This window comes from Xyrauchen texanus, chromosome 9 (genome assembly GCF_025860055.1).
Source record: "Xyrauchen texanus isolate HMW12.3.18 chromosome 9, RBS_HiC_50CHRs, whole genome shotgun sequence".
Classification (NCBI taxonomy): Eukaryota; Metazoa; Chordata; class Actinopteri; order Cypriniformes; family Catostomidae; genus Xyrauchen; species Xyrauchen texanus.
The window spans coordinates 25791923-26008050 of NC_068284.1; the positions used below are offsets into that span (position 1 = coordinate 25791923).

The 216128-nt window shown below is 38.8% G+C and overlaps 5 protein-coding genes across 6 annotated transcripts in view; 1 reads left to right on the top strand and 4 right to left on the bottom strand.

Moving 5' to 3' along the window:
• Positions 1-8456, bottom strand: part of LOC127648619 (uroporphyrinogen decarboxylase-like) — a 12319-nt gene extending 3863 nt beyond the window's left edge. Inside the window, exons 1-8 of the mRNA XM_052133303.1 lie at positions 8181-8456; positions 6935-7047; positions 6514-6593; positions 6362-6424; positions 6013-6210; positions 1693-1854; positions 1413-1550; positions 733-833 (exon numbers count right to left, since the gene is read on the bottom strand). Of these exons, the coding sequence (XP_051989263.1) occupies positions 733-833; positions 1413-1550; positions 1693-1854; positions 6013-6210; positions 6362-6424; positions 6514-6593; positions 6935-7047; positions 8181-8203 (878 nt within the window). The 5' untranslated portion in view covers positions 8204-8456. The remainder of the gene's footprint in view (positions 1-732; positions 834-1412; positions 1551-1692; positions 1855-6012; positions 6211-6361; positions 6425-6513; positions 6594-6934; positions 7048-8180) is intronic.
• Positions 8457-20545: 12089 nt separating this feature from the next.
• On the bottom strand, positions 20546-35403 carry lyn (LYN proto-oncogene, Src family tyrosine kinase). Of its 2 annotated transcripts, none has more exons than XM_052133302.1 (13): positions 35260-35403; positions 28617-28693; positions 28336-28387; positions 28146-28242; positions 27966-28064; positions 27768-27871; positions 27536-27685; positions 26007-26159; positions 23341-23523; positions 23082-23158; positions 22178-22331; positions 21842-21973; positions 20546-21204 (listed from the first exon to the last, which is right to left on the bottom strand). In XM_052133302.1, exons 2-13 carry the CDS (start codon positions 28686-28688, stop codon positions 21002-21004), a joined length of 1476 nt encoding a protein of 491 aa, XP_051989262.1. In that variant the 5' UTR covers positions 28689-28693; positions 35260-35403; the 3' UTR covers positions 20546-21001. The 2 variants fall into 2 exon arrangements, with proteins under 2 accessions (XP_051989262.1, XP_051989261.1); XM_052133301.1 differs by having other exon boundaries at positions 28560-28693.
• A 551-nt stretch (positions 35404-35954) lies between these two features.
• Positions 35955-68338, bottom strand: tgs1 (trimethylguanosine synthase 1). Its single transcript, XM_052133300.1, has 13 exons — positions 68029-68338; positions 66285-66349; positions 65884-66077; positions 62683-63316; positions 61051-61186; positions 58765-58851; positions 58493-58673; positions 54024-54360; positions 53707-53871; positions 46286-46429; positions 39190-39408; positions 37120-37196; positions 35955-36228 (listed from the first exon to the last, which is right to left on the bottom strand). The coding sequence occupies exons 1-13, from the start codon at positions 68136-68138 to the stop codon at positions 36124-36126; spliced, it is 2454 nt and encodes an 817-aa protein (XP_051989260.1). The 5' UTR covers positions 68139-68338; the 3' UTR covers positions 35955-36123.
• Positions 68339-68500: 162 nt separating this feature from the next.
• tmem68 (transmembrane protein 68) lies at positions 68501-79186 on the top strand. Its single transcript, XM_052133304.1, has 8 exons — positions 68501-68572; positions 68912-68966; positions 72690-73087; positions 73665-73832; positions 73958-74151; positions 75204-75264; positions 75389-75528; positions 77947-79186. Exons 3-8 carry the CDS (start codon positions 72760-72762, stop codon positions 78049-78051), a joined length of 996 nt encoding a protein of 331 aa, XP_051989264.1. The 5' UTR covers positions 68501-68572; positions 68912-68966; positions 72690-72759; the 3' UTR covers positions 78052-79186.
• An 8636-nt stretch (positions 79187-87822) lies between these two features.
• Positions 87823-193058, bottom strand: xkr4 (XK related 4). Its single transcript, XM_052133305.1, has 3 exons — positions 192279-193058; positions 120861-121060; positions 87823-88800 (listed from the first exon to the last, which is right to left on the bottom strand). The coding sequence occupies exons 1-3, from the start codon at positions 192956-192958 to the stop codon at positions 87848-87850; spliced, it is 1833 nt and encodes a 610-aa protein (XP_051989265.1). The 5' UTR covers positions 192959-193058; the 3' UTR covers positions 87823-87847.
• Between the last annotated feature and the right edge of the window lie 23070 nt (positions 193059-216128).

The window sequence follows — 216128 nt, forward strand, 5'->3', positions numbered from 1 at the left end:
TTTTTGTTGAACTATCCCTTTAAGTAGTCAGTTCCTGTGCTGCAGTGCAGAAGTTTACACAGATGAAAAACATTTTAATGAGGACACGACAATTTTTCAATGGTCTCTACCTAGGAATCATTTAAATAACTAACATATTTAAAAATTACTACAAATGAATGGGTACTGGCTGTGAATCGGAAGAGTAATACATTGATAATGAAGATTAAAGATCTCTTTATTCAAAAGCAAAGAAATAAAACAAAATAAATAAAAAATGCTCAAGTGTTTTGATGCACTTCTTTTGAGTTTGCCAAAAAGCAGACTAGAACCAGTTGCGAAGTTGGCCAAGATTTTGAGATCAGATCCTTTACCAAGACCAAAAGCTATTATCCATATCATAATAAAGTTTAAGTGACATGGTTACAATCTAAGACAGCCCACACCTCCAAAAGCACCATGCTTTCAGGGAAGTACGGTGCTGGTGGCATATGGTGGTGGTAGACTGATGTTTTTGACCAGGACTGGGCATCTTATTAATATTAAGAGAACAACTGCTGGTGCAAAATACAGAAAAATAGAGAATTTATTTACAGGTCAAAAACCTTGTCAAATTTATATTGGAATCGTCAAGAATAAACTAACAAATTCTAAAAAAATGTTTAAGGCACTGTAGGTGATATGTGCAGATACTAGTGTAATCACAAGAAATACTGTCAAAACTTCAGTACTTAGAAACTCCATGCAACTAACCGTGCTGAACTGGGATCTATGGTCCAGTCCAGACCCACTACTTCATAACCAGACTCCGAGAGATCCTCAAGCCCATAATGACCGTCTTTAGCAAAAACAATCTGGACAAGAAACAGATAAGACAGAAGTTACAGGACTCAGTGCAGAGAGATTTCCATTGTGAATCATGCTGAAGTTAGATGCCTGCATGGAGATCTGAGCTGATACTGACAACTAGTGGGGAATTAAAGCACTACAAGTTTTGAATAATTGGTGAGCACAATATAGCAATCATTAATGGGCTATGGATATTCCCCACCCCCAAAATGTTAAAACATTCATAATTGTTTTTTTTTAAATAATATTACTTGAACATACTATAACAGAAAATCTAATAGTATAATTTACTAAAAGATAAAATAACAATAATGCTTAACAGGTCAGTAGTTCATGTACAAACATTTCTGTTCACAATATAATTAAGTGTACACTTTATGAACAAATGACATTTTAAAGAATTGTATAATAAAGTTTGATAATGGCTTAAAGCCTTAACTGTTTAAATTGTTCCACAGTTAAACATCATGCATTTTATGTTTCAGCTTCTTGCAAATTCACATCCCATGTATGTAATTTTGTGCATTTTTAAGCACACTAAAAAGAGTGCAAGTACTACAAACCTTTTGTGAGGCTCTACTTACCATAGGCACATTGTCCAAACCAGATTCTTTTATCTTGTTCTTAACACGATGAGCAATGTCTCTCAGATATGGCAGAGAAAACTCTTTAAACTCCACTGGGCCCAAACATCCAGTATGAGACTCAAAAACCTGGAGTGCCTGATAGAGAAACATATGTATAGAGAGTTATGCAATGTGTACTATTTTGGGATTCTGAAGTATTTACAAAACTGACATCAAAAGGACTTTCAGCAAATTTTTTAATTTATGCATATCTCTCTCATCAGACTTATTCTCTTACCTGAGCTCCAGCTTTCACCTGGCCGAGAAGATACTCCACTATGACATTAGTGAGCTGGCTCAGTAGTTTGTGACTGGCTTCTGGGTACCTGTAGAGCCAGCGCTTTGCCTTTGAGTGTGTGGTAGAGCCTCCTCCCTCAATCATGTAGGACATTAGAGTCCACTATCAGTAATAAAAGACAGAATACATGAAGGTCGGGATGTATTAAAGGTATAGTAGTACACCCAAAAATGAAAATTCTCTCATTTACTCACCCTCGTGCCATCCAAGATGTATTTTTTTTTTTTTGTTGTTGAACATAAATTAAGATTATTCAGAAGAATATCTCAGCTCTGTAGGTCCATACAATGCATGTAAATGGTGGCCATAACTTTGAAGGTCCCAAAAGCACATAAAGGCAGCATAAATTTAATCCACATGACTACATTGGTTAAATCCATGTCTTCAGAAGCATTATGTAAGTGTGAGCAACAAATCAATATTTAAGACCTTTTTTATTATAAATCTTCACTTTCACATTATCCTTTTTTTGTTTTTGGCGATTCACATGCTTTATGCATATCGCCACCTACTGGGCAGGGAGAATTTATAGTAAAAAAAGGACTTAAATATTGATCTGTTTCTCATCCACATGTATCATATTGCTTCTGAAAACAAGAATTGAACCACTGATATCTTATGGATTCATTTTATACTGCCTTTTTATGCTTTTTGGAGCTTCAAAGTTCTGGCCACCATTCACTTGCATTGTATGGACCTACGGATCTAAAACATTCTCCAAAAATCTTTGTTTATGTTCAACAGAAGAAAGAAAGTCATACACATATGGGATGGCATGAGGGTGAGTAAATGCTTAAATAAGAATTGTAGTTTTTGGGTGATCTATCCCTTTACCATTATGATATAATGTATACAAGTTTAGATCAGGGGCCTTTAATCTGTTTTAGAGAAATGGAGCAGGGACCCCATGATACATATTGTATAAACTTGAGTGTTACATGTTATGATATAAAAACATGGGTATAGGACTATATTAATGTATTAACATACAGTTAAAATAATCATTATTGCCGTATAAAGTCATAAACTTGTACATTTACATATTATATTTTCTTACTGTGGGAGTGACAATGAAACATTTAAATGAACTTTAGCTTCTTAGATTTAACTTTGGCTGACCTAAAATAGTTACATTTAAATTGTACTTTTACACATATAATTGGTGAACTGCCTGTTGAAGCTGAATTGATAACATTATATTTGCATTGATTTAAATGAACTATTCTAGTTTTCAACAAATAGCCAACACTAGAATTATGTTCCACTATAGATATTGTATAAAATTATGTAGATAAGCATTCTTAGAGCTGGGGACTAATGGTGTAAACACACACACACACACACACACACATACAGTGGGTACGGAAAGTATTCAGACCCCCTTAAATTTTTCACTCTTTGTTATATTGCAGCCATTTGCTAAAATCATTTAAGTTCATTTTTTTCCTCATTATTGTACACACAGCACCCCATATTGACAGAAAAACACAGAATTGTTGACATTTTTGCACATTTATTAAAAAAGAAAAACTGAAATATCACATGGTCCTAAGTATTCAGACCCTTTGTTCAGTATTTAGTAGAGGCACCCTTTTGATCTAATACATCCATGAGTCTTTTTGGGAAAGATGCAACAAGTTTTTCACATCTGCGTTTGGGTATCCTCTGCCATTCCTCCTTGCAGATCCTCTCCAGTTCTGTCAGGTTGGATGGTAAACGTTGGTGGACAGCCATTTTCAGGTCTCTCCAGAGATGCTCAATTGGGTTTAAGTCAGGGCTCTGTCTGGGCCATTCAAGAACAGTCACGGAGTTGTTGTGAAGCCACTCCTTCCTTATTTTAGCGGTGTGCTTAGGGTCATTGTCTTGTTGGAAGGTGAACCTTCGGCCCAGTCTGAGGTCCAGAGCACTCTGGAGAAGGTTTTCGTCCAGGATATCCCTGTACTTGGCCGCATTCATCTTTCCCTCGATTGCAACCAGTCGTCCTGTCCCTGCAGCTGAAAAACACCCCCAAAGCATGATGCTGCCACCACCATGCTTCACTGTTGAGACTGTATTGAACAGGTGATGAGCAGTGCCTGGTTTTCTCCACACATACCGCTTAGAATTAAGGCCAAAAAGTTCTATCTTGGTCTCATCAGACCAGAGAATCTTATTTATCACCATCTTGGAGTCCTTCAGGTGTTTTTTAGCAAACTCCATGCGGGCTTTCATGTGTCTTGTACTGAGGAGAGGCTTCCGTCGGGCCACTCTGCCATAAAGCCCCGACTGGTGGATGGCTGCAGTGTAGGGCCGGGACGACGCGTCGACGTAATCGATGACGTCGACGCAAAATATGCGCGTCGATTCATCAGACCAAAACAAAGATGGCGGCGCCAGAGAGTAGAAGCAAAATGAGTGGCTCCTCAGACTACCAGAAGTGAAAGGCGGCACGCACTCGTTCATCTAAAGTGTGGGAATTCTTTAATTTAAAAGGAAACAATTCCGTGATATGTCGTCTTTGCAAAATGGAGATGGCTTTCCATTCTAGCGCCACCCGGGAGCAGCCGCAGATGACAGAGCACCATAAGTTTTTTTCAACTCCCCACTTTGCACTCGATGTTGGAGTAGGCTATAATACGTTGTCGACACCTAAAGTTTTCGCTTATAGCTATTAATAATGTGCTTATAGCTATGAATGTCGGCTCTAGATCGACATTCATAAAAATACATAGAGGTCACTGACAACGCGCTGACAGACAGGACCAAGCAGGTAACATTTAATAAAGTCTCAACTTTCAAATTTGGACATTCAAAGAAAATTAAACCATAAATAGGCCTACTATTTTGTGGCTCTTTAATGTGTCGTGACAGATTGCCTCAGTTAAAGCTGCTCGTGAACCGATCATCTTTTTCTTGGTTAATTTATAGCATCAAATAGGCTAAACATGAATGTAGCCTACATCAGAAGGACTGTTGTTTTAACCGCGGAAAGATGTCAGTACAGTAGTCTACAATCCATTATTCAAATTCACCGACGTTAATCTTCTCTCTCCTGACTACTTTGTCGGACAAAAATGGCGTATTATGATTGATTGATCAGATCGCCAGTCAATTAAACTCCCAGCAAATGTTTTTTTTTATTTATTTTTTTTACATTTTATACACCCCCACCCCCGATGAAACAGGTATTACCGGTGTTGTCACAAGTCGATTAATCGAATCGAAATCGAATCGGACTGGAAAAAATGAATTGTTAGATTAATCGATGCATCGAAAAAATTATTGCTAGATTAATCGTTTAAAAAATAATCGTTTATCCCAGCCCTACTGCAGTGATGGTTGACTTACTACAACTTTCTCCCATCTCCCGACTGCATCTCTGGAGCTCAGCCACAGTGATCTTTGGGTTCTTCTTTACCTCTCTCACCAAGGCTCTTCTCCCCCGAAAGCTCAGTTTAGCCGGACGGCCAGCTCTAGGAAGGGTTCTGGTCGTCCCAAACGTCTTCCATTTAAGGATTATGGAGGCCACTGTGCTCTTATGACCCTTAAGGGCAGCAGAAATTTGTTTGTAACCTTGGCCAGATCTGTGCCTTGCCACAATTCTGTCTCTGAACTCTTCAGGCAGTTCCTTTGACCTCATGATTCTCATTTGCTCTGACATGCACTGTGAGCTGTAAGGTCTTATATAGACAGGTGTGTGGCTTTCCTAATCAAGTCCAATCAGTATAATCAAACACAGCTGGACTCAATTGAAGGTGTAGAACCATCTCAAGGATGATCAGAAGAAATGGACAGCACCTGAGTTAAATATATGAGGGTCACAGCAAAGGGTCTGAATACTTAGGATCATGTGATATTTCAGTTTTTCTTTTTTAATAAATGTGCAAAAATGTCAACAATTCTGTGTTTTTCTGTCAATATGGGGTGCTGTGTGTACAATAATGAGGAAAAAAATTTAACTTAAATGATTTTAGCAAATGGCTGCAATATAACAAAGAGTGAAAAATTTAAGGGGGTCTGAATAATTTCCGTACCCACTGTGTGTGTGTGTATAATATATATATATTAGTGCTTTCAGTCAATTAAAACTTTTTAATCATGCTTCATCGCATAATATTTTTGTAGTTAATCGTGATATCGCAGATTTTGAAAGTGCTGAAATTTGACACCATATATATATATATATATACTACTTTTCATGTCAAAATGTATCTTGTGACTCAATGTGTTTTTTAAAAGTGGCATTACTGAAAGTGTGAGGATGATTGGTTGATATCTCACCGGAGCTCCAGTGAAGCCAATGAGTGGAACCTTTCCCTCCATTTTGTGTCGTGTTAGTGTGATGGCCTTAAAAACATAGTTGAGTCCAGATGACACATCCACTTTAGTCTTTAGTCTCTGCAGATCTTCAGGCTCCTTCAGTGGTTCTGGGAACGTGGGGCCCTTACCTGATGTCATCTGAACTTCCATTCCCATGGCCTAGCGATTCACATTTCAGATATGAATAGACAAAATGTTCCTTTTCTTAGATTTGTGTGTTCTTCTAAACATACTTCAATTACATTACTTTGTACATAATACTGCGTACGATGGGTGATTAAATTAAAAGGTCAAACCATGTGTCACTCACCTGAGGCACCACAAGGATGTCAGAGAAGATGATAGCAGCGTCAAATGGGAATCGTCTAAGTGGCTGCAAATAGAAAAATGATACTATTAAAAAAACTAAATATGATAGACCCTGAAATCTGTGGCTGTAAAAGGGTGTTCAATGGTACTGACCTGTAGCGTCAGTTCACAACAAGCTTCAGGGGAGCGACATGTCTCAAAGAAATCTTTCCCTGCTCTGAATTCCCTGAATTCTGTTGAATAGATATGAGAATGACAGAGCTAATAAACAAAGACACTTTATACTACAATACACTGGAAATAGTAATACAAATACATTCATTAAAAATACCCCCAAGAAAGTCAGTTAGTTCATACATATCAGCTCCTAATAAATATGTACTGCAATACACTTTTGTGTGATTCAAAATAATGAATGCATTTTAAATTACCACATGTACAGTAACTCTGATGGTACATTCATATCAGCACTAAAGACAGTATATATTTACAGTACTACAATACACTGGATATAGTGATTTAAAAGAATATCTTTAAATGACCACATGTATCTCTGATGATATCAGGTACATACCTGGCAGGTAGCGACCAGCCTGTCTCATGCACCACACTGGAATTTGCTCTACCTCCTCTCCTCGTGCTGCTCTTAGAAATGTGTCATTCTTCAGCTCTGGGAAGTCTTTGGGGCTGGGATGAAGACAGCACAGTGTGATGAGGTCATTGGCCATCATATATTTCATTGTTTGATTCACACAACATTAAAAAAACACTAATTTTAAACATCATTAACTGTCTGGATTACATCCATATGTATCATTTGAACTCAGCAGCCCCTCACTCTGGTTATGATGATGATCAGGTTAAACAGATGTTTTAAGCACCAAGTGAACAGAGTAGATAAGCATTCTTAGAGCAGGGGACTAACGGTTTCCTAATTCTTCACAACCTGATAAGATGACACTTACTCATTTCTGCAGGGAGTGCCAAACAATACACCCTGTAGCCAATATTATAGTGTCATGACATAATACTGACAGTTGTGATATCAAAATGAAATTTGTAACACTTTACAATAAGGTTTTAAACATTAGTTAGCGTGAGCTATCACTTAAACAGTATTCATTAATCTTGGCTAATGTTCATGTCAACATATACTAGTGGATTTTTAAGATTAAAAGTTTAATATGTTACCATTAATTAATGCATTATGAACGAACAATGAACAAAATGTGCATATTTGCTCATACCAATGAGAAGTTTGAAACACAAGGCTGGGGACGGGACAAAAGGTTTCCTCATAAAACATAAAAATAAAATAAGTTACTGGATTTGTTTTCTGATGTGTTAAGAAAATTGCCTATAATAACACATCGTAAAAGTTGGCATCAGCTATTCATTGTTAAAGTCATTGTTTGCGCACATTGTTAGTGTCCCTGTTAATGAGGCACACTAATGGCACCGATTTAACATAATGACCCTAAAGAACGTAATTTAATAGCAACTATTTCATTTAGAACAAGAAGTTCAACAGTTGTTATTGCAAATACTCTGCGTTATTAACTATATATCTGGCTTTGATAAGGCACTTTGAACCGAACGAAGAGAGAAGTGCAAGCGCATAATTTTTTTTTGAAATTGTAAATAAATGAAAAAATAAACACACATTGAGACAGTAGAAATATAGGAGTGCTCCGCTGCTCAGTTCAGAGTTAGGAAACTCGATATGTAACATGCTGTTCCTAGTTTAACCTGAATCAAAGCCTAAATTATCGATCACCTGTCAGTACAACTACAGGGATGACATTAATGCTAATACTTACAGAATCAGCTTGTCCTTATCCATTCTTGACAGTCAGGTCCAGCGGAAAATAAACCTTTAACGAGTTTCTGCAGACTTGACAAGCTGTTTTTACACTGCATAACATGTTCGCCACGCCTCCAAACCTAAGGGCGCGGCCATCTTGAAATGGTCACAAGACCACGAGTGGGCGCGATCTAGAGCCTTCATCAGCGCATATTATTATAAGATGCTTTAGGCTTGTTCGACTTCATGCAGCTCTGCGCAGACCGATCGGCGGCTGACTTGAAGCAGTGCATGCCGGTTAGAAATTTTGTCCGACTTGATACAGCGCCGACGCCATGTGACTGTGACGTATGCCATCAAAGTACCGCGAGAGCGATTCGAGAGAAGCCGGAGGACTCAGCAAGCGCAGCTTCTCTTTTTTTTATTTTTTATTTTTTTTATTTATGCATACAAACAATACAAAGATAACAATCATAATATACACTTCTGTAACAAAATTGTAAATACAACTGTACAAATATAACAACAATATGTACAGTGTCATCTACAAAGAAGAAAATAACAATAAATAAAAAATAGAAGATACAAAAACAAAAACAACAAAAAAAAAAAGAAAAAAAAAAAGAAATCAAGAGGGTGAGATATGTTATACATCACTTAGAGCAGGCCTAAATAAATTAAGGTCATTACAAATTAAAAATGTTTTTAACGCCTTCTTATTTACTGAGGACGAGATAGTGTTAAGGTACATTTCAAACTCTTTCAAAAAAACAATAAAGATTGGTTTGTTGTTGGTGAATTTACATTTATGGATATAAAATTTGACAATAAAAAAAATTAAATTAGTTACAAAGCAGGTTTTTTTTTTTAATGGGATCAGAATCAAAGTATCCAAAAATAATGTATTTAAAAGTTACTGATATATCTTGCTGAGTATTGTCTTTAATAAAAGTTTCAATATTCTCCCATAGTCGTTTAGTATAGAAACAGGACCAAAATAAATGATAAACAGTTTCAGTGTGAACTTGGCAAAATGAGCATCTTGTGTCAATATTACTTTTATAATTTTGAAGGATACTTCTTTTACTTTATTCGTTAAAAAATATTTTTGTGGTAAGGACCAAATCTTTTTCCAATTTAAATTTTTAAATAAATTATTCCAGTAAGAGGTTGCAGGAGAGACAGAAACTATATCCATAAGAAAAAGGGATCTAACTTTATTATTTCTATATTTTTTTCCTGAAAAACATATTTTACCTATAGGAGTTTTAGTTGGCTCAGGAAAAGTATTAATTATTGTAGGAGAGTAAAAGCAGTTTTTAAAGAGGATACATATTCCTGTTGGTATAGCTCCCATAACTATGGCAAACTCCTTGGGGGTAACTGGAATACTGTATCTAGAAAGAAATTCTGTGTACGTCATTAAAAAACCTTGGTTGTTAAAAAGCTGACAAACTAAAAATAAACCGTTATTAAACCATTTATCATAAAGATCTATTTTTGAATAAGATATTTTGATTATTCCAAATAAAAAAATTATGGGGGGAAAAATTGTGTTTATATATTAAAGCCCATGCCAAAAGTACCTGTTGATGGAAATTTGAAAGTTTGACAGGAATTTTTGATATGTTGTAATTGCACATCAGTAAAAATCTTATACCCCCAATATGAGAAAAAACTTGTTGTGGGAAGATATTCCAGATGGAGTCTTGGTTTTTCAAATACCGGTTAAGCCAATTTATTTTAAAAGTATTATTTAAAGAATTAAAGCCACCTTTGTTATAGTAGTTTAGAATAACTGATTTCTTCATATAGTGGATTTTATTTTTCCAGACGAAATCTGTCAGATCTCTATCAATCACTTTAGCTGTGGATTTATCAACATACAGAGATTGGGCAGCATAGGAGAGACGTGAAAGCCCCTCGGCTTTGGTGAGCAAAATTCTTCCTTTAATAGACAAATCCCTTTGAAGCCAGCAGTTGAGTTTTTTCTTTGTTTTAACAATAATTGGGTTAAAATTAGATGCACATCTATTTTTATCTTTAGTTATTTCTATACCAAGATATTTAACAGAGCTTTTAACAGCTATGCCATATAATGAGGAAACACTACAATTTTTAATGAGAAATAATTCACATTTATCTGTATTCAGACTTAAACCAGAAGCTTTAGAAAATGTTTGAAGAATATTCAAGGCTATAGGGATTTGAGAAGAATCTTCCAAAAACATGACATGACTAATGATTAAATTTGTGGATCCAACAGTGATGCCTTTTAGGCTGCTCCTTTTAATATGCAAATTCAGAAATTGTACTGCAATTAAAAATAAATAAGGAGACACTGGACATCCCTGTCAAACACCACGATCAAGGAAAAATCTGGGAGAGGTACCTCTTTTTAGTTTAATAGAACCATTTCCATTTATATACAACATTTTCACCATACAGAATGAATCACCAAATCCAATTTTTTTAAGTGCTTGAAAAAGAAAATCGTGTTCTAAAGTATCAAAAGCTTTGTAATAGTCTAAGAAAAGATTGAAGCTATCATTATTAATTATATCAGAATAATCTAAAATATCTAATATTAATCTTATATTGTTATATGTCTATTTTGCATAAAGCCAGATTGTGCTTCATCAATAATAGAATGTAATACTCCTTTTAATCTTTTGGCTAGTACTAAAGCAATTATTTTATAATCATTGTTTAATAACGTAATTGGACGCCAGTTATCTATTAAAGTAATATTTTTATTTGGTTTGGGAATTAAAGTGATCAACCCTTGGCATAAAGTAGAAGGGAGAGATAAGTTGTTTATGCTTTACTTAAAGACATTTAACAAAAAAGGAGCTATGTTTTCACTGAATGCATGATAGAATTCTGACGTTAGACCGTCTGTACCAGGGGATTTATTCGTTTTTAAGGATTTCATTGCTTCATCAATTTCTTTTAAGGTAATGGGAGAGTCACAAAAGGTTTGATCAGTGTTACCTAATTGATTAATGGAAAATGACGATTCAAAAAAATTATGAGCATGTTGTTTGCTAAATTTAGATGTGTATAAATTGTGATAAAATTTGGCACAAAAATTAGCAATAACTTTTTGGTCTTCACAAAGATTTCCATCAATCATAAGCTTTTCAATCTGATTTTTTTCCATTTGTTGTCTTTCCAATCTAAAGAAATAAGAAGAATTCTGCTCACCTTCCTCAATCCATTTTTTCCGTGATTTAACAAATGCCCCCTCGGCTTTTTGTTTATAAACCTTATCCAACGCATTTTGAAGATGAGTAAGCTCAACCTTTTCCACATCAGACAGAATAATTTTAGATATAAGATTTGAGATTTTACATATTATATTACTCTCATCACAGTTTTTCTTTTTAGCCAATTTACTACCAAAATTACGCATGTATTTGCCAATTTCATATTTCACTAATTCCCAGTTATTGCAAAAATTGTTTTCCTTATTTGCTTTTTCCCAATAATTAGTGATTGTATGCTTAATTTTATCTTTTACTTCCTTATATTTAAGCAATGAATTGTTCAATTTCCAATAGGAGGTAGATCTTTGCAAATTAGCAGTATCTGAAAGAGGAATGGAGATGGAAATGCATTTGTGATCAGAGAGAGGTGATGGAATAATATTAGAGGAAACATTATTTAAATTTCTAGAGATAAGCCACATATCAATACGAGATTGGTTCGAAAGAGAATTATTGCTCCAAGTAAATTTTTTTTGAGAAGGATGAGTTTCTCTCCAACTGTCAAGTAAGGAAAATCGTTGCATAAAACTTTTTAAGTAGTCCTACAAACTTGAGTTATCCGATGACTTTGGAGGCCATCTATCTAAGGTGTTATCCAAAACCACATTAAAATCCCCTCCAAAAACTAAAAAAGAATTTGGGTATTTAGTTAGCAGTTTCATCACCTGTTCTTCTACGCCAGCGCAGCTTCTCAAGAGCAGCTGCACAGGTTCTGATGACGACACAACTGATCCACGATTGGCCGGATTCACTGACAACACCGATGACGTGCGTTTCAAGTTTATTGCGACTTTTCAAACAGTTCAATACCTTTTTATGTCGTCTTTATCTTAAAAATCATATTTATTAGATATTGTTTTACTGTATTTACTTTATTGTTAATAAAGTGTTTGTGTATGTTTATTTTGCATGACTTTCTTTTTCATACAGACCTTTTACAGTATTCAGCTGCATAACCTATTTAAATGAGCATTTTTAATAACTCAAATGTTAATCTTAAAAGCAGACAATCTAATGTGGTCATAAATGTATGCTCCTGTACAAATGATGCATAATACATTGTTCTTCCATTTGTTCATATGGTTTCTTCATATTCTCTAGTTTATTTAGCTGTGGTCATACTTCACCTGCATGTGGTTAACAAACTGCTAACAACTTGCTATATATTCAACTTAACAACAGTACAACATTCTGTTCACTTTCAAAGAGTTGGTCTAAATCACAATATAAATCCAACAGAAGTGTGCTTTTCTGTATATGAAAATGAATGGTGTTTTGTCTCAAATGTTAAAAAGAGCTCATCTGGAGGGTACTGTAAATCCTGTTGCTGAAACCTTTTTTTTTTTTTTTTTATAGGTTACTTTTATATTAGCAGAAACACCCATGTCAAACTGCTAAATATATATCCAATATGTTATCTTGTTTTGGAAGACCCCCTTCCAAAACACCACTTATACACACACATCTCAAAAGTGTGTTAATACCATGGTCCATGGTTAATACATAAAGTTACTTAATCACTAAATCATGAAAACAATGGAAATCACTGCTAATTAATGTTGAGCCAAAACTGAAAGTTGACTTAAAAGGGTAATTGCATTTGTTGCTAACTATTAGTAATAATGAATGGAACTGGTGTTGGCTATGGTCCCATGGTTCCTTAGGATATATAAAGAACCTGCACTACCCTATGTAACACACAACAAAATGGACAACGTAACCATTAATGTGTTAGACAGCAAAGGTAATGTTGTCATGCTAACAGTTTCCAATGACATCGCTGAAAGGATGAAGAATGGTAAGGAAACCGCACAACTGTGAAATAATTACAAGGCAGCAATGATTTGTGCAAGTGTTTTATTTATCATTTATTCCCCCAGATCAAATGTTCCTTTCTTCTGTCATGGAGCAAGTATCAGCTATTGATTACAAAAGCCACTAATTACATCAGTAATACATTGCAAAGACTTTAGACTTTCGATACAGTATTTTTATTCAACATATAATTTGCAGATTTAGGTATAGTAACTTTAAAACTAAATTGATAATGTGTAATTTGTTTAAATAGACACTTCTTACATTTAACCATTTAAAGGTGGGGTATGTGATTTGCAAAACGGCCGGCAGATTTTGAAAATACACAACTCATAAGGTCCTACCTTCTCTCCTCCAACGCTGGCCCTGACTCCACCCATTCGAAAAACATGGACGCGCAATCATGCACGAGCGAAAACTCAGATGCGCGAGAGCGAGCCAGGCTAGCATAGGTTGGAGTTTCTGCATGACGTCACCATTTACCTGCTAAGACCGTCAACATGGCACAACATTCAGCGTTAAGTTGCACCAGATATTATTAACATTCAACAGTCACATAAATCATTAGTATTGTTAGAAAATTGATGTTTTTGAAATGTAAATATATATTGTATAAATATAAAATATATAAAAATATATTGGACATCCTGGTTGTCACCGAAGTTTATGGCTAAATATAGGGCTGACCGATATAACGTTATCAGATGAGATTAGGCTTGTTTGAGATGAGCAAAATCTGCGCAGAACCGATCACCGGTGATCAGCGCGTAATGCATGCCGGTTAGAAATGTGTCCGAGAGCAGTCCGCCTTGCTCTGATGTCATGCTGACGTATGTCAAAAAACACTCGCGAGCGCAAGGCGCACGTGTCGGATTCTGCAGTCGCGCGCAGTTGCTCTCCACCGACTGCGCTGATCAAAAGCATGATGGGAAACGACTTGCTGACGACACAACTTAATGCTCATTGGCTGCGATTGTCAGCTGATATTTTTTTCCCTTAATTCTAAGAAGTCCATTACCTGTAGCCTAATACTATTTACTTGTTCTATAGTACTTTATTAGTAATTAGTACATGTGCTTTATTTATCCTTTTATTTTTATTTTCTTGGTTTTAAGTCCTGTTTGTTGTAATTTTCTCTTTATTGTATTGTATGCTTGTGTTAATTTTGTACATTGACATTTTTGTACCACATTATTCCATTAAATAAATTAGTCAATCCATCAATACATGCATACATACATCTAATGTGACGGTTTTACAATTAGGCCTCATGTTTGTGTGTTTTTATCTGATATCTTTATCTGGGTATGTCTTATTCCTGGAGTGCAGTAAACCCACACATGCATGCTAATTTCTTAATTTAGAATGTGTTTTTGTTTCATATTATTTTTGAATAATAATTTGCTGTACACACTTTTCCTAATCATTAAACATGAAATTCAAACTTACATTAAGGTGACAAACAATTGTGTAATATATTTATATAGAATATTTTTCATGTAAAAAGGGGATAGTTCACCCAAATATTTTTTTTTTTCTTTGGGTAAACTATCCCTTAAGTAGGATACACATCATTAGGTTAATCAGCTGTGCCATATCCCACTCTGAAATGTTTAACCCATAATTAGGGATAACAATGTAAACAGCATCTGTATGCTCAACATTTCTCATTATGGCTTTGATTATAAGAGGCACCCACAAAGTTAACAATTGTAGCAAGATGGAGAATGTGTTATTAACACTATCAGACTCCCAGGGAGCAATAACATTAACAGTAAGCAAAGAAATTGCTGAAACAATAAAGAATGGTGAGGAAAAAAAAAATAAAATTGGATGCTTGATGATGGAATTAATTTTATTTTATTGATTTAAATTCCTTTTTACAGATAAAAAATATGCAGCATATATAATGCAACAAGTGAGAAATGCAGAACAGAAACAAGGTAAGGCATTTTAAGTAATGAGCACTGTTCACTTTCGGTGATTCTCCTCATCATAACCATCTTCGTGTAAAAACAGTGGTATTTCAATTGCATCCACTCCGTCTGCGATAAAGAACGCGAACGCGATCTCTTCCATTGCTGACGTTTGCAGTCCACAACACAGCGAGATTCAGGAAGTGTCCGGCTTGCCTGCACTTTTTTCACTCCTCCCCTCACTGCAGCCGCCTACTCTCACCTACATTTCAGGCGAGGCAAGGCGCATCTCAAACAAGCCTATTGTTATGCGCATCTCGTCAGTAAAGCACATAACATAAAGTGCATTCATTGATTAGTAAATCGCCATCAGCTGCTTTCAGATGGAGCGGCGTATACTACACAGATCCGTAGTTCCCTAACAAGCTGGGCCGTGATAATGAAGGGTAAATTGCCCAGCTTGTCAGTGATGAACTACAGCTCTGTGTAGTAAATGCCGCTCCATCTGAAAGCAGCTGATGACGAACGGGACACGCGCGCCAGGGTGGTGGGGGGAGGGGGGCATGGTACGACCGTTTGATTGACACATTTTCTGTCCAATGATTCTAGATGGTCTTGAAAATGATCGACTGGAGTTTTTCGAGTCCTGCCCGTCCCACAGATGATTAAATTGCTTAATTTTCATTTCAGTGCTTCTAATTTACAGCCAGTAAGTGGGTTAGGAATAGGATTTCAAGTTATTTTGAAAAAATGGTCAAAAAAGAAAATCACATACCCCACCTTTAACTCACCTTCGTTGCTCATTGTGCCCAATGTCATGCAAAAATAATGGAATTTCTATCGCTTCCAGCTCGTCTGCGAAAAAGCAAGCAAACACCACGTGATCTGTCATGACTGACGTAATTGCAGCAAACTACGGGAGCCACAACGTGTCCGGCTTCATATCTCCGTTTGCAGATCCTCCCAGCCTGCACGCGGCAACTCTCTCAGATCGGTTACATCCAGCAGCAGCCGATGTCGAACACACCTTTTATGTAAGCTTGACAACAAGCGTTTGGAATGGGTACTGCAGTCCAAATCCAAAATTTTGGAGATTTGTCTGCCCCGCCCCAAACTCGAAGCTCATTTGGGCTGCGCCAACTCAACATCCGTTCTAAAGGATTTATGGGCTTTAATCTATCTCCATCTTCCAAAGGCATCTCCAATATGTATCCTTGTTTTACAACGTTTGCGGTCATTAAAACTTAATGTTTTGCTTCACTTAAATATGGCGCGCCTTTCTTCTTTGCGTCTGTTTCCATAGTGACTCGTGGATTCGGCGATCTGCTGAGAATGCCTTTCTTAATTCACCGTGAACGCGCCAAAATCTGAGTTTCAAACTTTTGGTTGAGTGAACTAAGTCATAAGTCACATTATGCAAGTAATAATCCGTCCCTGCCGGAACTCTTGGTTGATTAACCCATTCCTTGCTTACTCTGGGTATATCGGTTCCAAAACACCTGTAAAGGTTTAGTTCAATCAAACTCCGGTAACCTTGAGTTAATGTGCGCGCGCGGTGAGTAATTAAAGACATTTTCAACGGATCGCCGATTTCAGGAGTCACCATGAAAACCCAAAGAATATGGGATCAATTCCATGCCACATATATTTGCAAAAATATAAAGTATTGCAAAATAAAAAAAGCATTGAGCAAACAAAACGAAAAAAATTTGAAACAAAAATTAAGTATCACAAACGTAAAATAAAGTATCGAGAGAAAAAAAGAAAGTTTTGCAAACAAAAATAAAGTATTGCAAAATATAAATAAAATATAGCAAAAACCAAGATATAATTAATTGCAAAAATCAATGACTGTTGTAAAAGAAACTAAAGAACTTTTATCCTTTTTTATCTCTGCAACAGATTTTTAGGCAGCAAAGATTTTGCCACACATCTTTTTCTTTGCAATGCCTACTAATTATTTTGCAATGCTCCTTTTAATCTGCATTTTCATCACGTGTGAGCTCGTGATACCGTTTTGCCTTTGCGCTTCACTTTTCATGCTGGGTATGTTAGCGAGTATGGCTAATAAATCCACCGCTTAAACTGATCTCTAACTTCTTTATCTGAAGCAAACGCTGTTAAAGCACATTTAATGCTAATTAAATAAAAGGAAACAATCAACTTTATATACCTGAGATCCACCTGCATGCCTGTGCTCAGCCATGATGTTTGATCCGTGTCTCAAGCTAATGAGGTAACTTCCAGGTAGGCATCACTGAGCCCGTTGTACACGCCCCAGTCCCCTGACTCAAAACAGTGCCATAAAGTGAAACGCACAGAAAAGTGAAGCGCAAAGGCAAAACGGTATCACAAGCTCACATGTGATGGAAATGCAGATTAAAAGGAGCATTGCAAAATAATTAGTAGGCACTGCAAAGAAAAAGATGTGTGGCAAATTATTGCTGCCTAAAAATCTGTTGCAGAGATAAAAAAAGGATAAAAGTTCTTTAGATTCTTTTACAACAGTCGTTGATTTTTGCAGTTAATTATATCTTGGTTTTTGCTATATCCATCCATCCATCGTCAACCGCTTATCCTGTGTACAGGGTCGCGGGGGGCTGGAGCCTATCCCAGCTAACATTGGGCGAAAGGCGGGGGACACCCTGGACAGGTCGCCAGTCCATCGCAGGGTTTTTGCTATATTTTATTTATATTTTGCAATACTTTATTATTGTTTGCAAAACTTTTTTTTTCTCTCGATACTTTATTTTACGTTTGTGATACTTAATTTTTGTTTTAAAAAAAAATTGTTTGCTCAATACTTTTTTTCTTTTGCAAAACTTTATATTTTTGCAAATATATGTGACATGGAATTGATTCCATACAAGGAGAAAAAAAAACCGAGCTGCATTCTTCAGCGAAGCAGAGTTGGAGGGTTTAATGCATGTCTATGAAGAATATACGCCAATTATAACAAACAAAAATTACTGCGAAGGACAGGGAGTTGGCTTGGCCAAAAATTTTTCTCTTTCATTATGATGCAAAATTGAACATTGATCCTATTGGGCATGTTGTAAAAAACGACATTTAATTGATAAACATTTACTTTTTGTCCTCCATCAATTTCTTAACATTGTACATACTTTAATAATGTACATTGGCTAGTAATATATTGCCTTATTTTATCAGACATTATCCAAAAAGGTAATATTTCCTAAACTTCTTAAACTAATGTAACCTACGTACTAATTGGCCAACCTTTTATAGTAAGTTTTCTTTCTGTTCTACGTAGCCAATAGGAAGGGCGAGGTCCGTAAAATGGCGGAGGCGCTGGCACTGTCCCTTAATCAAGGGCGACCTGTGGTCGATGGGATTCCTGGGGGCAGTTCATCAGAGTCAGCTACCTCACATGATACAAGTGGCTTAGTAAAATGTAGGTGTATCATATTAGTACTTACAATCTAAGTATTCAGTGTGTTCTTTTTTTTTTTTTATCCTTAAACCATCAACACTCACTATTTAAAAACAAAGCATTCTGAATGCATTTACTGTAACTGTTTCACTTGTGCATTATGCATAATTTATTTTACTGCATATGTATAACTGTAATATTCCTAATTGTTTATTAGTTGTATTTGTTTGAGAATATACATTATGGTTTACATCTTAATGGTTTTATTTTCTTGCAGTTGCTGCTGGACACATTGAATTAATGGACCCTCCTGCAACAGCACAGCCTGCCTCAGTTGTAAGTGATTATTGTCTTTAGGTATTGTTTCTGTTTGCTAGACTAAACATCCTTTGTAATTTGCACTGTAGGATGACGATGAAGAGCCCACTTCAGCTGTGATGGATTAGAAAATGAAAATGCTGGGAGGCCAATAGAGGTATTATACATGCATTCCCTTTCTTTTATCAAAAACTTTGTCAATGTCCCGTTACAGAATATGGCTTGGGATTCCTATAGAGAGGAGAGTCCATCTACCTCTACACAGAATCTTAGTAGTGTGAGAAATTATCTGCAGTTGACTTTATTAAAATAATTGGTCTGTATATGTATTACAGACTTTAGCAATCATATTGAATTATCATTTGGTGTTCTTAGCTGCCTGCAAAGGAGCTGTATAAGGTCCATCTTCAAAGGCAAATAAGAAGAAGTGACATGGAGATGGACCGTATACAGCTTCAAATGGATAAGAAAAGGTTGAACATAAAAAAGGACAGACTTGAAATTGAAATGCTGGCGCATTGGCTAAAGGTGGGAATTGTATTTGCCTAGTGATGATTAATATGTCATCTGTTGTTGAATGACAGATCGACAGAATGTCAGTTGCATTTCCCACAACCTCTCCATCACCCACATTATACAAAACTCCCAGTGGCAAAAAAAAAAAAAAAAAAAAAAAGAAGGGTAATGCACAAATGTGCTCTGTGTGAAGTGCCGATTTAGGACAGTAAAAATATTATAGGTGCACTTAGTAATTTTTTTCCTCATTAAAAAAGCTGTACTCAAGAAATTAATTGTAATTTTGAAACATGTAGGAAATCATGACCACTCATATTAAAAAAAAAAAGTCTGCAGTCATATCAGTAACATTATAAAAGCTGTTTTATTCTACATGGAGAGGGTCCACACATGGGGGCTGCCATGTTAGAATCACATGACCAGGCAAATACTACTCTCTTGATCTTAGTAACAGTCCTGTTATTTGACACTTTTACAGTAATCATTGCTGTCTGTGTACTACATTTCTACAATGGCATCTGAAACTGAAAACTATTGATTTTAAATAATGCTTCTTCCAAGCTGCTAGATGTCACTGTAGGTCCAAGATGACACAAAGACAAAAGTTACTGAGTGCACCTTTTAATAAATACTTTTAAGGTATTTCCGTAGTTATCTGTGGATTGACAACCAAACAATAAAGCATTAAACTGTGTTTTATTATTCCACACATCAAGAACTCTCTTTCTAAATATGAAAGAATCACTTTATTAGTTATGTACTAGATAATGTACAAATGTACACAGTATTTCTTGCCAATATACAGAGCGTTTCATTCTTAGCAATTTACTGGTTTAATTACAAATTTGATAAAATATTGCCCTCTGCCACTGTTCATTATTGTATTATTGTCAATATTGTTATTACAAGCTGAATGGAATATAAAAAGAAGCTTTAAAAAAGATCACACACCCATTACAGTGGTACAATGCATTGATTACATTTTGGCATTATTGTCATAAAAAATTTAAAATGTACAGTTATAATAATACAAATAATTATAATAAAGTTACTTAATTAAAGGTATAGTTCACCCAAAAATGAAAATTCTCATCATTTACTCGCCCTCATGCCATCCCAGTTGTGTATGACTTACTTACTTCTACTGAACACAAACAAAGATTTTTAGAAGAATATTTCAGCTATGTGAGACATCTTTCTTAGAATCTTTGTTTGTGTTCTGCAGAAGAAAGAATGTCATACATATCTGGGATGGCATGAGGGTGAGTAAATGATGAGAATTTTAAATTTATTTTTGGGTGTAATATTCCTTTTAAATCCTTGAATTTAGCAAATGCTACTTTGAAGTATATAATTACAAGTGCACCCACTGAAATGTTGAACGTGAAGAGCAAAGGTAGCAAATAGGCAGTTAAAACTTCAATTTGAAGCAGAGATAGAAAATCTAATCCTTGCTTACTTATAATTATAAGTAATTATAAGTAAGCAGATTGATCAAATTATTAGTTACATATAATTACATTCATTTGTAGATAAATCACAGATCTTTTGATCATTGTAAAACACTACAAACATGATAAAGTCAAACACAAGAGATCATTTTGCAGCCTCATGGCTGTTGCTGGTACTGGCCCTCAGTGGCTGTGTAGAAGTCATCTAGTACACTCTGAATATAGTCAAATGTGGGACGGTCGTCCGGTTTATTCTTCCAACAGGAGTTCATGATCTCATAAAGTTCAGCAGGACAGTTTTCAGGACGGGGCATCCGGTAGCCTCTCTGGATTGAGCTCATTACCTCACCGTTACTCATGCCTAGAGCAGAGAGGAAAAGAAAGAAGTAAAATGGTTAGTGGACAGATTAATGAGAGAGAGAACCGGAGTAATTCAAATCTTATTTCATTTGTGTCTCTTTTTTTTATTTTAATAATAATAATAATAAAAAAAAAATGAAAATGTTAAAATATTTTTTTATATCCCATCTTATTATGCAGAGACCATTCATACATTGATTTCCCCCAAAAGTGTAAACAACGTGGCACTAAAAACATTGCTTTGTTTGTTTGAGCATCCAGCCCAACACAGCAACATTGGCTCAACCAATAGCATTTGTTGGGGCGAGGCTATCTGTTTGGCCAACCAATGGAAGATTGGCAGAGTGTTCTGTAAACCTGTTTGAAAACAGTCAATTTCGCAATTCTGTATCATCATGAAATAACTCACTTCACCTTTAAGAAATAACCATTTAACCAGAACTGAAAACCTTGAGCTTATTTAATACAATATAACCAGTAGATGGCGACAAAATCCTGATAAAATAAATTTGTGTTGTCCTCATCAGCCCACTAAAGCTCTCTCCTTGTTTAATTGCAACAGCTTATGATGATGACTCACTGAAATGCTTTATTTAGGCTCAGATTCAATCAGTATTCCATTTACCCAATTAAATTACCTGGATAAGGAATTTTCCCATATGTTATAATCTCATACAGGAGAACCCCAAAAGACCACATATCCGATTTGATGGTGAAAGAGCCGTAGTTGATAGCCTCAGGTGCTGTCCATTTGATAGGGAATTTTGCTCCTGAAATAAAGACACATAATGCATCCACAAATTCACACCGACCAATCAATCTGTCAGAATCCTCTGATTTGACTGGTAATAAAGGAAAACCACAACCTCAGTATGCATAATAAGTCTAGAGAAGTGCTTCGCATAATCTAATCAAATTCATTATGCTGCTAAACTGATGCAAGTGTCTTATACATTATAAAATGTGTCCCTCACCTTCTCTGGCTGTGTATTGGTCATCTTCAATTACTCTGGCCAGGCCAAAATCTGCTATTTTGCACAACAGGCTTTCTGAAACCAGTACGTTCGCAGCTCTCAAGTCTCTGTGAATGTAATTCTTCTTCTCAATGTAGGCCATACCTTCTGCTATCTGTAGAGACACACCCAAACAGACACAACTCAAATATTACATCCATACAATTAATGTGTACAACACAATGCAGGTTTTGGGTTATAACACCGTAAATTAGCAGTTAGTGTTTTGTTGTTTCCACATCAGGAATGGGTGTAGTTGTTGTAAAAAAATACAATAAAAAATTCAGCAGAACATTTTGCTTTAACGAAGGGAAAATGATGGTGTCTCACTTCCCCATTGGCATCCTCTTTCACACTCTGAAACAGGATGTGCAAATTTACCATTGGGCTCTGTTTTACCAGAAGTCACATTCTACTCAATCTTTAAGTCCTAAGAACTCAAATTCACAAAAAGTTCTTAGATTATTTGGACACAATTTCTTGAGAAAACAGCCGTAAAATCTGTAGTTTCGAATGTAAATACTCTATGAAACCCACAATATTTTAACCATGCAGCCATATTTGTTTTCATTCTTCCACTCCTCAGTACATTTTACAAAGTGTCACGTTTGCCACATTAAATGAGAAATTCTCACAATAACGTAGATCTGTAGATATAATGAGATTATTCATTCTTTAAAAAAATGGCTTGATTGATCTTTGTTTTGAAGCTACCACAAAGAAGAGTATTGGATCCTCTTTTTCTTCAACTAATGGAAAAACTGATCTCAGCCTAATGATGCAAAATAATACAAAGTTGCCTCAGAAATATAGAAATGGAGGACAAAAGATAAGAGCAATTCACATGTTGAACAAATGTTTTTACCTGTGCTGAAAAATCAATAAGCTTTGGTAACTGTACTTTGCAGCCTGCCTCAGTTTTCAAAAAATCCAATAAGCTTCCTGCAGAGTAAGACAAAAAATATCATATGGTTAGACAGATAAGAATACAACAAATAAATAATTAACCATTATATTAATGTACTTTCAACTTTTTCCCTTTATAATAACTGTAACTATAAAAATACAATGTCACATCTAAGCATTCTCTCACTTCTATAATTCAGAAAACTTTATTTTCATACCATTCGCCATAAATTCAGTGATGATGTAGATGGGCTCTGTTTTGGTGACAACTGCATAGAGGCGCACCAGCCTATCGTGCTGTAAGGTTTTCATAAGGTTGGCCTCCTCTAGGAAAGCCTCTACTGACATTGTGCCGGGCTTGAGTGTTTTCACTGCCACTTTTGTGCTGTTATTGTAGTAGGCTGCAAAGAAAATAAAACAAATACAGTAAATACACATGATGGTTAAAATGGGCAATTTTTCACTGTTAGATGGGAAGTAAAGCAGTCCAGCCACAGAACAGACAGAAAGTCTGAATATAACAAGAACTTCACTATGTGGATTTTGGAACTACCAATCTGTCCTGAAAAACCTTTTATAGGAACTGACTTCTCTGATAAAGAGATTTATTAAACTCACAGCTGTCCATAAACACCACATTTCTCTGAACTGATGACACAGCACCACTGACTTAGGGCGGTTACTGACAAGATAGAAGTAAATAACAAAGATATATTTCACAACTGTATTTGCATGCATTGTGCTGCATGCGTGCTCATCCTTTGTTCCACTTAAACATTTCCCTGTTCATTCAATAAAAGCAACTTCCACATTTGTACAACTTTTGTGCTCTCCTGCAGGAGTGTGAAATACTTGAGTAACTGTTATTACAATAATCAAGCAATATCATGCTGTTGTTCTGAATAAATGATAATTCTTTCATAATTTACTCACCCTCATGTTGCGCTAACACCTTTCTTTGTTCTGTGGAACATAAAAATGTACTTGGACAAAAATAAAAGTGAATGGTGACTGAGGCTAACATCCTAGAAGAAAGTCCTTTGGAACAACATGAAGGTGAGAAGATGACTTCATTTTTGTGTAACTATCCCTTTAAGGACAATTTAAAGTGGAATGTTTTTACTTTAATGTTTATATAATTTGCTTGATAAAAAAAAGCTTGACGATTTGGCCTTACATTGAGTAAAATTTTTACAAACTACCCACTTTAACTTAAGTACAATTTCTCGCACTTGCTCTCTAAGTCATTTGATACCCAAGTGATTGTCGTAGCAGTTCAGACCAATGAAATCCAATTGACCCTTTTCACATATCCGGGTTTGGAATGCAGAAGCAAACGATAGCAGAGTAAACTTGTATAGCGGTGAATGAGAGACCACAGCAAATTGAATTTTTGCTTGCCTGTTTGCTTCAACAGCAAAAGAAAAAATCCACTATTGCACTTTCACAGCTTTCTAAAATAAGAATAAAATAGAGAGCGGTGGATTACAGCGGCAGAAGTGAGAAAATTACACATTTACCATCACTCAACTGCATCACAGTTGTGGTAACTTGTTTTTTTTTTTTTTATGTGTTACAGGGTAATATAATAAAACGTATAATGGTATACATTTACACTACACCATTACACTATTCAACTAACACTTTTTTATTGAACATTTGACAAGAGGTCATTGTACTATAAAAACATAATATAAGTTTTGGAACACAAAACTTACTCCTCATTGCAGAAAGAGCATTTGCTGAAACCAAGCTGCCAAAACGACTCATTCTCTATATCCTCCACATTGTGATGACACATTGTGGTATACTTTTTCATCTGACTGCCTCCACAACAACTACTTTATCTTATAATTTCTGTAGCCTGCCCAGTACCATTGTGCAGTGAGATGGCAAATTGAGAGAGCAGGTCAATGCAGAGGATAAAGCCAATCATAACAGTGGACCTTTACTGTCAAGTCTTAAAAGAGAGGTAGCACCAAAACTGAGCATTGAGGGTAGAAATTGATAATGTTTTTTTTTGTGCAAAAACCTTTACTAATATTCTAAGTGAACCTTAAAGAACATAATACTAATAAAAAAGGACATGTCATGACTGTTTTCAAAAATTACAAATATAAAAATGCATGTAAGATTTACACTGCTAAATAAGGTGGAAACATGTCATCACAGTCTGTGAAATGGGACATAGTTTCCCTAAGTGTTTGCTGAAACGTTAGAGTGTGTGTAAGGTCCGTTAGTTCTGTGCCAACAGGGTCACGGGTCGCTGAAGGAAACATCTTGGCCCCAGGAGACTGAGATCCATTTGAATATTTGCAAAGACTGCTTCCTGCAATTCATCAAATAATCTGAACGGGAAGAGGGTACATGAATAATAACAAAATCCAAATGCAAATCCTGCCTCAATTGCATAGCTATTTCCTCCTCAGATCTCACTGATAAGAGCAGGGCACGGTGTCCTATCAATGTGCACTATAAGGGAGCCATTCATGCCAGCTAGAATCCACAGCAGGAAAACTTAAGATTTGAATGTGTTGTCACAGTTGTAATGGCTCAAACAATTAGATTGTAACAATACACCTACAAGTGTGCTTTGAAGCCCCCAAAAAGATACAAAAGTAGATTAATTGATACAAAAAAATAAAATAGTTTTCTCTGTAGCCCACTGAGAAGCACATTAAACTGTAACTTAAAAAAAAAAAAAAAAACGCTTGGAAAAAAAGAACAGAACAACCCTTAAATCATTTCTGCTATAGTATGGCAAGCCTTACACATATGGGAAAAATACCTTATGCTGATAAAAGATGAAGGAAACTCTACTATCACATGTATGAGATTTCTGTTAATCTTTGACAAGCTGGAGGTTTTCATTTCCTGAACTTACCCAACCACACCTCTCCAAACTGCCCTGCTCCAAGTTTCTTCACCATCTTTATAGATTCTTTTGAGATTTCCCAGGCATCTTTGTCCCATGGTTTCTGTGCTTTGGGCTTCTCACATGATTTCTCTAGTTTTCGACATAATCCATCTGCTTGTTCTGTGACAAAATTAAATATATTCTTCTTAATTCAGCAAACCAAAGAAAGATTGCAATGTTCTTAAATGTTTTAGTTAAGTAAATAACATAAATAATAATAAATAGAATAATGGTCAAAGGCCAATTCATCAAAGAAGAGTAGAAGGAACACCTGTACACCTACTTATTCATGCAATTATGTAATCAATCAATTAGTCAATCAATCGTGTGTCAGCAGTGCAATGCATAAAATCATGCAGATACAGGTCAAGACCTTCAGTTAAAGTTCACATCAGCCATCAGAATTTATTAAATGAATTATATATATATATATATATATATATATATATATATATATACACTATTGTAGTGTGCAGAATGGCATCTCTGAATGCACAACATGTCAAACCTTATGGTGAATGAGCTACACCAGCAGAAAATAGCGTCGGGTTCCACTACTGATGAGGTACACCAATGGAACCTGAGGTGGTCTTCTGCTGTTGTAGCCCATCCGCCTCAAAGTTCGATGTGTTGTGCATTCTGAGATGCTATTCTTCTCAATACAATTGTACAGAGTAGTTATCTGAGTTACCATAGCCTTTCTGTCAACTCAAACCAGTCTGGCCATTCTCCATTGACCTCTCTCATCAACAAGGCATTTGCGTCCGCAGAACTGCTGCTCACTGGAAGTGTTTTTTGTTTTTGGCAACATTCTGAGTAAACTCTAACTCACAGCAGTTACAGAAATACTCAAACCAGCCAATCAGGCACCAGCACTCATACCACAGTCGAAATCCCTGAGATCACATATTTTCCCCATTACGATTATTCATGTGAACATTAACTGAAGCTCCTGACCTGTATCTGAATGATTTTATGCATCACACTGCTGCATCATGATTGGCTGATTAGGTAATCGCATGAAAATTATGTGTACAGGTTTTTCAAAAATGTAAAAGTTATGTAACCGTTAATTACTAAAAGTCTCATCAAAAGCTGAACATACAACAAGGAAGACCCCTTTAGACCCTCATGACTGTGTGAGATGTTAAAAAATATATATATATATATTCTGACATTTTACATAAAATGGAGTAACCTTAAGAAAACTTGATGACTTCATGATATTTGCAAAAAAAAAAACTTTTACATTGAAAAATATGTTTGAAAACACAATGATTAAGTTGTGTACTTTCACGTATAGTCAAGGTTCAAGGAAAGTATTTTAATACCTTTTAATTGAGGGATACACCAAAAGTCTAATATATATATATATATATATATATATATATATATATATATATATATATACACACACACACACACACACACACACACACACACACATACACAGCATATTTTATACATTATATATTGCTTGCATGTATAAAACTTACTGTGGTAATGTTTTATCATGCTGTGGATGTCATTGAATGTGATTTTTGGAGAGATGTAGTAGCCGCCATTATCCAAAGATCTGATCTTATAATGTTTAACAACATCCAACCCCTGAGCATCCACATCTCTGATTGAGAGTGAATAACTTCCTGTTCACAACAATTCAGAATGTGTTACTTCCACAAAAAACACTGAAATAAGAGTTCAGTTTAGACACAAAATCCAGTGTACCTTTTGAGGTTTCACTCTCACGTAAAAGGTAAGATCCAGGTTTGTTAGCAGGTGCTAATAGTTGCCTCTCGGCATCCTTCCTTGTGATGTCTTTAAAGAACCATCTAAATGTAAAATTAAAGAATACAACAATGAATTGCATCAAGTGTTTAAACATGCACTGAACCAATTCAATTCGGCATATTGGATTGCACTCACTCTTCTGTCTCCATAGTGTCTGCTTCAGCAACATAGTTTGATGGTATGAATCCTTCTTTTCTTGTGCTAAGAGACATTGCCTTCCACCATTCTCCATGCCTGATAAATGTCAACACAACACATAACGAAAAAATAACAACACCTGAACTAGATAGAGGAAAGATGGTAACATTCACTCACTCCTCAAGAACCCTTAACTTCTCTCCTTTTTTAAAGCCCAGATCATCAGTATGAATGGCTTCGTAGGGGTACAAGGCAATTACCATTTTACCTGTTTCTGTATGAAAAGCAAAAGCAGTTCTACAAATCATTCAAAGCTTTAAAAGGAATTAGAATCAGACTGTGGAATAAACACAATGATCAGACCAACCTTCCATTTTTTGGAACACCTGACCAGGTAGGAGGCCTGGAGATGAATTATTCTGAGACATAGAACACAGAAATTAAGATTTCTCAATCACGAGTTCATGAACATGTTTAAAATGTGGTAGGATAAAAACCCTTCTTTGCTATGACAGCCAATGTAGGAATATTTATATTAACATGAGTAGACTGAATGTTATTTCCCCCCCCGCCATCTAGCTCACGACTTACAATAGGAGGCTTATGGGAGGTTGGATCTCTCACATATACAGTTTGGTCAGTACGTACTGGCTGGTGTTTGTTCATTTCAAGCACACCTCCATTTTGGTCATCATCCAACTTGGATTTTATACAACCCATGTTTCCTGCAATGAACAGAAAAGATACTGTCATGTAGTGAAAGTATAAAGACATGGACAAACTGGAATTACACCAAAACAAATGTTCATTAAGCCTCAAATCCATGGGTGCTTTGCTAAACACAAATTACATATTTGGGTCTTTAGAGACCTGGCACCTATATGTATCACAAATGGATCTAAAAAATTCCCAGAAAGTGTCAAATTTTCAAAACATTTTCAAGATAATTTGAAAATAATAGAAAACTACATATTCTGATATTTGATGTTTTACTTGTCATATATCAGAGATGATGCAACAAATCTAGAACAGAATTCATTACTTCCACACTGAAATTTAATGAGATTCAACTGGCTGTAAAAACATATTGAGCTACACATTACACAAAAAAAAAAAAAATATGTATTTTCTTAGGCACTTTTTTGAATCTAAATAGACACAATTTACACAATTACAATAGTCCACCCAAATGACATTAAACATATCATACTGTTCATGTGTTGTACTTGTTATAGTTTATTTCCACGTTGTTTGTAAATCAAGAGTACATATACTGCTAATTCACCATCATTGTGCCAAACCAAATCATATTTGTCAAATTTGTATATTAATATAGTACTAATTTGTGATGTAATAAACAAAATATATATATATATATATATATATATATATATATATATATATATATATATATATATATATATATATATATATATATCATGTGATAGTAAACTTATATAAATGAAAATATTATTTATGGAAGCACAAAAAAACTAAACAAAATAAAAACTATTACATCTCTCAGGTCTTTCTTTAATGACCCTATCCACACACACACACACACACACACACACACACACACACACACATATATACATATACACACACATATACACACAAACAGTACTGTGCAAAAATGTTAGGAAATTGTGAAAAACTTTCACAGTGAAGATTTCTTAAAAGAATTACATAAATAGTTTTCATTTATCACTTAATGTCATACAAAGTCCAGTAAACAGAAAAAGAGCTAAATCAATATTTGGTGTGAACACTTTTGCCTTTAAAACAGCACCAAATCTCTTAGGTACACCTGGACATAGTTTTTCTTGGTTGTTGGCAGATAGGATGTTCCAAGCTTCTTGGAGAACTCACCACAGTTCTCAATTGCTTCTGTCTCTTTATGTAATGTCAGACTGATACAAGTGGGGGGCTCTGTGAGGGCCATGCCATCTGTTGCAGGGCTCCCTGTTCTTCTATTCTATTTGCAAAAGGAATGTTTGGGAGTATAACATTTATATTTCCAATTGACACACTAAAGTAGCAGATATAAATAACCATCTTAAGACAAATGTTTTTGTGAAACATTTTAAGTGCATAAGACATTTGCACAGCACTGCACAGACATTTGCATTTATATATATATTTGCAATTTTTTGTTGTAGTCACTATTCAGAAGAGAACGATTGAGGAAAACCTAAGAGGTATGGCCATAACTCCAAAAAATGGATGTGGTACAGGGGGTGGAAAGAGGTACCGGGTCACTAAAGACCTGAGGTATGCATTTAAGGTTTAAACACTGCATCACACTATGACATCTAAAAACAACACCAGTACACTACCAAATGGGTAGTGGTTAGAAGTATGATTTTAGCAGTTATCCATGTATGTCATAGCTTTGTAAAAGATAACTTTATAGATTTTGGCATATTTTCTTATGTTTGGAATTAAGCAAGTAGCCATGGTGCAGAGGAGACTTGAAGTGCTTGTTTTTTCCATAAAAAAAAATCCCATTTATTAATAAATATAATTTTTCAAACTGGAATTAGAAACATAAAAATCTATTTGATTTATTAAAAGTAGTTGAATAAATTTTGGGAGCTGAATATACCTTACTTCAGAAATGTGTTTCAAACACTAGAAAGCTGAGTAAATCAATCATTAAATGTCAAATAAAAATTATCTTTTAAAAACAACGAAAAGTCAGTTTTTGTTTTTTAACCAATATGTCTGTACTTGACTCCATGACAAACTAGGTCTCTATAACCAAGTTATTATTCATTGATATACAGTGTTAGCATTTCAAATCTGTGCATTCATCCTCAAATAATGAGGGTCAGGTTAGCTGAATAGAATTCCTCAGTACACAAGTCTTTTTTCTTCTTTCAGCTGCTCCCTTTAGGGGTCACACAGCAGACATCAATGATCCCCATATTTGACTTGGCACAGGTTTCAGTACATACAACTATATTTTACATTTACATTTATGCATTTGGCAGACGCTTTTATCCAAAGTGACTTACAGTGCACTTATTACAGGGACAATCCCCCAGAGCAACCTGGAGTTAAGTGCCTTGCTCAAGGACACAATAATGGTGGTGGGGATCAAACCACCAACTTTCTGCTTACCAGTTCAGTGCTTTAGCCCACTACGCCACCACCACTCCACATATTTTCTATTATTAAGAATCATATTAATAATAATAATAATAATATGAGCTGAACATGTCCTCTAAACATGTTATAAGAAATGCTTGCAGCCTCCAAAACAGCACTCAAGGTCAGAGGAACACATTACAGTAAAATGTATTGCTAGAAGCATTGCCCCATATAATATAAATCATCAACCAAGACCTTGCTGAACTATTCAAGGCTAGAATTTCATAGGGGGAAAAACCCAAAGAATTCCCCTAGAGAAAAGACGCCATTTCCTTTCTTTTTCTGAGCTAATAATGTGGATGTGTAATCATTCTATATTAAAATAAGGTTCATTGTACGATAATAATTTCTGGCTGTCTGCTTTAGCATAGCAACAGGATTATCAAGAGGAAATGCATGTACTCTAACTCTCTTAAAAAATTCAATAAGCAACAAACACAAATTACGTTATTTCCTTTTCTATTTACCAACAACCTCACATCAATAACACTTAAAATCTGACAAATGATTAGTGTTGGGTGGCGGCTGTGGCTCAGTTGGTAGAGCGGGTCAGCTGCCAATCATAGGGTTGGTGGTTTGATTCCCGGCCCACACAACTCCACATGCCGAAGTGTCCTTGGGCAAGACACTGAACCCCAAGTTGCTCCCAATGGCAGGCTAGCGCCTTGCATGGCAGCTCTGCCACCATTGGTGTATGAGTGTATGAGTGTGTGTGTGTGTGAATGGGTGATTGGGAAACAGTGTAAAGCGCTTTGGTAACCTCTAAGGTTAAAAAAGGTGCTATATAAGTGCAGACCATTTACCATTTTGGGTGTAATCCAATTACAAAGTAATTAGTTACTGTAATCTAATAACTTTTTAGTCAAAAAAGTAGTGTAAAATTAGCACGCAGCAAGGACAAACCCTTCACATGAGCCACTCAATGAGCGACACACAATTAGGTTTAGCAGCTCTGCTATGGAGGGTCGCGTGAGTAAACGCAGGTGGATCTCATGAAAAATCGTACATAATTTACAAAAATACTTACTTTTATGCCCTTACCCAAACCTCTTATCTAAACCTAACCAATCAGTAGAGTGTGTAAACATGACAGGAAGCTGTTGTGTGTGACAGAAGCAAGTAATTGTCATGTATTAGATGGAAATGAGTTCCATCGACATCATTGGCTGTAGTGAAAGTTGTAGGAATTAAAACGAGTGCAGTCATATATATATATATATATATATATATATATATCATACGAATTAGCCAAATTTAGAAAAGTCATGGGAATCCTTTCGCCATGAGAGTGTGTTGGTAAACGCGTCTGCTTTGCGTTGGTTGTGCTATGTGGTTAAGCAGATGACAGCCTGCTTTAAGAACAATAGCGTACTTGCATGGTGTAAATAAATAGTTACCGCTGAGATTATCAACTGGCATACATTGTCCTTAATGTTCTACACACACAAGACAATGACTCTCAAATTAACATTATTAAAGGTGCACTCTGTCATTGTTTTGCTCATGACAAATTGTTACTCAATGAAATCAACAATCATTTTAAAATATATGTATAAAATGTATCACTCACATGAGATGAAGACTCCATATTAATAAACTTATAAAGTTTTTATTCTGCACGGATAGGGTCTGTCTGTTTGTCTGTCTGACTATCTGTCTTTTCTTTTGGAAGCGATTTGTCACAGGGATTTACAGGGGAATTTAAAAATATCACTTCTTGTCAAAAATGTTGCAGACCCCTGCTGTACATCCCTGCTGAAAATACCAGCTAAAACCAGCTTAAGCTGGCTGGCTGTTTTAGCTGGTCACCCAGCCTAGCCAGGCTGGTCAGTTTACTGGTTTCAGGTTTGAACACATTTTAGCCAAGACCATCCTGACCAGCTAAGATCAGCAATACCACCCTGACCAGCTAAGATCAGCAATACCACCTGGTCAGCTAAGATCAGCATGACCAGCTGAAAAAAGGGTTCAAAACCCATTTAAAACCATCCTAACCAGCTATGACCACACTGAGAGACCAACTAAAACCAGCCAACCAGCTTATGCTGGTTTTAGCTGGTCTTTTCAGCAGGGCAGCATTTCATAATTATTTCAATGGCTTTGCGATGTAAACATCATGAAGTATACATACAATAATATGGTACCGTAGCCCCAGCCACATTTTTATAGGCATAAAACGCGACTCAATTTTATGCAATATTTAACGGGGGTCCCAGCCTGAAAATGGTTGAAGATCCCTGCTTTAAAGTGCATAATAGGTTTATGCTTATTTCTAACATATTATATCTCTAGAATACATGAATTATGTCACGTAACAAGTCATTGTGAAGGAGAAATGTGAAGTGCTGTATGACTTGTGTGTAAAAATGAACAAGAAAGAAATATAGACATTATTTTTTACTTGAGTGGAAAAGTGTTTTTCACTTAAAGTAATTATTTAATGACATTTTATCACAATTTTAGAGAAATAATTTGTAGTGGATTACTATTTTTAAGTGACTTACCCAACACTGCAAATAATCAATAGAAACAAATATAATGAACACGAAGGAAAAAATACAGATAGGTGCTTAATACCTGTTCTTCAAATGTATAAAAACAAAGAAAAAAAACGCATCTAAAATGACCTGGCTTGACATGAATTTAACAGACTCCCTCATATTATGAACAAGTGTTGCCCGCTCTATGGGAAACTTTTTAAAAGATTTGTTTGGCAATTATTTCCACAACCTTTGTAATGTCAGTAAATGTTTAACGCGGTTACCCAAAGTAGCCAACACAACTTTCTTTTCTTTGCTATTAATGGCGATTCTGTGACAGAAGGATAACTGAAAAAATTATAATAAATAAATAAATAGGTGCCTCATGTGGTAACATCTAAATAATCTGGTTTAATTCCAGTCAAAAATATTATTATCATGTCTAAATCAACCCGGATACTTTAGATTACACCAACAAAACTCATTTTAAGGGCTAGGTAGAAATAGCTCCTTAAAGTAACAGTTGCAGATTACCACTTTTTTGTTTGTTTGTTTTTACAGTGTAACTAAGACCACAAGAAATATTTCTAAACTGCTTATCAATGCCATTTTGAAACAAAATAAGTCATTGCTCTGCATGTGCATAAGTGGGATGTGAAAAAGTAATAAAATATGATGAAACTAGGTTAAAATAAAAATGGTGAAACAAAAAGTAGAGTGAAATCAAATATGTCCCTGTTTTGTGCTGTTGTGAACTAAAGTGGCTGTATTTTTAGATGTCAGCAGGAAACTAGTAGCAAGGCTATAAAGCTAGATTAATGTGAGAGCAGGCAGGCCACTGGTGCTGCATACTTCCTTCTTTTGACCATCTTCTCTTGGGCTGAGTTCAGTAAGACAGGAAAGACATAAGAGCAAGGCAAACAGACCACAACAGACCCTTGAACCACTTTTGAGTTTCAGTCTATAGTCCACAAATGAATTGCATTGCTTGTTTGTTTGTTAAACTTGTTGAATGTAGACACTTTATCTATTCGAGTCTTATGGTGGCATGTTATATTTAATGTTTTTGAATAATGTTTTGACCTTCACTAATGTGATGTCAGAAGTTATTTCTGGACCAGTGGTGACCGACAAAGATGCTCTTTCTGAAATTCAAAGATTAATGACACACTCGGAGGGTAACCATTTAAAATCACGAGTTACTATTAAGATTTTTACAGCGAGTTCAAATGTTAATGCGGGAAATTTATTAAACAGCTTTTGAGCAGCACAGACGGTTTCCATTAAAGAACCTTATGGGCCGTACACACAGAACAGGTTTTTACCTTCGTCTGTCGTTTTCGTAATTGTTTTCCTACGTAAAAACACGCTAACCTTTGTGTCACGCAAACCATTAACGCGCCTCGAGACACCTGCGTTACCAGTTTAAGTTGCGTCGAGCTTTTTAACGCAAGAACGTGTTCGGTATGAACGGCTCCTTACGTAGTACAAATCAGTTGTCTTGTTCAAGGCGGCCAACACAATAGATAACTTAAAAAAAAAAAACGCAGTTTGCGTGGTAAAATAAAAAACAATTACACATAGGCAACTGTAACACCAGTACAACTGCAGATTTAAAAAAGTATTACAGAATGGACTAATGAAAGTCTACATACCTGTCAAAAGTCAGAAAAGAGGTTAATTCGCATTTAAAGTTAATATGTCCGGAAAGAAATGAGTTTTGAGTGTACTCTCTGAAAGACTCATTGAAGCGAGCACACACACTCACATACACGCACACACAGAATGAGGAACCGGACACTGGACAACCGCTGTTTTGTACTGCGCGTTCAACTTCCTGGTACAATATTTACCATGTTTATCGGATTTATTTTTTATTTATTTGCATAAAACCGCAGTGCCCTTACGACCGTAAAGAGCTAACTCTGTTAAGTATTACGCATGAAGCAGGCTATTAGGCCAACTTATACATTTCACTTGATGTTATAGCCTACTAACAAGTATATTTAATCACATTCATAGATAATATTAGGTTATAGCCTACATCACGCTGAACGTTTATGAATGATTCAATCCTAATATTTGTATCCAAATGATTATGTGCAACAAACGTTCACAGATAGATGTAGATAGGCAGCTAGATAGAAAGAACAGTACATAGATAGAACAGTAGATAGATAGATCAGTAGATAGATAGATAGATAGATAGACAGACAGAGAGTCAGTCAACAGGGAAGTGATGCGTGAAGTTAATCAAAAGAGCAACGCACACACCAATGATTACATGAAGTTTAATAGGAAAATATCAATACTGGAAAAAAACAAACCGTAAAATACATCTTTAAAATAATCATGAAACTAGCAGCATCACAGTACACATAGGTCAGTAAAATTAATCTCATCAACAACAATTATAAAACAGTGAACAACAACGTACATATAACAAATGATTATACGTAAAATGTAAAAAAAAAAAAAAAATCAAATAAAAACAAAATAAGAATACGTTTGACCTTTTTTTACTTAATTAAATTGCCAAAGTATGCAGTAATTGTTTTCAGTTTGTTGTTCAGAAAGTTCTGCTCCACTTCCACCTTCCCACCTGGGCCAGCGAGAGACGCGATCTACACATAGTGAAAGACAGAAACAGGGAGGGGGACGAAAGGAAAGAGGAAGAAGAAGAAAACAAAGGAGTAAGAGCAGATGTGGTCTAGAATCAACATATCAACATTGTATCCACATATATATCTTCACATTTTTAGATTATTTTTTTTTAAATGTTGAATATACTGGTCTAATTCACACACAATATTCAACATTACAAGAAGTACACTTTTGGGCAGAAAAACTAATGGTGCATTTATTTTAAATATTAGTGAGTGTACATATAGTTAAAGTCAAACCCACTATACTCCGGAAAGCAGTGTGGTTTTAAAAGGTTCAACCACACTGCATCATCATACAGCAGACCTTTCAGAGAAATCATAAACCATATTACAGCTGCATTTGAAAGAAAAATCATACGAACAAAGCTAATGGAGTTAACAAACAGATGCTGTAAAAATGCAAATACATTTAAATGAAGTACAAATATTTAATTTTAAGCTTTAGACTTTGGCACCGGGTTTATAGAGGGCGTGCGGCCAGACAGGTACAATATGCTAAAATTACATAATAAGATTGAGATATTAAAAATATAATAACCATGGGTCTACCATAAAATTGCTAATAGCTGTGAACAAATGGACCAATCTGACATGGCGCCTCTAATTTCACAAATTCATAGCCATTAATACCACTAAACCATGGCCAGTTCCTGATACATTTTACTGCTATAACATGCAGGGTGCTTGTGAGTTCTATGTTTGAGCTCTGCACTTGTACACAATCTAAAGTTTGGGACACAAACAATTCTAAATTCTGCTTATCTGCAAATGTGAAGACCATTAAATCCACATACAATACCTGATAAAAAAATAAACAGTTGTGGAGAAATTATTTTTGCAACATGTTACCTGTTCCATATCAGCATTTCGAGGGAGAAAATAGACAATGTTGTCTGAAATCATTTTTGACAACCTGAAAATTTCAAATGTATAGATGGTTAAGGAAGTTAATAGAGTGAACAAGTATTGAGACCACATACATTAGAACAGTGGTTTTTGAATAGGGCTGGCTAAAAATATAGAAAAATATATAGAAAATATATTGTGATCTTCAAATAAATTCTTGAATGATCTCGAAATTGATTCTTAAATCACAAGATCGATATTTAACTCTGTGACAACCTGCAAGTAAATCACTTGCAAGTGTAAGCAAATCTCACACTATGACTAAAATGTCTATGATTAGCCACTGGCTAGTAAAGGTACATATTTCACTCATCAGTGATTGAGTAGTATAGTGGAGAAGTTATTAGCATAGAGGTCCTTTCTAGAGCCTGACCGATATGGGATTTTTGAGACGATACCGATTTTAGAGGCGGAAAATTCACAGATTACTGATATGGTGGCCGATATAGATAATTTTTGAGCTGGAATGAAAACAGACCTTTTCTATGTGAATTGTGCACCAATATGACTATGAAGGCTACTCAGAAGGCTACAAATACTCTGAAATGTAGTGAAAGTATAAAGTAATAGAAAATGCCAAGGTAATTCTCAAGTAAAGTAGAAGTACCTCTACCGTTTTCATGCTTATCAAAACATAAGCAATATTTCGCTGTAAATGTATAACAAAACAGTCATAAACAATAACTCATGGTTAGCTGCTGCCGAGTCAAGAGATAAACAGCGGGAGCAGTGTTGCACTATATACTGCTATGTATTTCACAAACTAGTTAACAACTTGCCGTGAAGACACCACTTAACTCTGCACTGTTTGCAGAACCACCGTCAGCTCAGCTCTGTAAACAATGGAGTCGGAACGCACTCTGCCAGAAAAATCGTTCGGCACTAGACCTTTCACTGCGTGTTGAGAGTAAACCTTTGGTTTACCTTGCTCTGCGTGTCAAAAGACGAGATCCACAGATCCATATTTAATTGAATAATGTCTCTTAATACCCTTTCTGTTTTTTACAGTCAATTGTTGATTATAAACAACAAAAAAGACATGTGCTAAAGAAATTAGGCACATCTTCTTTCATTATATGCGCTCACTGGCTAATGCCGCTAGTCTTAAAGAGACAGTACTGATTAAGCACGTGTTCTACATATCATATGTAAATACTTATAAATAGTACAAATTATGCAAGTAAACAATACAACTGTTTTAAAAAATTTTAACATAATATATGCCATTTCAAGACATTAATTGGTGGAATAGACTGAATCTGAAACTTTTTCAAATGTTACATTACAATGTCAGTTCCCTTACGAATACAGTTCACTCAACATTGCGTCATGCTGATAAATACAGGAAATTTATTTTCCGACGACCTAGTTGAAACCCTTCTACAATAACGGCGATTCTAAGATTAGCCACTGTTTAAGCCCCGACCTTTTAGGCGCAAAGATGTCCGGTATATAAGCGGGCGCGAAAACACCATTTCTCCGAATTTTCTGACTGAGGGACAAAGAGCACATCGCTCTCACCTAAAAAAAAAAACTCTACTCCAATGTCTTGTACCCTTTCAGGGAACCAAGGTAAAGTAAATCTGAAAATGTTCTGTCATGTTCTGACATTCTAGTAGTGCAGTGCTGCAAATATAGTTCATTTTTGTATGACAGATTGCTTACTATGTTCCTCATTTATAAGTCGCTTTGGAAAAAACTGTCTGCTAAAAGACAATATTAATGTTAATAATTTTGCATATTGCTGGGTCTGTTCAGTTCATCGTTTGAATTTCTGGACATTTTTGTTTACTTTTGAATGATAAACCATTTTGTTACTGTGCTGGTTCGCCACTTGATGCAAAACCCAGAACCACTGCTTTAGAAAGTATATAATTAATGACACAAAGTAAAAGGGGAGTGATGTTAAAAATGAGAACTCATCTCTTTTTGAACTTCCCATTCTAATGAAAAAGCTCATTTGGAAAGAGGCACCACCTAGAATAAAACAACAATATGGAAGACTGAAAGGATATCCATCAGGATTCATCATAGTTTTGATGTTGAAGACGTCGGCACTGAGGTACTCTGGTCCTCCCCATGGGGGACTGAGAAAGACGATGTCTCCCCGCAGGCGCGGAGCCAGCTGCATGAAGTCTCCGTGTAGGAACTCGATCCGGTCTGCCACTCCGTAGACCTCTGCATTATGCTGAGCCAGAGCCAGGCGTACTGCATCAATGTCAATAGCAATCACTGAATGAGAAGCAGACATTGAGATGTATAAATTATCTCAATGAAATACATCTTCAACAGAACTGACTGCAAGACAAAAACGGAAAGGCAGTGGGAGAAAACAGTTTTTTCACCCAAAATATATCTAGAATATGTCTAGTTCACCCAAAAATGTAAATGTTCTCATCATTTACTCCTCATGCCATCCCAGATGTGTACGACTTTCTTTTTTCTGCCGAACACAACGTTTTTTCGAAGAATATTTCTGCTCTGTAGGACCATCAATGCAATCGAATGGGTACCAAAATTTTAAAGCTCCAAAATGCACATAAATGCAGCATAAAAGTAATCCATATGACTCCAGTGGTTTAATCCATGTCTTCAGAAGAAATATGATCAATATTTAAGAAGTTTTTACCATAAATTCTCTTTCCTGCCCAGTAGGTGGCCAATGAACGAATAATGGAAATTGCCAAAAAGAAAAGAATAATGTAAAAGTGGAGACTGATGGTAAAAAATGTATTCGTTTATCATCCACCCTTATCATATTGCTTCTGAAGATATGGATTTAAACACTGGAGACCTATGGATTAATTTTATACTCTTTTTATGTCCTTTTGGTTCTTTAAAATGTTGGTACCCATTCACTTGCATTGGACCTACAGGGCTGAAATATTCTTCTAAAAATTCATACAGACATCTGGGATGGCATGAGGGTGACTAAATGATGTGAGAATTTTTGGGTATCCCTTTAACAAAAAAGTACCAAAAATTATCATAGCCTTCCCAAAAAGACCATAAGACAGTTGCAGCTCATACAGAACGCTGCTGCCAGGATTCTGAGCAGAACCAGAAAATATGAACATATCACACCAGTCCTCATGTTTTTACACTGGCTCCCAGTTACATTTAGGATTGATTTTAAAGTATTATTACTGGTATATAAATCACTCAATGGGCTAGGGCCTCAATATATTGCAGATATGCTCACTGAATATAAACCCAACAGATCACTCAGATCATTAATATCACATCAGCTAGAAATACCAAGGGTTCACTCTAAGCAAGGAGAGTCTGCTTTTAGCTATTATGCCAGCCGCAGCTGGAACCAGCTTCCAGAAGAGATCAGATGTGCTCCTACAGTAGTCACATTCAAATCCAGACTTAAAACACATCTGTTTAGCTGTGCATTTACTGAATGAGCACTGTGCCACTGTGTGTCCGACTGTTTGTACTGTATTTTATTTTATATTCTAAACTGTTTCAATTATTCTTATTTTTTTATTCTTATTTTAATCTCTTCTATGTAAAGCACTTTGAATTACCATTGTGTATGAAATGTGCTATATAAGTAAACTTGCCTTGCCTTGCCTTACCATGTTGTTTGGACATCGTACCATGGTAATATCATGGTATTCTCTGTGGTATCTTCAGGGTTCTCACACCTTCAGTCCAATGAATTTCCAAAACTTTCATGTTTTTAAAGGGGTCGCAAAATGATAATAAATGTTTTATTAAAGACAGTAAAGATTTTTTTTTTTGCATTAAAACAGTTTCTGGCCCTCTGTCTGAAATGCTTAGTTTCAGCCTTCCCTGAGGTCCACTGATAATGTTAGTAAAGTTTTTTTTATAAATTTTATTTACATAATTTAGTAATATATATGATCATTTTCCGCTATCTCTGGCCCTCTGTCTGAAATGCTCAGTTTCGGCCTAAGCGCCTTCATAAAACTTCAACTTGAATGCCCACTGTTCTGATTGGCTATCATCATGCAGCCCCTCAAATACAGCCATATTAAAAACTAATTCGTAAGAGAATGAACAAACTCATCAACATTATTAAACTAAAAGTCAGGGTTTACACATACTGCAAATACAACGCATTGCATCTGATTATATTAAACTGTTCATCTCAAACACAACTGTTAATACTCACACGTCTTCACCGGACGCGAGAGGCACGTCATGTCAAAAGCAATAGAATCATTAATTATAATCATGCTAATGATTATAATCATAATCATTCTGCCATGGAAGCATCCATTCTGGCACGTCACAGCAACAGTAAACGGGTGTCCCATTCCATTTTGAGCTGGCCTTACTACTGCCGTTGCCAACAACACAAAGAAACATTTGACAAAGTTCGTGTCAATGCATCTTGTGTTGACCAAAGCATGCGAGCGAAGCGGAGCTGTGTGACACTCCGCTCAATAACACGCTCCATGTGCGTGCGCTCCGCTCATGGCCCAAGCGGACGCTCCACTCAAGTACCTCTCACGCTCACTGGTAAAAAAAGCATCCGCTCAAATCCCGCTCCAACATGACATTTCTCTGTAGTATAATTGGTTCCAAACATGCACACAGGGAGTAGCTACAGTGGCCCAAGCAACTGCCCGTTTACCCACATGGGCTGAGTTGCCCCTCTGGGTGAAATATAGACTATAGGCCGACATTTATTAAATTATCAAATGATTAGTAATGTACACACCTGAAATTATGAGACTGTATTGTTGTGTTTTTATATACAAAATCTTGCTGTTTATTTTGGAGAGGTTTACAACAGCTGTTAGATTATTGGGACTACCAGAAATTCTTATCATTTGTAATCAGTCAAATATGTATTTGTTAGCAGATGTCATTGAACAAACTGATCTGCAAGATCATACATATTTATTGGTTTTGATGCAGGGTTTTGTGTGTGTGTGTGTGTGTGTGTGTTCGGCCGGGATTCAAGGAAAAATGCTTTGTCAATATACAGTATTATTAAAATTACATATTCAATTGAGGGTGCTCTAAAGGTCGCAACCCCGCAGAACCGGGCTTGCATCTAGCTGGCAGCTGCACTGACATGATGGCAAAACAACAAGATACATCGGCTACTTATCTATTAATTTATTATCGAATAGTAGTGTAGCCTACTAGCTCACCTTTTGCTGCACTACCATGTTCAAGTAGCACATCCTCGTGCTCTCTGGCAATGTGACACGTACGACTCCTAAATTAATATTTGCTAATTCTCACAGTCTCTCCACACTCCCTTTCGATTTCCTCGTTCTTAGCTTTGATTTATACTTTGCATTTATTGAGGTTATAAGGTTTGCAACTACACTAAAACAATGTTAGAGCTCCATTAAATCAGGCCTATTGCTTATTTCACAGATTCCCAAACTTGCATATCACGAAGCACATTCTGGGTTGAGCGAGCCAAGCAGAATCTTCAAAAAGGCGCTCTTCGCTCAGGTGGAATTATCACCACTCCGCTCACATGCTCTGGCGTAGACAACCTCAAGCCATTGTGTCGTGTCAACAGACGCGCCCGGTGTAGACAGCATGTTAGCACCATAAACAATCAAACAACCATGACATTTGAAATATTAATGAATGGAACTGTTTACTTACGTAAATCGGGTCCAATAGTGTTTTAACTGCCCATTATCCTTCAGTGACAATTCTTTGACAAAGCATGACTTGATTTCTGACTGCTTCACAAGACACACACATCCAGTTTCCAGCAACATCCTGCACTGAGGTACACATCACTATATTATGGCGAAATTCTCCCTGCCAGATTCTGACTCCCCTCTACATGATTGGCCCATATCCCTAAAGCCCACCCCTAACTGTCATTAGTCCCTACTGCTTAAGCCCATCCCTACACCTACCCTAAACATAAGGATATAGGGAGTCAAAATTCAGCACAACACCGGAAACAAATCAAAACATCAAAGTCATCCATCTAGTGTGTGTTAACATACACCAATAATTAAAAATCTCAGATGGATGAAAGAAAAATTTGTTGACCAGTTTAAGCAAAAAACAAGCGGCAGCAAATGACACTTCAGAGTTGAAACTAGACATTGCATCTTTTAAAAGTGTGCTAGAAACATGACAACAGTCAAAGACATCGGTGTATGGTATGCTTGTATACAAAAAATATTGAAAATATTCCAGCTGGGTTCTATTTGGCATTCAGAAGTAGTGAGTCCACAGTAGGCCTTTTGACCTTCTTGCCCTCTCTCCATTTACAAAGTGAGCACCAGTGGGTGTGATGATTTTAAAGTAGGTGTTGATGTTATTGCTGTAGAGTAGGATTTCAGCGGTATAACGGTTTCATGGTATACCACGGTTTGAAAATTGACGGTTATCATACCATGAACATTTGCTTATCTACGGTATTGAGAAAAAAATGCAACCGGACAGAGAATCTCACATGCGCGTGCGCATCTCCTTTATTCCTTGTCTGCCTGTCAGACTCATCAACTTGTGACACACACACACACAGAGAAAATGTCTGATAGAAGCAAGGTGAGGGGGTCTGACATGAGTGTGTGTGTGTGTGAGTTAAAGCAGTGTTTCTCAAGTGGTCTATTTGGACTGGGTCGCGGACAGAAGGGAAAGAGCAATGCCATGGTTCTCCCATTGAAGATATTTCGGCGGCCGCCCAAGTTGGGCTGGATCAGGCCCTCCACATGGTTTAATGTGGCCCGCGGCTCATTTATCGTTTTTATTTTTCAATGGATATTTCAGTTAACTTGCATTGGGACGTAATGCGTCTTCACATGCTCTGGGTTGCCAGATAAGAGACGAAACACCCCTAGTTTGAGATTTATACTTGCGCAATTTGGAAATATTCCACCTAATGTTATACTTATTTTGTGTAATCTGGCAACCATGACTCTATAAGCATGTAAACGGGTAAAGTTTGAGAACTTTTTTTTAATTTATTATTATTATTATTAAAACTGAATAATAAATTAACAGGGAAGTAGAGATGGCAAAATAAATTTATAATCTCCACCTTTATTCAGTTTTTTTAATGCCTGATAGAAAAGTATCTATCTTTGTAATGTATCAATTTTAGGCAATTGCAGAATAGTCCCATTAGTCACAGATACACTTCAGAAAATTGAGTACACAACTATTTCTGGGCTTAAAAGATACAGAAACCAAATCAATGCAGAACATTGTATCTCAAATGCAATACAATGTGGCCCCCTAAGCACTACTTTAAGCCTGATGTGGCCCCTTTACCAAAATAGTTAAAAATATTAATAATTACACACATCACCTTTACAAATTTGTTTCAGGCTTTTACATGAGTAAAAGAAACTGTTATATTTTGACAAAATGTTATAGTTTCATATGAAATAATCTAAAAAGGTAGAATCTATTAGACCTCATTTTATATCAACAATGGCAGTTGTAGTTAAAGTTTCAAGATGTGTTTCAGCTAGTATTTATTTTTCATAAATACATTAATTTATTATTATTATTATTATTACTATTATTTAAGACTAGCACACTGACCTAACCATGGTAATGAGGAGCCTTTCCTTCTGTGTAATGTGTAATATGTAATATTAGGTAACAAATGGGATAATAATGGGCTTATATAAGTAAATATCCTCTTCAATTTTTAAAAGGGGAGAGACAACTTCCTGTAGATTTTGTTGTTGATATCATCAACAAAAATAATGACACTTGACGCATGTCCTTGTACTGGAAAACCATGAACAAAACTATGCAACATAAAAGGAAATGCAACCCAGGATACATTAAATACAGGTTATGTTTAATCTATGGCAGGTCGACACTTGATTTCCAATGTAAAATCTGTCCTGAAGCAAAACCAGTTGAGAACCATTGAGTTAAAGGTACAGACAGGAACAGTATGTTAACTGTTAATAATTATAGGACATTACTTCAATAGCTCACACAGCTGATGTTATTTTTCATTTAGTAGTTAATTTAACATGCTATGCCAACATGTAAACTAACATGTTTTAGTTATATAACGTTATAGTTATATGACATTTTTATCATGTTTATAAATCTGTTAGCTTTCTTATTTTTCTATTTATTTATTTTCAAAAGGGAGACATTTTTACTCATATGTACCAAGAGCGGACGCCGCATCATTCTTAAAAGTGTAACACATGCTTCAATAAAATAAATGGTTTCAAGTTTCAATTATAATAAAGTGTTTGCTCAAAAATAAATAGATAAATAAAAGAACCCTTCTGTTTTCACTAATAATAGTAATTGTGGAATACCGTATACCGTGATATTTTCTGAGATGGTTATCATACCGTGAAAATCTCATACCGTTGCAACCCTACTGTAGAGGTAGTCATGAATTAACGAGTACCCTTTGTGACATCACTAATATACGGATGTAGAGAACGAGGCGTTTTGGCAGTTTTAAACACTTTTATTCCATTGGGGATTAAAGGGTTAGCCCCCTGGAGCCGTATGGATCACTTTTTTGATGGATGGATGCGCTTTTTTGGGCTTCAAAATCTAAGGTACCATTCACTCACATTATAAAGCTTAGAAGAGCCAGGATATTTTGTACTACAACTCCGATTGTGTTTGGCTAAAAGAAGAAAGTCACAACTACGATGGCATTTTTGGGTGAACTCAACTAACCCCCTAAGTTCTGAATTTACAGTATGTTTTTATAGTAGAAAGATCTCTTATATTTAAAAATATCAAGGAAAATATTATTCCTCATGACGTGACTCCTTTAAAGGATTTTTAAAAAACCCTTTTATAGAGATTGCACTTATAAGGTACTTTTTCTAGCCAATTAAGTATTTCAGGTTTGTGCAAAATATATATATATATTTTTTTTTACATGAAAGTATATTCACTACAGAGACTTTCCCATTACATAATGATTTTTATTAATTTACATGACTATTTCATACCATGGCATTACCATCTGAAATCACAACTGGATATTTTGCAAGGACTATGTGATAGATATAGTCCAAATCTCAGAATTATTTTTCTGTTGACAGAACAGTTCCTCAATACAAAGAAACTTAAACCTACATGTGGGTAATAACACTGCAGGATTGTGTTGGTCTTGCAACAGTTTTAAATGCAACTGTACCTCTTTTGCCAGTGAGGGCAAACTGAATGGCATTGCCGCCCACACCACAGAAGGCATCGATAATGAGCTCAGTGCTGAAGCTGTCCTGCACCCTCAGAGCGATGTGCTGTGCTATCTTCTCAGGAGTCACTGAGAACCAGCCCTCTGTGGGGAGAACAGACCAGATTTTCACATATAGTGCTACAAACAGTAAGAATGCAGGTAAAAAAAATTATAGTTAGAAGCATTCAAATTACAAGTCATTTTCCATTTTTCATTTAAAATGGAGGGAATTTAGATGAACAGAAATGATTCAAATTATGGTTCAAATACATTTTCAATGCAAATTTGGAAGTCATTTCACATATTCACCACTAAGAGTATACTGCTTTCATATTCGGTTTAAAGAGCTAAAGCTTGGCTCCCCTCTCTAGCTCACTCTAAATATATAGGGGCATCTATTGACAAAAGGATGATCTAGCCAATAACTATTACATTTTAAATATCAGAGATCTCCTATATTATGTGAAGCCAGAAAACTATACGTATGTGGAGCTGTACAAAAAAATACAAGATATGTTCAAGATAAGAAGACATTAAAGACTATTTAAAACAAGGCATTTGATTCTTCTCTCACACATGAACCATTTTAATGTGTATTTGTGGTAGCACTGTGTCTATTGCAGTGGGATATGTGTGCAAAAGTGAGTTGGCAGAGGCAGTCTGAGGGCTCTGAGAGAGTGGAGTTTAACAGACCATGTCCTCTGCTGATTCTGTGGAGACCAACAACATCTGCTTTTAGCCACTACAAACCCATCTCTGTTTTTCCGCCTCTCGTATTTTTCTCTCCACTGAGAACAGAACACCTGCTAAAGTAACAATCACTGGTCTGGAGCAGCCACTTTAAGCACTTCCTGTTTTCTGTAATGGTTCTGGACAGCAGGCAGCACCCAAAGATTAACAGTACAGGTGCCCCTGCATAATGAGAACTCACATTTATAAGCACACAAAACTTTGCATTTGCATAATGTGCTCAAAACTCGCTTGAGAAACCAATATCTTCAATACAGTATGTTTGGCAAATAAACTATTATATTATGCATTTTTCATTCAAATGAAAGATGATTAAAGGAATAGTTGCCCCTATTTGTTATAATTTACTCTTATGTCATTCCAAACCCATATGACATTCTATCATCCATGGAACACAAAAGATGATGTTTCTGCAGAATGTTTCCATTCAATGAAAGCATGAGCAGGGGCTGTCAAGCTTCAAAAAGGACAAAAAGCACCATGACTCGTGTGAAATAATCTCTTTTCTGAAGTCATGCCATTTGTTTTGTGTGAGGAAGATATTTACGTAACTATTCTCTGAAAACACCAAGGGCCCTATTTTAAGAGTGCTAGCGCCAAGCACAGCGCAATGCCAGAAGTCATAAACGCAGTCACTGGGCATGGCCAAACTGGTTTGGCGAAATTGATGCTAATCGTGTCAAGTGCAATTTAATTCAGAGGTTACTGCAAAGACTACGTCCTATTATATAGTCCTAATAATTCCTTTAAGCACCAGTGATATCAACAAAGACAGCACATTCATAAGAAGTTGGTAGTGTAAATGGACTGTTTTCAATGGTAAATGGTCTGCACTTAAATAGCGCCTTTTTAACCTTAGCGTTATTCAAATCGCTTTACATCTCATTCACCCATTCACACCAATGACAGCAGAGCTGCCATGTAAAGCACTAGCCGGTCATTGGGAGCAACTTGGGGTTCAGTGTCTTGCCCAAGGACACTTCAGCATGTGGTGTCGTGTGGGCCAGGAATCGAACCAACAACCCTGCGATTGGTGGCCAACCCGTTCTACCACATTATTATTTTGTCCTTGTTAAATAGGACACTCTCCTTTTATACACATGGAAAATGTGGTTCAGGATATTGATGTAGGCACCAATAAATTATATGGAATTTAAGAATTATTAATAATTTTCATCTGCTGACACACAAATCATGTCTAGTATTAACAGTGATTGATTGTATCAGAACACACTTCAGCCGGTCGATTTTGATTTAACCTTAAATTTATTGAAACTAAAACTTAAAACCAAAAATATTTCTAAATTGAAATTACACTTTAAATAAAAAATAAATAAAACTATATATATTCAAAATAACTAAGTGGTAAAAAAAAAAAAAAAAAAAGAAAATTTACTCGGTCCAACTTCAGCCACCAGCCCCTATTGCAGTGACTTAAAAATCACTACGACAACAGGTTGAAAAATACCTATACAAATTAATCATAAATACAATTTAGAATATAAACAAAATATTAATATAAAAATAAACCATGATAGTTTCACTTAAATCTCATATATTTTTGTTTCATAAAAAGGCTAATGTCAGGGACATAATTTTTCCACCATGTTTTCAATGTTTGGACATTTATTACCACCTGTCGGTGGAATCTGCAGGAACTGAATTTGCAATTTGCACTCAAAACAGACGTGGTATTGAAACGTCTTAGAACAATTACCTATTTCTCAGGAAAACAGCAAATTGACACTTTATTAACATACATACAGATAACAGATAGTGCAAACAATCCCATCCACGGTCACTTGCGATTTGCGCTGGAACAAAAATTGTGCTTCGAATTAGCACTCTCACGAAAATTGGATAAGACATAGCATGCTTATGAAAATAGAGTTCCAAGTCTCATTTGTGCTTCTGCATATTTAAAAATGCAGCACTGTGATTGCCCATGTGACACATGAGAACCAATAGAGTGCAACAATCTGGTGCTGGAAGTAAAAATCCCAGTGTCTTAAGTCGTAAAGCACAAACAGTCTTGTAAATTTGTTTTTGTCCATTTTTTACTTATTTGCTTCAAAGTGTGTAATGTTAAGAAAAACAAAGTTGCGCTCAAAGGCATTTGGAATCAATGATGTCAAACCTGATTTTTGGCAAATTCATTATATTCTGTACATGCCCAAGTGTGAAATAGATTTGAGACCTACAGCAGAGGTCAAGTAAATAATCACTTAAAGTTCGGTCTGTTCCTGAAACAAAGCAATCGTATGGTCTCAGAAGACTCATCATTTGTACGATCCATTTACATATGTAAATATGTATTATTTAGAGGTATCATCTTTATGAACAGATTTAAATACATTCAAAAACAAATTAAGCTAATAAAACAGGAGACACCTGTTTATAAATGAGGTATAAACTGGTTTCCGTAGGATAAAGAAGAGAAAAATTAAACCATCTTCAAACCCGCCTACAAAAAACTAGAATGTTTAAAGGAATCTGGAATCTCTCCAGCAGTGTTAATGCATGTCAGTGCCCTTTAGATGGGTCACATCATGATATCATCTCTCAAGAGTTACTCATTTCATTTAAAAGTCTGGCTCTGACCTGCGTAACATTAACGTCATGGTCGTGTTTGTTGTTTGCTTTCTCTATCCCGGTAGTAAAGAGAGACCGGTTTTCATCTCTGTAGCCCTGAGATAAACTCCTTCCCATGAAGCACTTAAATCCTCTGGCTCAGATCTCTAGGGTCTGGGTGTAGAGGATACATGATTCAGCCTATGCTGTCTCCCACACAATCCTTCTCTACCCCACTTTCTCTGTCTAATAAGGCAGTGCTGAAGGAAGAGAGGCTCTTACTATGGCTATGGGCTACTGCCTCTGTTGACATGAATAAGTGAAAAGATGGCTCTGATCTCAGTTTCAAACAGAATGCTAAATGCTTAGTGAAACAGTTATGATCTAAAAGTGAGAGACATAGAAAAACATATTAGTCATGGTACTTTGGAGGATTCAAAGAGAAATAGGCCGTCCATGAGGATAGTTTTTCTATTCCCAAATAACTGGACCTTTCATGGTACCAGAAGGAAAAAGCGTTTGATATTTGAAGCTGATGTCAAAATGCATCAGAGGTATTTAAATTTAGCCTTTCCCACGATCAGGCCCATTAAAAAGTAAATCCTGAAAAAACATACCAAGAGAGTGGCTGTTTCTAAAATATGTTTTATTGCTTGGTCCAAATCAAATTCCACCCTCCATCCCCTTCCTCTGCAGGACTCTTTTTGTATTGAATTATTTAGGTCAGAACCAAGGTATGTTTGCATCATCAACGCTAGCCAGCTAGTTGTTTACAACACTAAAAAAGCTTCTCTCTACTTACTCATATGATTATCTAATCAGCCAATGGCAGCAGTCTAATGTATGAAATCATGCAGATATGGGTCAGGAGCATCAGTTAATGTTCACATCAACAATCAGAATGGGGAACAGTGTGATCTCAGTGATTTGGACCATGGCATGATTGTTGGTGCCAGATGGGCTGGATTGAGTATTTCTGTAACTGCTGATCTCCTGGGATTTTCAAATAAAACAGTCTCTAGAGTTTATTCAGAATGGTGCAAAAAACAAGAAAACATTTTGGGAACAGAGCGGCAGTTCTGCAGATGGACAGAAAGGCTACAGAACCTCAGATAAACACTTGTGTTCTGCTGAAGAAAGAAATTCAAACACATCCAGGATGGCATGTGGGTGAGTAAATTATGAGACAATTAAATAAGTAAAACAAGTATTTGTCCTTTTGGAGAGAATACAAAATTATTTGAAGTCAATTTGTAAGGAGAAAAACAGCAATGAGAAGTTAAATCAAATGTAACCAGGAGACTCTGACTGACTCTGATCTGGAGCAAAAGCTCTAGTGTGAAAGTGCCCTGACATTCATTCTAGCCGTGTTGAGGATCACCGGAAGTACAAGTTTAAAATTCAAATCACAAGGTACAGAAATCAGAAAAATATTTTATGACTTCATTCTCATAGACCTCATAACAAGCACGATGCATGTCATAATTGTTTCTATTGGCCTAGCAGTAAGTGCACATGTTCTGACGCATTAAGCAGTGGTGCTCATGTTGGTGACAAGAGTTTGAATCCAGCTCGCAACATTTCCCAAATCCATTACCCATTGATCTATCTATTGTTTTCAGTCCTTTCTCCACAATACTATGAATAAAAGTGGCAAACTGGACAAAAATATCTCTTTAGCAGCTCTATCGAGTCTGAAGGAACAAGCTTGAAAGAAGCATCTTAATTTCCTCTGATAAAATACAATTAGACAATGGAAAGAGATAAAGGAAGCAGGTTTATGCTCAGTGTAATATACTCGGGCCATTAGGAAAGTGGCCCACTTTGCAGGCAGGAATAGAGATGAGACCACAGGTAAAGCACCAGAGCTAAAGGTTGCACCCCCTCCGAGGCTAAGCACTCTATTTGTGAGAAGTGCGGCGAGGGGAAAGAAAGAGTGCTCTCCTGAGCACTGTAAAAGCTGCTTGCTCTCACTTGTTCCCCTCTTTCTCTCCCTGGACTGATGCAGGTGTGAGCGGATTGGTGTCCAACGTCAGCCAGCACACACACACACACTGCAGACTGAGCCAGCCCTCCAGTCAGCCAACCAGCTCTATAGCCCTTCAGCTGCTACATTGACTCCCTCTACTTGTTATTTAAGATTTTATTCAATTCTACGACTACATGTTGGCTATTTTTGTCATCTTCCACAGTTTGTGGCACTTTCATGTCATATTTTTCTATCAACAGATGGTCAGTGAAAGAAGGAATAAAAGGGTTTTATGTTATGTTACCTTGTTCCAAAAAATGGTGACATGTCTATTACAGTTTAAAATCTGATTTGTCTGATTTTTATATTTTCTAGCAATTATTATTAAATAAACATCAAAATTAAATAGATTAAATTTGTAACACATAAAAAAATACAAATAAACAAATAGGGTTGCAAAGATAGCCTAAGGGTCATTGACAAATAAGGTTGTCAAAATCTAGTTTAAAACACATTCTGTCAAGTTTGCCACTGTTATTCAGTTGTTGTGTGGTGATGTTAGGAGCTCATCTTTTAAATTAATGATTTTATTTTTCAACCAATTTGGAATGCCCAATTCACACTACTTACTAGGTCCTCATGATGGCATGGTTACTCACATCAATCCGGGTGGCATGGCACAGCAGAGACTCACAGCATGGGTGGCTCATGCTATTCTCTGCGTTCCAAGCACAAATTACCGCACACCCCAATGAGAGCGAGCACCCCTAACTGCGACCACGAGGAGGTTACCCCATGTGACTCTACCCTCCCTAGCAACTGGGCCATTTTGGTTGCTTAGGAGACCTGGCTGGAGTCACTCAGTCGAACTCACGACTCCAGGGGTGGTAGTCAGCGTCAATACTCACGGAGCAACCCAGGCACCACTATTGTTGATTGTCACCATTATTGAGGTCCATGTAGGTTTCAAATTAGTTTTAAAACATTTATAGCGATTTCTACAAAAAAGTGACCGCCACCTAATTAGCTGGATTGTGGAGTGTCCAATGAAGATTAAATTGGTGAAATTTAAGGTCACATAACTCATGTAGAATTAAATCCTAAAACCACGTATGGTCTAACAAACATGTAGAATGCATTTCCTTCCACATTAATGATATAAAATGTATAATGTACTAAATATCAATATGTTTTATATGAAAAAAACAATTTGTTTTCAAAAAAGTTTTTTATTTATTTATTAAATCAAGATCAAGACACCAAATGACCTGAAAACAATGTGCCTTTAAAAAAATATTGAGATTTAATTATGACAAAATAACGTTGTTGTAGTTTTTTTACTTCAAAAACAGTCTTGAGGGCTCAAATATGACAAAAAAAATTGGCTACCTACATGTTGGTTACACATGACTAATTTTGTGAACACATTTTTTTAATCATATTTCAAAATAAAAATGTTCACTACTTATTTTGTTAAGAAATAGGGAGGAGAATTTATGGTAAAAATTAACAAAATATATACCTAACAAATTGCTTCTGAGACATTGGACCTATGACCACTGGAGTCACATGATGTTTGGAGCTTCAACATTTTGGCACCCTTTCACCTACATTGTATGCAACAAAAGAGCTGAAATATTCTTCTAAAAATCTTTGTACATATACCCACTTTATATTAGGTGTCTTTAACTACAATGTACTTGAGCATTTGATACAATTTACTATTACACTGAAAAAACGAACTACTTTCTACACTGAATTAGTTAAAACGTGAACTTAAAAATAATAAGTAAATTCTAGATTTGTACTTCCAATTCAAAATGTGTACTATAATTCAAACATGTACAAATTAATGCTCTAGCTTATAAATAACATTTATTTATGATTGTTTGGTCTTTACAATGCGTCATCGTGTATCAATCCTTTTTCAAAGTGGAAAACCTTGTCATATTAATTAGTTGAGTACATTTCACAGGTAAATAAATTAAGTATAGTGAACCCTATTCTTGGAAAGTGCCTTATAAGAGATATTGTGACAATGAATTCAGCATTTGCCTAAAATAAAGATGCTGGCATTGTTCTGACTCACCATGGTCAAGTTTGATGCCTTCATCGAACCTGGAAAATAGACGGTACCGCTGGGCCCAGTACTTGGCTAGCTCAGGTTCTGCTGCAATCTCAGGAGGCATCTCAACATCCTTTCTCCTTATCCTGGTCCTTCTCTTTTTCTTTTTAACAACCTGCACAATCTTTGCTAAAAACGGAAACAGAATGATTACATGAATGAGAAGCCTAACAGTGCTAATCGTTGGCTTGGAGACAGCCAGGCAGCAGATGTTACAAATGCTGTACAAATGCACAATGATCTTATTTGTAATGTATAAAACCAATGTGCTGAACACTGACCTCCCTCAGCATCTTCAGGAGCATCAGGGAACAGGAAGTCTGGTACGTCCAAGGTCTGCAGCTCTCCTCCGGTATCTGAATCCTTCTCCTGACTTTCCTCTGGTTCTGCTGTTAAAGCCTGCTGTATGTTCTCCAGATGTTCCTCACTTCTGCACAGCTGAGGAGTCTTCTCATCAATCTCATCATCTGTCTCATCCTTGCTGTCATCTGCCTTTTGCTTAGGTAGACCTCCATCCTCTGTTCTATCACATGGCACAGTCAAAGCTTTGGGCATGGAGGTTGGGGTCATCTCCTCAGAGTTAGCATCAGTCTGAACCTGCTGAAGGAAATTCTGGACCTGATGGGGAATGAGTGAATATAGAGGTTTGGGTTATAGGGAAGAACACACACAAATAATGCATAACACAGTATAGGCTTCCTCTTAATATAAAGAGCTAAAGGAGGCATGCCAGACATTGTATAAACTTGCAATTCAGGTTTGGTAGAATCATGATAGATCTGGAGAGGTAAGTGAGAGAGATTTAATATTTGCATTAAACTACAAGCAAAGTTAAAATTCACAACCCCAGGAATTAAAGTTAGCATGAAATGCAGTTAGCAACCCATTCTACTTCCATAATCTGACATATTTCAGAGTGAAACGAGACACGAGAAAGGGTTCATTAAAATGTTGAATATATTTTATCCATCAGCAATTCATTGGAAAGTGAAAAGTGGCATTGCATAACATGAGGAGTAAAAGATCAGCCTATGTATGCCAAAAAGGCAAGTCATTTTGATAAAAGCTTACGTAGACCAACTGTTGTTTTTTCCTTCTTTTTTTGTGTTACAAGCACCAAGAATTTTCAACAATAACACCAGGAGAGTGCATTAAAAGAATCGATAGGGTCCGTTTTGATTTCATGCTGACTGAAAGGCCACTTTAATCAGTGAAGCTGGCCCATATACTTAGAAAACAGGGTCAGATAACATCAAAATTGCAGTAGTCATTGTGATAAAATTAAATCCCCAATAAAGTCCATTTTAGGCATCCAGCCTGAAAAGATACTGGTGATAATGTATGTTGCAGTAAAGTTTTTTTTTTTCTTCCACCAGATCAGTTTGTGCTACAAAGAGATCAATTTTAAAGCATTGCAGTAAATTGGTCTAATCTCTGGCTAGCATCCAGTCTTACACGTAGTCCTTTCCTGGCTGAATCCTTGGCATTAAAGGGACAGTTCACCCAAATGTTTTTATCATTTACTCACCTTCATGCCATCCCAGATCTGTATCACTTTTTTTCTTCTTCTGAACATAAAAAGGTTTTTGGAAGAATATCACAGCTCTGTAGGTCTAAAATGCAAGCGAATGGTGACCAGATCTTTGAAGCTCCAAACATCACACAAAGGCCATTGAATGGATTACATTTAAATGGCCTTTATGTGATAATTGTAGCTTCAAAGGTCTGGTCACAATTCACTTGCAATATATAGACCTACAGAGCTGTGATATTCTTCTAAAAATCTTTACTAATTTGAGTTCTGCAGAAGAAAGTCATACACATCTCAGATGGCATTAGGGTGTGAAATTGAATCAAAACTGAAGAGAATATTCAATTTTGGGTGCACTATACCTTTAAAGTCAGGCATCCCCCTTTGAAAAGTCTATCCATAATAGCAGATGCACTGGGATGAAAAAATGATTTAAGAACTGTATAGAGCAGTTCACTCATGACATCAATCTGAATGCTAACATGCAAGGCTAATTTGTCATGGGTTGCCTTAGGAATTTCAAATGGGTTTATAGAATAGTGGTTTTCGATTTATAAGGAACACAAGGTCTGTGGTTAACATTACATGAAGAGACTTCCATATTTGGTTCTACAGCATAAATTAAATAACACAGTTTGCTACAAAATGACTATAACGGTGGTCTGATTAGTCAAAGAAGTAAACTCATTTTCTTGTGGTAATTGCAGTTCTATAGCAACTTGTTACAAACCATCCTTTCAAAAAAAAAAAAAATACATTAAAAAAAAATCATGTTTGACTAGTTTATGTAGGAGAACAACATGTGAAAACTGAAAACGGGAATTAAATACATTTCTATTCTTCCTGAGTGAACATGCAGGTAACCAGTTGTGGTAGGGCGGAGGGTGGGGCCGGGTCGTGATCCTACACACTAGACTAGTCAAGATTAGTTTAAATGTTAATTGATTATTTATATCATCAAGCCGGTTCTCGCCTAAAAGTTTTTTATTTTTTCCATCTCTCTCTCACTGCCGCTCTGCATTGGCCTTTTCCCTCTCTTTTAAATTTTACAGTGTTTTTTGGGGGGTACTACACTGTTACAGGAAGTACCCCCCCAGTTTAATTATTTCTGTTTCCCTTCCCTTGTCCCCTCCCTCGTCCAGGTAGACGGGGATGACCTGCCGGCAGACGGGGCTTGGGGCACGCCCCTCCCCCAGGGAAAGAGAACGAGGGAGGAATGTGGCAGGGCGGAGGGAGGGGCCGGGTCGTGATCCTACAAACCCGGTCCCGTATTAGGCTAATCAAGCCTCCGTGAGGGATAAAGGTTGACTGCAGAGGATCGTGCGAGAGAGAGAGAGATAGTTTACGGACATGTCCGTCATGTGTGTGTGTTTGTCTTTTGTTTATTATTAAATATTATTTATATTATCAAGCCGGTTCTCGCCTCCTACTTTCCATTGATCCCTTTACACCAGTTAATAATGTTATTTTTTTGTTCAGATCATTTTTCATGAAACCAAAGACCAAACAGTTTAACACAGATATTAACACCACTTCATGTTGCATGAACATGTTGTTCACGGTTTTCTCTTTTTAGTTGAAAATGATAAGCATCTAAACATATACTGTATAATTATTATATACTATACAATAATTCAGGTGTTATTTAATAATTTTTGAGGGATTTCCCTTAATTAAAGCGCCGGAACTAAATAATTTCTGCTCAGAACTAAATTAAATGAAAAACATTCTGTGTGTGTTTGACAGCTGGGAATGTGTGTGTCCGTGTCAAGGGAGAGACTGGAGGTTAGAGCGCCTCTGTCTGTCTGACCAGAGCTGAAAGCATGCAGTAATCAGGTGCAGAGTAAGAACACTATTTGGATCGTGATGTGTATCGCAATATATATCTTATCGTAAGGTGCCAGGCAATACCCAGCCCTACTCGTAACAAAGCTTAACATGCCAGGTTTGATATGAGGGTGAATAAATTATTAAATTTTCATACTTATTGTATCGGCACAGCCCTAGTTACAAGACACACATGACCAAATGCCATTTGGCATTATTGCTGGGCAATATGGCCAAAAATATTAACACAATTCACAATAATTATTTTCATGTCAATTGATATTTAGCACTTTATACATTTCATATCAATAATGTTTGTTAGACCTCAAAAATAAATGTAACTATAACTTCTTTGTTTACAAGTAGATTGCACAGGGTAAGCAACCTTTTATTTTGAAGTTCAAGAAGTATACTCAATTTAGGATATAATCCTACATGAGGTGTGAGACTTCTTTTCAATTAAATTGCGGCAATTTCTTCTTTATTAGGTGCTTGACTCCACTGAAAGACTTTCTTGGACACACCACACTCCAGCTCAGTAGGTGGCGGTAATGCAACATAAGCTGGATTGCCAACCGCCAATAAACATCAATAGAAAAATAAATACTTGTCAAATACTTTGCTGACGTGTCAGAACTATGGATCATGACAATTGTTTTTAACTAAATAGTACAGAAATAAACAACAATGGTGTTGATTTAGGAGTTGTTGTTGTTGTGTTCAGTCGATAGCAGTATTGGACTGTCAGTGCTGTCTTGTTCGGTACACAATGATATCATATTAGCAGGATAGCTAGGAGCTAGCTCTTGGCTACCTAGCCTCATTACTGGTTTACATGACAGCAGGGCTATGTAGCCGCTAGCCAGCTTATACTTCCTAACAGGCTGATTTTATGACTTTATGTGTTTCATAAAGCTAGTTTCAATAGCTAGTTGTGTGTATAACTTTGCTGAAAAAATATAAAGAAAAGTTTATCATTGATATCAAAGATTGTTTTTCTCTAAATATATCGATATTGTTTTATCGCCCAGTCCTATTTGGTGTCATTAACATTTAAACTGGCTTGGATCATTTTCACACGGCAAGTTTAAATATGCTTATACGCAAATGAAATATAAGAGCTGCAGTGGAGAGAAAGATTATCAGCGAATAATTACTTACATTTCAATCTGTGTGACTTGGCATATAACACACAAGTCTAAAGGACTGTTGCATGAAAAGCAGCAGAGTAAACATTCTTTAAAACATCTCCTTTTATGTTCCATGGTAGATAAAATGTCACATGGGTTTGGAACAACATGACGGTGAGTAAATGATGACAAAATGATAATTTTTTTGTGAACTATTCCTTTAAATATGAAGTGTGAGTGGAGCACAAAAAATTACTCTTACTTTCTGAAGGGTTTTGCAGCTCATTGGCTTTGTGGTTTGAGGTCCATCATCAGTAAAGAAAATGTGCTTGTTGATCTTGCAGGCTGCTTGTTTTCTTGCCTCTGAGGGCCTCCAGTTCTCCTCACTCCTCCGGCTTCTGTTAGGACCCTGGCCTGCTTTCAGCTTCACAACGCTGTCAAACCTGCCATGGTGAAATATGTTTGGACATTAGTGGAGGTGATGATTTTTTGCAAAGCTGTAAAGAGGTCCGAAACTTCTCTCTGGGGCCTTACTTGGGCTGTGGGCCGCGCCTCAGACCGAGAGCATCCCACGCCTCCTCAGTTGGCATTTCCGCAAGCTCCTCGGCATCTAACTCGTGACTGTGAGCAGAGCAGCCATTCACACACCATTGGATTATGCATTCAAGGAAGAGTTCTCTCAAAAAATGAAAATTCTGTCATTGTTTACTCACCCATATGTCGTTCAAAACCTGTGTGACTTTTTTTCATAGGACACAATTTTATTTTTAAGACTATTAAGGCATCTTTTCTATATAATGAGAACTGGGGCTGTCAAGCTCCAAATTACCAATTAAGCACAAAAACCTATCCCAAAAGTGGTCTATATCATTGCTTCCCAACATTTTCTCAGTCTCGGCACACTTTTAAAAACATACTAAATATCTACTTTTACAGGTAGTTAATAAGATAGTTCACCTAGAAATTAATATTCTGTCATGATTCTGATTTCTTGACCATATGTTGTTACAAGCCCATAGAAATGTCTCATTTCAACACAAAAGGAGATGCTAGGCTGAATGTTAGTACCAGTCACAATTCACTTTTTTTCCCCCTCCATACAGTGATAGTACATTGTGACTGAGACTTTTGCCTAGCATCTCCTTTTGAGTTCAATGGATAAAAGAAAGCCATATGGGTTTGAAAGAACATGAATGTGATTAAGTAATAACAGAATTTTCATTTTGGGGTCAACTATTTATTTAAAAGTTCAATGGTATCCCTTTAATAAGTCAATGCTCTCCAGTTTCAAACTGACAAAATGCACAGAAAATTAACAGATGAAATCCTGAAAGAGGGGAACTTTCAGCCAAATAAGTTATGTTTATTGAAAATATATAATATATATATATATATATATATATATATATATATATATATATATATATATATATATAAAAGAGAGATAGATAATAAGATATTTAGAATATTATGCATGTAATATAGTATTTAAATTATGTAAATCAGTACACAGGCCTACTTACTATTAAAAGGACTGATTCACAAAGCAACACAAAACCTGTATAGGTCAGATAGAGATGAGAGCTGTATCAGCTGGATGAACAAGTAGTCTGTTTCAAGTGTTCTCTTCACCCTGCAGCTGTTCTGGTAGCATTTTACACCAAGAATTTAGCTAATTCTGCCTTTGTTTTCAAAGGAGCTGTAATTTCAGAGAGCACCACAATCTGAGGAGACAAAACTAGATCGCTACAATGTTGCACACTTGCATTGTAGACAGCTTTTTTGATTATAAACATAACGACTTTATAACGTCGCTAGCTTGCAGAGACACGGTATAGCAATGCGCTTCCTTGGCTCACTGCATGCTTGTCAACCATCCAATGAGCTGTGGTATGCTGTGCATGCCAGTGAGAATGAGAGGGATGCAGTATTATTATTATTATTATTATTATTATTACTACTTGTTACTATTGAGAAAATATGATATTCTGCTTTTTAAAAAATGCTTTGAAAATATCGGACTCAAAAAGATATTCGTTAATGAAACGATTGATCCAGTTCACAAAACCAGTCTGAATGATTAATTCTCAAATCTGAACTGATCAGTTCTTGAAGTCAACTCACTGACTCAATGACACAATGACTCATTTTTGGATTTCCCTGAACTCACCGTGGCACACAGTTGAGAAACGCCAGTCTATATGGCCCATGCCCTATATTCCAAGTTTTCTGAATCTATAGGATATTAATTGTGTCTTTATTCACTGATAATCTTCCCCTCAAGTGAGCTGCTAACTGTTGCGACCAGGTCATTGAGTCAGTGAGTTGACTTCAAGAACTGATCAATTCAGATTTGAGAATTAATCATTCAGACTGGTTTTGTGAACTGGATCAATCGTTTCATTGAAAATATCGGACTCAAAAATATATTCTTTAATGAATTGGGCATCACAACTTTGATTTAAAGACGGATGTCAAGATTTTCAATGAATAATGACTCAAATTTCAGTCTGTTCTTCACACAATCACTATTATATGGTTTTTGAAGACTTGATATATAGTGCAAGACTTTTGATACTTTATGGTGCCTTTATGTAATTTTGGAGCTTGACAGCCCTAGTCCTCAATCATGTTTATTATATGAAAAAATTATATGAATTATATGAAGTGGCCATGATATCTTTCAAAAGTCATGTGTTTTGAGCAACTTGAGAGTGAGAAAATAAAGACAGAATTTAAATTCTTGGGATTTTTTCAAACCATTTACCTGAATGAATAAAGATCTGAAACAATATACTGTATAACAGATAAACAGCTTACCCTCTCTTCACTTTCACCCGCCTGCTCCCAGGAGGTTCATCATCATCACTCTGATCTTTGTCGTTAGATCTGCTCTTTACAGGCTGTCCACTCCAGTTATTCAATGGAACTGTTGAGGTCTGTTTCATGTTGCCATCTGAAATCACACATTTCATTTAAGTTTACTATCATTTAACAGCTACAACAACATTATAATAAAATGTGTCTGGGTCCTTTTGCTTAATGTATATGGTATAAGAGGAATTCCAGTAGATAAAACAAGGCTGCTGCTCACATGGCATCAGTCATGGCCCAGCAATCAGGATGACAATGCCATTTTTAGAGTGAATGAGAGCAGATTTTGATCAATTCATGCACCCAGAAGCCTGTGCTCTCTTTCATTCTCTTTCACATGTTCTGGCATTAAAAATGCATAGGCCAAAGTCACATGCCCCTTTCATTCAATGGCTGACATCTTTTGATATGATGCTGCATTAAACATTCAGGCAGAGCCAAGTTTAGGCTGCAAAAAAAAAAAAGAGATGTCCTCTGGAGAATATGATCTGCTTTTAAAAGATGCCGTTGTCATATTAGCGAACGGAATTCTGGCTTAATGCCACTGTGATGTCAACAGTAGGAAAATGACATCCTGATCACAGGTGGCAATGTCAGATGGCAGACTGTAATCAAACTACTTAGACGTAATTATTAAACAGGTTTAAAAAGCATCTATACCTGCTCATTTCAAATTTTTTGAGCCTTTACAGGGGTGATATAATGTATTCACTACTTGGACTTTTTCAAATGTTATTGTTACAGCTTGAAACTATGATGCAAAAAAAATGAGAAGAGAGTCAAAGGTGAAGTATGTAATTTCTGCGCTAAAAACGTTATCAAATGGAATTGCAAACTCTTTGTTTGAGCTTCCTGATTGGCCCAGCCAAATATAATAGTTGTTCAACCAATGACATTAGTTTGGAGTAGTTGTAATCGTTTGTCTAAACACCAGATGACAGTGTGTTTGAAAGTGGTTTCAAAACAGTAATTATATTTTCATTTCTGTTTGATGCCCATAGTGGCACAGAAAATTACACACTTCAACTTGAATTTAGTGTGTTGAAGTGAGGAGATGAAAAACTGGACATAATGCATATGGAAATGGAGAATTTGTTTCTTTCTAAATGGCAGAAAGTAGAGTACACCATTGTTCCATGCTGTAACTAGGTGGTTCTCTGTTCTGGGTCACAGCTGGAAAAAAAAGCTAAACAATAAAATAACAGAAAGCAACTAACCATGCAACTCAATTTAGGCAAATGCCAAAAGGAACAGGTTACATCGAAATCCATGAACAAAACTAGGTAAATGAAAAGACAACCTCAACTACATTAAATACGGGTTCACTTGCAACAAGTAAAAACATACTTTGTGCTGGGTTGCCACATCCTGTCCCATATTTAAAATCAGGGTCCTAAAGCAAAACCAGTTGCAAAACACTGCTTTAACTGAATAAATCTTAATTTTCTAACAGTGCTACAGTCAGTACACTGAAAGTAGGTCATGGTGCAGAAATGCGTTGACATATTTGGGTTCAGCGTCACTGCTGGATCACCACAGACTCCACTTCTCATCCTTTAAATATTAACATGCACTAACCAGCAGCATCAATGCAGGATTTACGTGATGAGCGTCTTTTGCGGTTTCCACCATCACATGGCTCATCAGCACAGTTACAGGCCAAAGACAGCTGGCCAAGCCCACCACAGTCAACTTTCTCAGTCAATAAGCTCAGGCTGCTTATAAGGTGTGTAACATCTTGTTCTTCTCCATGATCTGTTTGCTCTGGGTCTGTGTGAGTCTTCAGTTCCTCGGTTTCTTCTCGGCCACCCTGATCTTCTTCAGAAACCGCAGTCGTGCTGTAGGACTCATCCACAGTCCAGCCCTGAGCGGCCCAGTAGTGAAACTGTTCCCAGTAGTACTGGTATGTTTGACTGCAGAGCTCATCCCAGTCTGTTTCGGAGCGGGGACAATCCTGCTCTGTGCTACTGGAGGTCTCGGGGTGTTTCTCCAGCCAGCTCTGCCACAGCAGGCCCTCTCCATGCTGGTTCCAGTACTTGAGCCAAGCCTCCTCAGATGCAGGAGATGCCTGTTCAGCGGAGATCTCAGTGACGTTAATCGCAGCACACCATTTATTCTCTTCGGAGTCCTCCTCATGTGTATCAGCATAATCAGAGAGAGTTTCCAAAGGCATGGTGTCTCTTTTGTTCTTCGGTCTCACAAAAACTTGGCCCTTAAAGACAGGAAACAATAATTTTGGCTTTTATAAGCATGGCCAAATCATTTTCTAAAGTAAGTGGGGTAACACTTTATAGTATCTTAATTTACTAACAATTAAGATAAAAAGAACTGTGAGCATCTTTACTGCCCACAATCCAGGGACTCATAAACAAGTATCACAAAATGGTACAAACCAAGGCTGTTTTAACTTCTGAACAGGAAAGATTTTGTCATTTCATTCTGAATATTTTATATTATGAAATATACAGGATGTAAAAATTGTTTATATCAAATATCTTCCTCTGGGCAGTCCTAAATTATTTTTAAAAGATTCTGCAAAGTAAATGTATCCTTGAGCAGAATATTCATGTATATTCATATTTGAAAGTGAGTGAACTACTAATGTTAAATATTTGCTTGCCACCCAGTACCAAATGATGTGCTTGCTGTGGACTAGAGGTCTTTTGACCTTCGTTTACATGAGTCTATGTTCATGAGATCACAGAATGTCCCAATTGTCATAAATTTTACACTTCAAAAAGGTGTTCAAGGGCATCCCCTTTGTGGCCGCAGGGCACCCTTGATGCATCCATGCTGCATGACGTCACCAAAACATGAACTTCGAGGAGGACCGCAAGGGCTGAGTGCACCATTTGGGAAAGGGCCTATGACTTTTTAATGGACTTTATTAAGGGTTTCCATAAATGGACTTTAGTAGTGTTGAATTAACACATGTTTAAGGTTGGGCGTTAAGACGATGTAATTGGATATCGACGATAACTGCCAAATATACTAGCCAAATGGTTATCATGAACTAATGTTTTTAGAAACGAATCGAATTAAAGTAGATGGTTGTGTCCATTTTCATTGCCGATTTGTTCTCTGAATACCATGAAGCATTGTCCAGTTATGACCTACTCTCTAGACTCAGACATGGCTTGTAACAAATATGCTATGGCTTAGGAACTATATAAAAACAGAACAAATATTAGACATTTTAATATTAAGGAAATTCAGCCTGTCGAGAAAAGACATTTTATGAAATGGCATTAACCTCTTGAGACCAGAGAGTGAAAGCTGTATTTGTAACTAGTAGCAAATGGTTTCCTAAAAATATATGGAAACATATGTGGAGAGGAACTACGTTGTGAAATTTTAAAAGCTATAGAAAGTCTGATTTTTTTAAATCAAATTGTTTATTATGTTTCCAGGAGTGTTGGTAATTTGTGTTTTAGAGACAATACATCAGAAATGCATAATTAATTCTGATTCAAAGAAATTATGTTAAAATAAAACTAAACATTATAAATTATGAATCTATGTACTGATTACCATTGTCCCATGAGTGGTCCAAACATTATCGGCAGCCTGAAACTAAACTTTTGGTCGGATTTTAGGAGTGAATTTAATTAGCTGCAAAGAGAGCTATAGGATGCTCCCTTGCTCCCTATTTAGTGAATGACTTATGCTGTACTTTGCTGTCTGTCTTCACTGGTCTCAGAACAGCTCACCCCATATTTTCATCCTAACTCCATAAAAAGCAAGCTCTTTCAGCTTTTTGATGAACTCATTGATTCTCAATGTGAATATGCAAAGTAAATATCAGATTTCTAAGAAATAATAGTGCTAAAGTACACATTATAGTGAACACTGTGTTTAGCAGAGTGGTGTTTCGTGATAAATCGCTCAAATTATAAAAATGGCATATTGGATGAAACTAGAGACTCAAACAGGAATAGTTTGACTCTAACAGGTTTCAATTTAAACATTTAATTAGGTTTCTTACCAGATGTAGTTTTGTTGTCATTTCTCCCAAAGCCAAACTCAACTGTGGTCGACGCCATGTTGTTTTATCACATGACTCAGGAGTCCAAAGTCATAAACTATATCAAACTACACAATTATCTTTATAGAAATTAGTTAAATTTTTTTGTTAATGCATGAATGGGTGAATGAGACGCAGTATAAAGCACTTTGAATACATCTAAGGTTAAAAAGACGCTACATAAGTGCAGACCATTTAACATTTATACTTCAATTATTATGATTATTATAATCACTATTATCTTTACAATTATTGTTTTTAGATCTTAATTGTATTGGTAACTGGCCACCTGTTGTCCTAGACGGATACTTGCGTAATGGCAAACGGGGCCGGTGGAGGAAGTTAAAGATGGTAAATATTTGGATCTGGGGAGGTGGTTATAAAGTTTTTATTAGATTTTTTGTACCTTTTTGTCATTTAAATTAAAAAATTTTCATTTGAAATTCAGTCTGAATTTAGAAATATCTTGGTTTCAAGAAATGAATGTAATTTTAAAAGCAAAATCGATTGAAGAATGTGCATGCAAAATATAAACCAAACCCTCTACAGTGGGTGCAGGGGGGTTGACGATGTAATTGTATATCGCAATTTTTTTTTTTTTATAAAAATATCTTGATAACATGTCTTGCATATCGCCCAGTCCTACACATGTAGCTCCATTTCTACGTACTATTTCAAAAATAATTTAACATACATAATGCAACATCTTGCATCCAAAATGAATGTAAAAGGTGCAGGAGGAAAAATAAACATACAGCTCTCCTCTGTACTGATGAGCTGGCAAATTCCACAGGAAGTCCCATACTGGCCATGAGCGTAGTCTCTTCATCCACAGCTGCCTCCTCCTCCTCCTCCTCCTCATCCCCCTCCTCATCTTCATCCTCATCTATATCATTCTCAGAGCAGTTACGGTCTTCCAAAAGCTCTTCCTCATCATTAGCTTCAAGATCTATTGAGAAACAAGAGGTACCACAACAAACAATTCGTAGAGTTATTTGGGCCTTCACATTTCAATCTTCACTTGCAATACTGCAACCAGTTCCAGGTATTTAAATGCAAGAAAAACAGTAAGCCAGAGTACAGTGTCAACAGAAATGAACTTGTAAATGTGTATTCTTATACTTCTAGATGATCAGATATTTAAAGGAAACTGTACCTTGCAATCCATTTTCAGTCTGACTCAGTATGGCTTTAAAATCTGACCGATACAATTCTCGATCACTATGGAGGAGAATAAGACAATAAGTGCACACTATTCAAAATGTTTTCATTAACTAGCAACATACCATGCTAAACTATAGTCAATACACAAAGGGGTACATCTTACACAGTTAAGGTTTCACAGTGCTACCAGGAAAATGTAATCTTAAAACTTTCTACACCATCAGTCTATTCAAAATATCAGAGCGACTATTTGCAATAGGTGAAAATAGCCCCTGCTACAATGCAGAACTATTTGCACTCAAATATTCCAATGGAAACAGAGAAATCTGAGACAAACTGCACCCTTAAGTGTTGCTGCAATAAATAAAAATTTATACAAATTTGATTTCCTTGCAGTGATTTGGTCACAGTGAAAGTCGGGGACATGAGAGAAAGGGTTGATCCGAGTCAAGTTAACCATGCTTTTACTATAGTAACATTGTAGTAACCATGTGATAAGATGCGTGGATTGACAACTGAAACTTGTCCTCTGCCACCCGGATTGAGGTCAGTAAATACGCCACCACGAGGACCTTCTAAGTAGTGGGAATTGGGCTTTCCAAATTGGGAGAAAAGGGGGATATATAAAATAAATAAAAAAACTAGGGACGTGAATGAGTAATCGATTAATCAATAACCCATTCAGTTTTAAATATTCAACTAGTAAAAAACACTACTCGAATATTGCGATTTGATTTTCCTTTGTGGCTTTGCCTGCCGTGGGCAACATTTAAACTGCTTCTCTCACCTAAATCAATGTTACAACTCAATGCACTGGTTGGTTCTATGGATGCATGACACTGTTAAAGGAGCAGTTCACCCATAAACTAAATTCTGTAATTATTAAAATGATTGTATTGCTTCAGAAGACTTTGAATATATGTTTCTATGTGTGTAAATGTCTACATCTTGTGGTTTATGCATAGTTCTCTTTTTTTTTCATAAGAAAAACTTCAAACTTAAATTCTACATTTCAAGTAATCACTTACTCTTTTTTGTGTTTGAGTACTTGACTACAAAACTACTCTAAATGCCCATCCCTAGTCAAAACATGTAATAATTTAGCAAATCAACTGTTTCCATCACCTTAATGCACATTTTGACTTGTGTGAAACTGCACCTCTACATAGCGCACAATCCTTAAAGCAAATAGTTAGAATTGTAGAGTTCCTGCACATATAAAGCTTTCGATTCAGGTTTCTTATGTGCTACATTTTTTTCAAAAATTGTTGGATGGAAACCAAGAAAGAGGTTCGTTCATTGACCATTTCTGCAGATCTTTATGCCAGAAGGTGGCGACAAAATAAGAGTCTTTTATGTTAAGTATGAGTCATTGAATCATTGACTCAACTGATTCATTTAAAAACACTGCTCGTTTACCATTGAGACAAAGAGTGAACGAGAACGATTCGTTTGTAAAAAATAAAAAAAATATTCAAAAGACAGATTAATTCCCTAACAAATGCTTAAAGCTTTAGCTTTGTTTTATTCTTGCAGGCGGAGAAGAAAGTACAAACTAACAGAAACTTAAGTCTTTCGATATTATTTACTTGTTTGTTGAAGTTTAGAGTAAAAATGACCTGCGGCACGTGGCCACAACATCCCTCGCTTCTGTGATATTGCATAATTATATAATTTGATTATATAAAAACATATTTCGGTCTAGTTCAACATGAATATCTATGATAAATACATACTTGACGTACGCTCTGGAGCACAGGCAGTGTATTGTCATTTCTCTCTCTTCACCCTGATAGAAGAGGATGTCAGCTAGAGGAACAACATTCCGCTTTCCATAATCAATCATAATGTTTGGTAGTGATGAGGGTGTAAAGAGATCTCAGAGAACTTCCTCGAAATCTCTAGTTTAACATTATTGTTGCTTGACGATACATGTAAAAACGACCAATGGACACGATTCATACAAATACTGGGTGGATTAAAACGAGGACTAAAAGAACTTTAATGTCGACCCAGTTTACCAGTCTCGCTGTACTTGGCTTTGAGAGTTTCCCACCTCGGATTTTGGATATTTCCCGTCAAGTTAAAAGACTTTTACCAAAATCACGATACAAAGACAGGTTAAACGAAGCTGTAAGCCTTTTATTTTGAAGTTCTTCGGCTGTCCAAGGAAGTTGACATGAGCTTTTTCCTGTTTGTGTCACATGTAAAGAGAGCCGGTTCAATCAGGAAGGAAAACATTTACTGAGGACAGTATCAATTTCATCGAGTTAACATCATGTAAGTAGCCTCTGAGAACAGTTTACTTTAAACACGTCATCAAAAACAGTAGCATTTGTTTAAAATTTTGGAGTTGTCAAATGAGTGCGTGTAATTATTGCTGGCAGATTAATGTATGTAATGTAATGGAGCTGCTGTAATGTTTTGTAATGTTTTGTTTTGGACTAATTATGAACCATTCACAATGCAAATCAAACCTGTCTAATCAGTGACATGTTTTCTCTTACATCTTTTATGAATTTTACAATGCTCATTCAAATGATGCTGAAGTTTGTGACTGAGAAGGACAGAATAAACGGGACACAATGACTCACTGGCATCGATGTTATTTTATTCTAGGTCATTGATGTGAAGGTGGCATGTTTTGCCGAGCAACACATTGTCGCAGGAGAAGGTAAGTGTTTTTTATTTATTATTTATTTATTTTTGACTGATTCAATACAGCTGTATTATAATATTCTGTCAAATTACCTACTACTACTACTACTACTACTACTACTATTATAACAACATACATACATGCATACATTTTATAGAACAGAAAGATCCTGCTTGGTTGGCTGGTCTCCCAGCCTGACCTGCTGAACAAAAATGGCTTAGTCTGGTTTTAGGTGTTTTCTTTCTTTTAATATTCAACACCACAGGGATTAAACAAAAGTAAAGATTGTGCCAATATGACTTTTATACAGATACAAATAAAAATAGATTATGGGAATCGAAAATAACTTTTTTATAAATAAAAGGAATGAAGAAAAATATACCATATCAAACAATCAAATAATCAAATATAGACAGTCACAAATAACAGAGGCATAAATGGGGTCATTCATGCAGCACAAGAAATAATAATAATTATAAAAATAAATACAGTGACATTTGAGAAGTGTATTTACATGCTGTTCTACTACTTAAAGGGATAGTTCACCCAAAAATGTAAATTCTTGCATCATTTACTCACCCTCATGCCATCCCAGATGTGACTTACTTTCTTCTTCAGAGCACAAACAAAGATTTTTTTGAAGAATATTTAAGCTCTGTAGGTCCTTTTAATGCAAGTGAATGGTGAACAGAACTTTAAAGCTCCAAAAAGCATATAAAGGCAGTATAAAAGTAATCCATATGACACCAGTGGCTAAATCTATATTTTCAAAGGTGATATGATAGGTGTGGGTGAGAAACAGATACATTTGTAAGTCCTTTTTTGCAATAAATCTGTACTTTAACTTCACATTCTGATAGTGAAAGTGGAGATTTAGAGTAAAAAGGATTTAAATATTGACCTGTTCTTCACCCAAAGTAATTGCATTGCTTCAGAAGACATATTAAACCACTAGGCTCGTATAGTTACTTTTATGCTGCCTTTATTTGATTTTTGGTGCTTGCCATTCACTTGCATTGAAAAGACATATAGAGCTAAAGTATTCTTCTAAAAATCTTAATTTGTGTTCAGAAGAAGAAAGAAAGTCATACACATCTGGGATGGCATGAGGGTGAGTAAATAATGAGAGAATTTTCATTTTTGGGTGAACAATCCCTTTAATGCTGCACCGAGCAGGCACATATACATTTACATAGCAATTGCATAAATAATGTTATGAGATTACTGTTAAATATAATTCATGAATATAGAAATATAAAACGAATGAAAACTGTGTAACATGTTATAGAGTTGGAAGTCAGAATTTACATACACTGAGGTTGAAGTCATTAAAACTATTTTATTTATTTTTTTTAACCACTCCACAGATTACATATTAGCAAACTATAGTTTTGGCAAGTCGATTGGGACATCTACTCTAATTTTACCAACAATTGTTTACAGGCAGATTGTATCACTTTTAATTAACTATATCACAATTCCAGTTGGTCAGAATTTTACATACGCTAAGTTAACTGTGCCTTTAAGCAGCTTGGAAAATTCCAGAAATCGATGTCAAGCCTTTAGACAGTTAGCCAATTATCTTCTGATAGGAGGTGTACTGAATTGGAAGTGTACCTGTCGTTGTATTTTAAGGCCTACCTTCAAACTCCGTGCCTCTTTGCTTGACATAATGGAAAAATCAAAAGAAATCAGCCAAGACCTCAGAAAAACATTGTGGACCTCCAAAAGTCTGGTTCATCCTTGGGAGTAATTTCCAAACACCTGAAGGTACCACGTACATCTGCACAAACAATAGTACGCAAGTATAAACACCATGGGACCACGCAGCCATCGTACCGCTCAGGAAGGAGAATTATTCTGTCTCCTAGAGATGAACGTAGTTTTTTGTGAAAAGTGCAAATCAATCCCAGAACAACATCAAAGGACCTTTGGAAGATGCTGAAGGAAACAGGTAGACAAGTATCTATAGCCACAGTAAAACGAGTCCTATATCTATATAACCTGAAAGGCTGCTCAGCAAGGAAGAAGCCATTGCTCCAAAACCGCTATAAAAAAAAAAAAAGCCAGACTACAGTTTGCAAGTGCACATGGGGACAAAGATCTTACATTTTGGAGAAATGTTTCATCAGACCAGAGGACAAAAATGAAACTTTTTGGCCATAATGACCATCATTATGTTTGGAGGAAAAAGGGTGAGGCTTGCAAGCAGAAGACCACCATCCCAGCCGTGAAGCATGGGGGTGGCCGCATCATTTTGTGGGGGTGTTTGCTGCAGGAAGGACTGGTGAACTTCACAAAATAGAGGGCATCATGAGGACGGAAAATTATGTGGAAATATTGAAGCAACATCTAAAGACATCATCCAGGACATTAAAATTCTGTCACAAATGGGTCTTCTAAATGGACAATGATCCACAAGCATACCTCCAAAGTTGTGACAAAATGGCTTAAGGACAACAATGTCAAGGTATTGGAATGGCCATCACAAAGCCCTGACCTCAGTCTGATAGAAATTTTGTGGGCAGAACTGAAAAAGCGTGTGTGAGCTAGGAGGCCTACAAACCTGACTCAGTTACACCAGTTCTATCTGGAGGAATGGGCCAAAATTCCAGCAACTTATTGTGAGAAGATTGTGGAAGGCTGCCCAAAACGTTTGACTCAAGTTAAACAATTTAAAGGCAATGCTACCAAATACTAACAAAGTGTATTTAAACTTCTGACCCTCTGGGAATGTGATGAAAAGAAATAAAAGCTGAAATAAATAATTATCTCTACTATTATTCTGACATTTCACATTTGTAAAGTGATCCTAATTGACTTAGGACAGGGAAAGTTTTCTATTTTTAAATGTCAGGAATTGTGTAAAAAAAAAAAAAAAAAACTGAGTTTAAATGTATTTGGCTAAGATGTATGTAAACTTCTGGCTTCAACTGTACTTTTGAAAATGAAACAAAATTATGACATACATTACTGTGCAAAAGTCTTAGGCACTTAAGATGTTTAACAAAACATTTGTCATAAGGTGTTTCTTTATATCTTCAGCTTTAGTTTGTTAATAGGATATATACTTTTTAGACCCTTTTTGCAAATAGAATAGAAGAACAGAGAGCCCTGCAACATATGCAAAGCCCCCTAAGGACCCCCCACTGAACACAGAGGCAGTCTGGGATTACATGAAGAGACAAAATCAATAGAGATAGCCTAAATAGTTAGAAGAACTGGTGAATTCTCCAAAAAAAGGTGTCCAGGTATACCTAGGTGCTGTTTTAAAGGCAAAAGTGTTCACTCCAAAAATGTATTAATTGATAAATGAAAACACTCTATGGCATTATTTTTGAAGAAATATGCAAAAAAAAAATTCCTATAACTTTTACACAGTATTGTGTATGCTCTATCATGACAACAAAAAGTTTAAGGCTTCTTTGTGCTGCATTTCATTTACACAGAACCAAAGCAGCCTCAGAACTGCCTGGCGAAGCAGGCATAATTTAGTCAGGCTTTTATCCACTATTGTGTCTTAACAGTCTAAGAGAAGGTTGTGCAAATCATCTTCAGTTTTAGAAAATAATAAATAGGTTGCAATAATTTGCAACCCTTTACACTTATGAATTAAGTACTTGGCAAGTCAAATAATTAAGTTGCTTAGAAAATACTCGTGTAAAATTGTTCTCTTCATATGGAATAAAGTGATCACCTGAAGCTCCATTATTGACAGTTCCTCTCTTTCATCTTCAGAGCTGCCCTTTGGCAGGCTGTTGCCTTGTTCAGCCCATCTGCCGCAGGGAGAGGCTAACAGTGAAGCAACATGTCCAGTGGGAATGAGTCCTGTCTGTTTGAGAATGGATCGGTCAGCTTGCTCTCCTGCTTTGTTCATGTGTGGGAGGAGTGGGCTGGACTTGGACAGTTCAAGGACTACCTCAGTGTCTTGGAGTATCTGCTGTGGGTTTTCACACCTTTAGCTGTGGTCTTCATCCTGCCTTTTCTCATAGTTATCCTCCTCTATCTGTCCATCCTCTTCCTCCACGTGTACAAGCGCAAGAACCAGTTGAGGGAAGCTTATTCGAATAACCTGTGGGATGGTGCAAGGAAAACTCTGGCTACCATATGGGATGGACATGGAGCAATATGGCATGGTATGAAATGCAAATGAGTGATTTATTGAGATAAGGTTAGTTTTATCTTAAATTAAACTGCATTGGTGTGGCACTTTTCAATGCAGTAACATTGTCTACATCCACGGTGCTGTTAATGAGATCTTTGAGTGATTGGCAAGAATAGTCAATGCATAATTAGTGAAGTAATTAAAAAGTCATTTTTAAAGACATGATTTAAGATCTGGGATATTCTTTGTGTGTACTATCACTTTATCTCTAATTTTTTTCCCCAGCTTTAAAATATCTTATCTTTTGACAGCTCAATTAATTATGGTCTGATGTTCCAGGCATTAAATCGCAATTTTAAAATGTAAATGTGTAAACTGTTCAGCCTTAATCAAGCCGAGAATCTAAATAACTGTTTCTTTCATGATTTCTGTTTATTTAGTTTTTTCACAGTGTTGTAAGTTGTCTGCTTTAATTTTGTATAAGAATGCTATTTTTTGTTGTTATGAGACCACAGTCTTTAATTTGAATTCTTCAGTTCCATATTATTGCATGAAAATTCACAAGCAAAATGTTAGATCGCTTTCCCTGCATACTTGTTTTGTAACAGGTTATGAAATCCATGGTTTAGACAAGATTCCAGATGAAGGACCTGCACTAATAGTTTATTATCATGGCGCTATTCCTATAGACTACTATTATTTCTTGGCAAGTCTTGTTATTCAGAAGGGAAGAACTTGTCATTCAGTTGCTGACCATATTCTGTTCAAGATCCCAGGTAAACACAACTTTCATAATGGCATTATGTGCTCAGTCAAACTTTCTTTTCTTTTGACACAGTAATTACTAGTTTCTTTATCATCAGTGAACATTAGAATGTTAAAAATGAGTCCCTCTTGGCAGGGTTTAAGCTTCTCTTGGAGGTGTTTAGTGTGATCCATGGACCGCAGGAGGAGTGTGTGAAGGCCCTGCGGAATGGACACCTCTTGGGCATCTCTCCTGGAGGGGTACGGGAAGCCCTGTTCAGTGATGAGACATACTCTCTGTTCTGGGGCAAACGTAAAGGATTTGCGCAAGTGGCCATTGACTCTAAAGTGGTGAGTGGCTATCCCCTTTTCCTACTCATTTAAAGTCAACATGAAATAAAAAACTACCCGGTTTACATCCTTAAAGGTATATTCTGGGTTTAATACAAGTTAAATTGAATCAACAGCATTTGTGGCATAATGTTGATTATCACACAAATTAATTTTGACTTGTCCTTCCTTTTCTTTAAAAGAAATTCAAAAATCAGGGCTGTAGTGAGGCACTTACAATGGAAGTGAATTGGACCAATTCTTAAATGTTTAAATATTCACTGTTTAAAAAGTATTGCCTCAAGACATAAATAATATGCATGTTAACATGATTTTAGTGTGATAAAATCACTTGCTAACCTTTTCTGTGTAAAATTATAGCCAATTTTACAACGTTGCCATGACAATTTAATGAAGAAGAATTTATGTGTGCTTCTTTTATTTTAAACTTCAAATTTCTGCCTTTTTAAAACTTCCAAAAATGTACCCCATTCACTTCCATTGTGAGTGCCTCGCTGTATGCATGATTTTCTTTTTTTGTTCTTTTTCTTTTTTTAAGAAAAGGAGGGACGAGTCAAATATTTTGTGTGGTAATCAACTTTATGCCACAAATGCTGCCGATTTAGCTTAACTTGTATTGAACCCAGAATATTCCTTTAATGCACATTCCTGTTCTTATTGTGAGTTATTCATTGGTGCATATCATTCCAAATATTTTTTTCTTTTTTTTGTCTTTGTAATCTGTAATCACAATGTAATAGTTTTCTCTTACTCTGAAATGACTTGCCTTTTCGGATGAAGTCACTTATTAGTTAATGTTAACAAATAATAGCCAAAATAGCTGTTTTGGCTGTGTTTTAACAAACTAATTTGGTCTGTAGTTAATTCTGGTATGTAAATCCATTGACACAATGAATTTCTGATAAAATCAAGCCCCCCCTGCATTCTTTTTCTCTTTTTGAATAACCTGTTTCACTTTGAAATATGTCACATTATGGAAGTAAAATGGCAATTCACATTAACTTTAATACTTACCTCTTTTACTATACTGAATATGTGTTTTATCCATACAGCCAATAATACCCATGTTTACTCAAAACGTCAGAGAGGGATTCCGGTCTCTTGGAACATTAAGTGAGTCATGCACAAAATATTGAACTTTCCAACAGTCTCATGATAGTTTAATGCAAATAGATTACATACTATTATGAAAGAATCCTACTTTGTTAAATCTTCAATTAATCTGTTTTTCCTCCAGAATTTTTCAGATGGGTGTACGAGAGGTTTCGCTTGCCAATAGCACCTGTGTACGGAGGTTTTCCAGTTAAATTTCGTACTTATTTGGGTGACCCCATTCCATATGACCCCAAACTCAATGCAGCTGAGTTAGCTGAAAAGGTAGGACTCCTCTTTAGTCCTGTAAAGGTGAAGTTCTGACTTTTTGGTGCGTTTGCTAAAATGCCGTATTTGCAAATCTAAAAAAATTAAGTATCAAGAGGCCATAACCTCTACATTGTCCTACCAAGTCCTAACCTATTGTTGACTACGCCAACATATGCTGTGCTGTGTTATTGTATTGCACTGTCCCACAAGGGCATATTCCACCTGAGAGAGGAATCACCATTCATCAAGTATGCAGGTGTATGAACTCGTACAGTAGGTGCAAAGTGAGGAAATACTTATATAATGAAAGACATCACAGTGGAATGAATTAATTCTGGTGCAGGGTGCTTAGCTCCCCTAAAGGCTGTTTTTCTGTAAAATTCCATTATGAGGAACAGTTACAGCCTCTTCATAGAAATCATCCAGTTTTTCCCCCTGCTTTCATCACTTGCTACCATTAAGTGGTTGGCCATAACAACCTGATGACTTTTTTGCTTTCAGAATGGATGTACAATGGGCCTCAATAGGGCTTCAAATTTTTTTCTAGTCAACAACAGCTGGTATTGAAAATGAAAAGAGACATTTTTGATTTTCTTGAGAATTAATTTCTCAGCAAAGCCCATATGGGGGCTAAATTAATCGCAGTACCCTTTTGTGTAGAATTGTACTGCTAAAAAGCCATTGGTGTTTTATTTTTTCTTTAAACATTGGTAAGATTACAGATTATAGAGAGACTTCACCTAGAAATTAAAATGTCATCGTCATTAGCTGTTTCCATCCAAGTTCCCAATTTAAAATATTCGAAAAACCATAATGTTGCAAAAACAATGTGTGAATAAAGCGGTGTTTCCATCCCATGCGTTCAAAAGAACAAAATCGCCACTTCCAGAAATATTGTAGCCACTGTGACACTGGTCTGGTCTGAACGGCTCTCTTGAGGTCATTCCACAGCATCTCTATCGTGTTCATTTATTTTTCTGAAGCCATTCTTTAGTGGATTTACTTTGATGTTTAGGCTCATTGTCCTGCTGCATTTCCCGACTTCTGCTGGTGCACAGCCACCCTGACATTGTCCTATTGGATATCTTGAGAATCTTGCAAAATTATTTTTCTTTCGAAGATGATAAGCAGTCCAGGCTCAAAGCAGAAAAGAAGCCCCAAATCATGATGCTTCCTCCACCGTACTTCACCGTTGGGATGCCCTTTTTCCGCCATACGTAGTGCTGCGTGTTCTTCCCAAACAGTTCAAACTTATTTTCATTATTTTCAGTCCACAAAACATTTTCCCAGTAGCATTGTGGAGTGTCAAAGTGGTCTTTGGCAAACTTAAGGCGTGCAGCAATTCGTTTTTTTTGTTGGAAAGCAGCACCTTTCTTTGTGGTGTCCTGCCATGGACACCATGCCTGTTTAATGTTTTCCATATAGTAGACTCATGAACAGAAATGTTTACCAGTTCCAATGATTCCTTCAAGAATTTGCTGTCATATTAGGGCTCTTTTTACCTCACTGAGCATTCTGTGGTGTGCTCTTTTAAGTAATCTTGGCTGGATGACCACTTCTAGAGAGAGTAGCCACAGTATTTAATCCTCTCCATTTATAGACAATTTGTCTAACTGTGAACAGATCTCAAAGCACTTTGAGATAACTTTGTAACCCTTTCTCTAATTAGCTTTTGTTTACATCATTAGCCTAGGGGTTCACATACTTTTTCCCAATTTTTCCCCTGCGAATGTTTGAATTATATATTCAATATGTACAAGAAAGATCTAATAATTTGTGTGGTTAAAACAGATTGTGTTTGTTAATTATTTTAACTTAGATGAAGATCAAACCAAATTTTAATACAAATGTATACATAAGTGCAGGTAATTCCAAAGGGTTCACATACCCCTCCATAGTTTTCAAAATATACATACAGTGTCAATTTAATGCACTTTTGTTACACAGCCACAGCCTTACCACAATGGAAGCATGCAGACAGCAGTTTTAATCTGATTTAAAAATAGTGCTATGTAACAATGTGACATAAGCTCTGAAGCTACCAGAATGTCCAGCACTATCTAAAGGTTTTGAAACTGTAAATACTGCTCACACAGCTTCACAATGTAATATGTACTTTTTGATGCGCTACCGTTAGATTAGAACCTAATCCTCAGTTATCTTGCTCTATGTTGCTCACTGGTCATACATTATACTCCAGGGATCATAACCCAGGGTTAAAAGCGGGGCCTAACCCTCATTCAAAATTACAAGTGTGAACGTTTCTTAACCAAGGGTTAAAAATGCTGCAGCTCAGCTTCCATAGAGAATGAATTAAACTCCTGCCATCCACACACTCTGTGTCATTGGACACATACTGTTAAATAAAACATTGACCTTGTGAAGAGTTCATATTCATTTTATTTTGTTTTTCAACCCAACTTATCTATTCAGGTGCAAAAGGCTGTGCAAGCACTTATCGACAAACATCAGAAGATACCTGGCAATGTCCTCCGAGCTCTTTTGGAGCGATTCCAGAGGGAACACAAAGAGGAGTAGCACACTTGCTTCTCTCAGACTGAACAAATAAACATACTGGAGATTTTATGATATTAATACACCATAAGATGTGCGACTATGTTACTGGTAGTTGAAGTATCTAGAGTACGAGAACAAAAGTATCAGCATATATAGTAATGTTGCATATCAAATAATGGTGCGTGTCTTTGTAACGTCTGGATACACATAGTCTTCTATGCATGTTTGAGAATGTGAGGTCTTGAGCTTTTGTGTGATTTCTTTTGAATTTACAATTTATTTGCACAGGACCACTGCCAAATTAGTTTTTTATACACAAAGCCTTTGGTTACTTTTTATGTCCATTCTGTCTAATTGGTGAATCATTATTTTATAGTATATTACAATTTGGTATAACTAATGCTTTCAAGTCCATTACAATATTTCTCTTCATGAATGAATTATATAAAAATTGTATATGTATTATTTAATTAATTGTATATTGTGATTCATGGGAGTTTGTAAGCACACTTAATATTATGGTACATTGAAGTTGAATACTAGAGATGACAAGTTTTAGTCAAATTGTCTGCTGAGCTAAACGGGTCAGTACATAAGTATAAGTTAGTATGCCCTGCTCTCAAAGCTTGCCTCAAAAGGGCCAAGTAAAAGTATGCATTTTGCAACTATTATTGTGTTTTTATTACAGGCTACAAAGCATACTAATCAGCATTCATTATGATTCTGTAATATGTATTTGAATTCATTACATGCTATTTCAACCAGCATTATGGCTCTTGAATCTAATGTGTTGTCAAGTCTGATCTAGACTGTTTGGAAATTAATGGTTGTAAATTTATGCTTTTATAACAGATTTTATTATTCAAAATAAAATACATATGTGTTTGTAAGGTCTGGCACAGTTTTTAATGCACCCTTGCTTACGCTTAGTAAACCTGTCATCCTTTCCTTTAGGAAAAAACATAAATATCAAATGTCAGCATGAGTAGTCTTCTTGTGATCTGTCTGCACATACACTGTATAAAGTTTGTTATAGGTTTGCAAATGCACCAGTTTTACTGTTTATAAATCTGTTTGGTATTGGTGGACAACATGTGCATCCATTGTAAATCCCCCCAAAAAATTACTTGGAAAAAATAAAATGAATTTTGTTTTGTTCGGAAGAAAAATCTTTATTATTCATGATTTCTCATTGCCTTATACATGGGGTGGTAACACTTTACAATACGGTTCCATTTGTTAACATTAGTTAACAACATTAGTTAATATGAATTAACAATGAACAATACTTATTAAGCATTTTTTAATCTTGGTTACATTTTTAAAATAAAAAGTTGTATTAGTTAACATTAGTTAATACATTATGAACTAACATGTTCTAACAATGAACAATTGTATATTTATTAACTAACATTAACAAAGATTAATAAATGATGTAACAAATATATTGTTAATTGTTTATTCATGATAACTAATGCATTTACTAATGTTAACAAATGGAACCTTATAGTAAAGTGTTACGCATGGGGTCCTGGTTTTCCATCAGTCTCTCCAGGAATCTCTTCTAATTAGGCAGTAAAACTTTACATTCTTAGGAGGTGTAAGATTACATATTCAGATTAATTCATCTCTGAGCCTGCAAAAGCAGCATTCCTCAGCATCTGCTTTTGCCTCCAACATTGAAATATTCAATGACATCCTGAAAATTCACACATTTACTCTGAATCTGAAAGAAGTTTGCAAGGGAGTCTAATAAAATGACCACAGTGTACTTTATTAAATTAATTTGGTACTTTGTGCTGCATTAGAATCAAATAAAAATTTACAAAAATCCAATATGTACAAAAATGTTGCGTTCTTTTGTTTTACTCTTGAATTTACAATAAAATTAGAGAACATAGTTGATGCATTTTACGCACTTCAGACTTTCATCACACAATACAACTTAAGAGACCAATAATAAACTTTTTTTTTGTTGTTGTTGCATTTTTATGTAATTTATTACATCACATACACCACACTAGTTTTACCAGTATTATGTCATATGTAACTGCCATCATGTGGCGCCAATCTCTAATCAAAAGACACCCTTCACAATCAGGACTTGGAGAGGAATGTTCTTTTACACATGTACATTTGCATACATTTATTTACAGTTAAATAGCCATTTGCAATTCACTATGTAAATTCCATTGCAACTGAAATACCAGTAAAGTCTGTACATCATATCTGAAAGCAGAACTGAATGCCACCTTTAATGCAGAGTTCATTAAATTACTGTGCTTGTACTAATATCGTGCTCTATTAATAACCACTGATAATCATTGATTTAACCCCCCCTCCAAATGGGTAATCATTTTGATTGTCGGCAAATTCTTTTCTGTCCGCACCTTTTGTGTCTCTGAAAACCGCTTGCAGTGTCTGCACAGTAACTATGCTAAACCATTACCAAACCACTAATCAGTAATTCAACATCATACTAAATGTGCATACAGACAAATAAATCAGTTCACAAAATAAATAAGAAAAAAAATATATAAACCAGAAAATGTCCCTCATGAATAATTATACCACAAAGACGCAAACATTGTTTGAGGCAAATAAAACAGAATCAGCTTGCCTGATTGCAACATGAATTTATGATCTCCCCTGACTGCTGTGAGTCGTTGTACATTTTTAAAGTCCTGGTTTTGAGCTCTGCTTTACTGATTTACTGGTAATAAACAGAACAGCCTTCAATTCTTACAACAGATACATTTTCATCCACTGGGACATGTAATGCTGATCTCCATTGAAATAAATTCCTTTATATCACCCACATCAACAACTGGAGGTCGAGAGTGGTCTGTTTAAAATACAGCTTTGAGGTAGGTTATAGGTATGAAGTAGTCTTTCCAGAGCAAAGGAATGGTTGATGATTATATATATATATATATATATATATATATATATATATATATATATATATATATATATACAGTGGGTACGGAAATTATTCAGACCCCCTTCAATTTTTCACTCTTTGTTATATTGCAGCCATTTGCTAAAATCATTTAAGTTCATTTTTTCCTCATTATTGTACACACAGCACCCATATTGACGGAAAAACACAGAATTGTTGACATTTTTGCACATTTATTAAAAAGAAAAACTGAAATATCACATGGTCCTAAGTATTCAGACCCTTTGCTGTGACACTCATATATTTAACTCAGATGCTGTCCATTTCTTCTGATCATCATTGAGATGGTTCTACACCTTCAATTGAGTCCAGCTGTGTTTGATTATACTGATTGGACTTGATTAGGAAAGCCACACACCTGTCTATATAAGACCTTACAGCTCACAGTGCATGTCAGAGCAAATGAGAATCATGAGGTCAAAGGAACTGCCTGAAGAGTTCAGAGACAGAATTGTGGCAAGGCACAGATCTGGCCAAGGTTACAAAAAAATTTCTGCTGCCCTTAAGGTTCATAAGAGCACAGTGGCCTCCATAATCCTTAAATGGAAGACATTTGGGACGACCAGAACCCTTCCTAGAGCTGGCCATCTGGCCAAACTGAGCTATCGGGGGAGAAGAGCCTTGGTGAGAGAGGTAAAGAAGAACCCAAAGATCACTGTGGCTGAGCTCCAGAGATGCAGTCGGGAGATGGGAGAAAGTTGTAGTAAGTCAACCATCACTGCAGCCATCCACCAGTCGGGGCTTTATGGCAGAGTGGCCCGACGGAAGCCTCTCCTCAGTGCAAGACACATGAAAGCCCTGCATGGAGTTTGCTAAAAAACACCTGAAGGACTCCAAGATGGTGATAAATAAGATTCTCTGGTCTGATGAGACCAAGATAGAACTTTTGGCCTTAATTCTAAGCGGTATGTGTGGAGAAAACCAGGCACTGCTCATCACCTGTCCAATACAGTCTCAACAGTGAAGCATGGTGGTGGCAGCATCATGCTGTGGGGGTGTTTTTCAGCTGCAGGGACAGGACGACTGGTTGCAATCGAGGGAAAGATGAATGTGGCCAAGTACAGGGATATCCTGGACGAAAACCTTCTCCAGAGTGCTCTGGACCTCAGACTGGGCCGAAGGTTCACCATCCAACAAGACAATGACCCTAAGCACACCGCTAAAATAACGAAGGAGTGGCTTCACAACAACTCCGTGACTGTTCTTGAATGGCCCAGCCAGAGCCCTGACTTCAACCCAATTGAGCATCTCTGGAGAGACCTGAAAATGGCTGTCCACCAACGTTTACCATCCAACCTGACAGAACTGGAGAGGATCTGCAAGGAGGAATGGCAGAGGATACCCAAATCCAGATGTGAAAAACTTGTTCAAAAAGACTCATAGCTGTAGTAGATCAAAAGGGTGCCTCTACTAAATACTGAACAAAGGGTCTGAATACTTAGGACCATGTGATATTTCAGTTTTTCTTTTTTAATAAATGTGCAAAAATGTCAACAATTCTGTGTTTTTCTGTCAATATGGGGTGCTGTGTGTACAATAATGAGGAAAAAAATGAACTTAAATGATTTTAGCAATTAGATTTAGCTGCAATATAACAAAGAGTGAAAAATTTAAGGGGGTCTGAATACTTTCCGTACCCACTGTATATAAATAAACAGATCAGCCACAAACCACCTGAGTAATATTGTGTAGATCCCCCTCATTCCGCCAAAACAGCGCCAACCTGCATCTCAGATTAGCATTCTGAGTTGCTATTCTTACCACAACAATTGTACAGAGCGTTTATCTGAGTTACTGTAGACTTTGTCAGTTCAAACCAGTCTGGCCATTTTCTGTTGACCTCTCTCTTCAACAAGGTGTTTCCATCCGCAGAACTGCCACTCACGGGATGTTTTTTTTGTTTTTGGCAGCATTCGATGTAAATTCTAGAGACTGTTGTGCGTGAAAATCCCAGGAGATCAGCAGTTACAGAAATACTCAAACCAGCCTGTCTGGCACCAACAATCATCAATCGATTATCTAATCAGCCAATCATCTGGCAGCAGTGCAGTGCATAAAATCAGGCAGATATGGGTCAGGAGCTTCAGTTAATGTTCACATCAACCATCAGAATGGGGAAGAATGTAATCTTAGTGATTAAGACTGTGGCATAATTGTTAATGCCAGACTGGCTGGTTTGAGTATTTCTGTAACTGCTGATCTACTGGGATTTTCACACACAACAGTCTCTACAATTTACTCCAATTGTTGCCAAAAACAAAAAACATCCAGTTAGCGGCAGTTCTGTAGACGGAAACACCTTGATGATGAGAGAGGTCAACAGAGAATGGCCAGACTGGTTCAACCTGACAAAGTTTATGGTAACTCAGATAACCACTCTGTACAATTGTGGTGAAAAGATGCTATTCTGAGATACGTGTTGGCACTATTTTGGCAGCACAAGGTTGACCTACACAATATTCGGCAGGTAGTTTAATGTTGTGGCTAATCAATATATAGGATAAAAAAAAAAAAAAACTATAAAAATAGAGCTGGAGCTGAAAAACAAAAATACATAGCTTTGCTGTAATGTCATGATAAGATTAAATGTTTTTACGCACCATTGTTGGAGTACGAATTAACTGTCACCACAATGTTAAACTCTTCCCTGCACCCCTTAAAAACTTAAAGGGTTAATTCACCCCAAAATGAAAATTCTCTCATAATTTACTCACCCTCATGCCATCCCAGATGTGAATCACTTTTTTCTTCTGCAGAACATATTTCATATTTTTTCACATTTTAATAGTGAAAGTGGGGATTTAGGTTAAAAAAGGACTTAAATATTTATCTGTCTCGCCCTCACTTATCATATAGCTTCTGAAGATATAGATTTAACTATTGGAGTCATATGCATCACTTTTATGTGGACTTTATGGGATTTTTTTGGGAGCTTCAAAGGTTTGGTCAAAATTCACTTGCACTTTTATGGACCTACAGAGCTGAAATATTCTTCTCTGCACCCCTTCAAAACTTAAAAGGCACAATTATCTTAAAAAAGAAAAAAGAAAGACAGTATTAAAAAGAGCAGCATGTTAATGAAAATTACTAAACAAGGATTTATATTGGATGATTTTGTGGCCCTAAGAATATTTGGACACAAATTATAAATAACTTTGCATTATGTAACAAAATATCAAACCAAGTAGCATTTATAAATTCAAGACCAAATGTTTTTTTTATACTTTTCTGTTTATCAAATATTAGTGGAAAATGTCAAGAGTTAATGTGATAACTTCACCAGTGGTAACTCTTCTAGGCCACCTGTGTGAACTTGAAGGGAACTGGCATTATGCATCCACTAAAAACATCTTTACACCAGTTGATTAAAGGTAAAAATGGCTCAAATAAGTGAAGTCAGTTTTGGGAAAAGTATAGCATCTGTTGTTTTTACATGTCTCTTGGTTTCATATTCTGTTTCTAATTCAATGACATTCATACATTTATAAGTCTAACTTAAGTGTCCAAAAACCTTTTGGGGCCACTGTATTTCTCACTTCTGAACTCAGCAATCAAACAACACAGCAATCAGATAACTCAAATCATCAGTCTGGATTGTAAGATCTGCAGTCTTTTGGATTTTGGCAGCTAAAGCTTCATTCTACTTGAACTGGACACATCACATTGCATTGCATGTTTTTAAATTTATGGCATATTTCATTATTAAAAGATTATTCAGCCTGCATACCTCGTAAGATGAATGCTGACCAGGAAACTATCACTGATGATTGCTGCTGACAAGAAAATATCACTGAAGGCCACTGACAGAGACACTGCATGACTTAAAACAGATTAGGATGCGTCTCTAATTAAATAAAAACCAAAACAGTATGCAGGATGCCTAGAGTATTACGGAAATAAAATATGTCTATGGCTACATTTGGAATGGAATTCTAGTTCACTACTTTCTGAATACTACACAGTATGCCATGTATAACAGGCATTATTTCACATCACATTTCACGTTTAATTCAATGAGTGATGTCCAGTTATGATCTTGGAAAACAAATATATACCGTACATAAAAAAAGGTTTATTGTGCATTTTGTATCCACTTTTGTGTTAAATGTTTTTCAATTTGGTGGGATGATTAAATAATGAATCAAGAAAGATGTTAAAAATTGCGGCTGATATTACCTTCAGTCAATTCACCACAATGGAAATGGACTGTCAAGTCAATTGCATTGCATTGTGGAGGACATTAGTCCACGTAATGTGCTCTATACTGCAGTATTTGGCAAATGCAGTAGGTCATCAGTGGTATTTTATGTTATGCCAACAGAAAATGTGCATACTGTGCACATTATACATACTATACTGTATACTACAGCAATAGTAAGAGTAGTTAAGTAGTATGAAATTCCAATATATTGGAAAAGAGAGAGGGGGGGGCTTTTAAAAAACCACAAAATTATGATATACTATATCACAGGTGTACTAGTAATCAATTGTCTTCCTTCAAAAATGGTCTCGTGTAGGTGGTTCAGCACGTTAAATCTAAAGATTTCCTAATTAGTGTGCTTAGACAAGTTTTTGTGCTCTGACTACAGAGGATTCTTTTAGAGGGCTTTTTGGAAATTTTTGCAAAGAGACAAAGTATCATCATCATCATCATCCATCACGCAGAAAAATGTAAGTATTAGACACACTGGGAAAAATGCTGAAAAGATAGGTAAGTAGCAAAAAAGCTAAAATATAGAGGTCTACGTTTCACTGTGGTATTAGATATAGACTCATATGGATCTCATCTAAATTGCACTAATTTTTTTTTTCTATTTTCTATTTGCAACACAGTTCAGTTCTTTATCTGCAAGTCTGCAGTAGCTGTGGGCTAAAACAACTAAGCCTTTAGTTTATTCACCATTGATGGTAGGACATTGATTACAAACATCTCAGGAGCATTTCAAAGCTACAATAAAACCCAAATTACAGTTCAAATTAAATCAACCATGTTATACAGAGTAAAACAATTCTAAACATCCTGTATCACCCATTTCCATACAGTTAATGGCATTTAGCAAATATGTGCACCTTAAAATCAACTATTTTATAAGAAACATGTTTAAATCCATCAAAATAAAACATAAAAAAGGGAATATAAAAAATGCTAAACATCGTCACACACATAAAACAAAGTTGTTTTTTTTCACATTTTCAAAATCGCAAACAATCCACAACAGGCATATCTAGCTTCTGTCGCATTAAAATGTCCACTGTTTTCACCTATCTTAACGCAAGTGTAACAATAACCAAAGAATTCCTTCATTGTGCTGATATTCCTTTTTGTGACAAGTTTTGTGCTTGTTTTCTTTTTTCCGCCCACACCTCCACCATGTCTCCATAAATGCCTTCAGATATTCTACATAAAGACACAAAGAAGCACTTGCAACTGAAGAAAGAAAGAAAGTTTAAAACTTCAACACTTTCATATATAAAAAATGCTTTTCGCAGATATAAAGATGCAGTGTTCTTTTAGGGAGATATGATTTGCGTAAAAATAGGGCCTGGAGCAGGCTACTTATCCTTAACACCTTTGATTTGTAGACTGTTTGTAATGAATTTGTGATAATGGTGAACGTCGTGGAAAAAGTCTTGGATGCACCACAGAGTTCATAGAATTTTCCTGATGTATGAAAAGTGAACTCGTTTATTGTCAATACATGCTCTCACACACACTTTACTGGAGATGTACAGCACACAAACACCGACGCACACCAAATACAGGCCACAAACCTGACCCAGCCTAGAAGAACACTGTATCTTTAAACTGAAGGTGAAGTGCATTCAGGTTCTGTTGAGTGCAGTTTGGTGACCTCTGTCTGTCATGGTCTGTGTCCCACTCTCTCAGTGCATGTATGTTTGCTGTGAACCAGACAGATCCTTATCAGCCCAGTTCTATGAGGTGAATGAGGCTGGACTGCCAAAGGGAGCTGCCAGGAGTTTTCTTGGCCTATCGCCTTCTCCTGAACAGAAGAAAACAAGCCTGCATTTTCCCTCTTTTGTTGTCCCAAGTGGCTTGGATTTAGCGTGCCATGATCACACTTTTTTTCTTTTCTTCTAGTAGATAGTTTTAAATGCTGCACTGTTTATATATACAGTTTGTGGTCGAGATCCACAGAGTCAATGTGAGCAGAACTTTTGGCACTGGTAGAGAACTGCTGATGATGCAGCGACTAATAGGTTTCAGTACAATGGACAAGGACATCTCGGGTGTAATCAGCGATTTGTACCATCACCATGAGATTTGGACCACTGTTTCTCCAGTGCCATAGGTAGCCGTAAAGCATTAGCATTTAAATCCTATTTTGTGTGATAATAATGAGCAGGTGATGCAACGTTTCAAAAGGAACGTCCTCCACTAAGCAAGAAACTAACTATATGAAATGTGTAACTGACTCACGAGTCTTTCTCCTTTACGCTGCAGTTTAGAGATGATGAATGACTCTAGAATATGGAACTCTGTACAACTCTGAGGAGGCTTGAAAGGGGTTAGTGGTCCATATCAGCAAGTGCAATGATGTTTTAGAAATCCAGATATTCCCTGACAAGACAGAAATAATAAAAAAAAGAAAACATAGCATTAAATGAAAATAAAATAAAAATTGTACGGGTTAAATAAGGTTGGTTACTCCATCCACAAATACATTGTACCCATGTTCTTTTGTCCATGACAATCAACATCATGGCTAGATGCTATGTACTCCACAGGGAGTGGTAGGAAATTTATTGCCACAGTCCTGCTGTTTATTAAAGTGGATGGTTATTTGTTTAATGTTCATGTTGTGGTTTAGTGTATGTGTGTTTCCACAGCGCAGGCTACAAGGTGGTCTCATACTCCAGACGCTCTTGAACCAGTGTGTCGTCTTTATACTGGAGACGGGGTGGGGTAGGGGAGGAGTCGATGGCCAGTATGGCTTTCCGTATACTCCTGTCCAGCACATGCCTCTCCCAGGCAGGGTAGCGATTCCTGCACAAGTCTATTTTGATGACTGTCTCCTCCAGGCGCAGGGCACGGGAGGAGGGCGTAGAGGGGGCGGTGGGCCGCACCTGAAAGACTGGCACACAGCCGTCTCGCTCACTGTACTTGGCCTCACGATCAGCGTCCCTGGACAGCGTGCCTCCACGGTTGGAGCGCAGGGAGTTGGTGGCGCCCTCTGGGGGCAGTGTGAATGTAGTGGTTGGGTCTTCTAGCTGAATTAAGCTGGCAGAGCGGCCAAAACGTGGCCCATTGGGATGGAAGAAAGTGTAGTACATGAGCATGAAGACAATGCCAGTGAAGAAGCTGGAGAAGATGACGCAGAGGGCAGGAACGGCAAAGGCGTCTGTGCTGGGTGGTGAGCGGTACAGGTACCATAATGCGCTCAGGGCTGTATTCTCCAGCAGGATCATGAAGTAGTAGATGAAGAGACGACAGCGGGTACGTCCCTCCTTCACGTTGAACCAGCTAAATATGTAGATGATGCCCACCACCATGTCAAAGACGATCTCCTCCCACTTGGTGATACAGAATTCGGTCTCGCAGTGCACGATCCAGAAGGTCATGATACACCAGTGGAGCACGATGAAGATGCCGAAGTAGAGTTGGAACACGGAGGCGAAGAGAGCAAAGGTCACCACCCGAGCGGCGATGGTGAAGAAATGCCAGCAGAACTGGATGATGACTGCAAGGTAGCTGATGGGCTTCTTGTCATCACGGGAATCACGCAAGGCTTTCTGGTAGGAGGCAAGAGCCCAGGATAGAGATACCAGAGAAGCAGCCGCTGTCATCCCTGAAATAAAGCAGAGAAATATTGGTTATTGCTGAACATTTCAATCCTATCCAACCTTGACAATCAAATCTGAAAATTTGAGCACAAAGCAAACTTGGCAGTTGGGCCAAAAGCTGAATTTTATAGTAGCTGCCCTTTTAATTCATGAGTTGGATTTTAAACTGAATTGGCAATTTAACACAGTCACACAACAGGAAGGAAAGTCCAAGAGATGAGACACACACACACACACACACACACACACACACACACACACACACACACACACACACACAGACAAATCAATCATTTTAGTAGTTTTGTGAATTTTTTAAAATGTATTCCAGTTTACTCTCTTAAATTCAAATCTGAATTACAATTTGCATATTCTCATATTCTGTAATTCAACTGTAATTTAAAAGGCATTCTCAAATCAATTCTAAATGCAACAGAACCCTGCTATACTTACACAATGATTGTTAATGGAATTGTTAATAGCTTGTGTTGCAGCCACAGTCACTGTGTCACATGCAGCCATTCTAAAATAAATGTATTAGTGATTTCACATCTAGACCCTCTGCTGTGTCACACCACACTGAGTTCTACGAGCTCTGGACATAATCGAAGCTGATAAACAGAGATGTGCTTCATTTTTATGAGACATATTGTTTTCTCTAATGCAACAGTTCTCTAATCTGATTGGAGAAGTGTTGTTCAAAGGTTGCTGATATTTCTTATATATTTATGGAATATTTATGTATGTACTACTCCACTTGTCTGTGTTCTCAGCATGTCAGTCTGTGCATTGCTTGGCAATATGCAAAGCATCATTTTTGGCTTCTTGTTGAACTATTGTCGTTGGTGGAGACAAAATGTATGTACTAAATGGCCACATTATTTATAAAAGCAAAATCACTTTCGCAATTGTGCTGTTGTACTGAATATTCAGTACAACATTACTCTCACTCATGCGAAAATGGTGGGTGCTGTTGTATTTATGCATATTGTGGCCCCCTTCAGCATATCGTGGCGCCATTTTACGGCCCTCTTCAGCCCGTTGCGGCCCTTTCGGTATGACGCACACCCCTTTTCTGCTTTTCGCGGCTCGTTCGGCCCCATTTCTCGGTCAGCCCACCGGGAAAAGTTGCGGTTCTCCCTATGCCAGTCTGCCCCTGTTTACCGCTGTGAACCACTGTTCTCTTTAAGTTTGCTGCCATGGTTACTATGTGCTTGAGATGATGGAGTGATCAGTTTCTTGCAAGACTAAGTGAGAGAGAGAGTAAAAATATTACACATCCTATCCAGTCTATTCTCACTGGAAGAAAAAAAAGTGTTACATAAAAGTTTAAGACAGACACTACAGATAAAATACTAATATAGTAACACCGTCTAGACATGTACACTACTGGGATCAGAGCACTCGGATCAGTGCTCTCGTTTCTGCAAGAGAGGTTAGAGGGGAGGCTGCAGTCGCCATATCTGCTCACCACAACACAGTGGACAGTAAGTCCCTAGGGAAGCACAATCTGATTATCAGGTTCCTTAGAGGCGCCCAGGCCATGCCTGTTCCCCTCATGGGATCTCTCTGTTGTCCTTTCATGCCTTTAGAGACCCCCCCCTTCGAGCCGCTAGAATCAGTCGAGCTCAAAGCCCTCTCATTGAAGACGGCCCACCTGATCGCGCTCGCTTCCATCAAGAGGGTTGGGGAACTGCAAGCGTTCTCTGTCAATGACACTTGCCTGGAGTTCGGTCCTGCAGACACCCATGTCGTCCTAAGACCACGACCGGGCTACGTGACCAAGGTTCCTAGCACTGCCCCGGGAGGAGGCAGACCCAGTCTTGTCGTTGCTGTGTCCGGTGCGTGCTTTTCGTACCTATATGGACCTATATGGAGAGCTTCAGATGTTCTGAGCAGCTCTATGTCTGCTTTGGTGTACAGCGGAAAGGGAACACTGTCTCCAAACTGAGGCTTTCCCACTGGGTCGTTGATGCCATCGTATTGGCCTATCACACCTAGGCCACGTTTAGTGGTTGATTTTATGTTAGCTCATGATATACAAATTATAACATACGGTGCATTTGAAAGTAAAGAAATAATATAATCTTAAATGAACAATGAGGAAGGGATGTTTGTAAAGCTCGGCTTTAATATGGTTGGTTTTATCACTCATTAACTTTTTTATCATGAATTGTCAGTCAGGCACGCAAGATATCAACACTTAGCATACAAATCTCAACAATGGCGAAATAAACAAACTCTGTATATAAAAAATACAGATGATCATTGTGATTTTACAACACAGCACTGCTATATTACAATGATTTATTGGTCCTGTTCACTGTGAAGTCAATAAATTGCAGAAATATTACTGTACAATATACTGTGAAAGTTATGCAGCTATTTGCCAGGAATTTACTGTAAACTCACACAGATCTGTTTGTCAGATATTACTGAAATAGGTGTGTAAAGGGATTAATGGAAAGGAGGAGGCGAGAACTGGCTTGACAATATAAATAATATTTTAATTAGAAACTTAAACAAAAAGACAAACACACAAAGGTGTTGGACATCTACCCGAAAATCTCTCTCTCTGTCCCACTGCAGTCTCCAGTCGGCCTATATCCCTCCCTGAGGCTTCATTAGCCTAAATAGGGGCCGGGAGTGTAGCATCACAACCCGGCCCCACCCTCCGCCCTGTCAGAAGGTGTCTTTTTTTTATATATTTTTAGTCCCTTTTCTCAAAACATGGAATGCCCAATTCCCACTACTTAGTAGGTCCTCATGTTGGCGAGGTCACTCACCTCAATTCAGGTGGTGGAGTACAAGTCTCAGTTGCCTCTGCTTCTGAGATGTCAATCCACGTATCTTATCACATGGCTTGTTGTGCATGACAACACGGAGACTCTGCATGTGGACGCTCTGCGATCCACACACAACTTACCACGTGCCCCATTGAGAGCGAATAAACCACGACCACAAGGAGGTTACCCCATGTGACTCTACCCTCCCTAGCAAACTGGGCCAGTTTGGTTGCTTAGGAGACCTGGCTGGAGTCACTCAGCACACCATGGATACAAACTCTTGACTCCAGGGGTGGTAGTCAGCATCAATCCTCGCTGAGCTATCCAGGCCCCTCTGAAATATTACACCTGTTTCTGTAACAGCCCTAGGCTTGTTAAAAAGCGGGGTAAAAGATGTTCGCGGGCCGCGGTCAGATCCTTTGTTTATCAATCAGAAGACTTTCTGCCTGTCAATGATTGGGCTTATTTACAGGGCAGCCCCAAAGTCTTCCTAGCAAGTCAGTCCACTTGCCGGCCATCTTTGGAATGCCTACACGGGCAGCTATTTTTCTATGTAAACAAGCTGCACACAAGAGTAGCTCCTACTCACTTGAATGGGGAAAGACAGAAATCTCCAAAATGGTCAAAATTGGCCAAGCTTATGACCAAAGAACATATTTCAAATCAGCAGTAAAATTTTACAACACTGGAATCATAAATTGTGCTACTTTACCACAGATTAAATGCTACAAAAATGCAATTTAACCAGATTGTACAGCTAATGTGCATGAGCGTTCTCGAGTTGATTGACAGGCGTTGTCTGTTTCTAAAAGGTGATTGGATCTTTTTGATGTAAGGCGGGACTTCTTTTGTACATCTGTTGACATCGGGCATTCCAATTTCTCCCATTAATTTTAATAGAAGTGACCCGTCTATACTTAATAGTCTCTGGTAGCCCATATATACTCAGGTCGGCTGGCAAAATGCCTAGGGGGACCTATTTCAAGCAATCTGCTCCAACACATCGGTCTTTAGCCTGTCTGTGTGCACTTGTCTTTGGCTTTGGATTGCAGGGTTTTGGAAAAAGGGGGCATGGCTAATTCAACAGCTGGTCTGGTGGAATATCTGAATATTAGTTCAATCATTAATGATAAATGAATACCAAGTGTAAATATTCTCTTCTCCTTACCTTCCAGAACTGCTAATAATCATACACAAATAATAACACGTTATGACAATGTTATGTCCTTTTTAATCATCCTTTAAAACAATGTTGTAGTCATGCAAGCAGCAAAGAGATAATCAGAAGCTTCAGTGCCAATCAGTTCCTTAAAGTTGTGTACCCACACATAAGCAATCAGCTCTTAGTGAAAAATGCTGCATTTCACATTCCTAAAATAACACCATTGTGGCCCTCTGCGATGCGAAATAGTCCTCTTGTGAAATGATGAATCTGTGTTAATTTGTGTCCAAATAAAAGTGAGTATAATTTTAATTTCAGAAAGACTGCAGGCTTTCTGTGGGTCAAAGCTTGAATTATTATTGGATTCACAAACAAAGCATTTCAGTAGTTCACAATTTAATGTAATCCTGCAGTGAGAATAGCATAAACATATGTGGCTTGCTGTCCCTGGCGGAGGGCTCAAGACTCGAGGTCTTCTGAGCTGGACCCTCGCAGCATCCGAATGGGAGGACCCTCACTGTGATTTGAACAGGACAGCCATTGCATGTATGTAAGTGGGAGGGTCTTCGCAGCGGTATGAATTGGAGGGCTTCTGGGCTAGCTGGGAAGCAACCTCGCAGAATCCAAAAGGGAAGGCCCCAAAATATGGACAAGGTTGGGCGAGCAGCCCCTTCAACCTTTTTTTGTTTTATTAGGCAAGGTGCGCTTTCTTGATTTGACAGGTTTTTGGACTGCTGTGCTTGCGCCGCTGATACAGAATGTATGTCTTGAGTATGTATATATATATATATTTTTTGGAGATGATGGATTAAAGTGGGATCCTATATAATGGAGATAGTGTGCAAGAGACTGGAAGGGCTGGATGGGAGTTAGCAGATTGAAAATGAAAATAAACACCCTCAGCGTTCAATGTGAGAGTGTGTGATTTGTGTGAGAATATTTTAGCTGTATTATACTGAGATTGCTCGGCGTGGGCCCACATGGCATGCGATGGTAGGACACTAGATTCTTGTGAAAGTGCTATATAATGCATTTTCCCTTTGCGAAAAGGGCTGAGTCCTCAAGCATGGGATCCCACGGTGTTAACAGGAAGATCCTGTGTTTTTTTGTGAACAATTCACTCTGTTTATAAGCAAGAACTCACTCTGCGATACAAATGGGTTGAGTCGTCAAGGGCGTGTAGTAGATGATATTTGAATTAAATTGATTGATGCAGAGATGTCAGCTTGTGGCGGACTGTTTAGGGACGACCTAATGCAGCCTGATTGTCAATCACTTGGTGGTGATGATTTGTTTAGTACATTTACATTTATGCATTTGGCAGACACTTTTATCCAAAGCGACTTACAGTGCACTTATAACAGGGACAACCCCTCCGGAGCAGATAGGGTCAAGGGCCTTGCTCAAGGGCCCAACAGTGGCATCTTGGTGGTGCTGGGGCTTGAACCCCCAACCTTCTGGTCAGTAACCCTGAGCCTCAACCACTGAGCCACCACTGCCCCAGTATGAGTGGCATAGTATGGGTTACAGAGCCATGGGGACTGAGACGCATGGTCGCCTGAAGGTTGAATTGTTGCTAGGTTTTTTTATGATTAACATATTTATTGATCCATACACAGAAAAGCAAAACATATATACACAGAATCAACATTTAACTCACACTCATCACCAGCAGATTTCACTGAGGGAATGGTAGCAAAAGAATCTCCCTGCTTTATATATCTAGGCAAAAGCTTCCCTGGTTTGTCCCCAGACTCAAAGAATGACTGTCTTGCCCTGAATAGCCAAAGCTCCACCTTACACAAAACAAAATTTTATTATATCTGTATTTCAATCAGGTCAGTTCTCTGAGGCCATCAGACGACATTCTGCACTTCAGCCCTACCTTGGCACTTTTAATATTCCATTCCAAATCCACGAGTTCTCGTTCTTTGGATTTTGGAACGAGTCATACTGTCATGTTCTCTGATGTCTTTTGTTTTTGTGCTTTTAAGTTGAAGTTTAGTTTAGTTCCTGTTTCCTGTTTGGTTTTGTAGTCCTTTGTGGTTTCATTTTATTATTGGTTTTACCCTGATTAGTTCTCATTCCCTGATTGTTTCCCCAGGTGTTCCTCATTCTCTTGTTTGTTCCTTTTATGTATTTAAGTCCTTGGTTTCCCTGTTTCCAATGTTTGTTCTTGCATGTTTTTGTGCTCTGTGACAGGTTTCCCGTGTTTTTCTTTATTCTGAGTTTTCTTTATGTTTATTAAATAAACTGCTGCACTTAGATCCTCATTCTCTGCCTGCTTCGTCACAGAAGAACTAACCACCATTATGGATCTAGCAGCTGTCAGAATTCTCCTCCTCAGGCAAGAGGACCGTCCAGTTGAGGATCACGTTCGTGAGTTTTTAGAGCTGGCAAATTTAGTGAACTACCCAGAATTTTCCTTGGTGGTTTTCTTCAGAGCAGGTCTCAGTAGTTCACTAAAGGAGCTGTTGCCTCCAGCGGATCCTCACTGGACGCTCCTCGAGTACGTGGAGGAGACTCTACGAGTTAGCGGCTCGCCGTTTATTGTGGGTGTAGAGGAGGAGGGCTTAACATCTCCTCCCACTGTGGTCACCCCCCAGACTTCCATGGCTCGTCCCCCCACGCATGCCACGGTCAGCGAGCCAGCACCTGTAGCCTCGACCGTCCCAGAGCCAGCGCCTGTAGCCTCGACCGTCCCAGAGCCAGCGCCTGTAGCCACGACCGTCCCAGGGCTCCGCCTCCCGAACCTCCCATGGCTCCACCTTCAGAACCTTCCACGGCTCCGTCTCCCGGGCCTTCCACCGCTCCGCCCACACAGCCTGCCATGAATCTGCCTTCCACGGCTCTGCCCGCTGAGCCTTCCACAGCTCCGCCTTCCATGGCTCCGTCTCCCGGGCCTTCCACCACTCCACCCATGCAGCCTTCCAGGAATCTGCCTTCCACGGCTCTGCCCCCTGAGCTTTCCACAGCTCTGCTTTGCACGGCTCCGCCCCCAGAGCTTTCCATGGCTCCACCACCAGAGCCTTCCCCAGCTCCGCCTTCCATGGCTCCGTCTTCTGGGCCTCCCAGGGCTCCACCTTCCACAGCTCCGCCTTCCATGGCTCTGTCTTCCGGGCCTCCCAGGGCTCCGCCTTCCACAGCACTGCCTTCCATGGCTCCACCTCCCGAGCCTCCCGACCCTGTTCCAGTCCTGTGGCCTCCTCCCAGGCCTCCTGACCCTGTTCCCGTCCTGTGGCCTCCTCCCAGGCCCCCTGACCCAGTCCCCGTCCTGTGGCCTCCTCCCAGGCCCCCTGACCCAGTCCCCATCCTTGGCCTCCTCCTAGGCCCCCTGACCCAGTCCCCATCCTGTGGCCGCCTCCCAGTCCCACTGATCCAGTCCCCGTCCTGTGGACTGCTCTGTTTGCCCCTTTTGCCCCCGTGGACTGCCTGTTTGTCCCTTGTGCCCCCTTGGACAATTTGTTTTTGTTCTTTTTGCTTTTTGGAGTGTCCAGAATCCGCTCCTTAAAGCGGGGGCTCTGTCATGTTCTCTGTCTTTTTTTTTTTGTGCTTTTATGTTGAAGTTTAGTTTAGTTCCTGTTTCCTGTTTGGTTTTTGTAGTCCTTTGTAGTTTCATTTATGATTGGTTTTCCCCGATTAGTTCTCATTCCCTGATTTTTTTTTTTTTTTTTCCGCAGGTGTTCCTCATTCTCTTGTTTGTTCCTTTTTATGTATTTAAGTCCTTGGTTTCCCTGTTTCCAATGTTAGTTCTTGCATGTTTTTGTATGCTCTGTGCCAGGTTTCCCGTGTTTTTCTTTATTCTGAGTTATCTTTGTGTTTATTAAATAAACTGCTGCATTTAGATCCTCATTCTCTACCTGCTTCGTCACACATACTGTATGATCCGACCCCTAAGAACCACCTTAAATGCCTCCCAAGCCATGCTCACAGAGGATACTGAGGACCAGTTGGTCTCATAATATAAACATTGATTTTGGTCTTTATCATTTGTTGAAATTTATGGTTTTTCAAAAGGGATACATCAGTGGCGCAGATAGGATTTTTTAACTGGGGGGACCAAGCTGTCAGCATATGATTTAAACTCAATTCGTTATTTTGCGTAATTTGGGCTTTAACTAGTGCTCAAGTAGTTACTTTGCCTAATTTGGGCTAATGATTTGCACTAAAAAGCCATTGGGGGATTCTTATTTGAAATCATGGATAAACAACAATGAACAAAGGTAAACTAAGGCCTACCTGATCACCACTAGCAATGCATGATCAGACTGTTATTTGACTAGTATGCCAATCACCTACCAAAACCATGATTTTTGGAATGTCAGTGTCCGGTCTTTCATCACTTGCTTTTGCAAAACTTTAGGGTCAGGTTGATTTGGCTTTGTATATGTCATTATCATGTCAACATCCTCTCCCTCTATGTTGCCTCCTTGTTGTTCTGTCCCTGCTTCTTCTGTCTGTAATTCTACTGTCTCTCCTTCCTCATGCTGTCTTTTTCTACTGTGGCTGCCCTCCTGCAGATCCTCACTTGACTGACTAGGGTCTGCCTCACTGTCATCAGAAATTGCCTGCAGGCCAGGAGGATAACATTTTAAATCTTATAATTTCAGTTAACCCTCTATACCTCTATAGAATTTCACAACAATGTGAAATACAACATATTCCTGAGAATTAATGGCTAAAACTACTATTTCAAATGTCTAAGAATAACTCAAAATTTTAAATTTAAGTGTTAATTACAAGTTTTTGCAATTTATAGATTAGAAATATCTTTCAAATGATGTATGACATCTTAAGAAATGTTTTTCATAGCCCATAATTTAAGAATCTATATCCTCCGTTGCTCTGTACAATAAAAAAAAACATGATTTCCTGCTATAAGAGGATGTCAAAAGTTTATGTAGGCCTTTATTTGTTGTTTGCATAAACCTTGCACCACACAAATTTACTTATTATAATTATTTTTATAGTGGCTTACACACGACAGTGAACATACCTCAGTCAATTTATACAGTACAATGGGTTAAATGATAAGATTAAATATTATTTCCTGACGACGATAAATTGTTTGATTTATCCAACCAATCTTTTTATGTTCATTCATTATTTGCCTCTGTCCACTCACCTAAATGCATAGTTATGGTCTCCACATTTTGCTGTGTTTGCTAAGTGCAAAAGCCTTTTTGCCATTATTGTCAGACTAGCTATTCCCCTTAACAAATCTAATCTGCCACATCTGGGAAAGTCAACAGCCATAGGATACTTACATTGTTTGGTTTTTGAAAAAACGAGGTGATTGTTTTTTGTCTCTTCATTGCCTTTATGTGGCATTTACAGTCGATTTTTCTCAGTTCAGAAAATCATCGACTCAGCTCAGTCATAGATGGTATATGATCACTATGGTTACCGGTCCGCTCCTACAGGCACGACTGAGGCAGCTACCTCCTCATAGGACCCCGGCAACGTCACTCAGGAGTCGTAGCACACACACACACACAGAGAGAGTGTAAACGTCGGTGGCGTGATGGCATCGTGTGTTTATTGACAACAGAACAGCATGCTGTTCTGAACCAGCACTAAATACAACATGTCCACCCCAAACATGCATTTCTTGAAGAAACACTATATCATATTTCTTACAAGTAAATAAATAAACTTCCTTTTTTTATGGGGTGCCCCAACCCATTCACATTCCACGTGGAGAGAGACAATCCACTCATATTAACATTTGACATTTTGACAAATTAGAAAAAAAACAACCACATTCCAACATTAATGCAACAATCAAACCCCGAATTCCCCCAGAACAAAAGAAACAGAAAAAAGAAAAACATGCATTAACCCTGTGTATGACAGCGCCAACTGGTGTCATCCCTCTAAACTCAAACAGTTCATGTACGCCTACGAAAGCCCCTGCAACATCTTTGCCGTCAGATTGCTCACGTCCAGTGCTTCTATAAATATTTTGTGAGACAGAATTACACAACAGAAAATAATCTATAAAACAAACTCCAGCCAACTGGAAGCATAAACACAAAGAGCATGTAGATTCATCCACATAACTGTCCCGAAGGAGTGTTATTCCAAAAAACTAACTCCAGCCACTAGGCAGAACCAGCACAAAAAGAAACAAAATAGATGCCCAGTTTCCTCAGTCAGTCAAGTGAATGTACAGTGAGTCAGGCTGCAACATAATTACACTCAGTCCATTGACTTTATGAAGGACATTGCTTGCTGTGTGCATGTCAATATTTTGCGGCCACCCTTATTATCTATTCTCAATTTGGCCAGGAACATAAGTGAAAAAGCGACCATCTGTTTCTTGCATTCCTTGAATCATTTCTCATGTTTCTCTCATGTTGAATTCGCAAAGTCTGGGAACAACAAAATGCTGTGGTTCTTCCAACAAAGTCTTCCTTTACTTCTTGCGTAGCATCTTTATCAGATGATCTCAGAAATTCGACCAGAATTGATCAGGGCCTGTCTCCCTCTGCGGATCTCTGAGCCAGAACTCTGGGAGCTCGCTCGATTTCCAGCTTATGGTCTGTTATGCCGAGCAGACTCGGGAAGAGCCCATCTAGGAATTTCACCATATCTCTGCCTTCTTCATCCTCAGGAATTCCAACAATTCGTACGTTGTTTCGCTGGTTACGATTCTCTGAGTCTTCCAACTTTTCCCAAATGTACTCCAAGTCTGCCTTGGTCGCTAGTGGGTTAGCAGCAAATTCCCTCTCTGATGACTCTGGATAATAAATCAATTTCTCAACATTCGCCACTCTTGTAACCAGTGACGAAATCATGAATTTCGCCTCCATGGCAGTGATCGATTGATGTATTACAGCAAGATCCTCCAGGTCAGCAACAACCTTAGTCAGTAATGAGGACACGTTCATCAATTGACATCAAATTTCCTTCATTTCACCATCCCGGGCTTTTGGCCTGCTGCTCAGGGGCTTCAGCTTGAGCCTGTATGTGTCTTTTAATATCTCCAGAGCCCAAGGATTTTGAATTCCTAGAACCGTTAAATATCAGGGTGTCGAATCTAACCGGTTTATGACATAAAAAGTATTAAAACTAGCAAAGTGCGCAGAGCTCGCCGTTCACACATCCGAATCTCGCATGGTGCCACGTGACTCCCTAATTGTTGCTAGATTAAATGTCGGGAACATATGTGAAACAATGCCAGTAAACATGCTTGCGTGTGCATATGAACAACGTCATTTAATGTTGGTTGTCATGAAATTAGAAGGCATCTGAATCTCAGTACCCAGATTAATACTGTAGTCTGGTGTTATAAACTTAAGCGTATGGTTTGTAGCTTTGTAGATTGTTTCCAATGTAATGCAAGTAATTTAATGACTGTGTATTATTGGCATAGGGTGACGAGTCTCATTTTGACGAGGATGTTTGAAATCATAGGAGTTTGTGCCTGAGAGTTGCTTTTAATAGATACAATAAGAGCACAGTTTGCAGTACTGTGGTGAATAAAACGACTTGTTTATATTGAGGAATTTGTAATGAATGCTACAGAACAACTGAAATAAAGTGACTTGTTTATACTGACATGTAATAAATGCAACAGAAAAATGAAATATTGGAGTATAAGCAAGGTGCCAAGCTGAATCATTCAGCGTCATTTTAAACGTCTTACTTTAACCTTGGCTAGAGCGTAAGATTATGACAGATTTTCAAACGCTTTTAAATTCATGAGCAATTAGGTTCTATGTTCGAGCTTGTTAAGAATTTAAATACAAGGATTTGGGCAAAGACTGTAAAATAAATTAGATGTTTTACCTGTGTGAATAGGCAGGAGGAGAGGAGTCAAGTTATGGTGTAGAGATGAATAGAAGTTTGTAGAAACGGTTGATTTGTGGTTAACAGGGCTAAGCAGCCTGTCGAGCTCTGCTGCGAGGAAGCGAGACACTTTGCGGAATGAATATGAATTAGTTGGGTGTGGCACGCAATCCGTCTCTCGCGGAGCCAAATTCGTCTCGTGTTTGTTTGGACAGAGGCATCTGTGATGAGCTGAGAGTGGTCAGAGTGGGAGCTGCTGCGGCAGCAATCTCACACTAAAAATGTCTGCGTTGGTTTGGAAAGAAGTTGTAGTTTAGAGCATTGGTCAATTGGAAGGAGTTTGCTGTTACATGATTGCCCCTGTGTTCGTATTGAATAAATCGCACTCCAAAGGGCACCTCGAAGGGAGAACAATTGTGATATTCATGCTAAAAGATGAAGAATTACTGAATGGATCACGCCCTAAACGAGCTGCGTGGCGAGGTAATGAAAAAAACAAAGGTTTAATGAGAAACTCAACTTAAAACAAACATAAACAAACATAGACACATACTGTATGCAATATGGTGGCGTGCGTTTCTCTCTCTCTCAAACCGGCATCTCTGGCTACCCTTTATCTCTCACACTGATCAGATGATTCAGTGCTAGCCGTGCTCCATCACGGCCCGGCCACGCCCTCCTCCTCATCACAGCTGGAAACGCTCAATGCTATGTAGAGGTATGCAGCTGTTTATATACTCTTACTCTTGCTGTGTGATTGGTTGTAATAAATGAACTCGCTTCTCCCGAACTTTGTTAATAAAACACCATTTAAACATGGACTCTCAATAAATACACTCTATTCCAAAACCAAGTAATCTACATTGTTGCCCACTGGCTGCCTTCAATGGCAGCATTGTAACTTCAATTGAACCTCATAAGTAACTGATTCGGAATGCTGTACGTAGGCAGCAAACCATGTAGCGTTATTACTAAAATCACCTTTGATTTCAATATAGATAACGCGAAAGGAACAAGGCAATACCTTACATTTACATTTACATTTACGCATTTGGCAGACGCTTTTATCCAAAGCGACTTACAGTGCACTTATTACAGGGACAATCCCCCCGGAACAACCTGGAGTTAAGTGCCTTGCTCAAGGGCACAATGGTGGTCGCCGTGGGGTTCGAACCAAGGACCTTCTGATTAACAGCCCTGTGACATTAATAGGCATACATATATAAAACACGTTCATTTTGGGTTAGTCAGTTTTTCATTATTTTGAATGAAATCACTTTTTAGTATTGAATGAAATACGTTTATTTTTTCCGCCATCTTTGAAATTCCATTTTTCTGGAATTACCTCTGTGAAGGATACATGTGATACTACCATAAAATTTGGCCTAAACAAGGTATCATAGAAGAAAGCATAATTAAGTTGACTACCTTTTGGAACAGCTTTCATGTCGTGATCACCTATCATGCCTTCAAATGCTACTTACAGAGGCAGCTCACTAGGTTTTGAAGCAGAGCAAATGTAACCAGTATCTCACAGGCTGTGACAGATAGATTTGCCATTTATATGCCATTCATATTCAAATGAACTGTGCATAATGGACATTCTACACCAAACAAAGCAGATGGTCGATGTTAAAATCTTCATTGATAAGACAGCACTTATAATAGTGAATATGCACCCTGGGCATCTATTTCATTAATCTACAGACCAAATAATAGCACAGATACTGAATCTGAACCCTTCTTATCATGGGAAAGGACTGTATGATGTTGACTCTCCCAGAGTGAGTGCTGAGCATTGGTCATGTCTGCTAAGGAGTTCCTTTGTGTAACATCATCTAAATGTGATTAAATATAGCAGCAGGACTACACAGGACGAGGGGTAGGCAATAGACTTTACAGCAGAAGTCACCAATTAGTGGACCAAAGTTTCAGGTTTGATGCATCCATCCATCCATCTGTCTGTCCGTCTATCTATCCAACATCTAGTGTTCATGTTTATACTCTGAGGTTGTGTGTGTTTTATAAAGGCTTATTTACGTGTTTAACCCACTTAGATTAAATTTGTCCTATTAGTAACTGAGTGAGCTGAGGGCTTATAATGACTACTTTGCAAAGTGGGGTAATTAACTGACAGAGGCCAGGCTGTAATTCTAATTTTGTGGGATATTTGGCCTGCAGTTTGCTCCACCGCTCTATACGAAAGTGAGGGTGCATGTAATCCTCCCTCCCTTGTATCCTGTGCACGTGCAGCGCATCCTGAGGAGTCGGTCACCACGGGAACCTACCATGGTTCAGTGTGTGAGACTGCAAGAGAGGTGACGTAATGCTCCTCGCTGCTCCTGCTCATGAAGGCTGCAGTAATTTGGAGAGGGGAGAAGAACACAGGCGGAATGTGTGTGTGTTGTGTGTTTACAGGAAGTGTAGTAGCGGCAGGATTTTGAAAACCACAGCATCACTGCAGTATCGTCTTCATCTCCTTCTATTTGTAGCTCATGTTCATCGTGAAATCCTAGCAAGAGAGCTCTGTTTAAGAGGTGTCAAAATGCCCCGATATCCTTCAGGATAAGATCTTCTTTGTTCTTCGTTCAAGAGTAAAAAAAAGAATCAGCCAATCAACGGTACACTATTTGTGAACATTCAGACACTGGCCACACCCCTGTGGGAGGCATTTAGAAATATATTTAAATATGAGCACGCTACATGTAAAAACATTAACTAATGTGACATTAAAATGTGTTCTCAATGAGTTTATGCCTCATTCTATTATTAGAATTCAAACTAGAACAGAAAATGTGCTTTTTTTAGCCACTCAATGATGATTTAAAGTAATATACTGTATATGCAGTAGAAAATTAGCAATTTGTCTCGTTTACGTTCTGAATTCATGAGGCTAATGCGCTAACATGCTATATGTGGCCATACTATGTGCCGATTACACTCTGTTATTGTAAATCATGATGACACTGATACAACTGCAAAAATTGGTGTATAAAAGAGTGTTCATGGGGAAAATACAGATAAAAGAATGATGATAGGCATACCTTACTTTGGGTAGATGTGTGAATGGCTTTCACTTCAGAAGGCACATGAGTGAAGCAGCATATTAAAAAAAGAGTGAATGGGCACTTAAACTAGTTAAACAAAACAAAAAATGCATGACATGTTCTTGAAAAATGTCTTTACGCAAACAATTGTACAGATGTAGGTACATTTGCAGCAGCTCACGTTTAACAAGCCAGCTTAACAACCATATAAAGAAAAATATCCATAGACCCACTGGCTCTTCAAATCCTTTAACATAAAAGGAATAGCTTATCCAAAATGAAAATTCTTTCATAATTTACTCAAAACCTCATTTATACTGTTATTTTTCTTATGGAGCAAATGTAACATTTTTAAACCAAAATGAAGGCTATTCATTGAAAATCTCCCCCTCCACTGCCAACATGATAGCACAGTAATTTTATCATGTTATGGCTGGATTACACAACTTTTAAAATCTAAACAGCTCACCTGCAGAAACACATGCACTCCCATTTAAGGAGCCGCATGGCAGATGTAATCAAACATGGAACTGGCTGCTGTTGTTGTTGCTGCTGCTATTCTGTGTTCCAAGTCACAAAAGAATGGGCAAAACCCATTTGATTGTGGTCTTGGGTTAGAAGAACCGGCCAGTATGGATTCTAGGGACTGCAGCGTAAGGTGAGTGATATTAAAAGTTAAACTTTACTTGAGAACTTGTTTGCCATCTTCTTGAGCTTTGTGGTACGCATGCTGGATTTCCATTGGCTGCTCACCGTATGACTTCACATTTGAGCCGTGGAGCATCATACGCAACAAAATTTTCTCTGTAGTATTGGATCGTCAGCTCAAAAATATCAATACCAATCCTCTAGATGCAATCATAGACAGAGGGTAAGGAATAAGAATCTGTATCCATCAAATCACATGTGCTCCGACTTTCTGACTCCGACTTTCTCAAAATCTGTAAACTGGAGCCGACTAGCGCTGACTAGCACCAAAGTCGTGTAGTCTAATCCAGCCTTAAGTTTGAATGTTCTAACAAGTCTGATCCAATGAGCCAAATTCAGGACAAGTGCCACCATGCAGCCAGTGCTCATGCCCCAAAAAATGCCCACACTGTGCCTTTGACGTCACATCCCTTTTCATATATGGCTAGTACAGGGAGAGACTACATTTGCGCAGAAGTGTGAAATAATGCTGTTTTGGTCTCAGTACTGTTATGTTTAGGGTTTGTGTAAGGACAATATTAACTAGGGTTAGGTTTTATGTTAAGATGAGAATTATATAAATGCAATTACTACTCAAATGGTGCCAAAAATTGGACACGCTGTTCCTTTCATGTCACATTCATTCAAATAACTAAGTAGAAGATCGCAGTTTTGCTCTGTTGAGTATGCGCATGACTTTAGTTATACAGCCACAAGGAGACAGTAAAGACATCCAAAAAGCAAGTTGCTCTACAGTATCTGATTATGGTGTTTATATTAACTGCAGGTTAATTAATTGCTATTTTGATTTGCAGATTGTTGAGCCACAATTTGCCTGTGACCTGGACTTTTGCACCCACCTGTGTAAATATGCTGGGGGAAATTGTTCGATACCTCCACAGAGAAGACCTTCAAGACTTTTGAGATCATATTTGCATCAGCCAACATGTACAACAAGGCTTTAGTTGTTTTGCCAAATGTGTTTTAAATAAATTATTGGTGCTAAACATTTTAAGAGAACTAGTTTTGACTTGTAGATCAAAATTTAAATCAAATGTTGTTTTATAATGTTAAGTGTTGTTGAAAACCCTCAGGGAGGAGACAGAGAGAAACAGAACTATCTGCATGCCATTTACAAGTTTCTACAGCATTAAAGAAACAAACTGCTTTATAATCATAAAAATGTTTAAATCACAGTAAATTTAAAACAGATCATTTCAAGAGACAAGGTTTTTTGACATACAATTTGTCATCATACACAACATAAAAATCGCTTTTCGCCATGTTGGCGATCTGTCACACTGATGGTGCGCACTAATATGGGCAGATTCATTTCTGCTCAGAAATTTCTCAATGAGGGCTTGTTGCAGTACAATATTTGACCACAGATTTCCATTGGAACAATGAGGGGCGCTGTTGAGTTTGGCAAGGCAGCAGACTCTATGCCCCACGTGCTTGAACAACTTTATCAAACACTATGTAACGGGGCTTTTAGCTACTTTACGACGTAAGCTGCGTTCACACTGCCAGTGACAAATCGACCTCATCTCATTCATTTTAAATGAGAGCTGGCGACTTCTGGCAACACGAAAGAAGGCGACCATTGGGGACCGGATATGGGCGTGCCAGCGACACAACAAAGTTGAGAAATGTTTAACTTTATGCAAATAAAGAGCTAGTTTCAGGAGTGACAGCCAATACGAGAGAAGATGGTGGAGCTCATGTGATCCTAATGTTTTTATAATAATATTAATTTGAAAGAAACAATGCTGATTAGACTCTCCATACACACAGCGAAAAGGTAGCTGGTAGTGTGAACGCAGCTTTAGAAATAGGATCAAAACTTATACTAGGCCTGCCTATAAATTCATATGTCAGTATTTTGAACACATTTACGGGCAAACAAATTACATTATTGCCCTACCTGCCAATATAGACATGCCTGATTGGCTATGTGGATGGTATCTAGCCCTTTCTTCATGATTGGTTCAGTGATTATTTCAAAATCCATGCCAAAAAACTCAATGACTGTAAAACTGAATTATTTGGAGTGCTTTCTCTCTCAGTAAAAGAGTAATGGGAGACCTTAGAACACGGAAAGCAAAAAGAGCTAGCGGAATAAAATAATTTTTATTTACAATATCCACCTACGTTGAAGACAGTTCATAAGGGACCATCTAAAAGTCCACAAACTTTGCTAAAACGTTGCAATGTTCTAACTTAAACACTGTTATTACAAAAAATTCAAATAAATAAATATATAAATATATCGAAATGATAAAGGTTCCACTTGCTGCCAATGAATATACTGACTTACAGGTGAGATTTTAACAGTGTGTTCAATTATATGGATATATATTATTAAATTATTTTAGAAAAAAAAAAGAAAATCTAAAATTAATCAAGATGTTATTTTTTTTAGCCTACTACAACATTTAGAATATGAAAATAATATCTTGGTGAATTTCAGTTATTGTGAATTTTTTTTTTTAATAAAAGTGTTTAAGCTAGAGATGAATCAACTGAATGAATGTTTGGAAACCAACTTTTTAGATGGTCCCTTACACACAAACTGTCAAGGTGGATATTGTACACAAAAGTAACTTTATCCCATTAGCCTTTTTTGCCTTCTGTGTTCTAAAGTCTCCCGTTACTGTTTTACTGTGTGAGAAATCAATCCAATTGATTACGTTTTTCAAACAGTGAGCTATTGGCATGGATTTTGAAATAACCTCGCAAGTGGGCACTGAACCAATCATGAAGAATGGACTAGGTATCATCCAGACAGCCAATCAGGTGAGAAGCTATGGTACCTAAACTTTCAGTTTAAACTGACTTGTCATTGTGTTTTCTGAACTGTTGTGTTGTTTCTGGATTTGATGTTGTGTTATCCAATTTGATCTGTATTTTGATTTGCTGTTGTGTTTTAAAATGTATTGTTGTTTCTCTGAATTGTTATTATGTTTATGGATTTGCCATTATGTTTTAAAATGTGTTGTTTTACTTTGCACTTCACAGCACCATAGTAATTTCTGCATCATTAGAGTAACCAAACAGAATTGCAAATAAATAGATTTTCCCAAATACAAATACCCATCTGCCATTAGTTGGTAAACAGATAGCCTTGCACCAAACTCAGTCGATTGAATGAGCCATTGTTCCTATGCCGGGTGTGTCGGAATGCTCAAAAATGTATGAACTGTACACTACATACAGTATGAATGATAGAGTATATAGTACTTATAGATTTCTATCCATCTAATTGCATGAAAGGGAAAAAGTGTTCAAAATACAGTAAAAACAAAAAAAAAAACAGATGCTTCCTGTAGTTTTGATCAAAACAGTTAACAGGAAGGTATATTTTATGAGCAAAGCTTTTTCCTGTGTAGAAGTGTTGCAGGAAATGGTCAGGCTGAGTGGCCCATTTATGTGAGCAGTTAGAGAGTTTGATGGTAAAGACTATTTTTGGCAGGGGTCCAAAGTGAGGGCATGTAAGGGGAAATACTGAGGAAAAATGAGATCTTAATGACTGACAGTCAAGGAGAGTCCCTGCTGTAGTAAAATAATAGCTGGCCTAGGCTGGACATTAGGTGGTTGACCAGCAAACTGCAAAAACCAAGATACAATGAAAGTGAATGGTGATGAGGCTAACATTCTTCCCAACATCTCCTTTGGTGTTCCACAAAATAAATAAAGTAATAAAGACGGTCTATCCACTGTAAAATGTAAGATTTTTAAGGCAATCAGATTGCATGTTTTTTAACCCTTAAACGCATACATCGGGTCTTTCCACCCCCTGTACCTCATCCATTTTTTGGAGTTCTGCCCAAACCTTTTCAGTCACAATTCTTCAGTCTCTCTCTTATAAATAGTGTAACACAAAAAATTTCAAAATTCCAATTTATTTTTTTTAATAATGGTTTAAGTACCAAAAGTGTATAGGGTCTTTAGAGACCCGAGGTATGTAATGTCCTTTGGCACATCCATAAATAATATTTTTTAATGCGTATTTGCATCTGGCCATCCATATCTCTTTCTGTCCTTGTTAGAGCCAGTTGTCCTTTGTCTTTGAAGACTGTAGTGTACACCTTTGTATGAAATCTTCAGTTTTCTGGCAATTTCAAGCATTGTATAGCCTTCAATCCTCAAAACAATGAACTAACTGATGAGTTTCTAGAGAAATCTGTGTCTTTTTTGTAATTTTTGACCCAATATGGACCTTAAGACATGCCAGTCTATTGCCTACTGTGGCAACTCAAAAACAAAAACAAAAAAAGACAATGTTAAGCTTCATTTAAGGATTTCATAACTTGCATAATGTATTTGGAATTGTCTGCCTCCCCATCTTTGCTATTTAGGAAGTCTTCAAGAGTGATTTAAACATGTTTGATCTTTTCAGCCCCCCCCAACCCCTTTGTGTGTGTGTGTGGGTATAAAGTGCTATATAAAAACTTTTTTTTTTTATCAACTCTAGACAGCCCCCATTTCCAGCAGCCACCACACCAACACCTTATCCTTGAGTAATCATGCTAAATTGCTAATTTGGTACTAAAAATAACTTTATACCATTATATCAAACACAGTTTAAAGCTATTTGGTTCATTAAATTAAGCTTAACATTGTCTTTGTTTTTGTTTTTGAGTTGCCACTGTATGCAATAGACTGGCATGTCTTAAGGTCAATATTAGTTAAAAAATGACAAAAAAGAAACAGCTTTCTCTAGAAATTCATCAGTCAATCATTGTTTTGAGGAATGAAGGTTATACAATGCTTGAAAAGATTTCATACAAAGATGTACACTACAGTCTTCAAAGACAAAGGACATTTGGCTCTAACAAGGACAGAAAGAGATGTTGAAGGCCAGATGTACAAATAAACAAAAGGATAAGTGCATCAGATTCTCTAGTTTGAGAAATAAACACCTCACATGTCTTCAGCTGACAGCTTCATTGAATTCTACCCGCTCAACACCAGTTTCATGTACAACAGTAAAGAGAAGACTCAGGGGTGCAGACCTTATGGGAAGAATTGTAAAGAAAAAGCCACTTTGGATCAGAAAAACAAAAATAAAGGGTTGGAGTGGGCAAAGAAACACAGACATTGGACAACAGATAATTGGAAAACAGTGTTATGGTTCTTAAACCCATTGAGCTTTTATGGGATCAGCTAGGCTATAAGGTGTGTGAGAAGTGCCTGACAAGACATTTACCGTAATTTCCGGACTATAAGCCGCAACTTTTTTCCCACGCTTTGAACCTCGCGGCTTATATAATGACGCGGCTAATATATGGAGGCTATTCAACTCCGACACCGAAGGAGATGACTTCAGTGGTTTCAGTGCACAGGACGAGGAAGATAGTGACCAATGACTTTCTTGGTAGGCTACTATTTACTGCAAATGTTTTATTACAAGCCGTGTGTGGCAGCGGGGGCGTGGTCAAGCACCCGTCCGGGAGAGAAAAACTGTAAGGGCGCTTAAATTATGTCTAACACCGGTGTCTAATTTCAAGTGCCCTGCTTCACATGTCCTTCTTGGGAAAACTGTCACACGGGCACCAGTGTGACAGTTTTCAGCAGTGTGACAGTTTTCAGCAGGGCACTTGACGTTCCAGGTAAGGCTTTTAATGGCCACAGCAATGTTTACAATCAATTTTAGAAAGTTTCTCAATTCTTCTAAGCGCCAACACTAGACTGACGTGTGTCACTCTCTCAGCTCTGTGGCTGCTGCCTTTTTATGCTGCTCTCCCCATGCTTACTGAAATTAGACACCGGTGTTAGACATAATTTAGCTCAGGTGTAAGCGCCCTTACCGCTTTTCTCTCCCGGACGGGCGCTTGACCAAGGCCCCGCTGCCACACCGTGTTTCGTTAAAGCCTATTTATTTTTGTTACAAGCCGTGTTTCGTTAAAGCCTGAGTAAAGTTCATTTGTTTCAATGTACCGGTAGGCGCCTGCGGCTTATAGACAGGTGCGGCTTATTTATGTTCAAAATAATATTTTATTTAAAAATCAGTGGGTGCGGCTTATATTCGGGTGCACTCAATAGTCCAGAAATTACGGTACATCTATGGCAAGTGCTACAGGAAGTGTGGTATCTGGACAAACTGACAGCTAGAATGCCAAGGATCTGCAAAGCTGTCATTGCTGCACGTGGAGGATTTTTGGATGAGAAACCTTTGAAGTAGTTTAAGAAGTTCTGAAAACATTTTTCTAAATAATTTTTCACTGTATTAATGTCTGACTATACATTGTGATCAGTTGAATGTCTGTTGAAATCTGTACATTATTCAACATTTTCGGCCACCAGTGTGTGTGTGTGTGTGTGTGTGTGTGTGTGTGTGTGTGTGTGTGTATACATATACATATATATATATATATATATATATATATATATATATATATATATATATATATATATATATATATATATACTCTATATTAGGGCTGTCAATTTAACGTGTTAATTCAGTGCGATTAATTTGACAAAAAATAACGCGTTAAAAACATAAACGGCATAAATCGCAATGTCCCCAGAACGTAATATGGAAGAGTCCTGAGTAATGCAAGCTTGTAGTACCACCTGTGAAACTTCAGCTGCATGGCAATGCGCAGTTTATATAGTGAAGGAAAACACCCTTGAGCAGCAGAACACAAATATGCGTTACGTTCTTGCGTTCAAAACACTTGATGGAGCGCAAATCCGAACTAAGGGATCTCAAAATGTGTTCTAAGTATTAAACTATATTTAACTTGACACAGTGACCTAAAAATGTTATGTTTATGACGCAACGCATCCAAGACGCTACACAAGCATGTCTGATGCAGATGTTCATTGATGGGTCCTTAAAAAGCCCTCATGAAAGCCCCTCATATAACAATAATTCATATATATATATATATATATATATATATATATATATATATATATATATATATATATATATATATATATATATATATGATATTCATATTCATATATATAAATTATTGTTATATGAGGGGCTTTCTCAGCAAATATATGTATATGCGATTAATCACGATTAATTAATCGGGACACCATGTAATTAATTTGATTAAAAATTGTAATCGATTGACAGCCCTAATATATATATACACTCACCTAAAGGATTATTAGGAACACCATACTAATACTGTGTTTGATATGGGCTGAAATATGTGCCACCAGAAACTGAATTTGAACCATTTATATTTGAATTTGAATGGCTAAACTTGAATAATTGCATTGAAAAACTGAATTTGAATCACATCATTTGAAATTGTATTGTTTAATTAAAATTGAATTTATTCAAAAACTGAATCTGAATTGTATCATTTGAAATTGAATTTATTCGTTTGGAACTGAAGTCCAATAAAATTTGATCCTCACTGAAAATTAAACTCTCTATATATCTTCACATTCACTTCTCACAATTCAGATTCAGTTCTCAAATTCAATTTCAAGTTACTGAGACAGACATCCAGGTAGTTGGAGGATGAAGGAAGAGCAATCGAGCGCAGATCGATAGATAGCGTTCATTGGCGCACAGGACTCCTCTTGGGCCAATCAGCACCAATGTTTTGGAGCACAGTACGTTACCCGCCTTGAAACTATGGAATTACGATTGTGTCAATAATAATGAATGTAACTTTATAAAACTGAACGTAACTTTTTCAGAAACTATGAAAAATATTCCATTACAAAAGAAGAAAAACACAATTAAAATGAAAAAAAATGAACTCAGTCGCACGAATTTAACAGGCTCTTCAAATATGCTTCATTTTTTGTTAATGTTTTTCAAAGATTCGTTTTCGCAAATCGTTGATTCTGAATACATTGCCACAGATTTTGCTTACGCTTCGCAGTTTTTCGTTTGCTGTTTTGAGACAAGCCTCTCGTGGGGGTGGGCTTAACAGTGATCTACTCTGATTGGATAGTGAGCTTTTGATGGACAGGTGCTCTCTGACCCGGATGTACAGACGTCACTCAGTGGCGCGCATATTAGAAAGCTCTTGCGGTGATTTGTAGTTATGCAATACGTCGTGCTTTGTTGTATTACTTACTAACAATATGTAAATAATATTTGACCTATAATTATATAATTTAATATTATATGAGACCTTCGATCGTCTAATAATCGTCTTCGATCAGTCTGTAAAGATGAGCTCTCAGGAGAGACACGGAGCGGCATCATCCTCCTCTTGTCCTTCAAGGCAGCTTGAAGTAAGTTCGTGTTACTGAAGTAACCAATAACATCGATAAAACTTTTATTCATGTAACGTTACAGTGTGCAACAGTTCTGGCTTTATTTTGCAAATTTATTGTTGTATTGTAAATGCATGCTAAATAAAATGTTGCTGTTTTGTCATTGTCATGACTGCAAAACTGAAACCTGGCCATATCTTGGTCCACTGTTTGACTCTGCCCCGACTGCTGAACGGACTGCTGCTGACCCTGCCTTGTGCTGGTATTCCCGAGCGACTGGTTAAGAATTTCAAGGTTGTTATGTACAGATGCAGCATCTGCACCAAGATTTCTGCCTTGCTGTAGAATAAAGACCAGTTTGATATCTGCACTGTCTACATTGACACGTCCTTGAATATAATAACTGTGCAAAAGATCAAACAATCAAACTACATAACATCATGACATGACATCAGTGCATTGCAAACTTGTGAATGACAATAAAAAAATTATTAAAAAATATATAAAATTATGATATTTTATATGTGTTTATCAAAACATTGTGAATAAATATAATAAAATATATGCAATATTCCACCACTGTGTTGAAATTTAGAGTATTTTCTGTAAAATTAGAAAATTGTATCGATGTTATTGGTTACTTCAGTAACACGAACTTACTTCAAGCTGCCTTGAAGGACAAGAGGAGGAGGAGTGGAGCATTTGTTTAATAAGCAAGGTCTTTTATTCAGATATTCAGAATTTCTTTCTGAATACCAAATACCAGTAACCCCAAAAGAATTTGCTACAGTAATGGGTGCTATTCCCTCTGGTTTATGTATGCTTTTTAAAAACCGTAATTACTTCACACCAGTATCTACTGCATCCTTTCCTAAACCTTGTGATACTTCTGTTGGTCAAATCTGTTTTTCAGAGTCGAAAGCTAAAAACTATAAGATCTTTATTTCTTAAGGATTTGATTTCTGTTCCACCTGTTATTTCTTTTTGGAATAATTTGTTTGGTAACCTTAATTGGAAAAAATCTGGTTTTACAGCAGAAATTCATTCTCACAAATTAAGTGAAAGAAATTTCCTTTAAGTTGATACACAGGTTCTATGTTAAGAAATTTATACAAAGATTTAAATCTGACATTGAGCTAACATGCTCTTTTTGTGTGAATTCTGATGAAACAGTGGTTCATTTATTTTGGTCGTGTCATTACACTCAGAAGCTCTGGAATGAAATTGATGTTTTTATCAAGTGTAAGATTTTGCCAGGCTTCTCAATACATATGAGAAACATTATATTTGGGTATTTTGATTCAGACCCCACAAACGAAAATGTCTGTTTTGTTATTAATTTAATTATTTTCTTAAGCAAATTCTATATTCACAAATGCAAATTTTTAAACTGTAAACCTATCTTCTCTGTCTTCTTAAAATAAATAGAAAATTATCTAAATTTGATTTCAGTATCTACTAATAAGAAAGCCATAAGGACTGTTAGAATCTGCACTGCATTTGATCTCTTCATGTGAACATTTTTGTGTGATGTAATGCCCTACCTCTTCTTTTATTGTTATATACATTATTATTATTATCTTTTTTTTAAATTATTATTATTTTTTCTATTTATTTTTGTCTTCTTTATTGTTTTGGTTGATATTATGTGATGTACGTATGCTTTCTCTTTTGTATGTTCCTGTTCTTTGCATTAAATATATATATATATATATATATATATATATATATATATATATTATTATTTTTTTTTTAATAAATAAGAGGAGGAAGATGATGCCGCTCCATGTCTCTCCTGAAAGCTCATCTTTACAGACTGATCGAAGACGATTATTAGACGATCGAAGGTCTCATATAATATTAAATGATATAATTATAGGTCAAATATTATTTACATATTGTTAGTAAGTAATACAACAGCACGACGTATTGCATAACTACAAATCACCGCGAGAGCTTTCCAATATGCGCGCCACTGAGTGACGTCTGTACATCCGGGTCAGAGAGCACCTGTCCATCAAAAGCTCACTATCCAATCAGAGTAGATCACTGTTAAGCCCACCCCCACGAGAGGTTTGTCTCAAAACAGCAAACGAAAAACTGCGAGCGTAAGCGAAATCTGTGGCAATGTATTCAGAATCCACGATTTGCGAAAACGAATCTTTGAAAAACATTAACAAAAAATGAAGCATATTTGAAGAGCCTGTTAAATTCGTGCGACTGAGTTCATTTTTTTCATTTTAATTGTGTTTTTCTTCTTTTGTAATGGAATATTTTTCATAGTTTCTGAAAAAGTTACGTTCAGTTTTATAAAGTTACATTCATTATTATTGACACAATCGTAAATTCCATAGTTTCATGGCGGGTAACGTACTGTGCTCCAAAACATTGGTGCTGATTGGCCCAAGAGGAGTCCTGTGCGCCAATGAACGCTATCTATCGATCTGCGCTCGATTGCTCTTCCTTCATCCTCCAACTACCCGGATGTCTGTCTCAGTAACTTGAAATTGAATTTGAGAACTGAATCTGAATTGTGAGAAGTGAATGTGAAGATATATAGAGAGTTTAATTTTCAGTGAGGATCAAATTTTATTGGACTTCAGTTCCAAACGAATAAATTCAATTTCAAATGATACAATTCAGATTCAGTTTTTGAATAAATTCAATTTTAATTAAACAATACAATTTCAAATGATGTGATTCAAATTCAGTTTTTCAATGCAATTATTCAAGTTTAGCCATTCAAATTCAAATATAATGGTTCAAATTCAGTTTCTGGTGGCACATATTTCAGCCCATAGTTTGACCCCCTTTCGCCTTCAGAACTGCCTTAATTCTATGTGGCATTGATTCAACAAGGTGCTGAAAGCATTCTTTAGAAATGTTGGCCCATATTGATAGGATAGCATCTTGCAGTTAATGGAGATTTGTGGGATGCACATCCAGGGCACGAAGCTCCCGTTCCACCACATCCCAAAGATGCTCTATTGGGTTGAGATCTGGTGACTGTGGGGGCCATTTTAGTACAGTGAACTCATTGTCATGTTCAAGAAACCAATTTGAAATGATTCGAGCTTTGTGACATGGTGCATTATCCTGCTGGAAGTAGCCATCAGAGGATGGGTACATGGTGGCCATAAAGGGATGGACATGGTCAGAAACAATGCTCAGGTAGGCCGTGGCATTTAAACGATGCCCAATTGGCACTAAGGGGCCTAAAGTGTGCCAAGAAAACATCCCCCACACCATCAAACCACCACCACCAGCCTGCACAGTGGTAACAAGGCATGATGGATCCATGTTCTCATTCTGTTTACGCCAAATTCTGACTCTACCATCTGAATGTCTCAACAGAAATCGAGACTCATCAGACCAGGCAACATTTTTCCAGTCTTCAACTGTCCAATTTTGGTGAGCTCTTGCAAATTGTAGCCTCTTTTTCCTATTTGTAGTGGAGATGAGTGGTACCCGGTGGGGTCTTCTGCTGTTGTCGCCCATCCGCCTCAAGGTTGCGCGTGTTGTGGCTTCACAAATGCTTTGCTGCATACCTCGGTTGTAACGAGTGGTTATTTCAGGCAAAGTTGCTCTTCTATCAGCTTGAATCAGTCGGCCCATTCTCCTCTGACCTCTAGCCCACAGGACTGCCACATACTGGATGTTTTTCCATTTTCACACCATTCTTTGTAAACCCTAGAAATGGTTGTGCGTGAAAATCCCAGTAACTGAGCAGATTGTGAAATACTCAGACCGGCCCATCTGGCACCAACAACCATGCCACGCTCAAAATTGCTTAAATCACCTTTCTTTCCCATTCTGACATTCAGTTTGGAGTTCAGGAGATTTTCTTGACCAGGACCACACCCCTAAATGCATTGAAGCAACTGCCATGTGATTGGTTGATTAGATAATTGCATTAATGAGAAATTGAACAGGTGTTCCTAATAATCCTTTAGGTGAGTGTATATATAAGTTATGATTCCAAAATGTGACTTTTCAAGTAGTTTAATTAGGAATACTTTTTTTATTAATGACACTTTAGGGTTAAGAGAGTAATGGAAACTTAATTAAAACTAGTAAGAAGAGTAAAAAAAGTTATTAGTTATTTGTATTTAAAAACCAGCTTATAACCATCTTAGACCAGCTAGAAAACAGCTTCCATGTTCCAAAAAACAGCCACCAACTTAAGTTGGAATTTCTAGCCGGCTGAGCAAGAGAAATCCAAAACAAATGCGTCCTACATTTTCTACCACTGTGCTACTGCTGGCTGTCTTCAAACAGCAAATTGTTCAGTTTATTTATAAGATATTGAGCTATTGAATAATGACTATACTATGTGTTAGAATTGTACACTTTGCTCAATGTTGTTTTTGACTTGTAAGCGTAAGAGCGACAAATCTCAAAGGATATTCTCAGATGAAAGAAGTCTGAGCATCAGAGGCTTCTCCGCTCTGCTCTACCAAACACCATGAGAAAAACTGCCTCCAGACCTTACCGGCACTGTCGCATGGAACAGACACTTAAATCCTCCCTCTCAAAACGACGATATTTTGCAGCTCTGTTGCAATAGGAGCTCAGGACCCCTGCTTTCATGAATCATTTCTCAGCCTTGATCGGAGAAAAATTTTGACAGTCCCTGGGCACTTTTGTTTATGGAGGATTATGAAGAACAGAAAGCAGCACATAAAGGCACTGAGGCTTTAACTGCTAGGCAGGGCTTTGGAATCCACAAACCACAAAATCACAAATCAACAGAATAGCCATTTTTTAACAGCTCTTCCAACATGACATGTGGAACAGTAAATAGAGAGGGAGATAAGAGTGGATATTGAGCATCCATAGTTTCATTTTTTATGAGTATTGTTTAATGGCAGCTGTCTAAAAGGTCATGACAATGTCAAGCTTAAAGTTTTAAAGTGCTCTATAAATCTACACTAACGTTCTTAGCAGCAATGGAAAAAACGATAATAGATGGCGTTCGGATGTTTTTCTTCTTTTCTCCATTTTCTAGACAGTTTCATGTTGCAGTGTTTGACTATCGGTACCAGCTCCAGAGGTATGAATTAATTAATTTTATATTTATATAGTGCTTTTCTGATTATATACTCAAAGCACTTACTGAACAAGGGACTCTCCTCACCCACCACCTGTGTGCAGCATCCACCTGGATGATGCAACGGCAGCCATAGTGTGCCAGTACGCTCACAACACACCAGCTGTTGGTGGAGAGGAGAGAGTAGAGTGATAGAGCCAACTCAGGGATGGGGATTATTATGAGGCCATGATTGATAAGGGCTAATGGGGGGAATTTGGCCAGGACACTGGGGTTACACCCCTATTCTTTGCGAAACGTGCCCTGGGATTTTTAGAGACCACAGAGAGTCAGGATCTCAGTTTTTACATCTCATCCAAAGGACAGTGCCTTTTTTCTTTACAGAATAGTGTCTCTATCACTATTCTGGGAATTAGGACACACACAGACCACAGGGTGAGCACCCCCTACTGGCCTCCCTAATACCTCTTCTAGCAGCAACATTAGTTTCCCCAGGAGTTCTTCCATCCAGGTACTGGCCAGGCTCAACCCTGCTTAGCCTCAGTGGGTAACAAGTCTAGAGCTCCAGGGTGATATGGCTGCATATAGTAGTACTTTTCTTGCAAAGTGGAACTATTTGGGTTGCTATTTGGGTTTTGTTGTTTCACATTAAGTTCAGGCATCACCATCGCAACCGTGTCAGTGTCACACACTTACGTCTAATCTTATTTAAATAAAGTTCTTGCTTTCAGTGTCCTCAGTGGAAAACATTGTTCGAATTTTATTGGAATGGTATAGTTCCACAAGGAACTGATTTTAGTTCAGGTACTTAGCTGTATAAATTGTATTGCTCATTTTTATGGTCCTCAAAAATGGTGAGTCTCCAAGAAATTTGACCCATGAATTCATTTGTTTGAAGGTTTGCTTTTTCCCTAATAAATGCTCACTTTTGGCAAACCTCTTGAAAAAGCACTATAGTTCTCTCCCTTGCAGTTGTCTTTTATGTTCACTGGCAGTTGGGTCTTTCTCACTCTATATTTCTGTCCCTCTCCATCTCTATTACGTAGACAGGATGAGATGTGTAAGTGAAGAATGACAGTAAGCCTGCTAGTTCTCTCTCTAGCACAGTGGTCCTACCCTTACAAAATTATTGTGGCAGTACTTTGATATATACCATGGTACTGAATCATTACCATATTCACCCAACATGGCATTAACATGATACTCCAAAAGTACTCCCAAAAATGGGTAAAAAAAAAAAAAATTATTACCCTAGAATTTCTATTGTATCATGTCTGTCCACCTACATACTATGCTGACATTTTTGATTAACGGCATTATATAAGGTTCACTACATGTATTTGGCCAGTTCAAAGGTGAAATGTCCACTGTTTGGGCTAAAAAGTTAAATACTTTCTCAAACAGATGAGGTTTTTAAAGTTAATGCTCTGTCAAATTTTAAATCAATAAAACGTATCTCCCTACCCTAAACCTTAAATGAACAGTTCGCCCCAAAATGTAAAATTCTCTCACCATTTCCTCACCCTCGTGCCATCCTAGATGTGTATAAAGTTCTATCTTGTGCAGAACACACACGAAGATTTTTAGAAGAATATCTCTGCTCTGTAGCAAGTGAATGGTGGCCATTTGTGTTTTGTGAGTTTTTGGATCATGCTCTTGCATGCTCTTCAGGACTTACACCCCAGTACTCTATCAGTTGAGCTACCGAGCAACCTGATCACACAAGAATATGCTTATACAGTGCCTGGCCAATATTTATTTGGACCGCCTTTAGCTTTGATTCTTGTGCGCATCCATAGTGGCATTGTTTCGTAAACCGTTTCGTTATTCCTCATGCTCCCTGAACCACTCTTTCACAATTGGAGCCTGATGGATCTTGGCATTGTCGTCCTGGAATATGACCATGCTGTCAGGGAAGAAAAAATCCATTGATGTAATAACCTGGTCATTCAGTACATTCAGGTAGCCAGATGACTTTACAGCTGCATAACATTGTTGAGTCTAGACTTGACCAATTGAAGCAACCTCAGGTCATAACACTGCCTCCAGAGGCTTGTACAGTGGGCACTATGCATGATGGGTGCATCGCTTCATGCGCTTCCCTTCTTACCCTGACGTGACCATCGTTTTGGAATAGGTGAAATCTAGACTCATCAGACCACATTACCTTTTTCCATTGCTCCACAGTACAATCTTTATGCTCCCTAGCAAACTGAAGACGTTTTTTCAGAATAGCCTCACTATCAAGTGACTTTCTTGTGGCCACACAGCTGTTCAGTGAAAATCCTGTAAATTCTTGTCACATGATGCTTGTGGAAATGCTCTTTTTTGCACTATTAATCATAGCCATGAGTTCTACTGTAGATTTTTTCCCAACCACATTTCTTGCAGATGGTTCACCACTATCCTTCCAATTTTAATAATGTGATGGATAGTTCTTAACCCATTTCCAGTTATTTCAGAAATCTCCTTAGTTGTTTTCTTTGTTTGATGCAGGTCAGTAATTTGCCTCTTCTGAAACACAGTAACATCTTTTCCATGACCATGTGACACATATTCTGACATGGTTGTTTAAGAAACAAGACGCTACACACTGCATCATTTGGGGTTAAAAGAATTGTTGCCAGCTGAAACGTATTAATCACTGCAATAATGATCCAATCATAGGCTCTTAAGTGTCTGCTTATTTAATCCAATAATTTATCTAAATGGCAAGTGGCCAGTCACTGTACATGTATATGATTATGTAATGCAAACATTAAACTTTTTTGCCCTACAAGTCATGCGCTATAGTAAAAGTGTTTTGATTTGAACAGAGTGAAAAGTAAGTGTTTATAAACTGATAATCTGCAGTTTTACTTATGATTTGTGTGAAAGTGAATACAAGATTGTTGTTGTAGTGCCTCTGGTGTTTATTTCACCAGGAAACTGCAACAGTTACGTATGACAAAACATGTACAAATCATTTAGCAAAAATCTAAGCTTAGTAATATGATTCTATGAGACCAGGTTTCTTGTCTAAAGTGGTTAGCTGGTCTTTTCTGGCAAGTTTTAAAAGAGTTTGGGGGCACTTGTCAGCTGGTCAGTCTGGAAGATCAGCTGGTTGACCAATAAAACCAGCTAAAGACCAGCTTGACCAGGGTGGAAGGCCAATTAACAGACCAGAAAAACACCTTAGGATTTCCCCTGAAATCAGCAGCACCAATTATAACACTTGGGGCAGTAACTCTACCCAGAGGTTTAATTGCTTACTTCCCTTTCATTACTCACAATTACAGTTTAGTGTGTTTGCACATGTATGTGTGCAACAAAGGCTATGTTTGTGTTCTTGACTTACCCTGTACAGCCTGGAGCTTGTGAGTCTGTATGATGATACAGAGCTGGAGCACCAGTTGAGGGGCGCTCTCCAGGAACGTAGCCAGTAGATGGAGCATGCTGACGTCTGCATACTCATACACCATCCTCCAGTAAAACCTCCAGCGGTCATGCTCTCCACTCTGCCTGCTCCTGATGCCCAGGTATATGGTGTGGAAGTACCTGAAGAAGATGCAAACAAAACACTTTTTAAACCCCTCTCTCTCTCTCTAAAATCTCGCTGAACTCCCAGTGACAGGGCAGAATCAGCTTCTGTGATAAAAATATCTTAGTTTGTTGTCTGCTTTTCTTTTCAACAGGACCACACAACCGGCCAGAGGATTCTCTGCAATGTGTGTCTCTATTCTGTTTTATAAACAAGATGTGGAATGGATGGATCTGCTTTGAACTGCTGATGAACTGCATTATTCAATATTATTGCTTATGACTCAACAAAACATTTAAAACTGATTTACCCAAAAATGCAACATAATATCATTGTATCATGAATAGTTAAACACTGTATCCTGTTATAATGTGTGGATTTGTTATAACATATAAAGAAAATAAATAAAAAAAAATATTAAAGGAATAGTTCATCCAAAAATTTAAATTCTGTCATCATTTACTCAACCTCATGTCGTTCCAAAAGTGTATGAATTTCTTTCTGATGCCAAACACAAATGGAGATGTTTTATTGAATAAGTGTCATACAATGATTTAAGTCATTGTCCAGTTAAAATCTTCACATCCATTTCATATTTACAAATGCTATGAAAGAAGCTTGCTTACAGTGGCATGCGTATAAACGTGACAACTTTCAAGCAAACACACAAGCCACTGAAATATGATGCATGAGTTACATAGACTACTTTTATGATACTTTTGGGTCCTTTTTTAAGCTTTCAAGCAAGGTACTATCCAATGTCATTGGATGGAAAAGACGGCCCATGATATTAATTGAAACTTCTCCTTTGTGTTCTGCATTAGTTCAGCAGATTTGGACATGAAGATGAATAAATAATATTTTTAGGTTAACTATTTCATTAACAGCTTTTGTAGGTAAATTCTTGGTGAGGTCCTCTGTGGATGGCAAAAAGTAACTGAAAATGTAATTGTCCTTTCTGCCTCTTAAGGCAGACACAGTGCTTAATTGAATTGTGTTGAAGTGGAACAGCTCCTCTACAAAAGCTGGGGTATTTTAAACTAACTATATATTCACATCTATATTTACCATTCTAAATTTCCTCATAAAATCTAAATACAAATTTCAGTTGTTAATAAGCACCTCTGCAAAAAGAGGAGGAATCAAAATGCGGTTCTACAGTTCTTTCTGTTTTTTCTACTACACAATAACTGCTATAAATAGAGATGTATGACATTACAAATTTAACAAACAGAAACTATATGCTTTAACATTACATACTAGGTAGAACAGAGTTTCTTAACTGGTGGGTCACAACCCAAACCGTGGACAGCAGGTTTTAAAAAAATGCAAAATGCAAATAATAAGCAAATTATAGCCATAATAGTCAAAAATCAACACAAATTTAAGGGACATTTTTACTTACTTTGGTACAATATAAACTATGTTTGTGCTGTGTTGGGTCGCCACTTAATGTCCAGTGCAAAATCAGGATCCTGAAGCAAACCCATTTGAGAACCACTGATGTAGAATACTATATGCTACTATTATACAGTATATATCTATAAGAGAGGGAGAGAATATATATACACTCACCTAAAGGATTATTAGGAACACCATACTAATACTGTGTTTGACCCCCTTTCGCCTTCAGAACTGCCTTAATTCTACGTGGCATTGATTCAACAAGGTGCTGAAAGCATTCTTTAGAAATGTTGGCCCATATTGATTGGATAGCATCTTGCAGTTGATGGAGATTTGTGGGAGGCACATCCAGGGCACGAAGCTCCCGTTCCACCACATCCCAAAGATGCTCTATTGGGTTGAGATCTGGTGACTGTGGGGGCCATTTTAGTACAGTGAACTCATTGTCATGTTCAAGAAACCAATTTGAAATGATTCAAGCTTTGTGACATGGTGCATTATCCTGCTGGAAGTAGCCATCAGAGGATGGGTACATGGTGGCCATAAAGGGATGGACATGGTCAGAAACAATGCTCAGGTAGGCCGTGGCATTTAAACGATGCCCAATTGGCACTAAGGGGCCTAAATGCCAAGAAAACATCCCCCACACCATTACACCACCACCACCAGCCTGCACAGTGGTAACAAGGCATGATGGATCCATGTTCTCATTCTGTTTACGCCAAATTCTGACTCTACCATCTGAACGTTTCAACAGAAATCGAGACTCATCAGACCAGGCAACATTTTTCCAGTCTTCAACTGTCCAATTTTGGTGAGCTCTTGCAAATTGTAGCCTCTTTTTCCTATTTGTAGTGGAGATGAGTGGTACCCGGTGGGGTCTTCTGCTGTTGTAGCCCATCCGCCTCAAGGTTGCGCGTGTTGTGGCTTCACAAATGCTTTGCTGCATACCTCGGTTGTAACGAGTGGTTATTTCAGTCAAAGTTGCTCTTCTATCAGCTTGAATCAGTCGGCCCATTCTCCTCTGACCTCTAGCATCAACAAGGCATTTTCGCCCACAGGACTGCCGCATACTGGATGTTTTTCCCTTTTCACACCATTCTTTGTAAACCCTAGAAATGTTTGTGCGTAAAAATCCCAGTAACTGAGCAGATTGTGAAATACTCAAGACCGGCCCGTCTGGCACCAACAACCATGCCACGCTCAAAATTGCTTAAATCACCTTTCTTTCCCATTCTGACATTCAGTTTGGAGTTCAGGAGATTGTCTTGACCAGGACCACACCCCTAAATGCATTGAAGCAACTGCCATGTGAACTTATTGTATTTTGAAATCCAATGTATTTTTCTAAATAAGCAACCACAATGATCTCAAACAAATTCACTTTTAAATGCCTCTCTTGCAAAAAGGTGGAACATCTGTAGGAATTGCTGTGGCAACACCAGCCTCTTTATAATAGAACACCAGAAGTTTAACCAATCCGCTGCTTTCACAGGCAAAGAAAAATCTGAGCATGGCAGCCTGTCGAAAGCAAATACATTTTTTGAAGTACGAGTGATTACTACACAAAGATCTTTTTAAAAAGCAGCATGTCATCTGCTAATCCGAATAGCACATCAGCCCTTTATTAAGGAACCTCAAAAGTTCCAGGAAAGCAGCACCGTGGGCCGTGATGCTATAGAAATGTTCTCAAAGTGCTGTGTCTTTGCCAACTAACTGACCTGTTCCTGCGTTATTTCAGTGCAACCCCCATTTCGAAAGTTTAACCCCCTGACCCTAACAGGCTTCCAGCCAAGAACAGCCTCACACTTCAATTTACACACATCATTGGCTATGTTTGGAAAAGCACACTACTTTTCTACTCTTAATATTGCTACAATATTAATATGTAAACTGTGCACAGAATGCAAATGTTCTGTATGCATAGAACATGACCTATTACATTTGCTAAAATGAGCAGTATACAACAGAGCTCACTGCGGGAAATACTGAACACTCACTGAGCACTTTATCAGGAACACTATAGTCCTATTAAAGTGCCAGACGTGGTCTGCTGCTGTCGTAGCTCATCCATCACAAGGTTCGACATGTTGTGCCTTCTGAGATGCTATTCTGCTCACTACAATTGTTCAGAGCGGTTATCTGAGTTACCATAACATTTCTGTCAGCTCAAACCAGTCTAGCCATTCTCTGTTGACAGAGTTGGGGAGTAACAGAATACATGTTTATGTATTCTGACAGGATTACGTATTTAAAATACAAAATATAAGTAACTATATTCCACTACAGTTACAATTCAAATAATTGGTAATTAGTATACAGTTGCATTCAAAAAGTATTTTGATTACTGAAGAGATTACTTTGCATTTTATTTTCATTTGTTTCATTTAATATTTAGTCCTTTCAGATGGAAAACATTTATACGTATAAATGATGCGATCCAAAGTGCATTTGAACAGCGATGAAACACTTTCTTATGATGTGTAACATTCATACGAGCAGACAGAGAATTAAGTTTGAAGTAAGTTTGGAGCAGAAGAAATAGAAATAAACCTTGTTTAAATTGTCAGCTTTACGCTAAGCTAAAATCCCATTTCTGGCATTTTACATACACGTCGGGGCTGGACTGGGAAGAGAAATCGACCTGGGATTTTACATAGCAACTGGCCCAAAAGTTGTTGAGGGGTTCACTGTCCTTTTCTGCATATCGCGGCACCAATTTGTGCTCAGTACTGTATAACGCGGCAGCTCATTTTAGCTTACCGCGGCCCATTCAGCCCGTTTCATGGCCGACTCACCAGCCTGCTCGGTTCTCAGAAAATCCCCGGTATGCCAGATTACCAGTCCAGCCCTGCTGCTGACCCGTATCTTCATGATTATATGCATTGCACTGCTGCCACATGATTGGCTGATTTGATAATCGCATTAATATGTGGGTATACAGGTGTTCCTAATAAAGTGCTCAGTGAGTGTATACCACAAAGCAATTTGCTTGGCTTGACTTGCATTTCCAGTGTGATGGATGAAGTGAAAGTAATATCACCTATGATCATTTTTACCAACAATTTGATTTAAAATGCAAAATAACCATGTTTACCTCCAAGATGACAACTGGAGAGCACTCACTGAATTAAACATGCAATGTGATGAGGTCATGTGACAGCAGTGTAGCATACTACGGTTTTAAACTTATATCGGGTAATATGCTGCCTTCAAGTGCACATGGGAAGCTCCTACGTCTGAGTTGGGCTTTCGTTATTATGACATGTCATGCATTCAAGTCGGAAACAAAGAACGGAAGTAAAACTAAAACAAATATACAATACAATGTATGATCTCTTGTAACAGTGAATAAGCATAACTGAATACACATGGTTTATTAATGCACAGTATTAAACAAATTATTAGATAATTTTCACAAAACAAATTATGAATGGTGAGTTATTAGCTTTAAATTTGTTAACTGTCTGTGGCAGGGTGGAGGGCGGGGCTGGCTCATTCCCTTTACACTGGTGCCGAAACCCGGTAAGGAGGAGGGATGCGCCCTAGTGGAGTTCTCGGCACTACCATCCACCCCAAGGGAGCAGCTGCGGCCATCTGCCAGATTACGAAGTAGCCCGGCCACCTGGAAGAGGAGGAACGGCCGCCGACCACAAAGGGAGAAGGGGGGAGACCTCTACCTGCCACAGTGTCATATTTAACAAATTCATTCATATTAATCAAATAAAGCACTAGCCTAAATGTAAATCATTTAGCAAAATCTTTACTTTCCATCATATTTCAATGTGCAGTTTGTAAGATTCAGAAACCCTTGTTATTAATGACACCTGTGGCCGTTACGTGAACTGCAGCCAGCTACCTGTTGCTCATGCTCGCACACACACTCCATAGGGACGCGAGCATCGACCAAAATAATGACGGTAACGTACAAAGAGACTGAATGTGATTCACAGAGATCATGCTGACAGATGAGTTAGCATAATTAAAATTACACCATTATGATTGTTTTACTACATACTTTGAGACTGTATATTATATTTGACTCTCCAGTGCTGGAACAGGACTAAAACAAAGTGTGGATATAGGTCTGACTATGCGTGACTGTAGTTTGAAGTAATCACTTTATTTTGCATTATACATTGACTGAGCAATTCCTCCATGAATCAAATGCCATCAATGTTCACTCGTTTTCACTCAACCATGATCATATTCCTGTTTAGCCAGACGGGATTCAGTAGATAGATTCACACATTGGCAAAAGGGTGAATACTGTATTACATGAAAATTGTTACATATTGCACCTTTCAAGATGACACACCACTTTCCAATGTCACAACTCAGAAACATGGGTATCGTCTAGAATCCAAAATTTTCCAATTGCAAATACAACTTTGCTTGGTCATTCATGTGCTCAGAACTCATAATTATGATATTTCGGACTCCACTTGAAGGCCGTAATAATAGCCTACCTGCTGTTTGTCTATTCTATAAATTTTACAGTGTATTTAATAAACTAATATTCTATTCAGACAATACCAAAATCGCTATCTTCTGAGATTCATTAACAGCAACTGCACTGCATCTTGGCTTGTCTTGTCTTAAAAAGAGGGATTCCCAAAATCCACAACACCCAGCATAATATATTTTTATTGAGTATGAGGATCTTTACAACAAATCTAAAAAACAAAGTACTATATGTAAAAACTATGCTTATGGGGATATAGTCTAATTTGCATTATGTTTTTTCATTTATTTCTTTGACAGTGACTGCCGCACACTCTTGTCTGCCAGATTCACTCTCTGCTACAGTTTGCACTTTGATCATTTGTATGCAAAACATGATTTTATAGTACACTACTTGCAAGCTTTAATTAACACAGAGGCAATGCATTTACATGTAAAAGATAGTGGATGTATTGACTTATGGACAGAATAAATACAAGTCTCAGAGGAAAATGTGGAGCACTGTATTTATATCAGAATAAAGCAGCACGCCTGGAGGTATCCATGCTTTTTTTGCACACATGCTTATTGAATATAAATGCACAGAAGGGACTTTAGCAAAAGAATCTTTGTGCACACCTGTTATGCCAGCATGCCTATTATGCATTAGCATAGTGTTCTAGATGTGTCAGGCTGGATGTTCACGGTTTTCATACCCTGGCCTATTTCCAGATCCAATCTAGCTTTGACATGTACTGTATCTAAATGCTGTTTAGTAATTCAGACAGATTCTCAAAAGATAATGGGCAGCAAGATAATTAGCAATGAATCGATATATTAAAAGTACTAGTACTTTGGAACAAGTCGAAACTATTTATGAATGTCTTTCTACAGTATCAAGTGCACTCTAAAAAAAGATGGTTCTTCAGAGGTTCTTTACTGACCTTAATTTTTCTATTTAAAACCATATCTTCCTGAAGAACCCTTTTGTGCTGAAATGGTTCTTTGCATAGTTCTCTCTCTGTCGTCTCCAGCTCCCCTTTATCTCTCTCTCCCAGCTGATTAGGTGACTCAGTGCCGGCCATGCCCTCCTCAACACACCTTCAGATTTAGAAATGTAGCCCAACAAAGTCCAAATAAAAACCTGCATCCAGTTATTTTTTGTAAATATATTTAACAAACTTGAAGGGAATTCATGATCATACAACCTAGAGAACATGACATCTTTTTTTCTCTCAGTGAGACTGATAGACCAACTTAAGTGCTCATATCCTCTAAATAATAATCACAAAATGAATTAAAGTACAACAACAGACAATTTTGTCTACACATGGGTACGTTTTTGCAAAATGTTGAGCAAGTCCATTTTATGCGCTTTAAATTGTAACCTTTACAAAGTAAATCTTTCTGTAACTGGTGGTTTCCTAGCCATTAGTCTTTTTGTAATTTATAGATCTCTGCCAGAAAATGCAAGTTACCAACTCAAAAGGTGACCTGTCATTTTGTCATTTTCTTTAAATAACTGACATAATGTTCTGAAAAAGGGGGTAATTTTGGATTTTTATTGTGATTTCAGGTATCTATTCCACCCGGGGTATGATTCATTGGCTGCTCTGATAACAGCACATGTCTGCCTAAAAGCTATCAGATTATGTGAGTTTTAAGTACTTCTATCTCTCTTTATTTTTTCATATCTATTTTTGCCATTAATATATACACAGTAATTAATTAATACAATGTGATTTCTTTGTGTCATATGTTACAGTTAAAAAGCAGCTACACTATGTCTTCCAGCTGTGTTCTGTGAGGATACTTCTCTCTTTTTATCCACCAAGGACTTAAGTGATAAAGACTGCATTTGTGATCCATATAGAATTCTATATGGATCACAAATTCAGTCTTTATCACTCAAGTCCTTAGTTATTCAATTGTTTACTTGGTTTTATGCGTAAACAATTTGTCACAAAAAACTTTGTGTTCACTTTTTCTTTTTCACATTGAGAAGGGCTCACCTGTGTTGTCCACATATACTAAAACACTGACTCAGAACCTAATTGTGTATTTCTATTCAGACTGATGCTGTTGGACCCCACAACCTCTTTACCTGCAGAGAGGGGCTGCCACTGAAATACACCAAAATACACAGTGATGGATGCTGAAGACATCATAAATGATTGTGCAGATATTTTAGTGAAGCCTTTAGTTTAGTTTAGCCTTCATTTAATCTCTTTTGTGTTTCCATGGGATGTTGCTCTTCCTTGAAGGACTGGTTGTCAGTATGAAAGAAAAATCATTTCTCTATAAAAGATAAAAGAATGTATAAGTTTCTCTCCCAGCCTTAATGTGTGGAGCAATGTAGGGGCCTACTATTTCATTTGCATATGTATTTATTGACTCTTTCACTTTATGTATTAGTTGATGTATTCATTAATGTGATTGATTTATTCATTTTGAATTATTTAATCACAATAATTTATTAATGCATTTAACTAATGTTTGCTGTAAAAGCATAGTTATTTTTTCTAAAATGTTTTCATTTAAATAGAAAATAAATGTTGACACACATGCCTTGCTTGTGTTAATATTTTTGTTTGTTTGGTTATATTTAATGTAGAACCATAATTGAGGCTATAATATTTTATAGGAGCAGATACATAGAGGGGTAGAACCCCTCCACTTGCATCAAAAATGTACTTTACAGCACTAATTGAGGTTCTAAGTAGCACTTTCAAAGGATGGTTCTTTATGGAACCTTTAGCAAAGGTTCTATTTAGCACCAAAAAGGGATCTACTAATGTTAAAAGCCAAATAATCCTTATTTTGTTTTATTTAGAACCATTTGTCTTAAGAGTAAAATTTTAATTTTGTGTTTTTTATTGTTAATAGTCACATTTCTGCCTCAGGTTTTGCTGAAAATTCAGTTTAATACACCTAACTTAACCTCCTTGCTCTTAATTCAAACGTTTAATTCAAAATGTACTTACATAATTGCTCATGTGACTATTTATTAAAGGAATATTCCAGGTTCAGTACAAGTTAAGCTCAATAAATAGCATTTGTGGCATAATATTGATTGTCCCTCCTTTTCTTAACAAAAAAAATCAAAATTCTGGGTTACAATGAGGCATTTACAATGGAAGTGAATCAGTGAATGTTAAAATACTCAAAAAAGTATAGCCACAAGACAAACAAAAAGCCTGTTAAAATTATTTTACTTTGATAAACTCTCTTACTAACCTTTTCTTTGTAAATTTATGGGCAGTTTTTCTAATTTTGTTGCCTTGATGATGTAATGTATACAAACCTTTTAGTTTTAACAGAAGAATTAATGTGAGTGCTTTTATAAAATTATAAGCTTCACATTTATGCATTTAAACCCTCCAAAAATTGGCCCAATTCATGTCCATTGTAAGTGACTCACCGTAACTTTGGTTTTTGCTTTTTTTTTGGTCTAAATTATATTTTGTGGTAATCGACATTATGCCATAAATACTGCTGATTGAAATTAACTTGTATTGAACAGGAATATTCCTTTGATTATGGGGGGGGGGGGGACACCTGAGACTCGTAGTGACGGATTAATTGACAGCTGCTGTCAGACTCTATGTTAATATTATTCCTCACACGGTCGCAAGACCACATGTACATGAATCTGCCGTGGTGAGATGGAACCTGCTTACATCAGCTGTCACCGCTTACGTCACGAAGTACCGCAACAGCCAATAGGAAAATTCAACTGCAGTAGCCACCGTTCAACCTGAAGAGGGCAGCACTCAGACGTTTTTACACCATATATTGTAGAATTAAAACACTTTATACACAAATGTCAAAAAAATTACTTGAATCAATGACCAGTACTAATAAAGCCCCATGCTTACAGATCATTAACTAAAAAAAGTTGGTTTAGGGTTTAGTTACCCTTTAACTGAGAAATAATTTAATTCTACCTGCCATTGTTTTAACAGAATTTGTTAATAGTTATATTACCATAACTTAATAAATAAATAAGTATGTTCGACAGCATAGTAGTTTTCACTGTGGTATCGAAATTGGTATGGAGAATTGTGACATTTCACTGGCATCGGTATCGACTACTGAAATGTCTGACACCCCAAGCTATAAACATGAAGGGCTGATGGAGCTTTCATCTAAAGTACAATTCACCCAAAGGAACACATAAGCACACTGGTTCATTAACCTCATAATCTGTAATCACAGATGAATGCTGGATGATTGCATTGCAAATATTCCCTGGCTCTGTCATTAAACTGTACCAGTATTAAACAATTCAAAGGCAAACCACTATGACAAAAGTACTGCAGTCTGCTTGTGCAGAGCAGCAGGGTCGCAGAACGATCTTCCGGCTGACCTTAAGAGTGGGCGACTGGCCAGCTTCTTTATCAGATAAATGGGTTTCAGAAGAGGCCTGCGCTCGAAGACTTGCAGTCTTGTGGCAATTATACGACTCACCCTAAAGGCCAAGCTGAGAAAGGCCTCTCATATGGCCATTGTTTGGATTTCAGATAAGCCACAAGCTGTCTCTGTTTCCATTTTGCAATATGTATCTCCTTCTTCGATTTTCCACCTGAAACTATAGGACCAAGAGGTCTGGCTGGCCAGTGTATCATATTACTGCTTGTTGCCGAAAGCGTACTATCTACATAATCCCCATTCAGAATGGGATTAGACAGATGTTGATGTGCATCCTTTTGCCTTGATTGTATTATTAGCTTATGCCAATCAAAGCAGTTGGTGTGGATTAATACAGTATATAAACAGCACACAAATTGCCAAAATTTAGGAAATCATGCACATATATGCATTCATTTTCTGATTCCTTAATATGTTTCTGTGCTTAATGGCATTCTAAATGGAGCAGAATAATACATACAGGGTATCACATGCAAACCAGGTCAGAGAACCACAGATCTATAATGAGAGAGCCAAACCAGAGACAGTCCAGAAAAAAAGAGTGTGAATGGGAGAAACAAATGAAGTAGGAATGGAAGTCCCACCTTACAGTGAAAAGTGCAGTCTCAGCAGATTGGATTGGAGATGCTAAAATATGAGACATACAGTCAGGTCCAAAAATATTGGGACATCAACACAATTCTAATGTTTTTGGCTCTATACACCACCACAATGGATTCGAAATGAAACGAACAAGATGTGCTTTAACTGCAGACTTTCAGCTTTAATTTGAGGGTATTTACATCCAAATCAGGTGAACGGTGTAGGAATTACAACAGTTTGTATATGTGCCTCCCACTTTTTAAGGGACCAAAAGTAATGGGACAGATTAATAATCATAAATCCAATACTTGGTTGCAAATCCTTTGCAGTCAATTACAGCCTGAAGTCTGGAATGCATAGACATCACCAGATGCTGGGTTTCATCCCTGGTGATGCTCTGCCAGGCCTGTACTGCAACTGTCTTCAGTTCCTGCTTGTTCTTGGGCATTTTCCCTTTAGTTTTGTCTTCAGCAAGTGAAATGTATGCTCAATTGGATTCAGGTCAGGAGATTGACTTGGCCATTGCATAACATTCCACTTCTTTCCCTTAAAAAACTCTTTGGTTGCTTTCGCAGTATGCTTCGGGTATTTGTCCATCTGTACTGTGAAGTGCCATCCAATGAGTTCTGAAGCATTTGGCTGAATATGAGCAGATAATATTGCCCGAAACACTTCCGAATTCATCCTGCTGCTTTTGTCAGAAGTCACATCATCAATAAATACAAGAGAACCAGTTCCATTGGCAGCCATACAAGCCCACGCCATGACACTACCACCACCATGCTTCACTGATGAGGTGGTATGCTTTGGATCATGAGCAGTTCCTTTCCTTCTCCATACTCTTCTCTTCATACTCTAATCTGGCCTTCCTGTTTTTGAGGCTCACCAATGGTTTACATCTTGTAGTGAACCCTCTGTATTCACTCTGGTGAAGTCTTATCTTGATTGTTGACTTTGACACACATACACCTACCTCCTGGAGAGTGTTCTTGATCTGGCCAACTGTTGTGAAGGGTGTTTCCTTCACCAGGGAAAGAATTCTTCGGTCATCCACCACAGTTGTTTTCCGAGGTCTTCAGGGTCTTTTGGTGTTGCTGAGCTCACCGGTGCGTTCTTTCTTTTTAAGAATGTTCCAAAGAGTTGATTTGGCCACACCTAATGTTTTTGCTATCTCTGTGTTATTCCCTCATTCCGTCTTTTTATAATTAACATACAATAATTTATCAAAAATTACAATTAATCTACAGATTACAACAAAAAGAAACAAAAACGAAACAAAACACACACACACACACACACACACACACACACATAAAAAAATAGAACATAACACAAAACAAAACAAAACAAAGAAAATAATTTGGCAGTCATCAACCAGAAATAGAGAGATATTACTATCTGGAAAAAAGTGAGATTAGTTGAGATTTAATGGTGGATAAGAAAGCAATATTGCAGAGGTTCATATGAAGTGAATTCCAAAGTTTAGCTGCAACACAGAAAGATCTTCTAGAGGAGATTCAGAATCTGGGGACAGACAGCAATCTAAAGTACAATCAGAGAACCAGAGACTAAGAGCAGGAATATGCATACAATTTGTATAATAATGAATATCCCATATAGCCCATGAAGCTTTCTGTCACAGCACTTTAGGTGTTTACTTATGTCTAGTCCAAATCTGTGAAATAACCATCCCATATCTGTGAAATAACCATTCCATCAGGGGATGGTTATTTCAGGCAGAACGATTAGTCTCCTGACCGGGGAGTGAACCCTCCATAGAACTCTTACATTATAAATGGGGTTTGGGTCATTGTTAATTAATAACAGTTCGATTGAGGTGCCAGGGCATCTCTCTCTTTATGCAAACCATACACACAGTTGAGAGACCAAGCTCATTCACAGGTTGGAAGTTTCTATGAAGTGGCACTATATATATATATATATATATATATATATATATATATATATATATATATATATATATATATATATATATTTTTTCCTCTGCATATGGATGTGTGTTAGTAAAGATTGTGAGGCCTGTGATAATGCTTATGGCCTGGTTTATAATAATCTTACATTTCCTACATATACAGTGGGTCCAAAAATGATAACCTGGGAATACACAGAATGTTTTAGAATTTGAAAATGTCTAGGTCACTTATCAATTAAGCAAATGTGTGTTATTCACCATGTTAAAGGGGTAGTTCACCCAAATATGAAATATGGCGACTACGGCGCAGGTTGGATGTCAATAACATCCAAACCTTGTATGTATTCTGAGCAAATGGTCTGACGTCAAACCTGTAGCGTAGTCGCCATATTAGATTTAGGTGCTGCAAACAGGAGTTGATTAATGATTTGACTTGAGAGGGTATGACTACTTAAATTTTATCTTTTCAACACACAAAATGATTGGATGACTTCAGGAGGCTTGGAATATTATGCACAAGTATTGACTACTTTTACAGTGGTTTAACCCTTTCCCCGCCAGCGTTTTTAAAAAAAAGTTGCCAGCCACCGCCAGGGTTTTTGATGATTTTTGCTAAATTTAATGGCCCGCAGAATATTTTCTTCCATGAATATATGAAGATGCTATATATCAAAATAAAGATCTGGGCCTCTGCTTTTAGGCAAAAAAAAAAACGATTTTATTTTATCTTCATTTGTTCTTTTTTTATTGCGACTTGAACAGAGGTAGGTTTTGTCAAAAAACAACATTTCAGACAAAAAGCTGAGAAAAAGGCATGTTTATGTCTGATATTTTGAGCTTCTCATACTCCACTTCTTCATGTTTGAGACGATCGCAGTCTGTTTCTTTGATCAAAGAGTTGCGTACTCTTTCTAAAACATGGAAACCCGGAAAATTCCGTGTTTGGCGGGGATACGTTTTTTCATAAAACACGGAAAATTCCGTGTTTGGCGGGGAAAGAGTTAATAGTGTTTCCCCTTCTGTCACTCACTTGACGTTGTGTCGAATGTAGTGACACAAGAGGTCTTTCTTGAGAGCCTCTCACACCTCTGAATTTGAGAAAAGGCCAATGAGAAATTGGCCGACAGAATTTGCATGTCCCGCCCCCGGACATACAGGTATAAAGGGAAGTGGGCGTGCGTCTGTCAGAGCCGAGTGGTTGTGCAGCAGCAAGCTGAAGTTCACTACTGCACCACTCACCTCTGTTGGCAGAGCACTGCTGTTGGATCTATGGCACATTACCAGCGGCTTTCTCTTTCTCTGCATGCTGTGCAGTCCACGTCCCTGGGCGCTTCGACAGCGGTCTTGTCTAAAAGTGTGTCTACTTCTAAAAGAGTATTTTCCCCTCTAAAAGAGTTTGTTTTCACTCACAAAAGAGCAATACACGTCCTTTTCAGGACACGGCTTTTTAAAGATGCCCTTCCACCTCTGTGTAGTTCCTGGATGCGGTCGATATCTCTCCAAGCCTGGCAGTCATAGTCGCTGCCACGTGTGCCTGGGTAGCGATCACACTGAGGCAGCGTTTGTGGATGGTTCATGTACTCATTGCGAGATACACATGACCATTGCAGTGTTGCGGTCGTGGCTTTCATTTCTCAAAGTGAATGCCACTTCAGCTGACCCCCACATCACTCCTTCTTCCCACGGAATTAAGGACGACCCGGCTGGCGATGGAGGCGTTATGGTGATGGCAGCGGGCTCGGTTTCGCCGGGTAAATCCCCAAGAACCTCCCGCCCCCCCGGTCTCTTGATTCCATCCAGGTTCGAGGTGATTGCGGCTCACCTCCCGCCCAGCCCGCATTCTCCCTTGAGCTCCCGGAGTTGGATGATGACATCGCCACTGCATCGGAGAGCATTCAGGCGTCTGATGCAGAGGAATCGTCCTTTGGGTCAGCCCGCCCAGAATGAGGCCAATGCGCAGATGCCATGTGAAATGCCATGGCTCTCCGATGTGCTGCAGGAACTGCGCTCTGCCATCGTCTTTGCTCTCAGAGCCACGAAGGTCACAGCGCGGGCACTCGGGTGGGCGATGGCCACCCTCGTGGTCCACATGGTTGAGATGCGCGATGTTGACAAGGCCCTCTTCCTCAACGCCCCCATCTCCCAGCTTGGCCTTTTCGGCGCCGCCCCAGCGCAGCCCGTGCCCCGTCTGCCCGCCGAGGGCGTCCCCCTGCGTCCAAACAACAGGCAGCTCTGCCTCAACCCGGGCACAGCTCCCCGCAGGCTGCCTACACGCCACGTCTCCAGGAGCCCCTCTAGAACCGGGAAAGCTCCTACGCGCTCCTGAGACAGAAGACCCGGGCAGTCAGATGTTCGCTTCGGAGCTGGTATAAGGACCACTCCGTCCCCCGGTGGAGGGCCGGAAGGAAAATCTTCATTTTCTTTATTTTCTTTTGCCTACCCCCTTCGTGTTGCGGTACCCACATTGCGATTTCCTCATTCCCTGGGTCATCCAGCTGGTGCGTACCATTCTCACGGTGCCCCAGATTCAAAGTCCTATAGTTCTGGTTCCCCGGACACAGTCACCTTGCCTCCGGACCCGCGATGGCGCTGACAAGTTCCGCAGACACCTCTCCAGGACCTCTTCCTCTGTCTCTAACCCGTCCCTTGCTGGGTGCATGGAGCAAGGTAAGCACTTTGAGTCTTTTCTCAGCACCCAAGGCAATCTTGGACTTGCGAGTTCTCAACCGGGCTTGCATATCTATTTGGACCGCACACAGAGCTTTAGATGTTTTTAGATGATTTGCAGATGGCAAAAAGGGAACGGCGTCTCCAAACAGAGGTTAGCTCACTGGGTCATTGACGCTATCTCGCTGGCCTAGCAGACCCAGGCCGTGCCCGCCCCTTGAGGGTTCGAGCACACTCGACGAGAAGTGTGGCCAACGGCACCTCCCTAGTAGACATCTGAAGAGCAGCGGGTTGGGCAACAACCAATACATTTTCGAGATTCTACAATGTCAGGGTTGAGTCGGTCTTGTCCCATATTTTGCCAGGTCCGAGCCGGCAGAACTTGCAGATTAGCCACTAAGGTTAGCCTTAGTCACTAAGGTTAGCCACTAAGCTCTCGCTTCCTGGATGTTATTCCTCTCTAGCCTTCTGGCCTGCGAATTCAGTGGAGGAATTTGCTACCAGACCCACTACGAGCCGCAAGTGCTCTGTACTGGGGTAGGGCTCTAGAGGCCTAATTTTTCAGGAAACTCCCTGTGATGTATTTTCCACAGTATGGTCCACCTGTCAGTGGACCATGTCTCCCTTGGGCAGTCCCTCTTCCCCCGGTCACTGTGTTTGTAGAGCTCCTCCCTCATCAGCTAGGACTACATTCGACACAACGTCGAGTGACAGAAGGGGAATGTCATGGTTACTGTTGTAATCTCCGTGTCTCCCTTGCCACAACACTAGACCTACCACTGTAAACGGCCATAACTTGTTCTCAGCTCCTCAGTGCAAAAACTTGACTGACAGACCTGCTTCCCTTGCATATCCCTTTTGTATGTCTGGGGGCGGGATATGCAAATTCTGTCGGCCAATTTCTCATTGGCCTTTTCTCAAGTTCAGAGGTACGCGAGGCTCTCATGAAAGACCCCTTGTGTCACTACATTCGACACAACGTCTCGTTCCCTCCATCAGGGAACGGAGGTTACAACAGTAACCTTGAAGTTTTCAGTCCTTTTTTACAATATTAAATTTAACTTAACTCAAATTGTTACACTGAAAATACAATTTGTAAAGACAAACAATGGTATTTCAAAAAAGTGTAATATTGGAAGCATTTTCACTAGTGGTCTCTTTGAACCCCACTGTGCACAACTGTGAAGTGTTACTTTTCTAGTTTGTCTAGTTTACGGTGTATCTGTTATGGATAAATCACTCTTCCTCTTCAAACACAGCTATATACATCACACACAGCTGGTCTCTCATTTAGATTCAAGGGAGAGAACTTCAATCAATAGACTGCACAGGTCTGTCATGGTGTGAAATCACATGCTTTTTTATCCACTGAAGTTATACTACTTTATAGTTGTACACTGACGTTTCTGAGTGACATGCATTTCCAGGAAGACTTTTCACACCTGAAAGAACTTCACTTGTTAATGGCAACAGGAGGAGCAGTCAGTTACGAACAGGACTATGCTTTTACAGCGGAGGGCTTATGGGACTGCGTGAGTGACAGCCACAGACGGTCTAAAGGCCATGCAAGGGATCATACCTGCTCTTCATCTGGTTGCTAAGCACCAGATAGCCACATGCCTCTAGAGGGCCGTGATTCTTGAGTGGATTATGTTGTGCCGCTCCCAATGCTCAAACTCACTAACACACTAAAATCAGCATCTTATTCACTAACCACCCAAAAAAACCGATTTAACCAGGTGAAATAAGTGCTGAAATAGTGCTGTAACGTATTTAAATTTAGTCGGTGGGTCTAATTAAGCATAAATACGAAGGAGTCGAGCATTTATGTGCGCATAAAATGTTCTTACACAAAACTTCCGGCAGATTGTAAATAGGTGTTTACAATAGGTGTTTACACATAACAATTTGAAATCAGCTTTGTTCTAATGTTAATTAATCTTGAGCATTCTAAATTAAGGTGTGTGTCCCCACTTTTAATAATTAGCATAAAACATATTCATAAGATCTCCATATAAGGGCTTTCCTTACAACCTCTCCTGTTCAGCATTTCGTCACTTTCTGCAAACTTTAAAGATGCACTCTCAAATGTCATTTTCAAAACCAGTTTAAACACAGTATATAAATTACATGTGATCGCCTCCATTTTTTGCATCTCAGATTGAGCTATAATGCACATCTTTTCTGTTACACTAAAATATATAAAAAACTGAAGGATCACCTTGCTTTTTGTATGTGTGGTTTAAGTTGGTTATAAATGTTACCGTAAAATGGGAATAAATTTAATTCCGAGCTTATCAATGAATCATAATTTTTGCATTAAAGCATTTGCACACAGGTTTTATGCAAAGATATGTTAATAAATGAGGCCCATTGTCACAACACCTTTCTATGTAAATTAGGTTTATTTTAGATTGCGCTTTATAAACAAAACACTCCTCTATTTGCCCGGCACAAATAATATTGTGCTATTATTCAGGTGCCTAGTCAGTGGTAGAGCGATTACAGTGGTGGAGCAATGTTGTACCATCCCGGCAGAGTATGCCAAATCGCAGTAGTCTGCTGCATCCTCAACCACCTAGCACTAGCTCAGCAAGTTCTTTAGGTAACTGCGCCATGCAAATTGCATTCAGCAAAAATTTTGTAAGAGCATTTGCGGCATTGAATGACTTGCATAATAATTTCAGAGAATCAGGAATTACAAAAGCACTGTCAAAAGTTCATGCACATATACGGGGCTTTCAGATGGCACAGTTCATTCTTTATAAATTCACCTCTGAAAAGTTTTAGTGTACATCAGGAAAGGGAAACTTTAAGAAAAAAGTACCTTGGCTGATTGACTTATTGCCAGTCAATACTGTATACCAGTGTTTTAAAAGCAATCTGCTGGCACTCATGGGGGAAAAGCTTAAAAAAAATAAAAAATAAAACAGAGTAATGGCTGTGGCTGTGATTTAACAGCCATCGTCACTCATACAAGTGAAAGATTACACTCACAGGAATATGCTGGCGATGCATGCAATGCTGCCTGATCTACTCGAACTCAAACTCACTTAAAAGTAATGTCAGTATCACTGTGTAGGCAGCGCACTGTCACACAATAAAGGATGAACTGAAGCCATATTCTAATCGCATATAAGACATGGTTGTATATCAGCAGAACTGGAAGACGACATGTGTTTAACATATGCCACTTAATTTGAGTGGCTTCATTAGTCAGTCAACCGATTCATCAGTCAGTACTATGACCTTTAATGATCATTGGAGTAAGATACAAGCAAGAAACAAAGTTGTATTGACCTTGCTGTTCTTCTGAAGATGCTAAAAGCTAATCAAGGCTGGTTTATGCTGATTAAGTTCTGGTCTAGCTGTTGGACAACCACAGCCAAACTTACAGCATTTTGTGAACTTGGTAGACCAGCATGATCTTTTCATTGCTCCGCTGCAGCTGAAGAGTAGCTCTCAAATCATACAGTATATGGCACCTATGGCCATATTTGATAAATAACATAAAATGTCATTGGTCCTCAGGTGTCTTGTGACAGAACATCATAACGTCAAACTATAAAGGTATAATTTTTTTGAGAGCTGTTTTTGAGCTGCAGTGGAGTGGAAGATTATCAATTAATAATAACTTTCATTTTGGACTGTTCCTCACACAAAACTATCACATGGATTTATAACACTTGTAATATGGGTCACAAGTCATGGATATTTATGGTGATTTGGGTGTTATTTTGTCCATTTTGGAGCTTGACAGACATGGTCACTATTAACTGTTGTATGAAAAATACCTGCTTCAGAATTATCCTTCTGCGCTCCAAGGGAATAAAAGGGAGTAATATGGGTTTGGAACAACATGAGGGTGAGTAAAGGTTGACAGAATTTTAATTTTGCTTTTAAGCTGTAGCTTGGCTCTGGTGTGGCAGTACACATAAGTTTGGATTGAAAATCTAAATTTATACACAACCCATTGGGTTGGCTGCAGACAAGAGGCTAGAATTAAATTTACTTACACAACTGCTCAAAGTCTATGCAGTGATGAATGTCTGCTGTCTAGCCGCCAAGAGGGACCAACTCATTCTAAATCAATTGAACCTTGTTATTCAACAATTAGGCCACAACTTTTTGCTGCATGATGATGGAAAGAAGGTAAGTGGAACACAGCATCATAAATACCAATCAGCGCTGAATATTGCTGTGTACTAAATTTTAACAATGACCATCTTTCCTGCATTTACCATTCACTGCAGGGGCATAAGTTAGAAGCTTGAACTGCAGCTACAAAGACATTTATGGTGTAATAATTTACAAGTGACAGCAACATGACGCCAGCCCAGAATCATTGATCAGGTCCAATGCGATAACAGGGGAATTTAATTATTAAACACATAATAGATTCATACTAAACACTCAATTCCTTTGAATTTATTTGCACACCCATAACCCAGACTTAATTCGATCAAATGTGATTTGGCTTTCAAGAGCTTGTATTTAAAAAATTACTGTATAATATTCCATAATTAAGAGATTACAAATTATAGCAGTTATTCATGCTGCTTAATAGAATCTTAAATCCCACAAAATGCTAAACAAGAGAGTGGGGAATGGATTGAGCGAGTCTCCGAATGTCACATACGCAGTTTTCTAAAATAGATTGGTCAGCAATGTCTCAATCAGCAGTCATGGAGTCACAGAGCCATGTTATTCCCTCATGCCATAGGGAAAATATCATTAGAGTGTCACAAAAGTCAGACATTATGTCAGTGCATTGTTACCATGGTTTCCAAATGAGATCTCTTTTATATTGCAATTGCTTCTTCTAGACTGCAATGACATTAAATGGAGATTAAATGTAGACTACTGTTGATGTTTCCTGCTCAGATGTTTCTCCTGAGAACAAGGCTATGTTATCTCAAACGCAAATCATCTAGAGATCCAGAGGAGATCTCAACAATGTCTTAAACTATGCTCAAATTTGCCAAGATATTAAAGTCTGCTATCAAAAGTCAGAAATTTCAATATGAATGCAAATCATTTTTATCATAATTAATTAAAATGATCTGAGCTATCAGAATCAGAAAGTGCTTTATTGGCCAACTGGGTTCTTACACACATGGAGCTTTGAGGACTATATTACAAAAATATAACAAGAACAAACACTCCCTGAGAACTTTATTAGGAACACCTGAAAACCTACTTAATCATGAGATACTCTCAGCCAATTGTGTGGCAGCAGTGCCATGCATAAAATTGTGCAGATATGGGTTAGGAACTTCAGTTAATGTTCACATCAACCATCATAATGGGGAAACATTTTTATCTCAATGATTTCAACCGTGGCATGATTGTTGGTGCCGGGCTGGTTTGAGTATTTGAGTTTGGTAGTGTAACTGTTAATCTCCTGGGATTTTCAAGCACAAGTTTACTCAGAATTGCAACAAAAACAAAAAAACATCCAGTGAGTGGCAGTTCTGAGGACGGAATAGGCCTTATTGATGAGAGAGATTGATTGGTTCGAGCTGACAGAAAGGCTACGATACCTTGAGGCGGATAGGTTACAACAGCAGAAGACCACGGATGGCTCTTTATTAGGACCATAAGCCATTTTTCCATCATCGGGCCGAAAAGTTCTTATTGCAAAACCATATCGTACCATTCTGTACCGATCCGGGCCAGTTGACGCTGTGAAAGTTTATTTTTCCACTGTTGTACAGTGAAATAGGAGAATGTCCGCAACATCCATCTGTTGGCGATGGCGTGAGAGGTAAACATTGGAGTGAATGTGCTATGATAATCACATATAAAACATTTTGGACTGCTTTTTTCCTTAGTTTTACTCTGCTAAAGAGAAAAAGGTGAGACTTTTATCATCACGAGGACTTGCCACCAGACACGAACATGCAGAAAGTTAAAAGTTACCAGATTGGCTAAAAAGGATATTTATTGACAAAATATGAAATATATACAGTAAGTACTATATGAAAATGTATATGATAATATATTCTTCATTGCCATATTGTGCACTTCATAATGCACCACACATTCTCAATTGGAGACGAGCAGGCCAATCTAGCACCTGCACTTTTCCGGCCATTATGTGGTTTGAAGTTGTCCTGCTGAAAATCCTGGATATCCCTAGAAAAGATGGTGCTGGATGGCAGTAAATGCTGCTCCAAAATTTTTACATATCTGTCTGCATTAATGGTGCCCAAACAGATATGCGAGTTACACTGACACACCACTGGCCCATACAGATACTGGCTTTTGGACCTGACGCTGATAACAGCTTTGATGATCCTTTTCCTCTTTGGCCCGGAGAACACGATGGCTGTGTTTTTCAAAAACATTTGAAATGTGGACTCATCGGAACAAAAAACATTGTTCCACTGTTCTACTTTCCATCTAAGATGAGACCAATCCCAGAGAAGTCGGCAGCGCTTGTGGACAGTGTTGATGTAGGGCTTCTGCTTTGCATAGTAAAGTCGTAACTTGTATCTGTGAAAGCAGCGGCGAATGGTGTTGACTAACAAAGATTTACTGAAGCAATCCCAAGCCCATGTTCATGATATCCATTACAGATTAATTATGTTTTTAAGACAGTGATGTCTGAGAGATCAGAGATCACTCGTATTTAGAAGTGGTTTCATCTAGCCCTTTACACACCAATATTTTACCACATTCCTTGAATCTTTTAACCATATTGTGCACTGAAGAGGGTGAAATGTCCAAAATTCTTCCAATTTGTCTTTGAGAAACATTGTTCTCAAAGCGCTGGATTATTTGCTGAAGCATCTGTTGGCAAATTGACAAGTTTTGAATGATCCTTGCTCTTGAAGGTCTAATTTGTTTTTGGATGAGCAGACAAACTGGCTAATCCAAATGTCTGCTAGCTGCCTTAAGCTGTCACACAGGTCACATAAACTACAACACATAGACTGAATCACCTAGATATTGTATTAAGGTCAAACAGAAAATAAAAAAATATTAAAGATAAACATCATATTAAGATAGGGCAACTAAACATTAGATCTCTTTCAACCAAAGCACTAATTGTAAATAAAATTATTGCAGATCATAGTTCGGGTGTGCACTGTTTGACTGAAACCTGGCTTAAACCGTATGAATATATTAGTTTAAATGAATCTACTCCCCCAGGTTATTGTTATAAAAATGAGCCTCATCTGAAGGGTCGAGAAGGAAGTGTTGCTACAATTTACAGTGATGTTTTTGGTGTTACTCAAAGTACAGGATATAAGTGTAAGTCTTTTGAACTAATAATGCTTAATGTAACACCGTCAGATATAAATAAAAAAATCTGTCATCTTTTGCCCTTGCAAAAGTATAGTATAAAGCAGAGAGAATAAGTTTCTACCATTCCCACAGTGAAATCTGCTGGTGGTGAAATATTTACCACTGCCATTGATATTAATAATGCTTTTAAAGACTTCTATCTTGATCTCTATAGTTCCACATTTTCATCTACTGATGAAACTATTAGAAACCATTAGATCTCCCTAAACTGACAACTGAGCAAAAAAAATTCTTGATTCTGAGATAACCAAGTTATCAAGGTATTTTGACAAGGCCCTGAGTACAGGCAAGGCTCCGGGTCCAAATGGCTTTGCAGCTGAATTTTTTAGATCTTATGCTACAGAACAGGCTCCAATTTTTAAAGAAGTTTAGATGGAACCATTAAAGAATAGAAAGCTTCCGCCAACCATGACACAAGCCTGGATCAGTCTGATTCTTAAAAAGGACAAAGATCCAAGCGAGTGTAAAAGTTACATCCAATTTCCCTGATCTAGCTAGATATTAACATGTTTTTAAAATTCTGGGTAACCGATTAAGTAAAGTTATGACATCTCTTTTATTCGGGTCCAACGCTATTCTGATAACATTAGGCATTTCATCAATATCATGAGGTCTGAATGGATTAAGTTACTTTATAGACACCAGGTAGTGGCGGTACAAACGAATGGATTAATTTCATATGATTTTACTCTATATATGGGCACCCGGCAGGGTTGCCCTCTTTCCCAATGATTGTTCTGTCTTGCCCTGGAACCATTAGCAGCGATAAGAAAGATCATGATTTTCCAGGGGTAAGGGCGGGAGGTGTGGCGCATAAGCTTTTGCTTAACGCAGATTATATTTTATTATTAGTCCCTGATCTCATTAGATCTATGCCTTGTCTCTTTAGGATTATTAGTTTCTTCTCTAAATTCAGGATACAGAGTCAATTGGTCTAAATCCGACGCTTTGGCTCTGACATCGTACAGCCCAGTAATGGATTTTCAGCCAGGCACCTTCCAGTGGCCCAAACAGGGCATTAAGTATTTGGGTATTTAGTTATAGTAAATTTCGACCCTTTAATAAAAAGGTTTTTGAGTGATGTGAGTTGGTGGGCTTCATTACATTTATCTATGATTGGGAAGGTTAATGTTTTTAAAATGAATTGTATTCAAAAATTCAACTACCTGCTACAATCTCTCCCTGTAGATGTCCCCCACTCTTATTTCAAGCAATTTGATAGGAAAGCGAAGTCCCTTATTTGGAATGGTAAATGTCCCATATTACATTTCAACAAGTTACAAGAAACTTGATTGAAAAAATTGACAAAGTTGGGCTAGGCCTACCCAAGATTTTGTTTTATTATTATGCATTCGGTCTCAGACATTTGGCTCATTGGTCGCTTCCACCTGAGAGAGCCCCTCCATGGTTTCGTATTGAACAAGTTGGAAGTCCTTGCCCCATTTCGCCATTGCAAAGCCTTTCTATCAAACTAACCAGAGAAGTTAAGTCACACCCCATTATTTTGTATTTGCATGTGGTTTGGACAAAAGTGTTCAGTGTTTAATTCGGACATTTATATAGATGTAGCCTGAAGCATATGGCTGAACCCTAAATTACGTATTAATAAGTCCCCTTTCTGTTGGTAAGTGTGGATTGTGAGGGGGGCTACATCTATATAAATGTCCGAATTAAACACTGAACACTTTTGACCTATATTAGAGTGGAGTGCTGAGATCTTTTGAGAATTTGGTTCATCATTTTGGGATCCCTGGATCTCAGTTTTATAGGTATTTAAAGCTGTGCCACCTGCTCTGTATTGTTTTTGGCAGTATATCTTGATTTTTCAGTTGAATGCATGACACACCCCACTGGGCCTGCCTTTAGATGTGTTTTAGATATGCAGTAGCCTGCAATACAGCAGAGATGGGCAATATTCAGAATTCAATGAATGAGTTTGAATTTTAAACAGGAATTTGAATTGGAATCACAGGAAGTGGAAGTTAGTGAATTTAAATTCAAAGAAATTCATCAGTCACACAATATATATATATATATATATATATATATATATATATATATATATATATATATATATATATATATATATATTAGTGCTGTCGATTTAACACGTTAATTCAGTGCGATTAATTTGACAAAAAATAACGCGTTAAAAATGTTAACGCAATTAATCTCATGCCCACGGACCATAATAAGGAAGATTCCTGAGAAATGCAGGCTTGCAGTACCACCTGTTTATTCCAGAGGGCAGTAAGTGAAATTTCAGCTGTATGAGCAACGCGCAGTTTATACAGTGAAGGAAACACTTCAGTAGGCAGGACAACAAAAATATGAGTTATGTTCTTGCGTTCAAAACACAATGAGAACTAAGGGATCTCAAGATGTGTTTAAAGATTGAGTATTAAACTATATTTAACTTGACACAGTGACCTAAACATTTTATGTTTATGACGCAACACACCCGAGACGTCTGACGTTGTCACGAACCCCGCTCCCTCGAGCTTCCACGCTCGTTTTGCTCCCTCGAGCTCGCACGCTCGTTTTGCTCCCTCGAGCTTGCACGCTCGTTTTGCTCCAACGAGCTCTCATGCTCGTTAGCAGGTCTCCCTCCTCGGGCTCGCATGCCCGCTCCCAATCGCCAGAACATTAGTTACACCTGTACTCGTCCCAATCACTAGTTATTCGTTTCACCTGCACCGCTCGTTTGTTCCCCTATATTTATCACAACCCTTTCGTCTCACTCTTGTTGGTTATTGTGTTCTAGTTTACCCCTTCGCTTTACCACCGCTAGTGTTCCCCTAGTTCCCTTGTTTTTTCATCCCGCTAGTCCCGTCTAATTGTGCTTGTTTCCCGGCTTCGACCTCCCGCTCTCGTTGACCACTCTCTCCCAGATTTGCCCCCTTGTTTATATCTTGATTCCCCGGCTTTTGACCTAACGCTCACCCTGACCATTCTTCACTGGATTTGCCCTTTTTGTACTGTTGCACGCTTTGTGTTTAATAAAGCTGTTTGTATTCGACATTGTGACTGTCTCTTCTTGTGTGGGTTACAGACGTAGGTGTAAATTGACGGGCCCTTAAACAAGCCCTCATAATAAATCTCCAACTGATTGACAAATTCACTTGTGAAATGGATTGCTGTGAACTGTATGCCAATGATTGGCTTATGTTCAATAATATGGTAGTAAACAATACATTGTATTCTAAAACCGCTTTTTGTATTGTCTTATTAATGATGAAATCTTCTGCCACAAGAATGTAATGCATTTTAATTATCTGAATAATTATATACATATATATATATATATATATATATATATATATATATATACACACAATTTAGGGCTGGGAATCGATAAAACATTTTTATTAATTAATTGCACAATTTGTGTGATTAATTGCAATTAATAATTTTTTTCCCCCCAAGCTTGTAATCATCAATATTTAAATGTAGCATCACCTCATTAAATTAATCAACACAAAGGAAGTATATTTTAAATAACATTTTTAATGACATCTAATTAACTGTAAACAGACTCTCAGAACTACAGAGTAGTCATTGTCAACAAATATATTACATGCAGCAACATTATATACAACAAAGTGGATATTAAAACCATTAAGGTTATCAAAAAGAATGGATCAGCTTATAGAACATAAGGCAATAGGCCAAAAGCAGGGCAGTTTCTTCATATGCACCAACAAAAGCAAAAACAAAATGTTAAAGTGCAAGTTGAAATTTAAATCCAAGTTGAAAGACACACACACACACACACACACACACACACACACACACACACACACACACACACACACACACACACACACACACACACACACACACAGTAGCAGTCTCATCATCAAGTTCCGAACACTGTCCGTCCTAAGTGTTGTTAACTTTTGCTCTACTTTCCGGTCTTTGGCGACTTCCAAAAAATGTTCAGCACATGACTTCGCAAAGAGGCACTCTGCTGTGATGCCCAAGTAGTTGTCATTGCTCACCCTTGAGCAAATCTATACCCATGTCCTTCTCCATCATGCCAGGATGACTTAGCTCGGCACACTCACAATAGCCGCCAAAACAGAAAGTAATTAAAATGGAGGCTTTAGTGTTTGTGATTGAGGCAACAAAAAAAAAATTCTAGGTTAATTGCATTATTTTTTTGAACGCGTTAATCATTTCAAATTAATCGCAAAGATTAACGTGTTAATTCCCCCAGCCCTAATATAATGACATAAATAATTTGGACTAATTAGGCTCATTTATTCCTTGATATTATTTTTTTACCTCAACTGGTAAGACCAAAAGAATTAACAGATAAAAATTATATAAACCCGTAACTGTTTGTGGAAAGGGGGATGCTGGGGCCAGCTTGATGAAACACATAGACATTTATTGTTGCACTTTTCAGCAGCGCACAAAAGGTTTGCTTTTTAGCTTCACCACACGTAAACACTGTTGGCTTTTCAGCTCAACACACTACACACAAACAGCTCCACGCATCTCTCTCTCCCGTCTGCTGCTATCTCCTCTCCTTAAGTACTCCCGCCACCCCTCACTGGAACGCGAGACCGGTGTGGCAAGCAGGTGAAAGTCATTCACCACTTATCTTCCTGGCCTCACTCTGCCCAGACTCCGCTCAGCTCCACCCTGCTCACCACAATACCAATCAGCCACAACATTAAAACCACCTGCCAAATATTTTGTAGGCCCCCCTCATGCCACCAAAACAGCGCCAACCCAAATCTCAAAATAGCATTCTGAGATGCTATTATTCTCACCACAATTGTACAGAGCGGTTATCTGAGTTACCATAGACTTTGTCAGTTTGAACCAGTCTGGACATTCTCTGTTGACCTCTCTCATCAACTGCCGCTCACTGGATTTTTTTTGTTTGTGGCACCATTCGGAGTAAATTCTAGAGACTGTTCTGTGTGAAAATCCCAGGAGATCAGCAGTTACAGAAATATTCAAACCAGCCTGTCTGGCATCAACAAACATCCATGGGATTATCTAATCAGCCAATAATGTGGCAGTAGTGCATAAAACCATGTAGATACGGGTCAGGAGCTTCAGTTCATGTTCAAATCAACCATCAGAATGGGGAAAAATGTGATCTCAGTGATTTGGACCGTGGCATGATTGTTGGTGCCAGATGGGCTGGTTTGAATATATATTAGTGTATACACTGTATATATCCTGTATCTTAAACTATATGAAAGTATTTTAAATACAAATATATGTAGTTGTCATTATTATTAATAATTACACATAGAGCAGAATATGCATTTCTTTCACAATCGAATTACAATTCTGCATCCTGTTTGCTACCTCAATTCAATTAAACTGGAATTAACAATATATATTATAAAGTATTTTAAATACAAATTTCTATAGTTTTCATTTAAATAATTAATTATGATTGGAGCTGTAAACGATTTTAGTCGTTCTAACTTACACGAGACTGAGCTATTGATGTAGACACATCCCATATTCCAAACACAGCACCGATACCATTGAAACCGACACAAAGCATGTTCCCATGGTTGTCAAACATAGTATCGAAATAGCAATTTGGTGGTGGCCTAGTGGCTAAAGCACAGGGCTGTTAATCAGAGGGTCCCTGGTTCGAACCCCACTGCCACCACCATTGTGTCCTTGAGCAAGGCACTTAACTCCAGGTTGCTCTGGGGGGATTGTCCCTGTAATAATTGCACTGTAAGTCACTTTGGATAAAAGCGTCTGCCAAATGCATAAATGTAAATGTGTGAGAGACCACAACCCGCAGACACATTTTTGTTTGCTGTTTACAAAGTCTAGAGCAGTCACAGAGACTGGTGAGATATCTCATGACACTTATTTCATTGATAACTTTCAGGAAACAGGAAAATCTTTTGCACGTTCTCGTAAAAGGCATTCCTAATTCACTTCTGAATGGTGCACAACCCTGCTATGCAGATGTTAAGATTTTCAGATTTTCTCTAATACTCAGTATAACAGCCATCTATAAAACACAAAGATTTGCCATGAAATAGAAATGTACATACATTAACCTTCGTTGGAGAGCTGCACAATAGTACTTCTAAGTAAACCAAAGAGGACTTGCAGGAATACTCCACTTACGAGAGTGAATGAATCACACTGTTTTGTTCGTCACTGAGCAGCATGGCCTCAGAATAACAAATCAGCATTTTGCCTCCATTTAATCCCTGTTTCTGTATTTCTACTGATAAGAAAGCTGTACATGACAGAAGGGCATGCTAAAACATAAATCACAATTCATTTATCATAATACTGTTCATCCATCAACTTCTCTTTCAACTCTTATTCCTTTTATTAGTGGTGTGCTAAACTAAACAAAACACAATTAGTTCTCTTACGAGAGGTTCTCTCGTATTGCGTAAGCTAGCTTACGCTACGGGAAAGATTCATCTTTTCTGAGATATTGAAGCCAAAAAATTATCCTTAATTTTTGTATCCATTGTCAACGCAGTGTGGCAGCTGCAGACCTTGAGCGGGCTAGCTAGCGAGCTCATAGGTTGCTCTGCGGCAACTGCTGCAGCCTATAGACGAGCTTGGGCTAACTCGCGATCCAATGAGAGGCTTCACGGCTCACTGCATCAAAGCCCGCCAAAATGGGCGTGACTAGAGTGCATATAAGCGTAGTTCGTAGGCTGGAACCCTGATTTTCATCTCTTCAGCGAAGCTCTTCACATCGCTGACCTGGAAGCCGCGTCGCCGCTCGAGGGGCATCAAGCAAGCGTGGACAGCGCTAGAAGAAGCCGGCCGCCTCAGCCACCTTCAGCCATCCTGCGAAGCTACGCCATCCGACGACGTATCCTTTTAAAGCAAGCTAGTTCTCACGAACTATTCACAAAAGAGTACGAAGCGTCTTTTTCAAGATGCCTCGCTCCACTTGCGCCTCATGTCGCGCTCTTCTCAGCACAGGAGACCGCCACATCATCTGGCGCTCTCTGCCTGGGACTGGGGCACGCAGAGCTCGCCTCGCTGAGGGCGGATGCGATTTCTGTGAGGAGCTACCGATGTCGACCCCTGCGGGCTCGACTTGAAGCGCTCAAAGCAGAAACCGCCACGCCTTACCTTCAGCCGCGCAGGAAGAAGCGCCGCTCACAAAGGCTGCCGGAAACTGTGGTTGAAGCGACTGCCTCGCCGAGCCTCTCCCTCGAGCATCGCTCACCCTCCCCGCCTCGGACGCCAGCAGTTGCCGCCGAGCGGCCGCGACTGCTGCCATCTCGGATGACGAGGCGGAGGATAAGGGCCGCTGTTCCATCATGGCTTCGGACAGCGAGGAGTGGTCAGGCTCCCAAGCCTCCTCCTCGCCCAGGAATCCAGCAGGACCCGGCCGGAGTCGAAGGGAGTTAACACGCCTCCTCACACAGGCCGTCGACCGCCTCGGGCTCGAGTGGTCACCGCCCCTGAGCAGGCACCCAACAGACTCGACGGCTGCTTTCTTCAAAGCCATCGCCGCTCTACACCCGCGCCCGGCCGCCCCTTCCTGCCGAATTACATACAGAGCTTGCAAAGTCGTGGAATGCTCCTTTTTCAGCCAGGACCCGCTCCCACGCCTCCACCTCTCTCGCGATCGGTGGACGGCGCCACTGAGAGAGGCTACTCATCCATTCCCCGGTCGAGGACTCGGTAGCAGCACACCTTTGTCCGCCCTCGCGAGATGGCGTTCCAAGCCTGTGCTCCCGCCTAAGGCCTGCAGAGCGACTCCGCCTATGTTGGCCGCGCTTATTCCGCCGCCGGCCAAGCCGCATCTGCGCTGCACTCAATGGCCGCTTTACAGATCCTACAAGCAGACCTTCTTCGGGAGTGGGATGAGAAAGGCAGGCACCCAGAGGCTGTTACTGATCTACGGCGCTGACAGACCTCGCCCTTCAGGCTACCAAAGCTGCAGCCCAAGCTCTAGGGAAGTGCATGGCATCGCTGACTGTGACCGAGAGACACCTGTGGCTAACACTAGCCGACATGGGAGAAGCAGAGCGCTCCACGTTCCTCAACGCACCGCTCTCTCCGACCGGTCTCTTCGGCTCCGCGGTGAGTGGCATTGTTGACCGCTTCTCAGAAGTCCAGAAAGCCACCCAAGCCATGAACCTCTTCCTGCCGCGTCGCGCTAGCTCCTCTGCAGGCCGCTCACGTGACCAGCCTCCTGCACGAGCCTCTTCACAGCGCCCAGTTCAACAAACTCAGACTTCTCAGCGTCGACAGGGCGGCCGCCTCGATCAGCGCTCAGACAGCCGCCGCAGACCGCCGCCTCGCTGGCCTCGATTTAAGGTAACGCTGAAACCAGAGCAACCGAAGTCTTCCTAACTTTGTTGAACAAATGACGGCTCAGTCCCGCCACGGCCGGACCACCGTCAAAACTTTGCCCCTGTCAGTCCCCTTCTCTCAGGCTACTACAGTGGTGAATTTAGCAGCCAACAAGCCGGTGACACTGCCCGCTTGCTCTGCACTCAAACGCCGTTTCACGGCGACTCAAATAAATCTTGTAAAGAGCAAACATGTCTTATGTGTAGAAAAAGTGCCCACAACCCAGTGTTCGCCCCTACACACAAGCATAACACATCCCGTGCTCCCTATCAGAGCACGCTCTCATAAAGCGGTTACTGAACCGCTCGAAGCGCCAGAGTCAATGAAGGCGCTCACAAATGCGCTAGCGCTACCATTCTCTGCCCGCTCTGTCACACGACCAGCCCTATGTGTAGAAAATGTGCCCACAATCCAGTGTTCACTTCTGCACACAAGCACTGCATGTCTCGTGTCCCCACCAGAGCACGCTCACATAAAGCGGTTACTGAACCGCTCGAAGCGTCAGAATCAATGAAGGCGCTCACAAATGCGCATGCGCGCCCATTCTCTGCCCGCTCTGTTACACGGCCAGGAAACATTCCTCTGTGTGTAAGTCCCGTGCCCATGACTATGCTTGCGCAATACGTAACAGATGTGACCCTTTCCCCAATCATTCCAATCGGGAAGTCACTCACAAAACAGCCTGTTCATGCTGTCTGCGAGCAATCATGCATGAACACACTAAATGCGCTCACACATTTTGTTCAGCGCTCTGTGTGCGGCAATCAGAGCGAATTGGCCATTCACCCTCTAGCGTTACGCTTCAAAGCGTGGGAAGCTATTCCAGGGATATCCAAGTGGGTGTTAAGCACAATACAACAGGGCTATTTGCCAGGGTTTTGAACAAGGTGCTTGCAAAAAGACCGTTCAAAATGCTTACAATCAGGAAACTCCTCGCGCATGTGTGCCAGGGGGACTGGTTTATTTCTCTCGATCTGAAAGATGCATACTTTCAGATTCAGATAAATCCCCGTCACAGGCCATTCTTGAGATTCGCCTTCGACGGCCAGGTTTATCAATACACCGTCCTCCGCTCGGCCTGTCCTTAGCACCTCGTACTTTCACGAAGCGCATGGATGCGGCGCCGCACTCCCTGCGGAGTCAGGGTTTGCGAATTCTGAACTATTTGGACGACTGGCTGATTATGGCTCAGTCACATGTGGAGCTTCTGTCTCACAGAGCAGTTCTCCTCAGCCATCTGAACAGTTTGGGTCTTGCAGTCAATTGGACCAAGAGCTCACTACAGCCCAGTCAGACCATTTCCTTCCTGGGAATAGAACTAGACTCCGTGGCAATGACGGCTCGCTTATCTACACAGCGCAAGACGCCGTGTTCAGCGACTAGCCGCGATCTTTTCAGATGAACAGCCTCACGCCTCTGAAGAAATTCCAGAGAGTGCTAGGTTACATGGCCTCAGCCGCAGCAGTACTTCAGCTGGGTTTACTGCACATGCTCGCTTCAGCATTGGCTAAACACCCGCTGCCTCGCCGGGCTTGGGCCACAGGCCGCCAGCCCATCAAGGTGACTCAGACCTGTATATCAGCTCTGCAGCCCTGGACAGTGGCCGAATGGTATCAGCGGGAGTGACAATGGGAGCTGTATCTCGCCGAAAGTCATCTCGACAGACGCGCCCAACACGGGTTGGGGCGCGGTCCGCGAGGGCTCTCCGGTTTTCGCCTATGGTCAGTTCAGGAAAAGCTCCTTCACATAAATTGTCTGGAAATGATAGCGGTCGAGCACGCCGCGGCGCTTTCTCCCGGTCATTCAGGGTCACCACGCCCTGGTCCGCTCGACAACAGATCTGTGGTATCCTACCTAAACCGCCAGGGCGGTGTCAGATCCAGGAACCTCTTCCATCTGATCTAAACGCATACTGAGTTGGTCCCAGTGCCACCTGCGCCGCTGAGGGCGACGCGACGTGCCAGGCCACCTGAACGACGGCCCGACAGACTGTCCAGAGACAATATTCCCCAGGGAATGGTCCCTGCACGCTCAAACAGTCCAGACGCTATGGCACCTATTCGGCAGAGCAGAGATAGACCTCTTTGCGCCCAAAGACAACTCTCACTGCCCTATATTTTTCTCGAAGCGAGGACGCCGCTGGCCCAGGACTGGCCCAGACGCCCGCTTTACGCCTTCCCTCCCGCCTCGCTATTGCCACAGGTAATGCAGAGGATCAGGGAAACGGCCACCGGTGCTCCTCATAGCCCGCGCTGGGAGAATCAGACATGGTTCCCGGAGCTTACGCAGCTGTCACTGACAGCCGCGGGCCCATCCCAGTGAGAGCAGATCTCCTCTCTCAAGCTCACGGCACAATCTGGCATCCCCACCCAGAGCTGGGCTGCATGCGTGGTGATCAACGACTACCCGTCGCTCTGCCAGAAGGAGTAATAAACACCATCATACATGCTAGAGCCCCTTCCACCAGAAGACTCTATGGCCAAAATGGTCTGTGTTCTCAAAATGGTGCACCGACAGAGACCTGGACCCGCTGGACATGTGGGGTGTCGTCGCTGCTCAGATTTCTACAAGAGCTGCTGGATAAGGGCAGATCCCCATCCACGCCAAAGTGGATGTGGCGGCCGCTGCGGCGTTCGCTGAACCCCTGCACGGCCAGTCATGGGGTAAAACGAGCTGGTCATCCGCTTCCTCAGGGGAGCTAGAAGGATGAACCCCCGCACTCCCATCGGTTCCTATCTGGGATCTTTCTATAGTTCTCGAAACTATGAAAGCCCCCTTTCGAACCACTTCAATCCGTGGATTTGAAATACCTTTCACTCAAAACCGCTTTTCTGACTGCCCTGTCATCAGTCAAACGTGTGGGAGACCTTCACGCTGTCTGTCAGCGCCAGTGGTCTTGAGTTTGGACCAAGTGACTCCAAGGTCATTTTAAAGCCTAGACACGGCTATGTTCCCAAGGTGATCGGTACTCCTTTCAGAGCACAGGTCATTTCCCTATCGGCGCTGCCAGCACCGATAGCTGAACGCGACGCCAATCTCCTTTGCCCGGTCAGAGCACTGAGATTGTATACTGCGCGCCCGCTGCTTTCAGACGCTCTGAGCAGCTTTTGCTTCGCTCGAGGGCGCACCAAAGGTCTCGCCTCGAAACAGACACTATCTAGATGGATAGTGGACGCTATTGCTGCTGCATACGCCACAAAGACCTGCCATGCCCGCTGGGCATTAGGGCTCACTCCACTAGAGGCATGGCATCCTCGTGGGCATGGTCCAGCGGGATTTCCATTCACGACATATGTGTGGCAGCGGGATGGACTTCCTCCACCTTTGTCAGATTTTACAATATGGAAGTGCCCGCTCTGCAGGCAAAACTACTAGCGGTTTAATCACGCTACAGCTCCCCTGGTGAGCTGCACTGATGGGACACATTCCACACAGACCGCACCGCCGCTCTGTCGCTCCCTTCCCACTATGTGCTTATGTATTACACAATCAATGACCCGCATTCTTGCCGGCCAAATATTATTTCCCCACTCATAAGGGCTCCCCGGTCCCCCTTAATTCCCTGGGGCTCATACAGTGGATGCTTGGCACGCACGGCGTTGACAATGGGTTCCCGTAAGCGTAAGCTAGCTTACGCAATACGAGAGAACCTCTCGTAAGAGAACGTATTGGTTACCTAACGTAACCTCGGTTCTCTCTAGATGAGGGAACGAGTATTGCGTAGCCGGCCGTGCTCGCGCCACCTAGCTGACTTTTCGCTTCAGTCAATGAAAACCAGGGTTCCAGCCTACGAACCACGCTTATATGCACTCTAGTCACGCCCATTTTGGCGGGCTTTGATGCAGTGAGCTGCGGACGCCTCTCATTGGATGCGAGTTCGCCCAAGCTCGTCTATAGGCTGCAGCAGTTGCCGCAGAGCAACCTATGAGCTCGCTAGCTAGCCCGCTCAAGGTCTGCAGCTGCCACACTGCGTTGACAATGGATACAAAAATTAAGGATAATTTTTTGGCTTCAATATCTCAGAAAAGATGAATCTTTCCCGTAGCGTAAGCTAGCTTACGCAATACTCGTTCCCTCATCTAGAGAGAACCGAGGTTACGTTAGGTAACCGATACGTTATCTCAGGTTGACGGTTACTACATATTAAAGGGGTGAAAACAGTCATAATTTTGTTATAGATGATAATTTTCCACCCTGTCTCTGGCCCTCTGTCTGAAACGATTTTGTCCTAAGCGCCTCCTTAAAACTTCAACGTAAATACTCACTGTTTTGATTAACTACCATCATGCTGCCCCTCAAATACAGCCATATTTGAAACCAGCTCCAAAACAATATAAAACTAAATATCAGGGTTTTACACATAACGCACATCCAACACATTGCATCTGAATATATTAAACTGTTCATCTCAAGCACAACTGTTAACACTAACATTGTCTACTACTGATGTGAGAGGTGCGTCAAGTCAAAAGCAATAGGACCCATTATAATCAATGCTGCTGTTAACATGGGAAGTGTCAGTTGCAACAAGTCACGCTGACAGTCCATGGGTGTCCTGTTTCATTTTGAGCTGCACGCACTGGTTCTTGTAGTGCCAGCAACACAAATAAACATTTAGAAAGTTTGTATGGATGCACACAGTTTAGACAGGGTGTCAGCACCATAAACTATTAAACAGTCATGACATCTGAAATACTCATGAATGAAACGGTTTACTCACGGTTTTGCAGTCAGGATTTAAAAAAACATTAAGGATAACTGCCCATCCTTCAATAACAGTTCCTTTGCAAAGCTTGAATCATTAAAAAACTGAATAAAGGCTGGGCTTATAAATGTATTTTACCATCTCTACTTTCCTGTTAATTTATTATTCAATTTAACAATCTTTATATCAGGGGTCTGTTTTAATAAATAAAAAAATAAAAAATGTATAGAACTTTTAATGTTTGTCGCAAAGCGGACAAGTTTACTTATTTTTTTTCTAAAACATTACCCGTTTACATGCTAAAAGGGTCATGATGCGGGGTCTCCTCAATGGTTTGACTTTCAGCACACCACAGAATAACACAGACGGCATGACTATGATAAATGATTACTGCAAGAGTTAAATTAAAATACAGGCGCGAAGGGACTTCAACATTTCTAAATTGCACAAATTTAACTCTTTTTCTCACATGTCAATGATGCCGAGATCTACTTTTATATTTAATTTAATCACTGAGAAGGTTTACCTGCAAAGTAGCACTAAACATCACAAGCAGCATCAAGAATGGACACAGAGTAGCCGTATAACACTTTTCCTTGAACAGAATATTGCACTACAGATCTAAGTTAGTTCAAAGGGGAAAGCGAGAGATAGAAAAAGCGCACTTGGGTGCATGGTTGCCAGATTGCACAAAATAAGTATAACATTAGGCAGGATATTTCCAACTCAGCATACAGGTACACCTTCCTTAAACCATGGTTACATTCAAAAATACATTAAAAGATTAAAAGAGAAAACATAAACCCACATCGTGGGGTTCAAACATATGAGTCTATTCAAAATATAAATTAAACCTGGAAATAGAGTTTTAGTATTTTGCAGATGCGAATCACCGAAAAGGGCTAAATTGTTGATCGGCTTGTGATGAGCGAATGGCTTGCATGCACAGCGCAAGTCTCGTCACACTCCCATTCAGCTGACTGAAACATGCAGGTTGATCATGAGGAAGGATTACATCAGAATGTAGATTGGAATGCAGGTCAGGTGTGAAAAACATAATATAAATAAATAGACTGCTTCTCTCTCGCTGTTGCTTGGGTGCTAGTGATTATCCCTCTGTGTGATTTTGAAAAACTTATGACATAATATAAGAAATATTTAAGATTCAACACAATTTCATGATCAGTAATAAAATAAGCAAATTTGTGACATTAACTGTGTTAACTCATTTTATACAAAAGGACAGGGTTTCTTTCATTAAATCACTTTCACAAGATGCTCTGTGAAAATTCACATGCAAGATTTTTCACATGCAGGTTTTGCACAAATTTTTCACTCAAACTGTTATGCTAATAATATAATTTATAATGAAAAATAAACTATTAAAATAGAAAAATGGGACTCAAACTTCCAGATGGTTCCGCTTTTGTGTTCAGGAATAGTGAGGCCACACTAGGCCTGTCTGTCCTGCTCTCTCTCAGTATACGAACTGAAGCACCAGTGGGTGTGACCGTTCAAGTTTTGTTTTTTTTTGCTGTAAAAAAAAAGCTGACCCGCTCTACCACCCGAGCCACAGCCGAACGTTAGCTGCTGATACTCCATTATAAAGGCAATATTTTTCCATTGACGAGCATTCAAATGTTGCTGTGTAGTCTGACAAAATAACAAAATACCATTTATGGCTCTGGTGATTGGCTCAAGAAAAATAAAATAATTTGGAAATGAGAGCACTTTACAATATATACTGTATATTGTATAGATTAGGTAACTGTTTACAAGCAACCGCTAGGTGGCTGCACTTCCGGGTTCTCTTGGCATTGCAGAAAAGATCTGCGTTCAATGGGCACCTCACTCAAATTGAGCTGAAAATGCCCGAAAACTGCTTCTTGTGGGGTTAAAATACCACTGTTCCTTCAGATTATTGGAGATTTGGGCTTCTTTAAATTAAACAATCTCATATGAACAAGAAAACGACAGAAACGATGTTAACTACCACACAAACACCACAACTGTGGAGCCCAGACATCTCTGATCTTGAGAAAAGGCCAATGGAAATTGCGTGGAATTTGCATGGCACTCCCCCGGACGTACGGGTATAAAAGGAGTGACGCTGCAAACACACATCAGGTATCGCACTGAGGAGCCGAGCCAAAGACCCGGCCATTTCAGCGGTTGGTTTTGCTGTAGAGGTGGTCATGAATTAATGAACCCCCTAATGACAAAGTCTAGTCACGTAAGTAGAGAACAAGGCGTTATTGTAGCTCGGTTTCAATAAATGCGTTTATTGCATTGGGGATTAATTAGTTCTGAAATTAACAATATGTTTTTAGAGTAGAATGACCTCTTATATGTCAAAATATCAAGGACAATTTCATTCCTCATTACGTGTCCCCTTTAGAATATAATTTACAATAAACCTCATTGGGTGAACTATTCCTTTAAGTATCAATTGTCCGCTAGATGATATAGTCCCTGACTTAAGAGAACAAAATGGTGAAAATGTGTTTCTCAACATGTCTGTTTTGTATATTGTCATATATATTTTAGAACGACTGGAGTATTGTTCAAAATATCCATTTAATAAAATGTGTTTAGAGAACAATCTAATCAATATTTTAAATATTATGTCTGGAGATATTTTGCTAATTTATCAGTTTCTTTACTACCAAGTGTTAAATTCTATTTTAATTTAGATACTTTCAACAAGCAGGGTTTATTAAGTAATTCAAAACTTCAAAGAAGGGAATTATTATGCTGTATTTTGATCTCCCAAAAACATATACATTTTTATGTCTTCAACAAATGTTAATAGTTGCTTAAGTACATTTTCTGAAATCCTAAACATGACATATCAATTTCCTCTCATTCTGAATTCCAAAATGGCCTTACATCTACTACACCCATTAATGCATGAACCATTTTATATTTTCAAAATCTCTCACATACACAAACATCCAACCTTCCCACTAAAAACTGCAGACTTCCTTTCTGACAATTAATTTCCTACCCGTTTACTCAAAGCATCCCCACCCTGATTCTGTCTGTCTACAGTCTCTCTGAGACACATTAGATGAGCTGCCAGGGAATATTGATCAGAACAGATGATGTTGTCCTGTCCAGTACTGACTCACCATCACCAGAGCTCGCTGTAGTTTTTCAGTGCTTCCTGGATCTACTTAACAAAGGGGGTCAATGTTTGGTTGGTTAGCTTTATTCAGTTAGATGGTAAAATGGTAAATGGTCTGCACATATATAGCGCTTTTGTTTTTAACCTTAGAGGTTACCAAAGTGCTTTACACTGTGTCCCAATCACCCATTCACACACACACACACACACACACACACACACACACACACACACACACACACATATACACTAATGAAGGCAGAGTTGCCATGCAAGGCGCTAGCCTGCCATTGGGAGCAACTTGGGGTTCAGTGTCTTGCCCAAAGACACTTCGGCACGTGAATTCGTGTGGGCAGGGAATTGACTCGTCAACCCTGCGATTGGCAGCCGACCCGCTCTACCTCCCAAACCACAGCCGTTAGCTGCTGGCACACCATTATAATGGCAATATTTTTCCATTGACGAGCATTCAAATGTTGCTGTGTATTCTAAAATAACAAAATAGCATTTACGGCTCTGGTGATTGGCTCAAGAAAAATAAAATAATTTGGAAAGTAGAGCACTTTACAATATATACTGTATATTGTATAGATTAAGTAACTGTTTACAAGCAACCGCTAGGTGGCTGCACTTCCGGGTTCTTTTGGCATAGCAGAAAAGATCTGCGTTCAATGGGCACTTCACTCAAATTGAGCTGAAAATGCCCGAAAACTGCTTCTTGTGGGGTTAAAATACCACAGTTCCTTCAGATTATTGGAGATTTGGGCTTCTTTAAATTACACAATCTCATATGAACAAGAAAACGACAGAAACTATGTTAACTACCACACAAACACCGCAACTGCGTGGGGCCCTTGACACTCATGGGGTGATGCGCTGTTCTATGTTCATGTGTGAATACAAGGTTTTCTGCAGTTGCAGAGCTTTTCAAATGCATTGTAAAGGCAAAGTGCAGCAGATTCACCCATTTGCGCAATTCCAAACATATGAAGCCGCATATTATAGTAAGTTATTATACAAATCTAAAAACGCATCGCAGTATCACAGAAATGGAGGAGGTGACAGCGTTACAACAGATTTGTAATGAAGAACATTGTAAACTGTAAAATACACACTGACACCGCAGCGCACTGTCATTGTTCTGTCAGAATAAAAACTCAAGGTGAAGATAATATGACAGAAATATAATAGTAGGAGGAAGAATGTCCAGAGTTCACACTTCTTGTGAACGCAACTGGGAAAAGCGCACGTCTTCGCCTCAAGGGCCCAAGTGATGTTGTGTATATCAAGAAGAGAAGGAGTCCTTGAAGAACATCAGTGGTCAGCTGCAGTGACTTGGACACCTCTCCTCTCCAGGAGTCCTTGAAATATCTGCCAATGAGGTATTTACCCATCCAAGCACAGTCCTCTGTGATGCCCAGGTCAGAGAGGGTGGACAGGAGAATCTTGTGGTTCACTGTGTCAAAAGCAGCAGACAAGTCAAGGACGATGAGGACGGAAGATTTGGAGTTAGCTCTTACCAGTCACAGGGTTTCAGATAATGACAAGAGGGCAGTCTCTGTTAAGTGTCATTTTTTGAAGCCAGACTGATGTCTGCCGAGTAGGTTGTGCTGTGTGAGAAAAGCAGACAACTGGTTGAATTCAACCCTTTCGATAGATTTAGACAGGAAAGGTATGAGAGCGACTGGTCTGTAGTTGTCGACTACTGTCGGATTATGTGTTGGTGTTTTGAGCAGTTGGGTTACTCGAGCCTGCTTTAATGTATTGGGAAAATTTCCTGCTTTGAGAGATGTGTTGATAATGTGTGTGAGTGCGGGTAAAATTGATGGAGAGGCAGCTTGCATAAGATATTAGGGGGTAGGGTGAAGTGGACAGGTGGTAGGATGGTTAGAAGAAGCACTTTGGAGACTTCAGTCTCAAAGAGAGGGGAGAAAGATGAGAACAGAGGATGGGATGTTGGAAGAGTGTAGCTGGGAGTGTTACATGTAGGTGTAGAGAACAGGCTGCTGTTGCTCGCTACTTTGTCAGTTAAAAATGTGGCAAAGTAATCAGCAGGATGTGGTTGAGGAGGATAGAGAAGAGATGAAAAATTTGAAAGAAAGTTGAAAATAGTTTACATGAATCTGGAGTGTTACTTATTCTGGACATAAGATTATTATTCTTTTAATTATTCTTTTATCACTAGAAACGCTGGGGGAAAAAGAGGAGAGAAGTGATTGATACTTACTCAGGTGCACAGTTGTTTTAGTGTCTCTTATTGAATGTGCAATCATGCTGATGTTATTAATAATGTTGTATGGGTTGCAGTAAGATAGAGGACCCAGAGTGCAAAGTTGTCAGGGGACCCAAAAAGAATCACTAGAATTAAAGGTCCTTGCGAAACCTGTTAATCAGAAGGAAGTGTCCACATACTTTTGTCTATGTAGTGTATCAACATGAAAAGTCTTTCCTCACTTACAAGAGCGAGTAGCCATGAAAAGATATGTGGGGCAGAACACTTAATACATAAAAGCATCTGTGGACATTTTCTTGAACTTATTTTGAATTCACCCACGCAGAGCAGATCACATAGAAAATGAGTCACATTTACAATGCATACTTTCTTTTCTGTTTCAATTTGAATCTCAAACTCCTATGACACAACATCTCAAATGACCCATATCAGACAGTAATGCTATTATGCAGATCTAGAAAGCAATTGGGGATATGTAGAGGGGTCAAAGCGATTTTCTGTGGATTGGAAATGAAATTCATAATTATCAGAGCTTTGACCTGCGTAATCAGTGCGTGAGCTGCGGCGATGAACTCCTACATGCTTTCACTGCTTGAGGGAGAAATTTAGCTAGAACAGCAGGCATCTTTTAAGCAAAGAAGATAGGAGAGGCCTCCATTGTAGAGCAACAGACTCAAATTAAAAGGAAAAGTTCTTCTATTAATGGAATGGTCTTTTGGTGATTTAAGTACACATACAAAACTGCATTTATACTTATTTTCTGGTTAGATTAAATCAGGGGTGCCCAATCCAGCTCCAGGAGGGCCACTATCCTACAGAGTTTAGCTCTATATCTAGACAAACACACTCGAACAAGCTAATCAAAGTGTCCAGGATTACTTAAAAATACAGGCAGGTGTTTTAGTTTAGAGTTGGAGCCAAGACTCGCTCTGCGAGCGCAATTTTCGTTCCTGTGTTGATTTATTTCCTATTGAAACAGCTAGGAACTTGGAGTGGGACAAATATTGAAAGGGCTTGTCCATGTTTAAAAAAATAAATAAAAAAAAAACAATAGCCTTAAAATTATACGTCACATTGTGAAACATTATTTGATACTTGTGTAACAACCCTCACGGGAAGGAGGACAGGAAACGAGTCTTCAACAAAAGGTAAGGCTTTAATTGTCATCTGTCTCACAATAGTTCACAAAACATTACAAGCGCTCTGGGTTGGCTTGTCGGATTCCCCCTAGACTGAAGGCTCTGTGTCTGCTTTTATGCCGCTCTCCTCGTGCTCACTGGAATTAGAGACAGGTGTTAGGCATAATTTAGCTCAGGTGTAAGCGCCTTTACCGCTTTCCTCTCCTGGACGGGCGCTTGACCACGCCCCCGCTGCCACATACGCCCACCGCCCGACTCAGCCCGGGGCGCCATCCGGCCTGTCTACCGGGTAAGCGATAGGGGCGGCAACGCACCACCATGCCCGGCTCGGTCTCGATGTGGTGCTGTATGATGTTTGTACGGCCCGGTAGAGGGGAAAACACATCTGCAAATTCCTTTTGTATATCGGAAACCTTTGCGTGTTGACGCGGTGAGAGGTGGTAACCGGGGTGTTGAGATTGCGGGCTTTGTTTACCTCCGGTCCGAGCTCCGCCCTCTCCGGAACTACCGTGGCCCACGTCACAGAGGCCGCCTCTTCCCTCCACAATTTCAGGAGGTTGAGTTGATACATTTGACGTGCGCCCCCTCTATTGGTACGTTTAACTTCATAATCGAGATCCCCTACTCGTCGTGTGACCTCAAAGGGCCCTTGCCACTTGGCGAGTAATTTAGAGCTCGATGTCGGGAGTAATACGAGTACCTTATCTCCCGGTGCAAATTCCCGTAGCCGAGCACCCCTGTCATACAGCCGGCGTTGGCGTTCTTGTGCCTGGAGCAAATTCTCCTGTGTTAGTCGCCCCAGTGTGTGGAGTTTTTCTCTAAGATCGAGAACGAACTGAATTTCATTTTTGCTATTAGAAGTTCCCTCCTCCCAAGCTTCGCGGATGACGTCAAGGACCCCGCGTGGGCATCGCCCATACAGCAGCTCAAACAGGGAGAACCCTGTGGAGGCTTGCGGGACCTCCCGTACTGCAAACAACAGGGGGTCTAGCCACTTATCCCAATTTCTAGCATCATCGTGTACGAATTTACGAATCATGTTCTTGAGCGTTTTATTAAATCGTTCCACTATGACGGTCTGGGGATGGTAAACGCTAGTGCGAATCGACTTAATGCCCAAGAGCTCGTAAAGTTCGCGGAGTGTTCTTGACATGAAAGTAGTGCCTTGATCGGTGAGGATTTCTTTCGGAATCCCCACCCGGGAGATTATCTTGAAGGGTGCCCCTGCAACACTACGTGCGGAGATGTTGCTCAGGGGCACTGCTTCCGGATATCGAGTTGCGTAATCCACTAGAACTAACACGAAGCGATGTCCGCGTGCTGACCGTTCTAATGCCCCGACGAGGTCCATCCCAATTCTTTCGAAGGGGACCTCGATCAATGGTAGAGGGCGCAATGGCGCTTTTGGGGTGGCCTTTGTTTGAGCTTCCTGCATCACTCTACATAGCCGATCTTTAATCGTGGCAAAATATGGGTATGAAATGGCGATGCCCGGGCCGGAGCTGTTGACCATCAATTACTCTCACTTGGTCAAGAGCATGTTTAAGGGTTTCGTCCCGCGACTGCTCTAGAGGGAAGTCCCCCTCAGGGAATTCCCTGAGAGGAGGGGTGGCCACCTCGCCCCTTCCCTCGTCATTCAGAGCAGCCGAGGACTGCCCCGGCTCCGCCTCCCCTGCCAAAGCATCGCACACCGCACACCTCTTTATGCAGGACCCATCCACGCAAATACCCTCTAAAATATCTCTAAAATTCGGCCAATCAGTACCCAAGATTAGCGGATGAGTGAGGCGGGAACTAACCGCTGCCTCCACACTATGGTTTCTTCCCCTGAATTTAATCGCCAAAGTCACCATGGGATACTTGTGAACATCCCCTTGCACACACCTCACCCTCACCAGTTTAGCTAAACCCAAAGCCCCGGGTTGAACCAAGCGTTGGTGGATGGTGGTCTGATTGCAGCCGGTATCCAGCAAAGCTTGGTAAATACCCCCCCCCGATCCTTACCAGAATCCGGTATGCTCCAGCCCAATCGGGGGCAGCCTGCGGGACGTCGGAGACCCGCACCACCATCCCCACCTCCATCAGCGGACACTGATCCCGGAAGTGGTCCAGGTCCCCGCACCTCCAACAGGCCGGCCCAGGCGTTACGCCCGCACTTGTGCTGGCGGGCACCCCCACCTGAGGAGGAGAGCGGCTGAAGGACCGGGAAGGAACATTCTCCCAAGGCCGGGAAGCTGATCGCACATACACTCCACGCCTGCGCGGGGCAGGAACGGGCCCTGGGGAGAGAACAGAGCGAGAGAACACAGGGGAGGGGGAGGAGGGGGGTGTAGACACAGGGGAAGGGGAGAGAGAGAGAGAAGAAGAGGGCTCGTCCGCCCTCGGGATCACCGCCAAATGGTCCTCCGCCAGACAAACAGCCACCTCCAGCGATGCCGGGCGGTGGCACTGGACCCACTCCGCCGTCTTCCGGGGCAGCCATTGGACGAATTGCTCCAGTACCACCTGGTCGATCACTCCCTCGACGTCGCGGTCCCCCGCGAGCAGCCACCTCCGACAGGTGTCCCGGAGCCGTTGAGCAAACGTCAGGGACAGGTGATTTTAGGGGATGGGAACATTTTCATTTAAGAGAACTTTTTACAAAAAGCTGTGAGTGCAGGATGAGTCATCACTATTTTTGCATCTGTTTTTCAGAAGAGAAAGACTGTATATTTTAAATAGATTTATATCTGATAAAAGTTTATTTTGCCATCTTTTAGTAGTACACTTGCATAAAGATGGGCTACAAGCTTAAGGAATTAAAAGCAACAAAACTTAAATGTGTATTTAAGTGTAAGTTAACAAGTTAAAATAAGTTAATAAGTTAAAATAAAATAAAAAAATGTAAACTGACTTAATATATCCATATGTTATTTCTAACTAAAACAAAAGAGTGTATGCACATCCAACAATGCTTAAAAAGGTGCCAAATTAATGCCTGAACCGTCACAATATATAAACAGGAAGTACAATTTATAGTAAAATGTCTGATGAAAATCTTCCAAAATAAAAATAAATATTGTATATAAGTATATAACTTATATATATTGTGGTTGTGGTGGGGTGAGCAAGAGACAGACAACTGGGATAGTGCCAAACTGGGATAGTCACTGTGCCCCTCCTCTCTCCTGCCCACTCCAGTTATTGGCCTGGCTGAAGACACTTTATGCCTTGATCAGGAACTTTTTTAAGTGTTGTTGGATGTGCATGCTCTCTTTTTTTCTTTAAGTTAAAAATAAAATCATTCTTAAGAACATAAACAGTTCACTTGTCTAATATGACATTTAACAAGAGCATTCCTTCAGCAATTTCTCAATGGCGAGAATGGAACATGTATTGAATGCAGTGTTATGAGGACTATGATATAGGGAACTTTATTCCCGATTTCAACATTCTGTTTTACTGTGACAGATTCTTGTTTAGGGACAGACATGTCAGTGTTTCTTAAGCGAGAAGCCCGTGTCAGTGTCAGTGGCTTGTCACACTGATGTCGCTTCTAGCAGCTGTACCTCCACAATCCATTTTCCCAGAATGCACCAACATATCATCACTGCTATTGAACACAAACACAAAAACTAGGCATAGATCAAAGACCATCACATACAAACGATTGTCCTTGAGAGAAATCTGAATATTTACAGCAATTATAAACAGGAGTTGAATATTGCCCACTTATCATATTTGATAACATTAGTATAACAATTAATATTCTCCTAACAACTTGTTTTGGCAAAAAAAATTAATGCAGGAGATGAAAAACATGCTAACATGTCATGAAGCCAATGTCTATTGCTATGGAAACAGATTGATTGTCTGATGTCCACAAGGTCTCTTGTTCTGCATCTTCAGATTATTTCTTCATTTATTCTTTATTTTACACAGCTCTGTATCTGCTGTGATAACAGCACTTTAATACACAAGTAGTTACCTAGTTACAGAATAGGTAACCCTGGGTAACCATAAACATACAGTCTGGTTCAGACACATTTCATACAATTAATGTATTTTTCCACCCCACTGTAGGTGAACTATGAGTGGAATCAAACTCAGGTTTGGACCAAGCAATCGAACCAAGTGTGAAGATCCCCAAAACGAAGGTGGAAGAACTCAAAGTCTGTTATTCTGAATATTCCAATTATTTTTTTACATATTAAATATAAAATATTTTCGGACAAAGCAATCAAGCCAAGTGTGAAAACAGCAAGCAGTCCAGGCCCCAAATCATGATATTCCCTTCATCATACTTCACCTTTGGGATGATTTTTTCATGTTGGTATGCATTGCCCTTTTTATGACATTTGCAGTGCTGAACGTTCTTCCCAAACAATTCAATCTTAGTTTCATCCACAAAACCTTTTCCCAGTAGCATTGTGGAGTGTCAATGTGGTCTTTGGCAAACTTCAGGCATGCAACATTGTTTTTATTGAAAAGCAGAAGCTTGTTTAATGTTTTCCGCATAGTAGACTCATGAACAGTATTTAGCTGTCACTCTAGGGTTCTTTTTTTTATCTCACTGAGCATTCTGCAGTGTGCTCTTTGAGTTATCTTGGCTGGATGGCCACATTTAGGGAGAGTAGCCACATAACTAAATCATCTCCATTTATGGACAATTTGTCTAAATGTAGACAGATGAATATCTAAGTTCTTTGAGATAACTTTGTAACCCTTTCCAGCTTTATGCAAAGCAAAAATACTTGATTGTAGGTCTTCTGAGATCTCTTTTTTGTGAGGCACGTCCACATCAGCAGATGCTTCTTGTGAATAATGAAACTCAAAATGTTTGCATGCTTTTTAAAAGTCAAATTATCTCTAACCCACAACTTCAATATTGATTCATTACGTTTACTCCCCTATATTCCATTACATATTATACATTTAACATGTATAACAGAATTATTATTATTATTAATGTAAATTCTATCATCATTCACCATTATGTTGTTCCAAACCCGTATGACATTCTCTCTTCCATGCAACACAATAAGGAGATATTAGACAGAATGTTTGCTTGAGTCACTATTTACTTTCAGTGAATGTTTTTTTTCTCCATAGTTTGAAAGTGAATGGTGACAGAGACTGTCAGTCCTAATATTCTGTCTAACATCTTTTGGGTTCCACATAATACAAAGCATCACACGGATATGGAACAACATGAGGGTAGGGAAATTATGACAGAATATTTAATTATTTCTGAACTATCATTTTAAAGAAAGTTTACCCCAAAATTTAAATTCTCTCATCATTTACTCACCCTCATGCCATCCCAGATGTGTATGAATTTCTTTCTTCTGCAGAACACAAATTAAGATTTTTAGAAGAGTATTTTAGCTCTGTAGGCCAAAATTTTGATGCTCCAAAAAGAACATAAAGGCAGCATAAAAGTAATCCATAAGACTAAATAAATACATATCTTCATAAGTGATATGATAGGTGTGGGTGAGAAACAGATCAATATTTATGTCATTTTTTGGTTTGTAAACATTTCTAGTAATTATTACAGTGTAAACGTGAAAATGTCCCACAAGGACATTATATAGAATGCTGAAATATAAACCAAAGCAAGATCATGCTTTATTAATGCTTTCTTTTGCTATTTCATAGCTTTTGAAGTCCTGTGTGGATTCTTATTTCAGTGTAGTTACAGTTTTCAGTGTTGTAAGTATTTAGATAATTCGTTCTGTACAGCAGTACCGCCACTCTCTAAATATATGCAGCCTAGTGAGTAGGGCACCAACCCCGGAAGTGGAACACTCGTTGTGTCTGAAACCACCCCATCCACTATATAGTGCCCTATTTCGTGTGTCTGCCATTTTGTAGGAGTGTCTGAATTCTGAGTGAGCCACTCGTTCCCTACTTTTGTACACTCATTCTTACCCACAATGCACATTCATTTCAATTTCAATTTCATTTGATGTACACTCGACAACGGTTAATTTCCCACAATCCACCATGGGGAAGACGTACGAGCTGGGAATTTACTGCTATATTCACTCCTGCAATGTTTTATTTCATGCAAATTACTTAATTATAATAACATAATAACATATCGAGAGGCAAAACATACAGATACATTTTAAAATGTACTCTTTATTGATACATTTTTTTTTATTCTTTATATTAACACAGTATATATTAAAAATGACAAGCAGAATGAAGATTTATTGTTTTAATATATTATTTAATAAGAATAACAAGTAAGACCCAAGTATTTTAAAATGTCATATGTGAGGTTGTTTCTGTGACACTCAGTGTATATGTCAGTGTCCGAATTCACTAATTTCGTTCACTCACTGCTGAGATATAGTGCCCTAACTGCCATTCACTATATAGAAAATAGTGAACGAGTGAACGATTGCAGACACAGCCAGTCTCTCTTCGCCATACGATCGCCTCGCGGCCGCACATCTGACACGTGCGTGCCTGCACACCTCGCTGTGCATGTGCAGAAATGCTGTCTGTTCGCGGACTTTACCCATTGTAAAGAAGTAAAAGCAAAAAAATAATTCAAAATTTACTTGAGTGAGAGTAAAAAGTACCAGCTTGTAAACGTACTCAAAGTAAAATATGTTTAAAAAAGTTACTCAGTGAATATACTGTAATATACTGTACAGAGTAAATGTAGCACGTTACAACCCACCTCTGCCTAGACTGTGAATGGTTTAATGATGTATTCAATATGTACAAGAACAATACTATAATTTGTGTGTTATTAGTTAAAACAGATTGTGTTTTTTCATTATAGTAACTTAGATAAGAGATTTACCCAGATTTTAAGACAAATTAATACATAAATGCAGGTAATTCCAAAGGGTTCAATTACTTTTTCTTGCCACCATAACCCAAAATTCCACCATTTCTGTCACCACAGCCACACCTGAGATCAGCAGCTCATTTAAAACACAATGCAAGGAGTCTTAATATTTCATGCTAATAAAATCAGTACACAAATACAGTAAATTAAATGCCCAGAAGAACCTTTTATTGCTCAAAGGTTGCTCTTTCATAGCACATAAGACATAATAAGCGTAAGCGTAAGTCTCATGTTTCTCCTAAATAAAAATGTTACAAATAAGACAATTGTTGATATTTTGATTGCAGACTTTGGCATCTTGGCAAATCTGAGCACAGTAACTCTAGATGAAACACATCTGAGATTACTGGGGTATTATTCTCAGTAGAAACATGTCAAAAGCAGGAGACGTCAGAAAAAGTCTCAAAATTGCTCACCAATTTAACTCATTGCTATCTAGGAGTAACAATTTTGTGATTTTTCTTTCCAATGGGTGAGATGAACCTCAGGGCCTACTTTCAAACTGCTCAAAATTCTCTAGGTACTGGAGATGGAGTTATGAAATGGGGTTAAACAGTAAGCTGGTGACACCTTGTGAAGTTCTGTACATGTTCAGATTTATTCTTGTGGCTTGGTGTTGGTGTTTGTCAGACACTTAAAGCAGTGATGTTGTGTGAGAAAGCTCCACGCACTAGTTGAGGGTAGCTCAGGCAGATTGGAATGTGGTACATTATGCATGAGGTGGCAGTCAGGTCTCTCACAGCACACAATGTTAAATATTCAACCAAGGTGGGCAACCCGCATCAGATTTGCTCATAGTGGTGACATTGCAAGGATTATTCTGCTACCAGCATTCAGCCACACAAAACACTGCACTTCAATACAAACACCTGGTTTTAGAGAACATCTAAACAACTTCCATTTGGGGTGCAGGAGTGAAATGATGAAATACAGGTGAGAAGAAGTAGGCTTGTTAACATAATGTTTAAGGAGTAATGTTTAACATTGAGCATACAACTGGAGATTATATGGATATGCTATTTGAATTCTGCCATGTTTGCTCAGTGGCACACAGTTTTGCAACCAGATTTTTTGAGCCAGTTACTGTAAAAGATGGCATGTGACTAATAGAGCATTCGGTTTCTACATAGACTGATTTTATTTACATTTTTTGGAATTTGGAATGTCCAATTCCCAATGCGCTCGTGGTGGCGTAGTGCCTCAATTCGTGTGGCGGAGGACGAATATCAGTTGCCTGCGCATCTGAGACCGTCAATCCTTGCATCTTATCACATGGCTTGTTGAGTGCATTACCAGAGATATAGTGCGCATGGATGCTTCACGCTATTCTCCAAGGCATCCATGCACAACTCACCACATGCCCCGCCGAGAGCAAACCACATTATGGCGACAACAAGGAGGTTACCCCATGTGACTCTACCCTCCCTAGAATAGCCAATTTGGTTACTTAGGAGACCTGGCTGGAGTCATTCAGCACACCCTGGAATCGAACTTGTGACTCCAGGTGTGGTAGTCAGCGTCTTTACTCGCTGAGCTACCCAGGCCCCGATGAACTGATTTTTAATGATAAATTATAAAATTTGAAGAGAGACCGAATATGAGCTGTGCTAAAAGCCAAAATATTAAAGTAATATTTTACTTCATTTAAAACAAATCACATTTAGTAGCTGGATTCCCAGTGAAAAACTACCCATCCACCTGAGGGGGTAAATCCACCAATCAGAGAGTTGTGGCAAAAGCTACATTTACACATTTTGGCACACACATTTATCCAAATTGACTTTGTGGCTAATGGATACTACACCCCTAAATATAGCCTTAAACTTATAAATGAATACAAGCATAACATATAAGAACAGATCATGATGGATATTTCACAACTCAGTCTGTCTGATTTTTTTTAGTGCAAACTCTGAACATGATGCCATGACCATACTGTACATCCCTAATTATTACATTTCAGCACTAAACATCATTAAAACATACACATCCGTGTCAAAAAGCTCCAGTGACCATGAAACAAACCAGATATATGCAAATCTTCAAAGGCTGTTCATATCTCACTAAATTGTATGAACAGTTATGAACAGTTGCAGTTATTGTAATCTAATACAAACCAATGCATCAACAACACCATCAAAGCAATATCACACATTTCATTGAATGATGAGCGGTGCACTTTAACCAATCCAACCAGCGATGCATTAAATTAAAATTAGCTATTAAAACTTACCAGTGATGTTCACTAAGCAGGTCTGGATGTCTATTTGTTTAAAGGAATAGTTCACCCCAAAATGAAATCAGATAACAAAGTAAATATTTAATAACTACAATGCGTATTTATTTGTAGAAATAAATCATAATTTGAAAACAATGAAAAATAATGAACAAAATTATGGACACAAATATACGGAAGAGGATTAGGGCCAAGCAATAATAAAAAAAAATAAAGCCATCTCGAGATTAAAGTCATTATAATGCGAGATTAAACTCGTTAAATTTCGAGAAAATAGTCTAAATACAATCTTGAGAATAAACTCATTAAATATCGAGAATAAAGTCGTTGTGTTTCGAGAAAAAACTCGTTAAGTTTAATCTCGCATTATAATGACTTTAATCTCGATATTTAATGAGTTTATTCTCAAGATTGTATTTCGACTTTTTTCTCAAAATTTAACGAGTTTAATCTCGCATTATAATGACTTTAATCTCGATATTTAATGAGTTTATTCTCAAGATTGTATTTCGACTTTTTTCTCGAAATTTAACGAGTTTAATCTCGCATTATAATGACTTTAATCTCGATATTTAATGAGTTTATTCTCAAGATTGTATTTCGACTTTTTTCTCGAAATTTAACGAGTTTAATCTCGCATTATAATGACTTTAATCTCGAGATGGTTTTATTTTTTTATTATTGCTTGGCCCTAATCCTCTTCCGTACAAATAAACCAGATGAAGGCATTTTAGTCATCATTAAGTTATGCAAATATTGCATTTTCACATGCCTTGATGCCTTCCTACTGCTGTACACTGTCTTCAAAGGGATCTTTTTTCAGATTTTGGACACAGCCAGTGTGAGAAAAGCATGAACATTTCAAGAAACCTTTTTTTTAAGAGCATCTGTCCACTAAAGATTCCACTGAGGTTCTGTATTCATAAATATACATTACAGATGGCATCACTGTGAACTTGTTTATTTGTTAAATGAACCATGCTCACATTCATAATTGTATTTTCTAGCATTAATTAATTGTGTGCGCATATGAGTGTGTGTACAAGTGTATGTGTGTGTGTATTAGAGATTGGGGGAAGGAGGACACACCAGTCCAGGGTGAACTGCAGGGCTGCATCTGGTGAGATGCTTCCTGTCTCTTGAGCACCCAACTCAAAGAGAAAACAGGTCATCAGCACTAATACACTCAAACAATAGCTGCAGGTGGGATCTGTCATGCCCAACGCTCCAAGCAGATGCATTTGGGGGAATACAGACCAGATTTATGACCTAGATATTAGAAAACGGTTATTTTATCTACTCTGAGAGATGCTTTGGCTTACTTGCATTAGTCTGAGCATTTGCACGCTCAAACGTAGTCAACACTTCTCAGATTATTAAAAGCAAGAATGTATTTTGAGAGATGACACATATACTTTCTTTACTGTCATACAAAGAAAAAAAATCACAAAGGCCCTACAAAGTACCTAAACCCACTCTACATATTGTATTTATTATTGTGTACAAGAGTTAGTTCCAGTCCTCTTAAGTGATTGGACAAGCGGCCTTCCAAAAGAGCTGATATTTGGAATATCAACACTAGAATGTCTCACTGTTTTCATCACTCTGCATGTCTGTGTTTATGGCATTGCAGACACATGACTAGTCAGTGCTATATGCAATGTTTGATCCTGTTTTGGCTTTGTATGGAACTACTTTAATTAATTCAGCAAAAATACGCAACAAACTGGCCATATTGTGTTTAAAATGCAAGTTATTTGATATTAGCCTCTTGCTTATAGATGTGTTTTATAACCGCTGTATCACTCACAATCGTGTTGTACAGAAGAATACAGCTGTATATGTACAGCTGAATACAGAATACCTCTTGCTTGTGTTATATTCCTTTATTACTGTGGTAAGAAAAATATGTGAACCCTTTGAAATGACCCATGTGTAATTTATGTGTAAATGTGTACTTTAAAACAAATTTACACATAAATTACACATGGGTAATTTCATGAAATGCTTTTTAGTATTTTTATTGGTATTAATATTATGTTCTTTGAGGTTGTCCTATAATGTTATAAAAGTTGTTTTGCACAAATAACTGTAAAATATTTGTAAAACATGATCATTTTCCATCCTCATTCTGACCCTCTGTCAGAAACACTTGGTTTTAAGTTGCTTCTCCTTTAAAACTTGAAAATAAACTGCAACTGTTCAGATTAGCTAACGTATATTATATTAGCTACTACACCATAATATATTTAATGTATCTCTGCTTTCTTCACACATAATCCAATTATTAAACACAAACAAATATTCTTTGTCTGTTTATGCATTGATTTGATAAGCAGCAGTGATTTTAAGCCAAACCTGACATCGTTCACTGTTTGTATCATTTCTTCTCCTAGCAAGTACTGTTCCAATGGGCTGTATTTTATGCTAGCATCGTAGGCAACATTTGTAACAGTGTTGTAACTTTAAACACACAGTTTTAACAATGCACGCCAACCTCTCAGTACACTAGAGCAGAAAAGAGGGAAATTGCCTTACCTTTTATCAAGCTCTGAAATTTTACTTAACTGTTCTTCAGAACATTGAATCTTTGTGAGACATGCACTAAAAACAATCTAGACAGCGAAACAAATAAAACAGAGCGCAAGTGCCTCGACATGCATTTTTGAGACCTGAAGTTCTTTTTTACATGGCACGGTGTCTAAAAATGTGCCGGCCCTGTGCGAGATGCTGAAGAAACTGCGAGTCGCAATGGAACAGTCAAAGAGATTCATCCAGAATGTGTTTACATAGGAAAACAATGATGAGATGATGAACAGAGCAGATGCACGCAAAAACAAGTTTGATGTGAATGGCCCCCTAACTCATCCATTCGCTCATGCTGTGAGTGAGAGCATCGGTAGGCCTGTTTATTGTTAATTAATTAAAAACCCAACTCGAAGTCCTACTTGAAAAACTGACCCGAACCCGGGTTCTCTGGTCCCGTCGGGCCCGTTTTGGGTTAAAGACCTCTACTTAGTTATAAACGATGGCTTACTGTTTATTACAAACACACTAAATATGGGCTTTTTAGATAAATGTCTAAATATGAAATCAAAATTGATTCTGAAATGAAATTGGACCCCTTTAAAATCTGGTTTGATCTTCATCTAAGTTACAATAAGGAACAAACACAATCTGTTTTAACTAATAACACACATTATTATATTGTTCTTGTACATACTGAATACATAATTAAAAAATTCACAGTGCAGGTTGGAAAAAGAATGTGAACCCTTAGGCTAATGACGTCAACAACATCTAATTAGAGTCAGGAATTGCAAACCTGGCATCCAATTAATGAAAACAAGCTATTTTGACTTAAAAAAGCACTCAAATATTTTGAGTTTGCTATTCACAAGAAGCATCTGCTGACATGGACTATGCCTCACAAAAAATCTCAGAAGACCTATAATCAAGGATTGTTACTTTGCATAAAGATGGAAAGGGTTAAAAAGTTATCTTGAAGAGCATAGATATTCATCTGTCCACAGTTGGACAAATTGTCTATAAATGAAGATTATTTAGTTCTGTGGCTACTCTCTCTTGAAGTGGCCGTCCAACCAAGATGACTCAAAAGGCACACAGCAGAATGCTCAATAAGGTAAAAAAGAACCCTTGATTGACAGCTAAATACTTGAAGGAATCATTGGAACTGGTTAACATCTCTGTTCATGAGTCTACTATACAGAAAACATCAAAAAAGCTGCTGCTTTTCAATAAAAGCAATGTTGCACGCCTGAAGTTTGCCAAAGACCATATTGACACTCCACAACGCTACTGGGAAAAGGTTTTGTGGACTGATGAATCTAAGGTTGAACTGTTTGGGAAGAACACGCAGCACTATATATGGTGTAAAAATGGCAACTCATACCAACATTTAAAAAACATCATCCCAATGGTAAGGTTCAGTGGAGGGAGCATTATGATTTGGGGCTGCTTTGCTGCTTCGGGGTCTGGACCGCTTGCCATCAATGATGATCAATTCCCAAGCTTATCAAGATATCATACAGGTTAATGTCAGGGTGGTCGTGTGTCAGCTGAAGCTCAGTAGAAGTTGGATGATGCAGCAGGACAATGACCTTTACATCGAAGTAAATCCACTACAGATAAATTAAATTAAATCCACCTTTTGGAGTGACCTAGTCAATAGAGATGCAAACATTAAAAACATAAAACAATAAAAACGTGTTTTTGCAGTATTGTCATCTAGACAGTTCTATCACCTTTTTTAGGTTTAACTCCTGCTTTGAGAGCAATTCATGAAAAGTGTGAAGTAATTAAAAACATCTGATTATACATTTTTGCCTGATTTGTGTGTTGACATCTTTCTGAAAACACACTTCACAGAGGAGCTTGGTTCAAAATAAGTGGTGAATTAAATGGTTGCTTATGAAATCAAGCACAGTGCTCTGCATGCATAATTGTGACGGCTTTCTAATATGACCCTATAGTGTAAATTCTGGATTGATTGAATGTACAGACCTCCTTGCCAATACCTGCCACCTTGCTGCTCAATTATACAAATTGCATTCCACTCAAGTGAGCTATGGCAGACAGTGTGGGTGGTAGCTTGGGTGACATGAAGTTAAAAAGCAATGGCATGGCACACATGTGCCATTTGTTTGCATCACTATACATAAAATCATGCTCATTGGCATAAATCTCCACGTTTAACTTAATATGGTAATTCAAAGTTGATTGGAGAGCTGTTGCTTGGGAAAAAAGCTTATGGCCTCTTTATAGCAAAGAAAATTAATTTGTTTTACAGCTTAATAATGCAAGCAGCTATTATCTATCCTTTGGTCACTCTTGTTTAGCCAGATCACAATCATTTAAAGGACAATACATTTCAACACTCTTTCTGTATGGAATCAATATCAATGACTAAAGAGCTTAAGAAGTGGTCCACAACAGCCTCTTTTCCACCATCAGGCCAGTGCGAGCCAGGGCTATCAACTGGTCAGCCAGGGCCAGTAGCCTTGGACCTTGAGCCGTGAGACCAAAATTGATCTGCACTCCTACCACCATTGGGCCAACCTGCAGTGTTGCCCTAAAACCCACCCTTAAGATGCCACCCTGGTGCCAACGTCACACATGCAGCCATTTCACAAGCAAGAGGTAAGTTCAAGTTGAGGTATCAGTCATAGTATGTTATGTTATGTTTACATTTAGCATTTTAGAAAGTGCACTACTTTTTGCACAACTCGATCACAAATGTGTAATGGTCAGTGCTGTTTTCTCTTACTGTGCCTATTGTCCTGTTCCTTTTAGTAATTTATTGTACTGTCCCGTACTTTTTGCACACGTTTGCACGTGCACTTTATGTAGAAATGTTATTTAGTCTGTGAAGTCTCACGTGGTTCTGTGTTTGTCCTATGTTGATTTATGTAGCACCATGGTCCTGGAGGAACGTTGTCTCATTTTGCTGTGTACTGTACTAACTGTATATGGTTGAACGACAATAAAATCCACTTGACTTGACTTGATCGGACAATGGAGACAAGCTAGCCCTCGGAACGAACACGGATTTGTACTGTGCCCAGGGGCGGTTCTGGTGGGGGAGGGGGGGTTTGGGGGACTTAGTGCCCCTGTGTCAATAGGCCTGGCCCCCCCAGTGGCCCCGCTAAATTGTTAAATTGGAATCTTAAACACTCAAAAACATTTACACATTCTAAAGATTGTAAATTGTATGCATATCTTACACTTTAATTGAATTATTTAATACTTGGACACCTCCCAATTTTAGTGCTGTGGATGGAATTTTCAGACAGTCCCTTAAGAGCGCTAGTTAATGAAAGCCCATTGGAGCATTTTTAGGCATAATTCTCCAGCTACAAAAAGCGTTGACAGTTTGAGTTAAATGTTTTCTGTCTGTATGATATAGTCATATTGTAACGTATGACCTTGTCTTGTTTTACTGTTTCCCCTTTTGTTTTCCATTTGTGTCACTTTTGTTACTCCATAGTCTTCACTTTTGACCCGTCTGTAACTCCACAGTCTTGTTAGCCCTCGTGTTCATTGTTCATTGTTTTCACCTGTCCTCGTTAAGTTTCCCATTGGTTTCTGTTCATCACCTTATCATGTTATTTTGAGTTCTGTTTGTTCATTGGTCCTTTCTTGTATTTATACCCTGCCTGTTTGTTCAGTCACTGTCGATCGTTGTTTGTTATGGAAAGTTTGTTTAAAGCCTGCTCTGTGTTCACTTCCCGAGTTCCTGGTTTATGTTTATTTCCCCATCGTGGGTTTTCCTTTGTGTTTGTTTATTTAATAAAGTTACTGCTTGTGGATCCTCAACCTTTGTCTCCCTCGTTGTCCTACCGCTATTCGTGACAGAACGATCGACCGCATAAATGGATCCAGCAGTTCAACGGGCTAACTTTCTTCTACTCAACCTAAGACAAGAAGACCGTCTGATTGAAGAACACGTTAGCGTCTTCCTCAAGCTGGCAAATGTCTCGAACTTCCCGGACTCAGCCCTGGTGGCCTTCTTCAGGGGTAATTTGAACACTTCCTTGAAGGAGCGGTTGCCAGAGGACTTCCTTGAGGAGACGTTACTGGTGTGCGGCTCGCCACTCACTGTGGGCGTTGCTGAGGAGGACTTTACCTCACCACCCACAGGGGAGACCCTTCAGCCATCCCTGGCGCTCCCAGTCACACCAGCTCCACATGTCAGCGAGCAAACCCCCACGCCAGCCACTTCCCTGGAACCCACACGGTCAACCTCGTCTGCCCGGAGGAGGAGGAGAAGACGAGCTTCCGCCTCCCAGCCCACGCCTGCCCAGGTCTGTGGGCCAGTGCCTACTGCCTCAGTCGTCAATGAACCAGCGCCTGTAGCCTCGACCGTCCCTGAGCCAGCGCCTGTAGCCTCGACCGTCCCTGAGCCAGCGCCTGTAGCCTCGACCGTCCCTGAGCCAGCGCCTGTAGCCTCGACCGTCCCTGAGCCAGTGCCTGTAGCCTCGACCGTCCCTGAGCCAGCGCCTGTAGCCTCGACCGTCCCTGAGCCAGCGCCTGTAGCCTCGACCGTCCCTGAGCCAGCGCCAGTAGCCTCGACCGTCCAAGAGCCAGCGCCAGTAGCCGTGACCGTCCAAGGGCCAGCGCCAGTGTCCGTGACCGTCCAAAGGCCAGCGCCAGTGGTCGCGCCCGTCCAAGAGTCCGAACCCCCCAAGCTTTCCAGAGCTCCGCCTCCCGAGCTTTCCAGGGCTCCACCTTCCGAGCCTTCCAGGGCTCCGCCTCTCGAGCCTCCCAGGGCTCTGCCTCTCGAGCCTCCCGGGGCTCTGCCTCTCGAGCCTCCCGGGGCTCTGCCTCTCGAGCCTCCCGGGGCTCCGCCTTCCAGAGCTCTGCTCCTCAAGTCACTCGAGCCTTCCAGGGCTCCGCCCCTCAAGCCTCTCGAGTCCTCCCCGGCCTTTCTCCCAGAGACTCCCGAGCCTCCCACGGCTCCGTCTCCTGAGCCTCCTATGGCTCTGCTCCCCGAGTCTCCAGAGCCTCCTTTGGCTCCGCCTCCAGAGCCGCCTTTGGCTCCGCCTCCCGAGCCTCCTTTGGCTCCGCCTCCCGAGCCTCCTTTGGCTCTGCCTCCCGAGCCTCCTTTGGCTCTGCCTCCCGAGCCTCCTTCGGCTCCGCCTCCCGAGCCTCCTACAGCTCCGCCTCCCGAGCCTCCCTCGGCTCCTTCTCCCGAGCCTTCCAGGTCTCCGCCCCTAAAGCCTCCTGAGGCCCCAGAGCCTCCCTCAGCTCCGCCTCCTGAGCCTCCAGAACCTCCCTCAGCTTCATCTCCAGAGCCCCTCTCAGCTCCGCCTCTGGTACCTGTCCCTGTCCTGAGGCCGCCTCCCAGGCCTCCTGGACCTGTCCCTGTCCGATGGCCGCCTCCCAGGCCTCCTAGGCCTGTCCCTGTCTTGTGGCCGTCTCCCAGGCGTCCTCGACCTGTCCCTGTCCTGTGGCTTCCTCCCAGGCCCCCTGAACCGGCCCTGGCTCAACGGCCATCTCCCAGACCACCCAAACCTGTCCCTACCCGGTGGACGCCCCCCAGGCCACCTGACCCGTTTCCCTGCACATGGCCCCAGGGACTGCCTAATTGGCCCTGTGTACTGTCTCTTTTCCCTTTGTGCCCCCGTGGACTGTTTAACTTCCCCTCCCTGCTCATGTGCCCCCCCCGGTCTGTCTGTCTGCCCCCGGTGCCATCATTTTGTTTTCTATGGTTTTTGTCTTGGGTTTTGTTTTTTCGTTTTGGATCGTCTGGGATCCGATCCTTAGAGGGGTGATATGTAACGTATGACCTTGTCTTGTTTTACTGTTTCCCCTTTTGTTTTCCATTTGTGTCACTTTTGTTACTCCATAGTCTTCACTTTTGACCCGTCTGTAACTCCACAGTCTTGTTAGCCCTCGTGTTCATTGTTCATTGTTTTCACCTGTCCTCGTTAAGTTTCCCATTGGTTTCTGTTCATCACCTTATCATGTTATTTTGAGTTCTGTTTGTTCATTGGTCCTTTCTTGTATTTATACCCTGCCTGTTTGTTCAGTCACTGTCGATCGTTGTTTGTTTAAAGCCTGCTCTGTGTTCACTTCCCGAGTTCCTTGTTTATGTTTATTTCCCCATCGTGGGTTTTCCTTTGTGTTTGTTTATTTAATAAAGTTACTGCTTGTGGATCCTCAACCTTTGTCTCCCTCGTTGTCCTACCGCTATTCGTGACACATATTCTTTAACCTAATTGTGCTAATGATATCATTGTAAAATTGTCTGCTCCAGAGAGCGTGGGTAGGAGAAACCGAATGTCAAATGAATAATGAGTTTCAGCTCCAGTTTCAGTTCTACTTAATGTAGATTATACATGGTGTAGTAAATGTAAGTTAAATTAGTTTTATAGACCAATTTCCTACATTATTATCACAAAACCCGATCTGGATCTGATTTTCTGCCTTACTGAATATACCTGAGCCCAACTCATTAGAGATCGCTCTTATTTGGCAAGCATTCGATTTAAAATATTTTTTGTAAGTTTATCTGTCGGGTTTTAATTTCTGGAACAACATACAGAACACACTAGGGCTGGGCGATATATAGAATATTAACGATATAATCGAGATAATTTTGCCGATGATTTAAAATTTACCAATATCGTCAATATTGTGATTTGAACGTGCTTTCATTTAGCAATATAACATCATATATAAATAACATTAAAATGGCAAGTTGTTCACATGTTGTTATTATTAATCCAAAAAAGGCTGTGATTTAAAGACAGATAAATGGTCTGTGTGTGATTCAGAACAAACCAGTTGCGCGCTGATCTGTGAGCACGCGCATGAAGGCACTCTCAGATCAGTTCATGTGCATTGTGAAATCAAAATAATGCAGGTTCAAGCATTTGCGCAATTCCAAATATTAGTAACAGTTACAAGTTATTATACAAATCTAAAACGAGGCACATAATAACAGAAGAGGAGATTACAGCATTTCATGAAATACAGAACATTGTAAACTGTCAAATACACATTGATCTTTTTCACAGATTGTGATGATGCGTTTCCGCATTATTTAGCAGTATAAATCTAGCAAACTTTTTTTAACTATAATTTAGTTACATTTTGTGTAAGTTTATAACATTATTCTTTGTGTTATATTACTTTAGATTCAGTTTTAAAAAATTAAATACTACAGCTGCAAGGGGGTTTCTATTACAGCTGCTGAGAGTGACAGTAAATTTGTCATCTTCTCACATCTGACTGTCTTAATCCTCCACTTTCTTCTTCTGGAAAGTCATTCAAATGTAAAAGTTGATTTTTTCTTTTGGTCTTGGAGCAAATGGGTGAGTGAAAATAAGATTTGCTGTGATCTCCCATTCACTCCATTTCACCACTGTCGAAGTTTACCCTGCAATTGTTTACATCCACTTGGAGAATGTCTGAAATAAAAGCCCCCAGGAGAAGGTGAAGTAAACAGGACATAAATATATTACTTTTTATAATGCAAATCAGATGATCAGAATGATAAAGATAATTCAGCATTTTATTATAATAATCAACTTGATGTGTCCCACAGTATTAATTTGGTATTATGCAATGTTCAAATGGGGTTTTAAATATAAGTTAGTTAAGTAGCCTTGCAATGTCAAAACATTTGAAGGTAAATAATGCTTTTTATTAAGCTACTATGTATCATTGTGTATGAAATATAAATATGTATATCAAAGAAAATGATTGAATTGCATTCTCCCTTGTGTTTAATGAAAATATATTTATTTGATTTTTATTTAATGTCTTTAAAATATTTAATCTACTTTGCTACAAAAAGTTTGGATGAAATGATGGTTCTTCTTATAAAAATAAAACAAAAAACAACACTTTTGAGCCATTTTAGAGCAAATATTATTATCGATATATAATATACAGTATCTCACTAAAGTGAGTACACCCCTCACATTTTTGTAAATTTTTGATTATATCTTTTCATGTGACAACACTGAAGAAATTACACTTTGCTACAATGTAAAGTAGTGAGTGTACAGCTTGTATAACAGTGTAAATTTGCTGTCCCCTCAAAATAACTCAACACACAGCCATTAATGTCTAAACCGTTGGCAACAAATGTGAGTACACCCCTAAGTGAAAATATCCAAATTGGGCCCAATTAGCCAGTTTCCCTCCCCGGTGTCATGTGACTCATTAGTGTTACAAGGTCTCAGGTGTGGATGGGGAGCAGGTGTGTTAAATTTGGTGCTCAGACCATACGCCGCACACTGCATCAAATTGGTCTGCATGGCTGTCGTCCTGGAAGGAAGCCTCTTCTAAAGATGATGCACAAGAAAGCCCGCAAACAGTTTGCTGAAGACAAGCAGACTAAGGACATGGATTACTGGAACCATGTCCTTTGATCTGATGAGACCAAGATAAACTTATTTGGTTCAGATGGTGTTAAGCGTGTGTGGCAGAAACCAGGTGAGGAGTACAAAGACAAGTGTGTCTTGCCTACAGTCAATCATGGTGGTGGGAGTGTCATGGTCTGGGGCTGCATGAGTGCTGCCGGCACTGGGGAGCTACAGTTCATTGAGGGAACCATGAATGCCAACATGTACTGTGACATACTGAAGCAGAGCATGATCCCCTCCCTTCAGAGACTGGGCTGCAGGGCAGTATTCCAGCATGATAATTACCTCAAACACACCTCCAAGATGACCACTGCCTTGCTAAAGAAGCTGAGGGTGAAGGTGATGGACTGGCCAAGCATGTCTCCAGACCTAAACCCTATTGAGCATCTGTGGGGCATCCTCAAATGGAAGGTGGAGGAGCACAAGGTCTCTAACATCCACCAGCTCTGTGATGTCGTCATGGAGGAGTGGAAGAGGACTCCAGTGGCAACCTGTGAAGCTCTGGTGAACTCCATGCCCAAGAGGGTTAAGGCAGTGCTGAAAAATAATGGTGGCCACACAAAATATTGACACTTTGGGCCCAATTTGGAAATTTTCACTTAGGGGTGTACTCACTTATGTTGCCAACGGTTTAGACATTAATGGCTGTGTGTTGAGTTATTTTGAGGGGACAGCAAATTTACACTGTTATACAAGCTGTACACTCACTACTTTACATTGTAGCAAAGTGTCATTTCTTCAGTGTTGTCACATGAAAATATATAATGAAATATTTACAAAAATGTGAGGGGTGTACTCACTTTTGTGAGATACTGTATACATATATAAAATATTGTCAATAGGCTGAAAAATATTGAGATATAATGTAAAGACATAATCGCCCAGTCCTAGTGCACTTATGTTATTTATATTGAGGTATGTTTTTTACACTGTCTTTAATTTAGTGTTTTGCACTGTACAATGCAGAAAAGAGACAAATGTAGTGCAACAAGTTTGGCAAAACAAACAATGTAGTGACTGATGAAACAGCATGCTGGAACAGATGAAAAGAAACAGGTACGAAGAAACAGCATTTAGCATTGTACAGGGGCACATCGCACCATGAACACACATAAAAACTTGAAACTGGAACCTTAAAATCCACCCTACTAAAGCCCAAATAAATGCCTTACCTTCAGTAAGAAAGGCTCTTATACACTAAGCTCACCACATCAGCGCACTTCAACCCAATAATAATATAGATTAATATTGCTACTGTAGAGTACAGGTGCAAGAATAAAAAGAAAAGCAACTAACCGGGAGAGAAAGAACAAAGCTGCAGAGTTGATCCTGCTGCTTCTCTTGCAAACAAAATGCAAGAGAAGCACTAAATGGTTTACAGGGAAGATAATAAAAACAACGTCCTCTTTATAAACACCATATACCAATCAAACACTTAATGTACAGCACACCAATAACAAGGAAGAGGCACACATGTCCTGAGCTTAATATTAGCAACCGCATTCTCTAATAAGAGGTGCACACCAAGAACACTCAATAAGGAATGCGCATAGACACTGACAGACATTATAATGATATAAAACACACACATTAAAGCCATCTTATTGGTCACTTATAATTACGATACATGCAACTTTTATTAAACTCATAGTAATTGAGACAGATACATGCATTTAAAAATTCACTTGTTTTACTGAACCATTTAAAATGAACTAGTAAATTTGAAAATGTGCTTAAAAATGCTTAAAAGTATTTTAAAGTAAATGGTGATAATTCACAAGACCTGTACATGCTGATTCTAATCTAAAATCTTTATGTAGCCAATCATTCATTTTACCCAAGTATTTTACTGCATTAGTCATTCTAAAGAACAGTATGGCAACATGGCTAGTTTCTGGGTAAAACTGTGGGTAAAAAATGTTTGTGGGTAAAATTGTGGGTAAAACACAAAATCACTGTTCCGGACCTTTACCTTGACTGTTCCCCGCTGGTGGAATGACCTGCCTAATTCCACCCAAGTGGCTTTGTCTTTAGCCTCTTTCAAAAAACAGATGAAGTTTAAAAAAACTTTCCTTGATTTGTGGACTGCTCTAAGCTATGTAAGACTTGTATAGCAGCAGTTATTATATTGTTGACCCTTTTGTTGGAATAATCCCTTCTATTGTTTTCCTCATTTGTCACTTTGGATAAAAGTATCTGCTAAAATGAATAAATGTAAAATGTAAATGTAAATTGATTTTTGTATTATTTCATCCTCAAAAGTGCCTGTTGTATCAACCTGGTACCTTGTCAATGCTACTTTGTTTCCAGGCAGACATTGTTTGTGCCCTTACTCCTGGAAGTTGCGTAATGTCAGCCAATCAGATCAGAGCCTGACATCGAGAAGTTAGTTTACAGTTTTGTGTGCAGTATGCATTAGATTGTGAGTGGTCTGTGGGTGTGCCGTCTGTGACTGAGACTGAAGTGTTGTGTGTCTGAGGGCTGAAGCACATTCTTGACCATACAAGTTCAGTTTATGGTAATCATGGACCAGAGATGCAGAGAGCATTAAGTGAGGACATAGATTATGCTCATGCACACCTCTGCTGTGCAACTCAAAATACTTCAATATTTATTTAGTCCCATTTGCATACATATGCACAGCATGCAGCCAACAACAAGTTGAAGTTAAACAGTGGTTTGGTGCATGCTCGTTTGCAGTTCAATCATGCAGGCCTCAATCAGCCAAGACTCCACATGTACAATCACAGCCACAGACTGGCTTTGACAATTATAAGGAGATTAATTAATTACCTATATTTAAAAATTCAGCTTGTTAGACATATGAAGTCAGGATTTAGTGATTTATGTATAGATTTGCATAACCACCAATGATCTACTTAAATTATAAAGTAAAGTTGCATTTTCTTTAAGAATTAAGGTGTAAAACAGTTTGAAAAGCAAAGGACAGTACATTGCCTGCAACAGAATCTGTAGTATAGGCCAAGTAACAGAGTTGCTTACTGCTGTTCTATAACAAAGCTTACAGAAGTGTGTTAAAATGTCTTTTTTGCATTTAGAATATTATAATACCAGTATACGTTAGTATAATATAATTTCTAAAAACAAATATGGTGGCTTTATTTTAGAACATGAGATTAATTTACTTGTACTTGAAAGACAGTTCACCTCAAAAAATGAAAATATAAGAAACAGATCAATATTTAAGTCCTTTTTTTATATTTTATAAATCTCCACTTTCACTTTCTCTATCACGTCTGTAAGTCACATGTGGCAACTGTATATTTTCACATTCACAAGTGAAAATGGAGATTTATAGTCAAAACGGACTCACCCACACTAATCATATAATTTCTGAAGATCCGGATATAACCACTAGAGTCTTATGGATTAATTTTATGCTGCTTCAATCTGTTTTTTGGAACTTTCAGAAATCTGACCACCATTTTCTTGCATTGAAAGGACAGACAGAGCTGAGATATTCTTCTAAAAAATCTATGTTTGTGTTCTGCAGAAGAATGTAAGTCATATACATATAGGAGGGGATTAAAGTGAGTAAGTGATAAAATAATTTTCATATTTGGTGAACTATCAATTTAAATGGAAAAAACAATGAAAGTGAATGGTGACAAAGACAAATATTCTGCCTAACATTTCCTTTTTAGCTCCATGGAAGAAAGAAAGTCATTTGGGCGTGGAACAACATGAGGGCGAGGAAATGACAGAATTTTCAACAAGTAGCTTAATAACAAATAAGTGTAAGTCAGCCTGAATTACAAATAGTGTTATTCTTTTAGCTAAATGGAATTGTGTGCCTGTTGTTCTATGTTCCTTTCTACCAGATTAACAAATCACAGAGGGGCCCGAATGGGGATCCTATTTGAGAGAATTAATATCACGTGTAAGCGCTTGTAAGAAACCTACAAAATTGTACCTACACTGTACATTTGGGAAAACATGAATATGTGATGACTAAATAATAATAAATCTTCTCATTCCATAAAAAAGATGTAAACTCCAACTCTAGCACTCAGGCTGACACATTTCCATGGTTGAATATTAAGAACTTTATTAATGAAGGGAGCTATTTTTAAATTGCTTTTGCACAGTGCAGCGCATGTCTCAACAATCCTCCCCCTCTAAAAGCGCACAACTGCACAACTGTGTCAGCTTCACTCCCATCACCCTACACCATGTGACGCCATCAGTATGACACCAGTAATGAAAGAAAAAAGCAAATAATCCACCAAATCAAGCTCTTCACAGCAAGCAAAACAATACTGACATTATGAAAATACACAGGTGAACGATGAGTAGAATGTTAAGTTTGTGAACGAATAGTTCTTTTGAATTGGCTCTTTTTAGTGAAGGAGTTGAACTAGTTCACCAAATCAAAATGAATCGTTTGAATCATGTGTCTCAGGTCAACAATGATCCACAAGATCCTCTATCTTAACCTGTCCCTCGGATGACCCTAATGGGAGTAATATGATCCTAGTACTAGTGATATCTGCTTTTGCCAAATATTTGTTGCAATTAACTGCTCCAATTAGTTCACAAATTGGACAGCGCAACTGGGTCGCAACAGCTCTCGAAAAACAGTATGAGTTGCTCGTAACAGTTCTCGAGTCAACAGTACAATGATCTGAGAATCGCCTCTTTCGGACATTGCTGACATTGAGCATGTGTGTGATTAAGAGGCGGAATGTATGTTTCAGGTGTATTTTGCTGAACAACAGAGAGTGTAACAAATGAAACATGCTGGAAATATGTTTATGACTTGATTGTATTGCCATTTTATTAATGTATGAAGATGATCCAGTTTACAGCTCTTAAGTCAAAAGTACACTGATCCAAGGACAGCAGTTCTCGAGTCAACATTACACTGATCCGAGGACAGAAGTTCTCGAGGCAGCAGTACACTGATGCGAGGACAGCAGCTCTTGAGTCAACAGTACATTGAGAAGATCACAGCAGTTTGCGATTCACCAGTACACTGAACTGAGAATCGCCGCTTTCGGATATAATACTGAGAACTACCGATCAATGAGCAGTTGATGAGCATGCATGAACCGAGGATTTGAATGAGGGGTTGAAACTTTTCAGTTGAGAGATTGAGTATTGTGCATGCAGATTATATGAGCTGGATCATGGTTTCTGTAAAAAAGGGTGAGTTGATTAAGATTAGTTTAATCACTTTTTATGCTTTAAACATGTGTAGAACATCCATGTTTGTATATCAGTGTAAATATTGTGTGCTTTAGGTGCAAAACTTTAATGCAGGATGTATTGTAAGATCACTGAATGAAACACTGATGACAATAAACACCCTTATAATTCTAACTTATAAATGTTATAATCAGCAATATGCCCTTACATATGGCTTTATTGAATGTGTTTGTGAGTGTATTCTAAGACACCAGCATATTAGCATAATATATAGTGATGTAATTACATGATGACTTAAATTAACTGGTGAATCGTTTTTTTGAACCAGTTCATTGAAATGAATCGTATGAAAGAACCAGTTTGTGGAAAAGAATCGCATTTCCCATCACTAATGTGAAGTGCTCAAGCTTTCAGCACTCACAGAGTTTGAATCTCTTCTTGAATTGGTTGGTGAGGATTTGGGCTGCATTGGTGTGGTTGTGGCCTAGATTTGATAAGTGGGCTATTTAAGTCATTCCATTCAGCTTTTCCACTGCTGGCTGTTATTCAATTAGCAGCTCTCCCTGAACAACATTCTTCAAATGCAGTGTATACTATTCAGTGCTGACTGGACACATTAAACAGTAAGTATGGGTATTGAATGCAAACCAGCTATACAACTGCAGATTGTTTCTATTCTATTTTGGCCATGCCACATCTGTAAGTAATGACAGCACCCTGTGGTTTTATAATGGGGTCTTTAAGGCTGATCACAATATACTTCATCTATGTAATCACAGTTTTAACTATTTATTATAATGTATGTTAGACCACATATTTGATAGCCTACTTCCAGCATATCAATTCAACATCCTTTACTGCTTGGACAGCATCCAAACACAATCCTCAGGGTCAAAGACTCAGAGTAAATGGAATAACACTCTACTGAACATGCTGATCAGAACTCATTCAGGTTCCTGCAGAGCCATATAGGCTGACGCCGTGAAACTGAATAGGTTTCAATGATCTTGTTCATTTCCTCTGTCACCAATGTAAGTGCTGTGTACAGCTATAGGCAAATGGATGTACTGACCTGCAAAACAGAATACATCTCCATGGGTGAGCAAATGACCCCATGCACCATAAAATACCACCTGGGAACTACTATATATATATATATATATATATATTCAGTAGGTTTATACTCAATTACCTTAATAATTAATTCACTTGGAAAAGTCAATGAAAATGTCTTCATTTTTTCATGGAATGGATTTCAAGCTTGATTCAGTCATGAATTGGAACAGTGAAGATTTTTCAAGGCAAACAATCTTCACTGAGAGAAACAATGGCTGTGGTTTGTGCTGCTCCAAACTGTCTATAAATACAATTCTGGAACTACAACTACTTATTTGTTCTCCTCTATGCAAGAAAGAAATTAAGATGCTGGATGTATGAATATATTAAAAGGATATTTCACCCCAAAATGAAAATTATCTCATAAATTACTCCTCCTCATGCCATCCCAGATGTGAAAACATTTCTTTCTTCTGCTGAACACTTTTTTTTTTTACAAAAATATCTCAACTTTGTAGGTCAATACTATACAAGTGAATGGTGACCAGGTTTTTGAAGATCCAAAAAGGAGATGAAGTCAGCATAAAAGTTATCCATCAGACTCCAGTGGTTTAATCAATGTCTTCAGTCAGTTTTGGTGACAAAAGACCAAAATTGCACTCCTTTTTCACTGTACATCTTGCCATAGACCTTTTTCACAGCAGAGCAATCTTTGATTTTGGACGGGAAAGACAACGAGGCTGTGAAGGATAGACGTACAATATAGTCTCTTCAATGGGTTAATGCCGTTTAAATGTTTTTGGATCGTTCCGCAGACAAACCATTGAAAAAACATATTTTCAAGAACATTCAGTACACAACAAACTCCAGACAACATAAGTTGTGGAAAATTAGATGTGATCTAGGAGGTTTTGACAGGATATCCAATTGTTATCAAGTGTTTTTGTCTTGTTTTCCATTTAAAATTGTTTACAAATCCTTAACAAAAGACACATATACTTGAGAAGCAACATATAAGAAATTTAGACTTGCTTTAAGAGACAAATATAAGTGTATTCTGTATATAAGTGTATTTTTTTCACTTGGCTATACTTCTGCGAGTACAGTAAAGATCAAATATACTTATATTCAAGATCTATTCTCTAAAAGCAAGTCTAAATATATTTTATGCTATATGCTATTTTTAATGTTATATTCAACATTCTTAGATACAAAAAAAAATGTTCTGTAGTATAGCTGCTAAAGTAAATGTACGTTTAAAAAAAACAAATAAAATGTGATTTGTTGCCGTGTATAATGGGGCGAAGACTACCCTCTCTCACCATTTTGTTCACTGAAATCCATCTTTAACTAAACAAACCTCTCTCCTATATTGCCAATTTTCTTCAAGTTAAGAAATGCAGTGACACATATAATGTATTATGATACAATAAGTTGCAAGTCATCACGTTATAATCTAGCGGCAGCAAGCGCACGCGTGAGAGGGATGAGCATCCCTGCACCAGAGTGTGCATCAGCCGGGTGCAGTTTCAATCTCTCCCCCTTAGATTGGGACACTTCGCGCAACTCATAAGAGGCACTGACCACACAGAGAAATGCCAGTTTGTAGTTATTTACATGACATGCTTCCGTATTATTTGAACTGTAATAAAGCTATAACGCCTTAAATATAACTGTATTAAAGATGTAATGCCGGAGTGTTTCCTTTAAAGACACGCAAGTTTATTTCAACAGAGTGGCAGCTCAGGCTCCACTTATTCCACAATGAGAGTGCTTCTGTATTTACTTTTTTGGTATTTTTGTATAATTCCCTCATACTTTGCAATCTATATCACCTGAAGCAGTTTGGGAAGTTTAGAGTTCATCTGGATTGTGAGCTTTGCAATTGTTCCTCTCCTCAGTCAGGAGCAAGATGCAGTGTTTCTCTTGTGTGCCATCATTAAGAGTTTCATATGATCTCATATTACATTAAATGACATCAAATGACTATTTGACAACGAAAATTTCTGTAGACAATTTTTTATTCCCAATTTAATCGTTTCATCCCTACCACGAATAAGGTCTATTGCACTCTGAAGGCACGATCATGATTTCAAGCTTGGTTACACTTCCTAGTGCTTGATGCATATGCAGAGCAGATGGCGCTATAGGAAATGTAATCGAGCTTGAAATCATGATCGCCAATGAGACAGCTGTCAAGATGTACAATGAAAAAGGAGTTACATTTTGGTCTGTTCTCACCCAAAACAAACTGGATCACTTCAGAAGGCATAGATTAAACGACTGGAGTCTAAGTTTATGCTGATTTTATCTGCTTTTTGGAGCCTGCTCACCATTCACTTGAATTGAATGGGCCTACAGAGCTGAACTATTCATCTAAAAATCTTAATTTGTGTTCTGCAGAAGAAGGAAAGTCAAAATTTAGATGGCATGAGGGTGATTCAATGATGAGAGAATTTTCATTTTGGGTGAACTATCCCTTTAATAAATGTATGCTACATGCCCTCACTTCATCATTATGAACGTTACAAAGAAATTAGTTAACTCATTAACTCACACAAGGTGTGTGTGGGCCTTCATGTGTCTTCAAGTCCAAACTCAACCACGCTGCTACAAACAAAATCAATACGTGCTGCAAAACCAAGTATGTGCCCTATACCCTTCGATAACGAGTGTATCATTACAATACACAATGGCGCGCTGCTAAAGCTTACCTCCAGATTTGTCCGAGTTGTAAGATGTGTATGACGGACTGCAATATCCAGATACAGAGGGAACAGGACGCTGAGCGTGTCTTACTAGTCCGGGGTGCGGTAGCGCTGTTGCTGCTGTTGGTTGTGGTGTTGCTTTTACTCGCTGTGGATGCCTGCCTTTGAGGTGTAGACGGGTGGGCTCCAACGTCTCCATGAGAAGTGGAGCAGCTGAGCAGCTTCCCGTCCATGTGGGAGCAGCTTGCCACCCCGCCAGAGGAGCTCTCCTCGGTGCTGAAATCATGGACGAACCATCTAAAGCTGAAGACCTGAACGGAGAACGAGCCGAGCACCACAAAAAACAGCGTAAGCCCGAACCACCAATAGTCGCGGCGGAGGTAATAGTCGACCGAAAGCCAGATATCTGTGCCCACATCAGCGAAATACACCACCAAAGCGGCGAGGATCCACAGAAAGTCCCAGACCGTGTATTTCTGCTGCTCCCTGCCAAGGCGGAGACATGTCGTATTCGAGCCACAGCAGCGCGTCTCCCCGTTGACTAAGTCCGCCTCTCCGGTTCCAGAATCCGGCTGCGATCCCGGAGCGAGCCCTTGAACCGAACCCGAGTGATCCGAATTCTGCAAAGGCGTAAATGCTACATCACTCTTCTTCATCTTTAGCACCCCGTCGGATTTAGCGGCCATTGTATCAGCTTTGTCTTCTGCGCCGACACAGTTTTCGCCTCCTTTTTCGAGTCTTCTCCTCGGCTTCTCTATTCCAGGCGATGAGACACTGGGCTGGGCGACCTCCTCTTCCGCCAGCTACAGCGCCGCCTGCTCATAACAAAGCAACACTTCCTTTCGGTAGCGGGTACGAACCATATGCTCTCCCATGGCTCCTACTTAAACTATGACATCATTGCTTTGCAACTCTTCTTCAGTCGCACATCATGGTGTTCAATATCAAGCTATTGCAGTAGAACAGCCTTTTTGTAACTCCGTATTCATTCATGGATGTTAAACAGCTGGCTGCATAATGACAATGTCTGTGGAAGTGGTAGCTAATATTTGATAGGGTAACCGCTTGGTCAGTACATAACATTTATACCGTGCAGTTTTGAATTCCATTATACATTTGCACAATGCAAATATTGTATTTTCACATTAAATCTAAACTATCATGCTTCCATTTTGTATTCTTCTTTGAAATTTGCAATAAAAGTATCCGAACGGCTAACCTTAGTCTAATAAAAACAACGTGTTCCCCACGCATTTTCGTGTCATGCAATGACCAGGACAGCAAAGGTTCAGCATCACGGAAAGCTCCTGCTCTCAGTTGAGGTTTCATCGTGGCTCGTACACTATGAAGAATGTCCGCCATAAACAACAAGTCGCGTAGGAGGTCCATATATCACTAAGGACGCTCCAGTGCCATCGGGCGTTTTGTGCTGGGTGGGCTAACTTGCGTCACTATTGAATTTATTGGTATCCTTGAGTACGGCGCTGTATTGTCGACACGCCCTCTGTTCACCGGCTACACAAAGCGAATGACTCCTTTGAAAAATAGCCTCTATAGCACACACACAAATTTAACAAACACAGATGTCTCGAGACGCTCTTTTAGAAGTTCACGTTCTTTTAATTTGACACGGTGACTAACAATGCTGTAAAAAAACAACGGTCAAAGATGTTCATGTTTAGGCTATATAGAAAAACTATTAAAAAAATAAATAAATACATAAATAAATAAAAACAGCGCTGACGGAGGTAAAAACGCGTTTTGTTTGAACGGTCCCTTTCACCAGATGCTGCCAGGCAAGGGTCACTTTCATTAATGAGGCACATCGCCAACACAATTACGTTGGAAAATATAAATTAGTAGCCTATGCCAAGTCTCTGACGTAGGCTACACGGCTCCAACACTTTGAAATATAGCCTAGAATGTTATTGCACGTCAGGTTTAATCTTAAAATACTCGCCGAGTGTTTGGGATAGGCATTGAAACAGATGGCATCAAACCGCCAACATAAGTGGTCTGGCGTCAATTGACTTCAATAGACTTGCACGTGAGATGCAAGAGAGACGAAATCTTGTTAATTAATAACAGTTTTAGTCGGTCTGGCCGTTGTGCTATTAAAGATATCACGCTGTGCACATATTTAGTGTAAAACATGAGAGAGAAAAAATTGAGAGGGAAAGATATGAATGCATGAAAAGACAGGAAGTCTCTCAGAGTGTGCTGTACAGTTGGCACCAACAAAAAGCACCATCGTACACTGTAAACTACGACGTCATAGTAAAACCTAATGTTGTAATTACTGGAAAAATGAAGTTGTCTTAATTAAACATTACTTGAAATGTCAAGTTTTGGACTCATACCTCAAATATGTATGTTTCTTGAACTTATTTCTCTTAAAATCCATATATTTGTAAGTGTTAATAACTCAAACTATTGAGTACAGAACTGAAGCTATGGTAAATAATGCTTTGCACTTGAATCATTTAATTGTTTCCTTAGTCAGAGCTAACATATGGAGCATTTACAAGAATTCATAGAGGTTTTAGCTAATTTGTAGTATTATTTTGTTGTTTTGTTGCAAGCTTGTCTGTGTTGGGTCACCATTAGGGTGATCTGTGTCCCCTTTGGTCAAGTTGAACACTTTTAACTCTCTCTAGCTCTCCTTGTGCATGTACAGTACAAGTGAAGTATGTGTCTATGCATTTATGTGGAGAAATACGTTTATTTAATTACTAACCTGGAGTCAGTTATAATGTGTTTTATTTAAGCTGTGTTATTGTATGACCTAAATTTGAGTCAATTCGATAAAATCATTACGAAGAATCAACAACATTTAAATAGTAAATCTGAATTGCATCTACAGTATTACATTAACTTACATAGTTACGTTTATTTTATATGTTCACCATGTTAAGTGAACTTAATTACACAAGTTTTGGAGACACCATCCCTCAATTCAATTGAGAGAACAAGTTTACTCAATCAATTGAATAGTCCATTTATTAGGGGTTTCAGTGTATTTCCTTGGGTTTTTAAAATATGTGAACAATAAGAAATATCCAGACACTAATATTAATGCTCCAAAACAATATTGGAAATAGTACCATGATAGTACCATTGTATTCTTTTCTTGAAGTACCATGTTAATACCAAGGTACTGTACATGAATCACTCAGTAGCATGGAATAATATATCAGTATACCATTGTATTACAATTAGACTCCATCAACAGAATACCGCCGGAGTAGGTGTGGTTGCCATGGTGGGCCTAGCTCATGATTGGTTGAGCCTGCCATAAAGGTTCTTCAATGGCTCAGAGTCTCACCTAGATCTTTGCCTGTATGCCACCTGGTCAAGCTTGCAGAAATTATGCCATATTTCATGATCAGACACGGTAGGGGTAAGCAGCTTGTTGTGACTTGTGGGAAATGCTTAAGCAGGTCCATTTCAGGCCCCATTGACAGACAACTATCACCTACACCTAAGGCATGTGTTGAGCTGGCTTACTCTCAGGCTTGTCCTGCTGGACCGACAGTCTTCACAGTTATGGACTGGTCAGAGGTCAGCAGTATGTGGTTTTGATGGAGAGCAAATGGAGATTTGAGTCTCCTGTTTCTCAGATGTTTTCTTCAGAGAAAAATACCCAGTAAACTCACATGTGTCTCCTCTCAACACTGTCTCAATACGCTTAGATTTGCCAAGATACCTGCAATAAAAGTCAGAGATTTCAATATTAACTTATACATTTCTCATCAAATTCTCCCAAGGACAAATTATCTGATAAACCATAAAGTTCCTATTAGATTGCAAAGTGAGTGTATGTCAACAATTGTCTTATTTGTTTCTATTTTTAATTCTAATCAAAGAATTTTAGGATAAATATCTAGGACCGTAAATAAAATGTTGAAACGTAAATAAAATGTCAGAGAGTCTCCTGAGCTAAGTATAAGCAACCTCTCGTCTAAGCAATACAAATTTCCTCTGGGAATGAGCAGCAGCTATGTAAAATAATTTGAAAAATCATTTATTTATAATTTTCTTGACTCATATCAGAATAAGCCCCATACAAAATTGAGCTAATTACAAAGACACAGATATCTCTCTTTAATTTCCTCTGTAGTTAAACACATTATAAACATCCTCTTCACTAAAATATCTCTTCACTTTATTTTTTTTCTTTGTTTCTCTCTTTCATGAATGAGAGAATGAACAAATGAATAAAAATCAGAGCCTGTCTGTGTTCGTCATTAATCTGCTGCTTGGTGGAGACTGGCCTTACTGTGCTACCTCAATATAATTACAGCTGTCTTTTCTTATTGATCTGAACAGGCTCTTTGTCAGACGACTGTACCTGGCTCTCCAGCACATACACTCACACAAGCCATTTAGAGATTCAATCTTAATGACAATAGCAATCAGACAGTAAAGCCATCATGCAATCCCAAGAATTCTCAGTACGAGCTGATTGTTTCAGGCCATAAATTAAATGTAAGCATTAAGATTCTAGTCACCATCCAATGTATAAAACAAAAGGAGGAGGACAATTTTATTAGTTAGCTTTTATACCTCTTTGAATGTTAGCTGGGCAGCAGTATCTTTATATTTCTTAGCAAAAATTATACCGCACAGCACTTGGAAGTCATGCCAGAGAAGCTCAGTCATCTGAATATATAGTGCCACTCCTGGTTCCATACATCAACATTATCAGACAGAATTCATCCATCCACACTCCCTCTCCTCCAGAGCTCTGACAGACACAAAACCAGTTTGGCACACATAAACCTCTGTTTCATGAATTATGGCATCTTTTCCATAATGACATGAATAACAAAAAGAAGAGAGATCATTATAACTAGCCTTGTGGAAATATAAAAGTCAAAATAAATCTGCTTTAGTCTGGGTTGTTGCATGTGATCCATTGAGGCATTTCACTCTCTACTGAAAATACATCACTAACATCAGTAAAATGTAAAGGTTATATTGGTTAATGGTATTGAATTATTTGCTGAAGGCAAAACAAGCACAATTGTAGTTTCAAAATCTACCCAGTTCTGGGTCAGGATTTTTTTTTATCTTGGGATTTAAAGGGATAGTTTATCCAAAAATGAAACTTCATTGACTTTCTTATTTCCATGCAAAACTAAAGTAGTTATTGGGCAGAATGACAGTCTCAGTCACCATTCACTTTCAGACTAACATTCTGCTTGACATCTCCTTTGTGTTTCATGTAAGGTTTGTTCAACATGGCGGTGCAGAAATTATGTCAGAATTTTTCTTTTTGGGTGAACTATCCCTTTAACCTACAGATTTAATTAAACCTGCAGCTAACAGATTTAATCTGTTGTAGTTCCCATCAGGCCTATTATTTCAGAAAGATTTAAATGTTACATTCAACATTACATGTTTCTATAAAATATGTCAATATTCTGTAGAGGCTTCAACTGTGATATGAATGACAGCCTGTAGTTGCTCAGCAACAAACCATCATTTCTCAGGTTTTGTGCACAAGCATCTAGAGAGACAGCAACCCCATTGTGACAAACTCTGGAAGTGATTCTTATACAGTGAGTTGTAAAGCAGAAACTGGGCCAGTGGCCTCTGCATACTTCATAGAATGCGAGTTAAAATACCCCTAGTCACTGTAAAGCACAGGACGCACATTAGGGCTTGTCCAGCCATCCGTATTTGCTCTGCCATGAGAAGAATCTTTACACAACGGGATAGGTAAATAGCCCTACTGCATATTGAAGAAACATAAATAAAAACAAATCAAATGGGAACTTTATTGAGTTTTATGATGGTGTTATGTTCCCACATATATCCCATTTCCTATACAAAACGATATATTCTGTCCTAATGCTGTTCTGAATAATCTGATTAGATCTGTTGATTACATTTAATATCCATAATGAACCCACAATTATATAATCTGTGTTGTCACGTCTTTGGACTCCTTCGGTTGCATGTCTGCCTACATTATCATGTGTACTTCACCCCCTAAAACATTTGAAGCCTTCTGCCCTATAATCTCAAACCATATCACTGCCCTAAAACCAGCCCATGGCTGTGACAGTCCCAACACAGAATTAGAATAACTAAGTGCAGCACACAAAATATGGAAAAATAAATCCACCGATGACCCTTGGACATTTTACTTTTGCATTTTCTTCCAACATAAGAACAGCTCTGAAATCTAATATGAATTCCACAATTAACATTTTACATTTACATAACATTAACATTTCCATCTGCCATTATCACTCACCCCAAAGGCTCTATTAACTACATTGAGAACAAAGCTTTCAACATCAGTAGCCCATTGTCAGACTTCCCTCCAAGAACAAACGTATTGACCCCCAAATGACGGGAGTCAGTACAGGCCACTTCAGCAAACTGTTCTCCCTGTCTTCACAAAATGTTAACGCTACACTTAATGTCCACCACTGTCATGCTGGGACCTGCATTCGGACCACTGCTATTTTATATCAAAATACCAGGTTACTTGGTTTCTGTGCCTTTTTTTCACTGAAATATCAAATCACACCCAACTTGTTACTTACTATTCATCCCTTTTATGCTCTTTTGTGTCTAATAGAATATCTTAGCTTTTCTCTTCGGCATCTTCACCTAAACAAGCTTAACCTTGACTACTCTGAGAGATAAACTCCCATACTCCCCATTTCTCTTGAAGGAAACTGATCAATTTTAAATAACTCTATAACCTGTTGAAAAATTATTTTTTTAAATGTAAGTTTACTTGGGACTACATAAATACTTTTTGTAGCATTAATGTAACTGGGAAGGGGATTTCCTTTTCCAAATATGCTTTGCATGGGACTGGATAGGGTGAGATGAAATGAGATGAAATGAGATGTGTTATTTTATGAATTTTTGAGCAAGGTGATAATAGGATGAGATTTGTTAATGTTTAATGTTCTGTTATATTGGTATTTAAAAAGTGTGTCTGTTAGGCAGGAGTTTTGAGGGTTACCATTGTGGTGAAGATTGGCACTTGTGCTTAGGATGAGGATGGACTTTCATGATCAAGTGATGTTTGATTTGAGTGCTGCTAAGCTCTATGAGCAGTTGCTATCAAATTGACAGTTCAGCAGTTTCACTGTCCCTATGATTGCTCACCTGGCATACACTAATGATTAATAAAAAAAATTTAGTTGGACTAACATAATACAATTATTTAAGTTAAACATTATTAAATTGAGTTTGTCTAATCTAATAAAGTTGAGTTCAAACTAAATATTAAATTGTACATATAGTAATTTAACTAAATTATGTTGGCTCAATGAAAATGGCTTAATCTGAATAAATGAAATGAAATTGCTTGTAAAACCTTTCTCTAATTAAATTAAGTAATAGTAATGATTTCTGTGACAATTTTTTTTTAACTCTGTGAAGGAAGTGGGAGCCGGGAATCATCCAACGTAAGACACTTTATTGTCAGCACTTTTCAATGTAACAAAAAATTAAACATGTACTGCTTATCAGCCATCTACATACAAACATACATTAACAGGGTTCTTTTCAGCTCCACACAGACATACACAGCTTCCTTGCATCTCACTCTCTCTCTATATCTCTCCCAACTGCAGCTCTAGTTGCGGATTTATCCCTTGCCCGCCAACACTGCAATCACCAACAGCTGGGCAAGATAATTCACTCAAGGTATCCATTCCAGTCTCACTCCGCACCATCGTCACTCGGCCCACATTTGGGAAACAGGAACAGCTCTAGGGAGGAGAGGGGGTGGGAGGAGCAAGAGAAGGAGCGAGTGAGTGAGTGAGAGAGAGCGAAAGAGATAGAGAGAGAGAAGAAAGGAAAAAAAAACTTTTCGGCTCCCAAACACGCCGCCAACCGGTCCTCAGCCAACTGGAACACCTCCGTCAGCGACGCTGGGCGATGGCACCTGACTCGCTCAGCCGCCCCTTTCAGTAGCCTGCTGACAAACCACTCCAATACCACCAGATCGTGTATCTTCTGTGTCGCATTCTTGAGCCAGCAGCGAGGTCTGCAGGACAGCGTGGTCTTTTTCCAAAGTCCCGGGTTTCAGCACCAATGTGACAAATTCTTTAACTCTCTGAAGGAAGCGGTAGCCAGGCAAACATCCAACATAATTGTCAGCTCTTTTCAGTGTAACAAAACATTAAATACGCACTGCTTTTCAGCCAGCTATGTATGAACATGCATAAACAGGGTGCTTTTCAGCTCCACACAGACACACACAGCTTCATTGCGTCTCTCTCTCTCTCTCTGTCTCTCCTTCATTTCATTTTGTGAGTGCTGTATAACCAACTTATCTTCCCTGAGCACTCAGCAACTACCCAATACATGTTATTTATCAGGCCATTCTTGACCCCTTCTTCATGCAGTCTAGTTTTGGCAAAGAAGATTACAATAATTCACTCCTCTAAAGTCTCCTCTTCTTGAGGGCATTGTCAGTAGGGGTAAAATATTTCCTTGGCAGGGAGAGCTGCCACAGACACCTGCCACCACCGCAGGCAGCTCTCACTCAACTCGACACCATTCTTTGCATCTCCCTCTCTGTAAAAGATTGTGAGTCTTCATTTTAATTGCTATTCCGGGTTTGGCTGAAGGCTACAGTTTGTCCGGTCAGAACAATGATGTGTTACTCAGGTTATAATCCAAATCGTTGTCTTTATTAAATGTGCATAGATGTGTGGTTTTGTGAATACAAAATACATATATAAATATTGATATAAACATGTATAAAAACACAACACAATATCAATAAAGCTTATTTGGAAACACTGATCAATAAATGTAAAATATATATTCAAGCGAATATTAAATAATTATGTGGTCACTTACAGTGTAATGCACACACACACACACACACACACACACACACAATTGGTAAAACTCCTCAGATTTTGAATAATACAGTGGACTTTACCCTACAAACTATCTACAGTATTCAGCCAATCTCCTTTTCCTGTTATCATCCGCTGATCTCTTCTCCATCACTTTGCGAACTCCGGTGGAAAGTTTGGGAGTAGTAAATTTCGTGCTGAATGACAGGGGTGACTGGGAGAGTCCATCTATGAAAGGGGGACACTTTCTACATCCGCCCCCAAATTCACTGTGTGAATTTGATCACTTAAATGTCTTTGCTATATTAGGCATACATGGGAGCTTAGGGATAGTCAGGAAGAGGGGGTAGACAAATAATCTTGGTTACAGGTCGGGTGTAAATTTTGTCTTTAACCTGTATTTCCACAGATCTGACACTCTTGTCCAACCCAGGGAAGACCTGAACAATTTTCCCCATAGGTCAAAGAGCACAAGACATTTGCTGGTCCACGATCATGACGGTGTTACCAACCTGCAGGTCAGTTTCCTCCATATTCCATTTCTGTCTAATCTGGAGGTTGGGTAGGTAGTGCCGAATAATGTGCCTCCAAAAGTGGTCAGCCAAGAGCTGGCTATGTCTCCATCTCCTATGGCTCAGGAGTTCAGAGTCTTGGTATACCACTTGTGGTAAGGAACCATCTCGCCACCCCATCAACAAGATGTTAGGAGTCACTGGATCTGGATCCACAATGTCCGAATAGGTATAGCCAATGGGTTGGAGTTGAGAATTCCTTCTATCTCTATGAAGACAGTTCTCAGCACTGCTTCTTTAACCGTCTGGGTGCCAATGGTGATGTAAAGTGCAGCCTTTAAAGAACGGATTTCTCTCTCACAACAACCACCGAAATGGGGTGAACTGGGTGGATTAAAAAGGAATCTTATCTGTTGGCTGGCAAATTGGGCTTGGAGCTCAGGATGAAGGGCGATGTATGACTCTTTCAGCTTCCTTTCTCTTTCTTTGGAGTTGGTACCTTGGTCTGCCAGAAGTTCAAAGGGTTTACCATGCCTGGAGATGAATCATCGTAGGTCCGCCATTTTGGGTGGATGTGGTTGTCCCCGCCATCTCTGACACTCTGTACATTGTCGTTGGTGGTTTCTGACTGCGGCTCGTCCCCGTATCACCCAATATTTCCTCTGAAGTTCAGCAAACACCCTATCTGGTCCTGGGTGATGTAACCGATGAACGTGGTCCTTGATTATCAGTTTGGTGATTGGATGACGTGAGTCGAGGACAATGGGATGTATAGCGTATTCCTCTAGCTGGCTGTTCTGATGGAGATGGCCACAAACACGTATGAGTTTGGTGTCCTCATTGAATTCAGGGTAAAGTGACCACTTTTTGGTAAAGATTTACCTGCTCTGAGGTAGGACAGTTACATTTACATTCATGCATTTGGCAAACGCTTTTTATCCAAAGCGACTTACAGAGCACTTATTACCCCGGAGCAACCTGGAGTTAAGTGTCTTGCTCAAGGACACAATGATGGTGGCCTTCGAACCAGCGACCTTCTGATTACAAGTTATGTGCTTTAGATCACTACGCCACCACCACTCCGGGGTTTGGTTTGACTTTGAAGAAGGGCTACAAGTTCTGCCTCTTTGTAGTCATCTGCTGTTGGGATATCAGTGGATGCCCTATTGACATGTAAGCCTTCAGTAACTCTGGAAGTGTATGGTACTACTGTGGATCGGGAGGGGATGGAAAGGAGACTGATAGACCACAGAAGATTGGCTTTCTCAGTTCACTGTCCTGAGTGATAGTTGTTAATGGCGGCATCTCTGGCGAATGGTCAATTGGTTGTCTGAGAAATGTTGGCCCCTTTATTCCATCTGCGTTCCCGATTTGTCACAGAGCAATTTTCCCTTTGTGAGGTCATCTGCTGTGTTCTCCTTTGATGACACCTCCAGTTGTCAGACTCTGTGAGTTCCTGGATTTCTGCCACTCTGGTGCCTACGAACACTCTAAAATGACAGGAGTATGATAGCCGCCAGGTAAGTACTGTTGTTGAGCCAGACCACAGAGTGACACTGTGCATGGGCAAAATTACCTCTATCTTCAGAACTTCCACGAGTTGTGCACCTGTAAGTACTGCACATAATTCCAAAAGTGGAATCGTTTGCTTCTTTTTTGGGGCTACCCGAGATCTAGCTGCTACAAAGGCTACCTCCACTCTACCTTCAGAGTTTTCAGTTTGAAAGTAGGCCACAGAACAGTAGGCTCACTCTGAAGCATCACAGAAAATGTGGATCTGCCTCATGCTGGTAGGGTGATCCAGTTCTTCTCTGCAGTAACACCTCGGCAAAACCATATGCTGTAAACCATCCAGTTCACTCTCCCAAGTTTTCCACAAGTTCAACAGTTCCTCAGGCAGCCGGGATCATCCCACTCTCTTTTCTTATCCCATAACCTCTGTACTATCACGTTGGCTCATGTTGTGAACGGCACAATATAGCCAATGGGGTCATACTGGTTAGCGAGGATATGGTATATGCCCTGTATAGTTGGAAATAGGTGGTCTGTTCCGAACTTAAGAGGTTGCTGAGTCTGTCTATTAGATATTTAGCTGTTTAAATTGAGGCAAAGCTTTGAAGGCAATTGTCAACATAGAAAGATTTTCTACTGAGAACCGTGTGTCTACATATTCACTGTAATACAAGACGTGCTTCTGTAAAGCAAATGTTGCACAGCAAGGACTACACGTTGTTCCAAATGGAAGTACTTGCCATTCATGCATGTCTGGTGCCTTGTCTTTCTGAAGATTTCTCCTAATGAATCTCAATTGCGGTTGGTCTTCAGGCAAAAGGTGTACCTGGTGGAACATCCCACGAATATCACTACTAATGGTGATAGAATGTTCTCTAAATCGCAGAAGAACTGCCAGAAGAGAATGACTGATTGGTGGACCTAGAAACAAGCACTCATTTAGGTTGTGGCCTTGGTAAGCAAACAAACAGTTGAAGACAACACTGTTCTTTCCATTATGCTCCACTAGATGATGTGGAATGTACCAGCTCTCTCTGGAATGATCAACCAGTCAAGTCAAGTCAAGTGTTTTTTATTGTCGTTTCAACCATATACAGTTAGTACAGTACACAGCGAAAGGAGACAACGTTCCCCCAGGACCATGGTGCTACATAAAAACAACATAGGACAAACACAGAACCACATGAGACTACACAACTAAATAAAATACCTATCTAAAATACCTATATACCTATATAAAGTGCACGTGAAAACATGTGCAAAAAGTACGGGACAGTACAAGAAATTTCTAACAATGAACAGGACAATAGGCACAGTGAGAGACCAGTACACAGTAGTGCAAAAAGATGACAGTTTCTAAGAACGTAAACATAACATACTATGAGATAGTGTTCTATGCACATAGCAGTTATTGAGGTAGCAGACAGTTATAAAGCGACAGTAATTAAAGTGCAACTCAGAACATGTGTGTGTCAAACCAGTCTCTGAGTACTGAGGAGTCTGATGGCTTGGGGGAAGAAGCGGTTACACATTGTGGCCGTGAGGGCCCTCTTGCTAGACGGCAGGAGGGTAAAGAGTTTGTGTGAGGGGTGTGTGGTGTCGTCCACAATGCTGGTTGCTTTACGGATACAGTGTTTTTTGTAAATGTCTTTGATGGAGGGAAGATGCAGCTGCTCAGGATACTCTCAATAGTCCCTCTATAGAATGTAGTGAGGATGGGGGGTGGGAGATGTGGTTTCCTCAGCCTTCGAAGCCAACCTGTTCAGGAGTGAGTTTTGTGATGTAGCCAGCTTGCAGTAACTTGACTGTAAGCCGCCCTGTGAATAGTCTGTGTATCTTGCCAAGACTGTACAAAGAACCAAGTCCTCTGGCTGTCCCTTCAGATTCAACTTCTGCACTGCTTTGTGTTGGATAATGGTCCGCTCTGATCCATCATCCAGAATTACATATGCCTCCATGGATTTGTTGCCATTTTGGAGCAGAACTTTAGTCAACTTCAGCAGAATTTTGTTGTCACAAGTTGAACGATTCACATACAAGACTGCGCTGGCTGGAACTACTTCCTCTGTGGCACTACTTTGGTCATTTACATTGTGTAGGACCAGCAAGTGCTTCCTGTTACAAGATAAAAAGAGGGCTTTCAGTGTGCAATTGGCAGCATGATAACTACGCCCACAGCGCCAACATCTATTTTGGCCTTCCAAGTCACCTTCTGCTCTTTGTTGAGTAACTTGAAGTTCTCACAGCCATTCAGGGAATGTCTATTGTTGTCGCAGTATGGACAGTAAGCATTAACCCCTTCTCTCTTAGCAGCAGCTGAATTGGGTGGATGAACTGGTGATGCTGGGTTGGTCTTCGTTTTCTCTGTACCAAGGAGGATGGTAGTGGGTTTGCGGGGTTGCCTAGAGTCTTTCCTCATCTCCCTTCTCTGCTCTGATGAAACTTTAGACTGACTGGTATAGTCAGTGTGGTCCTCCTGAACTTGAATCTCATACTCAAGCCATTCTGCAAAGTCCAACAATGTGGGGATGGTGACATAAAGAGGATGAGCATACCTCTTGAAACTGAACCTGAGGTCATGTGGCAGTTTGCTCATCAGTCTGGATACATGTGACCCACACTCCAGCTCGACATTGCCTTACTGGCCCAGCTGTTCCAACATATTAACCAGGGAACGCACTTGGAATCCGAACTTGCGGAAAGCTTTCACATATCCTCTGTGAATGTTCGGTCCATCCATCAGTTCTGCAATGTGTTGTAAGTCTAGCTGATGGGGCAGGCCATACATTTTGTTGAGTGCTCTCATGGTGTTTGGGAAAGGAAAGCTTGAGCTACTATAGGAGTCCACCACAAGTAGTGCTTCCTCCAACTTAAGATGGTCAGTGAGGATCTGATACTTGAATTGCTCTGTTGCATCCTCAGACAAAATGTTCTCCAATGCTATCCTCAGTCTAGAGAACTCTCTAGGATCAGGGGATGTTAGGAAGGGAATGGTTGGAGCAGGGCCTCTTTACGTTCTCTCCTGGGTTGATGGAGGGTGGTAATAAGCTTGTCTGTTATCTGGATGAGGAGGTGGAATCCGTTCATATGCTGGGGTCTCAAACTCTGACTGATGAGATGGAATGTACTGGGAGGAACGAGAGTACCTGTGTTGTACTGGGTAAAAGTTGCTTTTAAAAGGTTCGGACCAAACTCCAGACATTAACTGTCTGCAGTTTGGTCCAAACCTTTTAAAAGCAACTGTCAAACGTAGAAAATGGTATGTGACTAAGTTTCTAACCATGCCCTTAAGAGTGCAGGTGGTTCACCTTAAAGTCTTTTCCCCTCCTCCATTTAATTCGGATGATGAACAGTCCTTGCCCTGTGTGAGCGCTACACAAATTCGTTGAGCGCACTCGCCAGTTCAGACTGTCTGACCAGCTCTTTGTGTGATATCAAGGATGCACGAAAGGAATGTCTGTCTCCAAGCAAAGAATTTCTCACTGGATTGTTGATGCAATCGCCCTGGCTTACGTGTCGCAGGTTGCAAATTACCAAATTGGTGTTAAAGCACACTCACATAAAGGCATGACCTCTTCATGGGCATGGACGAATGGTGTGTCCATACAAGACATATGTTTTACAGCAGAATGGTCTTCTCAAAAAATATTCACTAGATTTTACAACCTAGATGTTACATCTCTGTCGTTGCAAGTCCTCTCTGTCTAGAGCGCTTGCTATTTTGTTGGCCAAACATATATTTATGCCCCTCTTTTCCTGTACTGGCTCCCTGTCATTTTACACAACTGCCTGCATTCAGGCTGTTGTATCTCACAAAGTCACAAGCAATTTCATTATAAATAAAACTTTCTTCCCGACTGAGTTCATGAATGGGTTCATTCATACTATATGACCATAGTTCATATACATATATTTTCAGAGTGTTTCCCTCCTGCCTCACCATGAGGGTCATTCACTTGTGGCATACCATAGCGTCAGCTCAGTGATGCAATGTCAAGTGTACCGAATCATAAGGGAACATCTCGGTTAAGTATGTAGCCTCGGTTGTCTGAGATGAAGGGAACGAGACATTGTGTAAGCTGGTCGCAATAAATGTTTTTGAGGTGCAAGCGATGTGCTCTTTGTCCCTCAGTCTGTTTGTGAGACCGCTTTTATACTGGACAGCTTTGCGCCTAAAAGGGCAGGGCTTAAACACCATAGCCAATCCTGGTATTATTGTAGAAATGTTTCAACTAGGTCATGTAGAAGGACACTCCCCTTGTCTTGTTCCCTTCATCTTAGGGAACTGAGGTAACATACGTAACCGAGACGTTACTAAGAGTGTTTCAGCTGGGCTGCGTGCATGCTTTCCTTCCATCGGAAGACAATTTGTTCTTTTGTTTGATATTTGTTTTGACGTTCTGGGAGGTAATTCAGGGTGGGGGTATGCTTCTCGTACAGTTGAGCTCATTTGGAGAGCAGCTGTAATGAGGTTCAGTGTTTGAAGTCGCTTCGAGCCTGGCAAGACTTCGAAGACATTGGCTACCAGATAAGTTTCATATTAATTTGAAAATCTTGTTAACTATGTACAGAGTTTTGAATGGTCTAGCTCTGCAGTACTTAAGTGACCTTCTACCATGTTATATTCCATCACATTCACAATGATACAATTCTGGCATGTTAATAGTTCCTAGAATATCAAAATCCACAAAAGGAGGAAGCTCATTTTCCTATTTGTCTCCTAAACTATGGAATCGTCTCCCTAACACTGTTTGGGACACAGACACACTCACTCAGTTTAAGTCTAGACTAAAGACTCATCTATTTAGCCAAGCATACACCTAATTGATCATTCAACTGACAATTAGGCTGCTTTAGTTAGGTCTGCCAGAACCAGAAACATTTATCATGCTCTATAACACTGCAAAAAAATGTATGGCATCCACACTCATATTATTCTGTTTGTTTCCCTGTCTCAACCTCGGGATTCATATCCTGAGGTTACCAGAGCTGGCCAGATCCACCTCCGTTCCTTCTTGGTGTCGGACTCCACTGCTATGTGTCTCTAAGTTGTAATGACTAAATGCATCCAGTGTCAGCCAGCAGGGTTGGGAGGGTTACTTTTGAAATGTATTCCACTGCAGAATGCAGAATTCATGCTATAAAATGTAATTTGTAACGTATTCCATTAGATTACTCAAGGTCAGAAATGTATACTAAATACTTTGGATTACTTCTTCAGCACAGTTTTTTTTTTCACTTGTTTTGACTATAAAAACTCTGCCAGTACAGTAAGACAAAATACACGTTATAAATAAATATCTTATGTGTGATGTTTCTAAAACAAGATCAATCAAATTGATCTTGTTTAAAGGATTTTTAGATATTTTTCAAGGAAAACAATCTAAAAATGATTATCAAGAATACAGTTTTCGCCCTAATATTAAAGGTATTACTAGAAGAAAAAAACAATTATTATCCAACTTGAATTTTCTTGATAAAATAATATGATCGTGTCTGGTAACATGTGCATGTAAAATGGCTAGAAATGGCATTTTAGCTTAGCGTAAATCTGACAATTTACACAAGATTTATTTCTATTTCTTCTGCTCCAAACATACTTCTCTGTCTGCTCGTATGAATGTTACACATAATAAGAAAGTGTTTCACCGCTGTTCAAATGTACTTTGGATCACATCATTTATATGTATAAATGTTTTCCATCTGAAAGGACTAAATATTAAATGAAACAAATAACAATAAAATGCAAAGTAATCCCTTCTGTAATCAAAATACTTTTTTGAATGTAACTGTATTCTAATTACCAATTATTTAAATTGTAAATTTAGTGTAATACAGTTACTTATATTTTGTCATTTATATACGTAATCCCGTTACATGTATTCTGTTACGCCCCAACACTGCCAGCCAGACATCACTTAAGTCTATTGCGATGGACTTCAGGGGATGAACTGTTGCAAACTCCAACCATAAAACATGGGATATTTCATATGCCATTGCCTGAACCTTGGACTTAAAATAGATTCACCGAAATGACCTGCCAGTTGGACTGCGATGCACCTATCTAATCTCTGTCTGCATCAACTTGGTCTTATGATGGAATAGACTCTTAAAATGGAATGCATAGACTTACAGTTATTTACAAACAAAAGCCTTCATCGCAAAGGACAATACATCAATGTGAAATTCTGCAGTTAATCCAGGCTGAACTTCAGAGACATTAGTCATTATCTTACAGTTCATGAAAAATCTTTGTATAAACACTGGTCCTTAACACTTATTTTTACTAATCTTAAACTATAACCTGCACTGCACATAAATAACTAATATTGGCATTATATTCATGCTGGTTAGCCAGAGGGGAACTTGCACTCATAGTGAGCCTGGTTTCTTCCAAGGTTATATTTCTCCAACATTTTATATAGTTTTGTGTTCCTTGCCACAGTTGCCTTTGGCTTGCTCACTGGAGATCTAAATACAATTATTGTTTAATTATGTATTTTTATACACAAATTACAATTATATTTAACCAAACTACACAATGACGACTCTAAGACTTAATATATACAGTTTTTATTTTCTGTATTGCTGCTTTGAAAATGTGTGTGTTGTAAAAAGCGCTATACAAATAGAAATTACTTAGGGTATTGAAATTCGTTTTTTGAAAGTCCCTTTACATAGGATACATCTCACCTCTGACATTGTGACTGGTGATGTGGTTGACATATGCCCTTCTCTCTCTCTATGCAAAGTGTAACTTTTATTTTAGTAAATAATATGGCTGGGGGAAATATTTGGGGAACATTACCGGTTGTGCCACCTCCTATAGTAGTTTCTCAGCCTATACCATCAGAGGTTCCTGATAAGTCTGGTCAGAAGTTTTCTCATGTGTTTCCTTGTTGTGCTGTCACTCGAGCCATGAAAAAACAACTTAAACTGATGGAGTGTTTGAGGGTGATTCTCTTTCTCACTTTGAACAAGAAGAGCAGAAAGATAGAATTCTGCCGGTTTCTCCTGAAAACAAAGTATGATAGTATGATAGACCAGGATGATAGTGTTTAAATAGTTGTCAAATCTGACCCTGTTGTTTAAGCCCCTGAGGAAAATAATGCAACATCATTCTCATTCATTGTCTTCTCTGAAGACATGATCCCTCAAGAGACAGAGTTAAAAGATAAGTTCTTGTTCTCCATTTTTAATGTCTCACAAGAAAATCTGATTGGAGAACAAATGTCTGACTTAACTTTGAAATCTTTGTTTTGCTTTGATAGGTGAAAAGAGGGAATCTAGGACAGAGTCAACATCACAATACTACTTAGGAGTGGGTCTGTGACTAGGATCCCTTTACTAAGACATGATAAAATCATAGTCCCTCTTAAGTTTAGAGAGTAAGTTTGGCTCATAATGGTGTAGCTCAGCACACTGGCATGAGGAAAACGTATGATCGGTTGCAGCGCAAATTCTTTTGTCCAGGTTTAAAAAAATAAATTGGCAAATGTAAAAAAAATCATGTCTCGTATGCCAATTTACTGGTACCACACCAGAAGGTACCAGTGGCCCCTCTCCAGCCTATTCCAGCTATATCAACCCATTTGAGCATCTGTTGGTAGACTGCGTAGGTTCCCTGCCGCAATCAGAAGCTGGGTATTTGTATTAACTTAGACATGTGTTTATCTACTCATTATCCAGATGCATATCCTTTGAGATCTATCACTATTAAATTCATCCCGAAAGCTTTAACCAGTTTTATGTCTACTTTTATTATACCAAGAGTTATTCAGACTGATCAGGGCTAAAATTTTATGAGCCGGCAGTTTTCAAAGGCTCTACAACAGCTGAAAGTTATGTGTAACATTTCTAGTGCATACCACCCTCAAAGTCAAGGTGCCCTCGAGAGATTTCATCAGACCTTGAAGTCATTTCTACAGTCCTATTGTATGGAGCTTGGGTCTAATTAGGAGGAAGGGTAGCCTTGGCTCCTTCTGGGTATCAGAGAGGTTATCCTGTAGAATACAGGGTTTAGTCCGAATGACCTTGTGTTTGGCAATGAAGTCTGAGGGCTGTTTTGACTAACCAGTGGACCATTCGTGAGCCTCCCCAATATGTTCTGGATTATGTGAGTGGGTTTCGTTACAGGTTATATGAGGCTAGTGCAGCTGCCCGGAGAAAACTTGGGATGTCCTAGGCTAAGATGAGCACTTGTTTAACAAACGAGCTGTGTCTCGTAAGTTCCAAGTCGGTGACCAAGTGTTGGCTTTGTTGCCCCCTTATTAATAGTCCTTTTCAGGCTCGATTTGCAGGCCCATACAGGGTTACCAAATGCCTTCCTGGTCAGAATTAACTTATAAACACTCTTTAGCACCTAAAGGGAAAACATGTCTGCCATATAAATCTTTTGAAGCCTTATTTTTCTCCTGTCTGTTCTGTTGGACTGGTAACCTCTATTTTACCAGCACAACCTGTTGACTCTTTACATCCAACTGAGGAGGGGATCTCCCTGGAGAATGCATCGATATTTATGACTGTTCATACTCCCTCTCAAGGAGTTATTGAAGGGCGGCTGAAAAATTCATAGATGCGTAGTCAATTGGTTCACTGTTTACCACATTTAGCTGAGATGGAAAAAGGTGACATTCTTCAGCACATTCTTTCCCAACCTTGTTCCCAGATGTGCCTAGTTGCACATCTGTAAATGAACATGACATTGACGTGGGGACTGCTCAACCACTTAAACAACATGTGCACAGAGTGAATCCCACAAAATGGGAGTTGTTGCCAAAAGAGGTTGCCTAACTCCTGGATAAAAGTCTAGCTGAACCTAGCTTTAATGCTTGGAGTTCACATCATATAGGTTTTGCAAAGTTAAATGTCCATCTATTCCACCATAGTGTAGGAAGCACTATCCCTTGTCCTGGCCATACAGCATTTTGAAGTCTACTTGAGATCATCTGCCAATCCGATCATTGTCTATACTCATCATAATCCCTTGGTGTTTTTAGAATAAATTAAAAAATCATAACCAGTGGATAATGAGATGGAGTCTAATTTTACAACCATTCCACCATGATATTAGACATGGGGGAAGTGATAACATAATAGCCAATGCTCTGTCTAGAGCATAATGTTTTGAGGCCTATAGTGTGTCTCTTCTCTTTTCTCTCCTTCTCTCTATCCTGTTTATCTAGGGCCCAGAATGCAGGAGACCAGGTGGAGTGGCGATCAGATGGTTGAGGCCACAAGAGGTCATTTTTGTTTGTTTGTTTGTTTGTTTGTTTTTGTGCTCCATGGAGGATCACTTTTGGGGAAGGAGGTGTTATGACCCCCTGAATACCAACCGGTCCTGCTGTGTAGTGCAGTGGCTGGTTTGGTGACAGGTGGATTATATAATTTATTGAGCCTCTTATAGGTGCAATGTATAAAGAGTCACCTGCCTCCTTTGCTCAGTCTCTCTTTCATTCATTCGTTTTATTTTATTTTTCTTTGTGCCAGACCAGCACACACACACAGACAAGCGTGTTTATATGTTTTTCAGTTCTATTTTTGGTTGGTTTTTTTTCCCTCTAAACCAAATTTGCTGTATTTTACGTTTCCAATTAATTGGAATAAACTTTTGTTTTTATTAAAGTCATTGTTTGCCTATTTATGTTGCGGTTGACAAGCCAGCCGTAACAGATATCCAAAAAACTGCAGCTGAGTTTATAGTCCTTTCTAAATGCGACTTTGTGGTCCAACCATTTGATTCATCTCATTACATGATTTGTTACTTTAATTGTGCTGTTTGCAATTGAATGCACTCTTTATCCTTAATGGCACAGAATTTTTAAGTGCTTGACTTGTGTCTAAGCTACTTACAGTAGATAGTTGTCACAAATATAGGCTAAATATATAGGTTAAATGTATCCAAAGTGCACATAAATATATTAACAAAGACGTCAATGGCTTTGGTAAGAAGGCATATGCCAAAAGCGTAAATATAAACCTAAAATATTCTCTTACATTCCTAAAAATAATCATGCTATATTGTAATGCCTATATATGGTACATCCATATGACACTTATCTATGGTAGTATGGGAGAGAATGCAAGGGAGAGACAGACTATAAATAACTCTATAAGGATATCATTCAACATGCCAACATTACTTTTAAATGAAGATTTATCTTTCTGTTAACCTCTCACCTGTTCTGTCTTGCTCAAGTTGGCAAGGAAACACTCTCTGGAAGCAGGCCTCTCTAGATGTAAAAGAGTTTATTTACACTGTAATGTATGCATTAACAGTGGGGTTCAAAAGTCTGATTCCACTTGTGAAAATGCTTCTATTTTTTATTTTTGGGCTTTAAAGTTGCACGATCCAGTTTGGCGATTTCATTTTATGTCATAACGGTGCTTGATTTTTAAAAACCTAAAACTTTCAGGTTTCGATTAAATTAGATTTTAAATTCCAGATTTTCAATGTGGACTTTTGAACCCCACTACACACAGATTCCCATGAAGAGTAATCATATATATTTGCATTTATGTAGAGAGTCTGTCATGCTGAAGTACTCACTAGTCCCTACTGGCTGTGTCGCCCCTGTTGCTCTGACCCCATGGTCTGTGCACCAGGGAAAATGTCAACCCACAACTGGACATAAGGGACTGCACAGTTCATTAGCCTTAATTGCAATGGCATTTCAAATTGAAACGTCGTCACCTACAGCTAAATACAGAAAGCGAGCAGAAGTCACATGATTGAAACAGAATTGTCATGTACAGCATGTGTGCAAATGGCATTTGTTAGGGAGCCATTTATGACACTATATTTAAACCTTGTTATGGGTGAACAGCCACTGTAATGGGAATGATAATTTGACTCAAACTCAGCAGCTCAATTTAGTGGAAAACGATTTGTCATTGTGCTGCATAACATCAGGCGATGTTATATGATGATCATATAAATTCACATCAACATGTTTAAACCCCATACTCGACTCATCGGTGTAAGGAACAGAAAAGGCTGAAGCCCAGCAGTCAGTAAACTCATCCGGACTGATTCCTCGATCATGAGGTTGCTTGGTCCTAGTGCCCGCAAGCTCATGGGAAACTAGTCGATGCAAAGGCCATTGCACACCACACGCGAATGTTTTGAATCGAAACAATAGATTCCTAACAAGCCACTGTCACCTGGAGTGAACACTGCACCGAATCACACGGCAACCAAGCCGATTTTTTTTCCCTTCTTCCAGTGAACAAATGCCCTGACCAATAATATACAAGCTTTAGATTAGGTGTCAGAAGCCGTTGCAGTTACCACAACCAGAGCAACAGGTGGCACTAAAGCACAGAAAGCTGTTTTGACCACCAACATTAAATTGTGAAGTAAGCTGAGAAAGAAACCTTGAACCAGCAGTGAGGATGTTTATTTTATTGGCATCAAATGCCTTAAAAACTAAAAACAACAACAACCAAAAAATTGGTTCTCTTAATGATATTGCTGCACCACTGCCTTGCATCCCTTTTAAACATGATCTCATCTCATGATTATTGACATATTGCTGCATTGCTTAGCCTTTGTATTTGATCTTACGTGAATTCTCTTATATCTTTAATATAATATAATATAAATTGTGGCATATTTTCCGTTGTATGACTTTTTTAAATAAACAACTTTGGGTATCTTAAGTGTTTTTCTTTGCCACATATTAAAACTATTGCTGTGACTGTGTGCCTTTGAACACTAAGAACAAAATCGTTATTGCTGTGCTATTTTTAATAGTCTTTAACAAACTCATATTGTAGCAGTATTAAAAGTAAGTGGGGGGGGGGGGGCAGGATTGGGTTTTAAAATACAAAATATAAGTAACTGTATTCCACTACAGTTACATTTTAAATAATTGGTAATTAGAATAGTTACATTCAAAAAAGTATTTTGATTACTGAAAGATTACTTTGCATTTTATTGTTATTTGTTTCATTTAATATTTAGTCCTTTCAGATGGAAAACATTTATACATATAAATGATGTGATCCAAAGTACATTTGAACAGCGGTGAAACACTTTCTTATTATGTGTAACATTCATACGAGCAGACAGAGAAGTATGTTTGGAGCAGAAGAAATAGGAATAAACCTTTTAAAAATTGTCAGATTTACGATAAGCTAAAATGCAATTTCTAGCCATTTTACATGCACATGTTACCAGACACGATCAAAATTCACATTGGATCATAATTACTTTTTGTCTAATAAGACCTTTGATATTAGGACAAGTCATAATCTTGACAATAATTGTTGTATTGTTTATCTGATATTTATGAAATATCTAAAAATATATTTACCAGTCTCCTCCATTGGACAAGAAATACTCAGTGACGGAGGAGACTGGTAAATAGTGTGATGTTCCGGGCTGCAGTCACCGATTGGACAGGGCACTTATTTGGAGAGCGAGATGATGCACCTCCATTTTTCCCACATCTGTTTTGAATGAGAAGTTGTCTGGTTGTCTGAAAAGTTTTTATAGTCAAAACAAGTGAAAAAAATATCTACCAGTGCTGAAGAAGTAATCCAAAGTATTTAGAATATGTTACTGACCTTGAGTAATCTAACGGAATACGTTACAAATGACATTTTATGTATTCTGCAGTGGAATACATTTCAAATGTAACCCTCCCAACCCTGGGGACAGAAACGCCTTAATGGTCAAACCCCCTGGGAGCCAGTGCTGAAATCATATGGGTGGCAGGGAGAGGTAGCCTGGCCTTGATGCAACCCATGTTAGATTATGCATATGCATCAGTTCTATTATCAGTTCCTTTTATAAATCCTGCTGTGCTGGAAATTCAAAGAGTGTGCAGCACAATTACTAAAGATTGTTTTATAACAGATTTAAGATTTCTTCATGATTTCATTATTACAAAGTGAGATTTCTAATAAAACAATGTTACTCACATTTGATGGTTTAAAAATGTATTAAATGGTATAGGGGATTGAATTTTGAGGAAAAAGTA

Bases quoted from the DNA above. Each gene is read 5' to 3' on its own strand.
- lyn (XM_052133301.1), bottom strand. From the start codon at position 28,688: ATGGGTTGTATAAAATCCAAGTTGGATGATGACCAAAATGGAGGTGTG. The intron at 23,159-23,340 runs GTATGAAAATAA...CTTACTCTGCAG, and splicing joins CACTGAATTTATGGCGAATG to GAAGCTTATTGGATTTTTTG. The intron at 22,332-23,081 runs GTAAAAACATTT...GTGTCTCTACAG, and splicing joins TTATTGATTTTTCAGCACAG to ATAGCAGAAGGTATGGCCTA.
- tgs1 (XM_052133300.1), bottom strand. From the start codon at position 68,138: ATGATTGATTATGGAAAGCGGAATGTTGTTCCTCTAGCTGACATCCTC. The intron at 53,872-54,023 runs GTCAGTGTTCAG...TTCCGTTTTTAG, and splicing joins TCCTGAAGATGCTGAGGGAG to CAAAGATTGTGCAGGTTGTT. The intron at 37,197-39,189 runs ATCCTTTCAGTC...CCATCTATACAT, and splicing joins TATGATGAATCCTGATGGAT to TTGAAATTTTCAGGTTGTCA.
- tmem68 (XM_052133304.1), top strand. From the start codon at position 72,760: ATGTCCAGTGGGAATGAGTCCTGTCTGTTTGAGAATGGATCGGTCAGC. The intron at 74,152-75,203 runs GTGAGTGGCTAT...TTATCCATACAG, and splicing joins TGGCCATTGACTCTAAAGTG to CCAATAATACCCATGTTTAC. The intron at 75,265-75,388 runs GTGAGTCATGCA...TTTTTCCTCCAG, and splicing joins CCGGTCTCTTGGAACATTAA to AATTTTTCAGATGGGTGTAC.
- xkr4 (XM_052133305.1), bottom strand. From the start codon at position 192,958: ATGGCCGCTAAATCCGACGGGGTGCTAAAGATGAAGAAGAGTGATGTA. The intron at 121,061-192,278 runs GTAAGCTTTAGC...CATCTTCTTCAG, and splicing joins CAACTCGGACAAATCTGGAG to GTACTTCCACACCATATACC. The intron at 88,801-120,860 runs GTAAGTCAAGAA...GCTTTATTTCAG, and splicing joins CAAGCTCCAGGCTGTACAGG to GGATGACAGCGGCTGCTTCT.